At 38.6% G+C, this 288,358-nt stretch overlaps 7 protein-coding genes across 10 annotated transcripts; 3 read left to right on the plus strand and 4 right to left on the minus strand.

Annotated features, from left to right (window-relative positions):
- Positions 1 to 2,125: 2,125 nt before the first annotated feature.
- LOC139735022 (salivary peroxidase/catechol oxidase-like) lies at positions 2,126 to 25,553 on the minus strand. Its single transcript, XM_071645796.1, has 13 exons — positions 25,526 to 25,553; positions 24,969 to 25,122; positions 23,954 to 24,126; positions 12,294 to 12,402; positions 11,356 to 11,537; positions 10,629 to 10,799; positions 9,809 to 10,039; positions 8,011 to 8,195; positions 7,022 to 7,497; positions 6,176 to 6,343; positions 4,407 to 4,576; positions 3,083 to 3,194; positions 2,126 to 2,321 (listed from the first exon to the last, which is right to left on the minus strand). Exons 1-13 carry the CDS (start codon positions 25,551 to 25,553, stop codon positions 2,126 to 2,128), a joined length of 2,355 nt encoding a protein of 784 aa, XP_071501897.1.
- Positions 25,554 to 33,345: 7,792 nt separating this feature from the next.
- LOC139735023 (clustered mitochondria protein homolog) lies at positions 33,346 to 126,521 on the plus strand. Its single transcript, XM_071645797.1, has 30 exons — positions 33,346 to 33,606; positions 58,465 to 58,853; positions 63,376 to 63,547; positions 72,114 to 72,248; positions 92,649 to 92,846; positions 95,252 to 95,336; positions 101,889 to 102,014; positions 104,274 to 104,377; positions 105,249 to 105,477; positions 106,311 to 106,413; positions 107,122 to 107,334; positions 108,726 to 108,821; positions 109,423 to 109,501; positions 109,865 to 109,970; positions 110,603 to 111,021; positions 112,973 to 113,100; positions 113,801 to 113,878; positions 114,247 to 114,317; positions 114,906 to 114,978; positions 115,947 to 116,108; positions 116,514 to 116,583; positions 117,331 to 117,421; positions 117,952 to 118,190; positions 118,928 to 119,148; positions 121,034 to 121,159; positions 121,600 to 121,721; positions 122,405 to 122,498; positions 124,588 to 124,671; positions 125,300 to 125,424; positions 126,353 to 126,521. The coding sequence occupies exons 2-30, from the start codon at positions 58,512 to 58,514 to the stop codon at positions 126,519 to 126,521; spliced, it is 4,260 nt and encodes a 1,419-aa protein (XP_071501898.1). The 5' UTR covers positions 33,346 to 33,606; positions 58,465 to 58,511.
- Positions 126,522 to 139,975: 13,454 nt separating this feature from the next.
- On the minus strand, positions 139,976 to 190,513 carry LOC139735050 (lissencephaly-1 homolog). Of its 4 annotated transcripts, none has more exons than XM_071645828.1 (12): positions 190,405 to 190,513; positions 188,696 to 188,955; positions 173,560 to 173,638; positions 166,562 to 166,846; positions 163,770 to 163,866; positions 161,597 to 161,771; positions 159,949 to 160,045; positions 157,624 to 157,755; positions 156,868 to 156,891; positions 152,131 to 152,226; positions 146,169 to 146,325; positions 139,976 to 144,933 (listed from the first exon to the last, which is right to left on the minus strand). In XM_071645828.1, exons 2-12 carry the CDS (start codon positions 188,725 to 188,727, stop codon positions 144,860 to 144,862), a joined length of 1,248 nt encoding a protein of 415 aa, XP_071501929.1. In that variant the 5' UTR covers positions 188,728 to 188,955; positions 190,405 to 190,513; the 3' UTR covers positions 139,976 to 144,859. The 4 variants fall into 4 exon arrangements, with proteins under 4 accessions (XP_071501929.1, XP_071501928.1, XP_071501931.1 ...); XM_071645827.1 differs by having other exon boundaries at positions 152,131 to 152,229; XM_071645830.1 differs by lacking the exon at positions 156,868 to 156,891.
- A 133-nt stretch (positions 190,514 to 190,646) lies between these two features.
- LOC139735012 (RNA N(6)-adenosine-methyltransferase mettl16-like) lies at positions 190,647 to 206,852 on the plus strand. Its single transcript, XM_071645786.1, has 8 exons — positions 190,647 to 190,739; positions 196,710 to 197,112; positions 198,260 to 198,400; positions 199,427 to 199,694; positions 201,694 to 201,763; positions 202,675 to 202,764; positions 205,439 to 205,606; positions 206,172 to 206,852. The coding sequence occupies exons 2-8, from the start codon at positions 196,788 to 196,790 to the stop codon at positions 206,850 to 206,852; spliced, it is 1,743 nt and encodes a 580-aa protein (XP_071501887.1). The 5' UTR covers positions 190,647 to 190,739; positions 196,710 to 196,787.
- A 6,405-nt stretch (positions 206,853 to 213,257) lies between these two features.
- Positions 213,258 to 235,306, minus strand: LOC139735042 (eukaryotic translation initiation factor 3 subunit C-like). Its single transcript, XM_071645817.1, has 20 exons — positions 235,282 to 235,306; positions 234,417 to 234,662; positions 232,247 to 232,439; positions 230,581 to 230,703; positions 229,940 to 230,077; positions 227,227 to 227,333; positions 225,779 to 225,920; positions 225,133 to 225,395; positions 224,640 to 224,736; positions 223,750 to 223,862; positions 223,103 to 223,226; positions 221,372 to 221,615; positions 220,378 to 220,574; positions 219,642 to 219,767; positions 218,825 to 218,975; positions 217,825 to 218,068; positions 216,546 to 216,611; positions 215,711 to 215,798; positions 214,773 to 215,142; positions 213,258 to 213,395 (listed from the first exon to the last, which is right to left on the minus strand). The coding sequence occupies exons 2-20, from the start codon at positions 234,581 to 234,583 to the stop codon at positions 213,355 to 213,357; spliced, it is 2,994 nt and encodes a 997-aa protein (XP_071501918.1). The 5' UTR covers positions 234,584 to 234,662; positions 235,282 to 235,306; the 3' UTR covers positions 213,258 to 213,354.
- A 284-nt stretch (positions 235,307 to 235,590) lies between these two features.
- On the plus strand, positions 235,591 to 251,916 carry LOC139735043 (pre-rRNA 2'-O-ribose RNA methyltransferase FTSJ3-like). Its single transcript, XM_071645818.1, has 16 exons — positions 235,591 to 235,807; positions 236,903 to 237,008; positions 238,072 to 238,198; positions 238,564 to 238,663; positions 240,266 to 240,484; positions 240,885 to 241,093; positions 242,108 to 242,280; positions 243,027 to 243,137; positions 243,730 to 243,865; positions 244,977 to 245,239; positions 246,361 to 246,572; positions 247,575 to 247,973; positions 248,323 to 248,422; positions 249,258 to 249,345; positions 250,437 to 250,624; positions 251,392 to 251,916. Exons 1-16 carry the CDS (start codon positions 235,741 to 235,743, stop codon positions 251,588 to 251,590), a joined length of 2,697 nt encoding a protein of 898 aa, XP_071501919.1. The 5' UTR covers positions 235,591 to 235,740; the 3' UTR covers positions 251,591 to 251,916.
- A 7,169-nt stretch (positions 251,917 to 259,085) lies between these two features.
- LOC139735024 (voltage-gated hydrogen channel 1-like) lies at positions 259,086 to 270,389 on the minus strand. The gene is made up of 5 exons (XM_071645798.1): positions 270,126 to 270,389; positions 262,298 to 262,465; positions 261,750 to 261,879; positions 260,107 to 260,274; positions 259,086 to 259,378 (listed from the first exon to the last, which is right to left on the minus strand). The coding sequence occupies exons 1-5, from the start codon at positions 270,387 to 270,389 to the stop codon at positions 259,086 to 259,088; spliced, it is 1,023 nt and encodes a 340-aa protein (XP_071501899.1).
- Between the last annotated feature and the right edge of the window lie 17,969 nt (positions 270,390 to 288,358).

Genomic DNA, 288,358 nt, shown 5'->3' on the forward strand with positions numbered 1-288,358 from the left:
GAATGAGAAAAAAAAAAAGAAGTTATTCCTCAAAAGAAAACACACAAATCACAGTACATACACGAAGAAGGATTATTTCTTTTGTTAATTCAGTCCGATAAAAAATACACACAAATCGACCTGCGACTTTTGATTTCACTTTATAATGTTCTTCACATGAGATTATCATACATTGAAGCATAATTTCGTGCGATGCCACAAATCACCCACACCACCACCACCTAGTGCATTTTCTGTATTATAATGTCACTATACTTCGAAAAAAATGTTGTTAAGCTTATATGGGCAAGTGTCCCGCGTAGGCCTTTTTGCATGCAATGAGAACGTATTAGCAAGCTTGCAAATTCAACGAAATATTACAGAACACTTAACGTGTCTTGAACCCTTTGGTTTTGAAAAGTGTGATGACGTGATATTAAAATAAAGAACATTCACTTCTGCGACATGAATAATGAAAATCAAGCTCGGCTAAATGTATTCACCTACTGTGTAGTACATTGTCTGAGTGGCATATCATCGTTTACTTTCCATCTTTTATCATTCTTCGTTAAGCTTCTTGGATATTATAATTACAATTTCTCTTCTGCGGTTGGCATACATTCCACGCACACCATCATGTCCTATGTGCAAGTTTAACTGAATCCGAATAAACTATCTGATAGTTCACATACGTTTAATTGACATCTTGATTTATGCAAGAAGTGCAGAAAGAAAAGAATTGACAAAAGTGTCGAATCTTATCAAGTAGACTCACATGCATAATTACGGATATCCCTCGAATTACTAATAAATTATTACTTCCATACAGAACGGGCAAAATCATGTCCTCATTATAAAACAAATAATGCACATTACTTCAGTACTTGGTCGGGAGTTAGTGAAATTATCGAACATCCGTAACTTTTGAAAGCAGTGCAAAACACTTCAGCTTTGCAATGTTTGTTTCTAACTATTCCAAACTTACTATCGGGTTGGGAACTCTTATTAAACTCCCTGTGTAATGTTCTTCAGTTTTGTTGTAACAACTGATTAAGCAAGGTGTAAAAGATGTGACAGAATTGAGTCTGCCACTCAGTTGTTCATCACTTGCCTCCCAGAGTAACAGCTTGACAATGACTATAGTTTCAAATAAGTCGTGAGGGTTGGAATTTGAACCTGATCGACGATTACTGATTAAAGGGGATGGCTAGTAACTGATCAATGGGAATCAGTGGGAATGCTGGAGGATGATTGTTCCAATCCCTGTGGGATTCATTTAAGAGTACATTATGTGTCTATTGTTGTATGAAAATTATTTGCTTCAGAATGGTCTCATATTCAAGTAATGTGCAGTTTAATGTTTCCAGGTTAGCGTGCCTGGTCAGTGACGGGGCATTAATCTGCACATTACTTAAATATGAGACCATTCTGAAGCAAATAATTTTCACACAACAGTAGATATATAATGTACTCTCAAATGAATCCCACAAGGATTGGAACAATCATCCCTCAGCATTCCCACTGATCGGTTACTAGCCATCCCCTTTAAAGACTGTGCCTGTATTGTCTTGCCGTTAGAGTCGAATAAGATGCGCGATTGAAGAGGAATAGGAATCAGTGCCTTGAGGCTTTCAGCACATAGGAGGCTACCGTGAATTTGACATCATTCGATGGTTGGTCCCCTAACAGTAGCTGAGGAAGCATCGGGGTCATCCCACTAGACCGACACCCACGAGTCATACAGCCCACGAGTTTGACGTTGAAAACAGGTCCATGAGTCATACGGCTCACGAGTCCTACAGCCCGCGAGTTCGACACTACGCAAGTAATGCCCATGAGATCGACACTCGGTAAAAACAGCCCACAAGTTCGACAGATACAACATGGGGTTAATGTGTCGGTCTCGTGGGCCTTGTTAGCTTAGTATCGAACTAATGGGCTGTATGACTCGTAAGCTGAATATCTCACGGGCTGTATGACTTGTGATCTGTATGACTCGTGGGCTGTATGACTCGTGGGTGTCGGTCTCGTGACGTGCACCCGAAGCATCTCGGGGTAGAGTCGTGAAACTGTTGGAGGGATGCATGCTTGTATGATAATCCTGTTGACGAGACTGAAAACTTGTTATATCACTCTATATACGTAGCTAGACTCCTAGTTTTTTTTCCTGTCGAGGTCTACATGGAGGGGCTTCACTTCTCTCAGACCACGCCCTCAACTCGAGATCGGGGATGTTCCTGGTGTCATCACACCGTAGTCGCAGGTTCTTAAAACCAGGCAGAGCCCCGTTTTCGTCCGGATAGGAGTGCGTGGCACTATATTCGGCAAAAGAATGTCGACCGCTTTTGGAAGAGAAATGGATAGATAAGAGAGAGAGAGATAAAGAGAGAGAAGGATTGTTTTTATTTCGGCCAAGTATGGGTGCAAAGAAAAAAAATGGGAATTGATGTGGAAATACATTCAAAAGATTTTAATTTGTGCTGTGATTAAATTTTTATTAACCTTTGCATTGTGGTAACCCTGCCGAAACTATTTTCTTAATCATGTGAGATCTGAGAATCTGTTTGTATTTGTTTGAGCTTTGCTGTAAAATAGGGGCGGGGAGGGGGTTATTGCATGCAATGATTTTCATGATAATAATAGTGTCAAAGATATGACTACTGATTACCTTATTAGCTAAATATCGGTTAGTGATAGGGTTAGAGTAAAGATAAGGGTTAAGGTTAAGCTTAGGGTTAGAGTTTGGGTTAGGGTTATGATTAGATTCGGGATCAGGATTAGGATTAGGGTAAAGATTAACTCCAGGATCAGGACTATAGGGTCAGGGGAAGGGTCCGATGTAATTGTCATGGGGTAGTTGCCCTAGACCCCTAATGACAGTAACAGTCACGATAAAAGTTATAACATTCCGGCAATCTTCATAAACTATGAAATAAGTGTTAATGTAGAGGAAGAGATTAAGATGATCATATCAAAAAGAGTCTAGATTACGATATGGAGAAAATGGTCCCAGGCATCATGTCGCTAATGTTAGAAGACGATGTTGACGTCAATGAAACTATACCTTGAGTCAGCATTGGTCAGTTCGATCACGCCGTCTTACCTCGATTTAGAGTCCGCTTGATAAAAAACGAAAGGTTGAATGGTTTCAATTTCGTCGAGTGTGTCACAAATCATTCTGGCGAAGGTCATCTGGCGAATTGCCTTTTGTTGAGCTATTGCGAGAAGGAAAGGAATTAGAAATGATCTTAACATCATTGTTAAGAATATGTTCCTTCTGGCTCAGGAAACGATGTTAATGTGAGCAGTCGAAAGTTTTTCTTGTTTGAAACTTCTTATATTTTCGTGCATGGATATACGAGGGAAATTTTGAATTTTTAGAACTGAAATTCGACGATCTGGAGCACACTGTTCGGGGAAATATTTTGAAAATGGTTAATCAAAAAGTAAGAAATATGACTATTCAAGGCACTGTGACCTGCTAAATCGTCAGTGATCATGGCATCTGTCACCCATTTCGGCGTGTGCGTCTTCGCTCCCTCGCGAGTGAGAGGGGGACACCCCTTCCAGAACACCCCCCCCCCCCGTCCATCTCAGTACACTTACTGTATAAGTGTACTGAGATAGACCTAAGGGGGATAGTGTGGAGGAGGTGTCCCCCCTCTCACGCATGAGGGAGTGATTGCATTTTAAGATTTGAAATTCAACTATCTGACACACTTTTGGGGGAAGAATAAGAAGACTTTCGATAGAAAAATAAAGAAAAACCAAATATCGAGAGACAATATTAATGTCTAAATTGTGGAATCTGCACTCTTTATTACGCGTGTGCGTCTTCACCGCTGTTCACTGTGTGATAAGTCTTTGGACTTGCGTAGCGCTCACTGGCAATTACTTTATAATAAAAAAGGCAGTGAATGAAACGATGATACATATCACCATAATGCCATGTGTCACACACAGTATAACGAATCAATGCGAGAAATAATATATTTAATGAACACAAGAGTAAAACAAAAAAGAAGAATGAATCTTTCAATTGATTCATGCCTTTCTCAAGAAGAATACTGATAAATAATTTGAAGATCTTATCTAATCAGAGAGTAAAGAGAAAATTAGGTTTGAAAAATTTCGGGGGTGGGGCAAATGTCCCATAAACTGTTTCGTGATGGAACTTTCTCATGCATGAAAGAGTTAGGACATTTGTTGCTGAAGGTTATTTTCACTCATAAACAGAATGTTTGTTCATTCTGTCAGTTTTCCTTCTAGTTAGCAGCATATCTCGTTACGCGATGTTCTCCTTTTTATCGTGATAATTATGCCTGATTCTGAAAAATGGACATAGATAAAGGTTGCTGAATGCAATCATGAGTTAGACACCTGGATTTTTGCCACACGACTCACTTTAGCAGTTAATTTTCACTCACCTAGACTTAAGGCTTGGATGCCCTCTGAGTTCTCGTACCAGAAACGGTCTCCGTACTTGAGATCATAAAAGTGTTTTCCGAGGATGCACCCAACCGTCGGTCCAACGAGGGCGCCCTTTACGGGCTCCTCGACAACCATTCCGATGAACGCATCGACATCGTCAACGTGTCTGCCGGTCATCGTAGGAAGGAGAAAGTACTTGTTATGGATGCGGTAATGACATCGATTAAGGCAGAGTAGGGCCTACTTATCTAAAACTGCCTGTGAAAACTCTATGTACATGTAAACGTCCAAACACATTTCATAAACTTATTTGGTTTGACTTATTCATTTGCATCAAACAATGGCCAGAATTGTTCTTCTTGTGAACCTGGCGGAACGATGTGTCAAATTCCTGAACTGTTTCGTGCGCAGTTGATAAACACAACAATAACATTACATACATATAAAGTTTCCTTCCATTGTGGATACAAAAGAAGTAAAGTTTCTCCTTTGCAGAAGGCTGTGGAAGAACTTACACCCTCGTCGATATTTCTGACGCATACTGACATGGGGGAAAGTAAAAACGATTCCTATTAAAGTATGGTGAACGAGAAAAAAAAAGGACGATATTTAATAACAAGTTGATTTATACATTTCTGGAAAGCTTAAGTCTCTAGGAATATGAAAAATTAACTTTCAGAAGGAAAAAACGTCTCCAGAACCATGGAAACGATGGAGAGATGGTGTTTTGAGACCCTTTTTAGACCACCTGAACCCGATCTGACGGCGAAATTTTGGTGACCAAAATTATGACGTCACGAAATGTGCGCTGTGCTACGCACTCCATCTATGAAGGGCTATTGCGGACGTGGTTCGTTTGGAGCATAGAAATTGAGAGGCACTTGCATATTATGTATGCCCGTTTCCATGTATGCCCCAAACGAGTTGTGTCCGCAGCGGCCTTCCATATCCATCGCCTCTCCCTCTCTTCTTCTACCACCCCGACTTTGCCACTGTCACTATCAGTGTCATTGTCACTCCCATCACTTAATTCAACTCAAAGTCTTTCCGTACAATATAAGGTTAAAATTGGACGTTTTAATGTATCAGCCAAGAAAGCAGATGCGACTAAACACAGGCCAGATATTGCATCCGCTCACCAAGAAATACGTGCTTTATGAATGGCGGCCGCGATGTCCCGCGGCACTCGTAAAAGGTTTTGTTCATTTCGTGACGTCATATTTTAGGGCTCGGAAAAGACGACTGTTCCGGAGTAAATATCGGTAAAGTACATCAGTCGGTTTTACCTCGCGATTTTTCAGGGGCGCGATTATCTTTTGTTAAGTCACATTAAAAATCTTACTTAGGAGACATTTCCCTCTGCTTTGACACCTTCTTTTATATGATTTTCTTGATTTTAATGCCTCGTTCACCATACTTTAGAGAACGGATAAATGAATCTACGTACATACATTTCACGTGCCACGTGCAAACAAAAAGGAAACAGGGTGCGTTTTAAATGCCCAACACTACTTAAACTTGTCGGATGTCTGACGGGCTTTTATCAACTTCTATTAATTTCTCAAACCATACCGAAGGTTATGACATTCCATTTTAGTTATGAGATTCCAATTCATCAATGTTAGTGTTCGTGTCAGTTTCCATGACATCATATTGAAAGATCACGTCACAATGCTGGATACTCACAGACTGATAATCGCCATGATCAAAAGCAAAAACAAAGACAAAACCAACAATAACAAGACCCAAACATAGTTTTCCTCACGCGTAAGCTTCCTTTAAAGCAGCAATCGTATCTGGTTTCATGACGTCAGCTAATCCTTCGAAGGAAGTGACGTTTGGCAGCCCGCAGAACTGGCGCCATTTCGTGTAGCCTGGAATGCCATGGTCCCGACCACGTTGCGTGTTGATTGCCACCAGATCCAAGCCAAAACTGACGGACAGGAATGAAACAATTCCCAAAATGACTGCATGATAATCTGCTAGACTAATGTGCTATATTTCTGTGTGGCCAATCTGCCATCAAAGTATCACAAGGTGCGATACTGGAAGTGATGGACTTTTGCACAAGTAAGACGGTTAAATTTTTTGCGCAAATTCATAAATGATGTGACTGTTTTTCTTTTATTATAACTCCCGTATACAGGTATTTTCGAATTTTTGTACACAACAAAGTCATACTGATTGATCTCGGACAAAATTATGAACGGACGTTTTTCCTTGCCGTTCAGCATTGCATTGCATTTATTATCATAGTGTTCATAATTTCTCGACGAATCAAAGCACATTTCATATAACATAGCAATGTATATGCATTTTTTGCACTGTTATGATTATTTTCTAAATGAACAAAATATCAAATGTAATTTTACATGTGGTGGCGTTTATTTACGACGAAGTGAATTAAAAGCCTGCTAGATTATTCTGCTAATAATGATCTACCAATGGTGTGACTTCTTTTTTCAATTCATACATATCGTATATTAATGTTAGAGCACGTTCATCTAAAGGTTTACAACAACTTGCTGCTTCAGGAATCTGCTAATAACATTCACCATTATCAAGACTGTAGCGAAAAATATTATTACATTTATGTTGTCCTATTTCTTACCTTGCTGTGGGATCGGCGAACAAGAACCTTGTCACGTCGTCGCTGAAGAATCGATCGATCTTATCAAGGGGTTGCACCATCATGCCCCGCACCAAGCTGTCGATGCCGCCGTTATCGACGTCGAAGAGAGTGCTGCCGTTGAAGAAGGCCAGCCGTAAGACCACGGGGTCGAAGACCTCGCGATACCTCACGTCCACCCGGGTTAAGTTGGTGGAGATCTGACTATGACCCATTCGAAATGCGGCGTGTGCAAAGACGTTCGGTAAACTAGGGTCAAGGTTGCTATGGTAGCCTGTGTAGGGACTATCGATACCCACGCGCAGCCTATACTTATCCATGAGATCGCGCCCGATAGTAATCGGTAGATATTCGTTGTAGGTGATGTGTTGCAAAACAGACGATAGTATCTTCCTCGATTCCAAGTAAATGCGATCGTCGTCCCAGAGTGGGTTTAGCTTTGACAGCCGTCTTGCCACCTGTCAAGTCAATTAAAGCCAAGTTCGTTTTGCAGTTCATAACATCGGTATATAAAGCAGTATATCAAATGCGTTTCAAACAGTCATGCCACAGAACAGGTAGTGCTGCACCTATGTGCATAGGTCTACTTCCTTTTCTCTGGTGCTAACAAAAAAAAAAATTAAAAAATCAAACGAATATCAATGCCATCATCAATGCCAATCACGCAAAAGAAGCTAAGACTATAACAGGCCTACTACATTTAACTTAACTTAAACGTGACAACATCAATTAGCGTGTAAACCACAGTAAACATACACGATAGATTATGTTCCTGAAAATACCTTGTAATTTATGAGGAATCAAGTAGTTTTTGAATCATTGCACTAACAAAAGAAATGACGGTGCAATGTAAGCTCATATTTAAAGAGATGACCAAATTTTCAGATTTTTGTTCAGATGTACACATATTGTTCATGTTTGATTTTCATACAAAATGCGAAATGAAGTAAAACTGAAAACTGAAAACCTACCTTATTGTGGTATCGCAGGAATACGGTGTGGAGAGCTGTTAGTCCCACCTGTACAGCTGCGCGTTTGTCTCCCGCCTTACCGCAAGGAAACTCGGCATCCTTATCACACTTTTTGTGCTTTTCGTCCTCGGGAAGATACGGTAGTAGCGATGCATTGAATGGGTTTGGGCTAACCCGAAGTAATCCTTTGTTGTTAACAGTAAAAGAACATTACAATTTATGCTTCTTTTTATTTGTTTGCGTCAGGATTTTAAAGATAATAAAAAGTTTTGGTACCTCAAAAGCTTCCCTGAATTTCCTTGTCTTGGTTTGTGTTTCAGGTTAAAGTACGTTGTCTGTGAGAATTACTCGCCCCAAAGTGCTCTCATGTCTTAGTAATCATGCAATAATGGTTTCGTACCAGAGCCGACGCTGTACAGCGTCGATAAATATTGTACGAAACCACTGACTGCGACCAGCAGCGTGCAGCCCATTGTACGCCTAGCTAACTGCGACCAGCAGCCCCATACGCATAGCGTAATGGGGCTTCGCATTGTAGCATTCAGGATCGTGACAGAATTAGTATCGCGGGTAAATGTCAACTTAAAATCCAAAAATTTCTTCGATTTGAAGACTTACCAATTAAGTTGAAGTATTGAAAACAGGCTTCGAACAACGTTTGGTTCTGCCAATAGTCCCTTTCTGTTCGAATTGATGACTGAATGTGACTCGGTCGAGAGGACCTTGGGAGAGCTACATACACTGGATACCATGGCCAGCGCATGCGCACACAAACATCTTATCCGTTCATGGATTTGAAATTTGTGTGCATGCGATGTGTTCGCATGCACTGGCTGTAGTATTCAGTGTACTGTATGTAGCTCTCCTGAGGTCCTGTCGACCGAGTCACATTCAGTTATCAATTCGAACAGAAAGGGACTATAGGCAGAACCAAACGTTGCCCGAAGCCTGTTTTCAATACTTCACCTTAATTGGTAAGTCTTCAAATTGAAGAATTTATGGGATTTTAAGTTGACATTTACCCTGCGATACTAAATCTGTCATGATCCTGAATGCTACAATGCGAAGCCCGATTACGCTATGCGTATGGGACTACTGGTCGCTATGCGTATGGGGCTGCTGGTCGCAATTAATTGCATGATTACTAAGACATGAGAGCACTTTGGGGCGAGTAAGTCTCACAGTGTTAGTTATATGAAAGGTATTTTAACCTGAAACACAAACTAAGACAAGGAAATTCAAGGACACTTTTGAGGTACCAAAACTTTTTATTATCTTTAAAACATTTAAAACATTCATATACGTGTGCAAAATATATGCCTTCATTTCAGCTTGGAATGACCACACATTGATAAACTCATTGTCCTTATGATACAATATTATACATTAGTTCATTGTGTAATAGTAATTACGTCATGTGTTTCATCATTTTTAATACTAAAAAGAGGCCTCAAATCCCAAGACCACAAACTGTTTGACAAACTCATATACTGATATCAAATTGAAAAACTGGGGAGGAACCTTGCTGAATGGTCCAGAATGCGCGCTTCTTGCATGTCTTGTATGAAATGTGCAATAATCAAAGGGTCATCATGTTTCATGTATTGAATTGAACAGATCTCAATAGAAAAGAAATATACATCTATGCAGTTACTGTGGGTATACCAAGAAACATAACATGTTTGTCATAAACTAACCAACAATGTGGACTTTTTTAAGTTACTATGATTATACCAAAGCGCCATTACATCAAGCATAGCTCCAACGACGACTACAGTCTAGAGGAATGTCGCCTAACCTCTTTCTCCGCGTAACTCCTGCTCGTCTTCAGTAGACGAGCCGTACAGCAGCGAAGCGTCAATAAATGACGTCAGCTGATTGACCTGTTCGCGCGGGTCGTTCGTTGAGCAGCTCAGCCTTGGTGCGGTCTTCGATCGGGATAAGGGGATGCAGCGGGTATGGAAGGCGGGATCGTTCGGGGGCACAGCGATCGGAATACAATTAGCCGTTGCTATACATCCACATTGATCTGTAGGGTAAGGGGAGCATGGATAATGAGGTAACAGAATCATGAATCTCTGGTTCATTTACGTCTCATCACAGCAATAAACGACAATACAGTGTAAGGGAAGATATGAGATGGAAAACAAAAGTAGGTGGCTTTAAATACAGCACAAAGGTAGACCAATATAATGAACAGAAAAAATAATATGTTTGAATATAATGTGAAGTAAAATCACATGTAGGAAACAATAGTATAACCACTGATAAGTAAAGACTTTAATATTAGAAGACTCGTATAAGTATAGAATTGCAATGAAAAAAAAATCTAATAGAGCAAATTATATATTGGCCTTCATACGCAATACATCTTATTTGTCTAACAAGAGATATCTTGTAATATCAGTACATACACAACATTGCTGGAAACTTTTTCAAGTTTGTGGATTGATAAATAGTTCTTGCTCATATGCAATGTGATGAATAACACTCTTGTGTTAAAATAACAAAGGTAAAGAAAACGTCCCGAAATAGCCATTACAGTCCCGTCTATCAACAAGTCAATCAATTACGTAATTAAGTACGTAGTATATAAGCGATATCATTTGTAATTATACCGGGTTCAACGGGTGTGTGGCCGATGTCGTGATCGAGAAGCTGACCAAAGTGCATGGTCATCGACGTCAGTTTAGGCACGAGAACGGTGTCGTTCCGGACGACGATGTTGGAGACGACTCTGGTGCTGGGTAGCATACGATCTTCTGCAGCCTGTCGAAGCGCCTCTCGACCTGCAAGTCATATGATTTTTTTTTTCCACCGCGTCAATGAATCATGGTGGGACAATTCTACGTATACTACTAAAAAAAATATCAAGGACAAGCTAACCTTAATTCATGTGAGGATTGAGTGAGCCCAGCAATATTAGTAAAACACATCAGTACAAATTGAGGGAAATTCTGTTCAAATGTTATGAATTTTTGAGGTTTCAGTTCTGCCCAGGCTGGATGAGAAGACTACCATAGAGTTTGTGATGTCACATGTGGAGAACAACATAGAGATAATGTAAAGAGAATTTCACAAATTCCCTCAAGTATTTTTTTATTATGCGAGAAAAGTGAAATTGCGATGAAATTTCTTGATATCTGATTTACATTGTTCTACACATGTAGCATCACAAACTTTAGTATTGCAGTACGCCCACAATTCTGTTATTGATTAACAATCCCAAAGAAACTTAGGACATTAGATTTTTGTTTTATATTATCATCAACTTTTTAAGACTACCATCACTATTAAAAGTTCATGTAGGCCTAGATGTTTCCCGTTTTATTCAAGAACTCTTACCGTCTCCGTAATCGGCGGGAAGGTATCGAGCATGTGGCATCCATGCTTTTCCCAGGTACGGTCGCTTGAGATTATTGCACGATCCATCGGCGGAGTGGTATCGATAGAGAGATGGAACCCTGCATTCCTTTGGGTTCATGAAGTAACCCAGTTCGTCGCATACGTCAAGGAGTTCTCGGTCTCTGTGTTTGTCAATAATGAGTAGAATAACTCGTCATCGGAGTTAGATCGCAAAATGGGTTGAAAGCGCTATTTTTTAAATTTTAAAATTAAGGTTCTTCATCAGATACAGCAGACTAGAAATGACTATACCCGTCACTAATCTGTTGGATAACAAGGAATATTTTTGAAGTTATGAATAGAAATATCCCAGATTTTCCCCTTTTTTTGTATTTCAAGCAAATTTAATCGTAAGCAAGACAAATTTGCGCTTCGGTGTGATCAGAGCTAGTTGACGAAGAAGAGAGAAATGATCAAGTTCAGATCAGGTTTATTTCTGCATTTCATTTTCAAAACAATGTTATACATTTAGACGTAATATCATGTGTCTCAAAATATATATGACATATAATAATTATCTTAATCGTAGGGAAACGTACACAATAAAGACACTGAGAATTGAAGGTAGACCTATACACTCGCAGTCGGTGCACTTCTAATAAAAGTTATGGGAAAATGCATTTTGAAATGCAGGGGACCATCTTCAAAAGCAGAGTTTTACAATAGGATGATCCCAGGTAAAGTTACAACATAATGATAAAGACCTTAACTAATGTTTCTCATATTCTCATATCCCATTCTTAGCGCCGACCCTGCACCTTTCTACTATATGTTTCGTCGGTCACAGAAATTCTGTATTTATATAGCTTTTTGTTTGGAAGACTGTTCTAATGTATAAGCGATGTTCGTCTAATTCTGTAAGTTCGTTAGAAACTTACGTGATGTCAATGTCTGCCGATCTTTTTGAGCGTGAATACGGCGAATCGATTCCATAGCGACGGAAAACCGAGGCAGCGTCGCGCTTCTGAGTTCCTCTCTGAGATCTAGCTGTGTTAGTCGAAATGAAACAATGGAAAGTAATCATGATTTTATGGATATTAATTATATTCATATGACATGAGGGCAGAGATCTTTAACCACTTCACTATTTGCATATTCATATCGACTGTATAAGAACTGTCTCCTGAAAATTAGGCGAAACTGACATAAAATGTCAATTTTTTCATCCAATTTTGATCATATTTTTGTTGTTTTACTTCAAAATTTTACTTCTTGTACTAATTTTTAACTGCACTGGAGATTCCTTTTAACTCTGCTCATGCATCACTCTCGTCTTCCCTTCTTTTTTCTACGTTATCATAATCTTTTGCAGTCGGAATTTTCCAGTCTTCTTCGTTACTATATCTACCATCATCATCGCCTTCAGCATCTTCTTCTTCTTCTTCTTCTTCTTCTTCTTCTTTCACCACCTCTTATTTCACCACAACTTCTTTATCTCCGTTGCTGTCGTTGTCTGAAATCATTTTTTTTTCAAATCCTTAAAAAACCAACAACACCTCTTTCATTTTCACTACATGCGCTCGAACACTTACCACCACATCCTAAGAAGAAAGTGAGGATGAATATCACAATTAGAGCACTGATGGAAAAAGGTGTGCTCCTTGTAGTCCTGCGGACAAAACGGACATTGAAATCATGATAAACTTCTTACGTCTTTCAGCGAGGATATAGAAAAAAACTGCCAAACTCTCGTGGCCATCATGTACACATTCGGTTCAACAGAGACAACGTTGGTGTTGAAGAGTATACAATTCTGCGGACATGAGAATTTCCCTGCATGCTACAGCGTTCCACAGTGTGAAACCCAATGTTAAACACAGTGTGGGATCTCTTCTCACTGTAAAATTCGAGCATTTTAACATGGTGAATACATTGTGAATCATCAACTCACATCCAAATGCCTTTACATACAAAATCAAATAACCTTTGCACTGTTAAATTCGAACGTTTTCACTTAATCGACCATTATTGTGAACACGTTGTGAACACATCGTGGGACATTGTGTTCTTTTCAGCAGGGTTATGACCAACCGGTGACCAACAGTGTGTGTGAAAGAAAAAAAAAATAAGTTAATCCAACTTCGGAGGGCATAAATATAGCTGACAGCTATGGAGAGAGCAATCTTCACTCTTAAAACATCCGAGTCAGAACTGACCCGGAACTGGGTCCTTTGGGGTCATACACCGTTCCGGGTCAAAAATGACTTGGAATTTGGTCATGAAGACCCCGAATGGGGTCACCCTGACCCAATTCATGACTCTGAATGGGTCATATCTGACCCCATTCCTTGTCATTTCTGACCCGAACGGTGTGTGACCCCAACGGACCCAGTTCCGGGTCAGTTCTGACTCGGATGTTTTAAAAGTGTTGGTTGTAAGGAAAGGGGAACTCTTCCTCTGCCCACTGATACCAATGTATATTGAGAAATGTCGTGCATGTCTGAACACACGAACTTTAATAAAGACAGCAATGACAAATTGCACTTTTTCCAAGTGTGAGTGTCGCATGAAGAAACGATGAATGTCTCACTGAATGGATGAGATCTGTCAGTGAAAGTAGTCGATGAACAGGTCAGCCTGTACGAAAATCGTGCAGGTTTGTGTTTGCAAGGAGCAAGTGAATTAAAAAAAAATAAATAAATATTTTTTTTAAATATTGTGTAAAATGTTTTGAACATAACATGAAAATGCTTGAAATACAATAGAGAGAAGAAAGCTTAATTAGAGTGCACCCCTCCCCCCCCCCCCCCCCACACACAATCTATATGTGTATCCGGATTCAACACGCACAAAGACACACATCAAAATTACATAAAATTTATATGTATCACATAATTTATTATATACCGAATAGGTGCCTATGGTGTAAAAAACAGATTACCTTGGATATGTTACGGGCATGGTAATAGTGTTAAACAGATATTTTCACATATACGTAACATTTTAATGTGTGTTTGACATTTGTTTTTTTAATCTATTCTATCATTATTGTTCTGTTCAATCAGTTTATTTCAGCAACAAAAATATTTTGAAAGTTGAGTCACCAATATGCACAACGTTATAGTCGTTATAATTGCCCTGGGTATTCAATAAGACTGAGCACAATCCTATTTTATAAAATCATTTGTTTGATCGGTTTACACAAAGCAAAGAAGAATAAAGAGATATTGCAGTCACAAAACAAGACGGATGCTAAGTCTCAACCCGCCAATTGACTGTATACCCATGGAGCATGATTAATGGATATTATACCGTTGATAACATCTATCTTTTTGACTCCATTTTCTTCCTAATGCATTCGTTTGTCGGTGTTCTATACGGAAGGTGAACGACTTCATCTATAGATGTAGATTGAGTTGGTAACAAATACAGGGGTTACGAAACGTTTGTTTGTTGTCTTCTTTTTTGGGGGGATGCGTGGCGCGAGCACATGGGGATGTTCACCTCCCCCCCCCCCCCTCCCTCCCACGACTTAATGGGGAGAAAGAATGTCCAAGTGTGGAACTCTTGGAGAGCTATGGCTTTTCTGATTTTTGCCCTGTATTTCTTTCTCTCTTCCTTTTCTTCCTTCTTTTTTTTAGGGGGGGGGGATAGAGGGGGCTGCAGACGATCCCTTTTCCCTGCTTATATATCATATCGCCTGCTGGGAGGAATTATTCCATCACACGCCAAAATATTTCTTTCTTTCTATCTTTCTCAAGTGAATGCAGTATACAATCCTGGCTAGCCCTCGGGGCGTGTGCTCATAAATGGTTCGTGCTGATTGGAATCGCCCTGTTGACATTACGCACACAATAGTAAAGCTCGATCGTATGATGTTTTTAGGTAATTGAAATTTACTGTGGTGTATCTGAATACATGGATATGTATATGTACGGAACTAGTAATACGCTTTGCATGTGAGAAACGCGTTTGATATTTGGAATACAATTTCCATGAATTAGTTGTTGCCAAGTCGGACAAGTCTCAGGCAGGCTTTAGGCAAGCTTTCTTGTCGTCAGACCCCCCCCCCCCAAAAAAAAAAAAAAAAAAAACACAAAAAAAAACACACCTTTGTCATGAAGGTATGCGGGGAAAAAATGAATGATGAAACCATAATGATAATAAAACTATTACACTGCAAAAAGTCCGGTGTTAAATAGTGAACACCAAGCTGGTGTTAAATTTTCGGTGCTCATTTATGGTGTTAAATTAACACCTACGGGTGTCATTTCCAAATTTTAAACTGTTTTTTGAAGAGTTTCTTAGTAACTGCACTTCTTGTTGATTTTTAATTTAAAGAAGACGATCAAGAATTTTACATTAAAATACTAGATTTTTGAAAAAATGTGAAAATACATTTACACCGAAGTAACACCAGCTGGTGTGGTCCCTTATTGAAGCTGGACGGGTGTTAAACCATTGATATTAACACCAGCAAATATCAAATCAACACCATGTGGTGTCATTTTTGAATTAACACCAGTACAGTGTCAAAATAACACCAGGTACGGTGTCAAATTAACACCACGAAGTGTCAGGTGAACACTTTTCAACACCATCACAGTGCATTTTTAACACCTGTGGGTGTGGTCCTTTATTGAAGTTTGATCGGTGTTAGATTTAACACCCATGGTGTTAAATCTAACACCGATGTTTTTACAGTATAGCCTTGGCCCATAAGTCCTTGTCTGTATAGTTATTAGATTCTCTTTAATACTTCCCCTTCTCCTTCCCTTCCCCCATCCCCTCCCCCCCCCCCCCTCTCTCTCTCTCCCTCTCTCTCTCTCTCTCTCTCTCTCCCTATCCCTCTTTCCCTCTCTCTGTCTCACTTCACTGAGCAACAAAATCACCTGTTGTTTGCTTGGATCCTTGTCGAAAATTGGTCTACATTTGTAGAAGAATAAAAAGCCTACATTGGAGTCTATTATTCCCCTTTCTAACGAGGTTGCTCCTTGTGTAAAAACACAACCGGAAGGGACGCGTGGTGAAATTCGCAATCTCCATGAAGTTTGGAGTATACTAAGGATAAACAGTGTATTTCATTATTACTAAGCGCACTGGTGGTTGGACCAATATTGGGTCTTCATTTTATGGATTCATTTGAATGTAGGGGTCATTATAGATGTAGTCTAGACGTGGTAGAACCATTAGTATAGTATTGTGGTTGTAGTACTCGAGGTACATCTTTGTATAGGATAAAAGCTGATAGTTAAAGGGCGTGTACAGTTCTGGTTGAGGTGAGGATTTAGCTTTTAACATTTTGCGAGATATTCAGAAACCATTCTATGAGATGTCAAAGAGCATGCAATTCTAAGGAGTATCAAAAGTTTATTTGATGAAAATGGGTTTTGAAATGGCTGAGATATCCAAAAACAAGGTGAAACAAAGAGATCCTTATTATAGGCGTGGCCTATCGCCTTTTATTATTATCCCTTTTTGGGATATCTCAACCATTTGAAAACCAATTTTCATCAAATACACGTTGAATCCTTGTTAAAGTTACTTGCTCTTTCATATTTCATAGGAGATTTCTCATTATCTCACTTAGGAATGTTCAAAACATGAATCCCCACCTCAACCAGTACTGTACAGTCCCTTTAAAGCAATCAGTCCATAGCAGTAGTGGCGGGAGTAGCAGTAGTACAAGTAGTATATTATAGTAGAAGTAGTTGTAGAAGTAGTAGTAGAAATAGTAGTAGTAGTAGTAGTAGTAGTGTGGTAGAAGGAGAACATATAAGTAGTAGTAGTTGTAGAAGAAGAGGAAGAAAAAGAAAAAGAAGAAAAAATAGTAGTAGTAGTAGTAGTAGTATAGTAGCAGTAGTAGTAGTAGTAGTAGATGTAGAAGTAGGCCTAATCCTAATAGTTGTATACGTAGTCGTATAGTAGTCGTAGTTTAGGCGTAGCAGCAAATAGTTGTAGTAGTAGTAGTAGTAGTAGTAGTAGCAGTAGTTGCTGCTGCTGCTGTTGCTGTTGTTGTTGTTGTTGTTGTTGTTGTTGTTGTTGTTGTTGTTGTTGTTGTTGTTGTATGTGATAATCTAACTCCCTTACTAAAGGTTGCAAGCATCCGTCAACACAGAACAGGATAAGGTATGTTCTGCAGATGAACACGAGTCGAATGGGACCATTTCTTTCCGAGGCTGCGAATCAAGGCTTCATTTCCGAAACCCAAATTGATATAAAATGTTGATTGAGTGAGAGCAGCAATTAGTAGAGGACATCAGCGGAGGTTTGAAAGTTTGAGGAAAATTGGACAACCGATTCAAAAGTCATGAATTTTTAGAGTTTCGGTGCCGTCACCCTGGACGGGAAGGCTACTACATTCATCACGTCATTCTGGACGATAAAAGAGAGAAATTCGACTTTTTTATCTAACATTTACATGCTTTTTGAAAGAGATAAGTCGAGTGTTCTTTCATTATGCTCGAAAAGTGAGAATATATTGAATTTTCTTTATAATTTCTTTAAAATTTTTGCCAACAATGACGTTATGAACTGTATTAGTGTCCTTATCCAGCGATGTCAGCAACCGAATTTAAAGATTTATAACTTTTTAATCGATTGTCCGATTTTCTCAAACTTTCACTGACGTGTTTTTGCTAATAATGTTACTTTAATTCTAATCACATCTATATTTTGTGTTTCATCGACTTGCTATTTGCTAGTTTAGAGAACTAAACATCCAATGTAACTGATCACGAAGAAACAAACCTATTAATTTTGACAAGGTTATAAATTATTGCTTTAACTCATTCGATGAGTTGGTAGGCCTCTGCGTTCAACCTATAAGCGAAATGCAAATGTCCTTTTGATACTAAAAAAAAAAACATATCATATTTAAGGTATCGTTCACCATTGGGAGCAGTGATTTAAAAATGTTCGAGTTATCACATTTGATGCATATGTTTAGGTTAGTTGCATCACAAAAATCCTACCATATAAAAAGTTTGCAATAAAACCTAAAATATTAGGAGATATCACTATTTTTCTCAATAAACCATAACTGTAGAGGGTTTAGTCTAGAAATAATTTTATCATTCCCATTTCCTATATCTAACAATGATTAAATTGATTATACTAATTATTATTTTTTTTTTTACATGGCTTGTTTTTATCCCTGACTCACATTTCAGTACTACTTTTGAAGCAGTGGAGCTGAGTTTTTAATTCATCTGCAAATGGTAAATAATGCTTTAAGTCGGACAGACGGTGTAGACATAAAAGTACACTGCAAAAAGTCCGGTGTTAAATAGTGAACACCGAGCTGGTGTTAAATTTTCGGTGCTCATTTATGGTGTTAAATTAACACCTACGGGTGTCATTTCCAAATTTTAAACTGTTTTTTGAAGAGTTTCTTAGTAACTGCACTTATTGTTGATTTTTAATTTAAAGAAGACGATCAAGAATTTTACCTTAAAATACTAGATTTTTGAAAAAAAATTTGAAAATAAATTTACACCAAAGTAACACCAGCTGGTGTGGTCCCTTATTGAAGCTGGACGGGTGTTAAACCATTGATATTAACACCAGCAAATATCAAATCAACACCATGTGGTGTCATTTTTTAATTAACACCAGTACAGTGTTAAAATAACACCAGGTACAGTGTCAAATTAACACCACGAAGTGTCAGGTGAACACTTTTCAACACCATCACAGTGCATTTTTAACACCTGTGGGTGTGGTACTTTATTGAAGTTTGATCGGTGTTAGATTTAACACCTGTGGTGTTCATTCTAACACCGATGTTTTTACAGTGTAATGTCTGGTCTGCTCAAGATCTCCGGTTACCAATGAATGTAATTGGCCATCTTGTAGAAGTCATGAAAAGGTCCTACTCATACAACCTTATAGTCAACCATGATTTGGCTGCGATTAGACACGTACATCATTTTGCCATGAAAAAGCAGTTACGATAAATGCATGTCAGTATATTTAGCTCATTCAGAATCTTCCAGATTTTATCTTTTATTTGAGGACGCGGTAGATATAGGACGGTTGATGAACTTGCCAGGTTGAGTGCAATGACTTCTCTTGAAATAAAATGGAATGAAAGAGCACAATACACCTGATATGGGTGTTCATTACTCAAAGTCGGGGCGTATAGATAGCATCAAAGAAAGAGCGTTTTTCATCTTTTCAGTAATGAGTACGAGTAGAAAAAGAAGAAGAAGAAGAAAAATTGCCCGTGTATGTTAGTTTTATCACACAAAGGAACACCTCCCGTCGCCTCGGTCACTCATTTCTTCATTTATCAATCCATACACTCATGCACTTAGGCCTACTTATCAATTTATTCACAAAGTGTAATCGAGGTTTATCCTGTAGAATTATTAAGTAGAATAACAGCATGGAAAATCAACGATGTCATACAGTTTTCAAAATAATGTACTACATTATGAAAACAGTAAAACATGCTGAGGTTATCCCGTGACATTGGAAGGCAAGGGCATCTTCACATAATATGTCACATTTATCATATCTTGAAGAATACAGAACTCAAAACCGTTCACATCAACAGATAGGCTACAACTAGTGGTGCCAAAATTATCCAGTTATCAGTTGTTTGAGATGCTGAATCATCGACGGTGATAAGACAACACGTGACTTGATATTAACCAATGGGAGAGGAGTGGACCGATGACAGACCATAGAGCTGCATGATACGTATAATCCAACTCTGTGGACTTGACATATCAATGTTTTACAAGAATTTGTCAAAGCTTAAAATTCCATAACTTGTTACCAGGGTAGGGGATGCCCCCTTTTTTTGGGGGGGGGGGGGGGGACCGAGGTGATGAAACGTTTACTCCATTTTCTGTCTTTCTTGTTTCTTGTTTCTCGGGGGTTTTTTTCGAAAGAAGAAAAAAACAGTTTATTTTGAATGGATTTGTTAAAAGAGAGACGTTTCTCTTTGCCTACAATATTTCGATTTGAGTTTATAAGCACCCATGCAAGTGCTTATATTTACAAATTTAACCCACTTATGACCATCATATTAAGCTTCCTGACATTGTCATGTCGTCGAAAATAATGACAGAATCAGCCTGTTGTGACAGCATGCTGTAATTATATTCTTGGCCTGCTTCCAATATCAGATCTTTCCTGTCGCTATATATCATATAGGACAAAAGAAGAGTTTATGGAGGTCTGTGAGAGGACTATTCTACTACAATGAAAGAAATAATTTTATCATTTAATTCAAATTCAATTCGAAATCTATTTCATTCTCGGCAGACCACAAATGAACAAAGCATGCCAATAAGATGACGATACAACGAAATGAATTGGCAATTTACCTTGCAGTCTTTAATTAAAAAAGAATCTAACAATGAAAGGTGACGGTAAGCAAATTTGAATATTTTATCGCAATCAATAAAGATATTCATTCTCGTTGGTTTGAATATGATGAACCTTGACTATCTCGCAAAAGATTTCTGATATATGACTGATGATTTTTATCCAAATCACTCATTTGGATAGAGCAAACATCACGTATTACTCACGTAGCAGTCTCGGAATAAAACCATTGAGCACAATCCCTTGTCCAGGAAGAAAAACATTTATTTACTATGAGCCGTGTGTTTATCATGCTGAAACTTTCCAGGTTCGTTGCACAGCAACCATTATTATGCATATGTCCATAAATTATGGTGCAATAAAAAGTGCATTTCATTCAAAGTCAAGTTGTAGAGTAAAAATATTTTTCTAAACAGATATGGTAATAAAAGTTCAAATCCTTTTGTGATAATAACTATAACCATTTTAATGATAATTCTTTATAACCCTACTCACACAAAAAAAGCATACAAAGAGATAGATTACAGTTATGGTGTAAGTGTACATGACTAGCATAAACCGAATGGATGTAAGTCATTAACTTGTGAGCTAAAAAGTTACAAAAGTTTGAACTTTCTATCAAAGGATAGTGTAGAGAGACTGGTTATTAGACTAACTCATAATGTCCAGTTTTCCAGTACCAGTAGTCCAGAAGTAAAAGCTAGATTCCTGAGTATCTACAAAGCCCCCTCCTTATTGTTGTCCAGTTCTTTACAGATAGAGTGCATTCGTTTCGGTTTCCCGTAAAAAAGAAGTGAAATATTATCCATATCCTTGATGAAAACAACGTTCAACGGACAAGTGATTACGGAAATCCAACTTCAAATCCAATACGTGTTGTTCTGACTCGAGAGTCAGTTGGAGCAAGGAGGTTGAAGAGATGGAGTAACAACAGAGTTATTTAGTCCATGGGCCAAGAGCCGAAAAATGGGTTGTTGGTACCACCCGAGGTGGCAAAACCTTTTTGGTGTCATTTTGTTTGTCGGACATAGATACGCTTATCAAGCTATGATAGCATTTCCAGATGAGTAGCTTAGTCATAATAAACGAATTTTTAACCAATTTGGTCTCGTTTTTATATCCCTATACTTCTGAATCGAAACTAACCGCTATACAATGCGAGCACTGCCTTCTGTATTTCCACAGGTGTTCTGTTGTAAACGCGGTGCGCTTAGTCTTCATTCAAGCCAGCGAAGGGAATATCCAAAGGGTTATGATGTCCACAGCTGTCACGCGGTGCGCTTAGTCTTTATCAAGAACAATGTACCGTTATCATATCTAAAGTTCCTAATAAAAGGGATTATCTATACTGTTTTTATACCACCCTCTCAACAAATACATCAGTTTTAAACAAAAATCACTCTGTTCATTTACAACATTATTGATTATAATGTATTATAGTGTACCGGTACGTTGTTTTTGCATAATCTTTCATTGTTGGATGGAAATAAAGCGACATTGGCGTGGTATTAGCGTTTTCAACCGAGCGTTTTCACGGGAAAATGATAAATAATTGGAAAAGACGCTAAAATTCACGAGAAATTGCTTTGTTGTTGTTGTTGTTGTTGTTGTTTTTAGATAAAGGGATATACACTGTATCATAAGCTTTGGATATTCCCTTCGCCGTCTTGAATATTAGACTAAGCGCTGTGGACATCATAACCCTTGGATATTCCCTTCGCTGCCTTTAATAAAGACTAAGCGCACCGCGTTTACAACAGAACACCTGTGCACATACAGAAGACAGTGCTCTTCTTTGTATAGCGGTTGGTCTCGATTCAGAAGTACAGGGATATAACAACAAAACCAAATTGGTATAAAATTCATCTACTATGACTAAGCTACTCATTTGGAAATGCTATCATAGCTTGATAAGCATATCTATGCCCGACAAACAAAATGACATCAAAAAGGTATTGCCACCTCAGATGGTACCAATATCAGGCCTGGCCCATGATGGACTAATTCCCTTTGATCTATATTCGAAGCCGCCGCTAAAAAATATTTGAAGCATGTGCCAAACAGGATCTGCCGCGCAGATACGAAGACAACTGACTGTGTCTCATTGCATAATCACCAGCCACTTTCAAAGGAAGATATGTCTTTGTGATGGTAAGCACTTTTCGCTGTCCCTTCTTGTAAAAGCTATTGTAATAGGTGGTACAGATACGAGGATGCGCGAACAGAAATTGAGGGGGAAATGCTGAAATGAAGATGAAAATTACTCGATTGGGCATACGCAGGCACTAATCTGATATATCTATCAATAAAGAATTATACTTGAAGATTATTACATGTTAGTTTCATTTGGGGAAATTAAGTCGAAAAGTGATAAAACCAGCTTTCCAGGATGGTACAGTTTTAAACATTTTCACATAATACAGCTCTGATTTACACTTTTGCGCAAATTTCTGAACGGAATTGACTTTTGTTTTACATGCTTTATTATCAAGTGAAATTTCATTTAATTTAATAAATAAATAAGCAAAATATGGCCAACATTATGATAACGTTCAAAATGAATCTTCAGATTGCTCAGCAAGACGGCGGCTTGGAACATCGATCATCAAAGGCACAAGTGCACCTGTGGAATTCCTTTATACATCAATAGAAGTCTGACAACTGTTTGAATAATTACAGCCAGTTGGAACTCCATGAATAAAACCTCCTTGAACGTTGGAGTGTCTAACTTTCTGCATCGGCAATATTGTTCATACATCCGTTATGAAAGTATTCATTTCATGTGTGCATCTAGCGCAATTTCAAGATGCATGTTTGCTTTCTTCCTAAAAATCAAATTGATCTGAGCCGAATATCAAGATGGAAGCAATTCAGATAACCATTTAAACAAAACTCTTTTACGTCGCTAACAATCTAAAGTTGTGTTTACAAGAATATTAGAACACTGATAAAAACTCTCCAGGATAAGCGGTGCACACAAGATTGAAACCACATGCCGACACATGGCTATAACATTTCTCATAACATCTTAATATTTCAACACTGAGCTGGTCAATATTAGTGTTATACAAACGGAAACCAAAGCGAAATATCCTTTGTACTTATATAGGCCTAATGTTCATCAATTTGAGGGAGCAAGTTAGTGCAGGAAACATCAGTATATCAGGCATTTCCCTTAATACCGGCATTTCAATTGATAACACTATAGTTTAAATGAAAGACAGAAAGAACGTGCAAATAAACGGCATGACAAACCTACCCCATATTATGGAGGACTCTTTCAGATATCCAATGTACAGGTGCTCAGTGTCGTGCTTGTCTGTCGATGGTCGCCTCTTGTTCTGATCGTTCGGCAAGTCGCGAACCCGCTCGCCGACTGACTGACTGACTGACGAAATCAGATTTTCACGCTCGGTTTCACACTGAGTGCATCTACGGGATATCAAACCGCAACAATATTTGCCAGAGGTATAACCTCCCTTGGTATGATATGGAAGCTTCCATCAGTATGATTATAAACGGATGCATCGTATGAATGCCAGAGGCGAAGTATTGAGATTGATGCATACGCTTCTAGGCCTAAGCATTGCTTGGTCGGCTAGTTTGACAAGAAATAAATCGTTCTCCACCATTCAAATTTGTAGCTTTACATTTTGCCGACTGCATAAGATGTTTTTTTATCACGTTTTTATTCACAGTGTCATAAATGTAGTTGGTGGTTGTTATTGTTTTCTTTGTTTGCTAAAATCTATACATGTATCATAACAGTTCCAGAACGATAATGCTTCTGCTGAAAATTATGCATGAGTGTGAGTGTTTGTATCTTTAGCAAACTTGCATCTTTTATTCGTTTACCCCACAGTAAACATTCAGAGTTAAATGATATAACATCAGCAACAGCAGCAGCATAACATCATGATCATCATAATTTTATTGTCATCATCATCATCAATTTTCAATTCAATTAAATTCGATCATCATCATCACCAGTGTCATTTTCATTCTCATTCTTGTCATCATTATCAGGTTATTGTCATCTTCAATATCATCACTGTATTTATCATCATTCGCTATCACCATAATCAATTTCCACATAATAGTCATCACAACTATTATTTTCATCCTCGTCTTCCTCCTTCCCCAGCCCTCCCCTCGCTCCTCTTCCTCGTCCTCCTCCTTCCCCAGCCCCTCCCCCTCGCTCCTCTTCCTGCTCCTCCTCCTTCCCCAGCCCCCCCCCCCCTCGCTCCTCTTCCTCCTCCTCCTTCCCCAGCCACTCCCCCTTGCTCCTCTTCCTCCTCCTCCTCTTGCGTCTCCCCTCCTTCCTCCTTTCCTTATCTCCGTCTAGCTCCTCCTCATACTCCCTCCTTAATTTTCCTCCTCCTCCTCCTCCTCCTCCTGCACCTCTTTCATTTCCCTCCTCTTCATCCACTATTATACGATAGCGGCATCATCACTTTAAACGTCACATCACCACAACCACTGTGATATCGACTGTGTTTTAACAAGGAGTATAGCCCTATGTACTTGGAAAAGCAGCTGATGGTGTCGCACACGGTAGGACTCTGTTGGGGAACTAGACGATGGAATCACGGACTCGCCAAACTTGTGGCGCCACGAAATGTCACAGGCAACGGGGGTGACAGCGGTTTCCAAGTACAGTGCTGGTCCAATTTGTGAAACTGACGTATCTTTTTCCACCACAATGTACGCAGCTATACCCACACGGAAAGACGTTATGTAAGGTCTTCTATAAGTACTAATATATAGCAGGGACGTGTTAGAGGAATGGAATCTCTTCCCAATTTATGGTTTGCTCCTAGCTGCTCTTTACCAAAAGATGGTTTCGTGATTTTAGCCATTTTGAGCTGAGATACAGAGGAAATGTTGAAATCCTGTATAGAAGTTTTTAGTAATATGTTACTGAACAAATCCTTTCAGTTTTCCTTCAAACTGGACTGAAAAATAATGAATATTATCATCACATAAAAGGTAACCATCTTGCGCACATTTAAGCAAGATTTTGTTTCGCCAGGTATAAAGTACCAGAATGTGAAATCTTTCGGATTCAGTAAATGGATAGTATTTCAGGGTATTGCATTTGATTACAGTTAAGAAGAACATATTCTTACTTTTTAGGGGCGTTTCCTGTGCACGCTAAATGATTGCTGCCAAAATATCTAAAGGGAATCTACAACGCACTGCTGCTCGCTCGACTTGCTGTGATTGAGGAATGATGCATACTATATTTCAACAGAAATACTATCTTTTGTCAACGAAATTAATTATTATAACACGCCTGCAATAGGCCGGGCGATATCCTCTCCGCGAAGATGAACATGGGTAAAATGCAAAGGAGAGATTTTTGTTTCTTCACCTTGTCACTCCCCTGTATCATAGTAAGCGTTACCAACTTGTTGGCAAATTCACAATCTGAAACTAACGATGATTGTAACAGGTTAATTTCCTATAGGAGACCCTGTTGTATAGGATTCCTAAGAGTTTTAACATGACTATCATCATGATAGGGTATAGTCATGTTTACTATAAAGTCATCAGCTCATGTTCTCACGTGTAATTATTATTGTTTAATGACATTCGCAAATTATAGCAGTTCCCGTATTCTGGTTCGTTTCGTGAAATATGGTTGCATTTGTTACAATAGAAACTCGCACACGATTTTCGCTGCCATGCACAACGACCAAGGAGGGATTACAATCAGTCGCCCATCTAAATACAAATTGGTCAAGCCAAGGACCCATCAAAATAATCGTTGGCCTTGCTTAAAAAAAAAGAAGTATATTCGGGGCATCAGATGGAAATGGTTCACTGCCTTTTCAAAGTGTGAAATAAAAGTCTGCTTGCAAATCTATAGCAGTCACTGCATGACGTTATGCTGCGGTACAGAAATACATACACCCAGACACACACACACACATACACACACACACACACACACACACACACACACACACACACACATACACACACGCACACACACACACATAAATACGTCATTTTCTGTTCACGTGTCTGATGTTACTGTGATTTTTGTGTCTAAAATGGTATACGTGTTGTATTGCCATAAAGTCGTTTTCGTTTATTAAATATAATGTTTATACTTCCTATGGCCCTTTCAAGAAAATGATCTTTCCTCTCATACATGAAGAAATTAGTATCTTTCATTTATTCGGTTGGTAGTGGGTGGTATGGCTCCCACTCTGCTGTTGTTTGCTTGTGCTATTTTCGTTGTTTTTGTTTTCATCGTTTCTCTTGTTATTGGCATAGACGCATCAGAGGCTTACTGAAACTGATACTCCATGTTAAGTTTTGGCTCTGAAACTTGACATTTACCATGATATAATTGTTTTTCAAATAATTTCACGTTTATCGCCCTTCATCCTCAATGCCCAAAATGCTTTCATATCTATTGTAAGAAAGTTGCTTTCTGACCACAAACTTGAGGCCAGATTTTAAACTGAAAACCTATGTTTGCCCATCCACTTTTTGAGGCTCGGTGACTTGTTGCGCTTGTTTTCCCCCGATCTGCGAAGAGCATGTCAAACGGACGAAACGAGACAGTTCAACAAACACGCCAAAATATCCTCCTGACACATTTCACGCGAATGGTATCACCAATATCCATCAGATGAAGAACTCTTAAAGTATATTACCCCCATTTAACATCACACAAACAGCCATTATCCTCAACCAGTCCATTGTATATAATCGATGAATGGAAATACCAACTGCGGTTGGTATAGGGGCAAGGTCTGAAAGCATAATATAGGGATTATTCCTACAGTAATATGGCTCCAACCATTTGTTATTAGGGAGGCTTCTCCCGTATTGGTCAGTAATTTCCCTTACCCGTTTTCGGAAGAATGAATAAGGACATTATTTGGTGGAAATTATATCTATAAATCACAGGATGAACTCTTTTTCTATAATGGTGCGTGACTGGAGTTCCATTATTATACACGTATAAAGTAAACACGATGTGCATGTGTTGTTGTTTTTGTGTTGGGGGTGGAGAAATGTACTCTCTTTAAAAAAAAAAATCGAGTGAAAATATTCACTCTTGAAGGAGTGAATTTAGAGTGAAATTGGAATGAATTTTGAGTGAAAATATTCATTTTCACTCGTTTTGGAGTGACCTTCGGGATCACTCGAAGATTTTGGAGTGATCCCTGAGGTCACTCCAAAACTAAGAGTGAAAATGAGCATTTTCACTCAAAATTCACTCCAATTTCACTCTAAATTCACTCTTTTTTGTATTTACTCCTTCAAGAGTGATTATTTTCACTCATTTTTTTTTTAGAGAGAGTAGAAATTTTGAAAATGGAGTGATGAACTCAGTGACATTAATACCTGGACGACAAAAATTGAAAGAATGTTTTGAATGTGATTTATATGAAATTGGTATTTTCAATATACACCACTTCTTAAAAAAAGATTTATTATCGAATCTTCTGCGTATTTTATGAAGCTTTGGCAAACGAAACTGTGTATTTGTGATGAGTGAGGATTCCAACAAGTTGGAAAGAAACCGAAAGGTATAGATATAGCGTTAGATTTCAGCAGATATTACATCGATTTCAATATGATACACGCAGTTTATTTTTTTTTCCAAATTAGTAATGATAATCTGTGTTCATTCTGTTAACGATTTACAAGCAATTTACAGATTGGAAATAAAGGATGGTAAGGGCGATTTTTATTTCACTAACAAAAAATATCATAACATTTTTAGACCAAAGGCATAACATTTCACTAAGTAAAAACATGTAATTCAGTTCATGTTATTACATAGGATGTTTATGCACCATGTAGGACATAGCTTTCAGCGTTATAGGTTTTATGAACGATAACCTTGTGAATAATGTGAATTAGAAACGAAAATATGTTAACACTTATTCTTAAATTTTGTCCGAGCCAGTTAGAGGATGTGCCATTTTCAAGTTGATCATTGAGGTGGATTCTGTTATTGAAGGGATTATGTTCCGCGGAGACTGCGGGTGGCTTCATGGAAACCCCTGCGGAGGAGGGTCGCCGTACAAGTCAAGAAAGCATGAAACTGCATGATTATGATATCATAAAAGATATTTCTCTGAATGTGAAAAAATGTGATTAAGCGAGCAAGTGAGGAGCATAAACGTGTTGCGTTTTACTGTTTCTGATTTGTTTCATTGTGAATATGACGCTGATATCGAACGAAATTCAAATATGAGAACATCATAAAATAAGATTTTTTTTTTCGTGTTTTGATCGCTGAGCAAAAAGAATGCGGTCCAGACGACACCTCTGTCTTGAAAACAGAATACCTTCTATTTTAGCAGGATATTCATAAAAGTTTTCTTCCGTCTTTCTGACGAACATCTGACGAATATACATAGAAAATGCATGGTGAAGAAAACATGTATAAAACGTCCGCCAGTACAAACACGTTGTGTCATATCCTGAATTTTGTGTCTTGTATAGATCTTGTTCTGATATGCTTGGTCTGTGATGATGACTTTTCATAAATGATCAATGCGGGCTTTGATTTGAAGAGTTTGTTCGCAAAAACCGATAAGTCCATTTTTGAAGATTTTGAAGTACGGTTTCAGTCATAAAGTACAAAATAATACCTTTTAAATGATATATTGGTCACCACAATAAAGGCACATTTTTGAAGTTATGGTCAAAAGAAGCAAAACATTTCTTATTATTCTCTTTATTTTTCTTGACCTTTAATTGCAAATATCTCCATTTGGCAAATATGGACTTATCGGTTTTTGCGAACAAACTCTTCATTTATTGTTCCGTGACATTTTGCTCCGGCGACCATATATTGCTCCCATGAAATATCTGCACGCTAAACCAAAAATACATTCTTATAACTACCCATAAACATAACTTTAACCCTAATCCTGATCCTGACATCACACTTAACCTATTACGACCCGAACCCAGCTAACCTATACATAACCCTATTAAAGGGTGTGTACAGTTCTGGTTTAGGTGAGGATTTAGCTTTTAACGTTTTGCAAGATATTCGAAACCACTCCATGAGATGTCAAAGAACATGCAATTCCATGGGGTGTCAGAAGTTTATTTGATGAAAATCGGTTTTTAAATTGCTGAGATATCCCAAAACAAGGTGAAATAAAGAGATCCTAATAAAGTTGTGGCCTGTCGCCTTTTATTATTATCACTTTTTTTGGATATCTCAACCATTTGAAAAACAATTTTCATCAAATAAACGTTGAATCCTTCTCAAAATTACATGCTCTTTCATATTTCATAAGAGGTTTCTCATTTTCTCACTTAGGAATGTGCAAAACATAAATCCCAACCTCAACCAGTACTGTACAGCCCCTTTAAATAATAATGGAGAAAATTAACATCAGGAGCAAATGTCGTTTACCTGATTCGTTATGGAGAGCGCCCTCAATGTCAGTATGTAGCACAGCGCTTTGTAATTCATCGATAATGTTTGTTTTCTCTTACAAAATGGATGAGCTTGACCGTTTGTTTTGGTATTTTCAACATAAGTTTAACATGCATGGACCTGAAAACAAAAACATAAATAATATTAACAGGGTACCTTCTGAAAACAATACCAGCAAGGAAAAACAACGAACCCGCGATGAGCATTCTAATGTAGAGAGACACTTAAAGTCAGATCATACATAAATAAACCTTTCGTAAGTGCAATATCATTTATATATAAGCTATGAACATATGTCCTGAAGATCCCTTGCAGAAAAAAAAATTGCTTATTTATGTTTAACTTTAAAGAACTTTCATAAACGTCTGATAGTAAAAGAATAAAGTTGGGGAGGGTAATATTCTTGACGTGTGCCGAAACATGATTTATAGTCTGTTCATCAACACGAGACACCTTGACTGTAATTTAACAAATTTGAAGTTTTTCTGAGCTTGGATAACAGGAATTTCGATTTGTATTAAAAAAAAATCATCATAAGCAAACAACAACAACAAAATTAGATTTTAATGCAAATTTCCGAAATACAATTAAAGTCTCGTTTCTTTCTCCATTAACAATAACTTAGACGATTAAAAAAAATCTAAAACAAAGCATACAAAGTGATATCCTCACCGGCTGGATTGTGGAGACATGTGTGATGTACTAATAGGTGCAAGATAGCAACAAAAGCAACAATTCTCTATTCTTATTCAAATTTTCCAGTTAGCACATAGTGTCCTGTGGACGTTTTGTGGTTTGGGCTGTATCTTTTTAGGATCGATTTCACATTTTCGCACTACTATAGTATATGTTTCATCGGGGAGAGAGAATCATTAATTGAAAACAGAGTAATCAGAGAAATAAATAAAAAAAAAACAGGGAAAAGTTACAAGTCAAGACAGTGGTATTCATTCTTCTATAGAGAAATTACAAGTATATATAATTCTTTGACATATAGTTCCTGTTTAATCATAATTTTCATCTAAAAGTATGCTTCGCTGAGGCTGAGAGGCAAAATTAAGTGAAGGTGAGAAAAGGAAGAAGATGAGGAGAAAGAGAAGGAGGAGGAGGAGAAAAAGAAGAAGATGAAGAAAAGGGAAGAGATAAACATGGAGGCAAGATTTGATATGTCGCCCTCAACGATTACTCGGTCTTTAAAAAAACAATACCAAAACAAAAACAAAAACGGGGAGCCCATCAACATGTCACCCTATTCTAGGCTTTAATAGGAGACAGAAGGTTTTTCTCTAAGTTTCTTTTAGGCCTCTCCATCAGTATTAGTTGCTACTTAATCTCATACCCACTGATCTCTAGGCCTAGTCCTATATAGGAAAGTACTTGGAGTAGTCTACCCTACACTAGTATCAGAGCCTCCTACTCGTACTAGTACGTGTAGTAACAAAGATCCTACGTAGGATCCTAGGAGTACGATGAGTAACCCTTATTAGGGAGGTGGGCTCTCACCTCCCTGCCCTTCTCGAAGTCTACAATGACACTTTCTATAAGAGCGCCCTCAAGAGGCACTGTCTGTTTATTTTCTCTTCGCCACGTGTGAAGGTGGATCAGCTCGTTCGAATGTATACTTGTATATGTTTCTATTATCAATTTAGTATAAAACTGTATATGTCTCACGAGCTATACAATTATCAGAAATTAGCAGTACTGGTATTTGGAATATGTTTAGTACGATTCTTTTTTTTAGGGGTCAGCTCTATATAATTCTGTAAACTTTTCTTTTCTTTTAAATTAGATGTTTTTATTCTAAGATTGAATAGTAAAATCGTTGATTGGTGTCTTTTAGTGGAAAGATAAATGTAATTGAATGAATATATGTTACCGATTTAAACGAATTGATGAATGAATACAAACAACAACGCACACACACACATGGGATATTGAGTCTGTATACAAATCAAAACATTTCACTACATCCTTGTGGGTGCCAACATTTAGGAGAAACTAATTACAGTTCTTTCGTTAAGTAGCATAGGCCTTCTGACTTTTGACCGAATGCAGATCGAGTAATAATTATGTACACTCTGTGTACTGCATTTGTTTATCTATAGGTCTTACATGTATAATCTCTGGTAGCATCTATTTTACATACCTATCTACATGATCTATCTATTCATATCTGTACAGTTCGACCCAGTACATTTACAGATTCTGATTGTAAAATTGTGCGTATACGCGCGTAATGGGTGCTAAAGATTTTGATGTGGGGGAATGAAAAAGTGACAAATTGATGTTAAAGGCACAGTTTATCTTTGGGAGCAGTGATTAAAAATACTCAAGACATCACATATATGTAATTTAGGTCAGTTGTGGTAACACAAAACATCCTAGGATCATGTGAACGTTTTGCAATTGAGCCTAAATAAGTGTAAGGAGATATTATTATTTTCTTCTATATATAAACCATAACTGTAGACAGTTTAATCTAGAAACATTTTTATTGTAATAACTCCCGTTCACATCTTTTATATTTACATATTCATTATTTCTATCCCTAAACCATAACTGTAGACAGTTTAATCTAGAAACATTTTTATTGTAATAACTCCTGTTCACATATTTTATATTTACATATTCATTATTTCTATCCCTAATTCACATTTAAGAACTATTTTTGAAGCACTAAAGCTTGTTTTTTTTTTTTTCATCTGCAAGTGGTGATGATTACAAGCGTAAGTTCTGCTGCAAGAGCCACTGGTTTGAAAATAAGGTAGAACAGAAACATTTTCAATGCTAGTGTACCACACATCCATGGAAAATTACTCGTCGACCCAGCTGACGAAACTCAGTGCGAGATTTTCATCACAGCGAGACCGGTGGGTTCATGACATTCAAGGCAATATGTTTGCATAAGGGGGTGTGCGCAGGTCACTGACTAAATAAGGGAATAGTTTTACCGTATTTGGAGGAGACGTCTACACGCATATTCCATTTAGGGTTACGATGCTACCTTATTAGGTATATTGAACATAGAGGGCGTTCTCAACTGCGCTATTACACGTGCGTAGCAAAAAATGTACTATGTATTATGCTCTGGTACGAGTACTCCGTGTATGTGCGTAACGTGCGTGTTCATGCACGCGCATGCGGCAAGCAGCTACTGAATCGACCCGGCGAATAAATTACGAATGATATGTAACATGTGAAATTACGCATGTAGCATGTGCGAAGCATTGCCTGCGCTGGCCTGACTCCACGGCTAGCTAGCTCCCGAAAAGATCTGAACCCGACTCACACTTCGAGAGGGAAACGTAGAAACGTTAGAAAGCTCTGGTCCAAAGGATTCTTATGAGATAATTCATTGTGGAATTCTGATTTGAGGTGCGATTACTGAAATCATCGCTGCAACACCCACCACACGTACACACCGAGTAGAGGACGTAGCACTGTCGGTCGGTCTATACATCGCCTAACTGCTTAGTGCCGTGGTAAGTCAACTGAATGTCGTCGTACGACTTACGAGTATTTCGGAGTAAAACCCTACCTCTGCGGCATAATTTAACTATAATCTAGAGGATCTACTGCTGTACTGAAGTGATCAAGTGGGCATAGCCATCAAGTGATTCACAAGACAGGAAAAATTCGTCTGTCCGGAGGAGGTTTTATCATATTTTTACTTCTACGGCGACCCTCCTCCGTAGGGGTTTCCATGAGCCACACGAAGTCTCCGCGGAACATCAGTAAACCTATGCAGACCCATCTTTTGCCGGTGTTTCATAATGTCATTGACTCATCACTCAGCAGGGCCAGGGTAGTACAGTAGTACTAGGATTGACGACCCCCACCCCCGGCCCCCTCCCCCCCCCCCCGAAAAAGATAAATAAAGTAAAACCAGAGGGCAAAATCGTGAAATAGTCCCCACCGCAGTGCGCGTGCTCCCGTGCGTTTAATAGCAAGCAAGGGTAGATCCTAAATAATAGGGTTAGGGTTAGGGTTTAGGGTTAGGTAGGGTTGTATTTATGGTTAAACTGGCCGTTAAATTAGTCGAGGGACATTAGGGAGGCCTTCAGAGAATAAAAAGTTGAAGACCAATATAATGCTGTGGAAATCGGCCCCACCGCTGTAGCAATCTCGCGTAAACGCCGTTTGGTGGGGCCGCATTCACGAGTATTATACTGTGGAAGGAAGCCCCACCGCCGTGCTTACCTACCGATGAACGCCACACGGTGGGGCTGAATTCACGAGTATAAATAGGCGAGCAGCCGTAGTACTAGTATTAGTACGGACACGCAGTGGTGGGGCCTATTTCACGAGTATGCCAACCAGAGGGGGAAAAAAAAATTTTTTCGATGATGGATTAAAGTAAAGACGGTGTAAAGTACATTGTACTGTAAGTAAAGTAAAGTAAAGAGCATGTGACAAGAATATTAAAGTGACAGAATAATCACCAAATTGATTGTGGTCACTCTCACGGAAGAAGAGGAGAGAACGAGAAGCATGATGGATGATCATCATACATCGATCATTCACAATCATGATGATGCGGCACTGTCGTCCATCATCTTCAATTTCTAAACTAAAGTTTGTACTTAAAGATAGATCTAGACCCTAATGTTGAAATAGGCCTACAATTAGTACAAAATAACTAACTTTGTTAGTCAAATTCATAAAATTCTCTGAAATAGCTTTGTTTTAATGATTATTAATATGTTACTTTGTATGGGCAGTATGCTAGAGTAAAATCCTATTGTAGCAACACAGTGCACATGTCCTTCATTGTTACTGTTTAGAACTGTTTAATTTTATTATAATTCTTACAACAATAATCGTACTAAAAATGATAAATACATGTCAATTATCGATCTTTGTTACATCTAGGCCTAACATTAATTTAAATTAATGTGAGGCCTGCTAGCAGTAACAGTTTAGTATGCGTAGAACCAGGCAGACATAGAGTAAAAACCCCAATTTTCGGCCGGCCTCCAAAATCCGGACACTTCTCACTTATCACAAACCATCGCTCCAGACAAGGAGAAAGCATCAGAGGCTTTGCATGTTGTACAAAATGAAAAACGGTCTAGTCAACGTCCCCCTGTATAATTACGTTCAACCCAACGCACGTGACACCAGAGGTAATTTTAATCAAAAATTCATCCAACAACAACACAGAGCTACAGTTTTCCGGGATTCCTTCTTCATAACGACTGTTAAAGACTGGAACCAACTCCCCAACGCAGTGGTTCAATGTCCATCATTGTCCCTGTTCAAGCAAAATTTGATGCAATTTCAATAGTCGCGCTCTGTCCACACGTAGCACTCCTCTATAAGTTAGCGTGGATGTGTCTTCCTGGACATTTTGCTGACTATTAACCATACAGATACAGATAACTATGCTACAACGTAGCAAATCTACCATGTCATACTCATGCAGAAGTCATACCAAATGTCTCATGTTTGATAATTAATACTTCCAAAGATTTTCAGACAAGCTGCACTGACAAAGTGGGAAGGTGTACACATATCTGTAGATTCAGTCCCGTACCAGTTACTGTACAGCAGCAGTTGAGGCTCTATCAGATCATACAAATCAGCATACACTAGCAAAGTCTACCAGCGTGTGTATACAATGTACATGCCCTTGATAGTGTGTATGTTATGCACAGCAGTGTTCTAATGCGATCAATACACTGAACATGAACACTCTTTTATTTGTATTAGCAGTCTAGGGTTGGCTGTTGCGGGTTTCTGCCCAATCAGCATGGTGAGGATAAGGTATTATTACTAGTTAGTAGAATCTGCCTCTGAATTCAATTTTTTTTCTCATTTACAAATTCAAGCACAAAATCCTGTGTTCTGAAGTTCATGCCTACAGAATACTACACTATGCAGTTTGAAGCTACAGTTCGTGTACTGCCACCTTGTACAATAGCACTGCCAAATCATACAGAGAAAAGCACTACCGGTAGAAACAAGCTCAGCATTGTACTTTTCCATTCATTTGCTGCACAACAGTGTCAGCATTCATGATAACAACAAGCAATTTGTAACTTATGGTTCTTCTGTAATATGGAGTCGTTTGTGTGGTGCAGAGGTCACTGAACTTTCCACTACCTGGTGATTGGCATTGCCGCTTATCTTCCCGGCCTTTCTATTTCCTGACTGATAGTAGGTGCATTTGGTGTTTCTAAACAGCTTCCGGGGAGATTTGGGCAGATAATGAATGCATATAACTGTTGTTATTATGGAGATGGAAACACCTATCTTCCCCCCCCCCCCCCCCCCCCAGGGGGAAAAAATAAAGATAGATAAATAAATAAATGAATAAATAGAGAAATAAATAAATAAATAAATAAATAAAAAATAATAATATAAAAACAAATGTGATCTTAAATGAGTTTTAGCCAAAAGCACATTTCTGTTCAGATGATAGTACTCAAAGTCATTTTGAAACATGTTATGCTAGGCTTGGTTACTTTGGAGACACATTTTTTTTTTCTCTCTCTCTTTGTCTCTTTTCTTTTTTTCTTTTTTTTTGGAGGAGGGTGGGGGGAGGAGTAAGTGGAAGAAGTTGGTTTAAACATATAGGCCTACTAGGGTACTCAGTGAGTAGTTCATCCTTTGTGGTCATACAATATCTTTGACATCATAATAAGAATCCAGGTGAAAAAGCCGTGCAGACCTGCCTTGTACATATTGTAGGCCTATATCCTTGTCACTAGCATGGCTCACTCAGCTCTGCTTTCCTTTCAACAAAGCATATACTAGTGTTCCAGATTTCAAAAAGATATGTCGGCACCCCTCGCCCCCTCCCATTGCAAGGCAATGTCTGTGATCTCAAGGGCCTGTTGACCCTCAAGTGCATGCATATAACACCAGTGAAACTGTGTAGAACGAAGAGTTATCTTCTTGACCTTTGATATTATCTGTATCATTGTACATTGTACCTGGATTTCATCTTCTACAATGTACCAGAGTATCAATAGCCTGTAATCACACTGCTTATTAGATTTACCAAAGGCACAATCACAGTTCTAAGTACACAGTCCTAGGGTATAATCAGTGGGCCCAGTGCAATCTGTACAGACCTTCGAGTTCTCTTTTTATCTAAAAACTAGAACTGATCTGCCTAGACACCAGCAGACAACACTGCAGGTATTAATGCCTTTGCTATTACTTTCCAGAGGCCAACACCAGAGGCTATTAAACACTTTTCCAAGTGTTCGCACATGTCTTGAAGAGGCTTCCCTGCCTGCCATTAGGAATTGCACAGCTTGGGCTCAACTATGGTACGGCAATATGTGAAACAGACTTCTCTACTCGTGCTACTAAAATACATAAATTTCTTTTCTACTGCACACAGAGGTGTTATATTAAACACAATTCTTACACCATGTGACACTCATGATCTATAAAGCAGAAATGACCTTTCCCTATCCAGTGTACAATTGTAGCTTCATCCATGAGCTGCTTTCTGAGATTACCGGTACTGCATAAAGTAGCAAGCGACAATGCTGTGGTGGCACATGTTATTCAGTGCAGCTCTCGACCGGCAATCATCGGGAATCGCTTGAGTGGGATTCACTCAGACGGGAAGAAAGTTTGTCACCTAACCCCTTCCCATTAATCCTCTGTATCCCACCACATCCAGACTCCACTGACATTGCACATGAGCAGGCTGCAAGTGGTAATGATGGAGTTAAGTAGGCTACTTTAGTAGATTGTGTGACTATTGATGACATGAAAAGCATTAGATGTGTAGACCACAGCTGTGGAGGTGTTGACAAACTCTACTCTTTCTCCCACAATTTTCTTGTAAGAATGAATGTCAGGCTGGAAGATTTGTTATTGTACGATCTCCTACTGTTCAAACGGAAATACAGTGTACACGTGTACATGAGTACTTTACATCAATGTCAAATCATAGGAATATTGTAGATCATCTCTACTGTTTGTATCCCTGCAAATTAAATAGAAAAATATCTGTTTTCAGTGAAATATTGCTTGGGGAAATTTGGGCTATATCGACACAGAATTATCCCTGTTTATGACACAATTGCAGCAAATAAAGTTTTATATTTAGGAGCTTATATTAGCAACTTCTGGGTTGACTCCTTCCAGAAGATCTGATGTTCAATATGCCTTGAATCTGAAGATGTTCAGGTTATATGTTAAATCAAACATTTACAAAGTTCTATTTTATGTTCACACAGCTGAAAGAATAGAAAGCATGTACACTTGTAGTGTTTGGAGAACGTGGACAGAGATCCTTTCAAAAGTTCACGCATATTGATTTCTCCGAAAGCGTGCCGTTAGGAGGTGGCCTCGTTCAGAAATCAATTTTTCCGCCATTGTGAGGAAGTGAATCCTCCAGTGACCAAGGGCTGGACAACTGGACAGGGACACACGGGATGAAGCCTACATGTGACCAGGTTGACCCTTTGTATAAGATCAGATAAAAGTGGAAGTGGTTCAAGGAAACCCGTGAGGGATGGGGGCGGGGAGCAGACTTCAGTGAATCGACAGCCCAGCAGTGGTTACATAACTTTTCCCTTGTGATCCGTACTCTTCTCCACGAGATCATAACAGTTAATAGTTACACATTGTATGTAGACCCATAGGCTTATTTGTTTTCATAGTACTAAGAGACAACTTGTGTGTTTGTTTTGTTTTGTTCATTTGTTGGTGTGTTGTGTTTGTGAGCTGGTAGTGTTCAGGTTGATTTGCACACAGGATAAAGTAGAAATAATTCGTGTTCAAAAAAATTCTCTTTAATTCCACATTGTGAGACTGATATCGGGCAGTTTAAGCCCTTTATCTATACACTGTAGGCATTGTTTCCATAGTAAGAGTTACATCAGAGAGGAACTTTTATTCAAGTTGGTGCTGGGTTTAGCTGTGTCCTGAAGTCTCTTGATGGTATATTCATTCAGTCCAATTTCACACAATAATCATTCATGACAAGACAATACTACATGTACAGTATAAGCCACTCTTTCCAATATAGGGGAGGTCACTCAGTTCATGCATTGAAGGTCAGGGTCAAATTTGAAATGTTTGGTGTATGAATGTGAATGGCAATTACATGTATCTCGTAGACAATTTGGCTGACTTTATTCTCTGTGCCTTCTGAAAAGTTAGGTTAAATGCCTTTTGATACCCTAATAAGTAGATTTTAAATTAAATTTCTTTAATATTTTCTTTGGGTACATTGTACAATGTAGTATGTGCGTAGAATGACGTCATAAATTTTCTTGGAGCTCCCATCCAGGCAGAATGGCACATATGATATTAACCAAAATTTCAAAAATGTATTCATACTCTTGAATAGATTGTCCCATTTCTCTCAAGTTAATTTCACTGACTATTTCACCACTTGTAATCTTCCTGCATTTGCCGAATTCACACATCGTAGTTGGTACCGTACAGGGACACTTCCCTTTTAAAAATTGGGGATCTCTGATACTTTCAGGGGTTTAAAATGGAGTAGCGAGACTTGCAGTCGTGTGTGTCACCGCGACATGGCAGCTGTCTTTCCTTTCGTCAGCCTCACCCTGTCGGAAAGAACTCTGTACTTTGTGCTTGTACTGCCACTGCCTGTAGAAAGTATTTTATGTACATGTAGCTTTGTTCTTCTAGGGAAACTGAGTAACTAACATGTGTCTTGCCCTGTAGGAATTGATCAGAGCTCAATACATAGTCAGTCTAATAGCAACATACATTGCAGGCTAGTGCATGTAATATCAGTAACTTACTGTCAAACTTGTGACACATAACCATGCTGTTTGACTGGCATTTTGAAAAACTGAAAGGCCATACTGCTATTTTCGAATTACGTCGGGAAGTTCTGGCAGAGTGCATGGGAAGCGGTGACAAAGTTTTGTGACACACTCCTTCCAGACCCGAGTAGGCTGTCTCCGTGACCCCTTTGTCATGGAAACGGGTTGCCCAGCCATTCCAGCGGGCTGTTTGCTGGGAGGAGGATCCAGGGCAAACACCACGTGGTTCCCTCTTCTCAAGACTTCGTCCTTTAAATAGGCAGTTTCCGCACGACTCAGGGTTCACCCAGAGACCATGTGCTGGAGGAAAAAAAAAATGGATCCATTTCTTTTCTCTTGTGTGTGTGAGAAGACCTCTTCTTGCCCCCCAACAATGTGTTGAGAGATTACGCATAAAGTTACTTTGAGTCTACCCTCTATGAAGTGAGTGCAACACAATGCTGAAGACAAAAAACCTGCTGGTAGAACGCATGAGCTGTTGTGTTTTAGAAAGAAGAGGGATTTTAAAAGCACTGGTGTTGTGCGTTGTCTCTTAATTGAGTTTTCGCTTTCTATTCTTAGCTACCGTAATGAATGTGTGAGATGATCTTATGCAGTAGGCCCTGCACTCTATGTTACGCTGTAACTCTGCAACAAAGTTACAGAGTAAAGGTAGCTGTGGGATATTCTCACCAATAAATACTTTAATGTGTAAGATTTAATGTGTGCACCATGTATTATGCCAGCATTGATTATCAGAACTGACAGAAGTCAAACTTGTGGTTATTTTGCAATAGAGAAGTACTGCTGAAATTAGAATACTGTGAGTGTAGGCCCTTTCTAAGATGTTAACTTGGTTATATCAAACTTTGGAAATTATATTTCACTTTACACCAGATAAGTGTTACGGGAGGCAATGCATCACAGCACATGGTGCAGTGTCAATTTGCAACAGTTGAATTGTGAAGAAAGAAGAAAATTGCCTTAGAAAATATAAACCACAGCAAAATATATGGAGTATACAGTAATCTGTAGTATTGTAAAGTGCCACAACCTTTTTGTGACATGGAGCGTGTTTCTACTGAGCGACGAAAATTCGAGGTGATGCCAGCCGATGTGTGGTGATACCGGCCGATGCCGGCCGATACCGGCCGATGCGTGGTGACACCTCGAATTTTTCCTCAGTATAAACAGATCTGGTAGTGGCCGATGCCGGCTGATGCGAGGTGCTCCGTCGTCCATCTATTGAGGTGGTCGATGCGTGGTGACGCGAAGGACGATTCTCAGTAGAAACACACCGGGTAGCGAAATTCGTGGTGTATCGGACATCTAGAATTTCTCCCCGCGCTTTTCAATCGGTTCATCGCACACATGTGTACAAAATACGTGCGTACACACAGCGACCGTGTTCGCATCATGCTTTGTTGGTACCAACTCGCTTGTGTATGTGTTATCTTAGGCCCTATACGTTACGTTACATGTGAATTGTGGCATTCATCGTCTCTTGTTCGCGTGATTAACAGCCTAACTTATTGCATTACTAAGCCCTCATCACTTACTTGATTTTACACCGCGTTATTTCATTTTATATTGTCTCGAATCGCGAGAGTACCACATTAGTAAGTCGCAGCCTTGAGAAAATCTCAACTGGACCCTTGATCTCCAAAGATTTCTCATCAGTCAGTGGCAGTAGTTCGGGGTATATTGGATGGAAAGACGAAGAGAAATGGCTTATCAAAAAATAGCCGACGCAGTTGTAGCAAAGCAGGCAGGGTTCGGATCGTATTAACAGGCAGTGCGCGCGGGACCCAAATCTGTGACTTAAAAATACCTGACTTCCGGAATCGCCGCATTTGCACGTCACCTTTGCATCACCTCGTATTTTATCGCTCAGTAGAAACAGCTCGAGTGGTCGTAAAATACGAGGTGCTGCGTTGGACAAAATTCGTGGCGATGCCAGGGATGTGAGGTGCTCTCAGTAGAAACACGTTCATAGACAATAGAAAAGTACAGCTGTAGGTCATATCACGCAGCCTAGTAGCAGTCCAGCAAGAGTCAGAACCGCAGTGATCATGTAGGCCTACTGTACATGTAGGCCTACTGTGCTTGCTTATGGGCTGGATTGCTTTGTCACTGTTGTAAAGAAAAGGAGCTACAATGTGTACTTCAGGGCTCCTGAGCATTTGGTGCAGTGTGTTGTATTGATAAATTAGTCACGCCTTGAATTTAGATAACAATATATTGATTGCTTCTGTTCTATACCGTGCGCCGCCTGCAGGGGGCACAGTACAGGCCAGTATTTCTAGCAATATCAACAATTTTGCTGGTACAGATATTATTACAAATGTACTCTACAGGGACCTGTAAGACTCTTTTTTTAAAACCAGATTAACAGTTGCCCTATGCTTGTCGAGAAAAGGGGAAAAAAGAAGAACAAAACAAAGCAACAGCTACAAGTAAACAAAGTGTAGACAAAAGAGAGTGAAAGTAGTCATATAGGCCTACATGTAAAGAGCAGATTTGTAGTCATGTGTTATTTTATTGTCTTGATATGTGTTTTATTGCAGACAGGTATGGTTGTATTTTAAAGTTGAAGTTTCATACTTTATACCTGCTCCTCAAGATACTTTACATGAAGTTGCATTTACTATCCAGAACAAAAGTATTTTGGTATTAAAGTGAATAGCTACAATGTATGGACAGATTCACTTTGAAGCTGTGTGGGATGTAATGACTTTAGATGAGATACTGATAAGAGGGAGTAGCTCTGTAATTTACTAATACACAAATGGGTAAAATCGTTCAAAGCAGTCCAGAGGACAGTAATATGGGCAGAGCTTCCTAGAGTCACCCAACCACGTGGACTTTGGAAGACCACATGTTACTAGTGCATAGTAGCACTTTTACACTACAAGGTGCTACATTGTATGACTAGGTGCTCAGCTGTACGTTGGAATGTGCCAGCAACTTTACTGTGTGTATGTCTGTGTGTAGTGCATACACTGCAATATGTATATACGTCTCAATATTGAAGTGTCTGTGTGTATAAGAGAGAAAACTATTGAGGGGTACTGTCTCTGTGTTGGTTGTATTTTCTTTTATTTGTATAGTATGTGTATGAATGAGCCCTTTTCAAGTTTTTTGTTTTGTTTTGTTTTAAATGGGTTATAGTCCGTTTATCCTGACACTTCATTTTATTTGCTAGACATGTTAAAGGGATGGTATAGTATCAGTTGAGGTGAGGATTTAGCTTTTAGCATTTTGTGAGATACTGAGAAACTACTTCATGAAATGTAAAAAATCAGAAAATTGTTCAAATGGGGAATTCAAAGGTTATTTGATGAAAATTGGTTTAGAAATGACTGAGATATCCTATATCAATATGGACTGATTCTCTGGGGAAATTAGAACTAGCGATTTTGTAGAAACAGTTCTTTTGGTATTTTGAGGAGTTTTTTTTTTTCTCACAATTTTGTTCATTTATATGGTTATAATTTATATTAGGACCATGTGTGAAAGTGCCAAGTGCTAGATCATTGAACAGCATTCCACACAGTGACTCACTGTTTTGAGTTTAAAAACTATTGTTTCAGTCGTAGGTTATCATTCTTAAAGGAAACCTCATCATGTTGTGAAACAATGTTTAACGCAAGCTTCCAGAGCAATGCAAAAAAAATGTGTACATACACGTGTATGTGTGCATGTGTGTGTGTGCCACCATTACAAGCTACTCCCATCATAATGAAGTCCTTGGGACCCAGTTTTCTTTCTTTATATCAAAATTTTGTTGCAGCCAAAAAAAATTAAAATGATAAATAATAATAATATTAACTTGCATGAAGATAATACAGACAATTTGGGGACTGGAGTTTTTATGTCTCAGCCATGAAGTGTCGCCAAAGGCATTATACTTCGTTGTATCCAGACTTTCGTTATAACTGTGTTCTTTATAATGGGAGTGCACTGTATTACTCTCCAAACTGAAATTATTGTTCAACAGAGGAAAGTAGAAGTTCTGGCATGCAATATGGGGGTTGTACTGTCCTGCCAGGTTTGACACGTTGCTGTTAAAATCACTGATGAATGTGGGTTTAAAAAGACATACCGGTAATATTATGAAGCATTTTCTTTTTCCCCTTGATCTTCAGGGTTTTCAACAGGATTTGCTGACGCAGTATAATATTTTATGGGTGCATGGTGGCAAATATGGCCGTGTGTGCATTTTCATCTTTGGACTGACTTTGTTTGAGCAATTGGTAAATGTCACGTGATTAGATACATCCAAAGTTCTTACTTTGATTGGAAGTTCTAAGCAAGTCTTAGTTGGGATTTAAAGATGGAGTTTTACAGCTCATTCCAAGCCCACCCGTATTTTTCAGATGATGGCATGTATTGTGTCTAGATGATCATTCCTTGGTAATGTTATGTTTTGATGTGTTGGTGTGAGACACAGTATATATACTGTATACAGTCATATTCTTCTCAAGCTTGCCTGTAGAGAGAGAAAAGAAAAGAAAAGAGAAATCCTCGAAATTATACATTTCATGATGATGATGATTTGTAATACAAAGTTGTGCCTGTTTTATTCTGTTTTCTAAACCAAAGTCCCACATTGCTCATGAAATTATACTGCTGCTTTTATAGCTCTGGTATAATTCTTTTTAAAGATGTTGTAATATGTATATTAGAAAGTAGCTTTGACAATGTTCACAGTGACAATGTTTACAGTGCCATAACTGTATAGCGAGGGATGTTCGCACGCATTTTGATTTCGGGAAATTTCGGGAGAGCCAAGATTCGCAAAATTAAAATTCATATGAAAGTTCTTGTCAAAATTTCATGCCGCAAAAAAGGCCATCAGCTCCAGTTCCTGAAAATTCCATGGCATGAAAATATCATGTTTTACAGGAACTTTAAGTCAAGTGTGTCCCAAAATTCTGAAGACTGTTAAAATGAACAGCTGTATACACAGTTATTGGTAAGTGTATGTTCATATATGATCTATAGTACTATGGAGACTGCCAGAAACTGTGTTGGTGATGTTCTGGTGAAAAGTTTGCCCATGAATATTTCTAAAAGCCAAACTGTCTCAGGAACACTGCAATGTTATAATATTTCGTTTCATATTGGGTAGTCAGAAGTCAGCAAGTAAATTTTTATGCTTGGTAAGCCATGAGGAAACATACACTTTGCATACATTGTCATTGTATTCTCAGGGGGAAAAAAAATAAAAGCCTGGTGGCGTAAACATTCCAGTCACATCTAGGTAAAAGAAGATGAAAGGAGATTCTCCACCCGTGTGCATCGAGATTGAGAAGTGATAGATAACGTGTGCACTTGAATAATGGCTGTACTTGTGCACCGAGACATCATGCGTAGGTGAAGGTGACATCAATGACTGAGGTAACATTCATTGTAGTCATTTTGTGTGCATTAACATTGTCTGAGATTTATATATTCCAAACAATGTCTGAGTGTTCGTATGATCTTTCTCAGGGCATCATGCCAGCTTTTATGACACAACATCAAACACTTGCATCACGTATCATACTCATGTCCTGGATAAGAAATAAGAAAGAGACAGAAAGGAAAAGAAATAGAGAACCACGCTCACGTGCAAACATTGGTGTCTTCTGAAATACTCAGTAGGATCATGGAGCTATGTTTGTAGCTCCACGGTAGGATAAATGCCCAAGGGATGAGTGCATGCTATGCTTTGAAAAAATCACACCTGACATCACATAAAATATGTGACAATTTGCATTCATCCCCTCAGTATACGTGTAGATACATTTGTATATGCTCAAGAGAACTCTAGTACAACTGCTGACAGCACAGCAAAGATTATTTCAATTCATTTCACTGTCCCATTGATATAGAAAATTAAAGAATGCTTAATTAAAAACAATGTCCTTACATGGCCATCTATTTGATTTTGTCATGCCTACCTCACTTTTCACAAATATGATTTCATCAAAAAAAAAAAAGCCAACAAACTACAAAGTGTATGGGTATTAAAAGCCAGGTATAACCTCAAAAGTGGCATAGCTTATTAGCATACTGTTAAACGAGAAGTATTCACGTGCATTTTCATTTTATGAATTTTGCGAGCGCCAACATTCGCAAAATTAAAATGTGCGCAAAAGTTCTTGCCTACACAATATGCGTAGCGGCAATTCGCGAAAATTTCATGCTGTGAGAAAGGCTGTTGTCTCCAATTCGCAAAATTTTCATACCGCGAATATATCATATTTTACAGCAACCTTCCCAGGAGCATCAAGAACATCTTGCTGATTGAATTAGACCCAAGATTTTATCCCCCTCCTATCACCACTATTCAAAAATACCATGGACTAGGTACAAAGAGCAGGTCATTCATGGTCATAGCAGAAGACACCCGGCTCATCTCCCCTACAGCCCCCTCCCCCACCCCTCAAAAAAAAAAAAGCAATGTTTCTACAATTAGTGGCACTCTGTTCACCTAAAGATGGGGTGGGAGGGGGATTGGGAGGGGGTGTCATCTCCAGGGGGATCACTCACTTGTCCGATGATCTACAGACAGTGAAATACGATACTGGGGCAGGGGTATCTCGGAATTGTTTTATTCCCACTCTCAACTATTGCCATATAAGGTCTTCAAATGGTCAAGTAGTATTTCTGGTAGCCTATCTGATGGTTAGGCTTGCTGAAAAATCACAAACAATATATTCCTTTGTACCTTGCTTTTATAGATTATGTTGTCAAATTGAAAGAAATAATTTCAGTGACTGTTAAACCAGAAAAATTCGTGTGCATTTTAATTTTGTGACTTTTGCGAGAGCCAAGATTCTCCAAATCAAAATGCACCCAAAAGTTCTTGTCTGCACTGTATGCATTGCATGCCAATGGCAATTCGCAAAAATTTCATGCTGCGAAAATTTCTTGCTAGTCTTGCAAGGAGGTTTAGTTATTAAATACAAACTTGTAGATATTTTTATTCAGAAGGCAAGATGATAGTATGGATGTTATCTGAGAAATGTCATTAATTCTCATTTCGTTAGCTTTCCATTTGCAGTGTTTGTGTGTGAACAGGAACAGTCACTCATGGCTAATGTTTTAAAGGGCAGCATCAGATATTAATCTCCTTTTATGGTGTTGTGCTGATCAGCAAAATTGATGGTGATCAGTGATATTGCATATACATTGTAGCTTTCTTTTCATGCCTTGTGTGGCATAGGCACCTACATGGAATTTGACAATATGATAGCTGATCTTTTGGTTTCAGGTGTTAATATTCCCATATCATCAGATGCCATTATATCCTGAGATGTAGTAAAATGTAGTCCTGCCTAATGGATACGCCATAAAGGCCATTCTGTATGAGTAAAAAGTCAAACACCATTAAAACTGTACTTTGATTTCCAATATACTGTAGACATAAAATGCATTATAAATGCAAGACAAGTTTTTATCACACACCTTTGGCATGACACAAGGAGTTTGTATTGTAGTAGTGTGATTTAACGACCGGTATTCATTTGGATATCATCTGCTATAGAAAGGCATTCATAAGATTGTTCCTTGCACCACTGACCTTGCCTATTTTGACCCCAAGAGCCTCACTAAACAAACAGATATTGTGTGAAGTTAGCAGTGCAAACTGCATAAAGCCATTTGTAATCCAAACGAAAAATGCATGTCATATCTTTGCTTTGAAACAAGAAAGAAGAGAATGGTACAGAATCATTCAACCACATTTAAGAAAAAAAATTCAACAATGGGCTTTATCCTTGGTTCAGCATTTAACTGCTTTGAATAAGTTTAGTTTTGTTATATGTTTTTAAAGTTTTTTCTTCTTTTTTTTGTTCACTTCAGCAGAGAAAAATTTGTGAGAACTTGAGTTACATTTGACATACGTCTGTAGCGTGATAGCCCAAACCAGAACTGTAGCATTGGCTGTAAAGATGTTAATCCTTCATCCACGAAATGGTGTTTCACAATAGCAGCATTGAAAAAAAGAAAGCAAACCCTCAAAAAACAAACTCGGGCTCTCTGTATCATGATAGCATGATGTGATAGAAGAATGAGAGTTTTGTAGTTGATGTGATAGTCTGTCAATAAAAGCTGGAATATGTGCTTAGAAAAACAACTCCATAAAAAAAAAGAAAATAGAAAAAAAAAATGGCTGTTAGGTGTATTTTTTTATTCTTATCTTTATAAGCAATTTATTCTCTCCAAATAGTCTGACACTATACATGGCAAATTTGGATGACAATATAGTATTGTAACACCTAAACATTCAAGTCATACATTGTATAATCTACACCAAAAGAAAATCAACACTTACTCATCTATATTTGTATCAGTGTTGAAATGCACAGTTTGCCTTGTTTTCCAGTCCATGGGATTTTGTGTAGGCCTCACACAGTCATGACATTGATGAAGGTCATTAATAAAAGGGAAATTATGTAAGTAATCATATGGAGTCTAGCTCAACTATTTTCATATATTTCAAAGGAATTGTCACTACAACTATACATCTGAAAAGGGGGTTTGAGGACTGAACAACTACTATTCCCTCTCAGGGGGGCTAATAATGTTTTACACTAGAGAGTCTGCTGCTACAGAGGACTTGTGTTTATTCCTCTGGCTTTGTAGAAAGAACCTGGACACTTTTTTTTTTTTTTTTTTTGCCCGCCATCACTTAGTGTATAAACAGTCGGTCTTCACTCGTCGCCATTCATTTCCATTGATGCGACCCAGTTGCGCAGCACAAACAAATGTGTACATGTCATTTGATGCCCTGTTCCACTGGCAAAGCAGGTGTAGAAAGTCACATTGTGAGTTGACGTAAGAGCTGCATAGACCTTCTCTAGCCATCAAGGATGACGTAGAGAGAGCAAGCGTACGCTACTCTCTCTCCTTCTGACGTCACAGCCGTATTACTACGTCGTCATATGCGCTCGTGGGGGGTATAGCGTCTACTCCAGTCAGTTGCAAATCACATGCATCACATACTCCCGGCCCCTGGGCCTCGATATCAATGAAACTTGATACCATCACTCAAACGGGTGAACCCCTGGCCTTACCGAGTCAACAGAAGTACGTATCTGCATTTGATTCTCCCAATGCTACAATAGCCAGAATCAGAATCCAATATGCCCTCCTCACCTCCCAACTTTTATATTTCATCAGATATGACTCTTCACAAAAGGGTATCAAGGGGTGACATCTTTCTTTTATACCCTGGATTGCATGAGAATCTGTAGGTACCCTACATAGTCCCTTCTATGTGTACAACACTAATGGTAATATGCATGCTCCAGAGGTGTATCTGAATAGAGTGGAAAAATGCTGACTGATACACAGTGCAGGTATTTGTTAGACTCTATTTGATTGTTTGTTTTGTGTGGTACAAGTTGTATGAGTTTCTCAGAGAGACATAAGGGCTTTGAGATTAGAGCTGTTGAAAAAACAAAGATAATAATGACATGTTTGTGATGATTCTAATATATTCAAAAATATTTGTTTTATAATGAGTGTTATTGAAAAGCATTTTTTTTTTGTCTATGTGATGATGACCTCATTTAAAAAGATATATAGAAAATGGCATTTATCTGTGCGTACATTCAAACTCTTTCAATCATCTTCCTTTGGTCATTATGCTGATAACTCTTCCACAAAGTGTGCTTTCAGGGATTTGGGAAATTGGGGTAAATGTGTGACAAAGTGTGAGAATACAAGTGCGAAAGATTGCAGAGCAATTTGTTCTACCACCTGTGTAGGCGTGGTGTATATACTGTAAGTGCAGTGAAGATTAACCCTTTCTGTACCAGGGACTTTGGACAGTGTGTACAGTGCTATGGGGTTTTCTGTGCAAATCAGCACTCAAAGCATACAGAGGGCTAAAATGTATCTTCCCCCTTTATAATCTAAGTGTGCCGTAGGGGTTATTTGTTGTATGGAAAAATGAAGAAGAGATTATCATTCTTGAAATAAGAAAGACAGTGTTGCAAGGTTTCTCCTCCAGAGTTTCTATTCAATTCAAGATATCAATAGATCCAATCAGAAATTGCAGTTGTAGTGTCTGCCATGTAGGATAATTTTGAAATATTACACCAAAATTCACAGCGCAGGTTCTTGCAATTTCAAAATGTTGCCGATTAGTGCCATGTTGATATTTTGAAAAGAACTTCATGGTCTACCAATCATCAAGCTGACCCCTAAGTAGTTTAAGTATATTATGTACTTTGTACAGCTGCATTATTTTTTTATGTGTTACAGGTTTTGTAGGGAGAGTGCATCTCAAAATAGACGACGGTAAACACATGCACCTTCCACAAGCCTCTCCCAAGACATAATGCCGCTCTCTGAGCAACCAAAATATGATTTAATCGCCAACCTGGGCACGCAGCTGCGTAAATGTTCTGCGAGGAAGGACGGGATGTTGATCAGGTACCACACGGAAGCATCTTTCACGCGTGTGGTGTTAATATGACGTAGAGAGAGGAGAACGTAAAGAACCATTTCATGATGCCATGTAATGAAATGGATCGAATGTGATCGGGGCTAAAATCTTTGATGCAGAAAATGAATGATAAACTTCATGACTTATTGAGGATAATTCACTAGAAATAAAGACTCCTTTGTTTTTACAATATGTCCCCCCCCCCCCCCCCCAACGTCATTTTCCATAATTGCCCCGGTGGTACACAAGAAATATCTGACTGGGCTAAACTTTCACAAGTAAAATTTACCTAAATTCCAAAGCATAACTGGTAGCATGATTGATTAAATAATGATAGACATTCACAAGTATTTATCATGCAAATTTACTTTCCCCCCAAAAACATCTTGATCAGTACTATGATTCAGGAAATTATTTCCTATTATCCAATATCACAATTTGTTTTGCTTTTTTTTTTTTTACAACTGCTACACAACTTTCTTTTGTATAGTCCAACAGTTTTCTTACTATAGAAGTATGTAGGATACCATTCAAAATATTATTCACTAGCTTAAATTGCTAATAAATCAAATTCGAATGTGAAAATTATTCTGTGTGGTTGTACATTGTAATGCGATCATACCTACCTGCAATACAGTAGGGCAATTCCGCAGTTAGTAACGTTACATACAAATTTAGATATTTTTTTTTTTACTACTAAATTCCCATTTATACATTTCAAGTCAAAATCATGTTAAAAACCTGTTCATCCTTCCCAGGTTAATTACATAGAAAATAATGAATACAATCCAGTAAATATCAGAATTGCTATGGCAAATACAAGGGCTGGTTTGTAACGTTACGAAAAAAGGACATGACAAAAAATCAATGTCTTGTAACAAAAAGTCTGCAAAAATTCAAGTTACTTCAAATAAAGTGTTGCATTAATTTCAGTTATTGCATCATGACAAATGTTCATGCAAATACTTCTAGCAGTTCGACCAATAATTTATTAGCTAGACCCCCAAAAGCATGGTTAGTAACGTTACGGTTAGTAACGCTACATTTGTACGGAGTAATTCCACAGGTGATTTCACCCTTTTGTAATCTACAAAATGTCACATGACTTCTGGAGTGTTTTTAAATGTATTCATCTTTTACCCTTTAGCAAAATTTGAGGAAAAATGTTCAAAGGAACCCACTGTAATTTACATTTAAGTGAATTTCAGTGTCCCCAGTCCCACATGTACAATTTGAATGATGGTTTTAGATCTCGCAAAACCAATAAATATAAAAAATAATATCTACTGAATTTGAAAGCCCTTTATGATTGGTGAACATCCATGGTATTAGTTGATACCTAAATTAAAGAGTAAGATAAAGAGGCACATTTCTTTTATCCATGTCATGTCCACCTATTTAAACTGTGGAATTGCTCAGTAGATCATTGCACAAATTATACACTTCCCAGAAAGTATAGGTAATATAATGTGATCATACCAATTCACACATATATCTGTAGATTTGTGGTCAGTTGATTCACCATGCACTCCCTCATTGTTAAAATACTCTCATGTACAGTACGTGCTTGGAGCATTCCTTGTAAAGGGGTGTTTGACTACCAGTAATTTTAACTTTCATCCCTCTTTCATTCATGGATAAAAGTGCGGGTACACACTTATATTACATTCTACCTGACTTCCTCTGAAATGTGGAGGAACCATACAAGTTGCTGGTGGTCGAGTTGCAAGATCTCAGTATAGATTTAAAGCAGAAACCACTTACAGTATATTCAAGAACTCTTCATTCAATTTTTTAGGAATGAATAAGTCCTAACAAGTCCTTCCAGTGTTGAGTTGAAAACCAAGTGCCTCATGAACTACTGTGATATTTTTATTTTTCCAAATCCTGTAGTTTCCAATGGATTGGTAATGGTATAGACTGTGAATTCCATGCTCTGGTACATGTACACGTGTACACTGTATGTAAGGGTTTCGTGATCTACATTAATAGTCTTCACCTCCTTATGTAATGCCCCTTATACTGGAAATTTTGTTTTATTTTCAGTAAAAGAAGACACAATTTATCTTGGATACAAGTACAGTTACCCAGTAGCATGGGTTTTCCATGAGTGGTCAGATCCATACTCTGCCGACCGGGGTACAGATGTATATTTGAAAACCACAAATACAATGTAGCACTAGTCAGTGAGTAATTATGTGCATCAAAGCATATATGATCATCGCTCCTGGGTCTTTAAAATCAGAACTGAGGAAGTTCTCCTGTAGCAAGATAGTAAACAAGGGAAGGTTGCAGAGAAAATGTAGCAGTCCTGGAAAAGGAGTCTAAGGACTAATAGTGTTACTAAAGAAGATGAGACTGATTCAATTTCTGGTGGAAATCTTTTTGAATCAAACATAGTAGCTACAGTTGAAATGTACTGTCATGAGCACAAGCCTCTAAGCCACCCCCCCCCCCCTCCCGTAGAACAAGCAATCAGGTTCTAAGCACTATTCAATATGTTTATTTACTTCCATTAATCAAGTGATGAATGTTCCTTAGATTCCACGAGTGTTTGCTCTGTAGTAACTAGTCTCACCAACCAGTCACCAGTCTGCAATTAGCTTAATTCAAAGTACAGTGTATAACTCACTCATGGAGACTATTTGTAGATGATGAGTGATAGAGAATAAACTGAGGTACATTTTGTTGTCATCCTGAGCAAATCCTGATGATCATAGTATGAAAGTAAGGCAAAGGGAGTATTGAGCAAAGGTTAGTCTACAAATTATAGACTCTTTGCGTAGGAAGAGATGAAAGTGGAGGGTCTCTGGCATAGACTATGACTAAAGTGTTGTGAAGTCACACAGCTCATTCTGTGGCTATCTCATTAAGATGTTGAATTCTTGACATCTTGGTGCTACATGATCATCTCACATTGTGCCAATTCCAATCACTTGCACTGACACATTGATACATTATCTTGGTGCAAACATGATCTTTAAAGGCATAATTTACCATCTGCCAATAAAATAAAAACCCAGCATTAGTGCTTCAAAATAGTTCTAAAATGTGAGTTAGGGATAGAAACAGTCAATGTAAAAATTTGAATAAGTATATGTAGTAATCAATGTTAAGTATTCTGAAATATCTACAAAATGTGAACAATGGTTATAATAAAAATGTTTCCAGACTAAACTGTCTACAGTTACGGTTTATTGAGAAAAATAATGACATCTCCTTGTGTTAGGTTTCGTTGCAAAATTCTTTTATGATAGGATGTTTTGTGATACAAGTTACTTCACATATGCATCAAATGTGGTATCTTGAAAAAACAATTTTTAAATCACTGCTCCCAAAGATAAACAGGACCTTAAAGTTCTTTAGTGATAGAAGGATTTGGTCTGTTTGTTTTTGTTTTGAGGGCAAGCAAATAAGATCGGAATAGAAATAAGAGCCATCGTATCATTCTGAAGTGCAAACTCTCTGAGTAGGAGACCTATCCTTGTCCTCTTTGTTTTTATTATTTTGTTTGTTTGTTTGTTTGTTTTTGGGGGAGATACGTATGGTGATCTGGGATACTTGATGTTTTAAAGTGGTGTACAGAGAGAAAATCCCACATATGTCTGCAAAGATGACATTCCATTTTACAAAGTACAAACTTTGTCCTTCAATGTAGAAGCCTGCCGAGTGCTTTGCTGCGGAATCAATCACAGTGCAATGACCTCATTTTCGTAATGTTTGCAATAGATTTAGTTTGTTTATGCTTATTTTTTCCATTACTCCACCATGATTTTTAGTGCTTGTGTTGGTTTAGATATTGAAATGGTTTCTTCTTCTTTTTTCAGACATTACCAGTACCTAAATTTTACTTCAAATGATGGGTTATGCCAGGAAATTAGCCAGATATCGACAAGTTTGTGCATGCGTTACTAAATCCTCTGAGCAAGCGTGATACAGTTTTTAGGTTCGCCCACACTAAGTATGGATGTTATTCACGACGCAAGACCCATCCATAAAGCCCGGTTCCCCCTTTGTGCGTTGTAGAGCGTCCTTGCCTAACCTTTCGGGTAATCTGGCAGAAGTGGCGCCCACGTTTAAGGTCACATTCCGCGAGGGACTCCCGTCCCGGTGGATTTGGTTACGAGATGAGATGTGTGGGACAGTTTCTATCATGTGTATGCCGCAGTTCCCAAGGCAGACGTTGTGTCTGCACTAGAGATGCTACTGCTGTCCTTTATCTCATAATATTCTCTCATCTCCCATACTGCCCTGGCGCTTCAATTTGAGTGATACCATTTAATGAAGTTGATATGATGATACCAATGATGATTAAACAACACTTCCGCTGCTACTAGTACATTTTACAACAACTGCTACAAGTACTACTATTACTATTACCATTACCATTACTATTACTCTTACTATTACTATTACCATGACTGTTAATATTACTAACTATATTACAATTACCGTCACCATTACTATTACCGTTACTACTACTTTTACTATTACCATTACCATTAACATTAACATTAACATTACTGTTCCTATTACTATTGCTATTCCTTCTATGATAGCTGTCAATGATAACAACATTGAATAATAGTAATCATAACAATCATAATACACATCAAGCTCATGTGATGAAATGAACACCATCTCCGCATTTCAGTTTCAAGCTCCTGGTCAGTTTCCATCTGTCGTACGTAAGTAGCTGAAATACTCTTTTTATTAAGCCATGTGTCGTGTTTTTCCCAAGATACATGTGTATACTACATCTTTTTGAGTGTGTGAATGTAAAATAATGAAATTAATGATGTCAGACTGAATGCTCTGACATGACATGAGCCCCAACCCTTGCCTCGCTCCAACCCTTACCCTACCCAAGAAAGAAATTACTTTAAAGAATTTGGTTCAAACCTCATTTATGCCATTTTATTCAGCAACAAAGGGCATTCTGAATCTGATTCTGAATCATTCTGTACATTCATGTCTTTCATATTTTTTTCCTTAGACATGTATATCATGTTGGAAGAAGAAGTGTAAATTCAATTTGAAATGTTCGCTCTCAGTTATGTTAAGCTCTGCGATAGTATTCCAGGGAACTTTGTGAATTAAAATAACTCGTAAACAACCCCTGCCCCCTCTCTCACCGTCCCTCTCCTTTCGCAATTCAATTTACTCCTCTCTGCACACAATGTAATCTAGTTACACTGATGCCCACGGGGTGAAGCCTGCTTGATTATTGTGCATGCATGGTCAGCTCCATCGTAATTCCAAATCTTTGTCAATAAAGTGTCACAAATAGATGCGTTGGATTGACGAGGAATGGCTCTCATCTGGCAATATATGATGTAAAACAGAGTATGCAACTGTTCATACTGTGTGCATACAATGTCCTCTTACAGTGATACAGGTAGCTCTCCTCCAACTGAGGATGGAACTTGGAAGCACCTTGATAATTCTTAAATGAGAATCCTTATGAAGATCTATAGATACCCATCACCCCCACCCCCTTCCCATATAGTCCAAACAAAATCAGGGGCAGTCTGAGCAACAGATGAGCAAAATTTGAGCAAATATGACAATTTATAGGTGCAATTGCAAGAATGTCAGTATTATGTATAAAATCATCTACCTAGGCATCCATTGGGTACCGTACATAAGTTTTCTCCCCCTCCCTACCCTCTCTGCCTCCACCCCCCCCCCCCCCCCACAATCTATTAAAGACCAGAATGAAGTTGAATTTGTGCTGACCTGGCAGAAAATTAACATCAGTGCATCAACCTCATCTTGACAGTCACATGCTTTTAATTAATTACCTTGATCAGCGCTTACCATTAAAAAAAGACAGCATCATAAACCGTAGCACCTGGAGAGACAAAAGGAGGGTAAAGAGATAACTCTCTAAAAGATTGATGGTCTCAATGATCTAATCGGACTGGAGCTGAAAGGATTCTTTGTCCGAGCAGCTAATGGGCATTTAATGAAAGTGATTTGTGAATGATATGGGAGGCCCTCCCCCTTTCCCCTGTATGATCTATACTTACCTGCCTTCAGAGCACATTATGATTCGGTTTTTGTCACCGGGAGCAACACTCCAATGACCCTATTACATAATTGTGATGAATGTAGTGCTTTCACACTAATGATCGCAGCATGTCTTTGTCCAGTGGAAGAAACGAGTGATGTCATGAGACTGAAGCCATCTTTAAAGGTCAAGCATTGTAAGGAGAATTATGTTCAGTGAAATTACAGTAGTGCCCGAATAAAAAGGAGGCCATTTCTTGAGACGCACAGAACGCTAAGCCCTGACTACAATGAAGTGTTTAAATAGGATGTGATGCAAGCCAAAGCCTCTAGCAAAGCTGCAATCAGTACTTAAGTGAGCTAATGATAATGATAATAAAAGACATGTAAGGAGCTTGATATCTTGCATATCAAAAGAAGAGTGTTTATATCATGAAATCATCCAGTCTATTTTATTTTCCGTTGCTTGGAATGTACACATTTGGACTGGCATTAGTGTATTTAGAAGTGATGACAAGCCCCTTTAAAGTATTGAGGTGGGGCTGTGGGGAGTGTCTTCTATGTGCTTGATTCGTGTGGTAGCATCCTAAAGAGGATGACACTATTTTGGGGGATGGAAGTAAGGGGGGGGGGGAGGAAATCTACTTTTATGAGTGTGCCAAGATGGCTTGCCTGGTGCTCCCCTCGCCTACCCTGGGAGGGACGCAGCTGATATGAACAGAACGAGACAAAATGCAATCAGAGTGAGGGGAAGACTGAGGGAAAAGTGAAGTTCAAGAAACAGCTAGACAGAAAACGGAGTGCCCCTGTGTTTGTGGCAACATGTATGTTACATGTGACTTGAGAAATTGTGATGTGTACTCAAGACTAATTCAGTGATAAACCATCTGCATCTGATGAAATTGTCCTCAAGAATGAACAAAATCTGCAGTAGGCATGGAATCAGAGTAGGGTGGTGCTGAACTTTTTGGGATGAACTTTTGTGATGAACTTCAAAGGTAGCAAACATGGCTCCAGATTCAGGTTGTCGATGCAGCCAGGCGCGCGGGAACGTGGCCCCAAATTGGATTCTGCCTTCGAGGATTCTTCGATACAAGATTTTCTCCCCACCTGCATAGATAATACAATATTGCTATTTCTTTGCCAGATATCATTCTTGTTTCTCTCTTCAGAGGTACCTCGCTGGCATGCAAGTCAGAAGAAAGAGGCAGTAGAAATGTGTGTCCTCAGTTAAATTTTTCTTTTCATCATGTAGGTTGGTCTGTTGATGTATTTAAATTTATGAATATCTTTTCCTAAATAAGGACCTAGTGAAGAGCTGTTCAATTCCAACTTCCTTCACTAGTGAGTTACATCTCAAAACCTTGAATCCATTTTGCATTCATTTGTCATTGCTGTGTCAGGCAGGATGGGGTATTGTGTTGTGGTTTTGAGAAGCAAACCCTGCTAAAAATGTGATATTGTATTGACACCTCTTCCCATAGGGGGGCCAGATGTATTATCATATTCTTCCTTTCCTCCCCAGTTTGATGCTCCAAGCATTTTGTAACATCATGGAAGTTTGAATTAATGCATAATTTGCTTTACATCAGTCACAAAGTGATCAACACCATTGCCTTCCAATCTACAGGAATGCTGTAGATTTGGCTTTAACATTGGACTAAACCTCTGGCACTATGGAGAAGACAGCTCAGTGTGGTTTATAGTAAACTTAATATTCATCCACACTGCCCCTTGAGAGTACATTGTAAATCACCCGGTGGAGGTACTGTTGGGTTAATAAGATGGTAGTTTGATCATTGTGTGATGCGTCACGTCTCAGAGCTGCAGGAGGGAGAGGTCATGTGATAATCAGTGATTTTAATATGATTTAGATTTATGGCACCATTCAAACAAGGTGAAATCTCTTGACGAAGATTCTGAGCGTAGGTGGATTTTAAAAGCTCAGGCCCCTTTTGACTCCATTTTACTCCATTGGCTCGCCACTATTGGATAAGCAGTTTTCAGCAGCTTTTTTCTTTTTTTTGCTGTATGTACAAGGTGAAAATCATTACATTTACATCGATGTACACAAATCAGTTGCGTGGTGAATATCGTTAATGAATTATTCATTTCTGTTTTGCTATCTGCAGCCTGTGTGTCTGACCAGTCCCACCTATCTGAGCCTTCCAAGCCGGCTATGGCAGAGCCCGCTCCCCTGGCTAATGGAGAGGGCAACCAACACCCCTTGCCCCTCAACGGTGGGGACGAAGGGGCAGCAAGCAGCGGCGACGTCACGCCAAACAGCGAAGACAGCGGCGTAGACTGCATGCAGATGGACGCCATGGAACTCAAGGAGGCGGTCGTCAATGGCAACGGCAGGCGGGATGCGGATGAGGAGGAGGAAGAGAATGGATCCAAAGAGGAAGCAAAGGAAGAGGGGGAGAAGAAGGACCCCAAAGTTGAGGATGTGATCGTCATCCAGGATGCCGCGTTCACAGTTAAACTTGTTCCGCCAGCCAGTGAGGCATTCGACCTTCAGGTGAGTTTTTGAAAACCCAACAAGTATTTTGGATACTATCACATGAGAGTGTTGCTTTTATACAAAATCCATCTGTAGAGCATATGGCCACTTACCCAGGTGCTGACTAATAAGCAGGACTGCTAAAATAAGTTTAGCTGTATTTTCCAAGTCTGCTATTGTATGACACTCACAAGGAGTCTACAGGAATTGTAGTTTAACTGAGATTTTATGCTGAAAAGGAGATCTTTAAAAGAATGTTTGTTATTTAATCCCCAATTTCATTTTTCTTTTCTCCGTAAAGGGAAGAGAGATTTTATTGATGACACCTCATGTCATGGTAGCAATTTACGACCATCAAATAGTGACAATCATTAAGGCTTCAGAGTATGTGAATCTACTGGACAGTTGGTCAAGTTTTCTTTGTGGCTTGGGCTTTCTCCCAGTCGAGCAGTGCAACCAGTCACAAGTTGACGCAATAACCACAACCTGGCTGTCAGCCAAACAGTATACAGTACTTGAAGCTGGCTGATGACTCGAGAGAAATGTAATCAATCGCAGCTCAAAGAGAAATAGGACCTCTATGGTACTTAAAATAGCCACTACTTCTTGGCTTGACTACTATTGTACGTGCCGTCAGCCACAGATCACACATGCTGAAAGCATTTCATTTATGAAACAAATGTGGTCACATTTTCAATGCTTATAGGCTCCCAAATAGAGTTTTAAAGTGACTGCGGTTTTATTTGATTTTACAAGGAAAGAATGTCCCCAGCAAGCGGTCAGTCCCCTACTCAGAGGTGTTGAAAATTTCTGGACAGTTCCACACCTGACATACTTTGTACATGTAATGCATGAGGTAGTGGAAAGAGTTCAGATAAGACTGAAATGTGAAGTTAATTTATAGTAAGCCATTTTACTAACCTTCTCAAATAACATGATCTGAAAGGCCTGTGCAAATATGTTTTGATAGTGGGTATTGAAAAGTGTTCCAAACATGGGAAAAAATTGATAACTGCGGCTGTAGTCACTCGATATACGATAGGTGGTCGCAGTGAGTCAGTCAAAGGATTGTGTATTCAGTGGTTTTGGTTTGATACACTTCATTGCTCTGCCTCTAATGCAGGTGGGATGAGGTCCACGGTAAAACGGGCCGCTGCAGGAACCGGCGACTTTTCACACCAAAAAGGAATCTCACAGACAGGATATTAGTAATTACCTGGTGTTAGCTACCACAGGTCCACACTTGACTCAAACCTTCTTGTATAATGACCCTGCTCAGATAAGGTACAATTGTAACTATCTTGTGCCATTCGAGAAGCAGAAAGTTGTATCCTCTTTTTGTGTTGTTTTTGCTGATATCAAGTGACGTGTACGCTTGGAAAATAAATTTTATCTTTTAAAAGACATGGGGCAAAGTTATGCTTTTGCTCGTGTTTATTAGTACTTTCCAGCACAATTCTGTTATTATATAGAGCACTAAATCTATTAAAGAAGCACAATGTAGCTTTGTACTTTCTTGAACAAGTGAGGGTCAAATGAGTTGTCGTATAGAGCCCCAATTTTTTTTCTCTCTCTTCTTTCTTTGAAACACAACAACAAGTAATAAAATCAATTCACCAGAATCTATCCATGAAAAATGACAGGAGTGTATTGTTGTTTAATTTTTAAAGCCGTATAGTGTATTGTTTAATTTTTAAAGCCGTATTAGCTTTAAATGCAATCTTGGATGTGTTCCTGCTTTTAAATTTCAATACATTTAAGATGCTGATGATGGCTCACTTGGCACAAAAGTTTTGGTGGAGGAATTTTTTTTTTTTTTTTTTAAGGGGGAAGGTGAAAAAGATCATAGTATAACCTTGACTGATAAAAAGAAAAATATGCAGTAAGAAAAGAAACACAGTATATCTGTAAACATGACACAGCTTTGGCAAAAAACATCTCTAGGGTTACTATCAATGATGCTGAATTCTGTGTCTGGTGTTTTCAATGTATCTTTCGATGTAAATGTCCTAGTCATTACTACCTCTCTTGCCTACTGAGTATCCTTTACTTCTTTAATCAGATGGCGTGTTGAGATGCTAAGCATAAAAGGGTCGAACACATTTTTCATAATTCTCTGCCATGTGGCTGGCTAGATTCCTGTGACCACGTGCTTGGACGTGTCCCAGAAATGAGTCATGCTAGAGATGTGACGTGTGGCCCACTGCTGCACAAAGCCCCCAGACCAGGACGTAGTAAAGACATTTTAAGGGAGTCACCCACCCTCATCTGCCTGCACATCTGATCGTACAGGTCAGAGTGTCGAACCTTTAGAAAAGAACACTGTTTCACCTTTGTTAGATAGAGAAGGAGCTCCATGTATTTTACAATTTGGGGAATTCTTTTTATGACTATCTACTGCTGTAGTAGCTGCAGCTTGCAACGGGGGGGGGGGGGGGGGGGGGGGGGGGAGGACGGCGCGGCGGAACCCAAAGTAGTGACTCACAAAAGAGCTCATATCATTTTAAGACCTGCATTTACAATGTAGTAGTATGATTTGATTCTTGGTCATTTTGACTGCTTTGATATGCATCATTTTTTTTTTTTTTTTTGTGCAAAGGCTTCTTGAAAGATCCTTCAGAAAAAAAGAAGACTTTATTTAAATTTCTTTAGAAAAAAAAAGCATTGCTATCTTTCAGCTTATTTTGATTTTAATAGCTATCCAAGCGAATAATCTCTGTTTTAAATCGATGCTTTCCCAGAGATGTAGAAATCAGCCCAGATGAAATGCATAATAATAATTTATTACAGTGCTGTGGATTTCAAGTTGGAGTTTGATTTTCTAAATTTTCCACGCACATTCTAGATCTATGAAAAAAATGTACAGGATTTTTCCAGCCTGTCTTCTGCTCCAAATATTTGCGATTTTTGTAGAGGAGGTGTAGAATGCTTTAAAGCCATGTTCATGTTCGAGGCCTGATGGCAAAAGATAAATTACAGTCCTGAGCAGACACCAAAGAACCTGCGGCATGAAGGAGCAATCATTAGTTTCCCATAATTACACAAAGCCTGTTCACAATGTGCAAAACTTATCAAGATTGCCCTTCTTGTGTGAGCTCTGTACCTGTCAGTCCCTTGAGGAGGGTCCGCCGAAAACGAGGTATTTCCTGTTATTGGTCTGATTTACGGACAAGACTCGATCAAGGGCATTCACTGCTTCATTGCCATTACAAGTTATGGAACTGGTAAAGAGACATGATGTACCTGTGGCAAAACAAGATACTAAAGGAGACATACTGCATAAGAGAGAACCTTAGAGGTGATTGAGAAGGTGAAAGAAATAAAAGAGTCTGTCTGGCCTTGTAGGAAATTATACTTATGAAGGCATGACAATGAAAAGATTGATATTTAAATATGATGCCTGTAAGTGCACAATGGTGGCATACGTTCATACTTCCACAAGAGATATGATGATACCCTGGTAACCATAATCACTGCTGCCTCAGGTTTCTTGCATTTATGGAAGTGTCAGAAAAGGGCTTGGATAAAGAGTAGGAATGTTCTTGAAGGAAGAATACATGTGTTAGAATTTAATTGTAAATTATAATTATATTTCTGTGACCGGTCAATGAAGATTACCTTCATTGCTGTGTGGTCTCCACCATATACAGTCTTAGGAAAGGACAAAAATGTGCTCACGCTTCCTTACAAGTCTGATAGCATGGAGGTACTCTCACATTTTAACAACAACAAAATAGAAAATAAAATTAGAAAATTAATATTAAAAAAAATATTTAAAAAATAGTTTAAACTCATGTCAGAAATCAGGCCAAAACTAGCTCTGATCTGGGCTGTCCTCATGATCACCAGTTTCTTCTTCTTCTTCTTTTTCTTCTTATTCATTTTATTCTTCTTATTCTCTCCTCCTTACCTTCGTTTCTAGTCAACAGGACTATAGAAAGAAAAAATGTTGAAAGATGATGATATTGATTGTGAACATTGAATTTATGATTAGAAAACCTGATGTGCAGAGAGGGAGTTAAGTGCTTGTAGTGCTACTAAAGACCAAATATTCCATGGTGGATATATTCGCGCCAGTCGATTTTAGTGAAGTATAAAACTTTATAGTGCTCAAAGAATTACCCCTAAGAGTTTGAATGTGGTGTATGAAGGTGTTCCCTCATATGTATTGCAAATGAACTTGAGGATCTTTTTACAGTGACCTTTGCCACCTGACCTTTTCCCCCTGACCTGTCACCCCATGTCACAAGTCAGTCCCAAGGTAATGGTGCAGGAGGCATCAGGTGTTGATGGACAGGGAGGACACTTGCCACAGCACCTGTGATGAACTTGATTAATATTTGACAGTGACCTTTGCCATCTGACCTTTTCCCCTTGACCTGTCACCCCATGTCACCGGTCAGTCCCCAGGTGATGCTGCAGGAGGCATCAGGTGTTGATGGACAGGGAGGACACTTGCCATTGCACCTGCAATGAACTTGATTAACAGTTGACAGTGACCTTTGCCATCTGACCTTTTCCCCTTCACCCTATGTCACAGGTCAGTCCCCAGGAGATGGTGCAGGAGATCCACCAGGTGTTGATGGACCGAGAGGACACATGCCACCGCACCTGCTTCTCACTCCAGCTGGATGGCAACGTCCTCGACAACTTTGCCGAGCTCAAGAACATTGAGGGCCTCAAGGACGGCTCTGTGATCAAGGTTGTGGAAGGTAAGGAAGTCTCATCCTTCAGTTCAGCCCTCCCATTCCTACCAGAAATGTTTTACAAGAGATATCATTTGTTTGGTTCACTCTAAGCTGGCATGACTTCGCTCAAAGTTGGTTTCCTTGCATAGGACGTAGAATGGAGGTCCTGTGTGTGTGTGTGCGAGAGAGAGAGTCACCCACACAAACGAGATCCTGCGTCGTCAGCCATGTTCACGCTAGCAAAAGATCACAAAGTTTAACTTGGAGAAATCTATCATCATATTAAAATTTTGCATAAGATGAAATTTGGCAACCACATATTCCTAGCTTTCCAGGTATTTGTATGATTAACTTGAGCATTTCAATAATCTCACCAGTAGGTATGTTCCATATTTATGGCATTTTCGGTGTCATGGAAGCCAAATTAAGGAAAGAAGGCAAGCAAATTACATCTTTGTTAATCCCTTTTAGACATGAAAAATACATAGATTGTCTTTTGAATTGAAAAAGTCACTTGATTCTCTTTGCTAGAGAAAGAAAAATAAAAATGCTGGCTGTCATGGATATCTCATCATCAGCTATCAGAATAAGATGTGGAAAGGTTGCTGCTGTTTCAAGCCATGCTTTGAGGGATACTACTCAAACACTTGTGACTTTCAGACTTACGCTAACTGAGCTACAGGCATCAAGTTCAACTGCCTTTCAGTATAGTTCCCTCAGCCTAGTACAGTATAGCATAAAGGTAGAATTGTAAAGAGAGTCGTAGAAATTCCTCAAAAAGGTTGTGTGCATATTCCGATCCTTGTATCCGGACTTACTGTGAATGTTTAAGTGCAAATAAACAGTGTCATGTTCTGATGTTTACATCTGCCGTACAAATTGATTTTCATTCCCTTCATATCCGCTGCATGATGGGTGACATAGCTGAGAGAGAAGCGAACTTTGACATTTTTCCGTCCGTCACTTGCAATCATACCTGACAAAGTGTGCCCCCATCTCACTCCGATGTGACAATATACCTGCCCTTTGTGTATTTGCTTTTCTTGTCATATTCTGATCTCTGTAGTGATGACTGTAGTATACTAGCGGGTGCAGTATTTTGCCTCATAAAATTATTCAGAGGGTTTTATGTCACTGCGAAGTCAGAAAGCATGGTCATAGTATCTTCAAGAGAAATATTTGCATAATATTCCAAGCATCATTCTTGTTTTTAATGTACACCATGAATCAAATACGGGAAGGATTGATGGGGCTCAGCTTTTAATGATGCTCGATGTACCGTTGGCTATCTGCATGCCAATTACGAGCAATGACACAAACAGATCAAGGAGCAATTGTCTGAGGGCAGTCGACGCTGTCGCTTGCCGAGACTGTTGCATCTCGTGACGCCCCAGTGCAGGGCTGCTGTGCACGGCAGCTGTTGCCAGGCGTTACCTGTTGTGGCTGTCGCCCTCAGTGGGTAGAGGACTGCTACATTTGTAGGTCGTCCGTTATGAAAAGATGGTTTGATGACCCATCATTTAATGGGACAAGTCTCCTAGTAGGAGCCAGTTTGTGTCTGATGTGATAATCAGGGTACCAAATAGGTTTATAAGTATGGAGGGAGCACAGTGGGAGGGTGGGGGTGTTGGAGGGGTGGGGGAGGTAAAACAGGGAGAACATCATGGCCCTCAAAACAGTTTTTACCACCATTTTTCTCCTCAAGTGCTCCTTCGTCTTGAAACTTTGGTCAAGACTGCTCCTAACTTTTATCACTTCCTTTGAAACTTTCACCTAAGCTTTTGCTCACTTTGTTGTATTCAATAGATGGTAAAAGTTTTCAAGAATTTCACATTGCAATCTGTGAATGATTAACCTATTAAGCTCCATATCCTTGGAACAGTTTTACAAGCAAATTCAGCTGGTGTGTGTGAGTGGTACAAAATACAAAATCTGGTACAAATTAAAAAAAATGTGATAACTTTGTCTGTACAAAACCTAAAAAATCTGAACCATTGCTTTTCCATCCACAGCTGAATCTATAGCTTAGTTATAACGTGTGTGAGGTCATTGTGAGCAGGTCATATCACCTCTTCATCAAATCTTTTCCTCTCTCTCTTTTGCTCTTTCATCTGTTTCTCCCTCTCTTCCCCCCCCCCCCACCCCTCCACTCATGTCTCATACCATCTGTAGGCCCCATTCATCTCTCAATTTAAGAGTGAGGGGTATCTCCGTACTGGCATCAGTTCCAGAGGCAGCCGCTGTGTGCATAGAGTGCTTGTTTGTCGCTGTAATATGAGCACCAATCTTCAGTCACTTCACCAGCCTGAAATTTGCTCAGTCGCATCCAATTGAGATGCTTGACGGTGATATCGCTTTCGTCTGATGATTTTCTCTTCACAGCTACCATAGTGGGGTAGACGAGTTTAGAGATTGATAGCTTCACCGTTGATATGTATAGCAAGGTGCCTTTGACGTCTCATGGTCCCACTTGTAATAAGATTTTTTATTCATTTTAGGGTTTTAGTAGGATAAATCTTCAAACAATCTGCCCAATTTCTCATTTGTGTGGACCGCTTTTTATACTGTCCAGAATGGACATTAGTGTTGTCCCTACCCAGTGCATGTTCACAACTTGAATAAGTCTAGCTTCAGTGTTGTTGCAATACACACATGAATTCAAAGGGCGGTGAGCGAGATTGTGCCAGACGACAGCAGTTCATCATGTGACCGCGTCCCGCCGGCTCGTCTCAAGAATAATTCAGTTTGTTTGCATTTCTGATCATAGTAGCATCCTCAGTACATTCGTACTATCAGTTTATCAAACACTGATCTTTATGAACACCATTCTGCTACTACAACGGAAGTGTAAAGTGCACCCACTATATTGCGTATGAGCTATTAAATGTTATTTATAGAAATGCTTCCCTGGTTTGTAGTATTTATTTGAGATCAGTGCTGTAGTAGTGAGAGACCATAGTAGTTTGCATCGATAATCTCTGGGTATGTTTATGTTCAGCTTATCGGGGCTATAATCAGCATTGTTAGACGTGATTAGTGTAAAACACAGTTGCGTCCCTACTCTCTTTGACGCAAACAGCTTTTCAAAATGCTGATTCTGCTGTCACAAATTGAGCATAAATGCACCCTTAGGCCAAAAAAAAAAAAGTGTTGCATTGGCGTAACCCGCCCGACCCTAAAAATTCCGCCGACCCCATGTTTTTTTATTATTTTTTTTTGCTATCGATATCAAATATCTTGTTGATTGCGATCGCGATCGCACAAACCCGGAAGTGGAAACGGCTCTGGGGATATCGGATGTACGAGGGAGAGATCTAGCGCCTCGCATAAGCCTTCCTTGATCAGTACGTCATCTGTTTCCAACACGGACGGACACGTACTCTAACAAGATTTATTCAGTGTATACATAGCATTCAGACTGCGATGTATTGTGCACAGTTTTGCCATAGGTTTCTTGTGTGGAGAACTTACACGAATCTGTATATGTGGGACTGTAATAGAGATCGCCGTGTGCGATGAAAAGATCGTACATATGGGTCAATTTGCATCTATCTTATCTGAGTCAAAATAGTAAAATATGAAGTGAAACGATACAGGATAGGGATTTCAACATCTTTAAATTCTGTGAAGGGGTATAATTCCAGTAATATCGGCCTCATAAATGATTTGTAGAATAGATGAACACGGCACATTTGGTGCAGCAGTTGTAACTGTTTACTGAGCTGAGCATGAGTTTTACACGTAAAATGCAGGTAGCAAAAAAAAAAAAAAAAAAAAAAAAAAAATCCGCCCGACCGACCCTATTTGAAAATCTCATGTTACGCCAATGCAACAATTTTTTTTTTTTTTGGGCCTTATATTCCCTGTGTGAGGGCATTTTTCATCCATACTTGCCTCAAACTGCAAACATTACAAAATATGAGGTATTTCTTTACACTATATAAACTTACAGAGCAATTATGTACATTGTTTAGCTTTTTGGTGTGTTTTTTTGTTTGTTTGTTTGTTTGTTTGTTTGTTTGTTTGTTTGTTTGTTTGTTTGTTTTTTAGCTCACCTGAACTCAATAGCTCAAGTGAGCTATCAGGATTGTTTACTGACTGGTTGACATGCATTAATTTTTTTCACATTTTCATGCTCTTAACAACTGATAGCTGGATTTTGACCAACCTTGGCAGGATGCATCAATAGGGGGTTGGAATCGTAGTTTGTGTGAATGAGAGTGGTGCTGGGGGACCTTGGAGAACCCCAAACCACAAATTTGCATGACTTTCAGATCTTTATATCCCCAGTAAGGGGGGGGGGGGGGGGATGGGACTGGGCCCAAATATTCAAATTAAGAAGGTGTTGCTGAAGGGACCTACAACATTTTTGAAATAGTCTGTCTTACAGTGTAGGTAAAGTGCCATGAAGGCAAAGTGCTGTGCGTAGGTAAGGGCTAGACCTGTGGGTCTCTTGTTCCACATTGTCATGTCATTTTAGCAATAATGTGCAAAAGGGGATGTCTTACAGGTTCAAATTTCATGAATTTTTAGTCTGTGACACAGAAACTAATGCAAGTGGTAAGCAATGACCTTAAAGTTTTGTTAGCTTTTTTTCATGTGAATCAAGTAAATTCAAGAGTAGGTGATTTTAGTTTGTTTTTTTTTATAAAGTGGTTTATGATGGCGGATGCTGTCGTAATGGGAAAGATAAACACAGAGGATGCTCTTGAGTACAAATATGATTTTCCCGAAATTTTTCCATCTCCAAGTGAATCAAGTGATTTAACGTGATTGCATTTGCCAATGCAGAGTACAGGCTCAGGGGTTACTCAGCACTCAAGATTTAGTTTGCTCAGTTTCTACTTGGGAATATCCTCTTATCACTCAGAAAGAGTCAGTGGTGTGATAAGAATGTGGTATGCTGGCCAAATGGATACTTAGATCACCTGCTTAGCTTGTGTGTGGCACATGAGACCTATTTGAACAACAAAAAAAAAGCAGCAAAGATTTAATAGAACAAAGTTTTATTTTATTGGGTCGAACACTTGTTATGAACAGTGTAAAAAAAAGAAAAAGAAAAAAGGTTACTTCAAGAGTTACACAGGATTCTTCAGATTTTCTTCTTTCTTTATTCTTCCTTATTGGCTTCATATCGAAGTGGAAATACAGTATGCTGCTATTTACATGATTGAAAGGACTTCATCAACTGAATTATTTGAATTGAATTGAACAACAAAGTTGACTTTGCTGCCAATCATTTGATTAACCCAAGTGGGTAATGTGCAGGTATTTCAGATTTAGAGACAAGCCTTACAAAATCAGCAGTGTCAGTCACATGTATACATGTTGATAAAGAGGGCTGCTTGTACAATGTACCGTACTAGAGTATCGAGTGTAATCAATATCTTGGTATGTTGTATGTGGACATGTTTGTAAATTGTGTTGAATCATAGAATGCTGTATATACTGAGTGAAACAGTAAAAAGCAGACACTTGTCGGTAGATAAGCTGTAGATTATGGATAAGGTTTCTCATATTTCTGCCACTTGAGGTTGTACTTTGTAAGATGTCAAAAGATTGTTTAAATGTCTGGCACCAATGGAGTTGAAAATTGTGTGGAGGAATGAGTTCATCTTCCTTGCACCAAATGGTGTCCTATGGTATGAGAATGTGATTTCTGTTGGGCGTGCAAGAAGGTTTACCAACTAGTGTTGGGTGTGTTGCGTAATGTCCAGTGGTTTGGTTTATATGTTCAGGTGGAAATAAATCTGGGCAGTGGATGAGTTTATCTACTAGTCTTTTCAAGTGTGTGTGCGTGTGCAGTGTATCCTATAATCCAGGGACCAAACATCTTCTCCCCCCCCCCCCCCCCCACACACACACACTATTACACCAGTTCATACGGAGTTTACTTGGTGCTCCTATTGCAAACCAGACTGAGAAATCATTAACTGATGGTCAGCCTTAGGAAGTGCAGTAAGCAAAAAGCAGCATGATCAACTAACACAGTCAACAGAAAATTGATAAGGCAACAGCATTTAATCTTAGATTTTGTAGACTTTGAATTCTGATAAAGATCAGGCATGGCCAACAAATGCAGCACCTAAAGGTCAAGTTATGAGCTCATTATATCTGCATCTTAGTGTGCAGTATTCAGTAAATTTATGGCCCACTATGCAATTAAAGAATAATTAAGTAAAATTAAGTAAATTGTGAAATTTGATTTTGAAATAGAGCTGTCCAGTATCTGATGACTCATGCACCTCTGTGGCTATTATGTCGGTCAGTGAAGGCCAAGATTGAAGCTTTATTTATTCAAAAGATCTATATTGTGGATTGCATTGTTTTCATCAAGTGTTGATGGTTGTTTTAATTGACCATTTGCCCATTTAATCTGTTTAAAGTAATTGGACAGTATGTTATGGGTATTGCTCAGGTCCAGCAGCTTTTAAGACTACAAACACCCAAATACAGTATGATGCTGCTAAGGGCTTTGCCTCTGGATTTAGAGTGCTCAAAGACAGCAGTTGTGTACTAGTAACCTTGGGTCGAACATAATACTTTAGCCCTCCCTCCCCGTAAAATTTACAAATCATGTCAACAATTAGAAAGCCATCCTGTAGTCCTGTGTGCAGGTACATTGTAGAGATACCCCCAGTGCACCAAATGATAATGGAGGGATGACCTTGAGATTGGTGTCAAGGTCACACTGAAATCCTGTGAGGTTATCAAAAGTATGATTGATGTGTGTGCATTTGTCACAGCCTCATGTTGTGCGCTGAAGCTGTGATGAGCCACATACGCTGGACAGAATCAGGCATTCGCCGAGATTCGCACTGTGTGGTGTGAATTGCTAATTAATGTGTATTTTGTGGCAGGGGGTATTTGCCTATTCAATTCACTGCAGGGATTGGGGATAAAATTAGGGCAGGATTATTTCAAAGGAGCACATACAATTGCAGCAACCCTCTAAAAGGGCATATGATATGAGATATCTACAAAACTGTCAAAATTTGCCTATCCGTCATCTTTAAGCTTGAATAGGGGTTGTAGCTACTTAATACTGTAATACTAAATGTATGCATGCCATGTTCACAAAAGTTGCCCTTACCAACCACAAAGGTTACAGGAGGCTTGCCCTGCCTAGCAACAACTACTAGTAGGTGAATTTCTGCCTATGGAACTTACTGGGAGGGAGCAGGTAAAAGATGAAATGCTTTGATACTAGGCTATAGGAAAACTCTATGAATTGTAATAAATTACAAAATCATTTATTGCCACCCCTACGGCAATAATACATACATGTACTCTCATCAGTCAAAGGCGTACTGTATTAGTGTATTCCAGCAGTCTAATGTACATTCAAATCTTATGCAAGCCTGTACTAAAAGGGTTGCTGCTCAACAACCAAAGCATGACGTAGGCTTGCCAAACAGAATAACCAGTGCATGCAACTGGGTCCCTTGCATCAATTCTATCAAATGCATAATACATTATAGTAGGAACAGGTTAAATGAATACAATGTAGCAGCAAATATATTCTGTGTCTATTACAACTTGTGTAGCTACTTCTAATTGGCATATTTATGTTGTTTTTTTTACAAGAATTTGAATCATTAGCATGCATGTCAAGTACATATTAGAATTTGGCATATATACCCATGACAATGGTTTTAGTTATTGTAGAATTATTGTGATGCATACCATTGTAATACATTCACAAAAGATAGCTGTCTTGACCCAGAATTCTCTTCAAGACGCGTTCTAGATGACAGCAATCTCTGTTGTACCAGCAGAATGCGGTTGTTTGTAACATGTTCAGTGAATTGGAAAGGAGCGCCCGGAGATTGGAAAATTCAAGAAGACACTGCCATGTACACATTGTATTTTTATTGGCAAATAGGCAAGCACCTGTTCAATTTCATGCCCACAAATTTGCTTGATCGAATTCAGTATTGATTGAGGCATTTTGTGGTGGACAGAGAATGTGTGTATAAACAAAGGATACTTGCCTCCTATTAGCTTGTTACCACATTTGTATCCTTGTTTTTTTTACCATACTTTACACTCTGATAATGGTAGTAATGATATTAAGATACCAAATGTATAATTTCACTGTTCTTTCAGTTCATATTCTATTGTGCATACTGCTTTCCATGCATTGTTTATTTTCTCCTGAAGTCATAGTGGAGTTCAGATGCAAAATTGTTGAAGAAAAGTCAGTGTTTGTTAAAAGTGGTTGTGACTGTTGTGGATAATGAATTCTAAAGGTGCTCAAGAACAACAACAATCAGCAGCAGTACACGATTTATAAAATACAAGTTTATGAGCTTTTGCCAGAGATGCCAACTGTTACTTTTTGGCAGTATTTTTGTACTGATATTTTTTTTTTCCTAAACGTACTGCAGGATTCATGGAAAATACTGCGTTTCCCATTTTGTATCACTTCACATTCTATATCAAACTAAATACAGTTTGTTTTTTTTTCACCAAAAATATGCCCCTTCAGCACTCAGAATACTGCAGTGCAATTTACAAGGTTCACACCCCTATCTCATATCTTTCTCTCACGTATGTTTATTTTCATATATTCTTTTCTCCTATCTAGAGCCGTACACTGTTCGGGAGGCCAGGATTCACGTCCGCCACGTGAGAGATCTGCTCAAGTCCCTGGACCCCTCAGATGCCTACAATGGAGTGGACTGCCAATCCCTCTCATCACTCTCTACAGTCCTCAGTGAAGGTATGGAGTTTAATCCTCACCTGGTGTTTTTGGTCTTCACTCGTAAGTGCCGTTCAGACGAAGGTAGTTTTGGTTGGGTAACTTCGGAGGAAGGGTCGGAGGAAGCTTGGTCGGGGGAAGGTTGGAGGAAAGTTAGGAGTAGTGCCTGTCTAAACAAGGTCGTGGTAACTTCCTCCAGTCGGGGGAACTTACCACGAACTCTTCCTCCGACCAAGATACTCTTGAAAGAATTTCGCTACCGCGACTAGCCGTCCAGAGTAAATTACCCGCGTGGACAAGCCCTACTATCATCTATGACCATACAAACCTTACGACCTAGGTAAAACTTCTGGAGTCAAATCGCAATATTGACAGTTTGCAAGTACACATGCGCATGCAGTGCAATTCTACCCTAGCCGACTGCGACAAAGAAGCTAGCGCTCAGAAATTCTCATTGACAAGAATGGAGAATACAAATGCCGCTGATAAAAAAACAATCGTAAGGTCGACGTGCGCGGCGCTACCACTTCCGGGATTTACACTGACCCTCCACGGTGATCCCCGAGAAGGCCCTGAGCTCTGGGGACAATTGTGGTCTGGGCCGTGCTTGGTGCTGAAGAGGTGCTTGCCACCGTCAAAGTTTGTGCAGTTTGTGCGGTTTAATTAATTCAGCTAGCCGCTATCAATTATGTGCCAGTGTATAAAGGTAACTCTCCCTTCCAAATTCTGTCCCCAAATTTGATTTTCTTGAGGGCGCTTGGAGAAGCATCCTTGAACATTAACAATATATGAGATGGTTCTTCATGGCAAGGAAAGTCCCACACTGCAGGGCTTTCCCTGCTATGCAGGATGTGGAGTGCATGCAGGGTATAAAAGGGACATCCCTACATCTGAGTGTGCTTGCTAGCATTACTATTAGGTCAAGCATGGAGGGATTAGTGAATGCTCATGAAAAAGCTTGGCATGAGAAATAAAGTGGTTGGACACATAAAAAGGTTGAATTCAATATTTCAGTCACAAGTATACCCTCATATTCTCATTATATGGGAGATTCTCTTTCCCATCATGAAGCTTTGTACATAAGTACAATCACGGAATCTAATTTTGCACCACGAGAGATTCTGGCTAAAAGCTAAAAGGCATCTTTTATTTTGCTTGGTTTTTCTGATTTCTGATCAATTATGCCAGTTTTCATTGTCAACATTTTGCCCAAACATGGTTCGTTCACAATGTGATGCTGTATCACCAGTAGACTTTGTGAAGAAACTTGACGTATAAGTAAATCAAGTGATTATGCAGTTTTCATTTCCATTTTTTTTTTTTTTTGGGGGGGAGGGAGGATGGAGGGGTTTCAAGATGTCAGTTAGGTGAGCAGAACTGAGAAATTAAGCTCATTCTAAGACAAGACTCTCTCCGCATGTAATCAGGACGTCACTATACACTTTTGCAAACCATTGCAGTAAGAAACAAATCAAAGCTTTCCTCGAATCTCTGAGCCTCGATAGACACCTTCATGTCCTCCTGAACCAAGGCCATCAAATTTTCTGCATGAATGTTCCATATTTATTATCATTCTAATAATGTGATACAGTTACCCTATAGTACCAAGTTGTCCTTCTAAGCTACAATGATCTAATTTTGGTATGTATGCAACTTTGTGTGCTCTTTGCCAGTGTGAGTACACGTATGTATGATGAGTGAAGCAGCCGCCATTTGCTATTCAATTTTATTTGAGCAAGAGGAGAGGCCCAGCAAAGTTGATCCTCTTAATAAACGGTTAAATGGAAATCAGCTCCATACCCCCATCTCTCAACACTTAAAGATTTGGACAGGGGGGCAAACATGCACCCCATATCTCACATAGCCTACCAGTTATGTTGATCCTTTGTTTGAACTCGCCTCAGGAGAGTGGGGACTTCTGCAAGAAATCCTGTTGTTTTGATCCGGATGCTGACGGAGTGATCGATTTGAAAGGGACCCAACTTTTCCTTAAAGCTCCACTTATAGAATGGGTATTAATAGGAATTTGTACCATGAGATACCCGCTAAATTTTGTGCTAAGTGGAAGATAAGACATCACCGTATGGTCTTGATCCTGTTCACCAGCAAAAATTGAAATGAATTCAAAACAGCATGCTAAAAGGCAAAGTAAAGATTGCATGGAAAATGTGACCAGTAGATTTTGTGTTCTGATATTTTTAGATATTACAAATGTGTTATGGACATTTTGTCCAGTTTTCAACCAAGAATCTTACTTGGACATTCTGTGTTCAAAGTGTACTTTCAACAAATAGAACAAAAAATAAAGTTTCGTAGTATTTATGCATTCATGGTGCAATTATTATCCTCACTTACATTTGTCTTTTATATGACGGGAAAAGGAGCTGGTTTAACCGGAATTGCAACTTTGTAACACATTTTCTCGTTACCATTGTCACGAGTTGTTAATGAAAGAGTTTGCAAGTTCAGTATGAGAGTGATTTAAAACCTGAATTATGTTAAAAGGGGAAGTAGCCCTCGCTTGTCTAACATCCTCAAGGATTTCAAACGGAAATGGGTTATTGGGGTTCACAAATACGATTCAGGTGGTAAGTATATCACAACATTCAATTCAAGGTCAGTGTGACATTTGCTAGATGAACTTAATGCCTTCACCATATGCACAAACCCATTTGAATGTGCCATTGGCATTCAAAGATAGACGGGCGAATGATGCCAACCCGTATGACTTGCCCCCAGTAACTAGCGATAGCATGCAAATGATATCAACTTAGCACATTAAATGCAGTATGCAAAAGAAGAAGTATGAGAATAAAATTAATGCCCCGTCACTGACCAGGCACGCTAACCTGGAAACATTAAACTGCACATTACTTGAATATGAGACCATTATGAAGCAAATAATTTTCACACAACAATAGATATATAATGTACTCTTAGATGAATCCCACAAGGATTTGAACAATTATCCTCCCAGCATTCCCACTGATTCCCACTGATCAGTTACTAACCATCCCCTTTAAAGGGAACGCAAACCCAAAGAGCAATGTGGATTGAATAAAATCATTAACATTAGTAGAACACATCAGTGAAAGTTTGAGGAAAATCGGACAATCGATGCAAAAGTTATGAATTTTTAAAGTTTTGGTGTTGGAACCGCTGGATGAGGAGACTACTAGAGGTTATGACGTATGAGTGGACAACAACATAAAGGAAATATAAAAGGAATTCCACAAAAATTTACTTTTCTAGCAAATTGAAAGAGTCCTTGACTAACCGCTTTCAGAAAGCAGGGGGAATAATTGCTACCCCTAACATATGTCAGTATCAAGCTGATGGAATGTGTAATTTTCATGAAAAATGAATTTTTATTGAATTCCCTTTATATTTTCCTTATATTGTAGTCCACTCATACGTCATAACCTCTAGTAGTCTCCTCATCCAGCGGTCCCAACATCAAAACTTTAAAAATTCATAATTTTTGCATCGATTGCCCGATTTTCCTCAAACTTTCACTGATGTCTTCTACTAATGTTACTGCTTTCACTCAATCCACATTGCTCTTTGGGTTTGCGTTCCCTTTAATTTCAGACTAGATCTTACTTCTCACTTCATGATGAGGATAGTTGTCATCCTAGCGAGGACAGCTTTTCTTTTTGTTTCTAGATTACTTGCTTTTACTCAATGTGCTTTTATGAAAACCTGAAAACTCTTTTATCACCCTGCCCTCCTACATTAACCCTATAAAGCCCAAGGGGGGGCACATTGTGCCCCCCCTACCAGATTATCATTTGCCACTCCTTCGCCCTTTATCCGATTTCAACCAAATTTGGTGACTTTTCCTAAAATCTTATTGCGAACATTTTGATATATAATTTAGCTATATTTGATGTTGCTGGTTGCCATGGTAACCATAAACTGACAACCATGTCAGTCAGATTTTGCATCTTTTTTCTGTTCCCATTTTATTTAACAGCATTACAGTGGATGAAATGGGTGTTTCTTGGCTGAAATTTGTTTAAGGAGCAAAATTTGAAGTAATTATGGTCCTGGAAAGTTTTTCTTATTATTTCCTTTGTTTTTATGAGACAAAGGAATAAAACAATAGATATAATAGAGATAATTGAAAAAAAAATGATATTTTCTAAAGATTGCCCTTCTATTTTGTGTTATTTTGATTCCCTCACCCAAGTTATGCCTCTAATATCATTAGTTTATCATATTAGCAATCTGCAATCTTGAAATTCCACTATTATGCAAATATGAAGTGTCATAACTATACATGTACCCATCCGAAACATTTCATCTCAGGTCTCATAATGTATTATTATGCTGACATGAATAGCGCCCCCATGTGGTGACCTTGAGAAATTTCAACCATAACAAATAATAAGATTCCACTTGCTTATCATTTGTGACAAATATGAATATGATTGGTCTATAATAAGACATATATAATGAGAATAAAGAAATTATACAGAAAAATCATGTTTTTGGCATATTTCCTATGTATTTCTTTATATTTTGGAAAATAGCGCCCTCCATGGGTGACCTTGAGAAAATTCAAATGTACGGTCATGTAGAGTATGAGTTACTCTACCCATGTGCCAAATATGACGATGATACATCAAATAATAAAAAAGTTATATAGGGGGGGCACAATGTGCCCCCCCCCTTGGGCCTGCGAGGGGTCAAAATAGCTTGGGCTTAATAGGGTTAATGCTGTGACAATGTATAAACTTGTGGAGAATGATTTAATGAGTGCTCGCACACATACCAGAGTATTTGCTTTTTTAATGTCATTAGAAGTATGCTAGCTGTGACTTACGTAAAATTATGACAGCAAACTTGAGTCGCAAATATCCAGAATAAATTTCCATGATCATAGGTTGTCTAAGTGATGGGGCAGGGGTGTTTTCCAATTGACTCTAGCTAGATGTTGTGCAGTATCTGAGCACTTTGTAATGCCAAAGATGTTCAGAAGCATTTCAGAATCATAGGCTGCGTTTATCTGACTTGAGAGAGAGAATCACGTTTCAAAACATGTTTGGAATGGTGTTTGCGAATGTGGTTTAAAATGCTATTCTGGGGATGCCGCATTTATCTAACCATAAAATACAATCACGATTCGAGTGTTGTCACTGCGCAGCTACTTTGCGCCATTCGACCCGGGAAGTAAAGGTCAACTGCATACCATCAAACATGCCTCCTCAGTCACACACAAATAATGGGTAGAGAGCACAACCGGAAATAGCTGGGATTTGACCAAGAGATCTAAACACGTTTCAAAACGGCATTGCATTTATCTACTCCCAAAACCGCGATCATGGTCTCAAACGTATTTCAAAACAGCATAAATTTCTAAACGTGTTTGAAAACACAGTTGCGTTTATCTAACCTCTGAAAATGCTTCAAACATGTTTAGGATCATGATTCTGCCTCAGAAAATTTTTAGATACCAGTAAACGCAGCCTTGATCACAAGTCAAGTTCTCGCATCAGTCAAAAACAGCTGAACGTCTTCCCCTCTGTTTGAACCACTCATAGTCTCTCTTCCAGCGAGTCAGACAACATCCACCAAGCTCAGCATGTGCTCGAGGCCCATGGAGATTCAGCATGGTGTATCCCCTTTCATTGTCACTAATCCCAGGGAATCCCATTTCAGCTGAAAATATCCCTCAGACATAACGCATGGGAAGAGGAGTAGCTAGGTTAAGCCTAGCGCAGTGCCCTATTCTCATTTAGTTATTATTGAATGCTTTATTCCCCCCTGCCTGTCAGCTCAGGGCAGTGCTTTGGGAGAAACCCTTTTTTAATATTCTGAATTACATTTTGTGTGTGTGTGTGTGTGTGTGTGTGTATGTGTGATTATTGTACTGTGTTTTTTTTTTCTTTTCTGAAATTCAGTATAGATAGTAATAATTATAATAATAATAATGATTTTGTTGTATTTTCTAAGAATAGAAGAAATTATGATCTGAAGCTCAGTATGATTGGAGCAGACTGTTGTCATATCTTTTTGATTCATTTCTCCCCAGAAGTGAAGAATGAGTGAACAGTGGAGGCAGAGAAATTATTAGACCCTGTCTCATTGGATGGACCAATCAGCATTCAACTTTGAGAAATAAGATTACATGACAATTTGGGCAGGTCATTGTAAACCCGAAATCCAGGGGCAATTAAATTCATCATCAAAAAAAGAAAAGTGAATAGATGCTTGCCTATTAAAAGTGTTTGACTCTTGCCCATTTGAAGGGATTTTTTTTTCATTTATTGTCACTGTTTTTTCATCTTTTTTTAAAAATACTTTCTCATGGTTAGTTTTAAAACAAGGTCCATTCTAATGTGCTAATATGAGGCCTGAAATAAGGCCCGTGCTAATATACTAAAGTGAGGCCCAAAATTAGGTCCATTGCCTTCTCATTGACCTCTCCACTTAATGATATAACTTTGTTTTATCTTTCACAATGTCATGCTGTACTTGTTCAGATTATTGTCACAATCATCCATGTCTCATTCAGTGAAAATAAACGAAGGAATTCATAAAAATAGAATAATCTAATTAAAAAAAAAAAAAAAACTAAAATTAGTTTTATGCTGGGAGTCTTGGAAGAAGACTACAGTAAGCTTTCATAAACAAGCCTGCATCTAGGAATGAAACATAACTCGTCTCTAGTGAGCCCCATCCCATCCCAGGCACGGCCCTTCCATTCCATGTGGCATGAAGGGTTAATTGGGATGGCGGATACTTCATGTAGCTTGTCCCTCCTCACAGGTAGAGCATCCCAAGGTCAAATGCTTGAGCAGCATTAATGACACCTCCCAAATGAGAGCACTCAACATTAGCTGTCATCTTACACAGGGAGAGAAATGAGAAGACATGCTTAACCCTCCTGACTATTACTGCAACAATATATCAATGGCAGTGCATACCTGTTGCTAACAGTAGTGAAAGACTTAATTTGTCTCGAGGCAAAGTAAAAAAAAAAATGGTTTATATTTTCAGTGAGAAATGAGTCTGATGCTAACTACAGGTTATCTTGCACCATGAAGCAACAAACAGTGGCAATCCTGTTTGATTTGATTACTGGAACTACACCAGTCTTACACTTGAGTCCCATTGGACAGTTCCAGCACATATATTGTGATGTCATATTTCACTTTACATTGAGATCATAAAATTGTTCAATTTTTTTTTTTAAAGTATACAAGAGATGAATGTACAGTGCATTAGATAATCTGTGAAGACGAGTCCTGAGAATACTGGGGCAGGCGTCTATGGGACATGCCTCTTCTAGCAAAATCAGCCCATCATGAAAGGGCTACAAGTAGTTCTGGAGGTACAGGGAATCTTTCTGCTACATTTGATTCTTTTAGCTTCAGTTGGGTAAAGCAGACTTCCCAGCCACTCTGAATTTAGAGGAAGGAATCTGAATTTTGACCATACCCAGCTTCACAATTTTGCTACGTACCGCTGTTGGAACTGCTTTTTCTTTCCGACTTCTGAGCCATATCATCCCTATTTTTCAGTCAGAAAGATTGGGCGGTCCGGTAAAGGTTATTCATGGTTTCAGAGTATTGCCTTTTTTTCAGAAAAAGCTCATGATGTGCATGACTTCCTTAGCTGAACTGGGTAACTCGTCATATGACGTTATGGCTTTCTGAGCTGCTCTTTGTTGAGGGTACTATCACCACTAGATTCCCAGTTCCCAGTGTGTTTTTCTTTCTAGATGAGCAGGTTATTTTATTAGTTGTATATTGACTGCATTTCAGTGGATAACTTTCTTCAGTCTTTTTTTTTTTCTTTCTGTGGTCTTGCTGGTTGTGATTACCGATGCAGTACGGTTGTGATTACCGATGCAGTACGGTAATTGATTTTTACCTGTTGTACTTCATTTAGTGCTTTGATACCTTAAATGTACCTTGCAAAAGTTTGGTATTGTTACAGCTTTTGTCAATGGTTTGATCAGACAAAGTGCTGTGAGAGAGCCAACTGGCTAGCTAAATGGATTCAGAGTGATCCACATCACATGTACTCACAGATCGATAGTAGACAGAATTGCACCAGCTATTAAACAGTGAAGAATATGCAGGTAAAAGAAAAGAAAAAATAGAAATGCCTACTCGAGCAAAATCTGGTGTCCTAACATTTCATACATACATTAACATACATGAATATCATTGCTATTTAATAGATCAATAGATAGAGAAAGAGATAAATATTAAAGTAGATTGATTGATTAATTGATTGATTGAGGAACATAATAATGTTTGTGCCTCTTGTTATGATAAATGTTTGCATCCATTTTGTGTAAGCCGTGTTTACGGTGTATCATGTACTGGTATAGTGCACCCTCTTCCTCTTAACCTGTTATGTGGGGACACTTGACCGTGTCTTAATATGGCACCAAAACAAACTGTAGTACAGATTGAGGCCCCCACATCTTACTGCGTTGCATTTATCTCCAAATTGCTTCCACTGTGCCGTGTGACATGGAGTGTCTGTCTCACTCGACAGGATGCCACATACCATTTACCTCTCGGTATTTTGCCCCATCACCCTCATCCTCTTCCTCCTCCAACTCCTTCCTCCTTTTCTTTCATCTGTTTTCTTCTTCATCCTCTCTTATCATCTTCCCTCTTTCTCTTCTTTTTCTTCTTTCCTCATACACTTTCTCTAAGTTGTAATTTCTTCATCTAATCGTCTTCCCCTCTTTCTACTTCTCATCCCTCCCCTTCCACCTGATCCTCCTCCTTCCCTCCACCTCCTTTTTCCTCTTCCTGTTCTTTATCCACCCTCCCCTTCCTTCCCTGTTCTCCCTTTTCCTGTCCACTTCCTTCTACCTCCTCCTACTCCTCTTTCTTCTTTTTTCCTCCTGTCTCTTCCTCCTCTCCCCCCACCTCATCCTTGCCCTCTTTCCAACCCCCTTCTCCATCTTCTCTTTCTTTCTTCTTCCCCACCCTTCCCCTCTTCCCAACCCTCCTCCTCATCCCCCTCTCTTCCTCGCCCTCCACCCCCTTCCTCCTCTTCTTCAGTCTTCTATCTTTCCTCTTCTGCTCCCTCCCATGTCTTCTCACCCATCCTCTCACCCCCTCCCCCCCATATCTTCCCAAACCTTCTCTCAACCCTCCCTTCCCTCAGTCCCCACCACCTCCACATCTTCCTTCTCCTGTATGTCCTCCATTTCTCCTTCCCCATCTCTTCCCCACACCCCTCCCTTCCCCCTCTTAACCCCCTCCCCTTCTCCATCTGTTCCCTACACCCCTCCCTTCCCCCTCTCTATCCCCCTCCCCTTCTCCATCTCTTCTCCACACCCCTCCCTTCCCCCTCTCTATCCCCCTCCCCATCTCCATCTGTTCCCTACACTCCTTCCCCCTCTTTACCCCCTCCCCTTTTCCATCTGTTCCCTACACCCCTCCCTTCCCCCGATTTACCCCCCCCTCCATCTCTTCCCCACACCTTCCCTTCCCCCTCTTTACCCCCTCCCCATCTCTTCCCTTCCCCACACCCCTCCCTTCCCCTGCTTTACCCTATCCTCTTCCCCATCTCTTCCTTACACCCCTCCCTTCCCCCTCTTCCCCCCACCCCAAAGTCTGTTCTTTAAGTGGTGCCTCCTTCGGTATTCCTATGGCATGTGAGAGGATGATACCCAACACATGTCAAGCAGCTCGCCTGTGGAGTACTGTCGGTCAGACTCGCAGGTAAACTCCTGTATGGTGTAAAGGATGTTTTCATTGCAGCGCAGCTGATCGCAAATACAACACTACAGAGTGACATGTTAAAGACATCACTCTCATTCACAAAGAGCAAAGGTTCATGGACGTGGGTACATTTGTTGCAACTTCATATCATATCAAGTAACACATAAATGTATCTTGGTTAAGCAGTCAAAGAGTATGAAATTGGGGGGAGGGGGGAGGGGTTTCATAAAACATTTTGTCAGATATTCTCTTTGACAAACTGTTACAAGCTACTGAAATCCTTGAATCTTTTTGGCTGAGAGCAAATTTGTCCGACAAATCTGTTGGACAAAATACTTCACAAAATGCCATTAGTAGAAAGATGTACATGTATGTATGCATGACGTATTCGTGACGGGATCAGTCAGTACTTGTGCATGTTAAATTTGCAAATAGAACCCGATCCCCAATTTCGGGAAATTAAAGTCTTCGAAATGTATGTCACATATATACATGCAGTATCAGAAAGAAAGTTGAAGATCCAACAGAGTACGGTACTGGTAATGCGACATTTAGTCTAGCAGCCAGAAAGGGTCCCCGTGCACCCCCCCTAAAACAAAATTCTACGATATGTTCGGAGATCGTCAGAACCTGTATTTTCCGAATCCGGTTGTCGCCAGCGGAAAGAAAGGTTGCGCGCGCGTCTAATTTGCATATTTCTAAGATGGGCGCCGCCCGTTGCTAGGAGACGGATTATTTTTGAATAACTTTAGTTAGGAATAACAAATTACCATAAAAATGGTATCATTTTGAAGAGAATTAAATTTCCTACAAGCTGATACCCCATTTGATGGGATAGATAGATGTTGTCATGAAATATTAAGGAAGGAATTATGTTTTTTAGCATTTTTCTAAAAAGATAGGGAATTTGGTTATAATGTTCTTTTCCATACATTTAATATGCATTTACAAATAACATTTGAATTTTCCTATAATTATCCCCAAAACATAGCTATTATCATGTGAAAACGGCTTTCCAATACATCAATTCCTTTAAAAGTTACACGACATTAAAGGGGATATGGTTCAATAGGTTTTACAGCAATATTGAAGGGTTACAATGTCTCCGCGCGCAATTGCGTAGGTTCTGTATGTGGGTTTTGTTGTAGATCACTGCTATCTATTGATCAAATCTCATCGAAATCGGCGAAGAAAGAAAGAAAAATTACACTTTCTATTCCTTATATGAAATAAAAATGTTTTTTTTTCTATTCTGTGTTACCAAACTCGATCCATTCAGCTTCCCATATGAACAGTTTCTTGTCTTTTTGGATTCCCTCCAAGAACGTGAAATTAATCACAACTTATCTGATATTAAAAAGTTAAAGAAAAAAAATTACGTGACAGTTTCCTCTTATTGTAAGATTAAAGTGAAAAAAAAGAAGAATCTTATGCTAAAAGCGCTAAGAAATAAAGAACTTGTTAAATGGCCTTTCAGAGTTTAAAATGAAACATGGCTATCTTATTTTTTTATAACAAAATGAAGGGAAGTATCTGTGTAGTTCATGTCGGCCCATACTGGGTTACATCATAAATTCTTCAGAAATGGTCCCCGTGCACCCCCCCCCCCCCCAACAAAAAATCTACGATAGGTCAAAGGTCAAAGATCAAGTGAAATACATGCTCTCCTATTCATCCAATTAAACCTAGGTCAAGGAAGGTGACCATTCAACACATTTGTGACAAACATGCCATTATAATATTTTGCCAATTTTGTGAAAATGTAATCACACATTGTCCACATGTACTATAGACCTATTAGGAGAATCATGCATTATGGCGGAGGCATACCAGTCGTCATAGCGACATTTCTAGTTTAATATTACAACGAAGATTACGACTACTATTAGCAGTTGGTAATTAAGTGGTGTACGAAGACTAACTCAAACAATACATCATTATTTGAGTGGCTATAATGTACAATTGATAAAAACCCAATAAATCTGTTTTTTTTTCAGGTTATACAGTGCGTATCAAAAAAAGGTAATCCAACTTTGGCGGGCTACTACTTTACAATTGTCAGCTATGGAGAGCTCAATGTTTTAATTCTAATGATATCACAAACCATCGAAAGCTATGCTGCCGGCTGAAAGCAATAACAAATTTACTTATTGTATATTATAGAAAGAATGACCACGCGAAAGTAACAAGATTAATGCTCTGTTACTGGGAATTTGAAAACAATAATGACATTGTTTCCATTCCTGTTGTGTCGTTGGTTGTTGGCGTGTTTCCTTTCAAAGAGTGAAAGTAGTAGTAGGTTAACAGATGTCGGCATTAAAGCTTGTACAATATAACAATATTGGTCACAGTTTATTATTCCGAAGGTTCATTTTTTCCCCCAAAGGTTCATTATTCCGGAGATTCGTCATGATATAGATAAACGGGCCCAAATTAGTTATTGCTGAAAGCAATAACAAATTTACTTCTTGTATATTATAGAAAGAAAGGCCACGCGAAAGCAACAAGATTAAATGCCCTGTTACTGGGAATTTGAAAACGATAATGCCATTGTTTCCATTCCTGTTGTGTCGTTGGCTGTTGGCGTGTTTCCTTTCAAAGAGTGAAAGTAGTAATATAGTAGGTTAATAGATGTCGGCGTTAAAGCTTGTACAATATAACAATAGTAGTTATAGTTTATTATTCCGAAGGTTCATTTTTTCCCCCAAAGGTTCGTTATTCCGGAGGTTCGTCATGATATAGATGAACGGGCCCCAATTTGTTATTGCTGAAAGCAATAACAAATTTACTTCTTGTATATCATAGAAAGAAAGGCCACGCGAAAGCAACAAGATTAAATGCCCTGTTACTGGGAATTTGAAAACGATAATGACATTGTTTCCATTCAAAATTCAAAATGGTCACCTTCCTTGACCTAGGTCTAATTGGATGAATAGGAGAGCATGTATTTGGGAATTTTAGGACTTTAACTTGACTTTGGCCCTTTCATAAGTTTATACATTAAGTAATTTTCAAGGTATGGAGAAAAAGTGCAATTTTGGTATTGAGTAGAAAATTGTTTCCATTTTCATCTGGCCTTTGACCCTAAAATTCATAAGAGAATCACTGTCAGGCAGAACATGCATAAATATGTACTAAGTTTCAAGATACCATGAGCCACTTCCGAGACATGGAGGAAGAAGCAAGTTCAGCACTTTCTCTTGATCCTTGATCTTTGACCTTTTTGGCAAAAAAAAAAAAAAGAAATTGCCAGAGAATCTCTATTTTGGGTTATACATGCATACACCAAGTTTAAGTCCTGCTGGCATTGCATAAATATGAGGGAAATAGTAAAATTTTGAAGTGTTGCCCTTGACCTTTGACCCCATGAACCCCAAATTCCCTAGATAATCACTTCCAGTCAGTACATGCATAATATATGCTATGTTCCATGAAGATCTCTCTCTCTAGTCACGTAGCATACAAATATGCAGGTGTGGTTCGGATGAGAGAACGCCATTGTCTGCGGTCAGCGGCAGCTCTGGTAGCCTCTGTAATGCTTGCTCCAGTCACCTGTTTGATGTCATCAAGCCAGCTTGCTGCGGGTCTTCCTCTTTTACGTTTTCCCTCAACCATTCCCTGGATGATTGTTTTCTGCAGGCAGTGATGTCTGGTAGCATGGCCAAAATATGTCAATTTTCTGGCCACAATATCAGCCCGTAGTTTCTTTTCCACTCCAAGCTCCTCTAGCAACCATGTATTTGTTCTTCTTTCTTTCCATGGTATCCTCAGTATCCTACGATAGCACCACATCTCAAACGAATCCAGTCTCTTCTTGTCTGCTGACTTCATTGTCCAGGATTCTGAGCCATATGATGCCACGGCAAAGGCTGTAGATCTTAGGTAGCCGGACCTTGAGGGAGGAAGGGAGTTTACTTTTCCAGAGCTTTGTCATACTTTGTACCACATTCCGGGCCATTGCTAGTCTTCGTTTAATCTCCTGTGAGCAGTCCCCTTTGGTGTTTATGATGGAACCCAGGAACTCGAAGCTTTCCACCTCTTCAATGGCATCACCATCTAGAGAAAAGACACCATCTGCAAAACTCCGTTCTCCATCTACAACCATGATCTTAGTCTTTCTAGTATGCAGCATTAGCCCCCTCTCTTCACTTTGCTATTTTTACTGCTCTGAGTAGATCCATCAATTCTCTTCTGTTACAAACCAGGGTGGTGTCATCCGCATACCTGAGATTTGTTACCCGTTGGCCACCTATTGTCACTCCACCAAGGAAATCTCCCAGGGCATCTCTCATAATCCGTTCAGCATAGATGTTGAAAAGCTGGGGCGATAGTATGCATCCCTGTCTGACACCTCTACCAATCTTGAACCATTCTGTGTCACCTCTGCTTGTTCGTATTGTAGACTCTTGATCTTTATATAGCTTGCTGATGAGCTTCACTATATGGCTAAGAAAACCCATTTCTCTCATAGTGTTCCGTAATTTTGCATGACAGACACAATCAAAGGCTTTGCTGTAATCTATAAAGCACAGGTAGAGTGGTACAGAGTGTCCTCGGCAATTCTCAATGATGTTTCTGATGTTGATGATATGGTCTCTCGTGCCTCTTGCTGCTCTAAAACCAGCCTGCTCTTCAGATATCTCATTTTCCATCTGCCGTTTCATTCTGTTGTTGATGATCTTGAGTAGTATTTTGCTGGCATGGCTTATCAAACTAATGGTGCGATGGTTTGAGCACTCCTTTACATTTCCTTTTTTAGGTATCGGGATAAAGACCGCTCTTCCCCAGTCCTCGGGCCATTCTACATTCCTCCAGATTCTGTCACATAGTTTCCACGTGATGTTTATGCCTTCCTCACCAGAGGCTTTCCATAACTCGCCTGGGATATCATCCCAGCCTGGTGATTTCCCGTTCCTAATTTCTCTCATTGCTTGGCGCACTTCCTCCAATAACGGGGGTGGTTCTAACTCTTGTTCCCCTAGGTTGCTGTTGGCAGAGTCTGCCTGGGTCTTCTGCTCGTAGAGCTCCTTGCAGTACTAGGCCCATCTGTTCTTTATGTCTGTGCTCTCTGTTAAGGTGGTACCATTTCTGTCATTGATGACATCTGACCTTGCTGATGGTTTTTGAGTCATTTTCTTTGACCAGAGCATACACCCTCTTAGAATCACTCCCTGCTCTTTCTATCTCCTCACATTTTCTCTCAACGAAGGCACGTTGATCAGCTCTAATTGCTTTTGACACTTCTTTGTGTTGTCTTCGCCACTCAGCCATATCCCCTCTCTTCCTCGCATCCTGTCTCTTGTCAGCAAGTCAGTTCTAATGTTGTTCTGGATAACCATGGTTGCTTCTTCTTCTTCTTCTTTGGGATGATCTCCTTAACTGTGCTTAACACTGCTTCTTTCATTCCTTCCCACAGTTCATTGGGAGACAGCTCTTCATCATCAATCTGAAGAAGTGCCTGAAATCTATTGCTCACACTAACAGTGTACTGTTCCGGTATGTTGTCTACATCAAACCTTAATGGTGATGTCTCTTTCTTCTTTACTTTGAGCTCTAGTCTCAGCTGTGCAACCAGAAGCTGGTGGTCACTCCCACAGTCTGCACCTGGTCTTGTCCGAACACTGAGCAGTGAAGAGCGCCATCTTCTTTTAACGAGAATATAGTCAATCCGGTTTCTTACATTGTCCCCGGGGCTCTTCCATGTCCATAGTCTTCGGGGGTGCTGCTGGAAGAAAGTGTTTCCAACAATCAGGTCATTAGCTTGGCAGAAATCTTCCAAACTATCTCCACGTTCATTTCTTTCTCCCAATCCATATTTTCCGACGATCTTAGACTTGGTCACTGATTTGCCAATTTTTGCATTCCCGTCTCCCATTATCACAAGAACATCTTTGTTCGGAATCTTGTCAAGAGTATCTTGGAGCTGATCATAAGTCTTCCATGGCTTCATCAGATGCAGTAGATGTTGGCGCATAGACCTGGATGACGGAGATGTTAAATGGGTGACCTTCCAGTCTGAGAGTAATAATTCTTTTGCTTACTGGGTTGAAACCCAAGAAAGACTTAGCCGAGTTTTTGTCCAGGATGAAGCCTACTCCGTGTTCCCTCTTTCCGCCGTCTTTGCCTGAATACACATCTGTGTAGCCATCTTCGGTAGTGAAACGACCTTGGTTGAGCCACCAAGTCTCTGAAATACCAAGCACACTGATATTTTGTTCTCCCATTCGGGTTATGATGATCTCCATCTTGTCAGCATTCATTCCTTGAACATTCCATGTCCCTATAATTCTAGGTTTTCTCAGGTTTGTGCTGCTCCTTTCATGCACAGGATTATCGGCAGTATATTCTGCGTCCTTACAGCTGTGCCTAGTCGGTGCAACACGCTCCTCTTCCCCAGTAGCCATTGACGCATCATCTGGCCTGCGGGTCCCACCATCAGATGCCGGTTTTCCACAATGTTTACGAACTCTCATAAGAACTATCGTGGCCAAGAAAATGCAGTGGGTGGCCGGGTCCTTCTGCATTGCTGGATGGACATCGTTGACTCTCCAGAGTCGATACCCTTAAGATAGATCTTGTTTTTAGTTCCACCAGGGTGTCCAGCCACCCTCCTCACCATTCTCCAGTTGGAGACTGGTGGGTTTGCCGGTTTAGTCGCCGACAATCCGACCCTGAAACAGGTTGTACTGGGCTACAGGGTACCAGTAGCAGATCATCCTGACCTGACATGAAGATACCTTGAACAATATCCAAGATACAGAGAAAAAAAGTAAAATTTTAACATTTTCACTTGACCTTTTCACATTTGACCTTAACCTTATGACCCCAAACTTTTACCAGTGAATTTTAATTGGGTAATACCTGTATACACTAAGTTTCAAGAAAATATCTTTAGGCATTGCAGAGATATGAGGGAAATAGTGAAATTTTAAGCATTTGACCTCGACCTTTTGACTTTTGACCTTGAGCATGTGCACCCAAAAGTTGATAGGCAGAATTTCACCCCCAATACACATACATGCCAAATTTCAGGGTTTTTTTTTTTTTTTTTTTTTTTTTTTTTTTGGTTACGCTGTCCACAAAATTCATTACGGACGGAGAGAAGGACGGACGGAAGGACGGACAACCCGAAAACATAATGCCTCCGGCACCACTTCTTGGCGGAGGCATACAAAAGAATCTAGATTACATAGGTGAAGTAATCTTGGAAGATATGTAAATATTGATATGTACGGTATTGAAACTGTCGTGTTGATTATCCTTATAGTACGTTACCACTCTCGTGGCATTCACTAAGCTGGGTCCACTTTCTCGATTTGCCCGAAATCGTGGTCTTACTCGCGGACTAATCGTGCTGATCATCAGATAATCAAATCTTGATGTCAGTCAAAGACATTGTGTTGATCGTAGTAATTTTTCGAACAGTCCAATAATTCTTCTACGATCAACACGATTACCACCATAGACCTCAAGATGTGATAAGCCATGATAAGATCACCACGGTCACTCGTAGACTAAGAATCGATTTGTGGTAGATAGTATACATGTATTAGCATATCGAGACTCGCGACAATGGCAACCTAGTGAAAGTGTTTAACGTGCAATGTCAATAATCTTTTGGGTATCGATCATGCACATTTATAGTTACTCTATCTAAAAAGGACCGGCGGACGAGTAGGGCATGGATATCTGAAAACATTGGATGGTGTATTTAACTCATGCATGAGTTGTTATTCCAGCGGAACTTACATGCGCTCTATAAAGTGGATTGCACGTCAGATGCGCCTATAGCAGATACACTTCAAATCATTTTAGCAAATTTATCTAATTATAATAGATGTCTAATTTCTGTGGAAAACATGAAAATATTGTATTCGTTGTGGTTAAACATTTACACTCTGAATATGTCTAATGTTTAACACATTAGTCATACACAAACATCCTTGAACACAAACACACACAGCACAAAAGTATACAAACCTGCATAAATATAAACGTGATTGATATATATATATATATATATATATATATATATATATATATATATATATATATATATATTTATATATATCTATTTGTATATATATATATATATATATTTATATATTTATATATAGATATAGATATATAGTTATAGTATATACATGCACACATACATACATACACGCATGCATGGTTAATGTTCCCTCAGACATTTCCCTCATGTTGTATAGATCCATGGTCTACTTAACCATAACATTTTTTTTCTCTCTCTCTCATTTTTGTATAATATTGATTATTAGTCACTCCTTACGGATTTAACAACCAAGTTTACGTTGTATTGCATTTAAATCAACCCATGTGATAAAGTTAAGTGCATGAAATCATTTTTTATAAAAAAAAACAGAATTTGAAAGCGACTGGATTTGACTTGCAACTATTCGTTTTTATCAATGCCATTCCTTGGTATTTGTAATCTATCTATTAGTTTCTTGGCAATAATAAACGTGTGAGCAATATGTTTAAAAACCATCAGGCGAACCACCAAAGAATGAGAACACGTATGTGCGATCTTATCTTAAAAAAATAAATTGATTTCCTGCTAGAGCATGGTGAGAAATATTTCGCTTGTGCGGTATACATGTAACTCTTATTTCGACATCTAAATAAAGCATTCGAGTTTGATGTTCCATGAATGCATTAATGGCGTATTGAATAAATTCACGAAATTCACGACTGAGCTCATTTCCCCTGCATGAATGCCTGTGTGTGATATTGGAGGTGTGAGTATGCGTGTGAAGATGATCAGAAGAATGAGAGTTGATGAAGAGAAGTCTGATTAATATCGATATGTTGGAAACCCCTATCCAGGTAAGCCCGTTTCGGCCGTCATGAAATTACACCTCTCGTAAGGCCTTTATTCTATTTGATGAAAAAAGACGTAAACTAAAAGTGAAGCTGAGTAGATCAAAGGTGATAGCGAATAAAAAATTTAATTTGCATTCATATTCCACAAGATTTAATGATATTTAATCAATAATTTGGATGTAAGAAGTGATAGGGTCTCATACTTGCAATGATTATTATAGTATTACACGCGTTACGCAAGTGCGGCCGTCGACATTACCCTTAAATTTCTGTATAACCGTATTGAACCTTTTCCCTTTAATGTCGTGTAACTTTTAAAGGAATTGGTGTATTGAATAGCCGCTTTCACATAATAATACTTATTTATGGGGTTTAACTTAAGGAAAATTCCGATGTTATTTGTAAACAGAAATTAAATGTATGGAAAAAACATTACTGAAATCTGTATTTCTTGGGAAAAATGTAAAAAAAAAATCCTTCCTTAGTATTTCATAACAACAACTATTTATTACATAAAACGGGGTATCAACTTGTAGGAAATCTAATTCTCTTTAATATGATACCATTTTTATGGTAATTTGATATTCTTAACTAAAGTTATTCAAAAATAATCCGTATCCTAGCAACGGGCGGCGGCCATCTTAGAAGTATGCAAATTAGACGCACGCGCAACCCTTTTTCCGCTGGCGACAAGCAGATTCGCAAAATACAGGTTCTGACGATCTTCGAACACATCGTAGATTTTTTTTTTGGGGGGGGGGGGTGCACGGGGACCATTTCTGAAGAATAGTAACCCAGTATGGGCCGACATGAACTACACAGATACTTCCCTTCATTTTGTTATGAAAAAATAAGATAGCCATGTTTCATTTTAAACTCTGAAAGGCCATTTAACAAGTTCTTTATTTCTTAGGGCTTTTAGCATAAGATTCTTCTTTTTTTTTCACTTTAATCTTCCAATAAGAGGAAACTGTCACGTCAAATTTTTTCTTCAACTTTTTAATATCAGATAAGTTGTGATTTTGGAGGGAATCCAAAAAGACAAGAAACTGTTCATATGGGAAGCTGAATGGATTGAGTTTGGTAACACAGAATAGAAAAAAAAACATTTTTATTTCATATAAGGAATAGAAAGTGTAATTTTTCTTTCTTTCTTCGCCGATTTCGATGAGATTTGATCAATAGATAGCAGTGATCTACAACAAACCCCAGATACAGAACCTACGCAATTGCGCGCGGAGACATTATAACCCTTAAAATAATATTGCTGTAAAACCTATTGAACCTTATCCCCTTTAATGTCGTGTAACTTTTAAAGGAATAGGTGTATTGGAAAGCCGTTTTCACATGATAATAGCTATGACTGGGGGATAATTTTAGGAAATTTCAAATGTTATTTGTAAATGCATATTAGATGTATGGAAAAGAACATTATAACCAAATTCCGTATCTTTTTAGAAAAATGCTAAAAAACATAATTCCTTCCTTAATATTTCATGACAACAACTATTTATCCCATCAAATGGGGTATCAGCTTGTAGGAAATTTAATTCTCTTCAAAATGATACCATTTTTATGGTAATTTGTTATTCCTAACTAAAGTTATTCAAAAATAATCCGTCTCCTAGCAACGGACGGCGCCCATCTTAGAAATATGCAAATAAGACGCGCGCACAACCTTTTTTTCCGCTGGCGACAACCGGATTCGGAAAATACAGGTTCTGACGATCTTCGAACATATCGTAGAATTTTGTTTTAGGGGGGGTGCACGGGGACCCTTTCTGGCTGCTAGACTAATTTGGAAATCCTAGTTTCAGACAAATGATGAATTTCTAATTCAGATTGTTGTCTTGTGTTACATTTTTCTAATCAGCTGACAGGAAAAGAAACAAGTCGTCACCAACTTCAGATGTCGTTGACTGCACGCCACCCGAGTTTATCATGCCCTCGTCCAAAGAGCGCCCTCTACTGCCACTCCAGCCAATCCACAAGGAGAACAGGTCACCGCAGTGCCTGAAGGTCCTGACGCTGTCCGGCTGGAATCCACCCCCGGGCACGAGAAAGATGCACGGTAAGGAATAAACGCTAAGAGATTCAAAGTTAGACTGTCCAGAGTGAGCTTGGACTACCAGTGGGATTTATATACATTTTGATAAACAGCAAAACATGTACTTGTCAATGTCTGCTTAGAGACTTCTGCATTGCAAAGACAACACCATACCACACCGACATTCCAGGCTATATATAGGTTTACATAGTGTCATCTATTAAATTTACTGTTAATGTGATGTAAAAGGGATTTTATAGTTTTGATTGAGACCTAACTTCAGGTTTCTAACATTTTTGGGTGAGATATTGAGAAACCTCCAATGACATTTGGAAGTGGATGTAAGTCCAAGAGGAATTAAAAGTTTATTGGTAAAAATTTGTTTTGAAATGGCTGAAATATCCAAAATAGAGTGATCCTAGTAAAAGGTGTGACCCACCTTTTATTACAATCGCTTTGTTTTACTCTGTTTTTAGATGCCTCGGCCATTCCAAAACCAATGTCCATCAAATAAACTTTGAGTTCCTCTTAGAATGGTATGCTCTGTATTGTATCATAAGTGGTTTCTTGGTAACTCACAAAAAGTTAAAAGCCCAATCCCCATCTCCACCAATACTAGACCATCTATGTTGAGATCCTCTCTCTCTCTCTCTCATCTGTGAATGTTATGAAACAGGAGATTACAAAGCAAAAAGGTCGTGGCTTATTCAACAGTTCAATTAAAGGGGGCTCAGAGAGGACTTATGTAACTCCTCATCTTAAGGTGATAGCACTCTACAAACTAACCACTCAACATATGATTTGGTTCTAACTTAACCACACTATCTCCATTAGACTTCGGAGGAAGATGATGGCTCTTTGTTGTCATGCCAACCACTCTATCCCATCCTTTGTCTGGGACTTCTGAACACAAAAAAGTGCTATTTCGTACAAAGGTAATGATTGACACACAAGATTCGTATGGAAGATATTTTTCTATGGATGAGGTTAGTTGTTGATAGCTATTTAAACAAATATGAAAAAAAAAATCATCCTTCACTCCCAGAATTGACAGAAAATGTTGTCAGCGTTGGCTAGTTCAGTGGCTTGATTTACTATGTTAAAGGGATAGTATAGTATTGGTGGAGATAGGGATTGGGCATTTAACTTTTTGCGAGATATTAAGAAATAGTTTGTGAATAGTACAGAGCATGTACCATTCTAAGAAGAATTCAAAGTATAATTGATAAAAATTGGTTTTGGAATGGCTAAGATATCCAAAAATAAAGTAAAACAAAGCGATAGTAATAAAAGGTGGGTTCCACCTTTTATAAGGATTGCTCTGTTTTGGGTACCTCGGCCATTTCAAAACCAATTTTCATCAAATAAATGTTGATTTCCACTTGGAAGTACATGCCCTTTCACATTTCATGTGAGGTTTCTCATTATCTCACTCAAAAATGTTAGGAACTGGAAGTAAGGTCTTGACCAAAACTATACAATCCCTTTAAAGGACATGCCTCGTTCGTGAGACATTCCGTGCTTCTTACATCACGCTTCATGTGACACATTTGGCCCCAGCCCAGCTGTGAGTGCTGACCATTGCAAAACCGACCCCCTGCCTCGTTGACCAGGTGACCAATGACATCTTGCACAATGCCCAATAATTATTTTGACGTCTTCATGAAGCCCCTGACCTGCAGATGCATTTTTCAAGCATATTCCTTTCAAATTCTCACTTTCCATGACAGTCAGAAAATGAAAGTTATCCAGTTATGCTACAGATTAAAAGTGAATTACCTCGTGTGAGTGGAATGACTCAGCAAGTTTCATTCATGATATTTATTTAAAGAGATGCTAATTAATTGAGGTGATTCCTGTCATTCGCCATGCACCATTTTTCTTGTTTCTGTTATTATTGTTTCTATCATTATTCAAGTGTCACTTTCATCTTGTGGTTGGTGTTCTCAGATGTAATGTATTCTGAGATGTACCTGATTATACTAGAATGTGTCTATCCAGTATTTATTGTCATACTTGATTACTTACCATTTCTGTTGTCAAGAAATACATATTTCTATAAGTGCTTTCTTCACTGCATTCTCAAGTGAATATGTCTGTATGGACTGTGGGATCAAAAGCAAACTCTAGAAAAAAAAATGTGATAAGTATGAAATTGTAGAAACATAAACTGATCCACCATTTGAAATCTGATGGGCCATTTGATTGAAATAGTCAGTTTGTGATCCTGTGTTCAAAACCATTTTGTGACAATTGATCCACTTTTATAACAGGTAGGGAAGTTTCGTAAGGATTTCATATTTCTTTGTGTTTTAGATTAATCAATTTTGTGGATGGTACTGGAAGATACACTATGTATATAAATCTGTATGATATTGATGTCTTGTGAAGATATATAAATCTGTATAATATTGATGTCTTGTTGCTAGGTGACCTGATGTACCTTTATGTTGTCTGCTCTGAGGGTACTTCTTACCACCTCACAGCTTCGACGCGAGGATTCTACATCAACCAGTAAGTCTTCTTGGTTGTATTTTTGGATCCAGTCTGTTAGTTGATTGATTTGTGAAGAAATCACCCAAATTTCATATTTTGATATACAATTTGTTTTCAATGTTATCTTAATTAAATTTCTACATTGCTGTTCAAGTAATGAGTGGATTCTTATAGTAAATCCTCACTTTTTTGTTCCCTTTTTAAAAGTAAGATTGTACTTGCATCTTCTTATTGGCTTTAAACAGAATGCATGAACACATCCAGCTTATAGTCATATCAAAACACCCAGCTATCTCGCAATCAGTACACAATCAAAACTGTCTCACAAATCCAAGACACTGCTAGTCTGTGGGCAGCACTTGAAAGTACCGAGAGGTCAGTGACCAAACCTGAACGAAGGCTGATGTCATACTATCACCAACGTACGTCCGATTATGTCAGGGACCTCACCAACCAAACCATTGTTATTTTCATGATTAAGAAAAAGTGGTCACCAAACGGCTTGTATATAGACCTAAGAAGTGGGATGTACATGTAGTAAGCAAATAATCATCGACTGGATGGCGATGGCACAAACAAACATTAGCTAGGCAATGTTAGATTGTATCCATTGCCCGAGAAGTAAGAGATGATAATTTGCTTTATATCCCACATCGATTTAGAAACTTGAGTTTGATAAAGATGTATTCCATCAACCACACAGATTTTAATTTTACAATCATGCTGAATGTTGACAACACATGTGGTTGTACCGTACATCCATGGTCCGGGGGGCAGTGGCAGTAGAACGAACAAGACTAACATTAGATCTAAGATGATAACAGGCGATACTGATGTATTGATAATTGTGCGATGTGCACGGATGTGTGCCACTAGAACTTGCTAGCTACACGCGTGGCCAATAGGTGCAAGCGATACCTTTATCAATTCCAATCGGGGGTATGTAAAAAGTGCTAACAAAAAAGACCATCACATAGTGATAGTATCACGGCATGGATGTTGGGAGAAAAATATCTCTCGATCACATGTTCCAAATTCAAGTAATCCCATTGGTCAAATGTGGGATGTAATTAATTATACAACTGTGTTACAATGCAGTTCACTTTTGATAAACAATATTAAACAAAATGCAGATGCAGCTGTCCTCAGAATGAAAAAAACAGACAAACAAACAAACAGTCTTTATTGAACGGATGAATCTTTGATGAGTTGAGGTAAGCTGTGTTTAATTCTGAGCAGGTGGGCAAAACCGTTGCCACGGCATCCAATGTCCTCCTTTTTCAAGAGAAATCAATTAGAGAGCGATCACATCGTGCAGATACGTGGTACTTCACGAAAAGACACAATCCTGCCTTCCCAATTTAAATAGATGCCTTCCCAATCTGAATAGATGCCTTTGTCACTCTACCATCATACAGGATGAGGTTGCTATCTGTTTCATCATGCATCCATGGGGATTTAATTGTATACATAGATAATTTTTTATTCGAGAGAATTTCCCTGTTCAGAGGTGTGTTAACATGCAGGCTTTAGTTGTAAATTAAACATCTTTGATTTGTTATGCCATGTCCTCTTTAATAAAAGATTATAGTTGAGCCATTTTGAAATTGTTAACAATTTATAGATATACAGTTTACAGCTTTTCCCCCTTTTTAGGCACTTTAAATAAGACATACTATAATGGCATTGAAGGGGCATCCTGAATGCATGTGAAAGTACTTTTTTTATAGCAAGCTCTCATGTAGTTGAGTGTTGTGTAAGAATGTGGTTTAGAAACTAGTTTCAAGGTGAAATTCAGGCTAAAAATAGATGACTGCAATAAGCATAAGGAGATTCTCTGAGTAATGTCAACCGGTTTCCAGTCATAGTCATAGTTTTATATTTGCTGACATGATATCCCCCACCCCCTCCCCCCCCCCCCCCCTGAAAAAAAAAATGATATCTGCTTGTGAGTAATAGTGTTTGAAAAGCAGTGTCTCCTCAGGGTCACTGGTCAGTGGTAAGTGCAACCGGACACATATAAGATGGCCAGGGTTCATCTGTCCAGACATGAGTGATGCGTGGTCACCCCTTTGTCCATGCGGCTAAGTGTTGAGTAACAGACAAGAAGACAAGAATTCATGGGGGGGGGGGCAGGGAGAGAGAGGCAGTCTCAGTGGCTCGAAAGGTCAGCTATCTTCAGTGTGAAGGGGAAGAGAAAATCCTGTGGCTTCCCTCGTCTGTTAGCAGTCGTTCATCTTCCCAGGCTTTGTGCCAAGTCAATAGCCAGTATTGTCATAGGCTGCAGTATTACGGCGAAGAGGCAGCACAATGTGTAGCACCCCCTGCATTCAGTCTCTTTGTTTTAAATCTTGTTCTTTCCTGACGGCATACACTCACTCTTATTGTCACTCCTCTGATAAACTAAGTGACATTTATCTCAAGATCAAGTGTTTAAGTAACATAATAATTGCTAAGTGTATCAGTTGTTAGATGACTCCTCCTTACAAATGCACTTTTGAAACACAATGAAGTTTTATAAGAGAATGATTTAGTGCAGCCATATCTTTTACAGACATATGTCAGCTCAGTGAAACCTTTTCATTGATACAGATTCTATTTATATTTATATAGTTGTATTTATATTTTTATATTTGAGTAATGAAAGTGGAGTCCCACTCTATTCTTAAGTTGTATTCAATGTGTAGAATGAAATAGTTTAAAGGCATTATTTACCATTTGCAGATGAAACCAAAACCCAGTTTTAGTCCTTCAAAATAGTTCTAAAATGTGAGTTAGGGATAGAAACAACCAATGTAAATATGTTAATCAGTAGGCCCTATACTTAATTTCAAGATTTGTTAAATATCAAAATGTGAACAAAAGTTATAATAAAAATATTTATAGACTAAACTGTCTACAGTTATGGTTTATTGAGAATAATAGTGACATCTCCTTATATTTTAGGCTTTATTATGAAATTTTTGTATGGTTGGCTGTTCTGTGATACAACTGACCTCTTCACATATATGCATCAAATGTGATATCTCAAAAGATTGTTAAATCACTGCTCCCAATGGTAAACAGTACCTTTAAATAGAACAGGGAAAATATGAACTGAAGTTTGACTACAGGATGAGCTGATGATGTCACTGGCTCCAAACTTTCCCATTGGTTGGTACAGACATGTATTACCACAATCCAAGTTTAGGGTTTATAATTTTCGACATGAATGTTGGGTGAACATAATTTTCTCTTGGCTACTAGATTGATGCCCAAAACAGTAAAATGAGTGGTTATATTCAAATAGCAATGGCCCGAACATGATTCAACTTTACTTCAGCCAACACCATTCCCAAACTTCATAATCAGATAAATAAATTATAGCAGGTATTGTTTGCATGTGAGAGGGTAAGAATATTTACCGCAAATTCTTTTTGTAGAGGGAGAGTGTGAGTTGATTTTGAGAAGTAAATGATGTTACACAAGATTAATCAAATGCATCAAAGGGACTTCTTATTTCCCGATACCATTGTGGAATAGGTGCTGGGGTAAAACTCTGGAGAGGAATCATGTGAGAGGGATAATTATTTCCAGGCTCTTTATTCAATCACTGTTCAGCGAGGATTACCCGTGTCTTGGGTCATTTCATGCTGTAATCACCACCGCAGGATGTGGGGGGGAAATGTAGAGCACCGCAAGTAGAGCAGTACAGTTGTCCCCACTTTAGTGGGACTTTATCTAAGCTCACTGCTTCTAGATATTGTACCCAGCCTTCTTGAACAAGGTACAGTTGTAGCAACAACATCTTTTGTGACCTGAGGGTAAAAGTTGGTGCCTGGCGGTGGTAGTGTAGTAATAGTGTCGGGGCTGTCGGAAAGAGTTGGTTCTAATTCTGTAAAATGCCACCCTACATAAATTATACCAATTCTGGTATATTTGAATGGTTCTCTTTTGGATTATAATCATCCCTGAACTAATTTCACTCTGAGCCATTCCAGTTTGATTAATGGTAGAAATAATTTAAGTGAATTAAATTCAATTTGAACAGTAACTTTTAAAAATGTTTTAGATACAGTTTGAAGTACCAGTACTAATTGCTATTTTTTTTTTTTTTTTTTTGAAGATGAAGAGTCTATAGAAAGAAAAAAAATACCCATGTGTTCATGGAGAAAAAGAAAATTGTAATTTTCTGCTGTGGTCAAAATATCACCTGAAGCTTGTTTTTTTTTTTATTATTAAAGGCAACTAAGAGTTTTTTATTAAAGGCAACTAAGAGATCCTCTGAAAGATATTCAATGCAGGAGACCCTCTCATTTCCAAACCTAACAATACTGTCAAACCCTAAATGTTTGTGTGCATTTTGATATTTCTTACATTTTGCGAGAGCCAAGATGCGCAAAATTAAACTACATGCGAATATTACATGTCTGCATTACATGGATTGGATGCCAGTGGCAATTCGCGAACATATCATGCCAAGAAAAGGCCGTCGTCGCCAATTTGCGAAAAAATTTATGCTGTGAAAATATCTTGCTTTGCAGTAGGTTGAGCTCAGATCTGGCACTTGCTGATTGGATGTTTGATACTATTCCTCAAAAACATGGATCTATTAGAAACAATCTTCATTGAATAATTTCCAAACTGACCAAGAAAGAGCACAAGAATGAAAGAAAGTAATCTAGAGGAAATCTTCCAAGAAATAATGAATGAAAGTGAAACGAAGCACAGCTAGCAGCTGTACTTGTCACATTTGATAGCCCTGCCAACAAGTTTTAGGATGATTATGTGATTTAAAGAGAGCTACAAGACGTTCATGATGTGCTAAACAGAAGGCATGACCGAAATGAGAGCTTATCAAATGAAATAGGAAGGAACGGCTATCACACTGTAAAGGACATAGATGTACTAAAGCAGATAGTAACAGGTGCTGAACTTTAATATGATGTAATTGAAAAAGATTGGATAAAAAGTATGGAAGGACAGGTTATATAAGACCCCATTTGCACTATTGCTTGGCCAGCCCAGATTGCGGTACTTGGGCCGCAGTTTTCTCATTAACAACAACTATTTTTGCCTGGCATAAAGTGAAAACATTTGAACATTTCGTCGTAGTAGCTCTCAGCAGGTAAACAAAGATTTATTTTTTTTTTTGAAAACAATAAAATGCAATGGTGGTGCATGGGAATTTCATTCTCTTACATATTTACTTCATGCAGCGATCTGTTGAGTGGTCAACACTGCTTATCAAGCATTAAAATTTCACTTTTTCTGTGAATTTCATTGCAAGTCATACACGTGCGCCATGATAAATGTTTTTTGCATTATTATATAAAGACAAGTGCATAGTCTAAACAGTAATTTAGTAAATACTGGGTACAATTTCATAATGCAATGGCATTGAGTTAGAAACATACTTGCAAAAGCAACTTACGGAGTTGATCAACATAATTTACCGCAAAGAAGAAGACAGTAACTAACCAATTTTTTTGTCAATGGGAGAGTGGGAACTCTGCTTGCTCTCAATATTCTTTCATCCACAAATTAAAAAAAAAAAAATCTTAATTCCATCAAGATTTGATCAGATTTCCCCGGGGCTGAGAGTTCAGTTTTGATAATCTGCATCACTGGTATCTCTTCTCATGATAACAACAAACTGCTCATATCTAAAGTTGTGAAAACAATAAGAACATTCGGTGATTGAATGGAAGTGAAACCAGTCGTAAACTTTTAAGTGTCTGATAATTCATCACCAGTCATTTCGCGCCTTTAAAGGATGTATTTGTTGATAAATGAGCCCACTGTGTTACAACAACAGTAGTGAGAAGTTTCCACCAGCGATCAGTGGTTGTAGTTTAGAATTTCCTCATGGCAACAGTTGCATGTTCGTGCGATCATGCACGTATGCATGTAATGACCTCCTATCAATCAAGTTAAATGAAATGGGGGGGGGGATAATGGAAAGTAAATCAAGCAATAGCCTAGTGTGCTTATGAAACTAGTTACAGATGTATCCCTTGTATTTAGAAATTAAAAAGAGTCTACAAGTTTAATTTCCTTTGTTTTTAAGGGGCTGTCTGTGATTTCTGCATTTTCACTTTGAAACTATGAGGCATGTATTCTTTGAAGGTTTCCATGGTAATAAAAGTTTTAGTGATGGGTGGTTTCATGGTACACCATGTATTCTTCTTGGATGTTAGTGTGTGTCCCGAACAGGACCAGTTCAATCTTGACATTTTTGTACACATGTTGTTACCATCTTCAGGATAGACTACAGAAAACAATTTCACCCCTCAAATGCAAAATCGGTGATTCACAGCGTACAGTGCACCCCCTTGTAATGAACACAATTGTAACAAAATTCTTGGCAGCAACAAAGCACTTCTGGTCCCAAAATTATCATCTATATATCTTCATACTTTACTGTTTAGCTATAAAGAAATTTCAATAAAATGAAAGAAAACTTCTGGTCACGAGGAATTCATTATAACAGAAGTCGCCCATATTTGAAACTGTCGCACTCATTTGAAACCTTGAAAATTTTGGAACTTCTAAGAATTATCTTCCCTCCTCTGTTTTATTCCTCTCCAGATCAACACAGGAAGTGTTCAACCCCAAACCAGCGGAGCAGAAACACCTCTCACACTCTCTGATTGAACTCCTCAATAAGGTCAGCCCCAGCTTCAAGAAGAACTTTGCTCAGCTACTGAAGAAGCGGTAAGAAATTCCTCCAACCGTGAATGATTGTGTGTGTGTGTGTGTGTGTGTGTGTGTGTGTGTGTGTGTGTGTGTGTGTGTGTGTGTGTGTGTGTGTGTGTGTGTGTGTGTGTGTGTGTGTGTGTGTGTGTGTGTGTGTGTGTGTGTGTGTGTGTCCATCTAGGCAAAGGGGTTCAGTTTTGGTTGAGATCTAACTTTAGGTTTCTTTCTTTTTTCTCTTTTTTTTTGTGAGATAATGAGAAACCTCTTTTGAAATTTAAAAGAGCATGTGATTCCAAGAGGAATTCAACATTTATTTGACAAAAACTGGTTTTGAAATGGCTGAGATATCCAAAACAGTGTGATCATAATAAAAGGTGAAACCCACCTTTTATTACAGTCACTTAGTTCTCTTTTGTTTTGGGACATCTCAGCTATTCCAAAACCGATTTTCGTCAAATAAACTTTAAATTCCTCTGAGAATGGTATGCTCTGTACTATTTTATAAGCGGTTTCTTGGTATCTCGCAAAACGCTAAAAGCCCAATCCTCATCTCCGCCAATACTGTACTACCCCTTTAAGTCATCCAAAGCTAGTACTCAACATTCTCCATATGTGGTCTAAGTTTGGATTATAATCTATTACTATCCGCATTCAATTAGTTGAATTAACGCTACCAGCTTAAGGCATGTGACTGATGATGATGATGATAGTAATCTTACATGAGAGTAATGATACCAGTTTTAATAAAGATGAAAATAATAGCGTTGATATAAAAACAAAACAAAACAAAACAGATGCAACATTTGCAACTGCCATTGCAAGAGTACACTCAGCTAGTACAGATTGGCCGTTGAGTAGTGATTAATGTGGGAGCTGCAGTATACACCCATTGTAGCTAAAGTACACTTGTATATTTGCTAGCAGACACAAGCACAGACACCAATTGCGACCCTGCACCTCAAAACAAACAAAAAGTCGCCAGACATGAATTTTTAGTTAAGACCATATTCTCAAAGAGCAGACTTTAAGCTTTAAAATGATGTACAGTTCAAATCAAATGGACTCTCTTAACCTATCTAAATATTGGAAAGAAAACACAAACTCAGGAAAAGTGTGAATTGAGAAAAGAGGCTCTGAAGTACAGTGTCTATTCAAGCGCTTAATCTTTACCAAACCGTGCTGGCTGTGCAATGAATGGGACAAAAAAACAGGAAGTAAACCACCAGGGTAACAACAATGAAGGGATTATCAGATTAAACTGAAATTAAGAATGCTTCATTAACACATTCTGTTCATAATTAATGCCAACTTTCAAACCAGTAGCACTATTCTTTCAAAAGTTATTAGAGTTGAAAGTGAAGAGTGTGGACAAGGTTTTTCAGAAATGAAAAAGGGATTCTAAAGACACACCTAATCACTCTATTCTACCAAAAATGTACGAGATAAACTGCTAAAAAACACACTTTACTGCCCGATTTATGATACCAAATTTTAGCATAATGTAAAAGAAGACCCGCTCTTTCAGAAAAGATGAAAAAGTCAAGTTCGGCTAGGTCGACCCATTTCACTTATTTTCAGTCCTCACGCAAAATCAGTGTGTGCGACTTTATGTTCGTTTTGAGGTGCACGGTCACAATTTATCTTTGGAAACAGCACAGCTCTCCAAGGATTGTTAGATAAATTAATGCCTCCTAACAAATTGTTGTGTTTTCCATGTGAGTCAGTTGCTTAAAAGTGATGATTATTTGAACCAAATCGTATACCTTGTAATGCTAGAAACAATTGTAGGTAGATAGAATTAATGATTTTTTTTTTTAATTCAGTGCTATTGTTGTTTGACAGGTGAAGTATGCTGTAGTTATGTCAGAGTGGTGTATGGTATATGATATATTGGTTTATGTTGTAGTGTAAGTGTATGTTGAATTTATAGTTGGCTTATGGTATGCATATGTTGTATTAGTTGGAGTATGCTCTCAACTGGCTTTACAGTATGTATTTTTTATTGCTCAGTGTAAGTTACATCAGTTAGTGTACTAAGTTGGTGTATGCTCTTTCAGCTGGTGCATGGTTTTTCTTTAATCACTTGGTGTAACTTGCATCAGTTAGTGTACTAGGTGGTGTATGCTCATACAGCTGGTGTCTTTTTTTTGTCACTTGGTGTAAATTGCACTAGTCAGTGTACTTGTTCGTGTATGCTCTTCAAGCTGATATATGTCCTTGTTTATCACTCGGTGTAAGTTGCATCAGTTGGTGTATTACCTTGCTTACCATTAACAGGTCCCAGCGACACCCATTTGAGCGAGTCCCAACCCCGTTCCAGGTGTACTCATGGCTGGCACCTCAGATGGAACACACCATAGACTCTATCAGAGCAGAGGACGGTGAGTCACTGTATGTCGTACATATTTCGCAAGTGCAATAGTTTGTGAATCTGGACCCTGTTTTATGAAGAGTTTGATTACATAGTTGATTTCTATCATAAGTCTATGGCAGCCTGTGTAGTAAGAAAATTTATAATCGATAATATTTTTTGATAAAACGGGCCCTGGACTTGAAAACAATTTCCTTAGTGGCGGGATTCATGGTCAAGAACCACAGTGGCAGAATGAGGAGTGAGTATTATCACTGTATGAGAGAAAAACAAAATGGCATTTTCTAATCTTGGATATAATGATACTACAGATTTGTGTTGCAGGAGGCAATATTTTTCCCTGTTTCATTTAGCAAACATTGGTAAACGCGTGAAATGCACAAAAATAAGGGCACCGCAAAATATACTGCATATATGCAGAAGCAGACAAGATTTTATGTCAATGCCTAGTTTTTGAAGATGATAGTAATTACATACAGTGAGGGATGCGAAAGTTAAGAATTGAATCTGATTTCAGATGGTGTTTTTGTTTTTTTTTTTTTCCCTGCCCACGACCCACATATCAACGTTTTGGAAGTTAAAATGCATTGAAATTTGCACAGTTTAAAGCACTTCAAGATTTTTTTGTCCCATAAATTCAAGATTTTTTAGATTGTTTTCTGCAAGTACTCTCACACACCTGATATAGTACATAAAAACAGATTTCCCAAAGTGTGTGATTCTACACTAGTTATTCATCACATGATGAGGATGTCATTAGTATAAAGTGATAGGTTTATGACATGCATCAAATGATCTAATATTAGTTTAGAGTCAAATTTATCGAGATGGTCAAGATGTCATCCGTCAAAATAAGTTCTTTTGCATTTCATCCTGGACAGCATACACATCGAGACTCGGATACGAAGAGCACATACCGGGCCAGACGAGAGACTGGAACGAGGAGATCCAGACAACGCGCGAGCTGGCCCACAAGAACCTCCCCGAGCGGCTCCTGCGAGAGAGGGCGATCTTCAAGGTCCACAGCGACTTTGTCGCCGCGGCAACGAGGGGCGCCATGGCGGTGGTGGATGGCAATGTGATGGCCATCAACCCAGGCGAAGATTCAAAGTGAGTCCTTGTCAGCTAGCTATTCTATCTCTGTTTTAACCATTTGCATTATTCAAAGTTCGTTACATCAACAGTCACTCATCATTTGCGTAACGCCATCACTATTCATTGTAGGAGTGAATCCTCAAAGTATAAAACCATATATATTTGGTAGAATTATCTTGTTCAATACGTAGACCTGGTGACCTTGTCATTGTCATTTGGTCTATAGCATTCGTTTCAGTTCTGGGCAAGTTGGGATGACTTTATCAGTATGTGAATACCAAAAGAAGATGTATTTTTGTTTTGATGTATTTATATGTATCAGGAAAATTACCCCCCCCCCCCCCCCCAAAAAAAAAAAAAAAAAAGGGCTAAATACTGGTTAGTGATAAGGTGTTAGAGTAAAGATTAGGGTTAGGTTTAGGGTTCGAGTTTGGGTTAGGGTTAGGATTATGTTCATGATTAGGATCAGGGTTAGGGTCAGGGGGAGGGTCTTGGGTAATTGTCCGGGGGGGTAATTGCTGTAGACCCATATTTATCAAATAAAAGATACAACTTTGCTTAAAAGCATTCTTTTGTACATCAAGCTGCGTAGTAATGTGCTAAGATTGACAAACATCCCCAGAATCAGGCCTAGATAGACATACAGCATCAATGTTGGGGTGTGGGATAATGTTACTGTTGAAGGGAAAGTATAATGCTTTGTATAAATCCTACCAAAGCTCTCGAGTTTATCTCTTCTGTAGTCACTGTGTGTCTGTCACTGACAGTTTGATAGACAACTCATTGCTCAGAAAAGTTTAGATGAGTATGTCTTTTTTTTTTAAATGACCATTTCATTATTTTTTCAGGATGCAGATGTTTATATGGAACAACATCTTCTTCAGTCTCGGCTTCGACGTCAGAGATCACTACAAGGATTTTGGAGGAGACCATGCCGCTTACGTGGCTCCAGTAAGTCACGTCAGGCCAGGGGACTACGCGTAACGGTAGATGATTGAAGAGATACAAAGTAGCTTGTGCAAGATGCAACAAATTGAGGAATTGTGTGGAAGAGTTGGCTTTACAGAATTGTATTTTAAAACGAGATGACAATGTTTCCAAGATGGAGCAGTGTTGAATGACCAGAAACAAGCTTATCATTAGAAATAAGCAGAAAAACTAAGTGTGATACAAAATAATGAGCTACTCCTATAATCTTCTGATAAGATACAGTAAGTTCTGTGACATCAGATTAGAGAGAAAGGTGCATGGAGTCTCCAGCAAGCAAATGCTTAGAGAGTTCATACAAATTGAGAAAGTGCCTAAGTGGGCATGTTTCCTATCGTGAAACTTTAGTCGGTGTGAAGATTTCAGTAGAAGGAATGGTGTAGTGTTGGAAGAGAAGTGGTTATAGAATTGCATTTGTTTCCAAAGAGCAACTAGAGCCAGAATTTCAAGATGCCTGTCTTTGGATCAATTTCAGCATGCTTGATGATGTGCTTTGAAGACATAATGCTTAGAAAGGTATAATGGAAGCAAGAATAACTGGTGATATCACCCATTACATAGATGATTGTTACTGACCTGTCTCTTGAATTGTTTTTTTTTCTTGTGTTATAGCCCACCAAAAAAAAAAAAATTGTCGTTACCCAGATTCGTTTTGTTTGTTTACTAACAAAGGGCAATGACCTCAAAGGTGTCAAATCCTACAACACATACGACCTTGATGGTCTGTACACACTGGGTACGGTGGTGGTGGATTACCGTGGTTACCGCATCACTGCCCAGTCCATCATCCCGGGCATACTGGAGAGGGAGCAGGAGGAGTCGGTGATCTACGGCTCCATCGACTTCGGCAAGACAGTAGTGACCAACGAAAAGTACAAGGAACTGGTTAGTATCAGATTCGAGTATGATTTGGTTAATATTTAGACTATAGATAACTGTTTCACATTTCGCTCGACAACTTTCTGTGTGTGGGTAAAATCAGTGATTTTGAAAACTTACATGTTTGACTATTAACAATGATGATCAGGTACACAGCCTTGGTTGATATAAAAGCCTAAACCTTCAAACTGACATAAAGCTCAGTGCATCAAGGTCCTGAGGAAGTTCCTTTTGGTCCGTATCAGTGAACGGTCAAGGGTGAGTGGTCAATGAGTTTTCCAGGGAGGATGATCAAAGGGAGCTGTGCCTAGACACCAATACACCCAGTTTGATGATGACACTGACTTATGCTAGCCCAGAATTAAAGATGAGGGCGCTTTACCAATGTATGCACAGCTACCCATCTTTCCTTTAGTTTTCTCAGCAATGGCATACTCATGTTGTAAGCTTATTACCTCTGCCAATGGAGAGGTGATATTTTCGTTACCGTTGGTTTGTGTGTTTGTCCTTGTGCAAAATAACTCAAAAAGTAGTTAATGGATTTGGATGAAACTTGCAGGAAAGGTTTAGAATGATACAAGGAACAGGTGATTAAATTTTGGCAGTGATCTGAGAATTTTGGGGGAATTTATGAAGGATTTTCGATATTTTAGCAGGTAGGGTCAATGAACTTGGGAGTTCAGGCTGCGCTTATTTGAGGTTTGCATGCGCACACTAAAGTGCGTGCTTTAGTTTCTACTAGGGCGAGGCGCGCCGTGCAGCTGAGGGTTTATGACATAACAAAGGCTTCTATATTGGGAAATCGGGTGACTTTCAGCACATAATGCTATAGGCCCTAAGTACGTATGGGTAGAAATCACTGAAATCTCTATGGAAGAACGAGATCAGTGGTGGAAATGAGCTGCATGCTTGGTGGAGGTCTGCGCTCTCAGAGTGCTTCTCTAGTATTGTAGATGTGTTAGTGATGTAGGTGATATTTCACAATCTTACATTAATAACTTCCGTATTTTTACAGACTCCCCTCACCAGAGAGGTGGCATAGTGGATATGTCTATATCCCATTTTTCAAACTCACTAAATGACTTACCCCCCCCCCCAAAAAAAAAAAAATAAAAATAAAAATACAAACATACTGATACATTTCAAGGCTTTGAAATAGCATTGCAATCTTTGTCCCCTGTGATTTCTCTGCCAAGTTACAGTAACTATACTAGTAGCAAGAGAGGTCTAACATTGTCGAGGTCAGAAAGGCATCACCTACAGAATTGTCTTTGCTGTGCAAACTAAAGACCAGTTCCAAACATTTTGACCAATGATATTTTGACCAGCATTCTTCTTTCATTGGACTGTTGGGAGTCTTTGCATCAATTTTCTGTTTTCATGTTTTTTTGACACAGTTGAGCAAGACATCCCAGCACCTGAAGATCCTGCCTCACAGTGTGATCAACCACAAAGAGGAGGAGGTAGAGATCTACTCATCGATAGAATGCAAGGTAAGATCATCGCTCCTTCATGTGGCAAGAAATTGTTGACACCCTTTCTCAGAAATAAAAGATTCTGTCTTTAAAATCCCTATTTTGTATACTTTAAAGCAAGATATTTTCGCGGTATGAAATTTTCACAAATTGGAGCCGCCGGCTTTTTTCACGGCATGAAATTTTCACAAATTGCCACTGGCATTCAATGCGTAGAGCATAGACAAGAACTTTCACATGCATTTTGATTTTGCAAATCTTGGCTCTTAAGAAAATTGCGAATTAAAATATACTCAAAGATCTCTGGTTTTACAGTAGATTGTTCATAGTCAATTCATAATTATGTACCAACTGCCTTTGTATTTTGTTGTATGACTTCACAGCCACCATACTTTATTTTATTGAATTAAGTGAGGAAAATTACCCCTAACTTGCACTGATCATTACGAACAAATGAATTCAAACAGAAAGAAACTGCTATAGGTTCACGTAAGTGATCAATTCCGTTGATTTTGATGTTCAGGGTTAGGCTGTATTTGTAGGCAATGCTTAAAACACATGGTATGGGTGATAATGAAACTTGTCGGCTCTGTACGACCTCTTCTTTCCCTCCATACAGGGCATCAAGGGAAACGATGGCAGACACTACGTCCTGGATTTGCTGAGAACTTTCCCTCCCGATGTCAACTTCCTTCCTGGTGAGTTTTATCTCTGAAGCCACCATATTTTTACTAGAAATTGGAGCATTGTATGGTGTAGTGGACAAGGCCCTAGATTGTAAACAAGGTCCAAGGTTCAATCCCACCCTCTGCATTCATCCTTGAAGAAGATGTTCTACCCGCACTGTCCCTCATGACCCAGATGTGCGTATCTGAAACATACTAGGTGATTATTATGCCATATCCTTCTGCAACGCTGAAGGGGCTGCTTGAATTAATGGTGTCATATCATCATTTTGAAAATCAGTGACTATCGTAACTTGATTGAAAGTTTTTGTGAATGTAGCATAATGACTGAATCAAACTGAGTGCATTTTTTTCGTCTATCCCTTTAATGTCTAGTTGAGGGAGATGAGTTTGCAGATGACATGAAGAAGCTTGGCTTTCCAAGGCAACACAGACACAAGCTAGCATGCCTCAGGCAAGAACTAGTCGATGCTTTTGTGGAGTAAGTATTCTGAGAATGTCTCTTTGTTATTGGTCGTAGTGGAGTTTACTTTTTTGAACCAAAATTTTGTAGTTATTTTGTTGCATTTTATTGTAGACTTTCATTGCTGTGAATTTTCTGCATTACAAACTTCTGTTCATTCTATCATTTCTTTTTTTTCGTACAAATTGGCCTAGTTACCATTAATTGCTGTGGATATTTGAAAAGGATGCAATACAATTGAGTCTCTGGATGTAATAGCCACCTTGTGACAATTCTATAATGAGGTGTTGTGATCAAGTTGCTTTTGAGAGGATTCTTTAATCGTAGACGTGTTTCTGACATATCTTTTGGAAGACTTATACCTGGTGTGTCAAGAAGTGTATGAAGTAACTTAACAGACATACCCGAAGAGCACAATGTGGTAGCATAGACCACAAGGAGAATGAGAATGATTTCTTGCCACGGCTGTGAACTGGGTTGCCACACCAGTAGTTTTTGTATATGGATGAGTTTGCAGGAGCACAGTACAGTACGAATGGTGAGATATTGTAATATGAAATCGCAGATGGTGTCTGAGCCAGTGTCCAATCACCAAATTGTCAAACTCTCCCTCATAATTCCTTCTTTCTCCTCATCCATCCCACCCTCAGCCACCGATACATGGTGTTCATCAGACATGCTGCCCTCATGCTGATGCAGAACCAGCAGCCTCAGGAGGGCGGAGCCAAGCCGGTTGAGGGAGGAGCTAAGCCACTGGAGAACGGGGACGTAAAGGAGGGAGATGAAGCAGAGTCAAAGGGGGCTCTGGTCAACGGCAATAAACTTGACAGTGATGGTGCTGCTACGGACAGTGAAAAGAAGAAAGAGAATGAGACCGTGAAGGGGGAGGAGAAGGAGAAGAAGGACGAGGAGGGGAGGATAAAACTTGGAGAGGGGTTGCCGGGGGCGGACAGGTGTCCAGTCCTGAATAACCTGGACTCCACAGAGAGCAGCAATCTGGCCAGGGAGCTGGACAGTGCTACAGAGCAAGCAGCCAAGGCTCTGGCCACTTCACCCAAGAAAGACGGATGTGAGTAGAATTCCTCTCAACCCAACCACCCCCCCCCCCCCCCAAAAAAAAAGAAGAATTTCTCAGATGAAAGTTTTCCCAAAACAATGGACTTGCATACTTGCCAACCATTCCCATTTAATAGGAACATTCCTATTTCTTAGGAAAGAAGAAGCTTGATTTAAGCTTGTGTTCCAATATTTGTTCACACCTGTTCATGATGATACATGGGTGAGAGCAAGGTGAGGGTTCCTGTTTTTTTAATCATTTTCTCCTAGTTTTTCCTGTATGGGTGAGAGCAAGGTGAAGGTTCCTGTTTTTGAATCATTTTCTCCTAGTTTTTCCTGTTTACTGAATTTCAAGGTTGGAAGGTATGGCCTTTGGCAGTGTTATGAATCACCACATCCAAACAAATTGAGTATAAAAGAGATGATGATGTTCCTAAAGTTGTCGCGGATGAATGTTGACATCAGTGACAGGTTGGGAAAAAAAAAAAAAAAAAAATGCATCCCAATCCCCGGACTGAACCTTGTGCAAGCTTCATCTCGCTATAGAGCAGTCCGAAACACATCTTAGTTAGATTAGCTCTCAAGCTCGTGAAATATTTTCTCATGGAGACTCAGATAATTTTCAAACATAAATACAGTGCCTGTCTTGTACTTGCACAGGTGATTTAATTTCACAAATCAACTAAAACATGAGTCATAATTGGTTTGTCTCCAGCAACGATTATTGTGTATTGTAGAACAACACCCTGTCTTCAAAACAGGCAAACCCTTGTGAGTAAGCCATGTTGTCGAAAGCGTGAAATCTGACCTCCTAGCCGGTGTTGCTGTAACTTGTTATTGTGACCCAGTTAAAACTGATTGACCAGCCAGACCCACTGTCCACTCCCAGCATCAAAGGTCAAGCCCTGGTATGATAATTGGTCTGGCAAATGGTCAGTCTTGGCCATTGTGTATTTGGTGCAGGTCAAGGCTTTGTTACTTGTTGTTTTTTCTGTTGCTATCTGCAAACAATCGTGTGATTCAGACTTTGGAAGTAGGACATGAGGTTGTCGTGTCTGTGAAAGAGTTGAATAACAGCAATGACAATGAAGGGGAGATAACTGATGAGTGAAAAATGAAAAAAAGCAAACACATAGGAATGTAGGAATAATGCAAAAGTTTTCATGCTAATGAAATTAAGTCGGTATCCAATATGGTGCCCTGCAGGCAGAGTGAAGTAGCTAACCTTTGTAGTTGTATCATCTGGATGTGTGGGAAGTCTGTCTTCTTCGTGCATATTAAGTTTCCCTTCCTTTTTTAACTTCAATATATATTTCAGAGTGAATGTTACTTTCATTGGTTCACTTGAGATTATCGTGATCGCTATGTTCCTAAAAGTTCTCCAAGACATACATGATTCATTTCTGTAATTAATAGAAATTGAAGGAAATTAATATTTTAGTCTGCATGTGCATAAAGCAGATGAGTAGTGTTGTGCCCAGTTAAGGAAAGTCCATATAATGACTTCTTTCATTTTTTTTTCCTCCCAGTATTTTAAAGTTATCATTGTGATTGGTATAATATTGATGAATGACCCCACAAAGCAAAATTTGATGCTGTTGCTCTGAGGAGCTACGATTTGCGACCCGCTCGTTACATCCCATGTATTTTACTCTGCCTTTCACAAGATGTGCCATTAACGGGAGGAACCATTGTCAGTGGTTCATATGGATAAGACAATAGACTTTAAGTCAGCAGTCCCTGGTTCAAGTCCCCAAGCTGCAGCAGTTCTGTCCCTACACAAGGCACTGTATCCCCAACGCCAATTCCTATGGAGGGGACTTAATGCCGTTGGTCCCATTTTAGCTTGCGTACATGCACTCATTTCTTCCTTCTCAGCCACACAAAATGAAAATGATACAAAAATATGCAAAATAATGCATCATGCATTAAGATTCCTTTTGATTCCTGTTGATTTTTTCCAGTTGACCCAAGTCACAAGGAGGTCATTGCTTTGGCCGCCCAGGCCGCAGGGTCGCTGAGCAGCAGCGAGTTTGACATCCGCTTCAACCCGGACGTCTACGCAGAGGGCGTCATCCATGCACCGTCTGAGGTTAGTTCATGGCGTTGCTGGAAGGAACCAGTGTGTGTCTCCCATTAGAGTCTTTCTCTTTTATGCATGGTACAGACAGCCCGACTGTAGATGTCATTTTATCATTCTAACCAGCCTAGCATTAATGACATTCTGTTCCTAAAATTGCATTGCACCACTCTACAACATTAGTGTCTGTAGATATGCATCAGGATAGGGAAGCGGCTACTCTGTACTCATTTGTTATATTCACAGTTTGGAGTACATGATTTATTGAAAGTTGGCCTTACTAAACAGAGCTTTGGGTTTCATATTATAATGCAAGTTATGTTTCACTGCATCAACACTTCTGTCATTAAATGTTTAATCATATATACATTTAAATGTAACTTGTGATGAGGAGTACCAAAACATATACTCCTGCGACTTAAAAAAAAAAAAACCTAAAATTCTCCATAACAAAATAACCGTTTGAATTCATTTCTACCCTCAATGATGCACAAAATTTTATCTTTCACCATCAAAACAAATATTGCATGCCATGTTGTATGAAACCCTCAAGCTGATGTGGAGTGCACCTTCACATTCAGCTTTATGTCATGATTTCAAAGGTATGTGTGAAGGTGTCAGTATCCCATTTTTACTCAATGATAAGTATCTAATTTGGTAGCATTATTTTATTGTTGTCCACCCCTCATACCTCTTTTCTCCATCTTGACAGGCGGAGACGCTTGTTAAACAGAAGAAACTTCTGAGAGACGCAGCTCGCTTCATCGTCGCAGTCCAAATTCCAACATTTGTAAGTAGCCTTCCATTGGACCCAGGTCAGCTTATCCCTAAAATTAATGTAAATTGCTAGATTTTAAGTTTATTGTCGGGTGTATTTCTTATGTCTTTCATGATGTAGTATGCTACTCTTGTAAACTCAAAATTGTGTAATTTTCGTGTTTAGTTGGATTATTAAGAGCACACTGTCATACTTGAAAATGTTTCCATGAACACAGGAACATGCATGTAAGCTCACTGTTTGACTAAGGAAGAGAAGAGAAACAACCTTGTGTGAGAGAAAAATAAAGTAGGATGAGTTGCAATTCTGCCATCAGCTGACCTTCAAAAGTGTATCCCAATCCATGAAATGATATTGTTGTATACTTCCTCTCAACTCAGATCCAGGAATGTAAGGAGCACAGTATTGCACCCCTGGATGGCCACACCCTGGTGGAGATGATGCACCAAAGGTATGCTACGCCCTTCTCATACACCTGCAGCAATTATATCCTTGACTTGAAGGGTAGTTGCCCTCCTTTCATATCTGAAAGGTTCCTGCAGAATTTCACCAGGAAAGAACTTCTTTTATCACAGCAGACAAAAGGAAGAGAGAGAAGTCAATAATAATAATGACAATGATCAAATACTATACATCATTTTAGCTGTAGTTTTGCCAAACAGAAACAACATGTTAGTAAGGAATTTTGTATTCATTTTAATGAGGATGGGATCATGTAGGTTTCAAAATGAAATTGTGCGAGATCTAGTACAGATTTTACAGATTCTTTTTTTTTTTCAGTTACGAGCTTTTGCTCACCAAAGGCAATTTTTTAACTGAATGTTTATGCATTTTTTGTAGTCTCCATGTAGAAGTTGAGGCAGTAAACTGTCAAAGTGCTTGTCAGATTTGACGTAGTAACAAGTAAAGTGCAGTTATGCATACAAGAGTAGTAACGATGCTAGGTGTCATTACTAGTACTGTATTCTGTTAAAGCATGCTGCAGTTATTCTAGTTTCATCATCAGTTTGATAATGAATCTTTTATTGTCTCATTGCAGAGGAATCAATGTCCGCTACATGGGTGTCCTAGCTGAGAAGGTCGTTGGCTGTGAACCACTCTCCTACCTCTATGTAAGTCCCAGAAAATCTGTAACAACGCAGTCATTGTTATTGAGAAATGTTGCTGTAACAGCTCAGTCTCTTATTAGATGCATCTTCAATATTCATTATATGTAGTATCCTTGAGTGTAAGAGTTAATAGATCTAAAATTGATGTGAAAGCATGAAAGGTTCTTCATGCAGATGCTTGTCCCAGATTAATAGATTGCAACCATCCACCTCTGTTGGTGTTCCTCCCCCATCCACCTCCTCTGCTTTCCCTCTCTTTCTCCTCTTTTCCTCTTCCCTCTTGCCTTCTTCTTTCCCTCCTCTTTTCTGTCCATCTCTCTTTCTTTTCTCACTCTCACGTCATCCTCCCTCTATCTTATTTCTCCTCCTCGTCCTCCATCCTTCACCTTTTTCATCTTACTTCTCAACCATCGCCTCTACCACCATCACCACTATCATCATCACCATAGCCACCACCACCACCATCACCATCACCATCACCACCACCACCACCACCACCACCACCACCACCACCACCACCATCTCAACCATCATCATTAACATCACCATAGCCACCACCACCACCACCACCACCATCACCACCATCACCACCATCACTACTGTCACCACCATCACCACTTCCACCACATCTACCTCAACTGCCACCACTACCTTAAATGCCAGAACCACCGCAACAACCACCACCACAACCATTACCACTTCGACATCAACCACAACCACAGTGACCATTACCAGCACAAACACAATTCCTTTCACCACAACCACCACCACCCAGCCACTTTTACCTCCACCACATCAACCACAACCGCTACTACCACCACCACCACCACCACTTTCACTTCTCTAACACCACCACCACCAATACCAGCACTGCAACTACCACAACCACCTCCACAAATTTCATCATTCTAAAACAAGGTTAAAAATAACTCCTCTTTTAACCGAATAAATTTTCCTGTGTTTACCTGCAGCGCATCGTGGTGACGGAGCTGATATGTCGGTCAGTCAAACACGTCTTCAAGGCTTACATGCAAGGTATCGCCATGACCAGCCTCTCAGCCGCCATCAGCCACTTCCTCAACTGTTTCCTGTCCTCATTGCCCAACCCTCTCCCTCCCAAGGGAGATGACGAGGTGAGAATTTCATTCATGTTTCTAGAACAAACCACTCAGAAGACGGTCACTGTATACGCCGGTTACTGTGTACACCATATATTTTGCAGCGTTTCTATCTTGGCAAATTTCTTTAGTCGGGTGCTATTTGAAAATCTGACAACATACAAAGAAATCAACTTTGATCCAGACATGGATGTGATTTGCTTCTGTACCTGTACTGGTATGCAGTAAATGAACAAGGGGCATGACAGTGCATTTGAGTAGGCCTAAATCTTGCCATGCCTGTTGTGTGAATGAGAAAATTGCGAGTCAGTTAGATTGCACAAACTTCTCCTTTTGTGTGAAGCTGTTCCTTTTGACTCCTTTAATGTAATCAAGTGGCTTAATATCCTTTTTTGTTGTTGTTTTTTTTCTTTTTCAAAGCTGAGTAATGGCCACCATAAGAAGAAGAAGAACAAGAAGAGGATCCGATATGTTCTGGCTCTCGGACAAGGTTGGTTGACGCTCTTTCTATCTTAACCCATTGAGGATGGTTTGATTTTGCTACAACACGCATTTCCCAGAGACGCTTGTGCGAGTATACTATGGACTCGTCCTCGACAGGTTAACATTATTCACTGTATTCTAATGGAAAATTTTTAATACTGTAATATGAATAATGTGTAGCAGGGAAAGCAGCTCCATATTGTTAGAGAATTGCAATTGTGAGATCATTATTCCCTGGAGCACTGTGCTATCATGAATAGGGCTCTGGATTTGAGATTTAGAGTTCAATTCTTGCCCAGACTCTATGTCCTTTTACAAGATGGTTTTTCAGCAATGTCCCTTCTGCCCCAGATATGAACAACGCTATCAATGCTAGGGTAGTGCTACTTTGGATTTATGGTGCTGTTTTTCATTTTCACGGATATCTAACAATATATTCACTGTTTTATTGGAGATAGAAGTGTGAGAGATACTGTAAAACGAGGAATGTTCGCGTACATTTTGATTTTCACGAATTTCGCGAACGCCAAGATACGCGAAATTAAAATGCGCCCAAAAGTTCTTGTCTACACAATATGCACCGATGACAGTGACAATTTGCGAAAAATTTCACGCCGCGAAAAAGGCTGTCGGCTCCACTTCGCGAAAATTTCATGCCGCGAATGTATCATGTTTTACAGTAGAGTAAGGAATTTATTATGACTCAGGGATGACCTTCAAGAGATGATAATTTTCCAAACTGTTTGATTTGAAGATAATACGTCTTGGACAAGCCTGACCCCGAGTGACCTCTGGAGTAACATCAAGGCAGAGAGCAAGGAATACTTCCACTATAAGCTCAAATGGTAAGTGGACTTGGCTTTCATCACTAAATCATCTATATTATTATCATGGTCATTACCTTTTATCAATCATTACAATTATCATTTGTATCATTACTACTAAAACACTGATCAATCCAGTGCTTATTTATGTCGATGTAGGGCAATTTGTCAATCAGTTGCATGAAACATCTCAACAGAAGAATTTCATGAATTTGGATGCTGTAGCCATTACCAAATTTACAGCATGATCCACGTTATTTGCTCAATGCCAATCAGCCAAGGACAGGGTAGGGAGGGAAACGGAAGGTTGAGAATTTTGTATGTAGGAAATTTAAAAAAAAAAAGACTCACAATATCAAAAACACAAGAAACACACCATGATACAATGCACATATTTGACTTCTATGTAATGTTTTTGCTATGGTTTTTTTTTTTTTGGTGTGTGTGTGTGTTTGTGTGTAATGGCGCACAGCAAGAATTGTTTGGTAAACATTGTCAGATTTAAGACCATTGGTATACTGTATCTCTCTATGGTGTTTGTATCCCTCCAGTGACAGTATTGACTCCGCCCTGGAGCGCTACGACCTCCAGAAGATGACCCTCCTTCGAGAGTTCTGCTCCAAGATCGGCATCCAGCTCCTCCTGCGCGACTACGACCTCGACTCCAAGAGCAAGTCGCCCTTCACCGAGAACGACATCCTCAACATGTTCCCCCGCGTCAAGCACATCAACCCCACCGCCTCCGACGCCTACCACTTCTTCCAGAGCGGGCAGACCAAAATACAGCAAGGTTGGTGCCGAGTTGAGGAAACGGCTTGTTGGCAAACCTTACCAAAATGCATTTTCCTGCCCTTCCTCTATCTCTCTTTCTTGCTATCTGACTCACTGTGTCACTCACTTTGTAGACAAACCATACATTTTGGTAGGTTCTGCATTGTAGATGTAGCCGTTTATCTTCATGCAAATTTCTGTGTTTTCACTATATTACTGTTTGTAAGATGTAACATAAAGGTTTAGCAGGTCTGAGTGTTGGTGATAACTACATTACCTTTTTGGGCTTTGAATTTTTTTCGTATTAGGATTTCAATTTCCATATTAGTCGTAAATTTCTAGGTAGGTGATATTCGTTCTGAAATGGTGTTGTTGTTAAGATTGAATTCTCACACAACGCTCATATTATTTAGAAAAATATTAATGGTGCCATGGAAAACAGAATATTTGTTTGGGAGTCTGTTCACAGACTCAACCTTATCTTTTACATCGAAGGTCGTATGTTAACAACCGTGAGGTAAACTTACACCTGTTTATCTTTATTTTGGACCGAGCAGAGTGCAGGGATATACTGAAACTAAATGCACTGAATGGCTCACTTTCTCCCCACATCTCATGTTAACCATCTCCCTCATGGGAGCACATCTTTGTAGCATGACACCCAAACTAACTTCACAACAAAAAAAGCCGCGAATATTCTGTGCCTCACCCTCCCTTACTCCCTGTTTCTCTCTTTGCTACCTGTCGGTTTTCCAGGTTGCTTCCGGGAGGGCTTCGAGCTGATCAGTGAGGCCCTCAACCTCTTCAACAACGTCTACGGCCCGATGCACCCGGAGATCGCGGCCTGCATGCGCACCCTGGCCCGCCTCCACTACCTGATGGGGGAGCAGAGTGAGGCCATCGAGATGCAACACAAGGCGGTCATGATGAGTGAGAGATGTAATGGACTCGACCACCCCAACACTGTCACAGAATACGTAAGCAACCGAGCACCCTTTTCTCTTGGAGAGGATATCTTGAAGGAACACGTTTGTAGCATACCTCTTTGGTTGAGAAGCAAAAGGGACAGAATCTGATGCATTTTCAGCATCATTAGACATCTTATAGGTTCTCAAGTAACTCTGTGCAAGCATCTGATGCTATGTTGAAATATTCTTGAGGATGTCATTCTGCATAAAGATATATATTTTCTCAGATGTAACTAATCATTTTTATGCCTCCGCCACGAAGTGGTGCCGGAGGCATTATGTTTTCGGGTTGTCCGTCCGTCCGTACGTCCGTACGTCCGTCCGCTTTCGTTTACGCGATAACTTGAGTGATATTGACTTGAATTCTACCAAACTTGGTCCAAGTATAAAGTATGATGGGGCAATTAGTTGATTAGATTTTGGGTGAAATCCGCCAAAGGTCAAAGGTCAAGGTCAAATCATGAAATTGTATCCCTTTACGCGATAACTCAAGACTGGATCAAGCAAATTTCACCAAACTTTGTCGGAGGATGATGTATGATGGGACAATTACTTGATTAGTTTTTTAGTGAAATCGGACTGAGGTCAAAGGTCAAAGATCAAGGTCAAATCCTGAAATTTATCTGTTTACGTGATAAATCAAAACTGGATGAAGCAGCTTTCACCAAACTTGGTCCAAGGATGATGTATGATGGGACAATTAGTTGAGTAGATTTTAGTGACATTGGCAAGAGGTCAAAGGTCAAAAGGTCAAGGTCAAATGCTGAAAATGTTGCTAATTCCCCAATATCTATGCAATGCCCTAAGGTATTTTCTTGAAACTTGGTGTAGACATGTACTACTGCGTAAAGATTCTCCAGAGAGAGTTTCATGTCATAAGGTCAAAGGTCAAAAGGTCAAAGGTTAGGTGAAAATGTTGTAATATCACTTTTCTCACTTAAATGGTTCAATGTATCTTCATGGAACTTGGTACATATGCATGTACTGACTGGCAGAGATTATCTAGGGAATTTAGGGGTCATAGGTCAATAGTCATGGGGTCAAAGGTCAAGGTCAACTTCTCAATATTTTACTATTTCCCTCATACACTAGTATATGAAATGCTTGCATTATTAGTTTTCAAACTTATTATATACATGCATTACCTAATGGAGATTCTGCAGGAAATTTCCAGCCAGAATGTCAAAGGTCAAAGGTTAAGGGTCAAAGGCCAGGTTTCAATGCCACCCCCCCCCCCAAAAAAAAAAAAAAAAAAAAATCTATTTTGTACTGTAATTACACTATTTCTTCATACCTTGGAAATTACTCAATGCATAAACTTATAAAAGGGTCCATCAGAATTCAAGTAGAAATTCTCAATTCCCCAAATATGTGTACCTGCACTCTTAGAAAATTACAGCAAACCCAGTTCAAGGAAAGTGAACATTCAAGTCATTTCTGACAAACCTGTCATATCGATATTTTGCCAGTTATGTGAAACTGTCATGGATCACACATTGTGAAGACATTGTACTATACACCTTTTGGGAGAATCATGCATTATGGCGGAGGCATCAGTCGCCATAGCGACATTTCTAGTTCATTTTGTACTGTTCTGTCCTTCAAATGACTGATAATTCTTTGAATAGTTATCTTTGTGTTTGTATTACTTTTTTTAGTGTGTTGAATTAGTGTAGTGCAAGTATGATTAGGAAAGAAAAATTAGTTGTGTGTCTATTATTTTTTATACACAGATAATAATTGTAGCACACTATTGGAACTACAACTACGTTTACAGATCATCATGTTCACATTCATGCAAAGATTCTATAGAAAACAGAAGTGAAAGTTGATGTCATTGTTCTAAACCTTTCTCTCTCTCCTCTCTTCCCTTCCCTGTCTATTTTTGCTTCAGATGCACCTGGCCTTGTACCGGTTTGCGGCCGGTCAGGCAGTGAGTGCTCTCAAGCTGATGTACCGCGCCCGCTACCTCACACTCCTCATCCATGGAGAAGACCACCCCGAGATGGCACTCTTTGACGTAAGTCTCCAAAATCTCCTCAAACTGAAACATACTGTAGAAGTGGAAATTTTTTGCAGGATTGAAATTTTCGCTCATTTCGCGCAACCCAAAATTAGTGCGAAAATAAAAGCACAAGAAAATTTTTGCTTGGCGTATGTTCCAGTAGTTGATGTCTTGATTCCGCAGAATTAAAAACACTCGAAACTCTTCTAACCCCGCTGAGCGTGAAAAATTAGTCCTGCGAAAATATCCACTTTTACAGTAGACCTCTCTTTCTCGCGAGCCATCCCCAATTCCTGTGTATTTCACCCCAAGTGACTTTTGCTGTTGGAACAGCTAAAATAGAATTTGATAATGAATTTACTTTCTGTATATGACTGTGTCTTTTATGAATGCCGTGAGCATCCAGTTAGGATATGTCATTAAAGTTCATTCATTTTTCTTTTCCCACTCAACAGAGTAACATAGGTCTGGTGCTCCATGGTGTCAACCAGTTTGAGCTTGCCCTCAAGTTCCTGGAAAAGGCCCTCGGGACCAACATCAAGTACTTTGGGGCCAAGAGTCTCAAGGCCGCCCACACGTGAGTTCCTCTAATAGCACCCTGGTGTCCGTTTTGGTTGTGATTTTTATTATGAATTGGTAAAATTGCACATCAGCATACCATAGTAGCAAGTGAAACAAGGTGGGAAGAAATTCTTTTCAAGTGTGAAATGCACTATATAAGAATCTACTAACTACTACTGCTGCTACTACTACTACTACTACTACTACTCCTACTACTACTACTACTACTACTACTACTACTACTACTACTACTACTACTTCTTACTACTACTACTACTACTACTACTACTACTACTACTACTACTACTACTACTACTACTACTATATGAAGGGAGTAAGAAACTGTCAATTTGCAGTTGTACTTATCAGAAAGAATTATGACTTCTGTAAGTTCTTTTCATCACCTTACCAGTCTTAATGAGTGTTCTCGACATGGATATCTTGAAGAAGAGGATATGAAATGCTTTTGTGGACTGATGTATTAATCGGGCTATTGTCCATGACATGGCAAGTGAAGATGTGAGGGTATTTTCAGCTTTGAAGATTTAACTCTCAGGCCAGCAGATGGGAATGATCCTTCTACTTTTCAGGCAAAGATTCTCGTTAAAAGTAAAGCTACTTCTTAAGATATTACACAACTTCTTGTACGTATTTTCATGGATGTGTAACAAGGAAGATATTCCACTGCATCACTTCCAGGTATCACCTGGTGGCCAGGACCCATTCGTGCTGTGGTGACTTCAGGTCGGCGTTACGTAATGAGAAGGAAGCCTACACCATCTACAGAGAACAGGTGAGTGAGTGGTGATCTATCACTTGGTCTACTCCCACTTTGTCCAATTGCCATCTAGTCTCGACCCACATGGTCTAATCCTGTTTCGTCTACAACCAGTTTGTCTAACGACCATTTAGTCCAACTGCCACTTGGCCTCATTACCAGTTGGTCTACTTCCAGATGGGCTATGCCCACTTCGTCTAACGCCCACAGATTGTTAGACAAATGGGAAAAAGTCCAAGGAGACAAAACTGCAATTAGACCATCTGGTCATTAGACGAAACAATAAATACCCAAAGTGGATATTAGACCAAGTGAGAAGTAGACCAAACGGGCATTAGACGAAATTGATGGTAGACCAAGTGAGTTTAGCCGTAGTGGTGTCAGACAAACTGGGAAGTAGACCATTTGATAGTAGATCAAGTGATGATAAACCGAGTGGGTGACCTTAGAGAGGACTTCGTTTGCGACGTGATGTCACTGGCAGGCTCTCTCCTTACTGGTGCTTAATCTAGATGACATGGTCTCAGAAATTGGCCTCATCTTTTGAGACGAAAATATGCAGATCATGTCTGAAATGCGTGTTACATGGTGAATATACTTGTAAACAGATCCTGAGCTGTCCATTTCTCCAGGCAAATGTTTTGTTATATGATTGTGTATTTGCCAAACTTTGACACATCCATGCTCCCATTTTGGACTGCAGAGACACGTTTGTTGACTACAGCACCTGTAAAACTGGGAATGTTTTCAGTGATTGCACTCCAGTGGAGATTGTCTGAATCTTTATCAAGTGATGATTGCTTTCTAAAATGTATAGACTCGTAGGCAACAAAGTTTTTGACTGTTTAAAGGGTGTAAGAAATTTGTGTGATACGATGTTACATGCTTGACAGTGCAGATGTTCCAATTGGTTATCAAAATAATTTCAATTCAATTCAATTCAAGTCAAAATTGGAGATCTTGTGAATGCAGTAGTTGTTTATTTGTGGGTTTTTTTTTGATGTATGGCAATATGCCATATATTTAGGGAGTTTTTCATTCATTTATTTTCATTGGCGAATACACAAGTTGGATGCTATTCATGAATTTAAAAACACACAAAGATATCAATGGCGAGCACGCATATATTTCTGTGTACAGCACTGTAGAAAATCTACTCCACAATCGTGAAGTCAACCACGCGGGAAATTGTCGGAAAGTCTAAACATATGGCATATACAATAGTATGCTGCAAATTGCAAGACAATAGTAGATTGTGTATGACTACAGAAACATTCTATTTAATTATCAATGAGATTACAAGATCTCATTGCGCAGTGTTGTTGAAACACTAGTGATATATCCCGCCATTTCACACAAGTTTGTAGCAAGTGATTACAAATCACAGGAAAACTTGAAGACATTGTCCGAAAAAGGAAATATAAGGTACCAGTGTATATCAGTAGTAGAATTTTAAGGTATAATTAAAGGACAAGTTCACCTTCATAGACATGTGGGTTGAGTGAATCCAACGATGTTAGTAGAACACATCAGTGAGAGTTTGAGCAAAATCCGACAATCCGTTCAAAAATTATGAATTTTTAAAGTTTCTGCTCAGTCATGGCTGGATGAGGAGACTACTATAGCTTGTGATGTCACATGAGTACAACGGTATAGAGAAAGTATAAAGAAAATTCACCTTATTTTCACTTTTCTCGCATAACAAAAGAACACTCCGCTTCTCTCTTTCAGAAGGCAAGGGGAATAATATTATCCTTAACATACATCAGTAACAAGTCCAAGAAATGTGCACTTTATTCAAAAAGTAAAATTTTGTGAAATTCTCTTTTTATTTTCATTATATCGTTGTACGCATGTGACATCACACACTGTAGTAGTCTTCTCATCCAGCAGTAATTGCGCAGATACTTAAAAAATTCATAACTTTTGAACAGATTGTCGGATTTTCCTAAAACTTTCACTGATGTGTTCTACTAATATTGTTGCATTCACTCAATCCACATGTACATGAAGGTGAACTTGTCCTTTAATAATGAGACCTGAGAGCCACTGGATGGTCTGTCATCCTACATTTTCTCCATCTTGTTTTTCCTTTTCATGCCAGTTTGGTGCAAACCATGAGAAAACCAAGGAGAGCTCCGAGTGCCTGAGTTACCTGACACAACAGGCCGTCACTCTGCAGAAAACGGTGAGAATCTTCGCCATTTCAGAGCTGGGCTGGGCTCAACCACCAACATCTGCCCTTTATGTGTTTTTAGTGTGCATGCATGTGTGAATGGTCTATATTTTGATGCTGTGAGGTTGATATTACAGAACATATTTTCACTTAAAATGCAATTCATTATAAATTTTAACATAGGTAGAAGAGTTTGTAGTTTCATTATGGCTCATCAACGTGCAAGCAGAAACATTGTAGAAGGAAAATGTATGTTATTGTCTCTGAACAAGGAAGTGGCCTTGAGAGAGGAGAAAAAGAATCAATGGCAGTTCTTTCATTCGCAAATACTTGCTTCATATTAATTGTTGAAGGAATATTCAAAGAGATTTGGGAGTGCGCTCCTGTTATAACGAACATGGTTATAACGAAATAAAAATTCAGGCTGTAACATTATCAGCTGTATGTTTTCTATTGTTCAGTAATTATGAAATTTCGATACAATGAAAGAAAAATGTCGGCCCCAAGGACTTCGTTATCACAGGAGTCCACTGTACATACACCGTATCTCTCCACCCTGCCATGCTTGAGATTAGTCATCAAGGTAAATAAAAAAATGATGTGTAACTTGGAGACCTGCTTCATTTTTCCCTGATTGCAGATGAACGAGATCAAGCGAGGCGGACCCAAGGCAGCCCTGAGGCCGATCCCAATCAGTCATCCCTCCATGAACAGCGTGCTGGAAACCCTCAACATGATCAATGGAATATTCCTGATCCCAGTCAGGTACCCAATAGTTTGGAACTGATAGATCAGCCTAGCAATGTAGTATCTATGACAATCCTGTAGCTTGCTCAAGATTTGGACAAGAGATTATTGGCTGATCAAAATCTTGCTATACAAGAGCAAATAAAAAGAGCAGGTTGAAAGTATACTTACAGTATCTTATGCGGTGAATTGGTTTGAAGTGTATCAAGAGCCTACTGCACTACCAACTGCCAAACACGAGCAGTTTGAAGCCATCGTTTTTGTTTTGTAGCAAGAGAAGCAAGAGATAGAAAAGAAATAGATTAATAAAGGTAGATTAGGAGAGACCTCTTTTTGATTTAACGTTAATATCTGGTAGTTTTTGATGTTTTGAATGATGAGTTTTTCTTCCTTGGAGCACTTTTCTTCCAAGATTATGAAAGCACAAAGACTTTGAGGCCATGTTGCATCAAGCCCGTCACATTATCCAAATTCATTTGAATTCCTCTTTAGATCTAATCTAATGCAATCTGATCCAATTCAATCCAATCTAATCATATCCACCCAACCCTTCCCATCATCATTTATTACCATCCAACAAACAAACCCAAGGATTTTATGAAAGTACCTCGCACCATTTGATGATGACGGTATGTAGATGAAAATATTCTGCATTCATAAGTTTTTTTGTGATACGAGTATCAAGATACGAGTATTGATGATAACAACAGAAGCTGAGCCTTCGTCAATAAGTAGAAATAGTAAGGTTTTGTATCCAATATTAATTGGGATTATATTCATATTATTTAGACTGTTTGTAGCTGCATGTCAAATTGTATTATTCGTCTTTATGTATCATACGTGACATTTATTTTGTATTTGAAAGATAAGTGAATTAGATTTCTTTGTGGAAAAAAAAGGTAGAAATAGTACTTTTCAAGCTCTTTTGTCGTTGATAATTTTGCAGCATTCGAGGAATTCAAAAGGCTGCCAGTTCGGATGCCCAGCCCGAGGTGAAGGCTATTGGGGAGAAATTAGACAGCCTCCCCTCTGAGAAAGTGGAAGAGCCCGGCAGTCCACCAGTGGAACAGGCTACAGCGGAACAGCCCACTGCAGTGCAGGAGGGGGCAAGATAACAGAAGTCATGGAAAGAAATCGCAGGGAAAATAAAAAAGAAATTATGCAAGATGTGTGTAATTCTAGGCTTTCATGATTTGATCTCAGCGAAAGAGAAATGGGTCTTGTGGTGATGGTTTTTCCTTGCAATACGAGGCCAAGGTCGTGGTGTTTTGAGGGAAAAGATGGCATGAGAACCGCCTCCGTAGCACCCTCCAGTTATGTTTTTTTATGAAACACCAGAGGTTCACGTGAGATCTATGGCTTTCCTGGCTGGGTTTTGGTCATCTGACCACAGAGTTGAAAAAGCATGAATGCTTGCCTCTGTTATGTGAAAGAGTTTTCCGATTTACTATCAATAGACCGAAGGCATGCAGTTTAACGGATGTCGTTTTGACACTGGAGATATGCGGAACATGATTGTTTGGGCGGAAAGAAACTGTTTGAACCAAACTTTCACTTCTTTTGTTTCTGACTTGTGGGGAGAGTTGAGGTGTTTATGTGGAAAAGAAATCATTTTGATGTGTTGATGAAGGTGAAAAGTGACCATGAAAGATTGCTATGAAAGTTCAGATTTGTGAGAACTTTTCTTGTCTTAAAGATAGCCTGAGTGTTTAAAGATTACTTCGAGATTTGTTAAAGATTACTTCGAGATTTGTTCAAGACAAGAAAGACCCCTGGCACTATGCTCTGTGCTATTGTGTGCAACATGCGTACTTGTGAAGTTGTTTTAATCTGCCATTATTTTGAAAACTTAATTGGTGCTTGTTTTTAAGAGTAGATTCTGCAAAAGTATGTTTTGATTTCCCTTGCCATCATTGGAAAGAAAAGTTAGCTGATTTACAGATTTGTAACCCGTAGGGGTGGATATTGTTGAATCATTCAGTAAATGCAGAATAATTGTGTCGGATTTGATATTGTTTTACCTAATAGTAAATATCATACGCAATCTAATATTAAAGGGTTACATCATCAGGCCAAGTGTAGCATTCTTGTTCTAACTAGCATCGGGTTTTTAAATGATGACTCCATGTCCACGAGATTATCACATTTGTCACAGACATATATTTCTCTTTTGCTTGTGTCGTTGATGAAAATATGATGTACGTACACAGAAGTAAACAATATCTGTTCATATTAAGTGGAAAATCGTTTATGTTTTTATCACTCACTGTTTGAAATGAGCAGACTGCTCCTAAGTTGGTGGAATTTAGATTAAGGCAGAATGACATGGTAACATTATATCTGATCTGAAGTGTTTGTTGGTAGCACGGAGATGAGCTGGTGTAGGAAAAGAGAGAAACGAGGGGAAAATATTAAAGGGAGATTGGACCTTTGATACCTCCCAAAGTTGTTTGTAATTACTCCGCGAGCTAGATTTGTTCGTCGGATAATTAGTCTGTGAGTAGGAGAAAATGGAAGAGAAACATTGCTATACGCTCTTGTCGACTCTTAAGCTGTCAGTGGAAAAATGCCGAATATTGTGCTCGATGTTTGTTCAAAGCAATAAGTGTGGTGTGATTTTATTTCCCCTTGGTCTTCCACGGTTATTCAAACCCTTGTGTTCACCTTTCAAGAAAAGAGCTATAAAGATCTCTATCAAAGATGATAATGTGGATTTAGTTTGTGGACGTGTGGTTCAAGTGGATATGACGTGTGATGTTTTGTGCAGTTCTGAGAACTATTATTGTATATTTTAGGTATATCCATTTGCATTCTTTTTTGTAATGCAATTGATGTAAGGTTTTACTTACAGAAGCATCATTAGCCTGCTCTTACTGGTTGTTGTTTTTTTTTTCCATGAATAATCAACTGTCATCAAAAATGTAAGAGAACATATGAACAATAAATAGATGTGTAAGTTGTGAATATGTATCCTGCCAGGAGTGAAATGGAGTTATTTTTTTTTTTCATTATTTTTTTTATCTATTCATTATTATTTTGCTTTGTTTTGTTTTTGTTTTGTTTTGTTTTTGTTTTTTTGTTTTTTTATAGTAGACATCTTTCACGGCTGGGAGATGTGACTTTAGGATAGATGTAACAAGTTAAACAGGATGATGGTTTATGTTTTGTTTCTACCTTTTATTCAATAGAAGATGCAAAGAATGACAAAGAGGAAGAAAAAAATATAAATGTTGACTGAGTAATACCTAGTCTCAATGCTCAATTCTCTCAATGATATAGTGTGTGAATTACACCCTGGGTTTGATTGATATACTGTAAGAGCAGATATTTTTGTGGAAATAAATTTTTCCACTTGGCAGGTTTAGATGAATTTCGCATGATTTCATTTCCACAGAATCAAAGATATGAAATAATGTTATATATACACCAACCCCGAAGTTTGCATACCGCAGAAATTTCCCCTTTTTACAGAGCACCTGACGCAAAGATATAAATGAAGAACTAAGAAAATGTACTCTAATTATGCCAACTCATATTTTCTACCCGACATGCAAGTGGGCCTACTTGTGAAAGAGAAAAAGAGTTAAAGAGATAGTTAGAGTAAAGAATTCAAGATTAAGTCTTTAAATGAGACTTTATATCAGCATGATTTCATAGCCCTGCTCTTGTTCTAGGGATTTTTTTTTATTATTATTATGTGTGTGTCTGGTTGTTGTTGGTGTTTTTTTTTTTTTCATTTTTTGTTTATTTATTCTTTTTTGGGGGGGAGGGGGGAGGGGTGTTTGACCCTCTGTTACACTTGATGTTGTTGTCTTTTCTCTCAGGCAGTACTGGGACCAATGATTGTATTACATTTGAGAAGCAAACAAAGACTTTGGTGCTGCTTGGGATGAAATGTTTTTTGGCTAAAGATGAAAATACAGCCAGGTGTGATTTGATGACTTCCCTGAATTGTATAGCTTGCTCTGTTCAGTATTTGGATCGGATGTTTTTTGCTCTAGACGATACACATGCGAAATTGGAGAATGAACGCACATAGATATACATGTGATCTGTTCATTCATGACGTCAAGGGCCGCAAACCAGCAGAGGTTATGGTCATTATGGTGTCCTTAACTCACTGTGGTTTTAAAAACCAATAAAGAAAGTCTCAATGTCTGTAAGCACGGAGGACACTCGACAATATTTGATGAGAATGGTCGATTACATTGAAAGATTTTATGACAAGCTGATTGTGAGGTTCAAATTCAATGAAGGAGGGTGTTTGCGTAGCTCATGACTGTAAGTTGTTGGCAAAATTTCATTTTCAGTCATGTTTTGAGACAAATCTTGTTGTGTAATGTGAAGAATATGATACAGAAAAGGATTTATAGGGCATTTTCTTTTTTTAATTGATGCTGTAGGGTACTTCTTTGAGTGTTGATTCAGATGCTGGTATGAAATGCTTGTGCATTGTCTGTGTGTCTTTCAACATGTAATGTTCCACAAACCACGAATCCAAACTCGCCCATGTGATACCTCGTAGAGTCAGAGTACGACTAGATTTACACACTCTTGAAAGAGTTTATAATCAGCTGTCTATATTTGATGGATTTATTGGATGTGTGTTTTTTGGTAGCAGCTGATGAGCTTATGTGTATTCTGTGCTAATTGTTACTATTTGTGATTCTGAGCAATGAAATAAAATGAAAAAAAGGGGGACAATGAAAAACAAATGTGCGCTCGGCTTTTGTTGCCATCCTTTCAAACCATTTCCTGCTAGTCAAAAAAAAAGAAAAATGCTGTCGACTTTCACTGATAATTTTCATTTATCCAGATGGCTAGTATGTTATGACTGCAATGCAGTCTTTGTCGAGAAGAAGAAAGGGAGAATGAGTAGGAGATGGAGAGATAGATAGATAGAAGGGGAAAGAAGAGATGGAGAGAGTATGTGTATGAGATGTAGAGGTGTATCTATTTTGATGTCATTTATTAGAACATAATTTAACCAAAAGTTTTTTATGTATCACCTTAGTGTGTGCAGAACTGCCCTGTAATGGTGGATAATGATATTGTTCAGGTTTCTTTTTAAACTAACTATAAGAACCTTTTTGGTTGTGAATTACTTTAACTTGAGGCAAAAGTGCTGAGCTTTGCACATGAACGTTACGAAGGAACTTTGCAATATGGCGATTACTTTGCACTTTGTTTCACAGCCAGATTACTCAGGACACGGTAGTGTAAGACTTCAGCAAAGTTTTGAGAGTTTTGTGTACAGTCTACGAGAAATGTGTGCAGGTCAAATCAGACGTCACTGAACAGATTTTGACTGTAGCAGCTTTCATCGTAGCAGAAAGCACCGATAAGTAAATCACAGGGCAAGTTCAAGCAAGATATTGTGTGTGTGTGTGTGTGTGTATGTGTGCGTGAGTGCGCGCATGCGTGTGTGTGTGTGTGTAGCAATTTATGGTAGGAAACCCATGGTGAAGTTATATCACAAATATACCCCTCTCATCATTATTTCATCAGTTATGATTTTATCACTGATTATTTCATCAATATGTGTGACAAGTCTATATTGAGATTTGCTTTCAAAGTGCAGAGTACTGTAGTGGAAATGATAAGAGAATCATCTGTCCAGATTAAAATCCTGTTAGATTGCAATTGGAGTTACTATCAAAGTTTCTATCAAAGTTTCTTTTATCCGAGATAAATATGAGGTATGTGTACAGCGTACACTGACGCTAAGGATATATTGGGTGCTGCTTTTAGACCTTGGTGGCTGATAATGTCAAACAGCTCTCTCTCTCTCTCTCTCTATCGCAGTAGTAAAATTTAGATGACATACTGCGATCATCAAGCATTGTATTACGCATTAGATGAGTATTGCCCAGACGTGCAAATGCATATTTGTCATATACAGGGGAAAATGTGTTGTAATGCATGGGACTACTGAAACGTCTTCATTATATCGAATATCTTGTTATATCAGAGATTAAAACAAAAGAATATAATAGAAATTGCACCTGCAAAATTACCCGACAATATGAGGTAGGGCCTAAGCCTATCTGGGTATATCTGACATCATTATGACAAGGCTCCAATGTATACATGTTGTATTCACATCTACCATGTAGGTTGTGACATGGTTGATTGTTTTGTTCATTATGCCAACATCCGTGGAGTATATTTCCTTATCCTGTAGTGACCCCTTAATGGCCTTTATGAACAGGAGTTTGTGTGTGGTGACTCTCACAATGGTTTTTGTTGCTTTCATTTTTAAATGCAGCACACTGCTCCCTGGTCTTTTACATTATTTGATTTGACTGTTTAGAGAGTCTATGTAGGGCAGGGGTTTCATGATGGCTGTACTCTATGTTAACAGTTTTCAAGTTTTACCAACAGTAAACAGAGCCAACCCACCGCAGCGCACCAAGTATTATGATTCAAACCAGCCGGTTTGCAAGGTGTCAAACTCACCTCCCCTGACACAGTGGTTTGTCTGTTTTTAATCTTTATACAGGCCTAAATGGGCCAGATTTTTTTCCTGTGTGTAATGTACAAAGATATGTCAAAAAAAAAAAAGATTTTTTTTTTCTTGATCAGGCAAGACAATCTTGAAGGTGACTGTGATTACAAGATGTTCCTGTCTTCTTCAAGTCCTCAAGCTGGGATTATGATTGATGTGGGATTGGGATTGACCTGGGATTAGGATTGACTGGGGATTAGGATCGACTTTGGATTAGGCTTGACCTGGGATTAGGATTGATCAGCGGTCAGTGCATCTCTTCATGTTTATTTCAACGTCTTGATTATTATGGGCTTGTCAAGTTTTATTCTTTAGTCATGTGTCGATTTGTTTCTGTTTTGGTATTGTTAGACTCTTGGTTCTGTTGATGTGACTGAGAGCAGTGTGAAGTCAGTGTGTATTGGATCATTAATAGGGGAGGGGATGAAAAGAACCTGATGCTTCATGCATTGTTGCCACTGCCTTTGGGAGGAGAAAAAAAAGTGAGACTTTTCTACGAAAGTCTTCATTTTGTCTTTGAGAACATTTGTATTGTCACTGATATCGTCAAACATAATTATGCATTAATCAGCGCTGCACACTGGCACTGGTCCGGCAGTCCAGGACCAGTAAAAATCACTGTCAGACCAGTAACTTTTCCAGGAATGGACCAGCAAAAAATAGAAAAAACTGGGTACCTATAGACAGGTTGGACCAGTAGAAAAAATGGGTTAGTGTGCAGCCCTGCATTAATTGAACGGAATGCCAAAAAATTAAATGACATACCATTGAATGGAATGATTGGATATAAATAGAGATCCCAACATGAACGCTGGTGTGTTGATGAAATCAGTACTGCTCTGTTGCAGTGAAGGAAAAATGTGATACAGTTTGTGTTGTTATTTTTTACAGAAAATACAATTTGTGAATTTGTGCATTTTTATACAGATGTTTTTGACACCCTTTGACCGAATAGTTGATTGCATGTTTTCTTGCAGAAGTTGAATGTTTCAGCAAAATGAACAGCAACTTATGAAGACTTTGCTTTATCAATGTGGTGATGACTAGGAACTAAATTGGTGGTAGGATGTTTAAATCTAGCCTTTTTTATGAGGACTGCATTGCAAATTGAATGCTCCATATAATACTGCCCTTGTGTGAGGATTTCTGCCATTTTTGTTCACTTATCAAGAGATTATCACTCAGAGATCACTGTAAATCTGGCATAAAATGGTATACACATTGTATTCAGGGAGTATCATCCATCAGAGTGTAAAATGTGTGAAAGATGAGGAAAAACATATTTTCAGATCTTTATTATGTTTGCACTCATCGATCGATCTGCCAACAGTTGTGTTCAATGAGTTCAACAACTACTGAAAAGTGAAAGAAATCTTGCAAGTAATCACAAAGACATGGTGAATCTTGTCCAAACTCTGCCAACATCTATACAAGCCCAAGGCCTTATTTTGGGGGATTAGTCTTCACTGGAAAGGAAAGATTAATTCAGCTATTTCTCACTTGTCTGATGGAGATGTCAGTGACATGGATAGAAGAGGTGAAGTCTATGGGCCTTTCCTCTTTTCCTTCCACATCTAATTACTGTGTATTCCATATATTTAGCATGTTCAATTTTTTTACGATATGGCAGGGCTCGACACTAACGGTGGCCCGGTGGCCCGGGGCCACCAAAAATGAAAGTCGGGCCACCAAATTTCACAAAAGGGCAAATTTGGTGGCCCATCTCGGGCCACCAAATTTTTTTGAAAAGTATGTCAATATAGATTCGTAACTTTTTGCGCCGGAAATTAACAGTTAAATTTGTTTAAAGAATGGATGAAAAGGACTAAATGAGTGGCTGAGAGTGAGTGTTGCAAGTTTGTTGAAGTTTATTTATGAGTAGATATGTCCAACTTCTAATTCGTACTATCATAAAACTTAAATATGTGACTCATTAAAAAAAAGGGACTTTTAATGTTTTTTATTGTTTTTTCGGGACACCAAATTTTTCTCTCGGGCCACCAAAAATTTGAAATTTAGGATTTTGGTGGCCCCATCGGGCCACCAAACAAAAAAGTTAGTGTCGAGCCATGGATATGGACTTCTCAACTATTTCTCGCAAGTGGTTATATTTGTGATCATGGAGTACAGTAGTGAATGGTGACATGTATGCGTGGCACGTTGCATTCATGTCAAGATCAGAGTTCATAGTTTTGAATATACTGTCAAATATATGAATAGCACCCTACTCCCGAAATTTGTGAAAATTGTGAAAATTGTGAAAATAAAAACCTTAAATGATATGGTAATAAAATATATATGGCGTCATACAGTACTTCGTAATGAAATCACTGAGCTATTACTTCAGTGCAACAGATCTCACTTACAATTTGCACATTCACTGTACATTATCCCATACACAGATGTCCAGGGGAGGGTGGATTCAGATCACTTCTTTGAGTTTTAGCTTCTGTTTTGGCTCACTTTGTTTTGTTTTGTTTTGTTTGCTCGTGGCTATAGTAATTCTCCCACTCTGCAGGGATGCACAATGTTGTTATTATCACCAGGAGTGAATAAGTTGTCTTTTGTATTCCCAAACCCCTTATTAGGGGCTCTAGTCTGCCCATCTGCTCCTTTTCCTCTATCAAGACAGATTACTAGGGAGCTTTAGATTTGCAGCGCGGACGCTTGAGCTGGGCGTTCTCCTCTCCCCTGCGTCGTGCTGAAAAGTCGCTTTAGATTACACTGGGACGCAACATATAAAAAAATAAAATGGCGCCCCCGTATGATCGGTGCATCAAGTAGCTCTCTACGTCGTGAATTGAGCGGACATAAAAATAGCCCAGAACACGTAGTGAAAAACTTAGACGACGCAAGCTAAGAATAGATCGACTTGATGCACGTTTTTGCGTATGCTCAGAACAGTTTTTTTTTTCCTCTGAACGTCCCCGTCACGAAAATCTAAAGCTCCCCATTACCTCTGCCAAGGAAGGAGGAGGTTAAGTGATCATCAGCGTTGGTTTGTCTGTGAAAGAAAGTTGTGTACAGATTAAAATGAAACTTGTGTAAAAAGTCGATATTGACACAGTAGTGATACAGGAATATTTATGGATTTTGTAGGATTTTTCATCTTTTGGCATATATGGTCAACAAACTTAGGGTTCAAGTTGTGCGTACTGGAGGTTTACACTCTGCTCGGGCAAGGTGCCGTGCAATGACGTAAACAATGCTTCTGTTTTGGGAAATTGCATGCGTGTAAGAGTGAAATGAGTTGCTGGCTTGGCGGAGGTCTGTGCTCTCCGAGTGCTTTTCTAGTTGGATTATTCAACATTTGTTTTTCCTGTAAAGAATTGATCGCGTGGCATTTGTGGAAAGCTTGCTGATACATGAAAGGGACATTAGAGTGATGGAATGTTAGGGACCAAACTAGGAATTAGAATTAAAAAAATCAAGAACTGCCAGGGAGTGTTCACAATGAAATGCCCATGTTGTCTTGTCCCATGAGAGGGCCAAAAAAAAAAAAAACTAACACTACTCCAGATTGAGAGGTGTAATGTTCTTACATCGTACAAGGCATAGACATCGGTTAACGTCTAGAATTGACAGAGGACAAGTTCGTCTTGTATTTGCGGACAAATGTTCGGTTAATTTTTTTCAGAAGGTGGAATTTGAAATTGTTGGAAATATTGTGGAGTGTATATGTATGACTAGAGGTGAATTGTCTATTGTATGTACCCTTCCCATAGTACATATCTGTACCTTCCAAATGAAGCAGATAATTTTGTCCTGTGCTTTTGCGAGTCCCAGCACAAAATGATATTAAGAAGTAAAATACTGTACTCTCTTATCAATGGAATATTATCTGTTTACAAACTTTACTTCAAGTCTAATCAAACCAAATAGGAGAAATTATTGAAAATAGCATAATTTTGATATGGAGTTGTTGGACTGATTTGTACTGCCTCATAAGTGCTAAGTGTGTTGAATCTAATTTGCATTTTGTTGCCAATTTAGCCGATCAACCAAGAGTTGATTATTCGTCCTTTGACAGTAAGAGGCAAGTGTAGCTCAGATGGTCTATGAATTTAAATGGATATTTTACGTGTATAGAATTATCAGAATCGTTGAAGTTTATTGAAATGGTTTGCAATAAATTTGATTGTGAAGGCCTCCACATAAATTTGCCGTGTGCTTGTGCATTTCTCTACTTATGTGATTTCTGATGTTTCTATTTGTAGAAGGGGAATTTATATTATGTCCCTCATTGGTATAATATTTGGTCTCCAACTGTAGGTCAGTCAATAATTTCACCCATCAGCATACAAACATGTTAAAGTCAGAGATGTTAAAATTCAGGAAACTGCTAAATAAGGTTATTGGTCTAAAAAAATAAATATTTGATTAATAGTGACACTTTTGATGTGTTGCATCCTGCTCAAATGTTGAACTTGTAGAATCTTTGAAAGCATGCCCAGTTTTACAACTGGAACTGTGGAATTTAAGATTTTACTACATCATTCAAAAGTGCAATCTCCTGTACTCTGATTGCTTCTTTTTCAGAGCTGGCTTTCTCAAATCTGCTCGTCTGGAAGCGAGTTTTCTTACTGATTCTGTAGGGTTCTTGTTTGTTTGTTTTTTCGTGGTTTTTTTTTTGTGTTTGTTTTTGTTTTGTTTTTTTATGTTTTTTGTGTTTTTTTTAATGGGAAAGATGCTGGGTTGTTTCGTTTTCTAATATAATGGGGCAAGTTATCTACCACTGGAAAGTTTTGGCAACCAAGGATATCCCTAAATGAGGAAAAAACAAAACAAAAACAATCTTAGGTATTGGGTCAAAGGGTGGATCTAGGGTCACGCCGCATAATTCAATTCCACGTATTTCGGCATTTGCGGTGAATTTTATTATTATATATTTTTTTAATGAAAAATCGTCAGCCGAGTGCCACAAACACTGGCCTTAGTGGCAACCTAACGCCCTTATCGTTCCCAAACGACGAAATGCATATTCTCTTTGCTTGTTACAGACACTATGTTACAAGTCATATTATTTCCTTTGCCTTCTGCAGAAGGTAAGCCAGGAGCTCTTTCATTACTTACGAATGACAATATGCGTGAATCTCTTATTTTCTATAAAATATCGTTGCAATGCTATAACATCACAAACTAGCAGATCTTCTTATCTAACAATGACTACATATAGATTAAACTAAAACTACCTTTAACTTGTGAACAACTAATCCAAAACTCCTCAAAATTCACTGATGTGCCCTGCTAATATTTCTGTATTCATGGAATCTGCATAATGAATTTGGGGTATATTACCCTTTTTAAGTGTGGTCAACAGGGTCACATTATTCCACAGTAGTTGTATTTTGCCATATACACACAAACACTCACGGTGAGCTCACTGGCACGGTAGATTTGTACGACACATACAGCAAAAGTGGAAATTTTTGCGCAACGTGAAACTAGCGCGAATATAAAAACACACAATTATTTTGCTTGTTAGATGTAACCCTGTTTTATAATATGATTCCACAAAGTTAGAAACATACAAAATTAATCAACACGGCTGAAGCAAAACAATTCTCCATGCAAACATTTCCACTTTTACAGTACTACATAGTATTACATATTTGGGACAGAAGAAGTAGACACTGCCACTGTTGTAAGTGTTACACAGCATATCACTTTGTTTTTAATAATGAAGCATAACACAGGCCAATTGATTCATTTAACAGGACATCTTTGTGACTCTTTAAGATATTTACACAGACAAAGACATGAATAGTTAACACTTCTAATCGCGTTAATGCTCCACATACAAGCCAGTTTAGGTCAATGGATAGATACAAGTATGATACTTTCTTTTGTTTAAATTTCTTTTCTCGCATTCCCTATTTGAAAAATTCAAACACTGAATTATTTTTCACTACATGTGCTCATTGCGTCGCAGTCTCTCTCACATAAATATAGCAAACTACAGATAATATCCATTTGAAAAGAAATGACAAATACCTCAAATCCACTTCTCCTACAAGGACTCAAGACGCGGCTCGTAAGAATACTCTAATGTACCCATAATCTCAATTTACTTGCCAATCTCTACCCTACCATTTTCAATCAATTTAGCTTTTTTTTTTTTTTTTTTTTTTTTCAATCATTTTGGAAACGGATCATGATTTGGGCATCTCATTCGAATGTTGCACCACACAAAGCTGGCGTCAGATCTAACTGAACTATGACGGCTACCTTTAAATTTGCCTTTACTCCACATACATTTATATGCTAACCAGCAGTGCTGTTTAAAGAAAAAAAAAATGGCTGTTTACATTTAACTTTAGCAGTTTAACTCTCTCCCATCACATTTGTGAGCTAAACTTCGCTTGCGCACAAAATTATTTCATCAATTCATTATTATCCATTTCTCTAGATATCAAAAATGTACATTTGCATTACTTGGTCTAATTATGGAAATGTCAAATTTCTGTCAGATTTGGTGTGTTGCAATAATTAAGTTGGTAACCAGTTTGACTGGTGTGCACACCATGTGTGCCTCTTAACACTTTTAATGATCAAAATACTAAAATATTCTTGATAATTTTAGCTAATTACAACACATTTTATTAAAAATGACAATCACCATAACTAGCAGAATTCTTCTCAACAGTTCCACAAAATGTATTCCATGTCACTTTTGTACTTCTGAAAAACTGTGACATAGCAAAATGTGTCAGGATTTATCCAGAAAAAGCATACTTTTTGGTATACACTATGAAAGTCATAATTGTTTAGCTCGAGCTAAATACGGCATTCTATAACGAGGTTGTCCCTATGGAACATATGTAGTTAACTGTGCAACCCATACCCATTATATATAAAGCTGAAGTGAAACATATATTGGTGCGTTCAGTTTCAATTGACACAAACCATGCTGCACCATGTAGCATCATGCTGTAGTGTGCCACCAAGACCCATTTTAAGTAGTGTTCAGTCTCCATTTGAAACACGCCTTTTGACGTACCCTCCTGGCCCATTTCACACAGAGGGGAACTTGGCATGTATGTTGAATTCCTTCGAATAATCAAAATTTGCTACACTCAACTGATAGGAGAGTCTTCATCAATTTAGATTTTTATAGTCATGAACTACGTAGGCATTCAACTGTACTTTTCATGAACCTACTGTAGGTATGAAAGAATTTGTTCATTGCTCATGAAATCTGATTGGTGAAAAATTCCTATATTTGTTTCTGTGTCAATATCTCCCGTTAACAATCCAATGAGAAGTATTCTTGCAGCTTGATTTTTTTTTAAACTGACTCATTCGACAGGAACTTCTGAATTTGAAAATGGCACAAATTTTCAACAAACTGATCAAATTTTCGGATAGACAGTAATTTATGTAAACATTGTTGTGTTACACAATTTGAATACAATTATTCCTTTGTACATGATATCCTTCAAACTTACATTAAGTTTGATGATGGCACGCATTAGACAACGATGCCAGGCGGTCCTCTGTGTCACACACTTTACGGCAAACAGTCTAGCACGGTGCAGCATGCTTTAAAGTGTGAAACTGAACGCACCCTAACATACTACAGTCATTACAAATGGCTTCATTTTGTATGCCGCTCCACTGGTGAGATGATTAATTCTGATCTTCTAAAAATACACCATACCTGGCTTAAATATCTGAATTACTTTCACTCTAATAACTCCTAGCACACTTCATCAGTCTCACAAGATTTCTCATCCTTCACTCACTATTCTGAGAGTATCATATCCAGCAGCTTCCCACTGTATGACTTCACAGCTAACACAACATTTGATGAGTTTCCGTGCTCGCTTCTCTGTGTGTGTGCATGCAGTTTTCTACTTCATCCTACTACTTTAATCTACAAGGCAAAAAAAAAAAATAAATAAAATAAAATAAGTAAATAAATTTAAAAAAATGTCTTGTAGAAGTATGTACATCTGTGTGGAAAGTGTGTCTACTGCCGACACACCATTAAAGCTTAAATACACATGGTACAATTCATTCATCCGGTGCTCTGTCTACTGTAAACGTGGATATTTTCGCGCGACTAATTTTTTTCGCGCTTGGTCGGTTACGAAGAGTTTTGCATGTTTTTAATTCCGCGGAATGACGACAGTAACTATTGGAGCATATGGCAAGCAAAAACATTCGTGCCCTTTTATTTTCGCGCTAGTTTCTGGTTGCGCGAAATGCACAAAAATTTCAACACCGCGAAAATGTCCACTTTTACAGTATTTCACAGTGCGCCCTCTTGGGGCAATTGCCCATTCCACAGCAAGGATATGAGAACATTGTATGATGTATTATAAATCGTTTGGAGTAATATTGACTCTGCAAACGTGATGAATTCTATACAATACCAAGATGTGGGTAACGGGAAATGTGCACTGAGTTGTACTTGTCTAAAAAGAGAGTCAGGTTGTGGGGTAACATTTGAGGAGCCCTATCTGTGTGGCATACCACAAAGTTACACTGGAAACTCCCACCACTAATCCTCTCTGTGCATCACATCATCTTCAGCAGTTAAGGATGAGAGGTTCCCATAGCAACGACACCACTGACAAAGGCCCTCTACAGTCGGATGAAACAGTCTGCTGGTACATGTACCTCCTCATATTAACACATTGCAAGTCATTGCCAGTTGGTTCAATTCATAGCTGAAACTAAAGGACACCAATGACTAGTGGTTGCATACTTACCAATCAAAAAACTTGCCTTATCATTATCTAATTGTTTTTTGTTTTGTTTTGTTTTGTTTTTGTTTTTGTTTTTTTGAGGGGGGGTGGGTCAGGGGTAGGGAGCAGGTTAAGGGAATTGACTACCGATACCTTTCCAGCTACTTACTGTGAGTCATACAGAGCTAACATCATGCATCATATCATTGGCCAGGAGTCATGCTATGCACCAATTTGACTTGGGCACGTGCAATAACCACCTATTGTACAAACCACTACAGCAGATTGATAACGATTTCGAATAAATTTGCATACTGGCCTTTCAGCATAAATCATTTTACTGTAGACCCCTTTTTTTTATCCATTCTTTCCCCAACAGGTGGAGAAAATACATAAAAATATCTAATGCATTTACATGAATTCAAAATCAGCTAAATTTTGACACATTTACAAAACAGGGAATCAGCATTTACAAATCTTGCATTTTTGAAGTAATTTTTTTTTTCATACATAGCAATTGTCTATCGTACAGATTGCAAACTCCCCTAGATACATCCCCTTAAGTTTACCTACCAAATTCATTTCCAATCTGACATTGACCTACATACATATATCATATTACATTGATTACACCTCACGTCACAAGAATTCCAATGCTACTGTAACAGACTCTGGAAATGAAAGATAGCACAAGATCAAAAGATGCCAACGAAGGTGAGCGCACGTACGCATCGAAGAAAGCATGAAACCAATGCTATAACCCTTTCGTCCAATAAGACCGATTCTTGCATAATGTTAAACAAAAACAAAAAAAGCCACACCCGTCATCATTACTCAACACATGAAATGATCTCTATAATCTTATTTTGTATGAAAAATAATGTTTCAATTCGCTTTTCTTTTTACACAACTCTTTTCGTCTTTACACGAAAACACAATTTTGCAGAAAATGTCCGATCTGATTTCAAACAGGGGGTGCATTAACAAATATAACAAGCAGGTTTGAACAAAAAAAGCTCAGATTAAATTATAAAACTTAAACACGGAGTACTGTTGATCGCTGACATGATTACATAAGCAATAGGTTACATTGGGTAGATCGGACAGACAGACGATGGAAGGAGATAGAGAAGAAACTGCACAAAAAGTAGAAAGATGTAGATAATTTTGAAGACACACATAAATCAACGAGGAAAATTTGAAAATAAAAGGCTCCAAGGGACAAGGAAATCATGAGTGCAAAATGCGGCAAATTCCCTAAAGCAGGACAAAGTCTTGTTCAGCTCTAGTGAATGCACACCTGCCGACGGCTTTCGCATCAGTCTGCCAGGACGCTGAGCAACTGAGACAAGCAAGGCAACGTATGATTTAACACTGTGTAAGGCAGCTTTAAGTCGGGGTGTCTCACACACAAGACAACGTCTCGAACAGATGATAAAATGCTCGGTGCGTGCATCGCGGGGGGAGAAATGAGAGCAGGCAAAGGCGACAGGGTTAGTAGACACATAGGGAAACTCTGAGCGAAAGTATAGCTGGATGCGGTGCTGGCAACTAGAATTCCTCCGAATTGCGGTAAGAATGGCTTTTATATGCCACGTTAAATCAACGATGTTCACACTACGTTGAGTGAGCACAAAAAGAGATCTAGGCAGCATCCATCATTTTTTTTTCCCCAGCACCGCGTTCCGTATGTCCCAGCAGCATTAGGTCCATGCGGGACTCAACTGGACAAACTAACTCACACTGGCTCACTACGTTATTAACAGACCAGGCCCGCAGCACAAGCCCCCACGCTTGCTGAGATGCTTGTACTCTAAGAATCACAAAAGAGCATCTGGTTAGTACAAGTGACTACTCTATCTAGATCTATTTTTTCGTAACATCACAGTTAAGCCCCTAAACCTTCGAAGCCTGGCCTTCTTTCCTATCACATATGCCTACCACTAGTAGCATTAGTGCAGAAAAGCATGGATGTGCAACACTATCTATTTCCTCTGTTATATATTTGTGCATTTGTCAGCTGACACTGAGTTCTAACAACAAAGCCATGTAACAAGTTCAGACATCTATGAGCCTTTGTACATTTTCAATAGTGCGTCGGGGAAAAGGAGGAAAAAAATATATCTTGCACTGCTTTATATGTTCATGATGTAAATAGTTCCACACACAAATGAGTGCTAGAGATAACTTTTTTTTTTCAAGTTTTCATTTTTGTTTAATTTACCAGCACGCGACATAGAGCTACATATTAATGTTTGTTTTGCTTACAGGCGCACACTCACCCTAGGATACCCAGTACACAAAATGATTTACTATTTGGAAATGAGTTACTTCTCCCTAGCATTAACTTAGCTTACATAACACACACATCATGAGAGTGACTGGCATGGTGTTTTTCACCAAACTGAGCGAGCCCTCGCAGAGAGGGTGGGGAAACTAGCCGGCTGTAAATACATCCACGGTGGCCACACACATTCATGACAACGACTAACCATGAAGCAAGGTGTACAAGTGTTGCCATCATAGTAAGCTAATGTCCTACTCACCACTTTATATGTAACGTATATATAGGTCTTTGTATAGATATATATATATATGTATATTCAGTATACACCTAGCGTTCACATAGGACCGGCAACACGGAGAGACTGACTTCCAACACATTGAGAGCATCTATGTGTGTATTTTACAAGGGGGGCGGGTGACGCGAGAAAATCTGACACTGCATAAACATTGAAGATAGATCCTTAACATCAGAGAACAGCCATGTCTTCATATTAACCTACCAGTTCTCTCCGATATATTACAATTCATCCTAGATCATGTGGTGGATTGAGTAGACATATACGACTTGCTTGTATGTATTCATTTATTCATTCATTCATTCATTCGGTACCACCGATGATTAATGCTTGAACTGGCACGACAGTTACGAAACACGAAACACACAATTATATTCTTAATCTCTTCATAGTGCTCAATTCACGGGCATGAAAGCCCAATCAAGAACCACACATGACTGAGCTGCTTTTATATTACAATTGGTACCGTAAACCATATGTGTAGAATCAATACAATGCATTATATGCCAATCCAGAGCTATACAGTTTAAATTGAGCATGTTTAAGTTTTCTTCAGAAGCCTGCTAATCTGTGTGACTATCACCATAACACAGACTGCTCTAGTTTTGACTGATCACATCAAAAGTATTCTAGGTTCTCGGACTCGTGTGTCAATGAGAAAATGTGCTCATATTACACTCTACGATCGTAATCGAAACGAAGAAATGCTCTTTGTGACATGCATATGACTCATAATTGAATGGGAATATACAAATGAAGCAAAAAATAATTTCAATACCAGTTGAGTGCAGCTGTATCAAAGATATATATGAGCTTAATAATCATAGACATTGCCTGATCAATACCAATGGCAACAATAACAATAATCATGATGATACGGAGTCAAAAACGTAACATTATCAACCTCCAAGATCTTGCGTTGCTCACAACATTCCACCCATCCCAACGGGTCCAGAGGCGCAACCTCATTTCCGTGGCAAATCCAGCTCAAAATAAGACCAAAACAAAAGACAAAAAATGGAGAGACGGCAAAAAACGGACAGCAAAACGACTCTCCCTGACTTCTCCGTGTTCACCAGATCTTCCTGAAAAGCTGTATTGCAACATAAATTAAACTGCATGCCCCTACAGAAACAAAAGCACCCTCCCACTGTTCACCTCCTGTCCACGCCTGCCTGAAAAAGCCGAGAATTCTCCCCTTCCTCATTGTCACCGGGGGAAAACTGCGTCAACCGACACATAACTGTAGTACTCGCGTAATTTGTTCAAAAGTTAGTTCTCTGTGAAGGAGTCACCCTTTGTACTGGTACTGGCAAATTGTGACTAAAGAAAACGATAGATATACCACTCATGAATGCAAAAAGCATCGGAGTGACGTATGTACTCTCCTTCGTCAAAGTTGACGATATGAACCGAGGACAGAAATGCATATTTCTTCTTTATCTTTTAGTCCGCATCAAAAGGTAGTACCAGTTATGTGCAGAGATGCAGGCGGCGGCTGCGTGGATGTTTGCAGGATAAGTTTTCGCTGCTCCGCTGGCTCCGTTGCTGGCGAAGACACCTCACAGGAGATGAAGAGGGAAGGATTGCGTGTCTTGGTTGGCTGGTTTCTCTTAAATAGCGATGTGAGACAAAACGAGGTGGGAGAATGGTCTGCCGGCCGGCTGCCATCAACGGCACTCCCATACCTTGATGGTCAGGTCCACGCTGCCCGTTATCACGAATGGAGCTGACCGGTGGAAATCTGTAAGGGATTGGCAAGAAGGATTGGACGTGCTTTCAATAAATAAAACTCAGACCAATCTTACTCAGCAAATCTTGAGGTTCCAACAAACCAAAGTGCCTGGTATTTAAAAGTGTAAAAAAGAAGGGGGGGGGGGATTATGGGCATGCATCACTTTACAGCTTCACTTTTAGAAAGTTGTGCCTCTTGGAAACTTTTAAACACAAAATGGTCCACTCTAGGTCCAATCCTGCACAACTTCTGATTCTTCTCCTGTGAAGGCTTTTGCAATACCACACAAACCTGATCGCTACGATGAAATATTCCTTTCATGCATTATGATGCTGAACTGAAAGAAAGAAAAATCCCAAAACAACGCACAGTTAACTTTCTTCACAAAGTCTACGGTTTCTTGTCATTTCCTATCTCCTTTTGTGGCACTTTTATTCCCTTTCGTATCACGTAATTGAAACTTGGCATTTATACAACTTGCTTCTCTCACGCTAGCTTAAATTACAGTATAAAGAGACTGTTGGACAGAGGTTTTTTGAGAATCACTAAATGTGAAGATGAGGTGTGATATGAGAAGGGTGTCTGAACAATCCCTGGATTGCAGGGGCTACTAATGTCTGAAGTCAGCAACAGGAGCAATTTTTGCCTGAAAGCAGGACGGGTGTTGCACATTGGGTACAGGAGGGCTGCAGTATATCCTGGGACAGCCGGGCTATTTAGTACAAAGTGTGATGTCATAGCCATTCATTGCCATGGAAACATGTTCTCCAAAACAACCACAAATAGCTCGAATATCTGCGAACATTATTGTTGCTAATCATGCTTGTACCTGGCTCCAACCCACTGCCTGAGGTCTTGTGTAAGGATATCTCGCTTGGAACCAGCGCTAAGCTTTAAGACAAGACTGTGACATCATCACTTCGGTACTCTGTTGTGGCCCCACGGGTGGGGTAAGGACGGGGGGTAATGTATCCACCCACTATGAGATTTTAGAAGGTTTTAAGATCTGAGCTGCATATTGAAAAGTGATCTATTTGATGAAAAAATATCAATCCATTATCAAGAGAGTATGGCAGAATAAAGATATTCACTATATTGCATATTACAAATCTAAATACCAAACCACCCCCACCCCCTCAAAAAAAAAAAGAAAGAAAGAAAGAAAGTCAGCGATCAAGAGGACCTTGACTATGAGTCAGAATGAAAGGATCACAGAGACAAGACATATGGTGGCGCATGCTCACCTAGCGATGTGGCAAAGTGTTGATGGGCTTCGAGGGTCTTCATACATCGCTTGTTCTTATAGTCCCAGACTCGTAGCGTCTTGTCGTCAGCTACGCTGATGATGTATTTCCCTCCTGGATGGAACAGGGCACCCCTTACCCAGTTGTCGTGGCCAGTCTACAATTATTAAAGAAGAACAAGAAAAAGTAAATGATCGATTTCTGCAAAGGCGTTAAAAAGAGGAACTTCACCCTCAAATAACCATATTCGTGTGGTGATTTGTTGACAGCGTTGGGCATGTGAATAATTTCTGAATAAAGCACGTACCATTGTAAATGAACTTGCAAGTTTGGTATTTCCCTCCGCTAACTACCGGCTTAGCAAAGAATGGATAAAATGAAACTCGATTGTTTCTACACATAGTAGCCACTGTTTAGGCAGCACTTACGATAAGTGGCTATCAGATAGAAAATGCCAATAAACTGTATATCTTTAATGCTTCACATACAGTCACTACAATGTACATTGCACATGAGTGGTCGGATATCAGTCTCCTAAAAAGCTACATCATTTTCATTTTTATTTCAGTCTATCACAAGAAGGAGATCATGTACACACTTGCAAAGTTATTTCACTCTCACACCAAGAGGCAATGTGATATCAGTGTACCAAGCTTATAATTAGAACAATACCTCACAATGGCACACTTTCTAAAAAAATGACTTTTTCTTTACAGTACTTAACATACATCAAAAATTGGCCATATAGATCCTGATCTAATATGGGCCAAGAGCTATAATGTGACCAGTTTTAATTTTTGCCTGAAGGCCTAAGTTTAGTTTTCAGTGGTCGTTGGTGTACTAATGACCAATACTATCGACCACTCGCCTTTGCTCTGCTGCACTGCCTGTGTACTACAAATGCACTGCATATTGTTTCTGTGTGTATTTCGTGTTATAAAGCTTGGAGCTAGTGCTGGCCTGGAAATCTTGTGAAAATGGCTATCATGGAATTTAAATCATGTGACTATTTCATAAAACAAATGATGCACATTACTTGTTTAGGTGCTACTAAAAGTATCCACCCTTTGTAGCTTAAGAACAGTTCAAAACACACTCTGCTTCCCCTTGTGTGTTTCTGACTACTTAAGTTACTATGGGGTGGAAAATTCTCACTAACCGCATCTGTAATATGCAGAATTTGTGTAATGTAACAGGTCAACAGTAAAAAGTACAAAACAATTCTCGCTATCGCCAATGACGTAAAAAGTACCCGGATGTTGATTTAAGCGTCATTTACGGTGCATTATGGGATAGTCCGGTAGCAAAATCACTTCTGTTCGTACGCGCGTGATACGTGACTAATGCGATTTACACACACAACCGACTGTATTCTACGTGTACTTCCGGTTTTCTCGACTTGAATTACAGCTTTAATATGATTTGAAATTTCTCCATTCTTAAGAAATTGCTGTTACTACAACTATTGGTTGTTGCTGCGAAGCTGCCATGTGTTGTTCGCACGACAATAAATGAAAAAAATCTGCAGAAATAGGACCCTTACTGGCATGCGAGATGTGACGTGGCAGCGTGGGTGAAGTTTGCGGGTGACTCCACAGCGCAGTACGTGCACGCGCGACTTACTAGTAGTGGTAGTGGCACTAGGTACTAGACCTAGTACAGTGCCTACGTACATTGTACGTACGTGTACTTACTTGGAAGAAATTGCTTTGGAGACAGGATAAGTTCGAGATCACTGTTCGTTCCCGATTGTGTTCGCGACATTTCGACAGAGAACAAATAAAGAAAAAAGATGGGCATTCCATGACGATATACTGTATATCCAGGTGGGTGAATATTTTCCAGCATATTTTCAGCGTATGCAGAGATGACTGATCTGTGATGTACGCCGTACCGGTATGTGTTAGCTTATGCGCTGCGTGCAGTGAGTGGTGCATGCTAGCAAGAAAGGCCGGCCGCCGGCGGCGGGGACTACATTGTACGAGTATGCATGACAGGCCTGGCCACTCACTGGCTCGGGCAGTACAGCGGCCTACTGTACTAGTATCCGTGGTCGGCGCTGCGCTATAGGTAAGGTACACGTACGCGCACGCTAGCGTTGTGCAAATTATGCCCCGCGCCGGAAGTGCCCTTGCTACCAAGTGAACTAAATCTTGACGAGAAAGCCACATCCGGGTACTTTTTACGTCATTGGCGATAGCGAGAATTATTCAGACTTTGTTCCACTTGTATTATTCCAACAGTGAATACAAATATGAGTAACATGTATTAAGACCATATTTACAAGGACTGTTTTCACATACATATCATACGTATATTGCAGCTTTCAGGTCTATAAATCGTGCCTTCAGTACTTGTTCATTTACGAGGAGGAAACCTGCATACATTGTATATTCTGCCTTTATTTTCAGTCTAACAGGTAGGCAGTAGAATTCACACTTTCAGCTGCTGAAAATATTCCACACTCAAAACATTCTGCTGGGGCTTGCAAAAAAAAGGGGGGGCAATGACCTTTTACATGACTCCTTGCAAATGAAAATATATTTGTTTGATTGGAATACGTACAATTGTACAGGTACATGTACAGTGTTTCTGGTAATATGATATGCTAGTGAAATTAAGTCAGTGAACTTTTTGTCCTTATTGGTAGTGGATAAGGTCCTAGAACTTTTACACCTATGTACAACTAGAAATGTCCACTGCCGCGCAATGTGATTGTATCCCCTGGCACTAGCAGCACCTTCTGCTTCATCCTCACGTTTGAGCGAGGGACAAAGATCCCCTCCCCTTCTTCAAACATGAAGGTGAATATTGTGAAGACTAGGCGCAGCTTCACAAAACAGATTAGAGTATAATGCACCTGTACTGTATACAAAATTTAAAAAGTACTACTACATTGTACATTTGTACTATCTGAAGATATGTCACCTACATGCAGAGTGGCTACAGGATAGCCGCTAATGCCTCAGTCACACAGTTGCTCAAACAATGTTCTGCGTCGGGCATTGCATCGTAAAAAGTGTATTATTTTTTTTCCCTATAAAAGACGGAACACTGGGGGCAGCATTTCTAAAATCAATAGACTTGTAGATTATATCATGGTAGAGCTTCGTACCAAATTTGAACAAATATCTGTCAAAAAATGTAGCCTATAGAGTGCACAAAAACCATCCATCAACAACATGACCTTTGACCCTATTAAAGACGGAACACGTAAAGCGGAAAAATCCAAAATCTTTCAACTTGTAGATTACGTGTATATCATAGTAGACATACCAAATTGCACAAAATCCGTCAAGAAATGTAGCCTACGGAGCGCACACAAACTAACCCTGATCACACAGTCTCTACAATGTGATGCTAAACCTGTACATGGAACCCAAGAAATATGAGGAAATAATAACATTCAAGGAAACCTACAGATAATTTTTAGACTTTTGCATTTGAAGATCTATAAATTGGTTATGCTGGGTACAGAATTGCAAAAATCATAGTAATTGAAAAGAGGAATTCATAAGAATGTTTTCAAAATTCATAACTAATCACAATGAACAAGCATGATGACATACATGCTGCAGCTTCACATAAGATGTGTGAATGTGCTAAATGGAGCAGAACAAAAGAAAAAGCATGCATGAATTATACAGAGGTGAACTTGTTAAAGCAAGTGGTATTGTAATGGAATTACATGATCACTACATCACTGGAACATGTCAGCCTTCTATGTCATCATCCTTGTTCAGTGTATTGTGTTTTGGGTTTTTCAGAGTAATGGTCTATCAGCTTACAGACCACAATACGTTCCACAAGTAATCTAGACATATGACACTATCGATTTGTGTACTTCATGATGTGAAATCATATAAATCATCTAGAATGTCCCTTTAACTTCAATCTACTTCATCTACCATATGTTTGGCAGGAGTGCAGTACTCAACTAGTCTGCCAAGATATGGAGGTATCTTGACTTACACGATGGCATCACACTGTATACTACACACACAAAAAAACTCCTCTAAAAAGGCAGAAAATATCATGAACTTTGTTACTGTTTAAATATTCTAGCTGATGGATGAGAACGCTTGTGAGTTTGCTAATGACGTGGTGCAGTATGCAGTGTAGGGGTATGGTGGTGATTACAAAATGGTGCCTATGAAATATGCATGGACAGATCAAGATGTGCTTTGGGGCTAAGTGTGGCCATATTATTTATGTATTTCTCTTTTTTTTTTAATTTGTGACACTTTGACACTCTGTCTTTGTGGCCCGAATTCACGAAGGTGGTACAAATGAAACCATGGTTTAAACCATGGACAAAAACCATGGAGCGCCAAGTGTCGCACGGAATATTTCGTTACGAAATCAGTCATTTTGTCGGTGAAATGATTATTTTGTAACGAAATTACAACATTTTGTAACTAAATGAACATTTCGTCCATGAAATGATAATTTCGTTAACGAAACGGTCATTTTGTCGATGAAATGACCACTTTCGTAACGAAATATTCCGTGCGACACTTGGCGCTCCATGGTTTTTGTCCACGGTTTAAATCATAGTTTCATTTGTACCACCTTCGTGAATTCGGGCCTGTATGTCCATCTGTCTGTATCTCCCTCTTCATCTCTCCCTCTCTTGTCTTTCTGTTTCTCTTTCTTTCTCTTTCCATCCACCTCTCGCTATGTCTCAATCTCTCTGCATCTTTTAATCTCTATCTCTTTCAACGTAAATCTCACTCTTATATTGCAAACACATAGTTACTACACAAAGGACTGAGCCAGAAATCTGTAAGCTGTAGCTCCATATTACTAACCACGGAAGTGAGATTACCAAGATATCAATATCTTACTTTTTAAAAAAAGAAGGAAAGATGAATTACTGTATAAGTGAAAACAGCGCTCAGGAGGTATTAGCATACTTTTATTTGGCAGAGCTCCTGAATTCCTCTTAAACATGCACACCTACGCATACTGGATTCGGCATTTCTGATGACAACACCTCTCAAATTACAGCCCTCTGATTCAAGAGCATTTTGGATCGTATTACTCTGCTAGGGCAGGTGCATTTTAAGACGATCCCATGTCGTCCTCTTTCTTTTCATCATCATTTTGGGAAAGGGGAGTGGGGAGGGAGAAAGGGAGGCCCATAAAGGTGTCTGCATAGCTCTGCACATCTCCATGTGTTGTTTGCCTTCATTTTGTTTTTTAGATTTCATCTTGTAAAGCATCTACTTTTTCCATTTCTACATCTCTACCTCTAGTATACCTCTATTTCTAATTTCTTATTATTTAAAGGGATAGTACAGTATTGGTTGAGATGAGAATTTGGGCTTTTAAATTTTTACAAGATACCAGAAAACACTTATGATATAGCACAGAGCAGACCATTTTAAGAGCATTTCAAAGTTTATTTGATGAAAATTGGGTTTGGAATAACTAAAACATCCAAAAACAAAGTAAAACAAAGCGATCGTTACAAAGTGTGGGTCCCATACTTTATTAGAATCGCTCTTTTTTGGATATCTCAGCCATTTCAAAACCAATTTTTATCAAATAAGTGTTGAATTCCTCATAGAATTGGATGCTATTTCATGTTTCGTATGATATTTCTTATTATCTCACCTAAAAATGTTAGAAACCTGAAATTAGGTCTCAACCAGTACTGTACAGTCCCTTTAAATCCACTGGCAAGTCTGGTTTAGAGACTAAAAAAGTGGGTTTTGATTGTCTTTGTCTCTTGTTGTTTTATTTTCTAGTTTTGCACTTTGTTTTGTTTTCTAGTTTTGCATTTTATGTTTTGTTTTGTTTTGTTTTGTTTGTTTGTGTGTATTTTGCAAAGGGAATGTGTGCTGCTTCAATCAATCACACATATAAATCTGAGCATAGATGTGTTCATACACTGAAGATGGCATGTAACAAAGGTGCTAAGGGTAATTATGGGGAGGAACCCCTACAATGAGCTCACCAAAGTCATGATGCATCCTCCTGCACTGACGTCCCAGATCTTGATGGTCTTGTCACGCGAGCCAGACACCAGGAATGGGGTGGCACGGGCACCCTTCTTCTGGAATAGAGAGACAGAGGAGATCACTCGGTAAGGAAAAATGGTTTGGGGGCTGAAAGCACAGCTCATGAACACCAACAATACATCATCATCAGTATAATGTGAAGCGCATTGTGCGGAGCATATTCTTTCCAGAGTTGAGGTGGAGATACCTGTACTGCAGGCTCATTTAATTTCTGGCAATCATTTTCATTGACGTCACAGCTGGTATTCAAAAGGTTTGTTGTCACATGTATCATAATTCCTTGTGCAGCGGGACAACACGAAGGATGTACATGTAGCCATTTTCCTAAACAGTTTCATTCACATAGAATTCTAATTACCAAGGAATGTCCCTATTTACAGAGAATAATTCTATTCTATCTAGAATTCAATTCGGCAGTGTGATATACACAAGTTTTCAAGAACATTTTTACTCGTCCAAATATAGTCTTGAGTTCTGGAGCAATTAATGTGATGCAGAATCAAAACAAGGGGCCACACAGGGTTAGATTGGGAGGGTTGTAGTGATCCTTTGTTGCAGACCTCCGTGCTATATGACCAAGATAATCATCTGAAGGACAAAATCTTCAGGTACAGTATGCATCGGCGATACATTCATTACACATGGTAATGCACAGGAATTGCTCGATTGGATTTAGCAAGCAGCTGAAAGCAACACAGTTGTGTGGCTATCATCACCCAGCAGCTACTTTCTATGCAACTGCTAAGAACAAATCTTTCACCTTCTCAAATACAATTTCTACTGTTGGTTCCTTTACAGGGGTCTTTCCAGTATACATTTCACAAACATCAATGTGGACAAATTTACAGTCTAGGTAATCACTAAAACAGGATGGACACAAAACTTGAAATGATAGAAATGATTGAAAAAAGCTCTTAACATTTTGCATGAATCTGGGCAGGCGAAGCCACTTGTGCCCCTGGTCCTGGGTCCAGGCCCTGAAAACTCTAGGGATCTAGATGCTCTCTGGTGCTATTTTAGCCTTACTGATGAACACTAGATCACATTTAATGAGCTGACAAATCTTCTATCCAGATTTCAGTAGGTTTTAGAACAATTTTTTTTTCAAATTTCTTGTTTTCTGCATGTTGTTAGTTATTGGCATGGCATTCAGAATGTCCTGCACCTTTTATAAGCATATTGCATAAAATTTTTGTCATGTTGCTACATCATGTGAACATGCCTCATGGACCACACTGCAAAGGTGACCTGTAGTACTTACACATATTACTGACATGCTAAACATGCATTTCTATCTACACAAGTCACACACGCGCATTTAAGGATTCAGTAGGTAAACAGGGCAACATTCACCACTCTTTCCTACAATTCTAATACCATCATACTTAGATACTGATATGAACCAAAGCACAAGTGAAAAACCAAGTCCACAATGCAGTTTGTTACCAACATAGTTGGTATGGTACATGTACAGTAGTTGCTCAAATACGCCAAGATGCAACTGCCAGCACTCTTTACCAGACAAGGCCTAACAATAAATGCAGAATTTGTGTTATTACTCATGCATTCTTAAAAAAGATGGAGTCCATTCCATGACAGTCTTATGAGAGACATTTTGCTCATATGAGAGACTTTACGAAATGGGATTTTTATTCTCTTTGAAAGTCTCTCATAGCCATTGTGAATTTCATGTAAAGACTTTTATGTGATGACTTCATGAAATGGACGCCAAGTAAGTCAAAACACCTTCTATTTATTCAGCATATGTTACATCCCTGCAATATACTGAGTCATCGCACATCTACTCTTACAATGTCATACTGCCACTATGTGAAAGGAAAAATATTGCTCATGAGCAACTACTGTACACCCCATGTATTTCATGAGTATAATATTCCACAAATTTGGACTTATATTCAAGGCAATTTTGTACGTGGCTGAATTTGCGACCAAGAACCACAGTATTGGAATGAAAAAATGAGCATTAGCCCTCTTAGGGAGAACAATTTACAGATTTCCCAAGACGACACACTGGGCATTTGTGTTCGGGGTGGCGACATCTGTTGACTCATGAAATTCATAATGATAAAAACAAAGCAAAAACTAACCACATATGTAGTATATCAATGATCCAATCACCAAGGATGGCATAAAAGGTTTTTCTTCGGTTTTGTTTATATTTATATTTAAAGCACTCCGACACAGACCCTATGGTTGATATTAAAAAAGATCATAGTCTCATGGTCAGCTAATGGCAGGGTCATAAGCTGCTGGCTAAATTCTTCATGCATTTGGACCTCATCAAAAATTTGCATACGTTTTCAGTCAGGATCCTGGTTTTAGATAAAACACCAAAACCACATTCCCCCATCCAACCCCACCCCCCAACCCTTTCCTACTCTCCACAGTGTGCTCTCAGTTTCATTTTGATACCTCCTGGCCTTCATCCCACACAAGTCTTGAAAATCTTGGCAATCAAATGATATTCAGTGATGGAATACGGACCTGGCAGCAAGACATGCACAGAATCAGTAGCATCAGTACATAATGCAGTATGTGTGTGCACATTGGGGCATTACTACAGACTGTGTACAATGTGTGTTGCGAACAGACTTGCAAGACAAGTCTGCAGAAATGAGTGCTCCAGTAGCCTCCCTGCTGTCAGGGGAGACTGACAGGGCAGAATTAGTGCATCTGTGTTGTATTGACTTTGGTGCTTCAGTTGCCACATCGTGTACTACATATCAATGTAGATGTTAAAATATACCAGGCATTGGTGAAGTATGTCTCACACGACCCCAAAGTTACGGCTTGCAGTGCCACTGACACATACAATTATTGTAGCGTGCACCATTCGCAATATTGGTGTAAAGAGGTTGACATTTGCACGCCACTGGTAGGATTGCAGTATGATCCTAAAGTTACAGCCTGCAGTGTTTTACACATACGTAACAGCAGTTACATGACAGAAACCAAAGCATCAGTTGTTAATTGTTGCATGGTTAACATGTACCACTGGTTTTCTTCATGCAGTGATATAAGGGGACTTTCCCTGAATTTGCTGACAAAAATTCCTGATTATTTAGCAGGTATCAACCACAGTAGACTTGAGTACGTAATACACAGCGAGCCTGTCTTTACACAAAGCAACTACAGCTCTTTTTTTTTTTTATTGCGATGCAATACAGCTACACTGACAGCAGCTATTCCAATACGTTCCTCACAATGAAATACACAATAGTCAATTAAATGTTCATGATGTTAGTGGGTTGTTCATACAAAGGTGAGATGGTACATGGAAACTTCAGTCTGAAACAACATGTACAGTTAGTGCACTGTGGTGAAATGGCATGCATAGTTAATGAGCTGGTTCACACATGCACATGTGGCTTAACTGTTACATATCATTTAATCAATACATTTCGACGACACCAATAAAACTTCTGTATTTGCCAATATTTCTTTCTTCACTTCCCACAGCATACTTTGACTACATACATCATAACGCAGGCTCATCAATGCGTGGAGGGACGCAAACTGATACAGCACTAGCTGTTCATTCACAGACCGTCTAAACACAAACAGCTCTTGGCATGATATCAACCTACAACGACCTTCCTCAGTGGAAAAAAAAAGCAAGCAAGGATATAGAATAATTTCATTTCATTCATACACTTTTCTCAAGGAGAAGAGCTCCCAAGTCACATGGAATAGTGCATTTATAGTGTAACCGAGGTGGATCGATTTTTAAAATTATTGATTCATATACTAGAAAGATTGCAAGAATGGATTGATCATCACTACTAATACTAATACCCCCAAGGCACAAAAAGTTCACCATTATTTTCATAGACTACATAGCGGTAGTGTACATTGGGCAACACTGCACCTTTTGAAATGGGTGTTGTTCAAAAAACTTTATGTCTGTGGCCAAATTCCTTACTAATTTCCTGCACTTTCCCATCATTATGTGAAATTATACCACCACCCCTCCCCCCATAAAAAACTCAATTTTATGTGTTTATACACCCTGACACTCAACTGAAGAAGAATTCTTTACTAGCAGTGGTATTAGATGGCATTGATCACGTACATACCAGACTTTACCCATGCCATACAATTTGCCATGAATGTGGCATACAATAGTGAACTGTACAAGCTGTTATATATTCATGTGAGGGTTTAATTTTAGCAAATTTCGCGAATCACTGTTGGACCGCAAATTGAACAAACGTGAAAATGTCGCCATGCGCTAGGGTAATATTGCACTTATGATGTCCTCGGTGTCAATTCACGCAAACAGGAATGAAGATAATACAGATTCATAATATCAACCGTGAAATATGGGAATGTCTGTACTGTGCAATTTATCATGCAAACTCTTGTCTATTCTTGATGATTCAATTACACAACTGTACACCAGACAAAAGTACAATAATTCACTGGCTACAAAAATTGAATGTTTAATAAGCATCAGACCCCTTGCCTGCAGACCAGGGAGCATTATACACCACATATTGGGAGACTGGCATTATGGGGAGTGAAAGCAGGCTCTAGAGACAGGCCCTTTCATCACGACAGACACAACAGCGCCACTTAACAAGCAGGATGTCAAGGCATCATGCGAAATAATGCACAACAATTTCTATAAAGAGGCTGGAAATCAAGTCTACCTCAACGCCATCATAGTTGTTCAGCTATAGTCCATATTCCGAGATGGAAAAGAAACAACATTATGAGAACTTGGTTTAATATGCAATGTCTACATTCTTTCCGTAGAAATGCTAGCATTCTTTAGATTACTTATCTAATGTCATTACAAAAAAAAAAGACAAATAAAGCTGAGAAGACCAATCTATGTGATACATGTATGTTCCATACTTCATGCTGACAATTCTTTTTTATTAATAATAAAAAAAGACTCTTATTACTGTAAAAGTGGATATTTTCATTTGAGTTATTTTTCACACTTGGTCGGGTAAGATGAGTTTTACGTGTTTTCAATTCTATGGAATCAAGACATTAACCACCAGAACATATGGCACGCAAAAAATATTTGTGCACTTTATTTTTGTGCTAGTTTCTGGTTGCACGAATTGCACAAAAATTTCAACACCGTGAAAATTTCCACTTTCACAGCACATAGACAGAACCATACACCAGTAAAGTTCAGCATAAGTGACTGGGTCAAAGTGTAATAAATGGCTAAAAAGTTTCAAGATTAGGCATGCATACTTAATTAAATGAAAAAAACAAAAACAATTACAGTAAGTACTTCCTCAGCTTACCTAACAATCATGTGATATGCAGCGTGTCAAAAGGTTGACTATCTTTGATTTCTTACTACGAAGAAAGAAACTTGTTTCTTTCAGCATGTGCCACTCAAAAAAGGTTTTTGAACCACACCGTTAAAGAGGGAATGAACTCACCTCGACCCCCTTGACTTCATTGAGGGTGGGGTAGGCGGACTCCGGCGCCCAGGCAACGCACTCCACCACGTGGTCGTGTTCCCGCAACTCCAGTTTGCATTCCTTGGTGGCTACCACCCAGACACGGAGAGTCTACAACATGGGACGGGGAGGGGGTGGGAGAGGGGAACGCATTACGTGACTCACCGCATTTACCACGAAAGGCGACCGCGTGGGTGGTCGAGGTGGGATTACGACACACAGTCACCTTATTACCGCACCACATTGTATGAAGTCAGCACTGAGAGTCATGACGCACATTTTGCCAAGACGACATGCGTGACAGGTATAAACTGAATCTGTTCAGTGCCTTGACTACCATTGAGGGTATGCTGTGTTTCCAGATCACTAATCATGGGTAACTGACTGATCATGGAACAAGAAATATGAGATCTGATTGGTAAGCCATATGGATTAACTCTCGGTGTTTAGAATTTAAAAGAAAAAAAGAGACATGCACACTTTGATATTTTGGTGGCATTTGAGGTACATTTGAAAACATCATAAACCAAAATCCTAATTTTTTCGAGAATAAGACTTCCACCTTCGATTCAGATCACACATACATGCAATTTAGTGAGAGCACTAAACCATCCCCAAAATATTATTACCTTCATCTGCAAGGAATCCAATCTCTTCATCTTGCAAGAGCTTATTCCTTTTTAAATAAAAAAAAAAACTACTTTATTTCACACTCTATTAGAGAATGCAGTGTATCATTATTTTCACCACTATGTTCTTGTTATTATTTCTACTACTCCTATTAAGAATAATTCATCATCATCATCATAATCATTGTTATCATCATAATGCTCATTAAAAAAGAATGCCAAACATGAAAGAAAACCAGTCTACAGATTATGAGAAAAATATTTTGATCCCAAATACCTTTAATACTCCTATGCAACTTTGATGAAAATTGAATTTAGGACAGTTGACAAAAAAAAAAATAAATAAATAAATAAATATATATAAATGATGGATCATTGCACATATTCACTTCCACATCACGATCAGTGTTGTAGCTTTAAACAAGCTCTAGACAGGGCAACACAAATGATACCTTGCATTGATCTCTTTACCATATCTGCACCAAATTTTGGACAGCCTGCAAACATTGCTCAATTTGGACATGAATTATTTAAACCAATTAGTATTCCTTGCTACGCAGAAGTTTGAATACACATCTCCAGGTCAGAGAGATATGCAAAGACTCTCCTTTCTGGACACACAAAAGAAAAACAAATCACCCAAAATATGGATGATGGGATTGCCAAGGGAACCCAGGTTCAAACGAGTCCAACTAATTGTGTCAATATTTGAGGACTGTTGAGTGATTAATCAATTTCATGAATATGGCAAGCTGCGGGCACTCCACACTGTCACTGCCTTGTTCTTGACTGCTGACATTTGAAGACCGCCATCGTATGAGTTATTACAAACCACCCATGCAGTAATGAATCCATTTACATACACTCCAGATCTGACATTCTGTCAATGTAAACTGCCTCTTTTCTCTTGTTTTCAAAGTTCGACTATGTCTAAAATACATTGACATTACGTAAAGGGAATACACTCCCTTCAAAAAAAGACAAAAACCTCTTAAACTGGATCAATTAGTTCAGTTGTTTCAAAATACATGTATATCTTGAGGCTCCTATCACAACTCATCTAATAGTACAAGACAGAAACGGGGTTTACATTTTGAGACATGTTTAAAAACTTCCTTAAAGGGTGTGTACAGTTCTGGTCGAGGTGAGGATTTAGCTTTTAACATTTTGCGAGATATTCAGAAACCACGAGATGTCAAAGAGCGTGCAATTCTAAGGAGTATCAAAAGTTTATTTGATGAAAATCAGTTTTGAAATGGCTGAGATGTCCAAAAACAAGGTGAAACAAAGATATCCTAATAAAAGGCATGGCCTGTCGCCTTTTATCATTATCACTTTTTTGGATATCTCAGCCATTTGAAAACCAATTTTCATAAAATAAACGTTGAATCCTTCTTAAAATTACATGCTCTTTCATATTTCATTAGAGGTTTCTCATTATCTCACTTAGGAATGTTCAAAACATGAATCCCCACCTCAACCAGTACTGTACAGTCCCTTTAAGGGTGAAACCTCAATTTGAGAGGGCCAGCTACTGGAATCTTTTTTTACACCATTCAGTGAGGTTTTGACCATTCAATCATACTCTTTTCAACCAGACAAACGTTAAAATTGCATTCACAATGAGTAGCAGAGATAGGACTACAAGTATCTTAGCATCGGTCAAGCGCTTTACCTGGTCATTGGAAGCGCTAGCCAGGAGGGATCCGTCCGGACTTGGCCTGACCATGCGCACCCACTCTCGATGGCCAGTGAAGGTCTTCACACAGTACCTGTGCGGTCAAGATACAGATCACGTGGGAATTGAATTGACACATGCTCAATTAGGCCCTTTCCTCCCGGCTTGTCTGTGGTGCTTCAATTTTTGGATTTTTGCCAGTCATTACCAATGAATCATAAGGGTATAGGCTGCTTTGCATAGTGAGGTATATATAACCCGATAATGAAAATATATCAAATTCCCTTGCATGATCGTTTCACATCAGTGAATGGGCCAAGAGTACATGGTACAAATGTAGGAAGATGATTTGTTTCAATTTACTTTTGTATTGCTTTTTTTGTTGTGGTTGTTGTTGTTTCAATTTGCTTTAGCATTGTTTTTCTTTAATACCAATGATGGTAGGGTAAATCATCATAAAACATAATCTTGACACACTAATTCTGTTATTTTGTTGTTTGTCTAAACATTAACACCCATGTCACTGCCTCTGATTTTCCCTCCTCTTTTCTACTTGATGCACCACATCTACAGAGCAAAATATATCAACTCCCAGGGAGATTCATTATTATGAATCATTAAAACACTGTGGAGAGATCTATTAGAATGTGATGATATGATTCCTGCCCAGGCATCTATTAACACCTCTCAGCAGAAAGCAGCAGGGTGGATAAATTTATCTAGCTCAAGGACATCAGCATTAAACAGCCATTAATGAACTTCACATCAAAGTCTAGCTTCCAAGCCAGTACTCCCTTGCATCACACAGTAAAACCAAGGAGGTACGAGAGATGGAGTTACAACTGACTATAATTATTCAATCAGCTGTCAGTTTTCTATGGATCGACAAAAGAATTCCACAGGTGCATTTGTGCCTTTGATGTTCGATGCTTGAAGCCACCATCTTTCTGAGCAATCTAAAGATTCATTTTTAACGCTAACATAATATCGGGTATATGCTGCTCGTTTATATATCAAATGCAATGAAATTTCACCTTATGATAAAGCATATAAAACAAAAGTCAATTCCGTTCGAAAATATGTGTAAAAGTATAAATCTGAGCCATATTTTGTGAAAGTGTTTGAAATTTTACCCTCATGGAAAGCCGGTTTTATCACTTTCTCCTTATTTCCGCAAAATGAAACTAATATGGTATCATCTTCAAGTATAGTTCTTTATAAATTATTACGTCAGATTAGCGTACAATCACGTACATTCGAGTAATTTTGATATCTATTTCAGCAATATTTGAGCAATTTCTATTCGTGCACCCCCGTGCCTTTACCACTGTCTACCGCCCATGTTTGTAAGTAGGGATAGTGAAAAGTAATTACCATCACAAAGACATATCTTCCTTGGAAAGTGGCTGGTGATTATGCAATCAGACACAACTCTTTTGTCTTCGCATCTTAGCGGCAGCTCCAGTTTGACACATACTTCAAATATTTTTGAGTGGCAGCTTCGAGCATGGGATCAAAGTGAATAAGACTGTTGTGACTCCATTTCTCGAACCTCCTTGGTAAAACTGATCATAAAATAAGGTTTGGAAGAGAGGATCAAACATCACACCCACTGCATGGCAATGGGCAGAAAACGAATCCTCACCCAGTAGCAACTTCCCACTGCTTGATGGTCTTGTCTCGGGACGAGGTGACCAGGTGGTCGCCGGACGACAGAAAGCTGACCGAGGAGACGTTGTGGTCATGGCCGTGGAGGGTCTTCATGCATTCAAAGGTGGAAAAATCCCACAGCTTGATGGTCATATCTGCCGAACATGAGGCTGGGGATGGGAAGAATCACACATGATCAGCTGGACATCATCAGGGGTCACTAGAATGTCATTTTGTGTGTTTCTGACTACCAGAGTGTCCAGGCTTTCAGACTCGATACTGAAGATGGTGAGGTAATCATTTCAGTTCTTCACAGTACATGTATGTTTAATTATGAGGTGAAAACAGAACTTTCAAGACTGATGTGAGAGTTGGATGTGGATAAAAAACCAGGATAATTATTTAATCAAAAAGAAAAAAACAAAAAAAAAATCTACACAAAATTATTTCCTGATATATTTCAAAACAACAAAAACAAAGTAAAACCATACTGAGTTACAGCATTAATTGTCTATGAACTGTGTGCAATTTCATTGACAAAGACTTCAAGTTTCAGCATGATAAAATGGCACCTTCGAAACATGCAGTATAATTAAACAGGCAAGAGTACTGACAAAGCTACACTGTTTGATCTGGCCATTCAGAGAGATTCCACACTCAGCAACCTTTTGATTGATTGGTGGCAGACGGGTAACAATATGCATCCAAACAGAGAGACCAGCAGTCAACAGCGTAGGTCTTGATCAAATGTTATGTCTTGTGTACACTATGGCCATGCCCAGAGTACAGGCCAGTATTACCGGTATACAACAGAAGGTGGTAAGCTCAGATGGGCTTGTGCGATAAAGACACCTTCATTGTTGGACACACAGCATGCAAGAAGTCAAATGTGTCATATTCACTTGATCTTGTGGGTATTACATGTACATGCATTCTTCTTCACTACATCCCCAACCCAATTTTTATTCTCATACAATATATACAAACACACAAACACAAACAAACCACAGGATACCCTTCATCTGTATAGTAAATACCTATGACCCATGAACATTATAAATATGTACACACTTGTATGCATACATAAAATGTACCTTCATCACCACACAAACTGAATATCACTAAGCATGTTGTCATTCAGAGGTGAAATATCACATAATAAAGAAAATCATAATACAGGGAAGTTGTTCTGTATTAAACATACATCAACAGTCAAACCCCACATACGGTAACTTCTATTGATAAAACTTATCACATTGCAAGCATTTTTTTTTTTAAAGCATTGCATCACAAATATTTGTTCACCAGTTTAATACCATAACTGGCACAGGTACATGATGTACAAGCTTGAATTTTGATTTATGAATCAGCTTAAAACAATGGTTATAACAATATCAATGTGAACCGAAGTGAATACACTATGTGAAATGTACTTGAATATATTCAACTCATTTTGAAATGTTCATATTAGTTGCCAAATACAAGCAATCCTTCATACTTCACAGGAGGTGCCATGTTAATATGAAATTAACACTAACATGTCTGATTAATGAGTCAACATCTACAGCTTAAAAAGTTTTCTTTTATCAAGAAACCAGTGTCTAACAATACCTCCAGTTTCATTCAGAGCTCAAAAGTGTATAACAAGTATTAATCTCAAATACAATATGAATATGCTGAGTTAACAGCCATTTCATGTTTAAAAGGGTAGGATAATTGAAGAAATAAAATTTCAAGTTTATCTTTAAATTGACGGACATTGTGTATGCAACATGCGCAAACAAGGCACCATGGGAATGAACATTGTAAACATGACCAAAGTCAATATACTTTGCCATTTTGTACATTTTGACTATGGAAACAAATGACATTATATTATGTACAACATTGATATCTTTATATGGGTCTGTAAAAACAAGTTAGTGGATAATTACTCAATTACCGTATTTTTTGTTTCAACTGGAACCACTGAAGAAACATTTCACTTCAAGGGAGCATAAAGTGGATGACATCTTTACATTTACACAGTGAGACAGCATGCTCATGACCATAAATTCTGGCTCCCCAATTCCAAGGATTATCATTAAATAGGGGTATAACAATTCACTGAAATATGGAGATTAAATCATGATGAGCTCTACTATATCGCATGGTTTCGCACAACTTACCGAGGATCTTCCCTGCATGATCAAAGCATATATCTTGCACGGAGTCAGTGTGTCCTTTTAGTGTCCGTTCAAAGTCTCCAGATTCATAATCCCATACCTGATTTCAAAGAGATGATAAAGACCCATATTAGTCACTGCACAAGAATCCTATCTCTTGGATAAATATTGATAATAAACCCTCCTGTCTCTGCCACAATCCTTCATAATTTACTCTGTAAATCATCAAACATTATTGTGCATACAAGGTGTATATTCCCTGGCTATGATAGGACCAAAGGTCCCTTTGTGAATAGTGACAGGATCCCTCAGTAGGGCACCACACACGGCGTGTAATCAGCCGATTTTAGGCAGTTTTCTTTCTCTATTTTGCCACAGTCTGACATACAAAGATGGCCTATGATTGTTTACTTTTAAGTTGAAACAATGGGCACAAAAAAAAAAAAAATGATTCAAATAAAATCTACTGTACATTAAATAGAATGCACAGCAGGATTCCATTGTAAAGATTCTACTTTCCGTACGGGGAAGGGAAAGAAGCCTGTATAGAACAGAGAAATGCATTAAAAAAAAATGGAAAAGATTTTACACAAAACTATCAACTCAATTTGTCTTTTTCCCTCCAGTTCCTTTTCATCTTAAGGTGGTGGACATGAAATGTTACTTCTGAGACAAATTACACCTTGCACTTTTCTTGCTTGGGTATGTATAAACATCATAACATGACGATACACTTGCTGATATTGTGAGTGGTACAGCTGTAAATTCCAAGCATTCAAGATTGACGCTAACTTTCGACCCAATCTGCCTGATGTGCATTTCAAAGTTACGACGTTCCGCTGCTGCAGGCTAACTGGAATAGACATGTGTTCGGTGACACACTGCCCAAAAATGAATGCTACAAAGTAATTTTTTCCATGAGTCATCTCTGTCCCCATCAGGCAGGTAACGGAGCAGTACATTTCTGCCCGCCGGCTCTCCATGCACCATCTGTTTCATAAACGCACGAGGACATTCCGAAACTTGATTAATCTACTCTACGCAAAATGCATGTCTGCAGTATACCCCCCCCCCCCCCACACACACACTATTTTCTGATTATTTGTGCATTCTACGTCAGCTCACAGAAGAATTGCCCCTTGAGATGTTATAAGAGGCCTAAGAATAATATTTCTGCAGACATATTAAAAAAGGTCAGATTTCACCCGAGATATCTCAGAGCTATTGTCACAAGTGGCCAAGTTGACCCAGCAGATCTGAGGCATGAAATTCGCAAAGGTGCCTGGTATTTAATCACGAGCTCCACTCATAGCCTACATACATAATAAACATTTTGACATGTACACCGTTTTCTTTATACCGTACTTTAAAACATTTTCCTCTGGCCAACGTTGGTATCAGCATTTTGCAATCAGTCATATGACACACACACACACTCACACACACACACATATCATACACACACACACACACACACACACACACACACATCATACACACACACACACACACACACACAGCTACAGCTCTACTTCTACAAAATTTAGCCTGTCAAGAGTAATGCCACGATTGTTCTATTATCTGAGTCAACCACAGCAAAGACTGATTTTGTGCTTTGTTTTCTAACTTTTTCCCCCCGCAGGCACAAAGTGCTTGATGGATATTAAATAAGTAGCAGAGTCACTGATGTACAAAACCATCAATGCGCCACATCCACAGGTCAATACCACGACATAGCAATGTTCATGCATGTGCACTCACGTTGCCCAATATCCTCACGAGGCATATCTACCCATGGTGAGTAAATGACCCACATGTCTCACCCTTGCTGGGTTCTATCATTCTATAACACAGGGTCCATTCACATTTCTTTATAGTTGGTTATACGGACAAATCACACTCAATAACTAAGCAATGTTCTGGAATTGTGCAACATAATGGTATTTATCACAGAAGGCATACCAAATGCCCCCCTTTCCCTTGACCTACAACACTCATGTTTTCAGCTCAGCCCCTAGGCATGCTTTTAAAAGTAGATGACTAGCTAATCTTTCACATTAAATTATGTTACAGCACCACACACTTCTAAATGATGCAAAACTAACTTTCGACATCATTCTTTGTTGCATTTTTTTTTTTTGTCACTGATTGAGCAACAAACAGCAACAGAATGGGGATTCCAAAATCTATAACACCACCAAAAGGATATTATCCCTAAACAGTTACAGGCAGATGCTATATCTACTTTTAAAAGCATTTGTCCTGTACTATTTGCTTGATTAGGATTACTCATTTAAAAAGAGAGAGAAAATCTAATACCCCTTCCAGTAACTCTTGCATTTTTGGCCAGCTCCTGGCCCGAGCTAATTTGGCCCGCGCCAAGCAGTAAAAATTGCGTTTAGTAACTATAGCAGAGCCGCGCTACTTTTACGATGACCCATTCACGAACTCGGCCACCTGAGGGATAACTGCCATGGTATCTGAACACGCGCTCTGGCGTAGGGCACAGCCAGGTAATTGTGACCTTTGACCGTGCAAGGAATTGTGGCCCGAGCCTGGCGCTGCTATCGTTCATAAACTCTTCAATCGGCACCAGGCCCGAGCCTGGCCCACGCCTGGTGCTAACTTCATCAGCGCCAAAATAGTCTGCCCCTGGCGCGGGCCACTTAGGCCTGACCCATTCATAAACTCAAAATTTTACGACTTAGCTCGGGCCTGGCCTGAGCCAGAGGAGTTCTGAAAAGGGTATAAGACATCGTCAAACTTGCTGGCCCCGAAATAAGGTGCAGACTCACTTTGATGGAGGCATCTTCTGAGGATGACACCATGACGTTGTAGACTGGATGAAATATAACTCTCGTGATGGGACTGCGATGGCCGCTCAGACAGTACTTCTCGGGCGGTCTGGGTATCCATTCGGTGGGCGATCGCCTGTCACGGTTCGGACCTCCTCCAGTGGTGAACTCTCTCTCTGCCTCGTTTAGTTTTGTTTCTAAGTCCATTACTTTCTTTTGTAATCTTATCACTGATGTCCATTTCTTCTCCAGCAGACCATTATACTTGCGTTCCACTTCCTCCGGCTAGGTGATAAAAGAAACAAGATAACAAATAGAAAAATACAAAAATGATAATGTCACTCATGAAAAGATTCTAAAAAGAAACATACATCTGCCACCATTATATTACACATAAATTTAGGGTACCACTATAAATCCACATGCTTACTTGCCTGAGACAACTAAACTTTACCATTGGGCGAATGAAATTAATGGGAATTGTCTGTCAAATGCATGGAACACCTGCCCAAGTGCCCATTTAATCGTACAATGTAACAGCCAGTGGACAAAGATATTTTGGGGTCACAAACAGATTGTGCAAGTCATTTCATATATTGTACCTATAGATACATACGCTGTAGCTACAAGTACATGTATAAATGTGTGTCCTGCCACAGAAAATGAGATTTTTTTCCGGAGTATTTCATATTTCTTTCTCAATTTCAGCAATAAGGTTGCAGCCTAACTCCCTGTTTGCAACTGACAAGTCAATTCATTCACCAATCAATACACAAAGATACAGAATTACTGTATAAAACAAAGAAAGAAGAGTAACGTGATGGCTGGAACCCCATGAGAAGCAGTGTGTATAATAAGGGCCCAGCACACATTTATTGGTGTGGTATAGTTGTAGAAGGGGGGAAAATACAAACAACTGATTGAAGTTATGTTATGGTATTACTAATTTCCTTCTCTGTCAAAAGTCAGTATGTGGACAATCACACTCCAAATCAAGGCACTAGATATTTAATAATGCAGCACAATTTTGACCATTACGTGGTCAAATAGAGAGCAAACCTGAAACCGATTGCTTATAAATTCGTGCTCATCTGAAAACATTAAAAACTACCAAACATTTCTGGTTACTATTTCTGATGGGACAATTAGTTATTCAGTGATTACTGCACACTTTTACCCCTTCATTCTGATCACGGAAATGTCTTATTAGAAAATTACTTTCATATGCATTGTATCTCTTGCAGTCATTCAATTTTCTGTAGTGCAAACATCCATAAACATTACACTCATAAACATCACAATGTGTGAATTTCACTTTTGATAGAGCTCTACTTTGTTTTCTTTTCTGTAGACTGTATTTTTAAGTATGGTGTGTCCCTATTTCAGTTTTACAACACAAAATTGGGTTTTATCTTAAATAACATTGCACATTACCAACCTTATAAAGTGTTGTCATCAGAAAATGACAGAAATGTTTGTTTATGATCAACTTGTGGATAATATAATCACTCAGAGTACAAAAAGCATAAAACCACATGGAATGTTTTCATTTTGGTCCACTTTTTGAAACATGCTCTTTGGGTTCCATGTGTCAGTGGGGATGAATTTAGTGAAATCTGGAAAGAGCCTACGAGAGCCAGCGAACACATGTCTCTTTAATAAACATCACTTGAAATTGAATAGATTACGCTCTACCATGCATAACTAACATAAACGTGAGACAAGTTATTAGAAAGTGTTGGACATTGTTTCTTAATATGCATCTCATTGCATGCCCCTTTTCCGTACACTGCTCTAGGGAGTAGGAAAATATGCAGAGAGGAGGGCAATAAATGAGGTGTTGAGAGACCAGTGAAGAGCCATACACATGTTCTCCGGCTGCATCCATGGATGATGGCGGTGGGTGATGGGGGGAGCGGGGTTATTTACCCATCACATCAGACTGCAGGTTCCACGTCATCCCTCTCAAGTGATCTCTGCATACCACACACATTCAAACACACACACACATACACATACATTGTAGACACACAAGGAGACACACATGCATAAAGCACATCATTCACAGGATCCCTCGCACTCCAGAGCATGCTTGGTTAGAAATTCACAGTACAGAAAGAGGGTACCACTACACACGCCTTGCTTTATAGCACACTGCACACTTTAATTTACCCGATATCTATTATGTCTTTCTTACAGATAGTAACAATCATCTGCATGCATCGTATCTATGCAAATTAATATGCAGATAATCTTCTTCTTTCCTATCTTAAAGATTAGAAGCTATCAAGTATGACACACAAATTTACGTTATCATACAGTAGCATCTCACTGAAGAATATAGCATAAAGGGGACAACATTCTATAAATGTCATTTTAGCATCTTGAGCTTGCCTGGGAAAGAGATGTCATCTCCCCCCCCCCCCCCCCCCCTTTTCCATCTAAATATATAGAAACTGCACATAATGATCACTCTTTACACGCTTTAATGGTGATTAGTTTCTCACTTTGTTCCATAAGGACACACAGTGAAATAAAATGTTCACTCTTTACATGCCTTAATGGTGATTATACTCCTGCTGGATGTGCATTATACATTGTACATTGTCCAATAAAAGCCAAAGAATAAATTTAATAAATTAAATAAATTTATGTATGTGCACATACATTGTAGTTTACTGCCTCAAATAAAATTTCTCTTAAGTCATTCCCACACATGTAACACATGCATTCACAAAAATCTAGGCATTAATGAAAATTATCAGAGCAGTGTACATTAACGGATTTTATGCATTATGATCCCCTTTTTAAAGGCACATAGTCCCGGTAGTGTAGAGGGCGCTGTTGATGATACTGCCGATCACTGTTAGCATTGATACGAAGATTGCCGAAGTTGAGCTGCCATCTAGAGTAAAGCCTGTATGTGTTGCTAGGTAACGTTGCCTTCATTGTCTTCTCTGCACATCACACAGTCTGTAGTAATGCCAGGGTGCGTGCATATGTGCTTCTTAGTATGACATCACAAAAGAAGTTTGTTAAAACTGTCATCCCCCTCAGCCGAATCATGAGCCGAACTGTGATCGGACCACTGACTACAGTGGATCGGACTTCTTCGAACTCGGGGAAATGGGTCACAGCGTAAGCGCTAAAGAGGAGTCGATAGCGTACACTCACTGTAGGTCTCTATAGGAAACTTGCGCCATGCGCCCGCGTACACATTCAATTAAACCACCGGGACCATGTGCCTTTAAGATTTCATATTTCCTCTTCCTGAGAATGACACTCATTTAAACAATGCTGTTTTGGGGACAGCGCAATAATTCTATAATCTGCAAAGGAATTTTTAAGTGGGCAAAATAAAGGGAAAAGCTCCTAAATGTATTTTACATAGTGTAGATTTCAAAGCTCAAGAAAAACAGGGGTTTTTAAAATCTCATTATTAAAACGTTTGTCCTTCACCACTGTTTCAGGTTGGACCTTTGTCAGACAGTTGTCAGTATGCTCAGACAGTTTTTGTGTGTGCTCATTAGAATTGAATCAATTGTATGCCCTGTAGATTGCACATACGATTTTAAAATCCCATTACAGGACATTATTGGGTATTACAGAGCATTACAGGGCACAGATTGAGTAGATTTTACAACTGCTTTTCATGCTTTCATTTACACATGACCTCTGTTAGCCATAGCATGAATAATACCCATTATGTGAGAGCTGACTTTCAATGCAACCAAAGTCTTAGCAGTGGTACTAACAAACTACACAACTAACATGCATGACTACTTCCTCATTGTTGTACAGGATACAAGAAGTCAAGAATTCTTTTACACAAACAAAATCAACTGTTCCTGCCATATGCGGGTTATTTCTTTCTCTAAGCTTTCTTGGGAAGACCTCTTGTCTTCTCCATGAAACTACAACTTCCTGGCTACCGCCTGATTAAAGGCACTTATCCTTTTCATCCCCTGCAGGGCCCCTGTAAAACTGACTAACCTCCAGTATATTTGTTGCTAAGACTCTTCCTACCCAATGTCTGAATAATTTACTGACACCATATCCTTCCCAGTACAAATACTCCACAGGCTAAAATCAAATCTCCCATTTCTTTCATGGGTAATTTACACACACATCCCCATGAAGCCTATCTTATTTTGTATTAATGTTCAAAACTGAAGTGTATGTTTTTTACAACAACATATTCCACTGGCAAGCAAAATATATGCAGGAGGCAGAACTGTTGAACAGAATAAGGAATCGGGTTACCATCATACATGAACCTCGCATTTTGCTCCCACAGCACTGGGCCATATGGCAGCTCAGTACAGTGTGCATCATTCCTAGCACACATGACAGAGTGCAACACCTACACAATATCCACTGACACACACTGGCAAAAACAGACACACCACACACTCGCTCCCACATACACACAATTTCTGGGGAAATGCATGTAATCTTCATTGCAAATGCTGTGAGAGGCGAGAGCGCATGCATGCTTTTTCCTCCACACTGCACAAAGGTGCTAGCTATATAGACAATGTGGTGATGATCACATTATTTCTCTACGAGTATATTTAGTTTTAATTGAAGTTTTGTAAGCAGTAATGTGACTTGTACGACTGTATGCAAATTCTAAAACAACAAGCACTAATCACAAAGGGTCTGATCCAAAAACAGTGCTCACTTGGACTAAATTTTCACATCAAAAGATCCGATCCCAGCACAACGAGCGTGTTTCTACTGAGAGCACCTCACATCCCTGGCATCGCCACGAATTTTGTCCAACGCAGCACCTCGTATTTTACGACCACTCGAGCTGTTTCTACTGAGCGATAAAATACGAGGTGATGCAAAGGTGACGTGCAAATGCGGCGATTCCGGAAGTCAGGTATTTTTAAGTCACAGATGTGGGTCACGCGCGCACTGCCGAACCCTGCCTGCTTTGCTACAACTGCGTCGGCTATTTTTTGACTAGCCATTTCTCTTCGTCTTCCCATCCAATATACCCCGAACTAACATACTGGTATCCTGCCACTGACTGATGAGAAATCTTTGGAGATCGAGGGTCCAGTTGAGATTTTCTCAAGGCTGCGACATACTAATGTGGTACTCTCGCGATTCGAGACAATATAAAATGAAATAACTCGGTGTAAAATCAAGTAAGTAATGAGGGCTTAGTAATGCAATAAGTTAGGCTGTTAATCACGCGAACAATAGACGATGAATGCCACGATTCACATGTAAAGTAACGTATAGGGCCTATAACACATACACTAGCGAGTTGGTACAAACAAAGCATGATGCGAACACGGTCGCTGTGTGTACACACGTATTTTGTACACATGTGTCGAAGGAGTGTGTGCGATGAACCGATTGAAAAGCGCGGGGAGAAATTCTAGACGTCCGATACACCACGAATTTCGCTACCCGGTGTGTTTCTACTGAGAATCGTCCTTCGCGTCACCACGCATCGACCACCTCAATAGATGGACGACGGAGCACCTCGCATCAGCCGGCATCGGCCACTACCCGATCTGTTTCTACTGAGGAAAAATTCGAGGTGTCACCACGCATCGGCCGGTATCGGCCGGCATCGGCCGGTATCACCACACATCGGCTGGCATCACCTCGAATTTTCGTCGCTCAGTAGAAACACGCTCAAAGATGAACCACATTAAATAATGTGTTTTCATCCCTGTTCAATGATGCATAGAATTAACTCACTCTTGTAGGTTCATTGACATTGTACCAATTGTGTAACACAATGATATATATAGATGCATGATTGTTATGATTAATATATGTATGGTTGGTTGTCAACTGTTCATGGGGGAGGGGATGGGAGAGAGGGGGTTGGCATCTTGAAAGAGCTTTAATACCCATACGGTGATAGGGAATTTAGTATTGATTTTTGTTTTATAACTTTTCTCTGTAGCCTCATTGACATCAATAGCTTTGACAGGAAGCATGCACTGGAAAAAAATGTAAAGCCAGAAATTTTCGCCTGCATTAAATTTTTGCAAATATCATGAGGAGCCAAGATTTGCAAAATTACAATGCATGCGAAAGTTCTTGTTTACACTATGCATTGAATTACAGTGGCAATTTGCAAATATTTCACGCTGCTAAAAAGACCATCTGCTCCAAATCGCGAAAAATTTCATGCCACAAATACTTTTGGTTTTACAGTACAAAAATATGCTTCTATATTTTTGTGAGCATAATGTTTCGCGAATTGAGACTTGTCAGACAAGTTAGGAAGTGGTTTCATTTGCAATGGAGAAGCACAGCAAGTGACAGAATGAGAAATAAGTATTATTCCTCGCAGGACAAACTTTACACTGTTTCACATGTGTACCAAGAGTGCGTAATTTGAATCATGATTCTAATTTAACACATCGATGGAATCATGATTCAAATGATGAGTTTTGGCCGTTTGTATATAAACTGAAAGAGTGAAGGATAATTCCAGTTGTAATTCTAATCATGATTCAAATGATGGTCTGACTGTGTTTTCCAATCATAATTTTCCAGAATTACAGAATAATCGTGCAGTTGGTTTGACCTCTAAGTTGTGTTTTGGGGGGCTGAGTATATGGTGGTGACCTTTCAACTATTTCCGCAGAAAAACCGCGCTCCTCAAACGATCGCAGTGCAGTCAAAGTGCATGCTAATTGCTACTTTAATACCGCTCAAGAGTGACTGATGGAAACTTTGAAAAGAAGCCACACATCCTCTCCTCACTCTGAAATTCAAAACCACAGAATCCGCACAGCCTTCCTCGGTCATATGTACGAATGATAATTATAATTGTAATTGTAACTCAGCATTGCAATTACATTTTTTGACCCGTGTGAAAACGGCCTTTCGATTTCCAACCTTAGTTGAAGATGATTTGATTGCAGAGTATTTGGTAACTGGTGGCCATTTTATCAGTAGACACGTAAAATTCATGAAAATGAAAACATAGCAAAATATACCACTCTCACAGTACTTACCATTTCTGCCTCCTTCTGGAATTCTGTGAGAGTCTTTTCATATCCATTGGAACGAAGGTAATCTGAAATTGCTTTATTCCTGTAAGACAAATGAAAGAGAAAATACATGAGGGTTATTAGTCATAGAGCTAATGGTGTTTTTCAAAGAATTAAGAACAAAAGAAATACATCTGCGTAAAATTCGGTGGAATCAATCAATAACCGGGCAAGTCCAAGCTATTTTGCACCAGTAACGCGTGGGACATCACAAGAAGATTTAGCCCTATATTGCACTGTTAAAATTGAAACTTCATATGTTGGGTTGCTTTTGATAGCTACGTAGTAGGTATCTTCGTTCAAAACAATAGAAATAAGGAGAATCACGCGTTCAGTATTTAATTTATGCAAATTTATTCTCCAGTAACGCCTGGGACCACAAAAATTGTCCTTATTTTCTTCGTTTACTTTTATCTCAATTATTGTGAAAATACTTGGTATACTATAAAATCATTACAAACATCTTTTTCTACAACAATAACTGTACCTGAAACAAAACATTTCAGAAAAAATCATGAAACTGTTTTCTCTCAAGGTCAATTATAGAAAGATAGGTATAGTAACGCGTGGGACAAGTAACGCGTGGGACATTTTTGTCACTATGAATATTGTGATGTGAATTGCACATTTGCTCAGAGAAACTTTAATATGGGGTACTAATTATCTAAATAGATGTATTTCTAATAAATTCTTGCAAATTCAAATGATTTAGACCCACCAGAACAATAGATATAATATAAAATGTGAAATACCTGTGTTATCCTTTATTTTTTTACATTTGACTTTGAATGTGACCTTGAATATAGCATGTAATGATCTTTTGTGAATTATTTATCCAAAGTGGAACTTTTCACCAAATTTCAAGTCAGAATTCAGAAAATTACAAAAAATCCCTCAATAATGTACACATTTCCCATAGAAGACTAAGATTTAGCACACTTCCATTGACTTGTACACAAATCGTCCCACGCGTTACTAAAATGTCCCACGCGTTACTAAATTTAATTGAAAATTGCAAGAATGAGATTTATCAGACTAACTTTTTATCTCTTGGATATGATTAGGTCCATTGTGAATTTGGTCTTTTGAAAGTTTCAAGTCAATGAAATCATTAACTTTTATGCAAATGAGAAAAAAATGACCTAAAAAAGTAATGCGTGGGACATGCTAATTTTGGCCCATCCCTCATTTGCATATTTAATCAGTTGAGAAACTGAAAATCACAGTCATGATAACTTGTTAGTCAGACTTAAGGTCACCATACTTATTTTCATAAAAACTTGTAAAAATTAAGAGATATATTTTAAAATGCAGAATTTTTGAATGTCCCACGTGTTCCTCTAAATTTTAATTTATGCAGATTAATTAATTTATTGCTGGTTATGTGGAAGGATTTTTACTTTTTCTTTTTGAAATTCATGTATTTTAACTTCTTAGCTTTAAAATGATACCAAGTTTATGTAGATTGACCCATTTTGAATTTTCAGTCTTGTGTGATCAAATAGCTTGGACTTGCCCAACCTCAAGATGTTCTATGGGGACATATATTCTCACACATTATGTACCTCTGCAGAATTGACTGTAATCTTGTACAATGACTTTACATCTGCAAGTTCTCCTGAGAAATATGTGCTAGTCAAACACACCAGTACATGTATCCACATCAAAAATATGATTTTACTAAAAATTTTTGCATACAAACCAATGGGAGAATTGTGAGGTACCGTAAAGTTCCGTGTATAAGACGCACTATTTTTTCGTCGTAAAACATTGAAAATCGGGGGTGCGTCGTATACACGGGTACAGTCAAATCACGGAAAAAAATCTGTCATGTACACCCAATTTTATAAGGCCAACTTGGGGCCATGTATGCCCATCGACGTTTGGAAGGTAAGCAATCACTAAAACTTACGGATAAATGAGCGATCTTTCAATCTGGACACACACAAAAGCTGCAAATACGAGATAAACTTACATCGGCCTTGTGCAGTAACGATGTATCAATCTGGCCATAGACAACAGCTGTAACAGCACTGCTGTATGCTACCGATGTCAGTCTACCAAGCTACCAGCAGCCAACCTAGTAGCTGGAATACGCGATGTACAGGTATCATTACTAAATTACCGATACCGTAAAACTTATCAATGTACTAGTATCAATATGGCCATAGACAAAAGCTGTAAAATACGGAGTAGGATCGACACTACTGTATGTCACCGTAAATATGAACGATGTGTGAAGCATGCATGCATATCCATGCCGTTCGTTTGCTCTTCATTTCACGAGGCCAGCTAGGATAGCATAGCTACACTGTAGCTAGCTAGCTAGCTAGCAATCCTTTGGCAAAGGCAGCAGCTGCAGAGAGGCTTTTGCAATGGACTCATGTGCACACAGCGATCGGATCTTATCGCGCTTGCCCGTTGCGCGCTGTGTGTGCAAGTCCATTGCTCTCTGTGTGCGTGTGCTGAAATTATAGCGAGCTGCCTTTTGCAAAAGGCTAGCACTGTGCATACAAGCATGGTACAAGAGACACAGATGTTACTGGTAATCCCTCCGGGCGAAACAACAGTGAGTGTAATTACCGTACGCACCGTACGTCTTGCCGTATGATCCCTCTGCTACACTTGTTGATGTTTTTCTTATTTTTCGTAATGAAACTTCCAGTCTGACATGCATCAATATGCGAGACACCCTCTGCTATGTATGACAGCAAAGATCGTACTGTACACTCATGAGTACGATATGCATGACACATGTACCACGATTGAAAGGCGAAACAATAGCAAGTGAGTACCGAGACAAGTCTTGCATTTTGCGTCTTCCATATTATTTTTGCCGATGTCCGATGAATACCGTTAAAAGAAAGTATGATAGGAAACGAAAAATAAAGCAAATACATGCTGCATTGTAGGGAAATTTTGAGCTGAAATAATATGTATGACACACGCAATATTTGCGTGGAAATTTTCGTTGTTTTTTTTTTTAAATTTTAGGTCCGAAAGTAGGGGTGCGTCTTATACACGGGTGCGTGTATATGTACGCTTTTATGCACATTGAACACTGAAGTACTAGTTTGTATTGTATTCACAGATCGTATCAAATTCTGTCTTATAATCTCGCAAATAATAGAGCTATCTTTTAATCTGTAACTTTACATTTGATAAACGGGATTCTTCTGCAAAGTGGCCTAAATGCTGGGCTGATGATACCAAATGACGAAATTATGGAAAACATCCATAGATGAAGGATGTGATGTGGGTGAAGTTCCCAACAGACAAAATTCAGTGGAGAGCATGGAAAAATCTGCCTCGCTGGAAAGACCACTTTGACCTGAAGTTAAACTCATGTATTTGTTCGAGACATTTCCAGAAAGGAATGTACAATCAAAGATCCTACACCATCTAGGATCTTTGGTACGATTTTTCAGAACCTCAAAACCGGAAGTATACGTCCCAAAAGCGATCGATCAGATATGGGTATTGCAAGGTGATATCGCTTGATATCGGCTGTATGCGAAAGGGAGAATTGTACATGTTGCTTCTAAGGGAAGAGCAGATAAAGCACATTTTGATTTAAAGCTACTATTTAACAATGGGGCAGTGATTACGCAAATGTTCAAATTATCTTATATATATTTGATGCACATACAGTATGTACTGTAAGTATAGTTCAATTGTATCACAAAACACCCTACCTTACATGTACAAGAATTATGCAATAAAGCCACAAATTTGAGATATCATTTTTTTTTTCAATAAACCATCACGGTGACAGTTTATTTCAGAAACAGTTTTTAATATTTACAACTATTGTTCACATTTTTCAAACATTTACACAATGTTATTTTACTGATTAAAGATAATAAAAAGTTTTGGTACCTCAAAAGCTTCCCTGAATTTCCTTGTCTTGGTTTGTGTTTCAGGTTAAAGTACGTTGTCTGTGAGAATTACTCGCCCCAAAGTGCTCTCATGTCTTAGTAATCATGCAATAATGGTTTCGTACCAGAGCCGACGCTGTCCAGCGTCGATAAATATTGTACGAAACCACTGACTGCGACCAGCAGCGTGCAGCCCATTGTACACATAGCTAACTGCGACCAGCAGCCCCATACGCATAGCGTTATGGGGCTTCGCATTGTAGCGTTCAGGATCATGACGGAATTAGTATCGCGGGTAAATGTCAACTTAAAATCCAAAAATTTCTTCGATTTGAAGACTTACCAATTAAGTTGAAGTATTGAAAACAGGCTTCGAACAACGTTTGGTTCTGCCAATAGTCCCTTTCTGTTCGAATTGATGACTGAATGTGACTCGCTCGAGAGGACCTTGGGAGAGCTACATACACTGGATACCATGGCCAGCGCATGCGCATGTGCACACAAACATCTTATCCGTTCATGGATTTGAAATTTGTGTGCATGTGATGTGTTCGCACGCACTGGCTGTAGTATTCAGTGTACTGTATGTAGCTCTCCTAAGGTCCTGTCGACCGAGTCACATTCAGTCATCAATTCGAACAGAAAGGGACTATAGGCAGAACCAAACGTTGCCCGAAGCCTGTTTTCAATACTTCAAGTTAATTGGTAAGTCTTCAAATTGAAGAATTTATGGGATTTTAAGTTGACATTTACCCTGCGATACTAAATCTGTCATGATCCTGAATGCTACAATGCGAAGCCCGATTACGCTATGCGTATGGGACTGCTGGTCGCTATGCGTATGGGGCTGCTGATCGCAGTTAATTGCATGATTACTAAGACATGAGAGCACTTTGGGGCGAGTAAGTCTCACAGTGTTAGTTATATGAAAGGTACTTTAACCTGAAACACAAACTAAGACAAGGAAATTCAAGGACACTTTTGAGGTACCAAAACTTTTTATTATCTTGAACATATTTCATACACTGTATATTATTTTTGTTCCTAACTCATATTCTAGAACTATTTAAACTGGAGTTGTTGTTTTTTTCTTTCTTTATATGATCTGCAAAAGTTAGCAAGGTGCTTGAAAGTTCGACAGGTACATGTATTCTCATGTAGAGCATGGCCTAAATCACCTTGAAATAACAAGACATCACAGATCACAGAAAAAAAAAAAAAAAGCTGTATTGTCGCTGATGCATTCAAAAGGGATGGGATTATTTGGGGGTTAGATTCATGATTTAAAATGATATTCATCTGTATGTAACTCAAATTTCTTGACATTGTACAAACACAAATTTAGCTGGTGGGTTTTGCAATAATTTGCTTTTTTGTCACTGCTTTGTCAATCATAGACAGTATCTAATCTCTATGAAGTCTATCTCAGCTGAGCAGACGAGACACTCTTGCACTTCTATTTGGGGGGAAATCTAACCTCAGTAACCCTTCCTCTCTGATTCGAGTACCAGAGAACCATGAGCGCTTCCCATATGGGGAGCAAAACGGCATAACACTTTCAGCAGACCTTAACATGGATCCTGTGCTGGAAGATGCATTATCAGCGTCCATGGCTTGATGGAGGAAAATGCGTGGCCTCCCTAACATACATTAGCCCTTATTACTGGTCGCTGGTGAAAAAGGTTCCATTGTACAGATGGTGTCTTACTGCAGATGCGAACACTGTCTGGCATACACTGTAGGTGTATGAAGTGTGTGTGTGTGTAATGTGGGGGGGGGGGGGAGGGGGAGGGGTCCGAAACATGCAAAATCCTGTTCGCTGCTCTGTGGAGTTGAACAGTAAATGGCTACGTACATGTACATTGTGTCTCTATAATAAAAATGTTAATCACAACTTGGACTTAAGTACTTAGGTGAAAGACATTGTACATGTATGTAGTCTTGCAAAAATACATCACACATGAGCCCCCCCAGCTGTCTTGTGAAGACCCAAGCCAAGTCATCATGTCTGTCCAACATCCTCACTTGGCAACAGAACAGCAGATTCTACACCAATGTTCGAGTTGTTTAACTTGCAATGATCTCTTACAATGTAACTGCAGATCATATATTACCTGAAATTAAAACAATGAAAAAGACATCCATTTGTAGAAAAAAAGCATCTACAAATTGTATGAAAGAGGTTTTTTTAATAAAATGAGCAAAGGTGCATACTCAGAAATATCCTGATTGCACCATAAAAAATGACCCCCCCCCAAAAAAAAATACATTTTCTAAATCAATCTTTATCCAATGCAAATATTATGGTATGCCTAATCAAACAGTCTTGCCTATACCATGGATTACTACACCTATCATTATTTCTCTAACTGTTTGATAGCTACTGTACCAGTATCCTATGGTACAGCAGTCGGTCGATGAGTGCATTTGCACTGATGGTGAAATACATCTATCGTAGTACTGTATATGACAAATATTTTGCGAGGTTTTTATTTTCGTGAATTTTGCGAGTCACATGCTATTCGCAAAATTAAAGAGACATGAAAATAATGACTCTTATCCTGATATAATGTGATGCACACGTATACATTTCTCAGTTCAGACCAGTACACCACGATCGCGAATTCAACCACTCGCGACATTGTCGGGAAGTCTCGATTTGCGAAAATTTAGACTAACTAAATACATGGCGTACACAGTACACAATGTACTGTATGTGCTGATATCTTGACCAATACTACATAAAAATTAACATGAAAAAATTACATGTACAGTGTACATGTGTGCATTTTGTATAAATTTGTGACCATATGAAACAAACATGTGGAGTGTCTAAATTTGCATATGTTTGATGTTTGACAGCTATCCTTCAGCGGTCAGTCATGGGTGCATATGTATACTGACAGTGAAATACCCAGGTAACTTGAGCCAAAATTTGCAATGTATAAGTATTAAAGAGCACAAATACCTTGTACAAATACGTCATGAATTACTGTGGTATTCAGGGTTGTAGTTCAAACTTTGCACAAAATAGGCATGCAAGATATGAGTGTAAATCATTTTGCAAAATAACACTGATCAGACGGTGGTGTATTTCTAATGTGACCTGACATACTTCTTGTCTTTTCCCCACTGAAGATACATTGTAGTGTATTAAAAAAAATATGCATGTACAGCGCTTACCAGAAATGCCACGTGTGATACTTGTAAGTGAGAACGGCACCAAGCGAATAACCATGGTAGCTATTACCATGGTTGTACATTTCACCAATGAGTAGTGCCAACAACTATACTGTATGGTATCTATTCAAATACATTGTAGCATGGGAATTCAAATGTGAATGCATCCAGCTAGTAAAGGCACTACAGGCATTTACCATTTGCAGATGAAATGAAACCCCAGCTTTACTGCTTCACAATAGTTCTAACATGTGAGTTAAGGACAGAATCAACCAATGTAAAAATATTAATTACAGTTGTAGTATAAAATAAATCAATGTTAATCGTTGGACCTGTACAAAATGTAGACAATAGTGAATAACATTGTTTCTAGAATCAACCATCTGCAGTAATGGTTTATTGAGAAAAATAGTGATATTTCCTTTAATACATTTTAGGCTTTATTGCAAAATTTGTATGTGGTAGGATGCTTTGTGATAAAACTGACCTGCACATAATGCATCAAATGTCATTAACTTGTACAGTTTTAAATCACTGCTCCCAATGCTAAACAATACCTTTACGGCTGCTCTCTTGACTATTCAGACTACAGTGTACTCCCGTTATTTAACGGACACAGTTATAACGAAATTCCGGTTACAACGAAATAGAAATTCAGGCAGCAACATCCACTCTATGTATTTCTACTGTTTATTTGTTCGGTTATAACGAAATGTCGATATAACGAAAGAAAACTGCCCATCTCGAGCAGTTCGTTATACTGTAAAAGTGGATATTTTCGCGCGACTAATTTTTCGCCCTTGGCTGGGTAAGAAGAGTTTCGCATGTTTTTAATTCCGCAGAATCAGGATATCACGCACAGGAACATATGGCAAGCAAAAATATTCGCGCGCTTTTATTTTCGCGCTAGTTTCTGGTTGCGCGAAATGCGCGAAAATTTCAACATCGCGAAAATTTCCACTTTTACAGTAACGGGAGTCCACTGTACTGTGATATTTATGGCATCATCCAAATTTAGACATTCAAATGATAGGGCTGAAGGTAACAAACATCAAATTCTTTCATGTTAATTCTTTCAATAAAGGTCAAGATGTCAGCATGCGTTTAATACAATGTAAGCATAACAGTACTCATCTGCAATTGAATTACCCTGACTCTAGAAATTCAGCAATGTGTTGTTTACAAATCAGCACCACAGCTATCACCCATGACTCATATTTTTTGGTTTCCTGTCTATAGATGCCACAGTCTGGACAGAAGAGTTCAACATTCACAGGTGTACAGTATAAAGAGTCAAGCTCAGTCTTTTCCGATAACAAGCAGAAAATAATTCTACAGTTCTCCTGACTGTAATTTCCTTTTATTGGACAATAACACTCACTGAGTGGTACAGATATCGTAGGCCTGCAATACTACAGTATATCGAATTTTGACGACATACAGCTGTACTTCAATCACACTAAAGGAGACAACTTTGATAATAAAAGACACAGGAGAGAGAAGACGGGGATAGCGATGGACAACTAAATGATGGATACGTTTCGGAGAGTATTTGCGACAGAGGCATCTAGATTGGAAGCCTGGCTCTTGCCTTCATTTACTGGCCAGCCCCAGTAATTGGTTATTCCATAAACATCAACTCTGCGCATGTCCTAAATTTGACGTGCATCTCGAGACATCAGGTTCTAGTTGGCTCAGTCAGCTTTGGGCCATGGGGTAATTTTGATGACGATGTGCGTGCATATGATTAGTGCAATCTATACAGCACATGCTGCACGGGCTATAAAAAAGCTCCTTGTCCACAACTCACATTTTATGAATTCCAAAAATTGTTATGAAATTCAGCCTCTTCATTGTGAGACTGTGCCAGCTTATTCACTTTTTCTCTCCTTTAATACCCTCTCAATCTCTTTTGATATTCCCCACTCTATCCTTCTTTCTCCTTCATTTCATACCTGATTTGGGACAATTTAAATAACATACACTTTAATATTTTACGTTTTTGTATCCTAACCCTAATAAATCAAAATACATACTACATACACAAATGCATGCAATAGTATTGTGTGCACACAATTTTTCTGAAGGAAACAAGTTCTACTGACTATATATGAAAACAATACCTGTATGCACATTCAATACAGTACTTGTAAACAAAAGATAATTAGCTTAAATGCTCTGTCATCCTGTCATTAACATGATTGCACGTACAATAAATTTTGTACATAAACACTATTACAGCCCATCTTTCAAGGTAATGAATGCACCATTGATTCATTTACATGTACTTTGTTTCCACACGAAAATAGCCATGCGTACTAGATTAATTTCAGTGTACAGCAATTTTCTACATAAAACATGTACACAGGTACAAATGTTTGTATCACTGCACTATGCATGAGTATGGAGAGGGATGTGTGTACAACGTTGTGTGCATACAATTGTACATGTATGTATTGTAGTAGACACATGTACAGTACACCATACAAGTGTATGTGTGTGAAAATGAATTGAAGTACTTCATGCGTACGAATAGATTAAAATTCACATCAATGGGGATGGAATTCAGGTCCTTTACGTCCTTTATCTACTTTTCTAAAAAGGCCCTATACATATGTAGAGTCAAAATCTTATGACATGTACAAGTATTTGATGTATCTATCATATCAATCACATCATACAGCAACGATGCACATTGGCACTAGTCCGACAATCCCTGACCAGTACAAATCATTGTCGGACCAGAAAATTTTTTAGGAATGGACCAGTGAAAAACAGAGAAAACTGGGTACCTAATGGTCCAACAGACAGGTCAGACCAATAGAAAAAAATATTGAGGTAGTGTGCAGCCCTACATACAGCAAATGTGTGATGGCAGTCAATCGCACAAACCTACTTATGTACACTTATAGTGTCTGTGAGTTAAAATGGAAATTCGGCCCAGATTCATCCGTCCTATTCATTCGATTTTAATCCTAGTAATGAAATCCCATATGAACATGAAAGAACACTTCACTTTTAATTTGTAAGGACCTTTCCTCTGAAGTGCTGTAAATCCAGTGTAGGATTGCCTAACCTATAGTACATGCACAAAAAACCCCAATAACACAGGAGTCTACTTTCACTTTATGTATGTACTTAGCAGCTTGCACATGGGTGAGTCACCAAGAGTGCTCACATGTATATACTAATGTACAATATTGTATCTCACTAGCCTCGGCTGACAACAAGGTCAAGGCTGGTCAAATGTATTATGCTGTCACATGCCATTTTCATGCTACACGTATTAATGTACATGTATGTCATCAGCTGAGAATCAGAAGGGTGCTATTGCATTTGAGCAAGATTTGAGCATAAATAAAAACAAAAAAATCAATTTTAATGAAATTAAATGTTCACTTTGAACATCAAAAGTGGTTAGATTTATCAGCACCTTTCCAAATATTGGGTAAAAAGTGCCCTTGTGGTTTTTATTTTGAACATTTTACTGAAAATGAAATAATCTAAAATTGACACCATACTGTAATGTACAGGAGATCAACCTCTACAATGGGTGATTTCAAGTTCGGTGCTACAAATGTAGTGCTAGTGCTAGTGCTAGCCCCCGAATAACAGCCTTAAATCGAGCTCCAACACCGACGGCCAGATTAACGAGGCGATACCGATCGAAATCATCGATCACCAGCACTTGGTGTTGGAATCACAGCACCGCGAAGTCCGCAGGAATCGTGCGACGAAAAAAGTGATGGCGCATAGTTAAAGTCAAATATACAGAGATGTAGCCATGACTGCTTAGTTTTAGACACATAACAAGGAAGATTGATTAAAATGCCACAAATTTCGACCCTTTTTTGAAGCACAGTTATCCTAAATTGCTCGTAGGCTCAGATTTATAAAGCCTTGCCGAGAGTGTTCATGTACGTTGGCGTGGGCGACCACTGCACTAGCACAGACTTTGCACGTAAAACATGCATCTACTTATGGACGTGAATGTGGGTTTCGCACAGCAACGCTAACACCAGCACCGAACTTGAAATGACGAAAATGATAATCCCTAGGGGCTAGTGTTAGTTAATGGGGAAAAAGCAAGTAAATCGCTGACACAAACGGTGAAGCTTGGTTCAGCAGACGACATTCAACACCGAGTCCAGCACCAGCAAACCGGAAATACGTCATGATTTTGAGGTTAACTCCCAACACCGACGTGATTTCAAGTTCGGTTTTATCGCCGCTGCTAGTGCTGAGATAGCACTAGTACTAGCACTAGCACTAGCACTAGCACCGAACTTGAAATCACCCTATGTGATACCAATATAAACTCAATATCCCCGCTGTAATAATGCCCTTATTTGACTGGTTCTCAGCCGACGATATCCACTGTTCATAGGCCGTACATGTACAAGTACTGTATGTTTTGTACAAGTCTGAAAGAATGCAACTCCTTAATTTGTGTTGTCGCTTTACAAGAATACAACTATCATGAATAGGAAAATTCAATACATACTGTGTATTAATGAAATGTAGCAGCAATATATACAAGTGTATTTCACACAAAATAAATAAATATTTGGATTCCCCTAGAGATTAAAATTTACTCTCAAGCATGGTGACTAGCACTTGTCATCATAAGCAATGAGATAGAAACTGACAGCAACTCAAGGTTCCACTAGCTGCGATTTAACAGATTCTGTATAAAAGAAAAACATAAAGCAGGATGGCTTCAAGATCACAACATGGTTCATAGCCTTCATTTAATCAGCATACCATGGCATTCAATCTGGTGAAGGTCAGACGGCATGCATGCATTCAACACAATGGACTGTGACATACTTATTCACTGACCCAAACAAAAAACCAAATCACACAGAAAAGTGTGTTCAAATAGAAAAGGACATATTAAATTGTAAGATACATGCATAATGAATGTACAGACTATACACATGTACATGTAGTCTATACTGTACAGCTGTACTTGTACAACACGTTTATCAATGCACGCTGATAAGTTCGCCCTGTGTTAAACAGCTACCTAGTACATGTATAATCGTATACTGCCACACAAATGTTATAGCCTGTAGATGTGGAAAGGTTGCACAGGTACCATGTACAACTTCTATGATTCATCTTCTAGCTGTGTACTGCACTAATGAAATGAAGGTGATTGTGGTATTTGCCATAACTAATTAATGACAATTTGCTTTAGTCTCGTACTGTCATAGAATCTTAAATGACTTTGAGCTTTTAAGTCAAATATTATTCAACCATTTGAAGAAATTAGATCCAGATGTTGACTTAACTAACCACTAACCATTAGGTTGTAGATACATGTACATCGTAGGAATTTGTAATGGGTATAGTACATACTGTAAAGAAAAATTAAGCATATACATAGAGTATTGTATATGTACATGGCAGCTGCATTATAGATAATAATGTGATGTAAAGCGCTATGAAATAACTTACAGCTTGTAAAAGTGTCATACAAATTATGTAATTATCGTATTCCATTGTATTGTATTGTATTGTATTGTATTGCATTGCATTCTAATAGTCTCTAACTGTCATCATTCTGCTGTGACCTCTGTGAGGCTCTGTTGTGGGATCATATTTTTCATTACATTCAAAGCAAGTCTTTGATACAAAGGTCATGGCTACCAAACTTGCTTTCAGCAAAACTAAATGGCAGGGAAGGTTCCAAAGAAGAACAAAAGCACTTTCAATATGTAATGGAATGAGCTACTTGTAGTGTGCGTCACTGCATGAATTATCTTTTGTTAGTCATACTTGAAGCCCCAAGTTATAAATTGTACCATTAAAAACAGTACCCAAACTGAAATTGGTCTCGTAGATACATGATGAAGTCTAAAAACAAAAACAAACAAACAAACAAATGATTTGCAGAGAGGTTTACGCAAAGGCTGCAAAAATGCCAAAATAAAAATTAGGAAGATTCTGTAGAGCACAGCATCAGGGACCTGCGTGCCTCCCAATAGGTAATGCCATGTCCAAAATCGGGAAGGCCTATCTATAATACATTATTAAAAGGATGTGAAGAAAACAATTATTTTTCACTGAGAGCCAAGGATGATTGGTGGGTCTGCTTTTCAAATGCAAAGCAGCGTAAGCACTTTTGTATCATTCTTCAGACCATACAAAAACATAACTGACATACTTTTTTTTTCCTACTGCCCAAATCATACTATGGTGGTCAAGAAGGGTGAATAAAAAAGGTGCATTGTATTTTTTTTTTTTTGGCTCAGTCACACATGACCATGCAATAAAATATATTACAAGTACATTCACACACTGTGCATGTCCTCTGTCCACTTCCATTCTTGCCATAAACTGTGATTCAATACTATACTCAACACAGCATTAGTTTCATTAGACAGAAAGATCCGTCTGTCCGGAGGACTCTTTTTATAGTTTGCCATTAACGCTGTCCTCCGTAGACAGACGGAAGGTTGCAGTACCCATTGCTGTGTGGATGTTCTTAACCACTGTCTCTATGGAAAATTGGGTGAGGTACTGTACCTCACCCTTCTCGATTGCGTCTAATTCACGGCCCTAGGTCGGCAAATTTAAGCTTGTATAGTGAAATTAGCTTTTTAAAAATACATTTCACTCACCAGATTAATGAATAATCCAACATTTTAGTAGAATTTTCAACGTAAAACACAGCCTGTCGTGTCGTCACGTTCAAACTGCAGAAACATACACTATGAATCTATTAGCCAATCACATGCGAGGTAGTTTCTACGTGTTTGTTTTACTAAAACACGTACCTCGCATGTGATTGGCTTACAGATTCAAAATGGCGACTTACAGCTTGCGAACGGCGATGTTGCGATATCGATAAAATTTCTGCGTTATAACCGAGTTTATGTGAGTATTTCGATTGCACAATGTGAGAAATTTATCCCAAATATTGCTGCATAATGTGTCATGTCCTGTCAAACTTGTTTGAATGTAAAAAAGCTGTCTGAAATTTGGTTTATCATAACGTTTGATCTGTGCGCGACTGCTCCACACAGGAGCCGCAATCATTGACTTCGGTCTGTATACGGAGGGGATCAGTGAAGCCAGACGCAGTCTCCACGGAACATTCCCCGACGGACAGATACAGACCGATCTTTCGGTCAATAGTTTCATAAGATGTATAAAAGCGGTCTGATAAAATTGTACGTCTTTTAAAATCATTATTTCCTTCTACAAGTGCCAGTGCTGAACTTCACGCCATAAAACTTCACTCCACGCAGAATTTGTTTTTCTTCAGGCAACACTTCTGATCAAATTCCTCATGACATACATGTAAGCTGATTCCCTAAAAGGTATCCAAATACTGAAAAACATGATACATTCGCAGCATGAAATTTTCATGAATTGGAGCCGACAGCCTTTTTCGCGGCATGAAATTTTCGCAAAATTGAAATGCATGCTAACATTCCTCGTTTTACAGTACCTTTCTGGGTCTATAGGGTGCACTAAATGTTGATTTCAGTAATTTTGAAAACATGTACATGATTGCTGGTGAGCATTTCACTGTATGACCATCTACACCCAGCCAAACTGTTTATAGTTCAATTGTTACATGTATATGATACCTGACAAGACAACAATATCATAAATTCATATCTAACACATTTATTGCAATATTTATGTTCTATTCATATGTTGTTGTTGGTTTTAGAATTTTAAGTTACTTCAAATATCATTAGTCCCTGCTTTGTGACGCTACAGCTGTAGTGGAAAACATGACAAATACTTTAATATTTCTTAAGACAATTTATTGAAATTTCTGTCAGCCAATTAAAAGGTATAAAAAGATTAAAGAAGTCCCTTTCTCATCCACAAACAGTTTTGTTTACTTTGCATCTTCTCTACTAACAATAGAACACTCCAAAATATGAATTTTCAGTGCTGGCAATCTTCCATGATCCATTCATCAATAAGAATATATTGAAGAGATAGACACAATACAGCTGTAGTTCCCTTTATCAATTATGCATGATAAATCAAATGTTTTGCGCCATGGTACTTACAGCTCTTCTCTCTGTCTCTGTGAGAGCACCATGATGACTGTTTATTTTTGTCCCAGGCTGGCCCCAGCCTGCAGAATGAGCAAGAAACTCAGAGGTACTCCACCCCAGCTGTGTCAAGACAAAACCTGTCCTTCCTCTGTCGGGTAACAGCTTGACCAGTCCAGCTGCAAATTACAACTAGATTGCCAAAGTCAAAATCTGGCATTCAGTTACGTCTGAATGTAAACCTGTTCAGGAGTCTTCTCTCATGGCAAACAGCTCTGTCAAAACAAAAAGTGAAAATTAAATGTTCCCTTTATCTTGTGAAAACATTGAAAACAGAAAACAATTTAGATAACAGAACAATGAGAACAGACAATCTATGGTTACAGATTCATATAAAAATTGATTCATAAAATAATTGGATTACTTGTGTGAGGGAAACAAGAACTTTGGATAGACGTCAATATTCATGATGAGGATGTGCATCTAAACAAGTCAAATTAGGAAGTACGGTACATTCAATGTGTCAAGAGATGGAGATGTCAACTGTAGGTTCTAGATGGGTTAACTTGTTATAATTTGGTTTCAGTCCCTGTAAAAATCACTGTCGGACCAGTAACTTTTTCAGGAACGGACCAGTAAAAAATGGAAGAAAAAAAATGGGTACCTAAGTTTTCAACTGGTCCGACATCAACAGGCAGGTCGGACCAGTACTTTTTTAGTAGAAAAATGGGCCAGTGTGCAGCCCTGATTATTACTATTACGATATTAGCATAATTTGATGAAGTCCGAAATGCGTATGGACGATCATTGCATCTTGTCACAGAGTAGAGTAGCTACTTAATTATCATTTTTAGGCCTACACTGCACTGTATTATCATTACGGCTCATTATTGTGGAATGAATGGCATCATATAACACAAGCAAGCCGCCCACAATTCGACCATAAGTGCCATCCAAAATTTGCCCATTAGCTTACAAGTAAAAAACCTAGGTCAATCAGGTGTCTATGCCTTTGCATGTTGTCAAACCTTGTTCAGTGTTGGTGTGAGTTTTCAATCAATGTCAAATCAATATTAGTCTTACTAAACAAAGCAAGAAATCAAGCAGACCCTCTAAAATATCTTTTTCATTCAACAATCAAAAAAATTTGTGACAGTTGTGTGTTGTGTGAATGTGAAGTGAGGTCACAAGCTAACAATTTATTCAAGTACGATCAGTCAATACGGTCAATGTGTGTGAGTGTCATAATGAATGAAGTCTGACTCTGCTGAGTTCGAACAGTTGCAGTGTAGTTTCCCCCACAGACAGTAATGAAATGTAATTTCCCATTTCAAAAGTGTGTAAATGTGGGTAAAATGTGTAGACAGTGTGTACATTACATGAATCATATTTTTATTGACAATTCTCAGTGACGTTGGCGTAAGCCGGTAGGACCTATGAGTATACGTTATGATCATATCATGAATGTACGAAGTAGCGTAGACACAATAAATTCGTATTTGAACATGCATGCACGCAGTATTGTAGAACACGACAAACACAAATTCACACACAAGAAAACGTCAACGCCTACGGAATGATGTGGAGTAGAAGTCCGTACATAGCGAATGAGTGGTCGCCCATCATGGCGACTGCTGTGGATAAATGCGGTATCATGTCAAAATGACAATGAAATCAATAATTTCAACTAAACATTACGAATCTATTTGATATGGGGTACTTACCATCATCATTAAAGATGTAAATGAAGTAAGAAAATTCCGTGAATTTACTTTCCGACTAGAGTTGTCACCCGGCTTCGCACATAAAATATGCTACCGATCCTTCCTACACGTTGAAAAATTACCCAAGATTCTCAGTGTGTCAAATTTGTTGCGCAAAAGTAAGGTGCGCATCCGGAAGAAACCGTTGTTCTGTCGTCTGCAACACTCACAATCGTGCAACCAGTCAGTTATCGTACACGCACATCACATGCTACTCAATGTATGCAATGCACACACACCGGTTAGAGCCGAGACCAACAGCTGAGGAACGTGCGTCTTTTTTCGAAAGATTAGTGGTAAGAAAATACCAAAGTGTGACTCAATTCAGTTATTTCCATAAACTACTTATGTATCTACCTTTTCACATCAAAGCAAAAAGGATGTCATCATAATCTTTGACAGTAAGATTCGTGATTGTAAATAATCTATCTAGGCCTATAGACAGTATGACCGGAAACAACGACGCAAATTGTATTCGTTTATAAATTTATGGTAAATAAATCACCGACAAAGTACGGTAGCTAGCACCTGCATGCACCTGGCTGGGCCACAGTGCAGGGTAGACTACTTTGTTAGTAGTATCCTATAACGATAACACTAACGTTAGCGTTAGAAACGATAACACTAACGTCAGTATTTGTAACAGTGAATAAAAGTAATTAATAATACGGGTATGGCATGGCCATGGGCTGTGCAGCGCCAGCAGTGTTGTGTGCAACTGCTGACTGCTGCGTGGATGTGACTAACCAGCCACAAAATGATATAAATAATTTACCTAACGTTAGGCCTAACGTTAGCCTAGATCTATAGATCTAGCTCAATTGAAATGGACTCTCCTAAACTAACCTAATTTATTGGAAAGAAAGCACACACTCTGGAAAAGTGTGAACCGAGAAAAGAGGCTCTGAGCTGAGTGAAGTAAATTTACTAACGTTACAATCTAACTCAACCGTCTATTCAAGCGTTTCACATTTACCAAGCCGTGCTAGCTGTGCAATGAATGGGACAAAAAAGAACAACAACAACAACAGGATGTAACCACCGGAGCAACATCAATAAAGGGATTATCAGATTAAGTTGAAATTGACCATGCAGAACACATTCTGTCCATGAATATTGGCAACTTTCAAAGCAGTAGATTCTATGGCTTTAAAACTTAGGCAGTGTATACAACCACACGCGTGTGTCTTTACCATCCAGCCACACGAGTGTGGTTATAGCCATGACCCGAGTGGCTGGATACAGCCACACTCGTGTGTATAACCACACACACGGAGAAGCTTCTTTTTGCGTAGTGGGGAACACGCTGTGTGTGGCCACATCAACACGCCTATAGATGTTTATGAACCTACCTCCTAGATTAATTTCATTTAGGCCAAGGTGCTAATATTATTTCACCATCTAGACAAATTTACTTTTTTTCATTTTAAACTTTATTCTCATTTTCTTTATTTGACAAGGTGAATTTAAAATCAGTATTAAAGTTACAATTGATTTTGCACTTTGATTTGTGATTGATCATACATCGCATCGTTATTGAGACTTCGCCTTCGTTCCGTTCGTTCAGGTACTCGCAAATCGCGCACTTAGCGTACACAGGCAGCCGGCGTGCGGCTCCCTGCTGGGGTGGGCGGCGGCACAACTGCACGATCGCTAGCACCCGAAGTCACAATGTAGGGCCTATCTTTCCACTATCAGTCTAGCGATGTCAATCCGAAGTCCCCCAATTTAGCGGCAGTTGTAACTTTGCTATTAATTGTAAACCCACCGTATCAGGCAAACACAATTAGAACGGAGCGAAAAAAAAAATATTTGTAAGAAACAATATAAGAAGGTATGAAAATGAGGTTACTTTCATCGCTTTGCGAGTAAGCTGGTACCTGGTTGTGTGGTGTTTGTGCTTGACACGCACGCACAGTGATCAGCTTCTTCTCCGTGTGTGGAATATGTACATTACACACGAGTGTGGCTGTATCCAGCGACTCTGGCCATGGCTACAACCACACTCGTGTGGCTGGATGGTAAAGACACACGCGTGTGGTTGTATACACTGCCTTACTTTCAAACCTTCAAAAGTTATCAGACGTTAAAAGTGAAGAGTGTGATGTGTGCAAGTGGTTATCAAGGAATGAAAAGGGGCCTCTAAGTCTTCTTTGTTCTCACTACTCTACAAAAAAGGGTTTTAGGAAAATTGCTGAAAATGCACTTTCACATTCATTTTATGATCCCAAAGTTAAGAATAATGTAGAAAAAGGGTAGCTCTCTCAGAAAATATGAAAAACTTAAAGGACAAGTTCACCTTCATATACATAAGGATTAAGAGAATACAGCAATAATAGTAGAACACAACATTGAAAGTTTGAGGAAAACCGGACAATCCGTTCAAAAGTTATGAATTTTTGAAGTTTTTGTGCAGTAACCGCTGGATGAGAAGACTACTGCAGTGTACGATGTCACATGCGTACAACAATATAAGGAAAATATAAAGAGAATTTCACAAAATTTCATCTTTTGAAAAAAGTACACATTCCCTTGACTCGTTACTGACATATGTCATGGGTAATATCATTCCCCCTACCTTTTGAAAGAGGCAAGTCAAATGCTCTTTTGTTATGCGAAAAAAATGAAAATATGTTGAATTTTCTTTACATTTTCTTTATACTGTTGTACTCATATGACATCACAAGCTGTAGTAGTCTCCTCGTCCAGCAGTTCCAACACAAACATTTTAAAACTTCATAACTTTTGCATCGATTGTCCAATTTTCCTCAAACTTTCACTGATGTGTTCTACTAATATTGCTGCATTTTCTCAATCCTTATGTTGATGAAGGTGAACTTGTCCTTTAATATTGACTTGGTTGACCCGTTTTACCTTTTTCGAGTCCTCATGTAAAATCAAGGGGTATGACTTTTTGTTGGTTTTGTGGTGCAGGGTCACAATTAGAGTCTAGGACCTAACTAGCTACCGGTTTTAATAGCCTGACCAGACGGTGCTTTGCCATCAAAGTGGGGAACCACAACACAACTACAAAACTTATAACAATTTATACATTACTTATAGACATTTGTACGTTACTCACATAAAGTGTGCGCATATATTACAGAAGGTACATAAGTCCACAGAGAGCCCTCACGATAAGTCCATTGAACAAAAAAAATGACACTTTCTAGTGCAATCCCCGACCGTTAGGGTTCATCTTTGCAGAATTCAAAATGACGCGTTGACCACTCTACAAATCATGAGCACGCATGCGTGGCTGGAAGTGCAGCAATCTGTTGCGTGCGTGCGCTCTTTGGTAGCAGCACGGTCAACAGCGTGGCCTTTAAAAGTGCATTCAGATCGCGAAACTCCCGATTATCAGATGTACCGTTCACACATGCTGCATATAATCTTTATTTTTGGTAAGTTGTGAAATGTGTTTGCCAATATCGATAACATAACTATGTAGTGTCATTAATGAAGATTACATTTAATGAGTTTGAGGTGACAAAAAATGATGTCAAGTATCAAAACTCATAAGCGATCGTAAAGCGATCTCTGAGCTCTCTTTATGTTGTGGACCGTGCCGGTACAGCCCTGTTGCTATTTATACAGCGACTGGCCTGTGTATAGTTAGCTACCGGTATGCCCATGACCTGCGCTTAAATTGTGTACACAAGCTAGTGCACAGTCGCGACAGTCACCGATCTGTCGCGCTAATTGTTGACTCTAACGTTAGTATCATTATCAATCTCCTTCAGTCTCCGTAAGTAGACTACTGTAACCATTTAATTTTTTTAGACGTTACAACCTGTAACGTTTAATGCCAATTACCATTAAATCACCATTTTTAAAAAAGATTATCAAACATAACACAGATAAAACCGATATGTCATCCTTTGATGAGCTTGTCATGTGAAAATTAAAATTCTCACCTTTCTCTTCCATGCAGTTTGTGATGAAAACAACTCATGAATTTATGGGGAAAAGCATACGTTTTTGGTATTTTCCATCAGGCAACCCAACGAGAGTACTAGTTATAGCGATGAGTCGCCAGCAGCGTGCAGACTTTTGCATGCATGTGTTAACACACTTACATCAGACCCGCACACACGGCCTTGAGCCATTTTTTTAGAAAGATTATCAAACATAACACTAGAAACAAGTGAAACTAACATTTCATCCTTTGACGATCTCTTCATGTGAAAATTCAAATTCTTACCTCCTCTCTTCCATGCAGTTTGTGATGAAAGCAACTCATAAATTTATGGGGAAAAAACTTACATTTTTGGTATTTTCCATCTGGCGACCCAACAAGAGTACTAGCGTCGAGCGATGAGTCGCATGCGTACAGCTTGCACATGTTACAATGCACCTGCATCAGACCCACATGAACAGCTGTGCTTGCATGCCCTCAGGTTCTCAATCCAGCACCCATACACACAAAACACATGCCATTCACCATTGGCCAGTACTCTCATACAAGTAGGGTCGCCGTCGGACAGTCATTTTGTCACTGTTAAGCTGCCACCCTTATTTTCTCTCATATTTAAAAACACAGCCATCATTAAATGGTTCAACCCAATGCTGTAATTGCCAAAGTTCAAAATGATAATGTGATTTACAATTGCCTTCCCCCTATGAAAAAGTTGACGTGCCCGACCTGTTGCGTGAGCACACTCTACACGTAGTGTGTGTGTGTGTGTGTGTGTCAAACGAAATGCAGTACCGAATTCAAACACACGTACATGTCCATTAAGTTCTTGCCGGCCACACAGAGATTTTTCACTGTGACGGAAGGAAATGTTTTTTACTCTCGCTCGGCGTAAAAAAAAGAGTCATACACATGAAATAAAGTACGAGAGGGACAAACAGCGACAGGTGCATGAACATTATATAGATGATGACTGGCGGGGGAGGGAACATACCGAATGTTCCACCCGAAGGGTTTGAAATGCTATTGAGGAACTTATAGCCTCCCGAAATAGCATTTCAAACCCTAAGGGTGGAACATTTGGTACATGTTCCCGACAACAAAAGTCATCATCTGTTATATTATATGGGTTAGTCAAATACGTCAAATACGTCAACGTCAACCACCAGCACAATGATACATCCACAACTAACTAACGGCGCACTCGATCGCTCGCTTGCGCAGAGCCAAATACTGTGCGCGCGCAGTCTTCGGCCTTCTGTCATTTGTTACGTGAAAATGTTTTCCCGTGGGAGAACATTCACCAGAATGTTCGCCCATGGGCGAACATAACGAATGTACCTCCATCACGTGACTGTGTTCAGCCAATCACTAACCGGTATTTGACTAACCCATTTAATATAAATGAATGAGTGGCGACTTCATGGTAATGGCGACTTAATGGTAGGTGACGTTAAAGGGCACAGCTCACAGGTAACTGTTTAAGTCAGAAAAATCTGTCTGTTCGGAGGAGTTTTTTAAATCATTTGTTAACATTTACAGGAGGGGAGGGGGTTGTGAAGCCAGACGTAGTCCCCGTGGAACAGCGAACTTATTCCCGATCTTCAGTCAAGGGAACAGCACAGGCTGCAAATGCAAATGCTCTAGACATTAATGTTAATGTGACCAGTGCAGTGGCAGTGGTCAGGTACAGGTGGTACTGTACCTACTCAACTAAGTAACAGTTAGTTAGTGGTAAAGCAGTGTGGCAAGTGGTGGGACCAGAATTTTACTAGACCCACATAGCATATTCTATAGGGTGCAGACCGTGCACACCTACCATTCCCTTGCATTATTTGTCAATACAATATCTTCTGGCTATCAGAATATATTGTGCTAAAAAATAAACCATATCTGATGGTTTCATAGAATTTCAAAGCCCATTAGATCTAGAGTCTACATTAAGAATAGAAGATAACTCCAACATAGAAAAAGACTGTCGATCATTGGCAGTGTCAGCATAACCGATCATATAGGAGAGCAATGTAACACACACTAACACACACACACGCACACACACATTCACACATGTTTAAAAACACTGGATGCCTAACCGCCGTAGTTCAACATGGTACTTTTACTACTTAAGTACTTGTTTAGAAAACTGTCTACTCTAACATGTTTCTTTGACCTCTAATTTACCCTACATGTAGATCAAGGCAAGACTAACATTTTTAAAAGTCAATTTTAAACTGGATTAAGGAGAAAAAAAAAAGAATGTCACCAATCAATACTGTTCTGCAGATATCCATTCCTCAGCTCATCAATTTGAACTATTGTATATAATAATTTTTATCTGTTATTCATGCAGCATAACTCCTGAGTCCTTCCTTGCCTTTTAGCCGTATGTGGGACATCTGATACAAATTTGTATGCTACAGCTGCAGCCATGGCTTTCAACAGGTTCATGCACCCACGTAATCGATACAAGGACAACAGACCCAGTTTTGAGGAACTCGCGAGGAAATATCCAGAGTTTGGCAAGCATGTGGTACGCAACCAATCGGGCAGTGCAACTCTGGACTTTCACAATGCGGAATCCCTGAAGGCACTGACTTGCACCTTGCTCAAGGAAGACTTTGGTCTGAATGTGGAGTTGCCCCTTGATCGCCTCATTCCTACACTATCACTCCGGCTGAACTATATCCACTGGATCGAGGATCTGTTAGCGTCTTCCGGGCACAACTCTGGTCCAGTTGTTGGGATTGACATAGGTGAGTATTTGGAGTATTTGGGTAAAGGGATTTGTTTTTTAAGGGTTTTTATGTTTAAAGAAGTCAATCATGACAGTGATTAAACCTTCTGCTATTACATTAGATGGATTTCTCTGGACTTCATCAAAAATTGTACTGTCTGTACCATTTATACTATTTGGTTATTTTCCTTTGTTTATAGGTAGATGAATCATATCTTATGTGATGATTTCATATCTGATATGTTTGTTGATAGTTGGGCAGCACCACAATTCTTTGCTTCAGTTTCTTTTTACCTTTTTTATTTGATGCTAATAACCTTCTGCTATTATACATTAGATGGATTTCTCTGGGCTTCATCAAAAATTGTAGTTGTACTGTCTGTACCATCTATACTATTTGGTTATTTCCCTTTGTTTATAGGTAGATGGATCATATCTTATGTGATGATTTCATATCTGATATGTTTGTTGATAGCTCGGCAGCACCACAATTCTTTGCTTCAGTTTCTTTTTACTTTTTTTATTTGATGTGAAATCAATTTTCTATTTTGCTGCTAGACTATTGAAGTTGTTTAGGTGTCTCTGATGCTAATGTAGCTGTAAATCAGTATGTTTGGTTTAATTTAGTTTCTGTGTTTTAGCAGTGCATGAAGATACAACCTCTTTGTCAAGAAATATTCTAAGCATACCTCATTTGTTGCCTGCCATACAATAGGTGAAGTCTTAAGTTGAGGGCCCATGGTGTCTTTTTTCTTTTTCTTTTAAAGAAAAGTCTATGTATCATCCTTTTGTATTCATTCTCAGTCCTACTGTGGATAGAGTTCTAGATTCATTCATTGCCATGCAGGTTATTGGTAAGTTAAATAACCTCATGGACTCTATAATGCGATGACACAGTTCAGTATACTGAACCCAAACCAATTACCATACCACTTGCAACAAAATGTTTGTGTGTGCGTTGTTAAAGGAAATAATTCCCCTTCTCTAGATTGAATAGCAATTTTAGTCAATAGACGTATTTGAACAAAATGGTATACAATTCTCTGTACTGAAATTGCTACACAAATTGCTACGCATACGGATTACATTTTGTGTAGCAGTCATGTCCAAAATCCCAAGCAAATTGCTGTTATTCCCTGTTGTTACCTAACACTGACATTGTACAGGTTGTGGTGCTTCCTGTATCTACCCGCTGCTTGGGGCCCAGATAAATGGCTGGGAGTTCCTTGCGTCTGAGGTGGATGCTCTTGCCATCCACTACGCCAGGGAGAATGTCGCCCGCAATGAACTGACCAATAAAATCACAGGTGAATGAAAGACTCTAGCAATCTTCTTTGCCAAGGATTATGTCATAGGTTCTGGGCCTAACTTGTAGAGTGTCATGTGTGGTCTTCTATGAAAACTGACCGAGTATGTCGGAAGGTAGCTTAGTTTTAAACAGTAGCCATGTGTGTAACATTTAGAATAGGACATTTTTAATGAGGAATTTAAGGATTTCACCTTAAGATACCTTGCAGATCTGAAGAAAACTGAAAGGTCTTTTGATACACTCCATACACTTCTTTGCAAAACGAGAGACAATTGTTAATAAGAATCTAGGAAGTTTCTGATGAAATTCAATTCAGCAATTGGCTTCTAAATACTGCAAGCAGAAAAATTGAAAGATTTTGTGTGTGTGATGACTGCCCTAGTTTAGATATTTGGCCTTGTTTCCAACTGCTCTTAATCACATAGCTGTATCATAAAGTATGCAGTATCTGCTCTGAAAGTGCTGCTGTAGTTGCATGATTGGAACTATCAATACACTTGTATGCCTCTGTCCCAGATACCAGAGGTATTGTATGTCACACTCTTTTATGCTTTATTTTGTACCCCAGTTCTAAGATCAAGCACATATCATTACAACACCAGGGCCCGGTTTCACCAATATGGGAACTCTATCAAGCCAAACAATGAATCCACAGTTTATACAGATCCTATGGATCAGATAATTTGAAGGATACATGATAGACATTTAGGACTTATTGTAGAACTTGGCAAGATGGGTGCAGATACTGTTCCCAAATCGCTCAGTGAATCATTTCCTAACTTCTGAGAACTTATTGATCCCAGAATTATCCCTAAGATCAGATGAATTAAACTAAGGATTGATTTTAGAGCTTAGTGACACAGGCCCCTGGTCTTCAAGTTCACACACCACAGAACCTTCCTTGTTTACGCATGATACATATTGTAAAACTCTAGCTTGTATTTGGGGCATTATAGGTTCTCTTAATATGCAGATTTGATGCAGTAGGTGACAGAGTTTTTTATTGTCTGTTGAAACTTGACAGTTGTGGAAACCTCAGAGGATGACATGTTCAAGGGACTATTGGAGAGAGCCCCCTCGAGGCGAGACCACTACAGCTTCACCATGTGTAACCCGCCTTTCTTTGGAAACTTGCTGGAGGCGCAGGGTATCATGGCATCCCGTAGCGCCGCCCGACCCGAACCGAAGACCGTGAGCACAGCAGCCGAGCTGGAGATGATTGCCGACGGAGGCGAGGTGGAGTTTGTTCGTCGCATGATCGCGGAGAGTCTGCATCTCAGGGAGCACGTCATGTGAGTAAGACTTCTCTTTGACTTGTGAAACAGTGTGGCAATCACACAATAAGACCTACTAATTGAAAGCACAAGAATCAGGGTGTTTGAGATTCTGTGTGAGCATACTTCTGTATTAGGTTTTTCATTTATTCACTATATTTTCATTCAGAGTGAATATTTAGCAAATGAATATCTGTTATGTGTTCAGATACAGATATTGTATATAAACACATAACTGTATCTTGTCTAATGTATGCAGATATTTCATTCAGGCTCATAATTTGATATATCAAATTACATGTATGTATGGGAAATGTATGGGAAATATATGGCTCATAATTTGATATATCAAATTACATATATGTATGGGAAATTCCTTACTTGTGCCTAAACTGCCTGATTCAACTACCAGAAGGTAAACAAGAAGACTTTAGCCACTCAAAATATCTAGCATAAAAGGGAAACTTGAAGGTGTTCATCATGATGCTTCTTAGTCTTTTCCTCTACCTCCCCCCCCCCCCAATAAAGAAAAACAAAAACAAAAACAAAAACAAAAACAAAACAAACAAACAAATGATCAATGCTCAAAAATGCTTCTGGTGATTCTTTCCCAATGTAACCATAAGTTTTGTGTCCAGCAAACTTTGAACATGTTAGACAGTAACATTTCAAACTTAACATCTGGAAGCAGGCCACTGGATTTGTAGTGCCCTGACTCAAGGCAAAAAAGGTCAAACTGTGCTTTCACATGTCCCCCCCCCCCCCCTTGTGTACTTTGAATCTTGCTGCTGATCTGCACTGCACACATACACGACTCAAAAGCAAATGTGACCCACAGCTGACCTTTTAAGACAGATAGTATATTATCATGTATCAGTCACTATTTGAAATGCCAATAGGTTTATAGGACAAAGCAAACAGATGTGCAATTTCTCATGTGATGACATGACTGAATGCTCTTGAAAAGACACCCAATAGAATTATCATCATTCAATTTAATTCCAGTCAATTATATCAACCTACAAAATGAATGAATAAACAGAGTCTGATTCCCACCCCACCCTCCCCCACTCTGAGATCACCACCAGTGCCGCAATCGCGATGAAATTTGGCACATGCGATACCTATGTCATAATCTACAAGATTGTGTCTTAACTAATTAAAAAAGAGTATTTTTTTTTATTTGGTGTGTATATTTGTTTTGATATATTCAATAATTGTACATCATAATAACTTTAATTTCTTATATATTTTATTGTTTTTGGAATGTCCTACATGTATATATTTCTCTTTTTTACTTTTGTTTTTTCTTTGTTTTTCTCAATAAAAATTGTCATGGACCACTCATCTACCATAATTAGCGTAAAATCAATCAATCAAAGTGATGAACAGTAAGAATAGTGGAGGTTTTTATGAGTTTCAGGACAGAGCACTGTTTTCCATAGGAAATGTACACAAAATCACGTACTAGTAATTGTGCACATTTTGGGGTGACATGCCGTTATCAATATGGGCTTGGCTTCATAACAGTATGCACAGATGTTGCAAATTTGGTCTCAAAAGTTGCGCGAGACTTGAAAGAAAAAAGCCAAGAAGCCTTGCGATGAAGTCATTTTGTGTTGCAGAATTATTGTGCTCAATGTTGAGGGGGGATGGATTCCTGATTAGGGGTAATGCTACAAAGTGTGAGATTTCACATTTAGGTTTAAATTATACAGAATGTTATACTTGCCAACTTTTACAACCAGATATTTTCTTAAATGGCCTTATGTGATGTCAATACCACTCTTTGACAATTGGAATAGTCGGTTGCCCAGCATAGCTACAGTTGTACATTCATTCTTTGTTTAGTAGACACATGTTTGTTCAATTGTGTCCAGCATTGCTTGAAATTAACACTCCTTTTTCATGGATTTGTACCTAGGGTATTTATTACCACTTTCCGAGAATGTATTGTGATTGAGAAACATATCAAAAGCACAGAATGAACACTGGAGTGTTTCCTTATCCATTCCAGGTGGTACACCTCTATGCTGGGAAAGAAATCAAGTTTAGTGGTATTGAGGGAAGAGCTACACAGATGCAAGGTAAGAGAGAGAGAAGAGATAGAGGTATTGTGGGAATGAACATACAATATATTTAGCATCAGAATATCAGTTTTGTATGTGAGTATTTTCTTGTAGGAAAATTGCTAAAAGCCCATCCAACAAATACTACACAAAGGTAATTGACAAATACATATGATTAAGTAATTAATCACTTGAATAGTAGAGATAATGCTACACTGGAATCGGAAAAGAACTCAAATACCAACAACTAAATTTCTATCACAACTAACTTCTAAGATGCCATTTGTGGACATAATGGACAAGAAATTACAAGCTCAAACTGACATGCATGTTGACAGTGTGGCTATCTTTGGATTATGTGTGGCACATTTGAGAATTTAGAAATCACACCATGAAAATGACGTAACTTGTGAACTGTATACATTTTGCCATGATTTTACCATAGTGTGATAGACATTTATACTTCATGAATGGACCTTATTTTGTGATAAACTGAAAATATGTCATGCTGATATCTAAATATCTGCATTACAAATATTTGTAGCTTTTTCTTGAAAACGATTCAAGTTGTATTTGCCGAGTGATCATTTGTTTGTTACATTTTTGATCACCACTGTTGATCATTAAACACTAGCAATAAATCTTGGCCTGCACATGTCTTATAAGGAAGTGAAACCGTAATGAATTCATCTCAGCATGGCATGCTATCAATGCGACAATTTAAAACTGACTGATGGTTACACTTGTATCTATATTCATTTCTGTTTATAGGCTTGAGCACATTCTAATCAGTAGTTATGTTCTATCTTAATAGGTGTTTGTTTTTACATGTCATTTTTTTATTTCTTTCAGTACACAATACTCGATGAACAATGCTGGTACATGATTGTGGAAAGTAATTCAAACATTTTCATTCCAAATTCCTTCAGATCCGCAATGTGACCTTCACTGAGTTTTGTCAGGGGAGAACGATGCGATGGGGAATTGCCTGGACCTTTCACGAGGACATTGAGCCACCCGTAAGAAACCAGCTTAAAGGGTGTGTACAGTTCTGGTCGAGGTGAAGATTTAGCTTTTAACGTTTTGTGAGATATTCAGAAACCACTCTATGAGATGTCAAAGAGCATGCGATTCTAAGGGGTATCAAAAGTTTATTCGATGAAAATCGGTTTTGAAATGGCTGAGAAATCCAAAAACAAGGTGAAACAAAGAGTTACTAATAAAGTTGGGGCATGTCGCCTTTTATTATTAGCACTTTTTTGGATATCTCAGCCATTTGAAAACCAATTTTCATCAAATAAACGTTGAATCCTTCTTAAAATTACATGCTCTTTCATATTTCATAGGAGGCTTTTCATTATCTCACTTAGGAATGTTCAAAACATGAATCCCTACCTCAACCAGTACTGTACAGTCCCTTTAACACTATGTCATTCTGATTTACTTTGTATACTTACTGGATTTGAGCATTCATATTCATGCATACCTATATCAATGTTGATATATGATCAGTATATGATATGTCTATGATATACTCTTCTTTGGCTGTTGTTCTGTTTTCATAACATAGTAAGTGGCAATGCTTCATCACTTTCACTGACTGTCAATTGGTCTATCTTTCTCCATGTGTCCACATCTTAAAGGGGGTATCTCACTGAGCGGCGAACGTTTGCGAACGTAGCGAATTTGGGAATTCGCCAGGGTTCGTAAACGGTTGCAAAAGCTTCGTTAACATTCGCAAGAAAGTTCGCAAACAGTTTTTATTGTCGCAAACAGTTTTTCTTGTCGCAAAGAAATTTTGAACATGCTTTGCGAACCTTTGCGAATTTGTATTTTCGCTAACAGTTGCAAACATTCGCAAACATTCGCAAAACACTCGTAAGAATTCGCAAACGGTCGTAATACGGTGTCGCTAACATTTTTATATGATTCGCCACTGCTAGCGAACAAGTAACCACATGGCTCCTATATAAAAGCTTCTGAAACAGACAAGGTTCCACTCTAAGAAAGTTCTTGAAGCTCTTGACATCTCCATCATGATTGTAATTGCTTCAAAAGCTTTTCATATTGACTAAAGTCTGTCCTCTGCAACAAGCACTCTCTGACTCTCTTTCTTTTCTTCTTCCTTTCTTGTTTTTCTTTATTTTATTTCTCTTATGCTGCACATAAAATAGCTGTAGCAGCAACCTGACAAAGCAGCTCTTCAAGGATAGCAACACCTTGAGCCTCTTCTTGGCAGAAATTTATTTCCATATCCTGGAAATCCATCTTGAACGGTTGTCACAAGAGATCTGAATTCAGTGGAAGGTTTTATGTCGTTTTATGGGTCTTACTATACACAATCGCCTGGTACTTTTCTAGGTCCAAGAACATTCGCAAAATTGTCGCAAAGGATTTGCAAACAGTTGCTAATATTTGCAAAACTGTCACTAACATTTGCAAAATTGTCGCTAACATTTGCTAACAGTCGCCACCTGTGTTCGCAAACACTTTCGCAAACATTCGCTAAAGTGTTGCTAATTGTCGCTAAACATCGCTAAAAGTCGCTAACTGTCGCTAATGGCAGAAGCGAACTTTGATTTTTCGCAAACATTCGTCAGAAAAGTTGGCGAATCTCAAATTCGCTACGTTCGCAAACGTTCGCCGCTCAGTGAGATACCAGCTTAATGCCCCTCGAGTGTTTCTCTATGTGCTTTCATTATAGGGATACTTGCATACCATCTATTCTCATAGCTTGTCTTTCTCTCTCGCGTGCAATAAATCGATCAATCAATCGATCAAGTAGCATGGATGCGAGCCTATGGTATTTCGCATTGATATTGAATGGAATGTCCCGTGAACTCTCTTGAATCTCCCCCCCCCAAACTTTATATGCCGCTGTCATCCTTTAAACAGTGAATGAAGAGTTTTAAGAATAGTTTGAATAATTCCACATCACAAAGTGAATAATGTATACAATGTATGCGAACATTGACCAAAGCCATACAGGGCTGGTAGGTTTCAGTCTCAAAGTCAAGATTTTATGCCTTTGAAGGTTTCTCTTAAACCCATTCATCATCACACAGGGGATATCTTACTGTAGATGTTGGAATATGTCCCCCCCCCCCAAAAAAAAAAAATAATAAATAATAAAAAATAATAATAATAATGATAATAATAATGATAATGATAAATGAATAGATGAATAGATGAATAAATAAATAAATAAATAAATAAATAAATAAATAAATAAATAAATAAATAAGTTTTAAAAAAATAAAAAACTAAATAAACAAATGAATAAAATAATAATAGAATAAAGGAAAATAGATTGAAATAAAACAAAAGCAAGGCCAGCCTACTGTCTCTCTCTCTCTGTCTCTGCAAAGTGAAATGTTCATATATTACTTTTTTAAAGAGTTATGATTATACCATTCAATGGTTGCTTGTCACATCACTTTGTAGCTGTCAAACCATGGTGTATAATATAGGGGGAGGGAATGCCACCTCTGTAAATCTTAGAAATGTAGCATCATTACTCCTGGGCCCTGTTTCATGAAGTTAAAATTGATTATAAAGTTGATTTCAACTGTATGGTCTATGGCAGCCTGTATGGTAAGGAAATTTAAAATTGATTTTATGTAAACTCAGTAGCTCTCAGATGCAAAGTATCATTTTTTCTCTTTTGTCCTTTGCCTGGCTCTCAACTTTCAGCTTCCAGCCAGCAAGAAGAGGAAGCTGATGGAACGCCGCCATCCCTTCATCATCCCCGTCCCCGACTCCTACATTAAGAGGGTGCAGGAGGCAGGCACTGGCGGTGGTCTGCAGAGCAAGATTCAGTCCGTGGCAACAGCCTTACAACTTATGATGCAAAACCTGCAGGTAACCCTCCTTTACTCTGCACACAGTGCTTGCATTGCTTGTAGACATTATACACCTAATGACTGTGGTCAAGAAAAATCATAGAGATCTATATCAATGGTATGACTGAAGAACCATCTCATACACATACACGCACACACACAATTTTGTTGAAAGTTTAACAAGTACGCAAGGAATCTACCCCACAATAACTCGGCTCTAAAGTGGTTTGTTATCTACCATTAATCTGCTTTTCTTCACTGATGGGCACAACTACCAATGTGCTTCCTTCACTGATCAGCAGAAATATCTCAAAACTAACTTTCATTCAGTGAGGATAATACTTACCTTCTAAAGTATATTGGACTAATGGTGAATGCTGAATGGTCATCATGTTGCAGTTTTATACACAGGTAAGATGATTTTACATTATGGCAAAGTTTTGGCAGTGGTTGACCAAATGGCAATACAAAAGCTCTGTAAGAGCAGGAGCCCTTGTAGGTTAGTTACTGTGATAAATTGCAATGAGGATGAGTGCTGCTCCTCACTCAAGTTGCACAATTTTTCCCTTCTTTTTTTTTGCCAGATGGACGTAGACCGAAAGCAAACGTCCAAGTGGTGTGCCAAGTTTGAGTTGAAGGCCCAGCACAACAACTGGTCACACCAGCGTCGAAAGCGGCGCAAGGAAAAGCAGCGACAAGCAGGACCCGCCCTCTCTTCAGCAGCATCAGAATCCTCCACATCTCAATCACAGTATCGGGAAGACAATGACCAAGGGCAAGGGGAAACTTCCTCCTCATCATCTCTGTCTCAACCAAGGGCACCTGCTACCATGGCGACCCCTCTCTCTGCATCTCACAAAGACCTTAGATCTCCCCTGGATGATACAAATACCACTTCACCAGTTGCTCAAACAGGAGGAGAAGAATCCTCGGCTTTGGCAGACATCGCCTCTTCCAGCACCGACCATCCTAGGAATGGAGAAACATCTCTTGACTACCATCCATCTCAGACTTCTGTCCAGCTTCTGGCAGAACCACGCGAGACCCACATCGCATCGCTGTCAAAGACGGACGAGGCACCAAGTGGCTACCAAAGGTCTGATGGATCGTCAGATGATGCGGACGACAACTTCCCGCTGGTGCTGCAGCTGGAGGTTAAACTCGGCGAGAAGAGAGCAATCGTCGTGGAGACCAACGTGGAAGACAACTCAAAGAGACATCTGCTCCACCAAGTTGTACAATACATCAAGAACCAAATGAAATGAAGACTTTATGTCCTGTAAGATGAAAACAGCAAGGACCTATTTGGAGCATATTTCAAACAATGAGCAAGACCCAATAAAGAGATCAGGAAAAATAAAGTGAAGTCTGGCTGACTTGATCTGCTGTTTGTGATTGCATCAAGAAGGACAGAATGCTACTGTGAAAGCGAAAACTTTTGTGCTATTAGTTTTTCGCAGTGGGCTGACCACAGTGAACTTAGATGGTTTTTAATTTCACAAATGATATCATGTGCAGAAGTAATTATCTCTGAAAATATTTGTTTTCCTGTTTTTTAAATATATCAAAAGATTTACAAAATGTCACATTTTTACATTACCTGTCACGTGAAATTTCTAGGTTCTGTGTTTTGGTACTTTATTAGCATGCCACCATGGAAGTGATATTTGCACGAGCAAAGTAAAGCTCGTAGGTATTGATGCATTCATATCACATGCTACATCAAGGAAGAAATTATAATTTCTTCTCATGTGCCTGTTAACATGCTCTATTTACTAAGTGTGCCCATCATTGTCACTTGAATAATTTTGTTCATTAAGCCAAATATTTTTTATACATTTGTTTTGTAATCTTTGTCACAAACTTTTTTTTTTCAATTTTGAGAAGGAAATCAACAAGTAACGCTGAATTTTTTCAAAAACTTATGTGTAAAAATATTGTTTTGATATTCAGTGCTCTCCATTAGATTATAAAACTGTACTGTCATCTATTAAAAGTAATGCACTTTTTGTAAGGAGTTTACTAAATTCATTCATGGCCTAGTTTCCTTTAATGGTTATTTCCAGTAATCCAAGGAATGTAGAAACAAACCTGTGTTTTGTCATGAGGTAATTATGGGATCAATACAGTAATGTTGACTGACAATAGATATGATAGTAATAATAATGATAATGATAGCAAAGTGAGAATATACAAAGTATTTTTCTAGTGGTTTCTTTGTCATGCACTATTTTCCATGGACAATATGTTATCACACCATTTACTGTCAGCTTCTGGGTTAGAGTTTCTGCTCCACTCCAGAAAACTCCCAAAGATATCTCATGTTTTGCTGGCTATGGTTTAAAAAAAGAAACTACAGAAGAGTCAAATTTTAAACCTCATGGTAAAGAATATCTCAGAAGAGGGAAAATGGAGGTAGTACGATGGGTCTGTAGAAATTGTGTGGGAGACTGATCCATGTTTTTCACTCCAGGAATAAATGTACTCATATATACTACAAGTTTCCTAGACAAATATATGTTTGAGGTGTAGTCTTTTGAGAATATTTTGTCAAATGAAAGGAAGGTATACCAGAGCTGCCAAGTCACCCTGATCTGCAGGAGACTTTCTGAAAACTTGGATTTTTATGCCTCCGCCACAAAGTGGTGCCAGAGGCATTATGTTTTCGGGTTGTCTGTAAGTCCGTAAGTACGTCCGTCCGCATTCGTTTATGCGATAACTTGAGAAATATTAACTGGAATTTTACAAAAACTTGGTCCAAGTATAGAGTATGATGAGGCAACTACTTGATTAGATTTTGGGTGAAATCGGCCAAAGGTCAAAGGTCAAGGTCAAATCATGAAATTGTATCCATTTACGCGATAACTCAAGACTGGATTGAGTAAATTTCACCAAACTGTGTCCGAGGATGATGTATGATGGGACAATTACATGATTAGTTTTTTAGTGAAATCGGACAAAGGTCAAAGATCAAGGTCAAATCCTAAAATTTAGCTGTTTACGTGATAACTCAAAACTGGATGAAGCAGCTTTCACCAAACTTGGTCCAAGGATGATGTATGATGGGGCAATTAGTTGAGGAGATTTTAGTGACATTGGCAAGAGGTCAAAGGGTCAAGGTCAAATGCTAAAAATGTTGCTATTTCCCCCATATCTATGCAATGCCCGAAGATATTTTAGTGAAACTTAGTGTAGACATGTACTACTGCGTAAAAATTACTCAATGCATAAACTTATAACAGGGTCGGTCAGAAGTCAAGTAAGAATTCTCAATTCCCCAAATATGTGTACCTGCACTCTTAGACAATTATAGCAAACCCAGTTTGAGGAAAGTGAACATTCCAGATATTTCTGACAAACCTGTCATATCAATATTTTGCCAGTTATGTGAACCTGTCATCACACATTGTGAAGACGTTGTATCATACACCTATTCAAAGGGAGAATCATGCATTATGGCGGAGGCATCAGTCGCCATAGCGACATTTCTAGTTTTTCTTTGTGTTTTCAAAAGAGAAAAATATATAAAAGATATCCATGATTGAGGGTGGTCCACAGCTTGAAATTTGAGCATGTTACAAGCTCTAAATGTGAAAATACAGTATTGCGAAAATTGTATGTGCACAGAGCGCACATCACAAACAATTTTTCAATGTATTGTTGTTGGGCTGCTTACATGCGATGTTCTGTCACATTTTGCGTATCAAGTTTTACGTTTCTCACGTTTGAATATGTTTCATCTTGAGCATGTTGCCAATTTTCAAGGATGTTGCATAGCTTGTTGCTGGCTCTTGAGGATGTTGCACAAATATTTGAACATTTTGCAACGACATGCTCAAACCCCTTGTGGACCACTCTAAATTGATTTTGGTAATGGCATGTACTTCTGCCCGTTGAGATGCATGTAACACACAAGTACAATTGTACATAATGTATCTCCCTGATAACTGGGGAATGTGTTATTTTGATGGGTAATTGTTGACAACCCCGGTATACCACTGTATATACTATTGCTAGTGAAATATTCCTCCGTCCCTTTCATCTGATCGCATGACAGTTAGTTTGAAGGTCAAACGTTCACATGACATGGGGGAAAAGTTTTTGGTATGTGCACAAACAAAGGGCATTATCATCCACTCCACAAAGAATCAATTACATTTTTTCTTTGTAGGTAAAAGGTAATACGTGCTGAAAGGAGTATCAAGCAATAGGGATATTTTCTTCTTTGTTGACATTGCTCACTGTTCCATCCAGTCGTAGCAATCATTTGTGGAAGTGCGATCAAGTGTTTATTGCCAATGGGTGTGTAGAAAGCTCATCAAAATAAAAAATGTAAAAAAAGATAGAAAAATGTAGCACTCATTGTCATCATCCCATCCTTTTGTTTACATGTTTACCTTTCTATATAGGGGCAGTGTGGGGGGGGGGGCACACATACTTTCATAGATATTTTGACACCAAACATCTAAATATTCCACATTGTATTCAGCTTGATATCCTGGTGTTCAGTTAAACAATGTTTTCACGAATGCAAAATTAATCTTTGAGTGCAGAGGGCTATTTGTAGTTGTTACTGAACAAAGAACTCCTATTTTGGGGGGCAAATTTTTTCAAGTAAAATGGCATGTTAATTAAGCAAAATCAGCAAGCTAAAATATTGTCTCCTTGTGAACATATGCCATATACTTCACTTCGAAAGTGAGAATTTGCTCATTGTGCTGAAAATCAAAGGGATAAATGTGTTTGTCATTCTGTTGCAATTCATGATCACTCACAAAATTGCCTTAAACAGCCGGCACCACAAAATACATGTATATGGTATGTACAGGCATCCCTTTCCATGTACTTCAATGACTGGAACTTCGTAAAGTTGTGTTGACTTCACCTAGGCCCTCTGTGGTCAGGCAGTTTGTGGAGGAGGATGCATAGAATGTCTTTGAATAATGACCATTGCATCTAATAGACCAGTTCGTAATTCCACTTTGCGCATGAGCAGAAAAAGGTCATTTGTACCAACAGGCATTTTGGTTTATCATTTCACTGAAATGAGCATCTGTGATGTGATGATTATTCATGTGATCCTTATCTGATTAGTGCTTGCCAGCACATCCACCTGATAGCAAGCCTGGCATTTGCAGTATCAAAAGAAAAAGGTTGTTATTGCATTCCATACGAAACAATAAATTAGATGCCTGCTAAAATGTCAACTGACGGACTATTCTGGTCACCTGGTCTAAGCACAAGCTCATTCTTTGTTTGGACATGAATTCCACAAATTGCTATGTCGGGCAAGCTTATGCATTATACCGCTTTGAAAACGAGTGAAGTGCCTAACCAACTGAGAAAAAAAGAAAGGTCATTTGTACCAAGGTGTACATGGGCTAATTACGAACTGGCTAATTGTGAACAAGACTTGTCATTGCTCGCAGTGTGCTACATGTATTAGTGTCTGTCTGCACGTTTTGCTTTTGATTTTCTGAGGTGTACCATTTTTGTTTTTTCAAAAAGAGACAAATAAATCATCATTTGTTTGCTTTCTTCCAACCCAGTCTACAACACTCTCCGTCATACAGACACAAAACTTCACAATGTATACAATCCTTCAGGGAATATTCTTTTATTTGACTAAAAGAGCTTACAAGTGACCCTTTGCGAGAGTCACAGACATGGTAATCAAACATGATCTGATCCAGAAATGCACCACATAACAGAGGATCTCGGCATATAGTCACATAATTTTCTGTTAACATTACACACTGAAATATTCACTAATATTTTACATGACCATATATTTTTCTTCTTATGCTGTATATAGACTGCCCAACTTCTTCTGCAGGATGCACAAGTACATGAACTAATTGGCTTCACTTAAATAGTGTTCGCTGAATTTGAAGACTGGTAAATAATGCAAGAGATCCTGGAAACATGCTCAAAACTTGGTAACCTTCATCATGTCGCTGGAACGATGACAGCTGCCGATCATGTGATGTGCACTGAAATATTTGCTCAAACTATTCAAAATTACCTAGACATGGCATTGATTCAACCGAGGTGGTATAAAACAGACCTTGTGAAGTGTTTGGATAAGCACAAGGGCAGTCTGCTATTATAACATCATCTTTCAGATTGCAATTCCACTCTATGTTCAATTTGACCTTCAAAAACAGAGCACACAGGGAACCTCATTATAACAAGAGCCTAAAAATCATGAATCACAATAACCTTGTTACATCTGATTTCACACTGCATCAAGGTATAAAATCAGAGAAATATGTTGAGTTCAGACCAGCAAAAAATCACCAGGCTTTAGGAGGGTTTAGTTATACCGAGCTCTCTTGAGGTTCCACTGTAAAACCATACAGACAGTAAGGACAAAGCTTCATCAAAATTGACAAACAGGAATAAAAATTAGAAAATGTTATAATGGGTAGTTCCATGTGTCTTCCTGAAACAGTGACATCAGCTTGAGACTACATCTATGCAAATTAGAAGAGATGATGATGTCACTGTCTGTCAAGTCTCCTATGGACCTGCATACAAATGTACACTGAATTTCCTCCATTTTATGCAATCATGAAGGAACACACAGTATCAAATTATGAGATTATGAAAACATAACAATGACTTTCAGAAGTGAAGGGGAGATATGTAATTTTGTGTACAAGTAAATGAGGAAATTGTCACGTGATGACATCATCTCTAATTTGCATATTTGGGCGTGGCCAATATCACTATTCAATGCAAACATGTACACCTTTAATATTCCATAGCCTCATCGTAAGTCAAACGGTGATAAAAACCTGAATTATTTTGTTTGCTTGAATTTGCGTTTGAAAGTCAATCTGAACATAACGCACTGTACCATTTGTTTGCAGCCTAATTCAGCAATGGTGTGTGTAGACAAGACTATTATGGCATGAAATTCATCATTTGTTATGGTATGGTACTGATTTCACTCCAACAAGTCTGTTTTACGGCTAGTGAAACTCCACATCTGCATGTGTTTAAGCAGTCAGAAGGTATACCTGTCGTTAAACATTGGAGGCACGGCGTCTTCATGTACCCACAACCCTTACAAAGTAAGACTAAGAATATTGAACTATCCGCAGCCTCGGTGGACCAACACGTTTGTGAGACATTCTGCAGAATAATAGTGGCAAAAAGGGATGACTAATATAATACAATTACATTCAATGAATTGTTAGAGCATATAATAAATATAAGAAGCCAAGTAAATGTTGAGACTGGAGGAGCAATTTTCTACTTTGCATGCAAACAATGACTTAAAACTCAAGACTGACCAAAATGCAGTATCTACTAATAATAAATTTTCCTCTCTTCTTATCTATTAAACAAAAGGTAGCAGTACGCCTTTTCCAAGGCCAAAAGTTTACTGCATTTTACCTCAAGATGGTGCATGATATTAGAACACAGGCAAAACTTTCAAACAAGCCAACTTGTGATTTGGCTACGAAAACTCAGAAAGTTGAGTAGATTTCCTATCATATCATAGAGTACTTGAGGCTTCTTTCTTAATTCATGAAGTAAGATGCATCCCTCCAAGCAGAAATGATTAAATTTCTCAGAATATAACCAACCCCCCCCCCCCCCCAACCCTTGCACAGAAGTGCAACTACTGTTTAGAAATTTACAAGGGAATGGTGGTCTGTGACTGTGATGGTAATTGACAGGCTTCGTGGAAACCACAACCAGAAGCACTGGACACTAGGCAGGTCAGTAGATAGACTGTTTTCGGCTAAGCTCTGTCTAGTACATGCGATTCTGCTGCTGAGGGTTTCTTCTCCGACCTGTACAAAATTAGACAAGAAGAGAGCAGAGAAGGGAATAGTAAATGAAACAATTAATGTCATCCGCCACAGGTATTGCTTTCCATGGGTCATCCCTGATGAGCATATTAAAGATAAAGTAACCGTCATCACTCATGCGTTAATGACCAGCATACTTGATGCAATGATACATGGTTGGTGGCTAATGTGCTCATACAATTTGTATCACCACAAGAAGATGGTTTCAAACGTGGAGTTAACCTTGGATATTTCATACACACTGCATGCTTGCTGCAAAGAAGTGAAAACTTTGCTATTTCCAGCTTGAAAAAACATTTTGACAAACTACATTAGCCCTATTCCCAACGGGGGGCATTTTGGCCCCCCCCCCCCCCTCGAGGTTTCGCGTGATTATTCCGCAACGCATGATGCTCTCACCGCGACATTTTGTGACTTTTTTCTTTCAAGTATCACACAATTTTTTAGACCAAATTTGTCGCTCCCGGGCGTACCGTTTTGTAGCCACGCCCCTTTGAAAAAAATTTGTCGACCCAAAAATTGCTCAAAAACGTGATTTTGTGTACAAATCCAAAGTAAATTGTGTTTTTGCAATTAATTCATATAAAATAAATATTTTTACTTTCAATGGCTGGTAATGATTCATTTTAGCCTGATTATGCTTTAAAAAGTTTCTACAACAAATTTTGATGAAAAAACAACAAAAACAAAAAGTAAAAAACAAAGAAATACATAAGAAATTCAATAAACAATAAAATACATAAGAAAACATTATGAAGCCGAATTTTGTTTCAATATTATTGTTGAGGATATTGAAAAGAATATGTTCACCAAAAATTAGAAGTCTCGGAGCTTTATTTTTTGATTTATAAGCAAAAAATTGATTTTGCATAAATTAGCATAAATTAATATAAAATACATAAATCAAACTGTTAGAAATCTAACTAAATAGTCTTGTAGATTACATTGGCCTCTACCTTAGTGCAAATTTTTGTGAGGATCACGCGATCCACGACCGAGATCTGAAGGGGGGGGCCAAAAAGGCCCTTCCCCCCGGTGGTTTCAAGTCCCTCAAAAAAACCCGGTGGGATTAGGGTTAAGTGTAAACATGGAATATGAAGGGGGTGGGGTGAAATGAAGAACTTCACTGGTCAAATCTTTTCTGGGCAAATTGCATGAAACTGTTTGCACGAAGACATCAAATTTAGATGGATAAACAACTCTTCACCATCCTTTCTTTGTAAGGAAACAGCCGATACTTTTGTCAACCACACAATTAAAAAGCTCAAAGTCATGAAGAGGAATTCAGGAATAGAGCACTCATATGTTTTCATCTGAAACATCACCTCTGAATATTCTCTTTTCACTGCTTGCTCCTACCTCTTCCACCTGTTCGTCCATCCTTGTTGTAGCGATCACGCCCATCTTTGTTGTAGCGGTCACGCCCATCCTTGTTATAACGGTCGCGGCCATCCTTGTTGTACCTGTCGCGGCCATCTTTGTTGTATCGGTCCCGGCCACCCCTGTCCTTATACCCATCACGGCCCCGCCCGTCCTTGTTGTAGCCACGGTCCTTGAAGCCCTGCTGGTCGCGGGGCTTGAAGCGGCCGTCCGTGCCTCGGTCGATGAGACGTTCGTTGTTCTCCACTAAGTTGACCACCTTGTCCGCAAGTCGCAGGGAGAGGTGCTGCAGGCGAGTTGGCTCGCAGCGGTGCATGACAATCGTCGCTGCCGGTTCATCCCACGATGCCTGTCAATCATCAATACAGCAGATTCAACTTTGACCCCTCAGAAATTTTGATGTCATAATGATACCTTTATTAATGTGGTTTGATGAAGTATCACATATTTTCAATAATACAGTTCTAACTTTTAGTTTTGAAAACATCCTGGAGAAAAACAATGTCTGATGTGCTTTTTTTCACTCCTCTGTGTTTAACAACTACCCAAATATTTGTGTGGGTTTTGTTTTGTTTTGTTTTGTTTTTTTTCAATTTCATCAACTTGTCTTAACCAAGTCAAATGTATCACAAAAATTTCACATATACATACACACAAGCATTTATAGTGTCAAAAACACATGGGGCAGATAATTAAAAACAACCAACCTTTTATCCATTTGATATCTGATGACTGTCCAGAAATGTGGACGATATGGAATACTCTACACATTTTCTAGAATGTGATCATTTAATACGAAGCAAATACAATAATAGAAGCAAACACAAAATTACCCAAGTGCTGTGACAGCTGGATGAGGGCACATAAACTCCATTACAAGCTAAAACATTATGACAAGATTCCTTATCATCACTTACCATGAGTTCTTCGTTGATAATCATCTTACTGACGATGCTATGGACAGCCGTCTTCTCCAACTCAAACATCTCTGAGAGGGTAATGAGACTGAAACCAAACAATATAATTCATTCAAATGAGCCCATGTTAACATTATATACAATCCTGTGCGTGAAGTAATAATAATAAGAATAATAACAATAATAATTGTTTTGGATATAAACTCCAAATCTTATTGTCCAAGAATGGAAATTCATTTTGCCCAATTGATCGTGGGCCTGGCAGCCACTGAGCAGCGCCAGATCGACGTTGCTCTAACCTTTTCAACTGTTGAACGGCAAAAAAGGTAGCAGCAACTCCCATCTTTTAACATCTTTTGGTATGACGCGGCCGGGGTTTGAACCCACGACCTCCCGATTGTGAGGGCAGCCGCTCTACTCACTGAGCCAACACATCGGTCTATATCAGCTCTACATCACATTATGTTATCACTAAGGTGGAAACTATCATATGATTACCTTCTGTATTATTTCTTTGTTTCTTTTCTGCACTGGACCAATATCTGAGACCTTCACTCCTTTACATTAAATAAATGCACTGCTTGCATGAAACAACCAACACACTGCTGATATTTGCCTTTCCTGTGAAAGGTGCATGACGTGTAAAGAAAAGATAGCACTTTGCATTCGAAAATATTGTTCAAATGTATTCAGCGCTAACATCACAAAGTCTCTTCTTCAGTAAAATTACATCAGAGAAAAACTGCAATTAATGACTGTATGTGGTGCTTGATTGCAATCATGTGCTGGGAGGTCACACATATTATCATGAACAATGTAGTAGGTCAACACTCACCTGAGGGAGTCATACACACTACCGTAGGTGAACAGGTAGGTCCGGAGACTTTCTTCTTGGATTTTCCTAGGGAAAATGAACAAATGTGATGGAATAGTTTTACAGATGGTGTAAGTTGCACGTTAACACTTCACCCAATTCACAACATAGCGCATTTACAGTTGAAAAAAATGAGATAAAAAGGAACCTTTCGGTGAACTTGTTTGAATAAGACAAAACCATGTTTTACTATATAGATTACACATTTTCTATCCAAATTAATACATTCACAGCTTGGAACATCTCACCTGCTCAGACAATATCAGTAACAAGTCTCACGGGTGTCATTTTAAGCTGGAATTTACGTTGTCACTGAGAAGTGAAGTTCAAATGCATGTAGCAGAGTGTTTTGAAAATTTGTCGTATCTGTAATCTTTGATTTACCACATTACTCTGGGTAATGAAATATCTGACATAAGTATACATATGCACGCCACATACAGCTGACTGAAGTGTTCCCCTTGTGAAAATCAGCAGAGACAGTAAAGAAGAGCAAGCAGACTTTTACCTATGCAATCATCTGTTCGCGGCGAAAGAAGACAGAGAATACCCTGATAAAAACCACAGTTTGTTTGGTATTTTTTGAGTCCCATAAAGATGCACAATATTTTCGAGAAAGACAGCACACCCAAGTACGACCTCTGGACCTAGACCCTCTTACAGACCGACCAAGTCTCGCATGTTAGGCGGGAGACTCAGGCCTCAGGGGTCTTTCACACACTCACATACTTGACAAGCCTTTTCTCACACTTCACCAAAACGAAACAAACAAACAAACACACAAACTAAACCTAAAAACATCATGGATTTTCAACCACCGAAAAAGACACATTTTGGAACATCAGAATAATTACAAATATTACATTCGGTATGCACAAGATTGCATGATCTACAGCTTAAAAATGGACAAGACCCTTACTGTGGGAGGAGGGACACCCCTTCCAACATGCTTCACACAACACAATCCGTATCAGGACAATAACCCCCACCCCAGGACAATTACCCCCTGCTAAATACTGGTTAGGGTTGGAGTAAAGATTAGAATTAGGGTTAGGTTTAGGGTTAGAATTTAGGTCAGGGTTAGGATTAGGTCAGAATGAGGGTTAGGATTAGGATCAGGGGGAAGGGTTAGGATTAGGATCAGGGGAAGGGTCCGAGGTAATTGTCCGGGGGGTAATTGTCTTACTCAATCCCTTCTCGGCCATAAGAGTCTGTCTGGTCCTGGTATCTCCGCACTCACCTGGTGATGAGATCCCTGACATGGTTGGGGTCCTGGAACAGGTTCCACACCTTCATGTTCATCTTCTCGTTGATCAGATACTGCTTGCAGCCACGCCAGTCGCCGTAGCGCATTGCTCGCGAGGCAGCCACCACGTGCTCCCGCATGCTCTCCGGCGGGCCGATCAGCGTCTGGCGCTCGCTCAGGCGCAGCTGGTGGTGAAAGCTCTTGCTGATCATGCGACGCCGGATGTCAAAATGGTGGGCTGGGGGGGGGGGGGGGGGAACAAGTCAGTGTGATGCATTTTGATCATTACTTTCCATCAATAACTTTCACTTCAAGAAATTTTACAAAATGATATGCCCAAATGGACTTCCTCCCCCATCCACTGAACAGGAACAGGCTCATAAGAACAAAGCTGGAACCGACTGACATTTTCTTCATTAAGATGTCAAAATCCTTCTTAAGCTCCACATCTCAATGTTGAAATATCATTCTGAATATCATACATTGCCTAATTACATGCAATGCACAAACATGACGATAGAGCTGTCTTGAATGTTTGTTCTGTGACTAATGGAATCTACACATGTATGAGGAAAAGTAAATTTTATTAAATAGTCAATTCATACACACATGTATGGGGAAAAGTAAATTTTACTAAATAGTCAATTCATACAAAATTTAGTACTCTGAGAATTCTTTAGAGGGAAGAAAAAAAATATATTCCAATACTAATCACATGGTGCGGTGTGAGAGTACTTGCAGAAAAAGAAAAAAAAAGTGTAGAAAAAAAAATCTTACATTTATGAAAAAAGAAAGTCTGAAGAACATTAAACTGTAATTATTTCAATGCATTTAAAGTGCCCAAAAGTCTGAAAAGTGGGTTTTGGGGGCAGAGTAGAAATATCTGATATCAGATTAAACCCTAAACTCTCATATCCCTGCAGTAGCAAATGACAGAATTTCAAGCGCAATAGGTCAAGCTTGGAGTGAGGGGTCAAAGGTCACAGCGACTCACAGGCCATGTAGGGGATCTCTAGGAGCATGGCTGAGACGAGGTAGACACACTCCAGCAGCTCCAGGTTGATGTGCATGTGGAACGGGAGCTGACGGCTCTTCTCAATCTTCTCCTGCTGAGCGTCTCGTTCCTGCTGCCTCATTAGGAGACCCTGCACATTGCACAAATCAATAATCAATCAATTAATCAATTAATCACTCACTCTATCAATCAATCAATCATTTAATCTATCTATCTATCTACCTATCTATCTGTCAATCAATAATTATTGATGGTAATAATAATAACATAAAAAACAACAGCAATAATGCAAAAAAAAAGGTTTACTTCATTTCATTTCATTTAAAGGCACATAGTCCCAGTGGTTAAGTCAAATATGTACGCGGGCGCACGGCGCAAGTTTCCTAGAGACCTACGCTATCAACTCCTCTTCAGCACTTATGCTTTGGCCCATTTCCCCCCCCGAGTCCGAAAAAGTCTGATCCACTGTAGTCAGTGGTCCGATCACAGTTCGGCTCATGATTCGGATGAGGGGGACGGCAGCTTTAGCAAACTTCTTTTGTGATGTCACACTAAGAAGCACATAAGCACGCTTCCTGGCATCACTACAGACTGTATCATTACAGACAGTATCATCCAACAGCGCCCTCTCATCCACCGGGACTATGGGCCTTTACGTTTCCACAAAAATTATACAGTGTTGTATCTGTAACATACATCCAGAGATTAATTAAAAGTAGAAACATCACAAAATCTCCCCCCAAAAGCCAATAATCTGGTTTCCCCATGGGCAACATCCGAAGGCAGAGACACTCACCTGTGCCAACAGCTCCTTGGCTCTTCCTCCACTCTGGATGTCCAGAAGTGCATTGTGGGCATCCTTGATGTTGCCGTGGCGAAACGCACACAGACCAAGCTGCACCATGGTACGGTTGTACAAGATCTGCCGGTGTGAAAGGAACAAATGACACATTGCTAATAGGCAGGAGCAAAATTCACTCAGATGTTTTCTAGATATTACATCATCTAAATCCAGGTTATAAAGATGATGGATGGGTGGATGGATGGATGAAAAAATTCAACCCACAATCCAACAAGTGCAAAGAGAAGACACATGATGAAAGCATCAACTTCATGTAGAACTCACAATCCCAAACCAGGAACAACATGCATTTCTATGTGATAACATGTTAAATGAATGTACCATTATTTCAACAGTTGTAATATCTGTGTATATTGTTTGGAAATGAAAGTAAACAAGGAATGAACTAAACGAATTACCATCAAACAGATGGATAGTTAGAAAAGTCCCCCCACCCCCACCCCCACCTCACATACACCCCCATCCGTATCAGGGCAATTACCACCTCCCCTAACCCCCGGCTAAATATGGGTTAGTAATAAGGTTAGAGTAAAGATTAGGGTTAGGGTTAGGATTAGGTTCAGGATTAGGATTAGGGTTAGGGTCAGGGGAAGGGTCCGCGGTAATTGCCCAGGGGGTAATTGCCCAAGACCCACCCCCATCATCTCTCCACTCCCCAGTCCATTCTTACCTGGGTGGGTATGTCAGAGAACTGGATGGTTTGCTGGAGGTGAGACATGAGCATGAGGTCCCGGGCGGTGTACCAGCGGTCATGGATGGCATAGTGATAGATGTGGCACAGCATGGTCCTGGTTCGGATCAGGTCCGTCGTGTCCTTGGAGTAGATGTACTTACACATCCGGCTCATCAGCTCCAGAGACGACTCCTCTGTAGAGACAGAGAGACGGACAAATACGATACACAACAAACAGACACATCAAGGCTATGATAAAAAGGTGGACAACGCCAATGTTACAGCTACAATGTACGTCCACAGTTAAAGGTCAGCACTTTACCACCTACGCATTTGTTGCACTGTAAACCTCTACTCAACATGGGAAGTGGTAGATTTGACCTTTTTACTGAGATTTTTACTCTCAAAGTGGGTTGATGCACAGATGACACAACCTACACACAGAAACACAAACTCTTTAACACATCCAAACCCCTACACACATTTTTTTCCAATAATCTTTATTAATAACCATTCAAACAATACAAATATAATATCATTACCTGATACTGCTGTACAAAGTAACAGAATAATTACACATTTTGGCCTAGTGCAGCAGTGCATTTACCTTGTATAATTCTTACCATGCATCATGTTTTAAAATCCACATAATTCCTCCCAGGATACGCATCTAGTCTAAGACAAAATAAATATTACAAGTTCAGAAACAAGTCACAAATTCCGCATATATGCACGCAAGGCACAGGTTGCCTCCTGCACACGCCACGAGACGTGACGCCGGTGCCCGAAATCGAAATGTGCTTTAGCAGCGGGTCAACGTACAGACGTGACGCCTTGATGTACAGTTGCACTTGGCGTCACAACCCTCTCATTCACCCAATCGAAAACTCCCCATTATCTCACAAACACACACACACACAAAAAAGTTGGAAACCAGGAGCCCCATCGAAACCAAAACTCTACCATCCCTTTCATATACTTCAATCCCCACCTTTCTTCTCCTTGTCCCTCTCTTCTTCCTCAATCTTGCTCTCCTCAGAGGACTCCTTCTTCTCCTCCTCCTCCTTCCCTTCTTCCTCCTCCTCCTTCTCTTCTTCCTTCTCCTCCTTCTCTTCTTCCTTCTCCTCCTTGCTATCCGTCTCTCCGTCTTTCTGCTCCTCCTTGTTCTTCTTCTCTTCCTCCGCCTTGGCCTTGGCTCGGTTCTTCTCCAGCTCACGCAGCTTTTCGTAGTCATACTGGGTGGGTAGGAAGCCAAAAAAAATCAGGATATTGCTCTTAAAGGACAAGTTCACCTTCATAGACATGTCGATTGAATGAATGCAGCAATATCAATAGAACACATCAGCAAAACTTTGAGAAAAATCAGACAATCTGTTTAAGAATTATGAATTTTTAAAGTTTCTGCTCAGTCATTGCTGGATGAAAAGACTACTACAGCGTGTGATGTCACATGCTTACAACGATATAAAGAAAATATAAAGAAAATTCAACATATTTTCACTTTTCTTGCATAATAAAAGAACACTTGACTTCCCTCTTTCAGAAAGCAAGGGGGAATGATATTACCCTTAACATACGTCAGTGACGAGTGGAGGAAATGTGCACTTTTTTTCAAAGAGTAAAATGTTGTGAAATTCTCTTTATATTTTCCTTATATTGTTGTACGCATGTGACATCATACACTGTAGAAGTCTTCTCATTCAGCAGTGACTATGCAGATACTTTAAAAATTCATAACTTTTGAACGGATTGTCCGATTTCCCCCAAACTTTCACTGACGTGTTCTACTGATACTTCTGCATTCACTCAATCCACATGTATATGAAGGTGAACTTGTCCTTTAAAGTTTCATCATTTCTGCAGTTGACATTTTTGTTTTCGTGATCATATTTTTGAACAAGACACATGGATACTTTTCCCACGGTATGAAGGAAAGCATCCCATTTCTTTTCAAATACTGTATACGTCATGTATCAGGCGAGTCTGATTTTTTTTGCAAGTCGGGACTTCCGGACAAAGTCACGAGAGGTTACATTCGCAATCGTCGAGTACAGTATAATCAAACAATTTGTTCATGTACTGTTCGCTGCGTACCAGTACATGTGCGTGTGCATGTCGCAATAAAGTCGGGATCTGAGTTAATATTTTCGCATGTTGTCAAATTTGCAAAGCTACATGCCCTACAGAATGTCTTGCATGTCTCTTTACATGCCCAGTAATTGTAACCCAAAATACAAAAGATGAAAGCAATAAACAGAAAATGGCTTAAGCCTATGTATGCTACTACTGGGATGACTTTTGATGGTTTATCATCAACTTTTATTCAAGAAGAGTATATGAAACAAATAAACATTGCTAGTAAATAGTCCATCTAATATCCTAAGTGACTACTATGTCATTTAACAGACACACAATATGAATAAAAATGTTCATATTTTTCAAATCATTTTTTTTTCTCTACACCAAAGGAGCCGAGTAATGTTCCAAACAAATTTGAAGTATTTTGGTAAAAACTCAGAGCACAAGGAAGAACTTTAAAGAAACTATAGGAGAACTTTGATTATATTGGACAAGCACAGCCGACTGGTGCAAACAGTGAAACTCCCATCCATGTGAATATAGGTTAAATCCAGCAAACTCTCTGGGGAAGAAGGTTTGGACAGTTAGAGCCAGGCTCAAATATCACTACACATGGGTTGTGGCAAAAGAGGGCGCTCTATACCTTGTAGTAGATGTGCTGGATGTGTCGCAGGTAAATGCGGCAGATTTCAGAGGAAATCCCGCATGCCTCGAGGTAACCTTGCAGCTGCGTGATGATGTTTGTTACAGTGGTCTCATCCTTCAACCTAACATGAGAGATAAAAATGACATCAACCTCAAATCTTCCCTGTAGAAAGATACTCAAATAAATCCTCTCAAAAAGTTTTCCAAAACAAACGTTTGCACATTGTACAGCAAGAAATATTCGCGGCATGAAATTTTCGCGTATTGGAGACGACAGCGTTTTTTGCAGCTTGAAGATTCTGCAAATTGCCACTGGCAACCATTGCATTATAAAAGAACTTTCGTAGGCATTTTAATTTTGCGGATCTTGGCTCTTGTGAAATTAAAATGAATGCAAAATAATTCTGGCTTCATAGTAGCTTGAATGATGGAGCAAAGCTACAACTAGTTTCATATCAGAATATATGAGATAATTTTAATATTTGCAAAAATATCTATTGTCATGTAAAGAGTGCAGTATCTTTGAAAAGATTCCAATTTTTCTCTATTTGATAATGACCTTACTTTGTAAAATTTTGAAAATGGCATCTGTTTTTGCATTCAAACTCTGCAAATATTCTTGATGCTTGAAAGGTGACAACTAACCTGTCCACGTATTCCGTGGAGTGAGCGTCGGTGCCTTGAAGGATCTTGGTGAACTCTTCGTCAAGCCGCTCTGCCACTGTGAGGATACATCCCCGGACCCTGAATGGCGGCTCCTACCAGGAAGCAGACAAAACACGCAGTAAAAAGAAAATTGTGTTGGCATATCGCTCCCTACTTTTTCTTTCTTCCCATGGGATTTAACAAATATTGAGCACCGCCAAACATTCAGTGAACTTGGAGGTGCAAAGTTTTATGACAAGATGATGATTACGGCTGAAGAATTCTGCAGGACTGGATGGTTACGAGAAAATAAAACCCAAATATATAAATATGTGAATTGAGTAAATGCAGAAATAGTTGTAGAACACATTAGCGAAGTTTGAGGAACTATCGGGTAATCCATTGAAAACTTATGAATTGTCTTTTTAAGTTAAGGTGCAGCCACTGCTGAATGAGAAGACGACAACATTTTGTGACGCCACATATGGAAAACAATATAAGGAAATATAAAGAAATTTCAACATATTTTCACTTTTCTAGCATATTGAAAGAAAACTTGACTTACCTCTTTCAGAAAGTACACAGAAAAATATTACCCTAAACATATGGCAGTAACAAGTCCAGGGAATAAATACATTTCACTATAAAATGAAATTTTGTGGAAATGTCTTTATATTTTCTTTGCATCGCTTTCCATACATGACATCACCAATTGCAGTAGTCCTCTGATCCAGTGATGGCTGCACAAAAACTTCAAAACTCATAGCTTCTGAATAGACTGTCCGATTTTCCTCAAACTCTCCTTGATGTGTTCAACAAATATGGCTGCATTCCCTCAATCCACATATATGTTTTGTTTCATTCCCCTTTAGGAGAAACAGACAACTCACCGTAAGCTGCTCGGCATCCTCCGACATATTTTCCGTCACCACTATGTCTTGATTGGCCACCAAGATATCCAGCATTTCTTTCATTAGCTCCAGGCACCTGTACAAAACAAAATCACCAGTTCTATGATTGAAGTCCCACCTATCTTCCTCTTCTATTCCAGCCACAACTTTGAGGAATTCACCCATATGTGAAGGGAAAATTTAGAGCGAAAAATGGAATCATCAGCCACCTTTATGGCTGAATAAATCATATAAGAGAGGACATCTGATTCATCATGGAAGCATAAGCATGGCTGAAACCGGGCTGACAGTTTCATGAGGAAATTACCTCAGATTTGCCTCTCACAAAAGGTAGATTTTTGGAAATCATGTGAATGAATGCCTAACACGTGTATACGGATATACACACACTCACACTAACAGCAGGCACATAAACTCAGGCAAATCTACATGTGCTTCCGTAACAAAAACATTTCATAGTGGGCTTCCTTACATTTCCCACATGGTAGTTTTCATGCACGCCGCCACGTTGGGGTTGTAATCAAAGATGGCCGACATGATGTGGAAGTCGATCTTGAGGTCGATGCCCAGCCCAAGGTTGTTCTGTCGGGCGATGCTCCGAAGCTCCTTCAGCAGCTCGATCTGGTCGGCCCGGTTGGTGCCGCGCTTGCCGCGGGCGGAGACGATCTCGCCCAGCTTCTTGACGACCACAGAGTGCGTGATTTCAACGTCCTTGGCAAACATCTTCGGTTTTTCCTGCAAAAATTGTGTACAAAGTAACAACATGAATTGAGACCAACATACATTATTCTTCAAGGATCATGTGAAATCTACATCTACACCATCGCACCACAGTGATCTATTTTGCACTGTAATGCATAGGTAAGGAATGCCATTTTCTTGATCGTAGCACATTGCCACACAGTATCATGACAGCTGGGCATGCATGTTCTGGGTTTACCCTCTCCACAATGAAGCCTAACAACAAAAAATGATTTGCAGAATGACAAATAAATACTTTTAAAAAAGCGGACAATAAAAACACAAGAGTGAAAACACAGATCAGGCAAGAGAAAGAAAAATGCGCCTACAGAGCCTTTGGGTTTACTGAACAACAAGAGGTTGAAACGACCTCTGACCTTCTCGACCTTGATGCCACCTTTGACCTCTTCCCATTCTCCATCTCCTGCCTCGCCGTCCTCTGCCAGCTCCTCTTCCCTGACCTTAGCCTTCTTCCTACTCCTGTCTTTCCTCGAAGTCTTGTCGGTTGTTGCTGGGGTTCTGGTAGAATGGAAAGGAACCAGTATTAAAGGGATGGTACAGTATTGGTGGAGATGAGAATTGGGCCTTTAACTTTTTGCGAGATACCAAGAAAACACTTATGAAATAGTACATAGCTAACCATTTTAAGAGGAATTCAAAGTTTATTTATTTTATTCGATGAAAATCGGGTTTGGAATGACTGAAACATCTAAAAACAAAGTAAAGCAAAGCAATCGTAATAAAGTGTGGGTCCCACACTTTATTAGAATCGCTCTTTTTTGGATATCTTGACCATTTCAAAACCAATTTTCATCAAATAAACGTTGAATTCCTCATAGAATTACATGCTCTTTCATATTTCATAAGAGGTTTCTCTTTATTTCACCAAAAAATGTTAGAAACCCGAAATTAGGTCTCAACCAAAACTGTACGATCCCTTTAACAGTCACACCAGCGTACAATGTAGGTATGCACTCATCAGCCAGGACCAGTGACACGACATTTGCTCCTTCGACAATTACTCTGGTCGCATTTTCTCCAAGGACTTGGGGTTAGGGTTAGGGTTGTGATGGGGTCTTAGGTTTAGTTTGACGTGAGGAATAAGATTAGGGTTATGTTTGTGGGTAGGTTTTATGCTTGGATTAGCGTGCAGATACTCCATGGGAGCAATTGTCATGGAAGTAAATGTCACGGACCCACAAGGACCATCTGTTACTATTCTTGTGGACTCATGTTTGTGTCATTGCACTTGCAGATTGTAACTGGCAGGTTAATAGAGTCCATCTTATCCCTTATTCTGAGTTTATGGCTGTGAGACATAGCTTTGACAGCATCTTCAATACCACCACAGAAAGACAGTGAGCATAATTACGGCAGGTCAAGATCATATTTGATCCCACATTTCTTTGTTTGTGTGCTTGTTTCCAAGAAACAAGCGACTGTGGGGAGAACTTGGGAAATGACTTCACAAATCAAGAATTTTATTACTATTATCAGTACTATTTTATTAACTTATTTATTTATTCATTCATTTATTTATCTATCTATCTACTCATTCATTCATTCATTCATTTATTTAGTTCACATTTCAACATAAAATACAAACAAAAAATAATATTACATGATATAAATATTGTGGTGATTCTAGGTGCATATTCACTCTTTCGCAGGGATTTGGACAACCAAGATAAACCAATGTTAAACATTAGGTACTTTTTCCACAGGGACATGGTTGGACAAGGAGATATTGCTCAAATACGGGCAAGTTTCACATATCACTTTGATCATCCCTACATGGTGAGGTCAAGGGAGAAATGCTACTCACTTCTTCAAGAAGTACTCGGCCGTTAGATGAGCGATGGCCGGGACTTCGTCATCCGAGCTGGAGTCGGATGACATGGATTCGTCCCAAGAGTCATCTGATTCGTCATCCTGGTGAATGATATATAGAGACAGGAAGCTGGATCACTATTCTATGACTGCAAAGATGGCCTTGTCAATCTATGTAGGATACTCAATTTACCTGCATCATCAATATGCAACTATTCTTTGACAGTTTTTAGGTATGCAACATTGTTATACTTAGCAACACCTCAAGTAGACAACTAAATTTGATATTGGAAAACTTTTTCATTCTTTGACACCTTCCTCTTTTCTTTTTTTATATGAACATTTAACTTTATAAGACAGGAATTGTTTATATTTGATTTCTTTTACTCAAACTGACTGAAAACATAGTATATCATCTCTTTCAAATACATTTGTATATAAACTGTGTACATTCACATTCTATAATATACCTATACAAATAGTAATGATATAATAATATGAAAAATTTACATAGTGCTTAAGACCCAAAGTTTTCTAAGCACTTTACAATTAAGAAAAAAAAACATAAAAGTCAACTACGAGTAAAAATGATCCATAAATGACACAATCATTTACTGTATATTGTTCTTCAAATGAAAGTGAGTTTCTTCCAGAAAATGTCAATATTTTCTTGTTGGTTGCTGGGACATTTTGATAATGATGCTTATGGGAGGAAAAAACAAGAGACCCGCGGGTCTAGCGCTCACCTGAGTATCGCAAGTTCACCTTTCACGCAGTCACTAATCTAAATTATTCACAGCTCTACCAAAATTTGACGAGGCATTCTCAAGTGGAAGATGAAAATGTACAATAAGGGCCCATTTTTTTCAAGATTCCTTAATTTGGGGGAATTGGGGCCCCCTGGGGCCCTCTGGGTGGGGCATGGTGCCCAGTTTGATAAATTGAGATCCTGACCACCTAGGGATGCTACCTGCCAAGTTTGACAAAAATCCATCATGAGGTTTTCAGGAAGAAGATGAAAATGTACAATTCAGGCCCCCATTTGGACCCTTCCAACCACCCCCCCCCTACCCCCAAGAGGGGCACCCCTGGATCTCCTATGAACAAACTTGAAACTACAGTCATTAATGTACTCACTCATAGTATTATCTCAGCTCTATAACTTCTGATTCTAGAGAAGATTTTTAAAGATTCCTTCATTTGGGGGGTTTGTGCCCCCTGGGGGCCCCCTGGGCGGGGCATGGTGCCTATTTTAACAAATTGAGATCCTAACCCCCTAGGGATGCTACCTGCCAAGTTTGGTGAAAATGGGTCATGGGGTTCTCAAGAAGAAGATAAAAATGTACAATTTAGGCCCCATTAGGACCCCTCCTCACCCCCCCCCCCCCCCCCCCCCCCCCCCCCCCCCCCCGGGTCCCAAGGTTTGATTCTGCCATGAACAAACTTGAAACTACAGTCATCAATGTGCTAACTCATAGTATTAACCTAGCTCTATCACTTCTGGTTCTAGAGAAGACGATTTTTGCGGATTCCTTAATTTTGGGGGGTTTGGGCCCCCTGGGGGCCCCCTGGGTGGGTCATGGTGCCCATTTTAACAAATGGAGTTCCTAACCCCCTAGGGATGCTACCTGCCAAGTTTGGTGAAAATGGGTCATGGAGTTCTCAAGAAGAAGATGAAAATGTACAATTTAGGCCCCATTAGAACCCTCCCCCACCCCCCTCCCCTGGGTCCCAAGGGGGGCACCCCTGATTCTGCCATGAACAAACTTGAAACTACAGTCATCAATGTACTAAGTCATAGTATTAACTTAGCTCTATCACTTCTGGTTCTAGAGAAGAAGATTTTTACAGATTCCTTAATTTTGGGGGGTTTGGGCCCCCCTGGGGGCCCCCTGGGGGCCCCCTGGGTGGGGCATGGTGCCCATTTTAACAAATTGAGTTCCTAACCCCCTAGGGATGCTACCTGCCAAGTTTGATGAAAATCGGTCATGGGGTTTTCAAGAAGAAGATGAAAATGTAAAAAGTTTACGCACGACGCACGACGCACGACGGACGACGGACGACGGACGACGGACGACGGACGACGGACGAAGGGCGATCGCAATAGCTCACTTGAGCCTTTGGCTCAGGTGAGCTAAAAACCAGGATTTGGGATGATAAGAGACTATATTTTGAATTTAAAGGAGACCTCCGGATGATTTTCAGACTTTTACATTTGAACAAATATGAATTAGTTATACTGAGTACAGAATTTCAAAATTTATAGTAATTGGGTTGAGGAATAAGAATGTTTTCAAAATTTACAACAAACTGCAATGAATAAGGATGATGACATGGCAGCCTCACCATATGAATGGATGAGTTGGGGTCAAGGAAGCAGAACAAGAGAAGGAGGCATGCATAGATTATACAGAGGTGAACTTGTTTTAAGCAAGTGGTATTGTAATGGAATTACACTGCTGCATTTCTGAAATATGTGAGTCTCCTATGTCATCAACACTGTTCAGTGTAATTTGTTTAAGATTTTTCAGAGTATTTTTTCTCTGCTCAAAGACCACAATAAATTCTAAAAATCTATACATGGAGCTGTCGATTTATGTACTACATGATGTGAAATTATGAAAGTCGTCTGGAATGCCCCTTCAATCACATCTGAAAGTGATGACTCCAAACAGCTCCTTCGAGACAAAGTAAAGATGGCTTCTTACCGAGTCTCTCTCCTCCTTTGCCTTGGGGACAGTCTTCTTGAAGCTCTGCACCGGGGCCTTCTCTTCCTCCTCCTCTGGCTCGCCACTCTCCTCATCCTCATCCTCCTCCTCATCATCATCTTTCTCAGCATCGGGATTCTGCATCAGAACAACATCATGTTATCGATGATTACAAAAATCTGCTCTTTTGAATGTATTAACAAACTAGACATGTGAAGATAGCCATGTGAAACTTACGATTACATTGATAGAATTCTGCTTCATGATTTAAACATATATGTCAAATGTACACATGCATAAACATGCAGTTTGATCATCAAAAACATTTAAATCAAATAGAGTTTACAAATAAATCTCATCTGAAGCTAAAGACCAGAAATCACACATCATATTCCACAGAAAAAAATGACGCCAGCTGCTTGTTTGGGGTCATCAATTGCTGGTAGAAAAAAACAAGTTGTTATAATTAAACCCTACACGAAAATGTATTTTTCTGACATCGTTAAAAAGATGACCATCAGAAAACAGATTCCCCAACAACTCCTTCAATTTATCTATCATCAGAAAATTATGAACATTTGTGACAAACAGAACTGCCACATGCATAAATGTGAAAACTGGGAAAAATTCCACACACTCACCTCCTTGTACTTCTCAAACTGTTCCTCCAGTTGGCTCTCTCGGACATACTTCCTGGACTTCTGCCTCAAGGTGGCCAACGCTTTAGCATTTGCCTTGTTCAGCTTCTTTTTCTCCTCCCACAACTACAAGCAAGAACACATCAATTAAATACAGAACTGATACAATAACTAATCACTCTGCAATACTATAATCACAAAAAAGTGTGTTTCAAAAGAATAAAACGAGTTTAAATAGGTTTCAGTAAGTTTCGTTTTAAACAGAAGACAAAATTCATTTTATAGAGATATGAAAACAGATTTTTGTGGGTGATGACTGAACATTGAGAGTATAACAGAAAGCTGACTGACATTTAACCCCCCAATTCTGTATTTCATCGAAGAATTACTTTAAACAATGAATTAGATTCATGACTATACATAGCATACAGAAGGAAGTTCAATGCATTTTAAGTCTAAATCAACACTATGTCAAAAGAAACAAGGAAAAGTAGAAATTACGCGGTGCGTAATATATGTCCCCGCCGGAAGTAGCATTTAGTAGCAAAATGCACAATATAGGTAAAAAGATGAAGGTCAAAGGTCAAAGAAGTCAAAGGTCAAAATTCTATGTAGAAGTTTTGAAGCCCTCACCTAGTGCCATCACATAAAGCAAACGGAATCGAAATCGGGTTAGAAATGGCGAAGGAGTAGCATTTTGTAGGCAATGTGCAATATAGGTCAAAAATCAAGGTCAAAGGTCAAAGAAGTCAAAGGTCAAAATTCTGTGTAGAAGTTTTGAAGCCCTCACCTAGTGCCATCACTTAAAGCAAACGGAATTGAAATCGGGTTACAAATGGCAAAGGAGTAGCATTTTGTAGCAAAATGTACAATATAGGTCAAAAATCAAGGTCAAAGGTCAAAGAAGTCAAAGGTCAAAATTCTGTGTAGAAGTTTTGAAGCCCTCACCTAGTGCCATCACATAAAGCAAACGGAATCAAAATCGGGTTAGAAATGGCGAAGGAGTAGCATTTTGTAGGCAATGTGCAATATAGGTCAAAAATCAAGGTCAAAGGTCAAAGAAGTCAAAGGTCAAAATTCTGTGTAGAAGTTTTGAAGCCCTCACCTAGTGCCATCACTTAAAGCAAACGGAATTGAAATCGGGTTACAAATGGCAAAGGAGTAGCATTTTGTAGCAAAATGTACAATATAGGTCAAAAATCAAGGTCAAAGGTCAAAGAAGTCAAAGGTCAAAATTCTGTGTAGAAGTTTTGAAGCCCTCACCTAGTGCCATCATATAAAGCAAACGGAATCAAAATCGGGTTAGAAATGGCGAAGGAGTAGCATTTTGAAGCAAAATGTACAATATAGGTCAAAGGTCAAGGTCAAAGGTCACAATTGAAATTCTGTATACAAGTTTCAAAGCTCCCATGTAGTGCTATCATATAAAGCAAACAGAATCAAAATTGGGTTAGAAATGACGAAGGAGTAGCATTTTGAACGTTTTGATCACACACGGACGCACACACGGACGGACACACGGACGGACGGACGGACGGACGGACACACGGACACACGGACACACGGACACACACACGTACGGAGCCCGTTTCATAGTCCCCTGCTCGAACTCGTTCGGCGGGGACAATAACCAGTACGATCCCCAACATTTGATCCCCAATATCAGTACCTCATTGACGAAGGATTCCAGCTCCACAAGGCAGCGGACGTAGTAGCGAGGGTACTGCCCTTCGCTGCTCAGCACATTCTGGGCCTTGGCATACACTCGGGTCAGCTCCTCAAAGCTTGACAGCACCCGAGACACGTCGCGAATCTTCTTCTGATTTTTCATCTGCTTGATCACATCCATGATTTCATCATGCCTGTAGAAACGAAGAGAAATATCATCCGAAAAAGGATGAGAAAACTTGTTTATGAAGTTTGTGGGAAACAAGGGCATCATCATTTTCTCTCTTATTTATTTATCTTTTTTTTTTTTTTTGGTCTCAATTGCTGAAGTAGAAATTGAAATTTATCTGGAGATTTCACTTCAGCATCTAGCTTACAATTCAATTAAAGCCCCCTTTTTATGTGCCTTGAAATCTTGCAAAATTTGAAATCACTACTGTTAAAACCTCATATAAATACTTGAAGCAAAATATCTCATACTACTGAATATTCAATACTTTTTCCCGATACAAATTCATCTTACCCTTAAATGGTGTATTTTCTGTGGAATCTAGACTCACTAGGTCATTATCTTCATATGATAAAGTGAAACTGAAGATATTCTTTCAGCACGTATGGTACGTATATGACAAACATCACATGTACTTTCCCAAGTCATGTCAAAATGGTTGCCCCCCCCCCCCCCAGCTGATATAAACATCAAATTAAAGAAGGAATAGTTAATCTGTTGCAACCCTCTCATCATATACTCAATTTAATTTGTTCTACTTTGGCAGTGGTTGAATTTGAAATAATTTTCAAAGAGAACACAGAGTATATGCCATTTCTATCATGACACTTTTTTCTCTTCATCAGTATTTTAAAAAATGATGCAATTTTGAGGAAAACATGTGAAATCCTGATATTTTGACATTACTCAAGGTATTTGTTATACATTCAAGCTTGAATGGCCCTACCAACCAAGTACATGCCATTTCTGTCATGACACTTTTTTTTTCTCTCCATCAGTACAAAAAAAATATATATATATGATGTAATCAAGAAGAAAACATATGGAATCCTGATATTTTGACAACACTCTGGTATTTGCTATACATTCACACCTGAATGACCCTACCAACCAAGTACAATTGTACATTATGCCATTTCTGTCTCGACTTTTTTTTTTTCTCTCCATCAGTACCAAAAAACCAAAAAACAAAGATGATGCAATCTAGACGAAATCATATGAAATCCCCATATATTGACAACTTTTGGGTAATTGCTAAACACGCACCTGAATGGCCCCATCAACAAGGGTGGCATAACATCTGCTCCTGTGACAATTGCTCCGGTCTTATTTACTCCAAGGACTTAGGGTTAGAGTTAGGGTTGTGATTGGGTTTTCGGTTGAGATTGATGTGTGTATTAGGATTAGGTTTAGGATTGTTTGTTTGTGGGTAGGTTTTATGTTTCGCTTAGCATGCAGATATTTCATGGAAGCAATTGTCACAGAGGCAAATGTCACAGAGTCATCAACACGATAGTACAAGTGTAACAAGAAACCTTTTTAATCATCATTTGCAATTTGTAAGATCAAGCTCTTATCAAAAGTCAATATTTTAGAATGGACCAAAAATATAGACTGAGTTATTAGATAGAATAAAATCAAGTCAGGTTTTTACAATTTTCAAAATCCATCATAAGCAGTATTTAAGTGACAGACAATATTTAGAGTATATAACATAGAAAATGTTATTATAAGATTTTTTTGGTTTAATGTGTATTGTTCATTGTGTGTACAACTATGTGTGCATTTGCCATTAGTATGCATGTCTATTTGTGTGTGTGTGTGTGTGCTGCTGTTTGTAATTTTGTAATTAATATGTCATCCATATTGGTACATGTTACAGGACTTGGCTTCATATAATAAGGCTCCGCCTTAATGTCAAGTTCCTAGTGCTTCTTAATTTCTGATGTTGATGTTTATATTTTGTATCCGTTGCAGACATGTCAGTAACTCTATATACACTTGACAACATGAATCTGAATATAACATATTTGTACTTATATGTTGTGAATTTTCTGTTTGTTTATATGGTTTATATAAAGTATTGAATAAATAAATCGAAATCCAAATCCAAAAATATACGCTAGAAATGGAGGAAGAGAGAACAGCAGAAGTCTCATACCTCTTTGACTTTGCGCTCCTCACAACACGCTTAGTTTCTTCCTCATCATCGCTGAAGAAGAACCTGGCCATGGGCACAGGCTTGGACTGGGGGACGGGCATCCCATCATCGCTCGATTCCGAGTCGCTCTCCGTGGAGGAGCCACCCGCAAAGAAACGCGACGCCATGTTTCAAGACGTTTGTCACCAGCCTGGCTTATGTCGATTGTAGTATTCAACAGAGCAACCACAGATGACAGTATTTGACCTGTATTGGAGGAAAAAATAAAAACAGTACAATCTTGCACTCTGCAGATCAAATCTCTGTTGTCACAAATAACGGCATGCAGTAAACCTTGTTGGACATCCACCTACATTTCTTTAATTCGATTGAGCTACTCCGACCAAACTGATCTGGTAGATTTTCTTCGTAGACTAAGATTATTAAGAACCTGTGCAGCTGTACCTAGCTAGCTCTATCCAGTGTGCTCACCATGCAGTATTTGATAGCAAAAAGCACTTCGGCTTCTACTTTATAATCTCTCATTTGCAGCACATACACAATGATGAAAAGCATACCATACATTTCATGAAATTAATTTATTGCAGCTACACACGCGCGCGCGCCTGCCTGCAGCATCATGCATGTGCATGTGTAACAATATTAGTGTGGTGTGCCTTGTGCACTTGCTTGCTGCATGTCGCACCGCCGAAGTGTGAATGAATGAAACACAATCCTAACTTTTCTGTATCTATCATTACACTCTTTTTACACTCAATACAGCATACAATTGAACATAAACGCAAATCTCAAATTACGAAGCTAAGCCTACCATATTGCGGCAAATGTTCTAATAATAATTGGGCAATATGTTCTAGTCACTCACCACCAGTCGCAGCAGGTAATACTCGTGAAAACGTACTTGTATACCAAAGCGCGCGCGGGCGCGCTCATGCGATACATGTATGAGTGAAGAGTACGTAGCGCCAAATTCTGTACTCACCCTTCTCTGACTACAGAGAGGAATATAATTTTGCGCTATGAGACCTCATGGCAGCGTGCACGTACATCGACTGCGTTCGTTCCCACCACGTGCGTTCATGCGAGCTCGAGAAATACATGTAAACTGTGCATGCCCGCTGTACTAGCTCGTTCAACGGAACTTTCATCACAGCACAGCCGAGACTTTCCCGAGCAAGCCGCCGATGCTCCAGCTGTAGGACAAGCGGCTGCAGACGGTATGCAGAGGCGACGAGACGTGGAACTCAAAACTAACCAGCCATCAGCCTATTTTATTAGCTAGCCACCAACTCATGCTGTGGGGACCCTTGTTTTCATCTTCAAAATGGGTAGAAAAGCGAAGATTGGAAAGCAGAGGAGGGACAGATATTACCATCTTGCCAAAGAGACAGGTTTGTGCCTGATCTTTCTTCTTGTCTCTGTCAAATTTATTTTTACATCAAGACAATTGCCACTTAAATTGATTGTGTGACGAGCGAGAAAAGTTACACCATACAACTACAGTTTCTATAGACTCGAGTTAATACATGTTAACTACAATAGAACCTATGATTACTTTGTAAACTTTATTAAATAGTTTTTTAAAATGTTGCTTTTTACTGTGTCTAGTCTAGCTGTGTGCTAGCTGCGCACCAGTACCAGTAGTCAACACAAGTAAAAACATACTAATGTCTAGTAATGAGTAATGTCCAAATTCAGTCAGTTTTGTGATTGATAATGATATTGTGGATGTAAATTTTACTGTTTACCACTGACTTGTCCCAAGTCAAGGCAGTGTGTTGATTACAAAATTAAATCTCAGTAAATTTAAATTTACACTGCAACCAGGCAGTTGCCCAAATTCTGAATGTTTGGCATTTGGGATGTGGATGAAAGCATTTTCAGTTTCTCGTATGCAGTGACATTTTGACATGAAATTAAATGAAATATTTTTTATATGAGTGTAGGTCAATTGTTGATATTGATACATAGCTCACAACATGTAAAATTTGGTTCCTCCAGTAGTTATTTGCTGTCCAAATTGATTTTTCTTGATTCGGTCAAGTCTGTTACAAACCACCATGAAATCTCTACGTCTAGACTCTACATTTGATTGCATAAACTAAGTGATTTGGAGCCCATTCGCATGCGCCCACTAGTCATACCTGTAAAGGCTGTATCGCAGCATCAAAGACATAACCCCAGGATGATCTATTGTGAACCACGGAAAGAAGATGAATGAAGATAAACGTTTTTCCAAATTGGAACAGATTGGATTTGTGCAAGTTTAATGCCAGATATAAATTAGATGCATGCATGTTGTGAGTGCCAGTCTATTGCTGGTGAAATGGGGCACTTTTAGAGGTACTTGAATTAATGTTTGTGTTGTTTTTTCTGATTGTGCCAAAATAGCATGCTATTCTCACTCGATCCGCTCCATAATGGAGCACCTCGGGGGTTACAATCTCGCCTGATTCATCATGCCATCACTACTTTTCATGTTACAGGTTACAGGTCCCGCTCTGCCTTCAAGCTGATCCAGCTGAACAGAAAGTACCCCTTTTTGCAGCAGTCCAGAGTTCTGATTGACCTTTGTGCTGCACCAGGAGGATGGTATGACCTTTGAACTCTCACCCTGTAGCATTCATGCTCATTCCAAGAATTTGCAGAGAGATCTCTTATGTTCCAATCACCACTCAACACTACCTTTAAAAGAATGGTATAGTTTGGTTAAGCAGGGTGATTTACCATAGATTTTAACTTTTTTTGCAAGAAGATAAGATACCACTTAAAGGACAAGTTCACCTTCATAAACATAGGGATTGAGAGAATGTAGCAATATTAGTAGAACACATCATTGAAAGTTTGAGGAAAATCAGACAATCCGTTCAAAAGTTATGAATTTTTGAAGTTTTTGTGCAGTACCCGCTGGATGAGAAGACTACTGCAGTGTATGAATAACTTAGATGTCACATGCGTACAACAATATAAGGAAAATATAAAGAGAATTTCACAAAATTCGATCTTTTGAAAAAAGTACACATTCCCCTGACTCGTTACCGACAAATGTTATGGGTAATATCATTCCCCCTGCCTTTAGAAAGAGGCAAGTCAAGTGCTCTTTTATTATGCGAAAAAAGTGAAAATATGTTGAATTTTCTTTTACATTTTCTTTATACTGTTGTACGCATATGACTCACAAGCTGTAGTAGTCTCCTCATCCAGCGGTTCCAACACACAAATTTAAAAAATTCATAACTTTTGCATCGATTGTCCAATTTTCCTCAAACTTTCACTGATGTGTTCTACTAATATTGTTGCATTTTCTCAATCCTTATGTTTATGAAGGTGAACTTGTCCTTTAATTCTGAGAGGAATTCAAAGTCTTTTTGATGAAAATTGGTTTTGAAATGGCTGAGATATCCAGAAACAAAGAGACCTGTCCTATTAAACAAAAGGTGGGTCTCACCTTCCATTTACCTTTCATTGGGACCACTTGGTTTTAATTTGTTTTTGGATATCTCAGCCATTTCAGACCCAATTTAAATCCTGCATATTTCTGTGTTTGTGTGTGTATACATATCGATATTGTGTATGTGTATGTGTTTTGCAACACTGATTAAACAAACTGGGGGGTATGTGATAGTGGAATGGTTGTCTTCCTTTCTCCCCCCAGGCTCCAAGTAGCATCAAGAAACATGCCCGTTTCCAGCATGATAATTGGTGTGGATCTGTTCCCCATCAAACCCATCCCCAATGTCGTCACCTTCACCGCCGACATCACCACCACCAAGTGTAGAATGGTGAGTATCTCTCAGGCTATCTCGGTGCATGCTGGGATGTTACAACTGTACTTGATGCTTGATTTGTGATGGAATGATCCCCTTATTAGCAGCTTGCTCTGGAAGATTCATTCGCGTGTTGGGTGAGACAAAGAATTGCAAGGAGTACTGTGAAGTGCAGAAGTGGTGAACACTTTTCATCACATTGGTAGGATCAGAGTTACAGCATAATTAATCCCCCTGAACATTATTTTGTCATATTATGTTCTTGTGAAATATGTCTGCTCTTCCCAAAGTGTACCAAGATTTTGAGAATGGAAGTTAAGAATTGTAGAACTCAAAAAAAGGAAGGCAGTTTACAAGCATTTCTTGTCCATTTTTATCAGCAATTGCGCAAGGAGTTGAAGACATGGAAAGCAGACTGCATCCTCCATGACGGAGCTCCAAACGTTGGTGCTAACTGGGTACTGGACGCTTTCTCTCAGGGTAGGTTTGCCATCAGAAAGTTGGAAAGTGTCGATGCACTTCACTTTTCTAATTTATTTCTCATCTTCCTTTTTTGCTCAGTCCACTTTTTTACGAGTTGTGTTATACATTTAGACATAAGTACATAGGAAAGAATCTGTCTTGGACATATGTCAATGTGAAATTGACAATAATTGCATTTATTATTCCTTGTCACACATTTTTCTTGAATTAAAGGACAAGTTCACCTTCATAGACATGTGGATTGAGTGAATGCAGCAATATTAGTAGAACACATCAGTGAGAGTTTGAGGAAAATCGGACAATCCATTCAAAAGTTATGAATTTTTTAAGTTTCTGCTCAGTCACGCTCATGGCTGGATGAAAAGACTACTATAGCTTGTGATGTCACATGTGTACAACGATATAAAGAAAATTTGACATATTTCCATTTTTCTTGCATTACAAAAGAACACTCGACTTCTCTCTTTCAGAAGGCAGGGGGAATAATATTACCCTTAACATACATCAGTAACAAGTCGAAGAAATGTGCACTTTATTCAAAAAGTAAAGTTTTGTGAAATTCTCTTTTTATTTTTCTTATATCGTTGTACGCATGTGACATCATACACTGTAGTAGTCTTCTCATCCAGCAGTAACTGCGCAGATACTCAAAAAATTCATAACTTTTGAACGGATTATCCGATTTTCCTCAAACTTTCACTGATGTGTTCTACTAATACAGAGACTCCAACTCTCCCACTGTCGACAGGAGATCTCCCGCCGAAAGCCCATTTTGGCAAAATCTCCCGTTCTCCCTCTTCAGATTTAATTTCTCCTGCCCTGACTCTGTGTCTCCCGCTTGTAATGATTTCTTACTTAGTGTCATCGTATGTTAAAAAATAAGCCTTAGATAGCACGAGAGAACATCTAGAACCCTAGAGCTTCCACTTTAGAATCCCGGCCTCAAGGAACTTCGCGCTTTGCGCTCATGATGTGCGTGAACCACGTTTGAGTCTCCCGTTTGCCAGGGTTTCAGGCAGGAGCACCTCCAGATCAGAAGGTGCTTGGGGTTGGAGTCTCTGCTAATATTGCTGCATTCTCTCAATCCCTATGTATATGAAGGTGGACTTGCCCTTTAGTAATAAAGAGGCATTCTTGCCATTTTTACAGTTCTTCATGTCCTTACTGATATTTGCCTGTATCTGTCATTAATTGCAGTTGTAGCAATGATTCATGAGTATTCTGTAAAAATTGTTCAAGAAATGATTGTCTTCAATACCATCATCTTCATCATCATTTTACTCTTTATCATCGGCATTATCTACAATTGATTTTCATATTCAGCAACTCGGTGCTATGTCCTGCCGTATATGTAGTAAGTCTAAATATATAATTATTATCAGTGTAATTTTTAATATTCATATTTTTGTAGTCTTATATTATTTGAAATAAGTCTTCAATACTATCATCACAATTATCATTACCATTATAATCACCACCACCATGATCACAACCATTATCATCATCATCATCATCATCATCATCATAGTCATTGTCGTCTTCAATATGTTATGTAATGCTATTTACATGTGAGAATTTCCCCTGTCAATCATGGTACAGCCCAGCTCACACTACACGCCCTGAAGCTCTCCTGTGAGTTCCTGAACAAGGGAGGCTGGTTCGTCACCAAGGTTTTCCGCTCCAGGGACTACCAACCCCTCCTCTGGGTGTTCCACCAGATGTTCCGCAAGGTCCACGTCACCAAGCCCCAGGCCTCCAGGAACGAGTCGGCCGAGATCTTTGTCGTTTGTCAGAGTTACATCGCCCCGGACAAGATAGGTGGGCGAGGGAGGGATGGCGTGATGTGTGCATGCATTACATGTGTGCATGTGTGCGTTTATATCCTGCATTTGTATATTTGTATGTAAGCATGTATGTATGTATGTATGTGTGTGTGTATGTATGTATGTATGTATCTGTGTATTGAAGTATCCATGTTTGTACATATGTTAATGTTTTTGCTTGAAACATGTATGTATGTATGTATGTATATTTGGTTGGGTTTGTGTTTACACATCCATTTATATGTGTGTGTTGTCTCATGTCTCGAGAAAGAAGGGTTGCAAACTTGTTTATTTCACTTCTTGTGAATGTTATTATCTGTCATGATGATGTGACGTATGTTCCATGCATCCTACATGACAGGCTCTCATTGGCTTCTAAACTCTGTCCCTTCCAGACTCCAAGTTCTTTGACCCAAAGTACATCTTCAAGGACGTTGGAGAGGACACGAAGCAGAAGGCGACGATACTGCGAGACCCAGCCAAGGTCAAGAAAGCCAAGGCGGAGGGTTACAAGGATGGAGACATCACCCTCTACCATCCAGTGCCTGTCACGGAGTACATGAGCAGTGAAGATCCCCTGGAGGTCCTCAATGAGTGCAGTGAGGTGGGTGTGGCCAGGGACCAGGTTGTCATGGGAACGAGATGGACATTTATGTTTTTTGGGGGGCCAGTGTTTTCCATCTTGCAGCTTTCAACTCTCTTATTTCAAAATAACATTTTTTATGTTTAAGGCCAAGTAAATAGAGAAAGTAGTTTCTCATCTGGATTTTTAGAGAGAGGTGATGCGGGAGTTCCGTCCTTTTTGATATCTTACTATTTTTTTATTTGAAGCTGCTGCACAGTGCGTGGCGCTGGCATAGTTTTGCATCACCTCGTATGATGAATTTTTTTGACCACAGATACAGGGGCCATTTTCTGTTCCCCAGCAAAGCTGAATTGTGATGGCACAATGCTGCTTGAGCAGAAATGTTGTAGCAACTACAGTATTTGTAGCAGTCGGTAATAATTGAAGAAGTCGGGTTAGAAATAGCACTAGTGCTGGGTGATGGTAATGATACAGATAGGGCATGACAGCTAGGATACTGTATACCCTGAATATTTCGTGAGGTTTTTACTTTTGCAAATTTTGCAAGTCAGGTGCCATTTGCGAATTTAAAGGCGTGTGAAAATATTGACTTTCCACCTGACATGAATTTGAAGTGCACACTGACATTTCTTTCGTACAGTACTCTACTCCACGATTGCGAATTTAATCGCTCAAGAAATCGTCGAAAGTCCCAATTCGCGAAAGATTAGTCTGTAAATACTGTGTAAGCTGTTATTTATGCGTACAGATATTTTCGCGAATGAGATCACAGACATTTTTGCGAATGGACACCAATGCTAACATAAATGTACTATTACCCTAGCGCATGGCGACATTTTGGTGTGTTGTTAAATTCGCGGTCCAACAGTAATTTGCGAATATTAAACCTTTGCGAAAATAACAGCTTATACAGTGTATGGCATATACAGTAATATCATGAGTACTCTGCAAGCCTCTATCTAATGTTTGCATCATGAACCAACAGTACATCACAATCCATCTCGCCCTTTGCTACCTTTGCTCCCAATCTAGCTGGTCTTTGACGACCCCAGCATCGAGTCCAACCCACTGACGTCCAACGAGATCAAGCTCTGTTGCCGTGACATCAAGGTCCTGGGTCGTCGGGAGGTCAGGGACCTCCTCAACTGGCACAAAAAGATCAACAAGGAGCGGAGCGAGGCAGAGGAAGCAGCCAAACAGGCAGAGTAAGAAAAACTCACCCTTAGTCCCACTAATGTATTTCTGTGTGTGAACATTCATCCAAAATTGGACTGCACATCAAGGGAATAATGTCATGGTGAAAATAGTTTGATTAAAATTTCCGTAGTGTCTTCATATAAATCAAGGAATATGAAAGGATTGGGGGTATGAAAGTTGGTGAAACCAAAGAGAATAGTAAGGAGGCAACAATACCACATGGAAGTGGGCTAACAATGTCATAAACATGAACAGATGAATTTAAAGACAATTATTGAAAGGTCAAAGGTCAGTCTCAAAGAGCTGGTTTTTCAGGAGAGAGGCCCCCACTGTAATATCTTTCATCTTGGGATATAAAAAGATGGTGCCAAAAAATTCCTATAGGAGAACAAAGCACTGTCACATGCACAAAAATCTTACGTGTACAAACAAAACGTAAACATAACATCTATGAAAACTTGGATACGCGTAGAGTGGCATGAGTAAGAAAAAGAAAGGAAAAACAAGAAAACTTGCCCGTTTGCATGGATGTCATGCATACAACATGTTGTTCCAGAGCAAATGCTCTCTCAAGTTGCCCTGGAGGAAGGTGTGGAAATTCTTTTTCACCATGTTTAGAGAATCTTGTGAGTGTAATGTATTCATGCATTACAAAGGGGAAGTACAAAGGTGTATTTATAGTAGTCACTTCTTTCCAAAAGGCATTTTTTGTGCTGTTGTTGATTGCTGGTCATAATTTTTTCCCTGTTTTTAGGAAAGCCAAAACAGAGGATGGTAAAGACAAGGATTCAGACGAGGATGAGGATGATGAGGTTGCTAAGCAACTCGCCGATCTGAAGGAAGGAGAAAGACTGGCAGAGAGAAGGTAAACACTAGATGTTCATTTGATGCATTCTTTTGAGTGGATGTTTTACCATGGCAACCATAGTTAATTGCTGTTATGCTGTGCACAGGGATGGCACACTACATGTGATTCCAGACATCATCATTTGAAGAGCAGCTTGACACATTGATTTCATGTTGGTTTTATCACTAGTAGCATGAATGTGCTTGTCGCTCCCATATATGAATTGATCTTGTAGTTGAGTTGATTGTGTTTAAAGCATTATCATGTTATGTACAACTGTATACTGGTCATATATTCACATGTAAAATGCAAGTAAAGTCTTTAGTTAAACAACTTGAGTATGATGTTAGAGCAGGCAATCTTGGTCCCATTGAACTGGTCTTCATAACCATCTTCCCAAGAGAGGAAAAACTGACTGAGCCAAGCTTGGTAAAAGTAGATTTGGAATGAGAATGAAGAATTGGTCCCCAGTATATAAAAGGCATCATCTTTACTAAGCACAGTGTTGGAATTGGACTTGATCATTATTTAAAAAAACAAAAACAAACAAACAAATTAACAAACCGCGACTTTACCAGCATAATGTTGTTCATGAACAAAATTACAACAGGAAAAAGAAGGACACCCTCAAGAGGCGAAAGAAGTTAAGGGAGCGGCTGCATAAGACCAAGGAGCTGCAAAGCACCATGGGAGATGCTACCCAGGGGGAATCTCTCTTTGGTCTGGTCAACATCAAGAATAAGCAGGTAAGTTCTTACAGTAGATGGTGGACACTTGTGATGTGAAAATGCCAGCAATAGGAAATGTGGTGGCCTGTCAGAACTTCAAAATTGATTCTTGATTATGTGACATAGCATTTTGGTATTACACGTTGTACATGTACCCAAAACCATCCATTTGTGTTGTATTCAAGGTGTTAGAATTTAAATTTTTATTGGAAAAAAATAAAAAATAATAATACAGATATGCATGATGTAAAGATATAACATTTGAACTTTTTCAGGCATTATAGTCCTATTATGCTGTTTTAAGTCAAAAAGAGTTTTGTTATTGATGTTTTGCATTAGAATCAACAAACAAGCAGTACCAGGCCAGTGCCACAGACATGCTATGAAGCAGCTAGATCAATGTTCTTGCTAAGCCGCTGTATTTTTTGATTCCATGTCTTTCAGACTGTTATAATTTGTGTGATATCTTTCTCTCTGTGCATAAATTTTTCCTTTAATTCTTGCCCGTATTTAACCTTAGACAAAAGATAAACTTTAGGATAATGCTGCAAAGGGGTAACCATCACACAATCTGTGCTTGAAATGCCTAAAGTTTGAATAGAATCTTCAGTATGTTCAGTATGCATCATTACTTCATCTTTAGTGGCAATGCCAGCGTCCGATTGGTTGGATGAGATCATGTGACTAAGTATAAGAGACATTCACCTCCTCAAGAGGTCAGTAGGTTAACGTGATGTCTACATTCATTGTTGCACGTTTGTACAGTTACGACAGAACACAGCGTGTATGTTGATTGCAAAGTAGATTAGCTGTGCATTTCTGTCAGTGTTACATTGTAAGTTTGTTCTTGATGATATCAATTCCTTCGGAAATTAATTATTTTTGTTTGAAAGATATTTCTCCTGTTTAATTTTGTATGTGCAACAAATATTGACTATTGCATTATTTTGGTATGAATTATAATAATTGTCACAAGTATGGTACAATGTATTTCTCATTTGCATGCTATGACCTGTAGCTTTGTCTGTAGTCATAGCACACTTATAGAATGGTCGTGGGTGACCGATTTTTCACCCTGCCCCTGTATAGCATCCAATGTTTATGTGCCATCATTGCTATCTCCCTTCAGCAACTTGAGAAGGTCGACACCGGCGACGGCAGCATCGTGGACGACGATGGAGAGCAACCCAGGGAGAGGCAGAAGAAACAGCTGCCTTCGCTGAAGCCTGTCAAGATGCCCAAGGATCTCGACGATGATGAGGAAGAGGAGGATGACGACGACGATGACGACAGCTATATCGACAGCGAGTTGGAGGAAGATGAAGCCAGCGCACTCAGGGCAGAGATTGAGAAAGCCAACGATCGCTATGACACCGACAGTGATGTAGAATTGTAAGTTGGACTCAAATTACTAATAGTATACAAATAGTGAATGGTGACTGTGCAATATCCCAGGCCGTCGCACAGGGCAAAGATGAGACATTCCAGAGTGTCTCCTCTGTCACTAAGAGATTAAAAAAAAACATCTTTCACTGCGAGATAAAAAAAATGCACACTCAATGATATAGCATGCAATTGGTACTTTCAACTGCATGTCACATGATAAGCAGTCAACCAATCAAAAAGCTATAATCTCTTTAGGTGTTAAATAATGGTGAATATTTTCTTAGCATTGTAGAGTGAACTATAGCAGACTGCTGTAAAACATGATATTTTCATGGCATGAAATTTTCGCGAATTAAAGCCGACGGCCTATTTCGCGGCATGAAATTTTCGCGAGTTGCCTTTAACATTCAATGCGTATAGTGTAGCCAAGAACTTTCTCGTGCATTTTAATTTCGCGATTTATGGCTCTCGCGAAATTCGCAAAATCAAAATGCATGCAAACATTCCTCATTTTACAGTATTTCATTGGGATTGTCATGTTGTGCTTCCCACTGAGGTTGCCTGAGGTGTAATGTGTCTTCCAAGAGTAATTGCAGTGTCAAGATGATTGAAGTAGAAATGAATGCTGAAGAGCTATTGAAGGGATGGTGTAGTATTGGTGGAGATGAGGATTGGACTTAAAGTAGCTTTTGCGAGATACCAAAAAAACACTTATGAAATAGTACAGAGCATTCCATTCTAAGAGGAATTCAAAGTTTATTAGATGAAAATCGGTTTTGGAATGGCTGAGACATCTGTAAACAAAGTAAAACAAAGCATCTGTAATAAAAGGTGGGTCCCACCTTTTATTAGGATTGCTCTGTTTTGGATATCTCGGTCATTTCAAAACCAATTTCAATCAAATTTTTTAATGAATTCCTCTTGGAATTACATGCGCTTTCACATTTCTGGAGAGGTTTCTCATTATCTCAACAGAAAATGTTAGAAACCTGAAGTTAGGTCTCAACCAAAACTATACAGTCCCTTTAATATGTCTGTGATCCTATTGCATAAAAATGATGTGTGTGACATCCAAACAAATTGTCCAACATCCGACTGTGCCAATGTCCCCCTTGCTTGTTTCGCAGTGAATCCGACGAGGAGGCGTCAGATGATGAGCCGACCTCCAACCCCCTCGTGGTCGACCTGGAGAAGGAAGACCCGGAAGAGGGCGCCCGGAGGCGGGCCAAGCTCTGGTTCCGGAAGGGAGTCTTCGCCAACCTCGAGGAGGAAGACGACGAGGACATCGAGATCTCCCAGGCGACCAGGAGTTACGAGCAGCAAGGCGGAGTGGTGCTTGGTAGGTATCTTCTTTGTCTGTTTGTAGTAAGTCAATGGGAGTGGTGCAGTATTTAAGCTAAAGATGGGACATGTTACCACGCTGGGTGTAATTAAAAAATGATAGAAGAGATAGGTTTCCTAAACTGTTTTTTTTTTCTTTACCTTGTCCAGGCATTCTTATAAAAATTGTAGAGCAGAATTAACCAAGTGGGAAGAAAATTTTTCTTCAAATTTTCATAGTGTGAAAAGTTATGTGGATTTTTTTTAGACATGAATCTTGCACACAAGTAAAAGTGCAAACATTTTTTTTTTGCTTATTGTTTGCTTTTTTGATATTTCTGGGTTCTGTTTTTATGTTCGCTAATCCTGCAGCATCAGTAAATTTGTGATAATTATTGTGTATAAGTATTGTGATAAGGTAGTAAGTCCTCTGCTTTTATCACATTGAGTTCTTTTCTTTTTCCTCTTTCCCAAAGAGCCATTTGCTCTCAACTTTGAAGTGATGGTAACTTGTGTACAATCTACTAACTTTGGCAAACCAATTCAAGTCATTTGCTTGTGTTAGTTCAGTCTCTTTCTTTGTATCTATAAAACAAAAGAAACACATTATGTGTTTCATAGAGTTGCTCTGTGAGTTTCTGATTGTAAGCACTTTATTACATGGTATATGTTTGATGCGGGGCTCTCTTGTAAAATGGGCCTTTGTGGCTCTGAATGGGACTACCAGGCTGTTAAAGAAGATGATTACGAATAGATAGATAGATAAATAGATGAATAGATAGATGGATAGATAGATAGATATATAGATAGATAGATAGATAGATAGACAGATAGATAGATAGATAGAGATTGATGAATAGATAGATGGATAGGTAGATACATTCATACATACAGACATACATACATGTACATATATATATATATACATACATACATACATACATACTTACATACATAGATGAATAGATAGATAAGTAAATATTTTCTTGTGTCTTTTTCTTTTCAGAGAGACAGAAGAAAGCTAAAGAGATGGAAGAGGATGCAAATGGCAAGAAAGGGAAGAGCGGCAAGAGTGTGAAATTCAACGCCACGATAACAAGCATTGATTCCGAGGGAGAGGAGGAGGAAGATAGCATGTCGGATGACAGCGATGAGGATGAGGACGTGAGGACTAAAGGCAAAACAAAAAGCCAAAGTGGACAGAGAAATAAGAATGGAACGGTTGGCGGTTCACGAGCAGGAGCAGGGTCGTACGACAGCGATAGTTCCGACAGCGACTACGACGACGAGGTCATGATGAGGGGCGATCTCGGAGACGAGGCTGCTGAGGAACGTGAAGACGAGGCTCCTGGCCGGAAGAACAAGAAGGGCAAAAGAGGAGCGGATGGTGGTGATGATGACGTCCAGAATAAGAAGCAAGGTAAATGGGATGATGATGTAACTTTGTGTGCTGCATATACCCTTTTAAAAAAAAATAATAATAATCCCCATCTTGCATTGTGAAGTGATGATAAATGTTGTGCTATATTTGATGACATATATTTCAGTTTATCGCGTGGTCAGTGTGATAATTCAACAAATATTGCATATCATCTGTTACGATAAATCTTTAATGCCTTATGTGCATTGAGTACATATGTCATCATAGTGGGATATACTGAGGTAACAACCCACGTTTATATCCCTTTACGAAGATTCTGAGGTGCATTGTTGTGTGTCTATTAAATTCCTGGTACTGTTGACTGACTGTGCATGTCTATTTTGAACAGTCAAGCTGCCCAAGTTAGACCCGGAGGGACTGGCCCTCGGAACTCTGATGGCGACCTCAAAGAAGGCGACCAGGGAGATCATCGAACACGCTTACAACAGGTAAGAGGAGAGATTCTGAAACTCTGTGTATTGATGGTTATGATGCTGCTGCGTGTGGTGATGATAGTGATGATGGTGATGATGGTGATGATGATGATGATGATGATGATGATGGTGTTGAAGATGATGATGATGAGGAGGAGGAGGACATTGATGAAGGGGATTGTGTTGATTGGAATGACAGTGATGTTGATGGTGATGATATTAATGAGGGTGATGGTGAGGATGATGGGGATGATGATGATGATGGTGGTGATGATGGTAACAGTGGTGATGATGGTCATAATCATGGTCATATAACATGCTCAACAATTACCAAATTAGATTTTCTTTTTGACATACTGTGTTTTTTTCCCTGTACAATTTGTTTCCTGATTTCTGGTAGTAAATGCCATGTACAAGGGTTTCAGCAATGAGCCACTGAAACCAGACCCCTGGCACAGTGTTTGATAGCACAGCTTATACAAATATTTCCAGCTGTCAGAAAATAAATAAATAGAAAACAACCCTGATGTGGCAAAAGTCACTCCTAATTCTGACTGCAGAGTCAGGGGTAGTTATATGCCTTCAATTGCCCTAACCCATTGCCTACTAAAACGTATCAAACTCTCATGAGGAATGGGTTTAACATTTTTTTTTTTCTATGCCAGGGACTTTGAACAGTATGTACATAATGGAGTTTTCTGTGCCTATCAGCACTTGAAGCATTAAAAAAAAGTTAATATTTTAAAACCATGAAAAACTCTGACCAAGGGACCATCAAAAGGCCAAAGTTGGACTTCATCCAGTTATTCCGTGTTCTAAATTAGTTTCTTTCACCACCACCTTTCTCTAGATATTCCTACGGGGACCAAGACCGCATCCCAGACTGGCTGCGGCAGGATGAGAGTAAGCACTGTAGGAGGAAGATGCCGGTCAGCAAGGTAAAATAACGCACCAAAATTATGGTCCCAGTATCATCCTCTTCTTGTCAAAAGAATCCTAGCAGTCGGTGGTAATGTCAAGGAAGCAGATCAAAAAGCATCTCTTTTTCATCACAATTGTATGAAAGGACTCTGGAAGCAGCTAATAACGTTTGTGAAAATTACTGCATACATCATATATTTGGGGAATTACAGTTCGACCTCGATTATCTGGCCATGTTGGGACCGGCGCTCATCCGGATAAGCGAATTGGCCGGATAGGGGAGACACAATGTTATTGTATGTAGCTGCCATCCAAGCTGCCGTCCCAGTGCACTGGCAGCTAGGCAGGTAGCGTACCCCACAACGGTGGTGTAATCTATGCTAGCCTGCGCAAAATTGTAGTCCCTTCTTCACAAAAATAAAGTATATCATTATGTGAAAATCATACATGTTTTACCTCATTAGATATTGAGAAACCTATCATGCACATCTTATGAAATTAGTAAAATAGATCCATGAAAAGATATTAAAGTCACTGTTTTTTCTCAATTTTTGGATGAAAAAAAAAGTCCTTTACTGTGTGAACACGTTCAGATAATAGAGATTTCCGGATAAAAGGAGGCCGGGTAATTGAGGTCGAACTGTACTGTAAAATCAGAAAGTTTCTCGTGCATGAAACCATGACAAATTTCACAAGGAGCCATCAGGTTTTCTTTCTTCACAGTGCATTGAATTTAAAGTTTCACGCCACAAAAAAGGCCATCAGCTCCAAAACGCAAAAGTTTCATGCCGCAGATGCTCCTTCCTTTACAGTAGTACTTGTAAGATATATTTATGAGTGGTGAAATTTGTGATTAAGAGTTCCAGGAATGGAATAAGAAGTAGTTGTTATCCTTTTTCAAAGAGCAAACATAGTAATTTTTCACCTTGAAGACAATTTATGTCATTTGTACAGCAGGGGGCAATTTTTGGATGAGATAATTTCACAAAATATACCATATACATCAAATATTTCGCAAGGTTCTTTATTTTCTCGAATTTTGCAAGTCCGGTACTGTTCGCAAATGAATTTTGTAAGTTTGTTCGATTTATCTTTTCACATAATTCAGGAGCTGGTGTCGGAGTACCGTGCTCGCCTGCGAGAGATCAACGCCAGGCCCATCAAGAAGATCGCCGAGGCCAAGGCGAGGAAGAAGAAGAGGCAGGTGGCCCGCGTTGAGAAACTGAGAAAGAAGGCACAGGCAATCAGCGACATGGCCGACACCTCAGAGGGAGAAAAGATGCACCAGATCAAGAGGTGAGCCCTCGCTTGATCCCCGAATCGGTGATACGCAAGCCTCTTGAGTTTTGTCCATGATACAAGCAAATCCTGTAAAGATGAATTTCCTCATACAAATCTCAAAATCTTTCCATAATGAAAATCCCATTTCAGCGAGTACCTGAAAGTGAATAATGTTCTCCATGAAAAGCAGTGAGCAATCAGCAGAATCTCATCCAAACCTTGATCAAATTAGTGTTGAAGCTCTGATATTTAATTTCACAGAATTACTGCCTAGCCAATACTGATTTCAGTTTGAGAATTATGATTTGGGGTCATTCACAAATGACTTTCAGGCATACAATATCCAGTCTGAAGAAAATTTAAAATATATTTGTCATGACTACCGGCAAACTTCCTGTGTGTCAATGTTACTATTGCCAGACTGGATGAGACTTAGGATAGCGTTATCATATAGTTTGTATTTATTAGTGTGTGTTTTTTGTTTGTTTGTTTGTTTGTGTTTTTTTTTTTGTAGGGGAATCATTGAAGGATTACCCACTTATTTTGACAGCTGTTCAACTCCTGTGCATATATTTCATGTCCACTAGAGAGTAGTTTGTGGTAATTGTTTGGCAAAGCATTCTCTTCACTTACTGCCGTCAAATTTAAAGATGTGGAATTGCATGACTTAGTTGATAAGATCCAAGAATAATTTTTGTTGTTCCTCTTATTTGTGCAGCAATATTTATTTACTCTGTTTTTGGTGCTTAATGTGTCATCTACCATTTCCATTTGTCTTTCAGTTTGTACAAGAAATTCAAGCTGGGCAACAAGAAGAAGGATGTGTCCTACGTGGTGTCGAAGAAGCACACGGCCAGCAAGCGGGTCCGGCGGCCAAAGGGGGTGAAGGGTCCATTCAAGGTCGTCGACCCCAGGATGAAGAAGGATGTACGCGCCCAGAAGCGAGCCGACGCCAAGCGCAAGAAGGGCAAGAAGCGGTGACGTGTCTCGCCCCGCCTCACGAACCCTCCAGCTGTCTAACAAGAGACAAGTCGGCAGCTGTAAGCAAATTGACCCCGATTTCAATTGGCTGATATTAACCCTTGGTGTGTGTTGGGCGCCGATTGTCACAGTAAACCCCATAGTGTTGCACACACTGTCCAAAGGCCCTGGCAGGCAAAGGGTTATATGGAACATGTGGAGGGCAACCACATCTCAAACGAAACTAGTGCCATTTGTTCAAAGGTTCACTTTTGTCATGTATTTGGTTTATCATTTTTGCAATGTATAAGAAGACAGGTGTTAATAATTTACGAATTCCTGTCACAAGGGAGTAACCAGAGGTTTCTGTATCTTAATTGTTCTAACACGTAGAGAAACTAAAATTGGTCATTTTGATGTAGAAACACACCTGCATATTCAAATACCTTTAAAGAAAAGACTACCTCCTGGTTATTGCCACAAAAGTTGAATATATGTGAGAGCAAGCTTGAGAATGGTTTGCTTTTGCAAATGTAAGCTACATCATGTTTGAATATTTTCTTGATATGACATTTGATGAGTTGTCAACTTTTATGGTCCATGTTTTGATCATCTGGAGCTAAAACTGTTGGACCAATTTCTTAAATGTTTTTTAATGGCAGCAAATTTATTGATTTTTCATTTTTGATTTTTTCAATGAAATTGACAATGTTGTATAGACGAGGCTCCAATGATATCACTGAGCCATGCTGAGGGGCAAAAACTGTGTATGGGGTCCCCTATCATGTGTGGGGAAGCGTACAAGTGTTACATCCCGTATAAGTGTTACATCCCGCATCCCATTATAGGGAGGTTGGTGTGCCATTACAGAACATGTACCACGCACTAGAACTATGCGCTCAGTACACACGTGATTTGTATTTGCGCATCAGGCAACGTCTCATTTGACATCACAGGACTTTGTCTATACCGAGATGTATTACCAGTAATGCTTCCCTCTCAAAAGTGAATAGCCGAGTATGATGTGGTCATTTGCAAGCACATATCAAATGTATTATGATGACCTTCAATTGCCATAGACTCGGGCAAAGGCCTTTGCGTATCGAGCAAATTTTAGCACAAGAGCAGTTTATCATGGCTCGTATGTGCAGCAAGGAAAGTAACTGTCTATCATTGAAATTTGTTGTATATCTACCATATTATCACCAAACAAACAAAACAACAAACAAACAAAAACTATGACCATCTTGTGTACACCTGTCGTATTATTTACCTTTGACAGATTAACGTATCATTATGAGAAATAAAGATATATACAATACAAAAACAAAGAATGGCTGTCCACATATCCATACATGGCAGTGATGTGGACCTTCACGACTGTAGTCTATGAATGTTGAGAGAATGATTGTTGATTTTCAGCGAGTGAAACTGTTGTACTAGTAGCCAATCAGTGTAGAATGCCCTGGTTGTTGCTGTGGCAGCTGCATGTGGTGCGACGTTGCCATAGTATTCTGCTGTTGACTTGAAATAGAGCAAAATAAGAATATAACGTCAAATGAGCTGGTAAAAGCTTGTTTGGATATGCCTGGATGTTGCCATGAATATGTTTTGGCACAACTAATGCCAGTTTACTACAGATATCACAAACTCACAATGCAAAGAGCCAAATCCTCTGTCAAACAAAAGAAAGACAAAAAAAAAATAGTTTCTATATGACAAATTTTATAACAAGCACATTTTGAAAGGCCCCATTATAATTCTGCTACTAGTATATTGCCCATCACCCGTTTTGTGGATTCTTACCCATTCTCATATGATGCATAACACCACCGATCGCTTTTGGAAGTTACAAGAAGCTGAAGTTTGTAAAGTGGCTTCTCATAGTTCTTTCAAAAGGCAGTGAATTGCAAAAACAGTATTCTTACAAATCCAAACTTACTTGTCGTGGCATATCATTCTTTTTGATTGTGTTTGTGTGTGTGTCTGCTCGTGTGTTTTATGTGTGTGCATTTGTACAGTGGAAGTTTTTTATAACAACGTCAGATATAGCGAGGTAATTTCTTAGGTCCCATTCCTTTTATGTTTTGGTTTTTATCCCCGATATAATGAGGACATGCCATTGGCCGTAAGCAGCTTTACTATGACAGGGTCCTCTGTATTTGTATGAGAATATGTGCTAATGATTTGGGGCCCTTTTTTTTTTTCTTTTTTTTTGCCATTTGGTAAGGCCCGAGATTTATTTTGATGCAATAGAATGAAGCATAGGTACAGTGCACTCCTGTTACAACGAACACGGTTATAATGAAATTTCGTTATAACGAAGTAAATCTTCTGGTCCCAAAATTATCACCATTAAAGTCTATGGTACAAAATTCGCTTATAATGAACACGGTTATAGCGAAATTTCCGTTATAACGAAGTCTTTTCTGTGCGCCACAGACAAAGAAAAACAAAAGAAATGTGCTCCGTTATAACGAAATGCGAATTGCTTTCAAAAATACGTAGCGGAACAAGCATTTATAGCGTCTCTGCATGGTGTGGGTGAACGCTTCACACCACTGTGTGTTCGCTCCTTGTGTCAAGCACAGTTTCTGAGGGGAACTTGCATTTATTATTGTAATACAGTTATCCCATCACATTTCACATAGCTTTCCAGTGTATGATGAGTATTCAGCAAACATAATATGATATATATACGTGGTTCCTTGTTTTCGTTATATATTGTATTTGTTTGGTTATAATGAAATTTCGTTATAACGAAAGAAAACCGCCGGTCCCGAGCATTTCGTTATAACGGGAGTGCACTGTACAGTGTAGTGAAAATCCATCAAACAAGTATCAAACAAGAATTCACCATTTATGCTCACACCTTCATGTGTTATTTGTCCAAAACTTATCGTTTGCTTTGCTGTTATGTTGTGATAGGCTAATTCATGTAAGAAAAATCAGAGCAAGATAATGATGTAGCACATCACACAGGCTATAAGACACACTTAGTCCAATCATGCCATTCATTTTTGACAACACATGAAATATTCAAGTTTTGACAGACCCAACTCTACTCAAATAGATCTTTAATCAATATCTTTTGTTCTTTTGGGAAAACAACATTTGTACACCTCATGATGTGTGAGAAAATATGTAGCACCACATGTATGTGAGTCAATGATTTAATACCAAGAATAATAACAAGGAATCCTTTATTCTCACATTTTCCTCTTAAAACAAAAATAGAGTATTGCAATTTGTGGTTGTATCAGTCAAGTAAAGTAGTACATGACATCTACAACTGTATAAAATGCTACATGTTTTGTGTCTCTTTCCACCACACTTACGACATTTAAACATAAAGAAATCTGCACATTCCACAAGTTCATGTAAACAGACAAATTGCCGTGACAAAAACAAAACAAAACCTTTTTTTTTTTAATTACAAGGTTGATGATTAACATTTCATGACATTTCATGAGGGGCTGAATTTACAATCTACAAAGAGATTAACAGAATAAGTAGGAAGTATTATCACTTTCCAAGAAAAAACTAGAAATATCACTTAAGGTGATTAATACCCCCGCCCCGTGACGACAGTCTTACCAAGGAATGATCTTTCCTTGATCTTCTGCCATTTAAATGCCGTTACTATGGCAACGCAGCTTCCGACACGTCCGAAAAATATGTCTTGCACATCTTCCCACCAAGACTATTGTGTGTGCCACATTTCATAAGCTTTTGTCAAAAACTGAGGAAGTAGTTCAATCCACAAGATCTTTCCTTGATCTTCCACCATTAATATGCCGTTACCATGGCAACGCAGCTTCCGACATGTCCAAAAAATATGTCTTGCACATCTTCCCACCAAGACCAATGTGTGTGCCACATTTCATGAGCTTCAGTCGAATAGAGGAAGTAGTTCAATCCGCAAGATCTTTCCTTGATCTTCTGCCATTTATATGCCGTTACCATGGCAACGCAGCTTCCGACACGTCCGAAAAATATGTCTTCCACATCTTCCCACCAAGATCAAGGTGTGTGCCACATTTCATAAGCTTTGGTCAAAAAACTGAGGAAGTAGTTAAATCCGCAAGATCTTTCCTTGATCTTCTGCCATTAATATGCCGTTACCATGGCAACGTACTTTCGGGTACTGTAAAAAAATGCGTCTTGCACATCTACAACCAAAGGCACATATCTGTACCAAGCTTCATGGAAATTGGGCAAAAACTGAGGAAGTAGTTTGCAACACAAAATTTTCCATCATTTTGGCTCATAATATGTAAGCTGTTACCATGGCAACATACTTTTTGTCACTGTCAAGAAATGTGTCATGCTGACCTATATCCTAAGACAAACATTCAATATGAATTCCATGAGAATTGGAAGAACACTGATGAAGCAGTTTTGCCATGAAGCATTTTGCCCTATATTTTACCAATAACATGCCGTTACCATGGCAACGCACTTTTTGCCACTGCGGAAATATGTGTCTTGCACATTAACATATTCAGATGAACATCTGTACCTAATTTCATAAAAATTGATCAAAAACTGTGGGAGGAGTTCGCGACGCAAGATTTGTACCCATTTTTGCCCATAATATGCCGTTACCATGGCAACGTACTTTTGGGTACTGTCAAAAAATACGTCTTGCACATCTACAACCCAAGGCACACATCTGTGCCAAGTTTTATGGGAATCGGTTGAAAACTGAGGAAGTAGTTCGCGACGCAAGATTTGCAACGGACCGACCGCCCGACCGACCGCCCGACCGACCGCCCGACCGCCCGACCGCCCGACCGCCCGACCGCCCGACCGTCCGCTGATTCCTATACCCCCTTCAAACTTCGTTTGGCGGGGGTATAAAAACATACATCAGATACAATGCACTTGTGTTACAGGAGGAAATACATGTATGTATGCGAGTTGTCAGCTTTGCGTGTGTGTCGACTCATGACATTTGAGGAAATGAAAACACAGTGAAATATATCATATATACATTACATATTTTTACACACAGGCCTCTATAAATAATCAGAAATACAATTTCATCAATATCAACTGAAGCATCTGCCAAGGTATACATTATGCTCTTTTTGAAAACATATGACAACTACACAAATTATTGCCATAAACAATCCCCAGTATAATTGGTCATGCTCCCAAACATTTGGAAGATCTGGTTGTCATGGTGATTCTAATTCACATTTAATTGGTAGATTAGTGCAGCATTAAGTTGGATTTCTATGCAATTAATTTACATCATGATAATTATAATTTGTGATGATTCTGCTGATATAGTGTATGCACATTTATTTGAAAGTTTTCAAAGAATAGTAAAGTGGAGAATGAGGAGAAAGAAAGGAAAAAGTGAAGAGATGTGCTTTAATACAGTATTGGTCATGTTTGTACACATTAATGACAATTAGAAATGTGTGCCTTGGCATTTTATAGTCTTATTACTATAATCTCTACAAATATTTCACTAAAGTAAATTTATTTGTGAATATATTATCATTTAAGACATTTTACATTCATAATCAGTTTATTGCACATACAGACGAGATCCTGGCAATGCTTAATTCCATGGCGTGGGTTTACAAACTCTAATGGCAGCGCTCTGTACAAAATCTACAACAAATTCAAACCTTTGTTTCATTCCATTACATGTGTGAAATGTAAAACAGTATTACGTTAAAACATTGCATTGCCATAACAAATGCTCAAAGCTCATAAAAGTATCAAATTCACTTCTCTGTGCTAGTAGTAGAAGTAGTAGTAGTAGTAGAAGTAGCAGCAGTAGTAAGAATAATAATGATAACAGATTCCTAGTGAGTAAAATGAGAATCAGAACAAGATCACCGATGACAGGTTCCATTTGCACTTCATTGTAAAAATCCGCCTTGGTATAGGAAAAGAGAGAAAAAATGCTTTGTCATAAAAACCTTGGTTACAAAAATAAGACATCTCAAATTGCAATATCTACACTACTAGCTGTTACTGGCATACTGATATAACAAATACTGATTTCTTGAGAACCTTTGCTTCCCAAGAAGTGATGAAACAGTACAAAATGAATGGTATATTGCCAAAACTGTATGAGTATATATAAGATAGATTGTGATGAGTGTTTAGTTTGCATCCTTTGGGAATATTAACCAGGTATTTAAAACAAATGTTTTTGTTTAATTCATGTGGGATGACGCTCGCTACACCATTACATTTCACACACCCTTATGATTACTTTCAAATTCACAGCATAATTTATGTAGTTTTGTTAATAGGAGGATATGTGTTATTATGATTGGTTCCATATAGGTTAAATAACATACAACATTCACCATTGTGCCACTGCACCGTCTTAGGGCTGTGTGTATAGCAAAACGATAGATCAAGGAAATGTTTGAAAGATTTGAATATCAAAGAAAAGTGGTTTGCAATATATCTACGGTTATTCTGACTGACTAAAGTGATGCGACCTGCATAGGGTCACTCTGACTAACCAGCGGGATGCAATCTATACTTTGGGTCATTCTGACTGACCATTGGGATGTTATCTACCTACAAAACGCCAAGTGTCATTCTGACTATAACCAGTGGAATGCGATTTACCTCCAGTCACTTTGATCGACCAATGTGATTCAATTTACACATGAGTCATTCTGACTGACCAGTGGGATATGATCTACTAGAGTCATTCTGACCAGTTAGATGTGATCAACATAGAGTAATTCTGATGGACAAGTATGATGCAATCTACCTAGAGTCATTCTGACTGACCAGTAAGATGTGATCTACCTAGAGTCATTCTGACTGACCAGTAAGATGTGATCTACCTAGTCATTCTGACTGACCAGTAGGATGCAAGTTACCTATGGTCATTCTCACTGACGAGTGAGATGCAATCTACCTTTTACAGTCTTTCTGACTGACCAGTAGGATGCAATCTACATACTAGGGCCATTCTAACTGACCAGTGGGATGCAATTAGTAGCACTGGGTGAAGGGGCAATGTGAATATTTGATTGTTATTTGTGTGCACTTGACAGGTTTATGTGTACTTTCAACCCTCTCTATGCTTTGTACAAATACGACCAACCACATCCTTATTACCAGCACTTTTTCTCTGTAACACTTCAATACATGTGTTATAATGTGAGAGTAGGAGAGGACAAATGATATTGTGACCCATTGTCCACCATACAGAAAATAACATATAACAATACAACCACACATTCAAAACATCACATATCTTTCCCAAAGAGACTAATTTGTCAACTCGGGTCAGACAAATACAAATCATGAAACATAGATGACATTTATCAAAATCGTCAATGTGGTAGAATATATATTTGCATATTTATCATTCTTGCCAACAGGGGAAGAGATGATAGAATTAACAAACAGCAGTCACTTGGCAAAATATTCCATTCATGTTGTCCACAAGGGGTACAGAGTCCACTTTCAAGGCAGGTAGATGCAGATATGCTGCTGAGAAGGCCGCTCCACCCCTCGGGGACTAGGCCACGGAAGATGCGTTGCTGTGGAATTCTGCTTGGACGGTACCACCGTGCGTCGTCTCGTCGCCCAGGGTGACGGATTCCTGCGGGGCTGGCTCCAGCTGCACCCCTTCTCCTGGTGGTTTTTCCTGGTCCGTCTCCCCCTTCCTCTCCCCTAACCCATCCCTCTCCCCTGGGGGTTTCTCCTCATCAGCTTCCACACCAAGTTGCAGCTTCTCAGATGCGTTCACCTCCACTACCACATTGACTTGGTTCAGACTTATCTTGGGCTTCTCAGCTACATAATCATCCTCTGGGGTAAAAAGAAAAAGAAAACACATTTAAATACAAACAAACAGAGCAACATGGTTGACAACTGCTGCTGAATAAGCAACATACTAATACACATTAAAAAGTATTTTTTTTAAAAAGGCAAAAATTAAATTTGGTTTATTAAAATTGATTGAAAAAATCACACTACTAGTATGCGACAGTGGAACCTTGATATAACAAATTCAAATTTAGCAAGTCTGATAATAAGGTAATTTTGCCAGTTCCATTCTGTAAAAGTGGAAATTTTCGCGCATTTCGCACAACTAGAAGCTAGCGCGAAAATAGAAGCACGCGAATATTTTTGCATGCCATGTGTTCCAGTTCTTGATGTCTTGATTCCGCAGAATTAAAAACACGCGAAGCTCTTCTTACACAGCCAAGCGCGAAAAATTAGTCACGCGAAAATATCCACTTTTACAGTATATTATTTCGCTTTTACGCGTATCTCTAATATAACAAGATATATTTTTTTTCAGCAGGTGAACACATGACACATACCATTGCAAAGGGAGATCTTATGGGAAAAAACACGCAATATCACCTGAGCAGAAATAATAGAGATGCATAGATTTTCGCTATGAAATGCATACAAAATTATGAATATGAAACAAATATTTTGGTTTTGAGGATGGAAATTGTAAATAAAAGCAAAATCCAAGTTTCTTGTAAATCTAATTTCACTATATACAATGATGAAGCAGGTCTCACCTATTTTAATGCCGTGCTGGTTTAAAGTATTCCTCAGAATCTCAATCTCTTTCTCCTGAGCTGTGCAGTATTGTCGGAACTTCTCCAACTCGTGTTCGACCTCCTCGCATAAATGCTTTTGCTGTTCAATTTTCTTCTCTGCTTGCGTTTCCACCGACAGAATAACACCTAAAGGGGGATTCAGACAGCAAAAGAGAGATTATTTGCAAGTGTGATACAGTCGACTCCCATTATAATGAAGTCCTTGGGACCAGCCGTTTTCTTTTGTTATATCGAAATTTCGTTATAACCGAACAAATAAACAATGAAAATACACAGAGTAGATAATCTTGTGGCCTGAATTTTCACTTCGTTGTAACCGAAATTTTGTTATAACCATGTTCGTTATCACGGGAGTGCAATGTATGGAATTTAAACAAGGAAAAGGATTCTGTTTGCTTTTTCTATGATTAGATTTTTTTTATTCATGCTTATTTCACCTTGGTATGAATCATGCAACACATGTTTTATGTCCATATGGCATTACAGTGCACTCCCGTTATAACGAACACGGTTATAACGAAATTTCGTTATAACGAAGTAAATCTTCTGGTCCCAAAATTATCACCATTAAAGTCTATGGTAAAAAATTCGCTTATAACGAACACGGTTATAGCGAAATTTCCGTTATAACGAAGTCTTTTCCGAGCGCCACAGACAAAGAAAAACAAAAGAAATGTGCTCCATTATAACGAAATGCGAATTGCTTTCGGAAATACGTAGCGGAACAAGCATTTATAGCGTCTCTGCATGGGTGAACGCTTCAAACCACTGTGTGTTCGCTCTTTGTGTCACGCACAGTTTCTGAGGGGAACTTGCGTTTATTATTGTGATACAGTTATCCCATCATACTTCACATAGCTTTCCAGTGTATGATGAGTATTCAGCAAACAGAATATGATATATATACGTGGTTTCCTTGTTTTTGTTATATATTGTATTTGTTCGGTTATAACGAAATTTCGTTATAACGAAAGAAAACTGCCGGTCCCGAGCATTTCGTTATAACGGGAGTGCACTGTATATGCATCATGTTTCATTCAGTAAGTGATACTGACGAGACTGCTGTACCATATGTAATGTCAATTTGCTTGCTTATTGTTCAAGAAAGAACATTGAAACGATGAAACACAAACCTGGGCCCTGTCACATGAAAAGATGCAATCAAGCATTTAAGTCAAGTATCAGCCAATCAGGACTGAGTTTTCAGAGACTTATGTTTGATTTTCGGACTTGTGTGTGATCTCAACTTGTATGCAACAAGGCCTTTGCAATGGAATGGAACATAATTCTTTTAAGAGGGGCTCCAGCGGCCATCATGATTTTGCTGTTGCCACGGGCAACTTGAATGTACACCAAGTCAGTGACAATTCTAAAGTGATGGACGTGTGAGGCATAACCCTTTGTGTGCTTTGTATTCCAATTGGTACAGAAAATCCCATAGCATTGTACGCACTGTCAAAAGTCCCTGGCACAGAAAGGGTTAACTCTTGGAGTGCTGATGGCACAAAAATCCCATCATGTTGATTTCTACACACTGTCCAAAGTCCTTGGAACATGAAGCGACATATTGAAAGGCAAGCCGGCTCTGGAATCTGACTCACCGTTGACGACTCTGACTATTCTCCAGAGTCGAAGGAGGACGATGAGCTGAGCAGCGGCAAATTCTTCCTCGTAGATCAGGGACAGGATGTCGAGCACGAACGAGACAATGATTACCAGGCCGTCAAAGACCTGGACATCACATAAGCAGCCAGTATGATTTTGTCATTCAATGGGAAAGAAAGAAAGAGCAACACATACAGTCAGGTTTAAAGATATTAATCTGTCCTTCAAAAATGTTACGGGTATCCTGAAAATAAACTCGTGATTGATTCTTCCCTCTCCCTTTTTTTTCCAAAAAATAAATTGTTGTACAATATGGCCCAACTATGCAGCCCTTTACTCTTACTTTGTTCTTGCTCAACGTATGCTCACAGCACTTTGGCATTGATTGACAATTGACATGATCGATTTCAGATCAGGAATCAAACTACCAGTACTTGTAAATTTGTCATACAATTACGTTGCGATTTGAGAATATGCTATAAGATATACAACACATAGTGTGCCACAAGTGAGAAGGCTGAAAGATGACTGATGCTACAATTACCTCAAGCTTGCTGCGAAAGAACTCCATCTGGAAGACGAGAATTTTGACGATGAGCTCCAGCATAAAAATGGAGAGAATGGTCAGACTGAAGTAGTGTAAGATGTGTACCGCCGACACTTCATTCTCCGGTGGTTTAGCCGTACCGTTGACCTCGCAATTTGACTCGGACTGGTGGTATGAAGACAAACCAAGCAAAAATTTCAGGTTTATTCACCTCGCTTTGGTCAAACAAACAACCACAGTCATGATCATAGCTTGGCTGCCTTGCAGTTTTCCAGACATGTCAAATTAATCTGTTATGGAAGTCATCATATTATCATGCTTTTATTTACCAAGTTTCAATGTCCTATAATCATCATTCAGAGCTGAAGATACAGATCTTTCAATGTTTTGTGATGGTGGCCATATTGGAATTCAGAATGGCAGCCGACCCAGTAGTCAGATCTCTTGGATCCAGCAATTTTTTAAATCAGTTTAAACGAAGTCCTTGGGACCAGTAGTTTTCTTTCGTTGTATCGAAATTTTGCTATAACCAAACAAATAAACAATTAAAAACAGAGAGCAGATGATATTGTGGCTTGAATTTTTATTTCGTTTTAAGCGGAATTTCGTTATAACAGTGTTTGTTATAACAGGAGTACACTGTATATGCAAAATTTCATACTCTCTGCCAGATGTGAGCATCTCTTTCACATATCCCCACTAAGATACCAGTGTATAGTGGCACCCTTGTGAGCAATGAGACAGATTATGGGGAGGGGGGTATGTTTCACTCCACACAGAGGACTTTACCAAACTGAAGCATATGATGGGAGGAACACAAATGGAATATGTTATCAATACTCCAACCTTTTGTGACATAGTCACATAGAAAATTGACATATTATGTTGATACTGTATGCGAATAATATGTGTGACATGATTGTCAACAAACTAACACAGTGCACTCCCATTATAACAAACAAGAATATAACGAAGTTTCGGTTACAACGAAGTAAAAATTCAGGCTCTAACATTATCAGCTCCATATTTTTTTATTGTTTATTTGTTCAGTTACAGCATAATTTCAATATAACAAAACAAAACTGCCTCAAGGACTTTGTTATAATGGGGGTCGACTGTACTTTTAACATTTACCATATTACTTCTAAATCTACCTGTAATGAAATAAGGTAGACTAATGTGCTGTGTGTACAAACACTGAATCTGCTTCAAATATAAACAGTGACATTACAGGTTCGTATCAAATGACCCAGCTAATTATGAAACAGAAAGCTAATGTTGAAACACTTCTGGTGAGGGATATCAGTGTGCTCTTTAGGAAATAAAATGAGTCATACTTGAAACACAATCGCCCCTCATAGAAGACAGATTGCCATTAACCCTGTATCAAATCCATGCAAAATTAGAAGACAAGTCCAATGGTCGTCTTTGCTCATTCATTGATATCTTCCCTGTTTTTATATTTCTGACTGGGAGGGTACACATAATGTCACATCATACTGATGAAATTACTGTAGGCTTTGCAGGATGGTCTAATTTTCAGGTTAAAGAATCCACATCTCTATTCCATAGTATCAACTCAAAACTTTGGTGATAAATGCTATACTTTAAACAGAAAAAGGCATGAGAGAAAAAAAAACATTGAAGCAATTCATATAGCAAATGAGATATGGTAATTGATAGGAAATTTACAACATGTTTTTGACAAGGAATAGATCAGAATCCTGAGACACTTTCTTCTTCTTTTTTTTTCTTTTTTTCTTTTTTTTTTTTTTTTGGGGGGGGGGGGAAGTAAACATAATCATATAATTGGCAAAGTGCTATGTTGGATAGTAAAAAGTACTGTCTGAATTATCGTGAAACCATTCTCCCGAGTGTGAATTCAAACCTTACAGGTCTCTACAGAATACCAATGAGTATCTTTGCAATGTCTCTCTCTTATCACAGTACACATTATGGCATGGTCTATGCACATCTGCTTCATCACAAAACTGCAGTTAATTGCCATGTATATAGGAAGTGAATATACTGCATTAGTTTGACCACAACACCAGGTACATCAGTCATCACAAAAATCATGTGACCATCCACAGCCAATCATAAGTGCACATAAACTGATGACCAAAAAAAAAACAAAATGTGCAAATATACTTGGTTATGTTTGTAGTTTTAATAGCTACAATGTATACCTGTAGTTAGTGTGATATACTGTATACGCTATAATTTTCGCGTACATATATTTTCGCGAATTGCCGCTGTCACACATTTTCGCGAGTGGTTAAATTCGTGATTGGGGGACCAGAGAAAATATGAAGTGGCAAAGAAAGTGTGAATTTTCAACTTACTAGCAAATAAGAATGATACTAGTTATACACTGCATGAAAAAAACTTACCAAACTCTGCGAACTAGTAAGTTAGAATTCAACATTTTTGAAGTGGTTAATTCCATCGCGCTAGATTTCTGGCGAGTGGTCCCCTTGCGATAATGGATTGGCTCTCTACAGTATTCGTAAGTAGACGTGGACGTGCTATATGTACGTAAACAAGCTTAGCCAGTATGGTCTGTTCGGTAAGCCGTGACATGGTATACTAGTACTGAAATGTTCGTATCATCAAGGCAAGGGATTCATTTTGGAAGGTAATATTTTCCCGTGTTGTTGATTTCGCGAATAGCTCCCGACTCGCGAAATTCGCGAAAATAAAACCCCCGCGAAATATATAGCGTATACAGTACATACATATCAGTTCAGTTCATCTGTCTTTATATTTGTCTATTTATATGCCCATTTTGCAGTATGGACAGAGCTACCCTTTGCGTCTTCGGTGACAAATGACATATCTACCTTTATGCAATTTCTCTTAATTTTTCTCAGAGCCTTATAGTGTCAGTACACCGGTTACCACATAAATGATACATAAATTGATACATTCATGCCTCCATCTGTTGTGACCTTCAGTGAATTATCATGACCTTTTGACTTAAAGCAACTTGAAGGGGCACATTCTACACACCAAATGAAAAGACATTTGGAATGTAGATTTCAAAAATTAGTGGACTTTTTCCCATTTTTACTGCTGTATTTACTAGTTTGAGCTTCACTCTCAACGATGAACAAATATTTGTGGATAGGTTTAATCACCTCAAATCCCTCCTAAACCACAGAGTACAAAGTTCCATTTTATTCACCTCAATTACACCACAATACTAGTGCAAGATCAGACCCTGGTTGACACAGCTTAAATGTAAACAAGACCACAACTCACTACTGTACATGTGATCTCAATCTTTACGATCATCTTGCTATAGTCACAATAATAACATATATCAGTGACAGTCTAAATGTGAATGAATGTTATCTAGTTAGCACTTGGTATTTCTTTTTAAAGTATTGTCATCAAATACAAGTTGCCAACCCTTCGAAGGTCTGGTCGCACACAACTTCTTTTCAATTTCAGATTAATGAACCTTTGGAACAATAAACCTCATTTCATTTTTGGATGAACAAACCTTCGCAATAATGAAGGTCATTTCTGTTTCTGGATTAACAAACCTTCAGAATAACAAACATGATCCTACCAAAACAGGATTCAGACGAAAGACATTTTTTCATTTTCATGAAATACTAACAAAGTACAAAAATATGATAAAAGTATATTTGACTCTAACATGTATATTTCTCACAAATGTACTTAAATTATTGTGAGTATAACTATCCACCACTATGCACTCATATAGTGAAGTTAAGGATTAAAATGTGGTCACTGCCACTCAGAATATAGTTGAAGCAATAGAATTATTTCAAACAATTCCATCAATACTTACACCATGACATTCGGTTTCACTCTCATCATGCTCCTGCCAAGTTTTACATATAATTGTTTCACAAAGGGAATATGAAGAGATAGTAGCAAATGAAATATGAATTATTCAACAGTGTAGTCGTGTGCACATTTACGAATATGCTCATATTCATATCATCAATGTACCTGACAGTGATACAGATGCCTCTGGTACGTATACCTGATTACTCAGATCGGGATGCATATATACTGTCAAACTTGTGATGATTAAATACAACAGCAGCAGAAAATATGTGTGAATCATCGAACTCCCTTATAACCATCAAGTCATCAAACAACCTTATAACCATCAAGTCATCCTGTCATTATTTCCTTCCGAGGAAAAGACACCAAGCATTGCAACCATCGGGTTTGGATGTCATGATCTGTCATCCATAGTCACATTCACAAACTTGGGAAGTAATGTGTGGTAACCATGACAAAACAAAGCTCTGGCAAGAAATAGAGCTTGACTTTGCTGGATTTTGGTGTTAATTTTGGGTTTTCTTTTTATGATGTCAAAGAAAAATATGAAGAAGAACTGGAGACAGGCAACAATGAATATGAAGTTTACACTGAATTATGAGCCAGGTTTGGAGGATGATGCAATTCTAATTATGGTTTACTAATGATGAACGTATATTTTCTACCATTACTCTTTCATCGAATTCTGTTCTGATTCACCAAACTCTATTCTATTCCATTTTATTGTACTGTACTGTTTATACGCCATGTATTTCACGAATCGGGACTTCCCAACAATTTTGCAAGTGGTTAAATTTGTGGTAGTGGAATACAGAACTTAACAGAGAAATGTATGCATGCATATAACATTCATGTCGGGGTAGGAGGTAATATATTTGTATGTTTTTGAATTTGCGAATAGCTCCAGACTCACAAAATTTGTGAAAATAAAAACCTTACAAAACATTCAGCATATATACAGTACTGTAAAAGTGGAAATTTTTGCAGTGTTGAAATTTTCGCACATTTCACGCAACCAGAAACTAGCATGAAAATAAAAGCACACGAATATTTTTGCTTGCCATATGTTCCAGTAGTTGATATCTTGATTCCGCAAGAATTAAAAACACACGACTCTTTTCTTACCCCGCTGAGCACGAAAAATAAGTCACATGAAAATATCCACTTTTACAGGATTCTTTTCTCTTCTATTCTACCCTATTCTATATCATTACATTCAATTTTAGTTTATTCTATTCTATTCTATTCTATTCTATTCTATTCTATTCTATTCTATTCTATTCTATATCAGTCTACTTTATTCTAATCTGATAATCTAATCCAACTCAAGACTACATCACTCATCCTCTCCTTTTCTTTCACTGTAATATCAACATCTTGAGATCTAGGTGCATCCTTTGACAAATGTGTTCAAATATGATTATGTTGCCTGAACATTTCATTTAAAATGTGTTTAAAGAATACACCAACTACAAGTGCAGTGTATGTTTGAGTGTGTCATAAATCTGTGAATGCCTGAGTGTGCACAGTTGAGGCCTCTAACTCATCTTTCTTATTCTACATAGTGCAGCATATGTACAAATGTGTGAGAAAAATATACATCATGCAACATCATTCGGCTGATTGCAGTAAAGCTTACATTATATCCAACAAGATAATATTTTTTCTATCTTTATACTCCATGCTGCTTTTGGAAACTTTGGAAACTTTCCTACCCTTAGGCTCTCTTCTGCAATTTATATCATTCAAATATAGTATTGTGAAGAAACTTTGGAATATGTCACTCAAGCAACTAGAATTTAACACTTACAATCATATACAATGGGCCATATGAATATATCATGCATACATACATAATTCTTTTTCAACATCATTCATGTTTAAACACCTAGAGACCAACACCATGAATACAAATTTAAAAATTTGCTTTGAGAAAGGAAAAAAAAAGGGAATGTGCTGCAAGAATTTCATTGTTGTAACAAATGCAAACCCTTGTTGACCAACACTCGTGCCCCCATACAATGGCTAGCGAAAGTTTGGTATCAAAAGTGTGCAAGAGATTTGGTCTAGATTTTCTAACTGTGTCAGGAATTTAGCACGGCTTACATCATGGGATTCTTCACTGAAATGGCCCAGAAGCTGTAAGAAATCGTTTCAAACTTGTCAAAAAAATAAGTATTTATCAATCAATCCATTACCAGTGTAAGTTTTTCATGACAACTCACACTGACCTGACTCCTTGCTGCCAATATGGTTGACTCATAATCCAACACTTTAAAGATGTTCATATTTATTGCATCTTGGTAATTTCTCATTCAAACTTTAATGGATTGCCTGCATTTCTCTGAGTTAAGATAACGATACACATAGATCATTGGTGTGACTATACATGCGTGAAGAATGATCACAATCATGATGGTGTCAATTACACGTTGACCAGTGCGTTCTTCTTAAATATTATCAAAATCCTTTCTGAAACAAAGAGTTCATCTGAGATATGACAGATTTCTTCAAATGAAAGTAAAAATGCTATACGTTCCAACTTCATCATGCACAAGAAGAGTTTATAACACAGTCTTGTAAGTCTCCCCTTGATTTCTAACATTTAATAAGTGAACATGGAAACTTGAGAAACTGAATTTAAAAGTTGAACTAGAAATGTCGCTATGGCGACTGGTATGCCTCCGCCATAATGCATGATTCTCCTAATGGGTCTATAGTGCATGCGGACAATGTGTGATTACATTTTCACAAAATTGGCAAAATATCAAAATGACATGTTTGTCACAAATGTATTGAATGTTTACCTTCCTTGACCTACACGTGTATGTTTAATTGGATGAATTGGAGGAGAGCATGTATTTGGGGATTTAAGAACTTTAACTTGACTTTGACCCTTTCATAAGTTTATGCACCGAGTAATTTTCAAGGTATGGAGAAAAAGTGCAATTTCTGTATTGAACAGTAAATTGTTATCATTTTCATCTGGCCTTTGATTTATAAGAGAATCACTGTCAGGCAGAACATACAGAAATATGTACTAAGTTTCAAGATAACTTGAGCCACTTCCGAGATATGGAGAAAGAAGTAAGTTCAGCACTTTCACTTTGACCTTTTGACCTTTGACCTTCTTGGCAAAACAAAAAAAAATCCCAGATAATTTCTATTGGGTTATACATGCATACATCAAGTTAAACAAAATAATCCTGCTGGCATTGCATAAATATAAGGAAAATAGTAAAATTTTGAAGTATTGCCTTGACCTTTGACCCCTGACCTTTGACCCAATGAACCCTGAATTCCCTAGATAACCACTGCCAGTCAGTACATGCATATATACTGTTTCATGAAGATACCTTGAACAATTTCCAAGATACAGAGAAAAAAGTAAAATTTTAACACTTTACTTGACCTTTTGACCTTTGACCTTTTGACCTCATGACCCCAAACTTTCATCAGAGAATCTTTATTGGGTAATACATGTATACACTAAGTTTCAAGAAAATATCTTTAGGCATTGCATAGATATGGGGGAAATAGTGAAATTTAAATCATTTGACCTTGACCTTTTGACCTTTGACCTTGAGCATGTGCACCCAAAAGTTGATAGGCACAACTTCACCCCCTAATACACATACATGCCAAGTTTCATTAGGATACCTCAAAAGGTTTTGGTAGCTACCCTGTCCACAAAATTCATTACGGACGGACGGAAGGACGGACGGACGGAAGGACGGAAGGACGGACGGACGGACGGACGGACGGACGGACGGAAGGACGGACGGACGGACGGACGGACAACCCGAAAACATAATGCCTCCAGCACCACTTCGTGGCGGAGGCATAATAATGAAATTCTACATATGAAAGAAAAAGAAATTAGAATTAGTTTGGTCCAAATTAATCCCTTTTTTGCCCTGCAGTTGGGGGAAGAAAAAAAAATCTGAGATGACTGAATCCATCCATTCCAAGACACCGACTCTCTCTGCAGCAAACTTACCTCCAGCAGCTGAAAGTCCAGCACCAGCTCCGTGACGACGAGAACGCAGTCGAGAATGACCAGGACCAGGATGGCGATGTGGAAGGCCTGCGTGGTCATGATGTCGTGGAGGCGCTCTCGCAGCGACTGCGGCTCGCCTCGGCCCTGGATGCTGCGGCCGTCGCCGACCACAGAGTCACTGCTATCATCCTTCACGATCACGCGCTGCGTGTCGGAGGCGGAGGAAGACTTGGTCGGGTCGCTGAGTCGTCGGAATCCAAACATGTCTGTATCACCCGCCACCTACGTGGGAGGATATACATCCAGAAATTACTATTACAGCTGTACTGCATTATAGAAGGCCTGTGCTATAGACTCATCTGCACTTAATTGGACCTTGTTGTTTATTTCATCTTATCTCAGCATGTTTTTGTAGTGTAGATCCGTAGCTCTCACACTTTAAGGGAAATTAAAATGGCAGCCAAGAAAAAAAAAAGTTAGTCACATTCTAGATTTTCTGCAAAAACTCAGCAAAAACTGAAAACAAAACCAAGGAAAAAAAAATCCTCAAAGAAGTCTGATTTTAAAACTATCAGACTTTATCTTTCCTGAGAAGTAAACTCTCACTCACTCATCTCTCAGAAGAGAAATCTTTTCCTTTCCTTCATGTTACTCTCGATCACCATTTATAGGCACATAAAAGCATTAGGGTTAGATGAATGGTTACTGTCATTTGCATCCTGCATGTTGATAAAATATTCTATCACAGTTATTACCTGAAAATGAAGTTTATCATAATATTTCACAGCAGAATAACTCTCAACAGGATGAGGGAGGAATCGTTTATATTATATCATAAACAAAATGTTTTGCTAAGAATGAGTAGATATGAGACAGCCTTATCATCCAAAATGCACTGCTTAATTAGAAATGTCACTTGTATCTTCATTTAATGAATCAGCCCCATGAATTTTATCTCGTTCTAACTTCCAGCATGAAAAAATTATGTAGATACAATTAGAAAAAAATTTGCAACTTACAACAGTGCATACTTAAGTTACAGTTTGTTCAAGCATACAATACTGTAAAAATGTTAGCAAGTTGAATTTGTAGATGAAAGAACACCTTCAGTTTATTGTCAGTTTATTTTATTTCGACACGGCCACTCACTTCAGCCAATGGCTGTTCTTCAGTGAGTCCGTGAAGAGGTAAAAACAGATCAAAGTAACATAATACAACATTTTATACTTAGTATACAAAACATAAGAGATAAAAAACAAACACAATTATTATACACTGTAAAATCAACAACATATTAAGAAATACTACAATCTATACTGAAATAATTCCATAAAATTACGCATTAAAAGAAGAAAAATATGCATATATACATGTATATATATATATATATACACACATTCAATTCAATTCAATTCATCTATTTCCATACTTCTCATTTATGGACATTATAACAGAAATCAAACAAGTTCTTTCACCTTGTAAACAATGTGCAAAACACAACAACAAAACTAGAAATGTCGCTATGGCGACTGTTATGCCTCCGCCATAATGCATGATTCTCCTAATAGGTCTAGATAGTACATGTGGACAATGTGTGATTACATTTTCAAAAAACTGGCAAAATATTGAAATGACAACTTTGTCACAAATGTGTTGAATGTTCACCTTCCTTGACCTTGGTTTAATTGGATGAATAGGAGAGCATGTATTTGGGGATTTAAGGACTTTGACCCATTCATACATTTCTGCACTGAGTAATTTTCATGGTACCGGTATGGAGAAAAAGTGCAATTTCTGTACTGAATAGTAAATTGTTACCATGTTCATCTGGCCTTTGACCCTAAAATTCATAAGATAATCACTTTCAGGTAGAACATGCATAGATATGCAGTAAGTTTCACGATAAATTGAGCCACTTCCGAGATATGGAGGAAAAAGTTAGTTCAGCACTTTCACTTGATCTTTGACCTTTTGACCTTTGAGGCAATAAAAAAGAAAAAGAAAAAAAACTCTCCAGAGAATTTCTATTAGGTTACACATGCATACACCAAGTGTAAAAAAAAATACTAATCCTGCTGGCATTGCATGAACATGAGGGAAATAGTAAAATTTTGAAGTGTTGCACTTGACCTTGACCCCTGACCTTTGACCCCATGAACCCTACATTCTCTAGATAATCACTGCCAGTCAGTACATGTATATATACTATGTTCCATGAAGATACCTTGAACAATTTTCCAATTTACAGATAAAAAAAGAAGTTTTAATACTTTTACTCGACCTTTTGACCTTTGACCTTTGACCTCATGACCCAAACTTTCACCAGAGAATCTAAATTGGGTAATACATGCATACACTAAGTTTCAAGAAAACATCTTCAGGCATTGCATAGATATGGTGGAAATAGTGAAATTTTATGTATTTGACCTTGACCTTTTGACCTTTGACCTTGAGCACGTGCACCCAAAAGTTGATAGGCACAACTTCACCCCCTAATACACATACATGCCAAGTTTCATTAGGATACCTCAACAGCTTTTGATAGTTACCTTGTCCACAAAATTCATTACGGACGGACGGAAAGACGGACGGACAGACGGAAGGACGGACGGACGGACGGACGGAAGGACGGACGGACGGAAGGACGGACGGACGGACGGACGGACGGACGGACGGACAACCCGAAAACATAATGCCTCTGGCACCACTTCGTGGTGGAGGCATAAAAAGTGATAAATGAAAAAGAAAAGAAAAGAAAAAGAAAAAAAATAACATGGGACCATTCAAACATAATAAACTTAATACACACACATTATAAAACTGCAAATAATTATCTTGTGAATGATATGGAGGAGGAAGGAATAATGAGAAAGACACCTCCCAAACAAATTTGCATTTTGTGGCAGCAGCCACCTCACAGTTATCAATAATTCATGCCCAGCACACCTTAAGGATCGACCCATATCCATTTGGATGTGTCACTCATGCTTGGATCTCGACAATTATGGACTGATGGATTCGACAGCTGCCCAGGATTAGGTTACCTGTGACAACTTCTGTTGCATCAGCATCATGGAATGCACACCTCGAGATCTGCGAAGCGCTAATCTGGCTCTGGGAGTGACATCACAGCTAGCTCTCTGATCGCATTTCTCCTGCCGTTTGGCAGCTAGTTCACACATATACTCTGGGAGCACATGTATGCTATGTTATGAAAAACAAGCAGCCATCAAAATGTTGCCCAACATTTTGTTTCATTTCTAAATTGACTTGAGGTATAAAATTGCAAGATAAATCTTAGAAGGTGAAGACCTCGGAGGGCAATGACTGAAAAGTCAGCCACCAAATAGCTGAGGTATAATTTGTGACCACAAAAAAAAAGAAAAATTGTTGTCATGGCCTCACTAATCTAACATGAAACATAGGTATCCATGCTAAAACCTATTTCAATATAAGGTCCAGATCAACTTTTTTGTCATTTTGCCGATCAGTGTTTTGTGAAACTGTCATCACACTTTGTCGAGACATTATAGTATAGACCTATTAGGAGAACCATACATTATTGCGGAGGCATACCAGTCGCCATAGCAACATTTCTAGTTTGTCATCTACTACTTCTTCTGCCCTTTGTACCTCACTATTTTAGCTTTCATATAGTTTTGTCATTAGTGCTTTGTGTCCTATCTCCTTTGCAAAACAAATTTACATTGGTATTTTTTTCCTGGAACCTGCGGTTACAATATTAGCTTTGCTTTTGCGGTTCCTTCATATTTCACATGTTACAGAGAATTGTCTTTTATGTACATACGATGTACGCTGACACACTTTCTACTCATGACCCACTTTATATCATATTTTGTATCTTGCTTGTTTTTATTTTTACTTTTTTATTCTTATTTTTTGCTTTAATAGTATAATATATAGATGTCAAGTGAAATATGAAAATACACATGCTGGAACTGTTCACTGTGTCTCGAGTGTAAGACCAGTGCAGTTTCAGTAATATAATTCAATTCAGTTCACATATGGGTGTTAGTCAATGAAATCCCATAAAGCATCATTTACAAGTGGATCATATAAAAGGGCATTCTGAACATATTCTTGACATTCTCTCTCAATGAAGACTTTCCATTTGCCCATTTGCAAATTTGTACTAGAGACTACAGTTCATGATTGTGATACTGAGATTGTAGTACATGCCGTCTACCTACAGTGAAAATAGTACACTGTTTTCATATGAAATGGTGCAGCAAAATATGCATAACAAACTGGAAGTCATAGTCATAATGTCATTGATATAATATATTCATATAAAACGGTAATGATATTATACATTCATACAATAAAGTCATAAATGACTTTATCACAATAACTGCTACAGATGGCATCTAACTGCTCTTTATAGCTCTTCTATTCTGTAGACTGTAGATATAGCTCACATTATATTGTATAATATTTAAGGAATAGTTATTTGAAAAGAACAACTGTCACACATCTTTGGGGTACACAAACATCTTTGGAAAAAAAAAATGGTCAAAGCCATTCCAAAATTACACAAAATTTTATGTACTCTGTCAATAATTTTGTTCATTATCCATCACTTGAAAAGAATTCTGAAGCCTTTGTGAATTGGCATACAATAGAGCTTACACAAGCACAAATCAAGAATTGCAAACTGTATAGCTCAAAAGAGCGTAAAACAAATAACATATATTTTGTGTCATATTTCTATAGGTGGGTCACTGCAAAATCCAAGATTTTTTTTTTTTTTTTTTTTTTTTTGGGGGGGGGGGGGGGGGGGGGGGGACTCAAAGTGTACTTTCACAAAATCTTCATAAATGGCCAGGGTTCAAAGCAGCACACAGCAAAATGAAACATAAAATTCTGGGCTGAGACGAGCAAAAGGTGAATGTCTCCAGAATATTCTGCTGGTGGGTTACCCATGAGGCATCTGAGAGAAATTCAATACCTGTGACAAATGTTAAACCTAGTAGTGTCATTTGAACGATTAGCTGCACTTTTTTTTTCTTTTTACTCTTCCTATATATAACATCTATCTGTAGCATTCTGCTGCATCAAAGAAGTGGCTGGTGGATTTAAAAGACACTTAAAGGAATAATTTACCATCTGCAGATGAAACAAAAACCCAGCATTAGTGCTTCAAAATAGTTCTAAAATGTCAGTTAGGGATAGAAACAACCAATTAAAAAAAAAAATGAACAAGTATAATTGATGTTAAGTATTGTTAAATATGCAAAATGTGAACAATAGTTACAATAAAAATGTTTCCAGACTAATCCGTCTACAGTTATGGTTTAATGAGAAAAATGGTGATATCTCCTTATATTTTAGGATTTATTGCAAAAATTCTTTATGGTAGGATGTTTGTGATACATGTTTTATGACATGCACAACTGACCTACACATGTGCATCAAAAGTGATATCTTGATCATTTTTTAAATCACTGCTCCCAAAGGTAAATTGGACCTTTAATCCTGTCTTTTCAAGGCTCAAAGCAAGGCATGCCAAGCAACTCCCTGCCCTTGCGACCCATTTCTGAATGATAATTAGTATACATGTACTGACTAGCTAGGGGAATATGTCAGAAAATATCCTGTTGAAGGCAAGCTAAAATATCCCCACATGAACCGCATGCTGATAGATTTCAAGGGTAGTACCGCACTTTGATGACAGACAATAAAAATGACAAAATATTGCTGGTACGCGAATTCCACAAGTAGTGCCCTCTAACTACATGCTAACACTCTTGACTCTTGACTAATGTTTCTTTTATCTTGTCTCAACAATTTTATGATGACAAGATGTGTTTACAAAATTGATCCTGTTGCCCTTGTGCATAAAATTCTGTCTAGAAAAGCTGTTCAACAGAAAGCTGAGAAATTGTCGATCTCAATTTTGTGATCATTCATCAGATTCGTTCAGTTATCAATGGGAAGAAAGAGACTAAAATTAGCACAGATCACCATTAGAACAAACTCCCTTTCAAAAAAGGAATATATATTGCAGAGTGTAACATCATGTATTTTGCCATAATATGTTGTTGGGTTTTTTTTTCTGATTTCTGTGAAGACACTGAATAGTATAATTAATATATTTAATGTCTGCATTTAAAGGACAAGTCCACCTTCATATACATAAGGATTGAGAGAATGCAGCAATATTAGTAGAACACATCAGTGAAAGTTTGAGAAAAATTGGACAATCCGTTCAAAAGTTACGAATATTTTAAGTATCTGCGCAGTCACTGCTGGAAGAGAAGACTACTACAGTATATGATGTCACATGCGTACAACTATATAACGAAAATAAAAAGAGAATTTCACAAAACTTTACTTTTCGAATAAAGTGCACAGTTCTTCGACTTGCTACTGGCGTATGTTAAGGGTAATATTATTCCCCCTGCCTTCTGAAAGAGAGAAGTCGAGTGTTCTTTTGTTATGGGAGAAAAATGGAAATATGTTGAATTTTCTTTATTCTTTCTTTTTATCGTTGTACTCATGTGACATCACAAGCTATAGTAGTCTTTTCATCCAGCCGTGACAGAGCGGAAACTTCAAAAATTCATAACATTTTAACGGATTGTCCGATTTTGCTCAAACTCTCACTGATGTGTTCTACTAACATTGCTGCATTCACTCAACCTACATGTCTAAGAAGGTGAACTTGTCCTTTAATTATTTCTTTTATAATTTTGCCTAAATGTGTATTAGTCAAGAGCAACCAAGCAGACACAATTAAAATATACATATATATATATATATATATATATATATTATAATCAATAATAATGCCAACTGTGTGGAAGCTTAGCAGTACTGATGAGTAGCTACCCTTTCACATTTACTTTGCACATGATCACTGATGTGTGTCTTCAAGTAATAATCAAATTTTAAATATTTCTGATTGCTGCATAGCTGTACTTTCAAAAGTACTGCAGATGTAAACACAGTTTGATTCTTTTATTAAAATAAAATACATGTTTACATATGTATGCAATCAGATATGATGGGCTGCTATGCAGCAGATCTGTACAAACACATAAAATAACATTAGAACGGTAAAAAAAGGTAAAGCAATGCAACAAGTGGAAAGTTTGAACCAAACATGAACTGCTGTATTGCAAACGTAAACAGAAGCAGCGTTAAAGAATTCCTAAAGAAATTTGGTCCGACTCGCCACCATATACACAGACTCAGTGGATGTGAAGTATCTTATCAGGTGAGATAGAAGTCCAAATCATGAGGGGTTAAAGTGCAATTACATGCCCAGGGGATATCTTCAAACAACGACTGTTTAATGGGGTGCCATGGGGTGTTTTCAGAATGGATGATACGCCTACCACTTGATCATCACGACCGTGGCAGGCATGTCAAGACATTGATTGCCTGCATATTGGTAGGATGCCACTGACACAAAACACTGAATTTTTTTGCTACATAAAACAAATATGGAGAAACATACAGAAAGAGAGAGAGAGATAATTGTGTTGGTATATATGCTTTCAAACATTAGTAACAATACACCCTAGTGCAGACCTCCCTTGGCTCAAGAGCAGGAAAGAACGAGCAGCTAGCTCCCAAAGGCAGCAACAATTATCAAGAAAGAAAAGAAACTCCTATTGAAACGAGGGCTGGAAATGGTCAAAATTCAGATTCTTTCCTATATTGAGTGATATAATAATGCGCCATAATCATATCTTATTTATATTTTTTTTTTGGGGGGGGATCTTTAACAGTACAGCAGGGATTTTAAATACTGGATTTTTTTTTTACTTCTTCTGGTTGTTTAGATTAAAGCAAAGAGTATGATTTCACATTTGATCCATATCTACCTCTTCGATTTCACAGTTAAAGTAAGAATAAAATTGTTTTTTTGATGGTTGGGCTACTGGTTTTAATTTTTTGTTTATCACTTTAATATGATGGCAATTTTGCTTTTGCATTCATATCAGAGCAAAGAAGATCCCTGCTCATTTTAGGAAACAGTGTCTTAATTACATTATATGAAAACAATGTGTGGAAAGTGTGTTACACTTTGAAAAATTAAGCACTAATAACAGCACTTTTCAATGTTCTGCAAGAAACAAAACAAAACAGCCAAAAGATACTTTGCAACAGTATACGCTCTAATGCAATGATAAGTGCTGAGGTTAACAATAAAATCATCTCCAAAATTATCAAAGCAAACATTTCACTTGCAGAAGAAAGATGTACACGTATAATGTGCATTCATAACATACAAAAACAAACATAATGAAATATACTGCTCACCACATATGCTTGCAGGAGAAAGATACTGTGAAAGCCAAAAGCTGAATTATTCCTTTACACACTCAACGCGCAGTTTATAGATGGGTGTCTTGTTCTGTTTGCAGCGTTGAAATAAATCATTGTTCATCACATCACACCAAACAAATCACAACACGGCAAACTGAGAGGATATTAGCTCCCCTTCTCTCTCTCCAACCATGCTGCAACCCTGGGACACTGATCGACGGATTTGAGTCCTCGTCAAGCCGGAATCTCTCCCCTCGCCTCCTCGCAATGACTAAGCCGCTGGTTATCCCGCCTCGACTGACGGCCCGAAAGAACAAGAAATAAGGGGGAGGAAAGAGCAAGGCGCGGGGTCCTATCAATAACACAAACCATGCTGTTCTTGATTCCAGACCCATGTCTTAGGCCAATACAATAAGTATATAATCATACCGAGTCTGAGTTTAAACTAGCTTATTTTCATCGTTAAAGTGTGCAGAAGGGCTCATAGCCCTGTGTCATATGTAGAATCGAGAGGTCTCTTAATTACAGGTATTGCAAACATTTACTTTTTAAACACAGTACAATAACATGCTTGCAGTTTGGTTCGAATACTAGGTACAAGGCCAGTGTCAGAAGCCAAGACTACGCATGTGTGATCAGCAGTCACTGCAGAATTTTAGGGGCATGTGTACATGTATACTGGTTTGCCTAGGCCTAGTTACTCATCAATTTGTTAACAGAGAGGGTCATACTCGTGACTTTGACCTGCAAGAGAAAGACATACCAATATTTATTATTCGTCTTAAATTCTAGTATGTGCTACTTCTACTACTAGTATTACTGCTGCTGCTGCTGCTGCTGTCTGCATGCTGATGCTGCTGAATTCTATATGCTCTATGATATAGTTAATTTCAATTACTAACTTTTTTCATCACTGCTCACGAATGAGCGTTTTATTTACAGCAACTTCAGAGAAAAACAAATTCTAAAAGGTAATCTCACACAGCTACAAGGTTAGCCAATCCAAATGATCGATCCTAGTACTAAGATTACAATAGGCCTATATACCTTATGTGTACACTCTGGACAAGACAATTGTGATAACCGTACTGCAAATGCTTTCAAAAAGATATTAGTAATTAAAAGGTAGTAAAGTAAGATAATAGTCCACCCCAAGTACCAGCTTTCTGCCATCAAATAATGTATTTCATGTATACACTTAGAACATTAAAAATTGAAGTATCTTAACGTCACACATATTCAAAGTCATCAAGGTTTGCCTCAATTCCTATGTACAATTGTAATTCATAATGATTCTGAATTTTATAGCTATAATCAATCGGCCATGAAGCGTTATTTGTAGCTAGTATCCATGGTACTTTCTTCCACTAAGCATCACTTGAGCCTTAACTGTTAAGATCATTAAATGCTGCTGATAAACAAGTAAACAGTCATTCGATCAGTGGTCTTAATTGCCACTAATACATGTTTCCAGGAATGGTCTATCATTACTATGAAGTGTAAAGGAAACAAGTTGTTTTTTTTTTCCTATGTATACATAAGTAATATAGTGTATTACCTTTCTACCATTTGGAAAACTTGAAGTAGCTACACCAAAAACCAGGTGAAAGATTACTTAATTCAATACCATTTCATCATATTTTTTTTTCAAGAGAAAGCCCACGATTGTACCCTCTAAAAAAAAACTCGAGTTAGAATATTCACTCTTAAAGGAGTGAATACAAAAAAGAGTGAATTTCGAGTGAATTTCGAGTGAATTTTGAGTAAAAATGTTCGTTTTCACTCGTTTTGGAGTGACCTCAGGGATCACTCCAAAATCTTCGAGTGATCCCTGAGGTCACTCCAAAATGAGTGGAAATGAACATTTTCACTCAAAATTCACTCCAATTTCACTCTAAATTCACTCTTTTTTGTATTCACTCCTTTAAAAGTGAATTTTGAGTGAAAATATTCGTTTTCACTCGTTTTGGAGTGAACTCAGGGATCACTCCAAAATCTTCGAGTGATCCCTGAGGTCACTCCAAAATGAGTGAAAATGAACATTTTCACTCAAAATTCACTCCAATTTCACTCAATATTCACTCTTTTTTGTATTCACTCCTTTAAGAGTGAATATTTTCACTTGATTTTTTTTTAGAGAGTATGTACACACAGTTGCACAAAAATTTGTTGTTGTTAGTATCATAATTGCATTCTCTGTATTTTTTTAATCAATGGGAAGAAAACATTAATAGACAATTTCACCTAATTGTAAGCATAAAACAAAACACTATTCAGAAGATGGTTGTGATAATTAAGTTCACATAGAATACTGTTTGCCATTTTCCTCAGTCAGGAAGTCTTTGTATAAGCTTACAGTGTATCACTTGCTCCATTATTCTTACATTTCTCCACATTGCAATTTTCAATATCTTCATTTCAGCCAGAAGAAATCAAACAAAAATAGAAATATCACTGAAGGTTAATGATAACCCCGTCAAACAATTCTGAATTTGCTTACAAACTGGAGAAGAGTTTCAATCTGCAAGGCTTTCAATCCTGATCTTAGGGCCATCATGCAGTTACCATAGCAACATACTTTCTGCTACTCTGATAAATTTGTCCTTTACAACAAGTTCAACAAGCATGCCAAATTTATGTTGAATCTCATAAAAAAAAAAAAAACTTGAGCAGAAGTTTTATCTGCAAGGTTTATTCCCAATTTGGGTGCCATAATGCACTGTTACCATGGCAATGCACTTTCTAGTTCTCTTAAAATATGTGCCTTGCACAACTATACTTCGATTTTTTTTGTGTGTGTGCCAAATATTTTCTCATGAATCTGCTGAAAGAGTGGATGAGCAGTTTGATCCAAAACCTGTTCATTTAATTTCGAAGTCAAAATGTGCCATTACCATGGCAATCCATTTTCCACTACTGTTGAAAAAAAGTGTAAATCACAGCTTTTTGAATGGAGCTCAACCTTTTTTCCCAGATTTCTTTCGAATCACTTGCAAACTGGAGATATGGTTTGCTTTGCAACATTTACAGGAGACCCTTGCCGATCCACCCACCTGTCCGATTGACGGACCAACCAACAGACCAACCGACCACTGGGTGATTCCTATACCCCCTTCAAACTTCCATTTGGCGGGGGTAGAAATGAATCCTTGGATATATTACAAGACAAGAAAATAAAACCCACTATTATTGGAAAATGTTGAACTGCGCTCAACCAATATGCACTGTCATGAAGGTTTATTTGACAAACAGGAGAAGGAAACTAGAATCTCACAGATTGCTATGATAAGATCAAGTGCAAATATCCTCTTTATACAGAAAGTGAAACAATGACAACCTGCAAGTAAAGCATAGATAGGGGAAATATTGTCTACTAGTGTACCTATAAAAAGTGGAAAATAACATGCACATGCAGAGATGTACCGAGAAGGAGTCTGCTATACAACACAGGAAAACCAACTTCCATTCTGCAAGATCACTGAATACATATATATTCAAAAATTGGTATGAAAGTTCACCAATAACAAAGGACTTAATTAACAAGGAAGTAAGATATATGAGGGAAGTGATCTTTGCAAGGCAAGGAGCTTGTGGGCTATTAATAGTTTATGCTTCAGACGGTCAAAATTTAATTTGAATTTTGAATGTAAAATCACATGAATGACAATTGAAAAGTATTTCAAGGTACAATATGTGTGTGTGTGTGTGTATGTGTGTGTGTGCACTTTTTAACAGTACATGGTATCATACAAATGCTGTGAATCATTATTGTTTCAAGTAAAACATTGCCATGGCCTGCAAACTAAAGAAATTTTTTTACTTTGATTGAAATATTATTCAATTTTTGACAATGATACAGTATGATGTGAGAAATTCCTTGAAGGATCAAGGTTTACTCTCTAAAAATGAATTGTGATGCAATAAATGTTATGTGTGAAACACATGAAAGAAAGTATTAAAGTTATATTACCTCCAGTGTACTGTAACCTAGAGTACTGGGCTCCATTTTAGCAACTCTTTTAGTAGCAACTCTCGTTGTAATGGCAAGTGTAATGATAATGATGCCATTTCCTGAACAATGCTACAAGAATTGCTATTCAAAGAAGAATTGCCAATCATAATGCTTCTTATGAACATAAAAAAAAAGGAAATAACCTTGAACTCTGTGTATATTCCAGCATTCATGGGGATTAACCAGCGAGACTTTCATCATCACAACAATTAGTCATTTAAAGGCTCTGAGTGCTGCAGGGTAATATTCAAAACACAGGAAATTGAAATTCCTGTAAGACTTAAAATAGACACATATACCAGTTGAGTTCAAGATAATAATGCAGTCAGAAAAAGAAAATAAAAGTATGATACCTTCATACATTAACTGAAAGTCTGTTAATGGCATCATAATGGCTAATTGGGCATAGGCAATACAAATTCATGAACATGATAATGAGACAAGTACTGATACAATCAAAATTCATTCATCAAAATGGCATCATACTGGGTAACAACACACAAGTTTGGTCATGGATTCAAAAGTAAAAGATAACGGATAGACAGAAAGAAAGAAAACAAATGAATGAATGAATTGATAAATTGATAAATATATGAATATGAAAATGAATATATGAATATATAGCTGGGTAGATTTCTTTTTAAAAAGCAGTTAGAGTCATGATATTACATAAATGTATTAAATTGATTGACATATGAATGAATTAAATTTTGATATCATTACCTTTTCCTTTAAAAGGCAGTTTTTCTTCACTCATCCCAGCTTGTTTCTCCATATCATGATCCTTGACTTCTTGATGGTTGTGATTGATTTCTGAGGCTCGTTTCTCTACATCACAGCTGGCCTGTCTTTCCACATTTTGTTTGACATCCTCCCTGGATTGCTCCTCCATATCACACTCCATTTGCTCCCAATTTTTCCCTGCTTCTTCTTCTTCTTCCCCTCCTTCTTTGGGTTGAGTCTCTGCATCACAGCCCTCTCTATCTCCATCTCTTCCTCCTTCATTAACAGATTCCTTCTCTCCATCATTAGCCCTCGTCCCATCACTCATTCCCACTCCATCCACAGACATCCTGTCCAGCAAACACCTGACAGAAACCCCACGACTGCTCCCGGCCGTTCAGACACACGCAGCCCAGAAGGGGCTCTCCTGGAGTAAAGCAGTTGAGCGGAGACAATTCTACAGTAGGGCCATTAATTCATCCAGTAGCACAAAATATGATGGTACATCACCCATAAACAGTCAATAGACTGGTATGCAAAAGCGTTCACCCGAGTGCACTGTCACAAAGAAAAGGCAAAATAAAAATCCGACACCAGAACTCTCCATTCTCTCATACAACTGGACAGTAACCTAACTCCAGTAGGAGACACAAGCACAGTCCAATACACGATCCAGAATTAGGAGGAACTTCCTAATAGTGAATGACAATTGGTCTGGATTGACGAGAACATTGCCGGAGCATTCCGAGAATCAATTCACACTGCTTCCTCATACTCATCTCTATGGAAAACCCAGACATGTTTCTTTTTTTTCAATGTACGAGATAAAGAAAAAAACAAACTCTTAGACATAAATGGAGCTTATTCACATAACAGTACAGCCTGAGAGATATTTCCTATTCTAATCTCTTTCTAAATCCATAGCTAAAGATTTTTGAAGTGTCGAATGTCTACTGATTGTTTTCTAAAGAAATACAGATATATGCCCCAAGTCAAATTTCAGGGGTTAATATCAGGAAGAGTTTGTGATTTGTGTTTGCTCTGCTTTTTCTCTAAAACTGCAAATCCCTGAACAGGGACAAAACACTCCATTCTCGTGGTGGTTGGCCATTCTGGGTGAAAATTTTAGGCTTTGATACTGGGACTCATTTACAAGGATTACAGCAAACATTCACACTCCACTGCACACTAACGCTGTGTATTACCTGACTTTGGGGTTTGCAAACAACATAGATCTAGGCTAGATCTGATCAATGATATTAGTGCCATTACCAATCTATATTTCTGTATTTCTGGAGAATGTCAGAATAGTACTTTATTAGAAAGTCTCTCAGTATATTGATGAATTTTAGAGAAGCATACCATATTTCATGATATGCTGAGTAGTACATAAAATTAAATGTTTCCAGTATGTGATGACTAGTTCCTCTGCTGTTGGAAAGTAGATAAAGGGGAGTGTACGTAACACATTGTATCCTAGCAGCCTGCAGAATAATATCATCAAATATTGAATTTGATTACCATTATTATCATTTATCCTTATCATCCATTTATGTTATTGTAATTGTTACGATTATTATTATCATTATCATTATCATTACTGCTACTATTACTATTAATGTTACTATTATTATTGCCGTTACTATTATTATCATTATTGTCATTATATTGCTATCATCGTTATAATCACTAACTTTATTTCATAAAAGCCATTATGTGATCATGTTCATTTAAAGTAAATATTTCTATTATCATTCATTCTCTCTCTCTCTCTCTCTCTCTCTCTCTCTCTCTTGGTTGGTATTGTAATTAAGTCACTTGTCACACACAACAACAAAAAGGTTGGGTGACAAAGTTGACTTTTTTTTAAACAAGGTATAGAAGTGTTGAGATGTACATTTGTTTTGATGAATGTTGTATACACCATAGAATAAATATTCCAATGGAACGAAAAAAAAAAATTGTTAAGTGCAAACTATTTATTTACACTAGCACCTGTATAATGTTATAACAGCTTGACTTTATATCTGTCATGTGGACAAACATGTCCTATGTATAGCCTTATGTAAAATCACCATTTAACTCATCCGATTTGTCACTCATTGCATTCTGCAAAAACAGGGTTGCAGCATCCTCTGTACGATGCACACACGACTAATGTGTGCTTGAAGCAATGCGAGCCATGGCCACGACCCATCAGAGAGGGGGTAGTAGCACTTTGGACTGTGGATCTTTCCATATGCAATCTCGATATGAAGGGGGGGGGGGGGAAGAAGCAGTAAAGACTCCAGCAGAAGAGTAGCACAGGTCTTGTGTCTCAGTCAGTCCTTTCAGCCCTAAAAAATATATTGAATCCCCCTCCCAAAAACAAACAAACAAACAAACGATTAAAACACAAATACATGATTATTTTATTAGTATATAATAGAGAATTTCATAACTGCTAAGCAGGCCATCTTGGTACTGCTGTGGGTGTGGTGCTCTATTGACACTTGATCAGTGTTAGATTTAACACCCATGGTGTTAATTCTAACACCGATGTTTTTGCAGTGTGAGCTTTAAACTCCTTACATTATGCACTGTATAATACACTTCATTTATCTACAGGTGTATAATGTAGATGAGACTGTAAGAATGTTCAATGTGATGATGCCAAATAAAGTAACAATCTAGAGTACACAGAGGGGAAAGTCAGTAAAACACTTGTCACAAATGATCATCAAGGGAGGTATCTTTGGACAGATCTCAAAGACCTCAAACAGTGCTGCAAATAATGGAGAAAACTTTGTGATGGATCCTGTCTCATGTTTTGTCTACATGGAAGAAAGCTCTCCATTGTGTCCTATACAAGGCATCCTGAAATTGTTGGAAAGTGTACCAAGACCATACTAGTATTACTTACTAAGAAGTATGATAGTATGAAAGCTGCTCTTGATCTTCCAATTGAGAAAAGAAAAGAAGCAGAGGTTGAGGACACAAATCCATGCATGTCTTTGAAAAGATGAATGTGAGTGGACATTTGAATGCATGCACTCACATACGAGAACATGCAGAAAAATGTGGTGCCAAGAAACCAGAATACTTGAGAACAACAAGCCTGAGGAAACACAGTCGATAGCAGTTCCCCCTTCACATCCAATCTTGTACCTTAATTAGGCAATTGAAAGACTCTACTGATAACACATGAAATCACTGTCAGTCAATTTCAGCAGAATTTGATGCTGTTGTATCTGTCATATCATTATAATTTTCTTTATTTATGAATGTTAATCACAGTACCCATGCAATTATCAATAATTATCAATGATGTGTCATTATTTTTAAGACAACTAATTCAGTATTCAATATCATGAAACGTTGTTTTGGTTTAGGTGTAAGGTTTGATGAATTAAGTGTTAAAGATATTATTGTCACTATGTTTAGTAATGTAAGATTTATGCATGTTGTGGGAATAATCATGATCATACTTTTGTAAGGCATTTAGAAACTGTTAAGCATTGTTAAAATGTGAATTGTTATTATTATTATGATAATTATTATCATCATTATCATTACTATTATTACTATTACTATTATTATTATTACTATTACTATTACTATTACTATTACTATTACTATTACTATTACTATTACTGTTACTGTTACTGTTACTATTAATATTATTACTTATTACCGGTATCCCACGTGATGAATTTTTAGGATTTAATGAGTTATAGATAACTCCTGGTCATGTTTCTGGGGCATAATATTTGGACACACAGGAGATATTATCGACTTCAGATGCAACACTCCACACAGCGAAATTGTCCAAGGTTTTGCTCAAACGTGAAGAAGGTGATCTCAAAGGTTTCTTGGGCAGGACTCAAGAAGATGTTTTGATTGACCCCAATGAAGTTATGTTCATGATTATCAAATTTGAGAGTCAGTGAAAATAAGGATGAAATATATTATAATGCATTTATGTTCCACAATTACTTCAACAATTCTTTTTAGAATACTTTTTAAGTTTGGTAGGGTATGTTTATAATATGTATATCATACCAAAATACACTTTACCAAAAAATCTAAGCAACATGATGATATAAACCAGCAGTCCAAAGGGTTTAACTCATGATTTCTTTTTGTTTTGTTTTTTTTTCCACATGTCATCTGACCATGGGAAGTTTTAGGGATTGAATGCTTGATATACACTTCTACATACTGCATGTGTGTGAGTGACCACAATTACATTCTACATGCTGTAAAAAGTTCAAATCGCTGCAATACACAGGCAAGAACTTGCTCTGGAAATTTACATTATTCCTAATTCAAAAGGAAGAAAAAAAGATGACAACTTATAAAATTTTCAATCAGTATGGAAGCATTATCAGCTTTCAAACCTAAAGGCACAGTTTTGTGAAACAGCAGCTACATCTTTTAATCATTTTTTATGATACATACTGGTATCTAACCCAGAGACTCCAACTCTCCCGTTTTCGACGGGAGATCTCCCGCCGAAAGCCCATTTTTGCACAATCTCCCGTTCTCCCGCCCTGGCTCTGTGTCTCCCGGTGGAAAGGATTTCTTACTTATTTCTATCGTATGTTGAAAAAATAAGCCTTAGATAGCACCAGAGAACATCTAGAATCCTAGGAACTTTGCACACATCAACTTGGAGTCTCCCGTTTGCTAGGGGTTTCAGGCGGGAGAATCTCCAGATCAGAAGGTGCTTGGGGTTGGAGTCTCTGCTAACCTGAATATTCATCAGTGGCATACAGTATAGTAGGCCTACTTATCATTCAATTTGGTCAGCAAAATGTGAAGTGCCTGATGAAGCTGTGGAAAGCGGGTTTCTTCAGCTGACAAGCAAAAAAAAAAAAAGGGGGGGGGGTCTTCAGCTCATCTTTCTCCTTCCACTTCCGGATTTCTTCAGCTGACAAGCAAAAACAAAAACAAAAAACAAAGTTCTTCAGCTCATCTTTCTCATTTCACTTTCAGGTTTCTTCAGCTGACAAGCAAAAAAAAAAAAAAAAGAAATGGTCCTCAGCGCAAAACAAAACATAACCTTACTGTGCTCACTCTTCAAGGTTTCTATCTATTTCTTGCTAGTGCCACTTACGAACTTCCGGGCCGCGGGTTAAAAAAAAAAAAGTGGGGGCCCAAAGTGGTGACACCTTATGTATTCCTTTGTACTAGGTAGTGCAAAAAAGAAAAGTGGGCT

The sequence above is a fragment of the Diadema antillarum genome, unplaced genomic scaffold (genome assembly GCF_040938485.1).
Source record: "Diadema antillarum isolate AM-2024a unplaced genomic scaffold, OU_Dant_1.0 seq00000562_RagTag, whole genome shotgun sequence".
Lineage (NCBI taxonomy): Eukaryota > Metazoa > Echinodermata > Echinoidea > Diadematoida > Diadematidae > Diadema > Diadema antillarum.

Excerpts from the sequence above, each read along its gene's own strand:
- LOC139735050 (XM_071645827.1), bottom strand. The coding sequence starts at position 188,727 with ATGGTGCTCTCACAGAGACAGAGAGAAGAGCT. Across the intron at positions 160,046-161,596 it reads CAGTGGGAAGTTGCTACTGG|GTACTGTGTGAAGACCTTCA; the intron begins GTGAGGATTCGT and ends TTGACCGCACAG. Across the intron at positions 157,756-159,948 it reads CTAGCGCTTCCAATGACCAG|ACTCTCCGTGTCTGGGTGGT; the intron begins GTAAAGCGCTTG and ends CCCATGTTGTAG.
- LOC139735023 (XM_071645797.1), top strand. The coding sequence starts at position 58,512 with ATGGCAGAGCCCGCTCCCCTGGCTAATGGAGAGGGCAACCAACACCCC. Across the intron at positions 107,335-108,725 it reads ACGAAAAGTACAAGGAACTG|TTGAGCAAGACATCCCAGCA; the intron begins GTTAGTATCAGA and ends TTTTTGACACAG. Across the intron at positions 125,425-126,352 it reads ATATTCCTGATCCCAGTCAG|CATTCGAGGAATTCAAAAGG; the intron begins GTACCCAATAGT and ends ATAATTTTGCAG.
- LOC139735022 (XM_071645796.1), bottom strand. The coding sequence starts at position 25,553 with ATGGCTAAAATCACGAAACCATCTTTTG. Across the intron at positions 24,127-24,968 it reads AGGAAGAGGAGCAAGGGGGA|ATGCACTCAGTGTGAAACCG; the intron begins GTGGCTGGGGAA and ends GATATCCCGTAG. Across the intron at positions 4,577-6,175 it reads GCTTTAAAGGAAGCTTACGC|ACACGTTGACGATGTCGATG; the intron begins GTGAGGAAAACT and ends GATGACCGGCAG.
- LOC139735042 (XM_071645817.1), bottom strand. The coding sequence starts at position 234,583 with ATGGCGTCGCGTTTCTTTGCGGGTGGCTCCTCCACGGAGAGCGACTCG. Across the intron at positions 232,440-234,416 it reads AGGAGCGCAAAGTCAAAGAG|GCATGATGAAATCATGGATG; the intron begins GTATGAGACTTC and ends TCGTTTCTACAG. Across the intron at positions 225,396-225,778 it reads GTGGCATCAAGGTCGAGAAG|GAAAAACCGAAGATGTTTGC; the intron begins GTCAGAGGTCGT and ends CAATTTTTGCAG.
- LOC139735024 (XM_071645798.1), bottom strand. The coding sequence starts at position 270,389 with ATGTTTGGATTCCGACGACTCAGCGACCCGACCAAGTCTTCCTCCGCC. Across the intron at positions 262,466-270,125 it reads TGGACTTTCAGCTGCTGGAG|TCCGAGTCAAATTGCGAGGT; the intron begins GTAAGTTTGCTG and ends TCATACCACCAG. Across the intron at positions 261,880-262,297 it reads TCTTTCGCAGCAAGCTTGAG|GTCTTTGACGGCCTGGTAAT; the intron begins GTAATTGTAGCA and ends TGTGATGTCCAG.
- LOC139735043 (XM_071645818.1), top strand. The coding sequence starts at position 235,741 with ATGGGTAGAAAAGCGAAGATTGGAAAGCAGAGGAGGGACAGATATTAC. Across the intron at positions 235,808-236,902 it reads CCATCTTGCCAAAGAGACAG|GTTACAGGTCCCGCTCTGCC; the intron begins GTTTGTGCCTGA and ends TTCATGTTACAG. Across the intron at positions 246,573-247,574 it reads GCAAGGCGGAGTGGTGCTTG|CTAAAGAGATGGAAGAGGAT; the intron begins GTAGGTATCTTC and ends GACAGAAGAAAG.
- LOC139735012 (XM_071645786.1), top strand. The coding sequence starts at position 196,788 with ATGGCTTTCAACAGGTTCATGCACCCACGTAATCGATACAAGGACAAC. Across the intron at positions 201,764-202,674 it reads AAGAGCTACACAGATGCAAG|ATCCGCAATGTGACCTTCAC; the intron begins GTAAGAGAGAGA and ends AAATTCCTTCAG. Across the intron at positions 202,765-205,438 it reads ACGAGGACATTGAGCCACCC|CTTCCAGCCAGCAAGAAGAG; the intron begins GTAAGAAACCAG and ends CTCAACTTTCAG.